We start from the raw sequence: 210,948 nt of genomic DNA, 5'->3' as shown, positions 1-210,948 counted from the left end.
TGACCACATGCTTACCAACCAACTGCGGGGTAGTCACAATCACAGACCTTATTCCGAACTCCCCAACTATCTCCCAGGAGATATTGCCATGTTTGAGAGAAACACTGATTTGTGTGGCTCAACTTTTATGAACTCACAACTTTTGTGTGTGCTCAGCCCAAACAAACAGGAATGTTTACGAATGCTGGCATGGCCTGATGAAGTACGAAGAGATTTAGTGGCTTTTTATCCTAGTATTGTTAGTACTTGGCGCAGAACAAGGAATCCACATATGTTTGTTGAATTTATAAAGAACAGTAGGTATTGCTTCCTCCTCTTGGCTGGTTGAGCTGTTTCCCAATGTGATACAGTGGAAGCCACAAGGGGGTGTTATGGGACCATTTTCAGTTACTGTTTTGTTCACCCTTACCTTGTGCCAAACAAAATCTTCACATTCTAGGCTGAAGTTTTATTCCAAAACATACATTTTGTAGTGAGAGCACGCCCTCACCCAGTGTATTACTTAAACAAACAAAACCACACTATTGGTGTTTACTCAACAAAGTGAATAAGAACATCACAGTGTTTACATGTCATTTAACATAATCACAAATCAGAAGCAACTTGAGGTTCCGATTGGCTGGAGTATGTTTCTAGTTTCATTTTTGCATCTCTCTTTTCCTCTCTTTCCACTTGAGGGTGGTGACTGCGAGAATAAAACCCTCAAAACTCAAGACTACCAAGTTCTGGAGTTAAATATATTCTGTTATAACTTTGAAGGGATATTGAATCATCATTTTTCCAACTTATTGCCACACTTCGTAGCATAGCTTAATTTTTTCCTGATTGGAAAAGGGATACATGCTTATCACATAATGGAGATAATAGAAATATATGAAGAATAAAATAACAATTTATCATAATCTCACAACCCAGAGCTAACCAATGATAATGTTTTGCTCAACATGGTTCCTTTATTTTTTATATCTATATCCATATAGAATTGTTTTTTCAAAATTAGGATAGTATTGTTTGTTATTTTGTAACAGCTCTCCTCCCCCTCCCCCATTTCATATAGCATGAGTATTCCTTATGCTATTAATGTTAATGGCACCTTGGAATTCCAGTATAAGTGACCATACAGTTAAAAGGTGGATGATTAAGTTGTTTCCATCTTTAAAAATGCTTTGCCAATTTGGTAAGTAAAATAACAGCATTCCATTTTAATTTATATTTCTTGGGGTTTGTGTGTGTGTGAACTTGAATAGTTTCTCATGTGTTTATTGGCCATTTGTATTTCTTTTGTGAGTTTTCAGTTTATGTTTTTTGCCCATTTTTCTACAGCCTGTTTATATGTTTTTTAAACTAAACTTTTTAGCTTTTTACTAAAGATATAGGTTGCATATATATTTATTTTATAATTTGTTGTTTCCTTTTTTATTCTGTTAATGGTACAAATGTTTTAAATCCATGTTAAAGCGGGTCTATGAATCTTTTCTTTTATAGGTTTATTATTGAACTTATGCTGAAATAATCTTTTCTTCTCCCTAAGCTCTGATTGCATTTTTTTCACTTTAACTTTTTAAATTTATCTGTAATTTATTGTGGGGTATGAGATGAGAAGTCTCTCTTTTTCTGTCATAAACCTTTTTTCTTATTTCTCTCCATTTATATGTCATATAGCCTGAAACTAAATTTGTAATAATAAAATAGCTTCATATGACACTCAAGTAACTTCCTAGCATTGGTTTTTCAAACTTTAACTGCATCAGAATCACTAAGGAGGTCTTGTCAAAATATAGATGTCTCTGTTCTATGTCTAGAGTTTCTAACTAAGTTTGGGCTGGGACCTGAGCAGCTGTATTTCTAACAAGTTCTCAGGTGATGCTGCTGCTGCTGGCCCAGGAACACCCTTTGAGAACCACTATCCTAAGACTTTCCCCACCCATCTGCACACTAGCCAAAAAGTACTCTAACTCTTCCACGGATAGGCTGTAGCTCTTTCTCATCTGTGTGTTTCAGCATGTTTCTTCCACCTGCAATCCCTTTCATTAGTTTCTTTCTGTAAGATCAAGCTCCTAATTTATCTCTTCTATGAAATCTTTGATTTTCCCCAGCTGAGATCTCTAATCACTCTTTAGAGATTTCACGGTATTTAGTACATTAAGTCCACTTCTGACCAGAGATGTATTTACTGTGAAGATAATGAAGCTTAAGTTTCAAGTTCCTTCCATGGCATGAACATCTTCCAAGATGAGGTAGTTAATTTTGTATTTATAATTTTATATTCTTTTTTTAAAAAAAAATTGGTCCCCTTAATTTGTGTAAACTGTCCTCACAAAATTTGGCTCCACCCTTGTATTGTGTCTCCACCATCTTTCAATTCTGGTTTTGTTATATTCCAATCTGCTCCATCTCCCTGCTTAGCACAGTGTCTTGCATAGTGCCTCAACCATTTTTTAAGTAAAACGTTTATTGCATGTCTACCTTATATCCAGCACTGTACTAGGTACTAGGGATACAGTGTGAGCAAGAGAGATATGGTCCTTGTTCTGCTGGTCGTTACAGTAGGCTAGTTAATATGGGCAATTAAATAGCTCTAGCATGTGACAATTAAACTTATATAAGGTAAGTAAAGAGCGTTACGGAAGCACATGACAGGTGACCTAGCGGGGTCTAAGGAGGATGGGGCAGTAAAGAGTCTAGGTATTAAACATTAAACTTGTTGAATGAATTGATAAACTCTTTCCTGACCACCTAGCCTGCTGACACTAGTGCAGACCTGACTGAGTGATGTATTCCTGACTCAGACGTGAGGCAGCTGCATGCCATAGTCTCGCGTCAGGGACCTCTCATCCCCGAAAGCGACACCGGGACTCCATAATTCTAAGCCACCTATCACAGCAGATGTCCTCCAAGCAGCCAGCCCAGTGCTTTCAAAACCAGCAAGCCCAGATCTAACTAGTCAATCAACCTACTGAGACATTTTGCTTTCTTAAAATAGGAAAGAAACAGTCTTTTAGCTTTAAAAGACTTACTCCATTTCTCCTTCCCTGAATCTTATCTCTGAGAGCCTACCTAGAGTCTATACTGGATGAAATTCTCTTGAGGCTGTAAAACTTTTTCACTCAGTACTCAATTTTCATGTGCTATTTAGTCTTTTTTTTTCCTTTAACTGAATGAACACATGAATGAATGAATACAGTCTGACTAGACGTCCTTATTAGAATACTATTAAGGAAAACTTCTACAGTGTTTGTATGGCGTTTTTCATTTTCTAGAGTACTGACTTTATTTACAGTATCTGGGAATGAAGGTCAAGTGTTGTATCCATTTGACAGATTTAAACTTGGACACACATACCTGTGAAGATCCGAAGACTGAACCATATGAAAGGAGATTGACATTAATAGATGATAAAAAGGAAACATTACTCCAGTACATAAGTCTATTTATTATCCCTAGAACTATAACTCACTGATTGTTTAGATCTGTGGTAGGCATTAACGCTATTCAACAATATCCAATTTCACGTGCTTTCTGCCTGCAGTGTAACCTATAAGAGATTACACTCCCTGTCCCGTTTGAAGTTAGATAGAGCCCTATAATTTGCTTTGCTCATTGAAATGTCAGAAGTGTTAATGTGTTACTTCTAGGTGGAGGCATTTCATTTCCAGTGCTTGCTTCTCTAGTCCTCCCTTCCTCTGTCTGGAGAGCTATCAAGACCCATAGAAGACATGACACAGCAAGAAACACACCTTTGTTGTATTAAGTTGATAAGCTTTGGAATTGTTTTTTATTGAAGAATCACTAATTTTTCAATAATCACTGACTGATATAAGGGCTAAGTTTAAGACTATACATTTTCTTCATCCTAAAGAACAGAATCTGTTAAAATCTATGTTCCATTAGTGTACTTAAATTCAGTTATTCACTCACTTAACAAGCATTTATTAAAAACTACTATTTGCAAGACAACTCTGGTAGCCACTATGGAGGGAACAATACAAAAATACGTTTTTCGTTACTTTTCTGGCAGCCTTCCACTGAAAAATCTATGGAAAACTGTTAGAACTGTAATTTTCTTGGAGTATTTTCATGTAGCAGTTCGCGTGTCTTAGACCAAGTGGTGCCACATTACTCAGTGGTAACCATGGGAGCTGCTTTTGATGATCAGAAATATCCGGAGTTTACCTCTTCTAAGCCCAGCTTTGACTAGCCCAAACTGACTAGCACTGTTTTTCTTGTTGTTGGCCATGAGACTCAAAAACCAGAAAGTCATTGTGGATGAAAAAAAAGGGGTTCTATGGAACGTAACCTCACAGGGTGATCTGATCATAAATTCCTAACTGGGCAGGTCATGGTGGGTAGTCATGCCCTAAGCATATAACTTTTTTAATAAAAGATTTATCTTTTCCCTAAGCAAGCTCTGTTCATTGTTTTTATGCATCTAGATTAACATACTTTTGAAACATGTCTTTCTCAGACCTCTTAGAAGCATAACCATGCTCAAGAGAGCACATAATCGTGTTAATTATTCTGTAATCCAATCCCTGCTTTGCTTTCCCCCACCTCCATGTAATCTTCCTTAAATTCCCTCAATTTCAAATGCATAGAACAAACTGCAAAACTGTTATTCTCCTGAGCATTTGAGATCTTGCTCCCCAGCACATGTCGTAAGTTTGGCTCAAATAAACTCTTACAAAAATTCTCTACCGGTTTGGATGTTTCTTACATTGACATCATAATTACCTGTAATGCTTGCTAATCACAATAAAGTGAGTGGTGGAAGACTCTGGTGTCTTCCCTGGTAGACTGTATGCTTTGTGAAGGTAGGAAAGGAGTCGGCTTTGTTAACTGCTGTTCCCCCAAACGCCTGGCATTAGGTGATTGGACCCAGACAAATCACCTAATGTTTATCATATGAATGAAGAACAAAAGGAAAGGATACATGAAATTCATACCACACTATAAATATTTGCACAATGTTTAGTCCATTTTGTGTTCAAAGAATATTTCATAGCAAAGATTTACTTAGTGGACATTCCTTCTTATTTTTGATTTTCCTCCAAAATATGCTTTGACCTGTGAAATCTATTTTGAAATAGGAAAATTCATGGGGAGTTTTCAGGGGAAGGGTAACATCAAAGCAAATTTAGCTTAGTTACCCTTAGAGCTGCAGGATTTTCAGGTATTTTGCAAACATTAAGAAAAAAAAAAGATTTAAAGAGGAACATCATAAGGAGTGCAGATCTTGATTTTTTTCTGCTCTTCCCAAATGTAAAATCCCTTTGTTTAAGGATTTAAAATGGGTTATGCATCATTGATTTGCTCATAAAAATGATGAGGTTTGGTATCTTCAAAGGGTATTTTATTTGGACAATAATCTAAGTTTATTGTTTCAATTTTTAATCAGTGTGCCTTTTGGGTATTTTTCATGGTTTTCTATAAACTTTTTCAAACATACACAAAAATAAGAGATGAATCTTCATATGCTTATCACTTCATTTTCAATAATTATCAAACTATCCTTCACTTGCTTTATTTTTCCTTTTGCTCTCTCATGGACCTCCCTCCTTTCTTCTTTTCTTGTTTTTCTCTCTTTTCTCAAGTATTTTAAGAAAATCCCTGATCATTTCACTCCTACGTAATTCTCTATAAAATATGGACTTTTCTTTTTATATGAACACAATTTCATTTTCACAACTAACAAAAAGAACATTAACTCCTTAATGCTATCAGAGACATAAATTTCTCTGTCTCACACATCTTGTTTTCCAGTTGGTTTGTTCAAAAACAAGATCAAACAGGCCTGTAATCAAATCTATTTTTCATGTCGTTTTTTTGTCTCAATTAAGCTGAATACCCCCCTTCCTACTTTTTTCATGTCATTGATTTGTGGAAGATGAATTTACATTTTTTACTTTCATATGTTTTAAATTTTGTTACAAACAGAACTCTGAAGATTTGTACTGTAAGGAATCTTGCATCTCTTAGTGTTTTGCTAGTTTACAAAAAGCAGGCAGAGTTTAACCCCCCCCCCCCGCCCCCCAAAAAAACCCCTGGGGATGAGGGTAGAGAAATTACTGTGATTTTTTTTTTTTTTTTTTAAAGATTTGTATTGGGGAAGGGGTACAGGACTTTATTCAGGGAACAGTGTGTACTTTAGGACTTTTTTTTTTTTCCCAAGTCCAGTTGTCCTTTCAGTCTTAGTTGTGGAGGGTGCAGCTCAGCTCCAGGTCCAGTTGCCGTTGCTAGTTGCAGGTGGTGCAGCCCACCATCCCTTGCCGGAGTAGAACTGGCAACCTTGTGGTTGAGAGGACACGCTCCAACCAACTGAGCCATCCGGGAGCTCAGCAGCAGCTCAGCTCAAGGTGCTGTGTTCAATCTTAGTTGCAGGGGGCGCTGCCCACCATCCCTTGTGGGACTCGAGGAATCAAACTGGCAACCTTGTGGCTGAGAGCCCACTGGCCCATGTGGGAATAGAACCGGCAGCCTTCGGAGTTAGGAGCATGGAGCTCCAACCTCCTGAGCCACTGGGCCGGCCCTGAGAAATTACTGTTTTTATTAATTTATTTGGCTCTATAATATTACACAGCTATTGAGGTGTCACTTTCCAAGGAGAAAAAAAACATCATGAGTACAACATAATTAATTCAGTCACATTTTCCAAGCATATCACTAGTAACACTTCTTTGGCTGTTTCACTTTTATCTCTGTAAGGACTTCTGAAAATTAAGGGTTAAACAAAAATCAAGATAAATTGTTGAGACTGAGCCTTCCAGTTCCTTATGTAGCATGTATCTTACCTTCTTCCTTAGAAACTAAATCCTGACTTGACTGGAGAGTGAAGTGTTTCTAAAACAATGTTTCCTAAACCTCCCTTGAAGACAGAAGTGATGTGAAGACACAGCTCTGGCCAATGAGATGTAGGCAGAGGTGGTTGTGAAAGTTCCGTTTTTTGACTCTCATGGCCAACAGCAAGAAAAGCAATGCCACTCAGTTTCGGTTACTCCATGTTTGGAAAAGGTAAACTCTGTCATATTCCTGATCATCAAACGCAGCTCCCACGGCTACCATTGAGGAAGTGACACCACATGGTGTAAGATGTTAGAGGTGCTCCTTTCAAAAATAGTGATAAAACAGTTCACAGAGAAAGAAATAGCAATGGTCTTCAAACATATGAAAAAAATACTCAATGTTAATTCATAGTAATATAAATACAAATTAAAACTACCCTGAGCTATCATTTCTCCTTGTCAGGTTGGCATAAATCCAAAACTTTGGCAACAGACTCTTTGGAGTGGTTGCAAGGAGGAAACGGGCAATTTCTTGAATGCAAATGATACAAGCCCCAGGGGGAATACTATTTTTTACAGATAAATTTACCATTCAGTTGATAAATCTCAGAGGTACTGTGGGTTTGGTTCCAGACCACCACAGTAAAGTGAATATCACAATAAAAAGAGTCACATGAATTTTTTGGCTTTCCAGTGCATACAAAAATTATGTTTACACTATACTGTAGTCTGTTAAGTGGGCAATAACATTATGTCTAAATAAGCAATGTACATACCTTAATTTAAAAACATTTTATTGCTAAAATATGCTAACCATCATCCGAGCCCTCAGCAAGGTGTAATCTGTTTTGCTGGTGGAGGTTCTTCCCTGGGTGTTGATGAAAATACATTATCTGTGGAGCACAATAAAGTGAAGTGCAATGAAGTGAGGTATGCCCATATCTGAAAGCAATGACATTATTCTTTCAAAAAGAGATATCTGCACCCCTATATTCACCGCACTATTATTTATAATAGTCAAGACATGGAAACAACTTTTCATCTGTAGATGAATGGATAAAGAATTTGTGGCATCTATACATGATGGAATATTATTCAGCCATAAAAAAGAAGGAAATCCTGCCATTTGTGACAACATGGATGAACATCTCCCTATGTTTTCATCTAGGAGTTTTATGGTTTCAGGTTGTACATTTAAGTTTTAATCTAGTTTGAGTTAAATTTGTGAATGATGTAAGATAGGGGTCCAGTTCCATTCTTTTGCATGTGTATATTCAGTTTACCCAAAGCCATTTATTGGAGAGACTATCTTTTCTCCAGTGAGTATTCTTTGCTACCTTATCAAATATTCGTTGACTGTCAATGCATTGGTTTATGTCTGGGCTCTCAACTGTGTTCCATTGGTTTATGTGTCTGTTTTTATGCCAGCACCATATTGTTTTGATTACTATAGCTTTGTAATATAGTGTGAATTCAGAAACTGTAATGCCTTCAAGCTTTGTTCTCTTTAAAGATCGCTTTGGCTGTTTGGGGCCTTTTGTGGTTCTGCACACATTTTAGGATTGCTATTTCTATTTCTGTAAAAAATGCCATTGGATTTTTGATTGTGATTGCACTGACTTTATAGATGGCTTTGAGCAGTGTGGACATTTTAACAATATTAGTACTTCTGATCCATGAACATGAGATACCTTTCCCTTTACTTGTGTCTTCTTCATTTCCTTTCATGAATGTCTTATAGTTTTCAGTGTGTAGATCTTTCACCTCCTTGGTTAAATTTATTCCTAAGTATTTTATTACTTTTAATGCTATTGTAAATGAGATTTTTTTCTTTGTTTTTGAGGAAGTTCACTGTTAGTGTATAGTTTAACTAAAGGTTTGCCACTTTTGTTTACCTTTCAAAGAACCAATTCTTAGTTTTGTTAATTTTTTCTAATGTTTACTTATTCTCAATTTTATTTATTTCTACTCTAACTTTTGTTATATCCTTCCTCCTGCTAATTTTGGGCTTAATTTTTTTTGTTTTTCTTGTTCTTTCAGGTGTAATGTTTGAGGATCTTTCTTTTTTCTTAATGTAGGCATTTATGGCTATAAAATTTCCTCTTAGAACTGCTTTGCTTTTGCATCCCACAAGTTTGGGTATATTGTGTTTCCATTTGGTACATTATGATTGTCTCAAGATATTTTGTGATTTCTCCTTTGATCCATTGGTTATTCAGGAGTATGTTGTTTAATTTCCATGTATTTGTGAATTTTCTAGTTTTCCTCATGTTATCTATAATTTTATACCATTGTGGTCAGAAAAGATATTCGATATAATTTCTATCTTGTTAAAATTTTTAAGACTTGTTTTGTAGTCTAACACATGATCTATCCTTGAAAATGTTCAATGTGCATTTGGAAAGAGTGCTGCAGTTGGATGAAATGTTCTTTTGATTTATAGTGTTGCTCAAATCTGCTATTTCCTGGTAGTAGATCTCTGTCTAGATCTATCCGTTGTTAAGAGTGGGTACTAAAGTCCCAAGTATTACTGTATTGCTGTTTATTTCTCATTTTAGTTCAGTTAGAGTTTGCTTTCCCCCACGGTCCAAAAGTAGAGTTCTTATGAAGCCTTTTTGTAAGCTGAAATGGTGTAAAGCAAAGAGTATCCTCCACTTTCTGAAAGTTTGCATTATGCCACTTTGCTGTTATGAAAGACTTACATTAGTACCTGTCACTAACAGAAATAAATCCAAGGAGGATTTTTGCTTTTGCAGAAAAAGCCATTACCACACTAATGTAGGTGTATTTAGGTCTTCCAATGTTGGGTACATAAATATTTATAATTGTTTTATCTTCTTGACGAATTGAGCCCTTTATAATTATATGACCATCTTTGTCTCTTTTGACTATTTTTAGCTTAAAGTCTATTTAGAAAGTCTATCCCTGCTTTCTTTTGGTTACCATTTGCTTGGAGTATCTTTTTCCATCCCTTCCTCTCAGCCTATGTGTGTCCTTAAAGCTAAAGTGAATCTCTTACCAGCAGCATATTATTGGATTTTTAAAAATCCATTCATCCATTCTTTTTCTTTTGATTGGAGTACTTAAACTATTTATGTTTAAAGTAATTATTGATAGGTAAAGACTTACTATTTCCATTTTGTTAATTATTTTCTGACTGTTTTGTAGATCCTTTGTTCCTTGCTCCTTCTCTTGCTGTCTTGCATTGTGATTTGATGAGTTTTTATGGCAGTATGCTTTCATTCCTTTATTGTAATCCTTTTTGTATCTACTACAGGTTTTTCCTTTGTGGTTACCACGAAGCTTAAAACATTATAAAACATCATATAGTTATAACATCCTATTTTATTTTTTATGTTTATTTTTTATTGGGGAAGGGGAACAGGACTTTATTGAGGAACAGTGTGTACTTCCTGGACTTTTTCCAAGTCAAGTTGTTGTCCTTTCAATCTTAGTTGTGGAGGGCGCAGCTCAGCTCCAGGGCCAGTTGCCGTTGTTAGTTGCAGGGGGCACAGCCCACCATCTATTGCGGGAGTCAAACCCGGCAACCTTCTGGTTGAGAGGAAACGCTTCAACCAACTGAGCCATCTGGCCACCCGGGAGCTGGGCAGCAGCCTGTTGACTTCATTATAGTTGCCGAGGGCGCAGCTCGCGGACCCATGTGGGAATCGAACTGGCAGCCCCATTGCCCAGAGCTCACTCGCTAGCCAACTGAGCTACCGGTAACATCCACCCCATAACATCCTATTTTAAGCCGATAACAATTATTTATAGAATGCATGTCATGTGCCTGTGTTTATGCTACTCACTGGGGAATACAAAGTTAATAGAAGAAAGCCCCTACTCCTGAGAACCTGATAGTCTTCCGGGTTAGACAGGTGTTACCTGGGCTGGGAAGTGCAGGGTAGGAAGTGCTTCTTGGAATATTAGGAAGAATCAGCCATGTGCCAAAGGAGGGGAAGATTGTTGGCCAGAGGAAATGTGTATACAAAGGAAATGAGAAACAAACAAACATGGTTTGGTATTTCTGGAAGAAATGGTCAAAATTGAAGTTGGATATGTTTTTAGACAGGAGAAGTGGAAAGGGGCCAGGTCTGGGAGAGTTTTGTTTATCTTACTAAAGAGCTTAGACTATCCTGTAGCAAATAGGAAAAGATTGGTAAGGGGTAGCATAACCATCATATTTTCATTTTAATGGTAACTTCTAGCAACAACAGTATAGATACTTCTTTGATGGTAGAGAGAATTAGAAGCTACTGCATTTTTCTAGGTGACAGATGATAAAGACTTAGAAACAGAGCAATAGTATTAAGGATAGAGAAAAGGGATAATTTCAAGAAGTATTTAGGAGGTATTGTCAGAATTGGTGATAATAGGATGTTTGGAGGTGAGGAAGAGGTAACAGTATGGAATGAATTCCAGTATCTGGCTTGTGTGATTGATTAAAAGTAGATTAATGGGCATAGGGAATGCAGGAGTGGAGCAAGTCTGGTGGTAAAAGAGGATGATTAACTTTGGTCTTGTTGAATTTAGCATACAATGAGAGTTTGGTAGGGAGGTCTAACACTGTAATAGGACTGGGTCTGAGGAAGTGCATATATGATCAGCATTCAAATGTCATGGCTTACATGCCTAACATGGAGGATGCTATGTCAGATTAGTGCATTCACTGGTTCCTGCTTCAGAGTATTTTCTGCCATTAACATTGTCAAGAACCTGATACAAGTGATAGAAATCCAATTTGGATAACCTTAGGCAGTAGAGTACTGGTTCACACCCAGCAGAGAGAGCAAATACAAGTTGTGGGAGCCTCACAGAGAGAGAAGTCAACAATATGTTAGAACCCGGAAGCAGATACACAAGAGTTCACTAACTTAGCCGACCACAACAAGCTGAACTGTGTCAACATTCACCAGTCAGAGGTCACCAGGAACACACTTGGAGTTAAACAGAGTTATGTTTACTTAGTTTTCTGAAGCAAGGGCGAACACACGCCAGAGCAATCGTGGAAGCATCTCAGTAATGGAGAATTAGGATGGGATTCTTATAGGGGTGGGTTTGTGCTGTGTGATTCCAAGGAGGGATTACGGAAGTGGGGTGTCACCTCTGGATAGGATATGGTTGAGAAATGGAGGAATTTCATCTCAGGTTAGGATATGATTGAGAAATGGGAGGATATCTCTGAAATCATTTTTTCAGGAGACTGAAGGAACAAAACCAGACGGGATGTTGTTGGTAGCAAAGCACGATCCACTTAGAAGAAAAGATTGTTAGTCATTTCTGCAGCTTTGGTATGGCCTTGTATAGAAACACTGTCTATGTGACCTTGTCCATGTCTTTGGAAACAGTGTTCATATTGTGTTAGGAATATCACCGTCTGAATATCTGCAGGGCTGAATTTCATTTTCTCAGGTCTAACTGCCTGCAAGAGGGTAATTCCAAGAAGCAAGACAATTTTTACAGCAGTATCCTGGACAGGCTCAAATTAGATACAACAGGCATAGGTATGAGTGGGACTGAAATTTTGAGAAAGTCTATATGAAAATGAAAGTCTGCTGAAGAAAGCAGTTTGGCCTTATCATAGACTAAATGTCTGCAGAATTTCAAACTGCAAATGTTGAATTCCTAACCCCGTATGTAATGTTGTTGGCAGGTGGGGTCTTTGGGCGGTGATTATATCATGAGGGTGGAGCCCCAATTTGGGGGATTAGTGCCCTTATAAAAGAAACTCCAGAGACCTCCCTGGTCCCTTCCATCATGTGAGGACACAGTGAGAAGACAGCTGGGTAGAGGAAAGGGCTGCTGTTGCATATCAGAAGCCTAATAAAAGGATTTAACTTAAAAATATGTATATATATTACTTTGATAGAAGTAAAACATTATTTTAAAAATCGTAATAACTGAGAAAGGAAGGTAGGCAGGTGGGAATGACTGGTACCAAGAAACAATTCTCTTTCCCTCTCTCTTTCCCTCCCTCCTTCCAACCTTCCTTCCCTCCCTCTCTATCCTGTATCTCTCTGTGCTTCATGTGATTCATTTTTCTAGGGATGGCTCCTAGCAGCTCTGTACTCATTCTCACAGCTTTGCTGATTGAGAGCAAAGGATTCTTCCTCCCAACTTCAGCTAGTGTAAGAATGACTTCCACATGTCACTCCATGGCTTTCTTCTTTATCTGGGAAGCCTATTTTGGTGTCTTTAGGACCCTTCCTCCCAATGTGGATCTACTTGGTAATTATGGAAATATTTGTAAATAAAGATTGCATTGGCTTGTATTTGCAAATATATTTCATTTTTCAGAACAACTTGGAAACTCATAATACTTTCCAGTGATAGCAGTTGCTATTACTATTTTGATGAGGTGATAAAAGAGAAAAGTATATTAGTGACTTGTTTTCTTATACATGTTAAGAAAAACACCTACTAATGTGGTACCACATCTTTACGGTCTAGTGGTTCTCCCTTCTTGGCAGGACTTGGTCTTTGCTATTCACCTGAGATCTTGCTAGAAATGCAGAATCTTAGGCCCCAGAATCTGAGAATCATTGTATCAGAATCTGATTTAGTTACTCTGGAGCCTGGCCTTTTATTATGATTATGATTGATTATTATCATTATTATTATTTAACTTCCCAGGTGCCTAGGTTGTTAACTAACAATCTGAGTCTGTCATGATTCTGTTTCTTCTTATTTGATATTTGTGACTAAGTTAACAAACAGAGTCATTGTTTCTCAAAACTTTGTGTGCCTATAAATCACTTGGGGGGTCTTATTTTTTTTAAACTGTTTATATTGAAATAGTTACGGATTTACAGGAAGCTGCAAAGACAGTACAGAGTAGTCCTGTGTACTGTTCACACAATTTCCCCCAATGGTTACATTTTGTATAACTTTAGTACAGTATCAAAACAAGGAAATTTATATTGGTACAATGTGTTGGTATAGTCCTGCGCTATTTTATCACCTGTGGAGAGACCTGTAACCATAACTGCAACCAAAATGCAAAACTATTCCCTTATACACAAAGATCTCCCTTATACTACCTACCCCTTTATAATCACACGTATCCCTTTTCTTCCACTTACATTCTGACCTCTGACAACCACTAATCTGTGTTCTGTCTTTATATTTTTGCCATTTTGAGAATGTTATGTGAATGGAATTATATATCATGTGGCTCTTTGAGATTGGTTTTCCTTACTCTGCATAATGACTGAGATCCATTCAAGTTGTTGTATCCAGAAGTAATTTTTTTTTCTACTTTTTATTTTGAAATAACTATAGATTCATAGGATATTGCAAAAACAGCACAGAGAATCCCTGTGTTATTTTCACCCAGTTTTCCCCAATGGTACCATCTTAGATAACTAGAGCATAACATCAAAACCAGGAAATTGACACGGGTACAATCCACAGACCTTATTCAGATTTCATCCGTCTTAGGTGCACTCATTTGTGTGTGTCGGTGTTTGTGTGTAGTCCTGTGCCATTTAACACATGTAGATTCATGTGACCCACAACACACCACAATCAATATTCAGAACTATTCCATCATCTCAAAGATCCTTGTGTTACCACTTTCCAGTCACACCCATCCCCCTTCCTTCTTCCACCCCATCTCTAACTGCTGGCAACCATTAATCTGTTTTCCATCTCTATAATTTTGTCATTTCAAGAATGTCACACAAATGGATTCATGCATATGTAGCTTTCTGAGATTGGCTTTTTTTCACTCAATATAATGCCCTTGAGATCCATCCAAGTTGGTCCATATATCAATAGATTGTTCCTTTTTATTGCTGAGTGGTATTCTGTGGTATGGAGGGACCACAGATGGCTTAATTATTTATGCACTACAGGACATTGTGCTGCTTTTTTTTTTTTTTTTTTTTTTTTACAGTTTGGGGCTATTACAAAGGAATATACTATAAACAATCATGTGCAAAAATTGTGTTTTTAAAAAAACAAACCCCAGGCTTTAGACCAAGTAAATCAGGATCTCAGGGATGAAGCCTAGGCATCAACATTTTTAAAAAGTTTCCCATATAATTCTGATGTGCATCAAGGATTTCTAAAACCTAATTATATGGGAAACATTTTTTTAGAAATCTGCAAATTCTGCAAAAATCATTTATTAGCAACAGTTATCATTATTATGTACCTCCCAGATGCCTGTCAACAACTCTATAGGATATATTATTATTATTATTATTATTATTATTTTCCCTTTACATATGAGAAGACTAAGGTGTAGGCAAAATGGATGAAGGAAGTAAAAAGGTATATACTTTCTGTTATAAAATAAATAAGTCCTGGGGATGTAAGGTACACATGGTGACAATAGTTAATAATACTGCATTGCATACTTAAAAGTTGCTAAGAGAGTAGATCTTAAAAGTTCTTATCACTAGAAAAATTGGTAACTATATATGGTGATGGATGTTAACTAGACTTATTATGGCGATCATTTCACAATATATACATATATGAATCATTATGTTGTACACCTAAAACTAATATAATATAATGTCAATTATATCTCAAAAAACAAAACCATCTTTTCCTTAGACACACCTGTTAAATATCCTGTATCTTAAATTAATTGTGGTTCCAGAGAAAAATTTTATTAGTTTTCTTCTTTTTTATTATTATTTTATGTTTTAAAGATTTTTATTCAAAATACAGCTAACATACAATATTATATGAGTTTCAGGGTACACCATAGTTATTCAACATTTACATACCTAAAGAAGTGTTCACCATGATAAGTCCAACAACCATCTGACACTGTACTATGCTATCACAATATTATTGACTATATTCCTTATGCTGTATGTTACACCCCCAAGACTTATTTGTTTTTTACCTGGAAATTTGGACCACCTATTATCCTTTATCTTCCCCCATTTTTAATTATTTAATTACAGTTGATATTCAATATTATATTACTTTCAAGGGTATAGCATAATGGTTAGAAATTTATGTAATTTAAGAAGTGATCCCCCTGACTAGTCTATATTATTGACTATACTCTCTATGCTGTACTTTACATCCCCTGACTGTTTTGTAACTACCAATTTGTACTTCTTAATGCCTTCACCTTTTCCACCCTACCCCCACCCCCATCCCATCTATCACCCTAACAAATCTAGTACCCGTCTGACACCATACATAGTTATTACAATATTATTGACTATATTCCTTATACTATACCCTACATCCCCATGACTACTGTACTTCTTAATACCTTCTCCTTTTTTCACCCACACCCTTAACCCCCTCCCATCTGGCAACCATCAAAATGTTCTCCGTATGTATGAGTTTGTTTCTGAGTTGTTGATTTTGTTCTTTAGATTCCACATATAAACAAAATCACATTGCAGTTGTCTTTCTCTGACATACTCCACTCAGCACAATATCCTCCAGATCCATCCATGCCACCACAGAGGGCAAGAACCCATTCCCTTCCATGGCCAAGCAGTATTCCATTGTATATATGGACCACTTCGTCTTTTTCCATTCTTCCATCAGCAGACACCCAGGCTGCCTTCACATTTTGGTCATTGTAAACAGTGCTGCAATGAAGACATGGATGCACATGTCCCCTAGAAGTAGCGTTTGGGTTTCTTTGGATGATTACCTAGAATTGGGATAACTGGGTCCTTCTTTGTCTCTTGTTATAGCCTTTGTTTTAAAGTCTATTGTATCTGGTATAAGTATTGCTACCTCAGCTTTTTTTGTTTTTCATTTCCATTTTCATAAAATACCTTTCCCTATCTCTTTACTTTCCATGTCTCTGTGTGTGTTTCAATCTGAAGTGATTCTCTGGTAGGCAACACATGTAAAAATTTTGTTTTCTTATCCATTTAGCCACCCTATGTTTTTTGATTGGAGCATTTAATCCATTTACTTTGAAAATAATTGTTGATAGATGTATAACTATTGCCATTTTATTATTCATAATTTTGATTTTTTTTCCCCTCACCTTAAAGGAGTCCCTCTAAGATACTTTGTAATACTGATTTGGTTGTGATGAACTCCTTTAGCTTTTTCTTGTCTGGGAAGCTCTTTATCTGTTTTTCTATTTCAAATGATAGCCTTGCTGGGGAGAGTAGGCTTGGTTGTAGATCCTTACTTTTCATCACTTGGAATATTTTCTGCCAATGCCTTTTGGTCTGTAAAGTTTCTGTTGAGAAATCAGCTGACAATCTTATGGGAGCTCCTTTATAAGTTACTAGTTGCCTTTCTCTTGCTGCTTTTAGGATTCTCTCTTTGTCTCTAACCTTTGCTATTTTAATTACAATGTGTCTTAGTGTGGTCCTATTTGAGTTCATCTCATTTGGGATTCTCTGTGCTTCCTGGATTTGTCTATTTCCTTCACCAGGTTAGGAAAGTTTTCAGTCATTATTTCTTCAAATAGGACCTCAATCCCTTGCTTTCTCCCTTTTCATTCTGGTACCATTATTATGTGAATGTTGCTACACTTGATGTTGTCCCAGAGGTCTCTTAAACTATCCTCACTTTTTTTTTTTTTTGATTCTTTTTTGTTTTTGCTGTTCCGATTGGGTGTTTTTTGCTCCTTTGTCTTCCAAATCGCTGATTTGATCCTCTGCTCATCTAGTCTGCTGGTGATTCCTTCTAGTGCATTCTTCATTTCAGTTAATTGTATTCTTCACTTCTGACTGGTTCTTTTTTATGGTTTTATATCCTTTTAAATGCTTCCTATCTCTTTGTTGAAGTTCTCACTAAGTTCCTTGGACATCCTTATAACCATTGTTTTGATATCTGTTTCTGGTGAGTTGCTTACCTCCATTTAATTTAATTCTTTTTCTCCTATTCTTTTATTTGGGACATATTTCTTTGTTTCCTCATTTCAGGTGCCTCCCTGTGTTTGTTTCTATATATTAGGTAGATCTGCTATGTCTCCCCATCTCAGCTGGGTGACCTTATGTAGTAGATGACCTGTGCAGTCCTGGCACAATCTCCTGGTCACTTGCTGCAGGTGCTCCAGGAGTGTCCTTTATGTGGGTTGTGTGTATGCCCTCCCATTATAGTTGAGCCTTGATTGCTATTGGCACATCCATGGGTGGGATTGACCCTCAGGCTGATTGGCTATGGGGTTTGGCCATGTCCACAGCTTATGGGCTGCTGTGTGGGGGGCTTACTCCAGTGAGTGGGATTCACCGCAGCAGGCTCTGGTGCCTGTTGAGACCGCCTTTTGGGTGTGCTGCTTGTGGGACTAATTGGGCGGTGCTCTGCTGTGGTCTGCAGCCAACCTCTAAGTATGTTGGTTCTGGGCCTCTTTGGAGGGGCTCCAGTGCAGGCCCAGGTCAGCCACTGCCTGTAGAAGCTACCTGGTAGAAGCTACAAAGCAATCTGAATTTTTCACTGTCTGTGCTAAACCTGGAGGCAAGTGGGAGAGGCCACTCTTTGAACTGAGGACTGCTGCCACCAGTACCGGGCCTGGGGTAGCTCCACAGAAAGCCTAGGCACCATGAGGAGAGCTGCCGCTGGCCGGCTCCCTTAAAGTTCAGCCACTGATAAAGCCTCATGTGGCACTGAGTTCGGTGAAGCAGGGTCTTAGGGAGTCACTAAAGTGGGAAGCATTGTGGTCATCAGGTTAATATAAACTCTGGTTTGGTGCCAGTACAGAGCCTGGAGCTACTCAGAAAAATCAGCGCACACTGAGGCCAGTTGTTGCCCACCTGGCGCCCGTGGGCTCTGATAGTTTTCCAAGAAAGAGTGCAATGCAGGCAGGGCTGGCTGCTCACTGAAAGTGCATTGCGGGAGTTCAGTCAGGTGGGGTCCCAGTGAGTCGTCAGGGTGGAGCCCCAGAGCTCACCAGACCAATCAGATTCTGATTTGGCCATAAGCATAGGGGGCGGGCTCAACACATTAAAGATGGTGGCCACCTGCTTGGCTGCATGAGAGGAGAAGGACTCCACACAGGGATGATGGCAACTGTCCTCCAGCTCTGGCCTAGAAGCCACATACCTCAGTCTGCTCCCCGTACACCTCTGATGCCCCCTGAGTCACCGTCCCTCCGTTGGAGCCCAAGGTGAGTGCCTGCAGGCATGTGAGTCTGCGCATGCCATTTAAGAGGACGCCTGGGTTTCTTGCAGCCTTCTGTCCCACCCGAATTATTGGTATCCCCACTGTTTTTTATAGCCAGATATTGTGGGGGCTCCTCTTCTTGGCACCAGTATTCCAGGGTGGGGAGCCTGAAGTGGTGCTGGGGTCCTTCACTCCTTGGGGAACCTCAATGGCCCACGTATCCCTCCCTATTTTCAAACGCCACGTGGAGGTTTGGGACCAGCTGGGTTCGAGTCTCTGCCCCTCCTACCAGTCTCGCCGGGGTTTCTTTTTTATATCCTGAGTTGTAAAACTTCTGTTCAGCTAGACTTCAGATGGTTCTCTGGGTTGATCATTCTATAATTTAATTCTAATTTTTATATGTTCATGGAAGGAAGCAGGCAGTGTTTATCTACTCCACCATCTTGGATCTCCTCTGTTTTCTTCTTTTTTTAACTTAAGAAAGTATTATAGAATAAGACTCTAAAGAATCTTATAGGGAAAAAGCATCGCACAACTCAAGGATTATAAAGAAAAAAGGTTTGGGTCTTTAAAACAGTATCTTACTCAGTTAGAAGCCAAGTGAACTTAATTACCATGTGAATAATTCAGAGAGGCAAATTAACTGCAATAGGAAAGATTTTGGTCTAGTGTGGTCTTTTATATCCATCCATGCACTTCAAATTATATGTGAATGAAAAAAAGAGAAAGGAAATAATCTATGTCTGGGCATGGTCCCGTTGATTGACCAAGTTACCTTAGTAAAGTGTGTGGACTAGAAGGAAGTGAGGGAGACAGACTCAAAAATCTTTGAGTAGATTTTTGGAGGGGCTTTTCTAGTACTTGATGATACCAAATGCTAGGGATGATAGGGAGCATGATGTCCATTGAATAACTTGATTATTGGCCCATTGTCAGATGGCCAGAGTGTATGAGTGTGTGTGTGTGTGTGTGTGTGTGTGAGAGAGAGAGAGAGAGAGAGAGAGAGAGAGAGAGAGAGAGAGAGAGAATGAATGAATTACAGCTTTAGCCAGGGCCAGTGAATTTCAAAGTCTGAGTCTGCCTAATCTTCCCTTCCTGACTCTGTCCTGTGGATTTTGGACTTCCTCACATAGCCCTCATAATCAAATAAGTTAATTCCTTGTAATACATCAGAGAGAGCAAGAAAGAGAGAGAGAGAGACAGAGAGACAGAGAGACAGAGAAATGGAAAGGATTAGTGGGAGGAACAATTTGATGGGGAGAATCAGGAATTCTCTTTTGGACATGCTCATTCTGAGATGGTTTAGGTGTCCAAAGGGAGAAGCCAAGTAGGTGCTTAGATGGCTAATAAACATGAGGGCTGGTGACATAAATTTTGGGAGTTATAATAACAAAAATGCTTATTTCAAACCATGGATCTCATGGAGTCAAATGGGATCACCAAGGGAAAGAATATAGAGAGAGAAAATGAGGGGAGCCATGACTGAGCCCTGCAAGGTCCAATACTTAGTGCCCCAACAGAGTGGGGAAAACCAGAAAAGAACATGAAAGAGGAGTGGTCCTTGAGGAAAGAGAGAATCAGGGAAGTGTGATGTCATACCTAGAAACCATGAGAAAACAGTGTTTCAAGAAGGGGGAGGCCAAATGCATCTAATGCTGGTAAACTGTTGAGTACAATAAGGTGGCCATTGGATGTGACAATGACAGTCAGTGTTTATGTGATACAGTTTGGAGCACTTTTATAAAATCTGGAATGTCAGTTTTTTCTCTCACATGAGGTATTGGGAGGTAGTTGTGGTCATTATTATGTTGCTTAATGAAGAATCTAGGCTCAGATTGATTTCTGGGAATTGGTCAAGCTTAAAGAAGCCAGTTATGGCAGACCTGGATTAGAACCAGATTTCTTCATTCTAGCTCAGACCTCTGATTCTAAATCCTGGTTGGCATAGAAATCATCTGTGGAGATTTCTAAAAACACAGACACCTGGGACCCACCCCAAATATATCTCGTTAAGGAACTCTGGAATGCAGGACAAGGAATGAACATTAAAAAGAAATTAAATACAACTCAACAAGTAGTTCCAACGAGAGGACGGGGCTGAGGACCACTCAGGCTGCAGTGCGTTCTGAGCAACCTTGAAATCAGACTTCCTGGGAGTACAGTCTACGCTTGGTTTGGTTAACCTAGTTCACAAAAGTCAGATGGCACTTCTTTGAGCTTCCTCGGGGTGGAAACGCTAATTAACCCCACATGTTAATGCCTTAGTTCAATCTGTTAAAGTGTTTTCTTATAATGAGTCTCCTGCTTCTGAACGGAGAAAGCATTTCCCAAAAGACAGTGTTTTTCCTTTGTGATTGAACTTCCAAATTAAACTTAGTTGTCTCATCAGGTGAATTTCCATGACCAGGTCCCCCAAGTTGGGAATCACTTAGTGTACTGAGAGACGGAACTGCTGCAGACGTGTGGAGAGAGTCATTTGCAAGTTTATGAAATAGGGTTCGTGTTCAAAACATGAATGATTTGACCTATTACAAAAGAGAAAATTGTACTTTATACGAGCAGGCAACTTAAAGCAGGGACTCAAACTTACTACAGTAGTACTGAGGGACTTTCTCTAAAACGTTAGCGGCCGCTGCTCACTCACTGATGGGCATTTCCAGCTGTTCTCTGAGAGGTCCTGCTGTGCCTCTTTTTCCTGGGAGTACAGTCAGTCCAGACTCCCTGCTTAGACACGGCCCCTTAGAAGGACCGTCTTGCATTTGCTTGTCATTGTTATTTTGCAATGTCTTTTCCCTCCTCTCCTTTAGAGCTGACTACACATTAAAATCATCTGTAAACTTAAAAAAAAAAAATGATACCCATGCCCCTACCTCAAGGAATTTAATCTCTTCACCTGCTGCTTTTATTACCATGTGTTTGGAATAAACACATGCAGGTAGCCTCTGCACCTTTAGTCTCTTATCAAACTAATCCATCCTACATATTCCTGACAGGTTAATCTTTCTAAAACCCATCTTGATGACTTTAAAAGATTACAGATTAAAAATGACTTTCTCTTCACACTGTGTGCAAAATTTAACTCAAAATGGATCAAAGACTTAAGTGTAAGAGCTAAACCTATAAAATTCTTAGGAGAAGACGCAGGTGACTTTGGATTAGACAATGGTTTCTTAGATATGACACCAAAAGCACAAGGAATAAAAGAAAAAATAAATTGGGCATCATTAAAATGAAAAACTTTTTGTGCCTTAAAGGATACACTGTTTCTCACAGATAGGAAGAAAATTTTTGCAAAATATAGCTGATAAGAGACTTTTGTGTAGAATATATAAAGAGCTATTACAACTTAATAATATAAAGAGAAATAACTTCATTTATAATAGGCAAAGGAAGAGGCATTTCACCAAAGATAGACAATGGCCAATAAGCACTGTGAAAGATACTAAACGGCATTAGTCCTCAGGAAAGTGCAAATCAAAACCACAATGAAATATCACTCCACACCCAGTAGGATGGCTATAATACAAAGACAAATAATGACAAGTGTTAGTGAGAATGTGGAGAAATTGGAGCCTCATACATTGCTGGTGGGAATGTAAAATAGTGCAATAGCTTTGGAAAATGGTCTGGAAGTTTCTCAAAAAGTTAAACATGGAGACATATGACCCAGCAATTTCCCTCTTAGGTATATATACCCGAGAGAATTGAAGACCTGCATTGACACAAAAACTTACACCCAAATGTTCAGAGCAGCAGTATTCATAACAGCCAAAATGTGGAAACATTCCCAATGTCCATCCACTGATGAATGGATGACCACAATGTGGTGTGTCCACACAATGGAATGTTATTCATCAATAAAAAGAAATGGTGTACTGATACATGCTACGACATGGGTGAACTTTGAAGAAAAAATGTTATGCAAAGTGAAAGAAGCCAGTTCCAAATGACTATATATTTTTTATTCCATTTATATGAAATGTTCAAAAATATACATATCTATGGATATAGAAAGTAGATTGTGGTTGTCCAGGGCTGCCGGGGAAGGATTATTGAGGGGGTGACAGGGAAACGGGTAGTCTTTTTGAGGTAATGAAAATGTTCTAAAATTGATTTGCAGTGATAGATGCCCAACTGTGTGAATATGCTAAAGCCATTGGATTGTACACTTAAAAACATGACCTGAGTGTTTGAGTGCCTTCACCTGGTTTTCACAACTATCTACCATTAGGGCTTCTCCTATATTCAAACTTCAGTTTTATCTCCTTTTGTTCTCCTTCCTGTACAAGCAGTAGGTGACAGTTGAACTGGACATCGCAAGGTTTCTCTAACATACCTTGCACTGCCCTTTCTTCTCATGTGCCCCATGCCCCCGTCTGCATGCCATACTTAATCTTCAAAAGTCCAAATGAAATGCCTCCTCCTTCATCTCTGCTCATCTCAGATTTCGTAATATTTCTGCAACATCTTCTAAGGGCACAGTTACGATAGAATATGGAGGAAACTCTGCCTCTCCCCCACTTTGTTATTCCCCCGGTTGTCTCCACTTAATTGCTTTCACCCTCTTTTCTTAGTTATTGCAAAATATGTGAGAAATATAGTCAATATTACTTTTTTGGGGGATGGGGGGAGGACCTGAAGGTACATTGTAATTGTCATTTTGCTTAAGCTGTTTGTGAGAATATGCATGTGTTGAGTAGTGAGCATCTAGAATCTGACCATCAGTGTCAGGTTGCCCCAACCAGAACACACCTGGGGTGAAAGAAAGCTGGAGGAAAGTGAATCAAGTTTCCAGATGTCAGCTTGTAAAAGCTCCCCTCTTCTCCAGTGAGTGGGAGGTGGCAGGCGCAGGGAGTCCGTTGCTGAGCTGGGAGCCCTCCCACACCATCTGTCGCTGGCCTCCTGCGGTGACGCTGTGCGCCTGGTGGGAGGAGGCAGTGGGCACACGGAGAGGAACAGGACGACCGCCCCTCAGATTGCTTTGCCCAGGGGTCCTCCGCTTCCTCACTCAGCTTGAAGGGTACTTTCCAGGTCGTGGTAATACAGTTCAAGGGGAACCTAATTATTTGTCCTTAATCACATGTGTTAGTGTTGAAATTAAAACTCTAAGAAGGGAAGCAGGATTACAAAACCCTACTCAGGCATCAGAAGAATATTTGAAGTAAGACAAGTGTGCAATTTTAAGGTTCCACATTTTATCTTTCATGAAGATTTCAGAATTCCAGAATTGTTTTGGTTGGATTTATCTCCTTACCCGAAATGTTCTTAAATTAAAATTTTGGAAAATTATATAAGTCTCAGGTTAAGGTAATTTAAACCGAAGTTTGCCCAACATCCAAAAGCATTACACTTTTTTTTTCATTAAAAATTACTTAAGTAATATGTGCTGTAGTAACAAATTTTAGCACTAAGGAAGGAAACAGCCTTCAGTATCTGGTTTGTATGTTAGGGCATTTAACTTATTCTCTCTTGAGTTCTGTAAACAGAGAAGCAGTACATGTACCATGTGTAACGAGCATGTGGTTTGGAGTGGGATGGACAAGTCCAGACTCAAGCAAGGATGTTTTCCTTTAGGTAAATTGCTTAATCTCTCTGAGTCAGTTTCCACATCTGCAATACTCCTGAAAGGATTGTTTATGAGGATTAAATGAGATAATAATGATTAATGACAGCATATAGTGTTTGGCCCTTGGTTAAGTTTTAACAATTGAGAGCAAACTAAAGAACTGCATACAGTTCTCTTCTTTACTCAATTATAAGCCCTTTCAGGACAACAACAATGTAAGCATGTCTTATTCAGATCCCACAATGCCAAACAGGAGTAGAGGCTCAATAAATGTTTGTTGAATGAATGAATGAACACATGATGGTTTATCAGAGTCCTTGATATAAATGAGTAATAAACTTTTCAACAGAGATTTTGTTTTGCATCTTTTTTTGTTTGTTTGTTTCTCTACATGATTTTTCCCTTTTTCTGAAGTAATCTTGCTTGTTTGTTTTATATAAGATTTGAATGAAGCTTTAATATGCTCTGGATGCTTCACTTGCAAGTCTTCCCTCCCCACTTTTGGGAGTAAGGCAGTTACTATTTTCTCTTCCTGCTTAAAGATGGAGACTCAGAGGACACAGGATTTATATAGCACAGACTTTGCAGTGAAATTAGCTTAGAATGTTTAGGCTTCACAGTAATAGAATTCACTCTTCTTAAAAAAATTTCTGCTAAACCCTCTTTCCTTCTGCTTTTTTGTCATGTATAGGAAATCTATTAAACAAAACTCGCCTTTAAAGTTCTTTTTCTTCTCAAAGAAAGCACTTCCCACGTGAGAAATGGTGTTCCAAATAAGAAGCATCAAAATAAATAAACAATCCAGGTGAAAGGAGGAGGCAGATGATGGATGGTGTTATTTAGCTTGCCACACCCCCTTCAAATTTTTTTAATTGTAAAATATTGCACATTTGTTCAGAAATGTACATCAACTCATTTGCACAGCTTAACTCATATTTATAAAGCAAACACCCATGTAAGTGGCACTCAGGTTAAGAAATTAAGCATGGTGAGCCCTTCATTCTAATCCGTGTATCAGTTTCTGATCCCAACACTTATCCTTTCCCCAAAGGTATAACTTATCCTTTTGTTCATTTAGTCATTTTCTTGCTTTTCTTTATAGTTATACCACATATGTGTGCAATATCTTTAAACAATATTGTGTTGTTTTTGCTTGTTTTAGAACTATATAAATCATACTGTGTAGTATATTTTTTGTATCTTTTTTCTTTTAGCTCAGATTATGTTGTAAGTTACCCAATTGTTGCATGTAGTTGAAATTTATTAATTTTGTTTCTGAGTGATATTTCTGCACAAATATACTGTATTTTTAGCCATTCTACTGTAAATGGATTGCTTCCTATGTACATTTTTGTATATGTATTCTGGTTCATACATACACATGTTTCTCTAAGATATATGCCCAGGAACATAACTGGTACGTCGCTGGGTATGTATATCTTCAGCTTTACTAGATACTACCAAGTTTTCTTCCAGAGTGGTCGCACTGATTTACAACCTTACCAGCAATGTATGAGAATTCCAGTTCTCCCCATCTTTATCAACACTTGGTACAATCTTTTAACTTGAGTAATTCTGGTGCCAGTATAATATATATCATTGTGGTTGGAATTTGCATTTCCATGATGACTAATGAGATTTAGTACCTTTTCATTGGCAATTTGGATTTCCTGTTTTGTGAAGCATCTGTTCAAGTCTTACTCATTTTTCTATTGGATTGTATGCCTTTTTCTCAATCGATTTGGCTTGTCTTTTATGGGTAACATAGGTGGATGTTGATAGAGAATGGAGTTCTGTGGTTATAGCCAACATTTCAGAAAAGTGCCAAGTGCAGTTTTGGTTATTGTGTATTCAGTCAGCTCTCCTTTTCAGCAGTTCATGAGTTTGCTGCACTTGAGCCTGGATAAGCAACTTTTGGTAAGATTTGAGTAAGTTCCATCAAGGGAGGGAATGGGAAAGGAACCTCCCCACCTCCACCTTCTATCAGGGGATCATTTCATGGAGGACATCAAAGGTCTGTTGCTTGGGAAAGGCCTTCAGTTAATTATTACCCAGAAGCAGAGAGCCGAACATTGTCTGATAATCCCCTGTACTGGTGAGTCCCCTTTAATCAGTGCTTTGAAGACAGTTATATTCCCATTAGGCCCATTAGTTCATCTGGAAACTAATGTTTACTTGGAAATGAACCAAATGACAAGGGGACTTTCTGAAACAAACCCCTGGAGAAATGCATCTTCCTTTCCCCTAAATAAAGATAAAGTGGAGGATAGAGAGGAAAGTAGGAGAAAGTTAATTGCAGTTTCTAATAAATAAGCTGCTGGAGCATTTCTGCATGTCTTTAAACATTGTTTTAAAAGAGCTGATAGGCTGACTCTGCAATATAATGACTGATCATTTCTACATTTGAACGTTTTTTCAACCTGGAGGATGAGTCTTATTAAGAGTTTTGTTTTTTTATAAAATAATGCTTGAGCCTGGTTAAAATTTTGCAAAGCATTATATCTCAAAAATGGAGTTACAGCTTTTGGTAAGCTCTACAAGGGCAGGGATTTGGTTCTCTTATATTCACCATTGTTTTTCCAGAGCCTAGAGCAGTGCCTGGTACATGGCAGAGACTCAAATGTTTATCGAGTAAATGAATGAATAAATTATTTTTTTGCACTTGTGGGTATTGATAGCATATAGCCTAGTAACAGAAGGAAACAAAGATGATGCTTATTATTGTGTAAACACATGCAAGCACACACACTACTTTAGCTTGACCATGTTTATGACTTTCCAGGGAGAAAGAGGCAAAAGTTCTACCCTTTACAAGATAGTGCATATAAATAACTGGTGATTATGAGAATAGTTTTACAGTCATAAGATACAAGTAATAAACTTAAAGATAAGGTCTTAGCTCTGGAGGGAAAAAACTGCTTTTCCCCTCTTCCGTTTCTTAAGGATCCTCTGACTTAATAATGCCTAATACAAGCTCCATACATAGAAGGTTCTCAAAAATGTACGCCAAGGGTAAATATCGTTTCAACACAGTTTACGTGGAATTATAATTTTTTGCAAATCACATTTTTGCCTCACTTTTTGCCTGTTGGAAATAAACTCTGAGGCAGGGCGTGTGTGGGTGGGGCAGCATGGCGCTCACCTGTGTGTCTACAGGGCACACACACCACCTGGTTTTGCTTAGCACTCAGTCACGTTGGCTGAAAGCACGACTCAGTGCTATAAAGAATTGTTGATGGCACTGGGGATGATTCACGTGAAGAAAGAGAAGTCTTTGGAGAGGGGACAAGGCTGCCATCTTTGATTATTTAAAGGTTTAACCTTTCTCAGGAGAGCTGAATGTGGACACTGGATGCTTCTCATAGAAAGATTTTTATTTGCCACATAGCAGCTGAGGAACAACTTGATCTTAAAACCCAAACCAGAGGAGAAAAAAGTTTTATTCCTTTTCTGGTTTCATTTTTTCCAAGGCCTTTTTGAGGGTACCTCATTTCCCCCTATTATTCTTTCCCTTGTTTTCTCCAAGGTTCACTCTATGCTTCAGCAGGAAAACTCCACCTCTCTATCAGCATATCAGCTTCCTGGGGAATGATGATTGTGGGGACAGAGCCAGGAGTGCAGTGTCCAGGATCTCGGCCTCACGTGGAAAAGTGCTGGCTCAGGTAGTAAACGGCCATCAACTGTGATTGGATGGCCATCAGCTGTGATTGGATGGCCATCAGCTGTGGCTAGTTGGCCGTCAGCTGTAACCAGTGAGCAATTGGCCACTAATATAACTGTCGTGGCTACACTAGCAGCAAATGGGGGCTAGCAAGAAGATGGGGGCTGAGCTAGCAAGAGTGGATTGCAGTTAGCAAGTAAGGTTGGTTGGCAGAGAGAAGTGGACGGCAGGTTGCGGATAGTGTGGCTCCTGCTTCCTGTGTCTCTAACCCAGCCGCCAGTGAGAATATAGCAGTATGAACCCCCTCTCCATGGCTCCGTGGGTGTTCCTTTTTGGCCTCACTGTATCCTGCGTTCTTTTGTGGGGAGCGGGACCAGAGACCCCGCATGACACCCTGCATGACAGTGATTCTTTCTGGTTCATTGCTTAGGATTTCAGGGCTTAGGATTCCATGGTTACAGTCAGTTAAGAGTAGTATACAGTTCTATGTTTGCCTATAAAAACGAGATCTGAGACAAGTGGTAAGACATGAATCAATTTCAGGACTAGCGAAACCTCCACAGCACTGCTGATGGATGTATTGCTAAGGTCTCCTCCCAAATCAAGGGCAAGTTTTAGTCTCCACAGACAGTGCTGTCTCACCCTTGGTAGTGTTGGTGCGTTACTTTGTCACTATTATGTGTGGTATTAAAATATTAGTTTTACCTCGATTTTTGCTTGGATGATAAAAATCTCAATTATTGAGCTATTACACATCAATCTTTTCTACTTTAAAGTCAGAACTCATCCCCAAGTAAGTTAAGAAAAGTGCTGTGACTTAGGGAGACCCAGAGTGGGAATAGGAAGCGTCCAGCCTGAAGTCTGCTTCTGAATCCTTATATAATCTTAGATAAAGTGCTCAACTTGTTGGCATCTCATTTTTCTACCCATAAAATAATGTTAAAAAGAGAAATTTACCATATTCTTCCTGTTGAACGATAGAGATATGCTTTAAAATTCTTGGCATGTAATATTAAATTGTCCCTGAAAATGAATAGTGTAAAAATGACTAACTTTGAGTCATTAAGTCGTATTTTTTTAAAAAGAATCTTTATTCATACTTATAGCTTTTTTTTTCTTTTTTTCTTTTTTCTTTTTTTTTTATAAGCAGGGCTATGTGGAGCGGGCTTTGGGGTACTCATTGGCTGAGGTTTAGAGAGTGAATCACAGTGAGGAAGCAGGAATCACCATGGTGAACTCATCCAACGAGAGAGAGGGCTGGGATTAAAGTGTGGTTAGTTTGAGGAATAACCCCCCAAAATGTCAGCAAGTCCACCCAGCAGCCCATCAATTCAACAATGTCTCTACCTGTGGTGTGGTAGAAAGGTCAGTGTTAGGAAGCTTGGGTTAGCTCTGCCTCAGCTACCAACTGGCAGCAACCCTGAGCATGTCCTTAACCTCTCTGGGCTCTAGTTTCTTCATTTTGTAAGTCCTGTGGGCTCAGGCTACATCCTCACTGTACAGCAGCCCCCAGCCACGTGTGGCTCTGGAGCACTTGAAATGTGGCTAATGCAATTGAGGAAGAACTGAATTTCTAATTTAACATAATTTTAATGAATTTGAATTTAAATTAAAAAACTGAAGCAGTATAAAATATTTTTCTTTTAAACACAACTTCATAACTTTGGTAGGACAGTATTTCATTTTAACCATTGATAAAGTAGCATTCTTATTGAGATTGTTAGAAATAGGAAATACTCACTGTATTTCAAAGACAGTATGAAAAAGTCTAAAATGTCTCATTAATAGTTTTTGTATTGGTTATGAGTTGAAATGATAGTATTTTGGATGTATTGGGTTAAATAAAATATAGTATTAAAATTAATTTCACCTGTCTCTTTTAAATGTGGCCACTAAAAATAATTGAATTACATATGTGGCTTGCGTTGTATTCTACTCAATAGTGATAAGCTAGATGATCTCAATGACGTCTTCCAGCAATGACATCTACTGTTCTAGGTAGCAATTCTGAAAGCTCAGCTGAGTGGCTTCAAGCATGAATTTCATAGTGGCGAGTGTGAGTTATAAAGCCCCATTTATTGGCTATGTGATTTGGGACAAGTTATTTAACCACACTGGGCCTCAGTTTCCTCACTTAAGGAATAGACATAAACATCTACCTCAAAGGATTGTTGTAAGGGTTCAACAAAATAGTATATGTGAGATGCCAAGCGATGTGCCTGTGATCATGTTGAAATAAATTCTCCCCAATCTTCGTATCCCCCTGATTGTAATTTTTAATTCCCATGAGGACCAAAGAGGAAACTAGGACGTGAGGGTTTTAGGACAAGCACCAGTTCTTGTAAAGAGCCAAGGTGAGAAGAGGTTTAGGCAGTCACGGGAAACGTGCGGCTTTGATAACACGGCTCAGCTATACTCAGGTTGGATCCTTGAAAGGATCCAGATGCCCACTTTCTAGCTGTGCACACACACGTCTCTTCCTCCCTTTACTCTCCCTTTGCCTTGACGGTCTTTGTAATTATTACAGTTGACCCTTGAGTTACATGGTTTTGAACTGCACAGGCCCACTTAAACGCAGATTGTTTTCAATAAGCATATAGTCAGCCCTCCATATCCATGGGTTTTGTATCTGCGGATTCCACCAACTGCAGATTGAGTGCAGTATTTTCCATCTGCAGCTGGGAGTCTGTGGAGGTGGGAGGACAGCAGCATGCATTGTTCTGCGCCAATGTACACGAGGGTCTTGAGCATCCATGGATTCGGGTTCCCGTGGGGGTCCTAGAACCAATCCCCCAGTGGATCCAGAGGGATGACTAAGTTCTTGGGGAGTCAAAAGTTACACGCAGATGTTGGACTGCACCCAGGTGGGTTCCTGTAACCCCCGCATTGTTCAAGGGTCAATGGTAGTTGTAGTCCAGGCTTTTGACGCATCCTCCTCTCAGGATGTAGGAATGTTGAAAGCCATAATTCAGACTGTTTGGGAGAGAAGACATGTCCCTTTTCCTGGGTATCACTGTGGGCCATAGAGATCCCTAGAGGGGGATGAGAAAAAACACTGGAGTAGATGCCAGTGTCATCTTACTTTGTATAGTTTCTTCATGTCCTCCCCACCACCCTAACAAAATGATGAAAGATAAGATTTAGTTTTAACTAATCAATATTACTTATTCATAGTGATGAGGAAAATAATCAGTCTGTGGATACTTGGGTCAGAAAAACCTGGATTTGAATTGAGTCATGATACTTCTTACTGTGTATTCTTGGAAAGTTACTTAACCTCTCTGAGTCAGTTTCCTCATCTGATAGTTGCATCTAATTCTGCCTACCTCACAGGTCTGCTGTAAGGATTAAATGAGGCAATGCACAAGTGCCTGGGACATGGTGAGGGCTCAAGAAATGGCAGTTATTATTATTTTGTTCTTGTAAAATTTAAAAGTTATCAGTCAATTATTACTATTTAGTTACTATTTAGCACGCACAAAACTAGTCTCTTTTGGAGCAGTTTTTCACCTCTTGCCTGGTTTCTGTTAGGGTTACTTTATTTCTTTGTTATCTGTGTAATCTGTTTATTTTGATACTTAAAGCAAAGAATTATAAACCAGGAAAGAAAATGTCCTCCCCTATGACTTGTAACTCTAAATATGACCATATCTCAGCGGGTATTAGTTTTGGTGACACTGACACTCTGGGTGGCTGCAGGGGATTGTCTGCATGTGAAAACCATCAGGCAACTGAAGTCACTTGATGTCCTCAGCCCCCTCGGCAAGAACGGAGATGCTCAAAAGGCTCTGATGAACTTGGCACTCAGCTTTCCCTACAGAAAATGGGGAGAAAGCACCAAAGGGATTTTTAAAAAAGCATTTAACCACCTGTTGTTTTTACTCTTTCGCACCAGCCATTCCTCTGCAGGTTCTTGGGAAGAAAAGGCAAATGGAATAATCAGTCTGTGGATACTTGAGTCACTGGCTCCATGGGCTGTGGAGCGTCTCAGGTTAGCGTCACACCTCACTACTGCCCAGGGTCTGTGCTTTGGGAACGAATGTGGAAGCTAAGAAATCTTGCTTTGATCCGGTATTAATTGCTTTCCAGTAGTGCTTCCTGGTGCCCAGGAATGCAGCATGCAGGAATGCCAGGGGCATCTGACCCTGGACCTGCTGCTTCCTGTACGCGGGGGAAGCTGTGGATGGCAGGCAGGGTGGGTAGAGCCACTTCATTACTTGACCAGGTTCCCATGACCCCTCGCATATACCTTTATTCCTGCACCCGTCACACATAATTACTCCTTTATAGCTCTGCCACCAGCAGGAATATGAATGGCTCTGGCAATATTGCAAACTCCCAGGGGCGCCAATCACATGGTATCTGGTGTAAATGGCGCTTCCTGGAGGTGTGCAGTGGCTCTGCCTGGGGATGGGGTAGGGTGGCTGGTTAGTAGATCAGCCTTGTGTATCTTTTGTCCTGGCATTTGATATGTGGTAGGTGCTCAACAAATATTTTTGGAATGAATGACACTGGCCTTACCATTTATTTTAAGTTTGTTTGACCCATTTTCCTAATCTGGATCTTTTCATCTAGCCAATTATCCTACTGTGTTTCCCCAAAAATAAGACCAGGTCTTATATTATTAAGTTTTGCTCCAAAAGATGCATTAGGGCTTATGCTCAGAGGATGTCATCCTGAAAAGCATGAGAGGGCTTATTTTCTGGTTAGGTCTTATTTTCAGGGAAACACGGTGTTATCATGAGGTTCCCCTCCCCACTTTTATTCAGGAGAGTGCTTCGGTTTCAGAGGGTTTATGCTATTGATGTTTCTTGTGCATCCAGCAAAACTTCTAGAGAGCTGAACTCACAGGTGGAAGGAGCTGGGATATTCAGGCTGCTTGATGCCGCTGGGGTCTCTCCTGCTGGGGCAACTGGGCCTAGAGAGCTGGATTGTTCCATGGTCGATTTACTTTAGGTGCTGAGAAACAACTCAGTGACCTTCTGGCCTCATTTCAATGTCACAGATGTGACTCTGGAAAATAAACTGTTTATATCTCCAGAATGTAGTAGTACTGAGTTTGGATCACAGCTGCAGCAAAACCAATCAGAAACAAATGCACGAATGCAAACAAAGTGGGAATTAATACCAACCAATTTCCTAATTCGGAATATGGAGCTGACGAGTGAGAGTGTGGGTGGGTTATCTGTCTTGGATTCTTCTGATTTCTTGAATTCATACTTCAGTGAGGAGAAATTTAACCCAGAATACTAATGGTAAAGCCTATTTGTGCCCTCAGCTCTGAGTTTTTCCGGTTCAGGTGGATAAACTCTTAGTGAGCATTTACTATGTGTCGGGCATGGGCTGGCCTTCGGATTTTCACTTCCTCCAGATCCCTTTGCCTCATACTACAAGCCTCAGGTTCTAGGGGAAAAGAAGCCATATCCTCCTTATGGTTTTGAAGAAATCCAGCTGCCCAGACCTGAGTTCACCTGATCTGCTTCTTGAGTGTTCAAAAGGAACGTAAAGTCATTTAGACAATCCTTTTCTCCGGACAAAGTTTGACTTTCAAAATCTATCGTGCTCCTGCAGGCCCCCAAATCAAATATTTTTGACGTCAGAGACTGGGTAGTGAGTCTTTTGCTCTTGACATTCCTGTTGTAAAAATCATATTCCCCCATGTCTCCGCCTAGATGCCCCAGAGAGCTGTATGTCTCTGTCTGACTAGAGAGAAGATCACATACGTGGAGATGCCAAATCGGAAAATCCATTAATATATTTTAAAAATGTTTCTTGTGCTAACAGAATTCATGCTGAGGCAAGAGGCTCAACAAATCTTCAGCTTCCCAGAGGATGTTTCATGTGAAAAATGAAAAGAGACCCAGCACCAAGTGTTAGGACATAAGAATGTGGTTTTTTCTCAGATTTCCCAGGCAATTTGTGCTGTTGTCTTGACCCCGCTACTTGACCCTTCACCCCACCCATCTCAGTTACCTCACCCAAAACGGAAGCATAGCAGGCCACATACCATGTTTGTGAAATCAAGCTTCTATAATTCTCTTCCTGAGGAGTAAATGGAAATAAATTGTGCTTATTAATAAAGGATTAGAAAGAATTGACAGGCCATGCTATAAACCACTATTTGGAAAAGGGTAACATAGGATCCGATGCTTGGGATCCAGTCCAGGATTATGACTTGTGGGGTTTGTTTTCCAACACCCCCACTTTTTTTTTTTTTTTTTTTTTTTTTTTTTTTACTTTATCAAGGCAGGAAAATATGGCCTTGATATTTCAGCTTGGATGAACCAGAGCAGGTAATCCATGAAGTTGCTGATTGTTTTTGTCCACGTGGCTGCAAAGCCAGGCACCTAATTGTGTGCTCTGGAAATAATCATGGCGTGTCTTGTAATGTGTCCTTGTTGCCAAAATAATGTGTGTCTGACAATTTAACTTTGCCAGTATTGGTAGGGAGTTATTGGCTTCAATCTATTATTAATAATTGGCACAAAGAGCAAATTTGATTTTCTAGCCTATTTGGTTCGACATAGGCATTTAAAGATGGGTGGTGCTCTCTTCATCATCTTTAAAAGTTTGTGACTGGGTCAAGTTTTCTCTAAAGGAAAGCAGGAAATAGGAATGTTTATTTTAATATTTTGGTGAACTTCCTTTCTTTTACCTAAAGGGCTTAGAAATTAACTCTTTTTCAGAGGCAAATGACAGAAACTCAAGTCCATCTAACTTCAGCAAAAAGTGAATTTATTGACTCTTATAACAGGGAAGTGCAGCCAGTAGTGGATTAGCTTCAGGCGCAGCTGGAACTGCGTTGAAATGTTATCATCCAGACAGTTTTCCTCTCTCTACCTTTCTGCCTCTCCTTGAGGCAGGTTTCCTTCCTGTGCTAGGCAAGATGGGTGACAGTAGCCCTAGGCCCATATTCTCTGGCTTAGCAACTCTGAGTGAGAATAGAAGGTTTCTCTTCCATCGACTCAACATTGCCCTCAGAGAAAACTTTCATTTGCTCTGCTCGGCATTCCCTGTGGAGGGGCGGGGGTGGGGAGGCTGGATAGTACATGGGAAATGGACCGTCTGGGCCAAGCACTCATCCTTGTGGTGGCAATGGTAGCTGCTAACCCAAGAAAAAGTTATTTAATGTCTAATTGGCTCTAATTCAGTCACATGCCCTCCCCTGAATCACACACCTGACCAAGGGTTTGTGATGCTTTGATTGCCAGGCCTGAGTCTCCTGTGTCACCTGTGGAGACAGAGATGTAAGACAAAAACTGAGAGTGAAGGAAGGGTGGTGCCACAAGAAAACTGGCCACTGGCCAAAGGGAGGATAGAAGCACGCTAGCTAAAACAAAAAATATTCAGAGACTTCCATAAAAGCTGGCATTTCTTGTTTGAACCTTTCGAGGTTAGATTTGTTTTCTTTTTTATGTGACACTATCCTGAGCCCTCAGGACACCTACGTTTGTCCTGGTTACAAATACCTATATTTATAGCGTGTTTCTGATTTTACAAAGTTCTTTCATCAATCCTTTTAGCAACCCCATGGAGTTTGTAACTATTCTCGTTCCACAGGTGAGGAAACTGAGGTACAGAGAGTTAACTGACTAACCCACACTACACAACAGGTAACCAGAGGAGCTGTGCTCAAAGCGGCTGCCTGACTCTACAGTCCTTGCATGTTCCACTCTATCCTGTAAGAGAGAAAGAAGGCACCACAAAAGCAGGTCCAGCGTGAATCGGGGCAGGGCACAGATTCAGGAGATGGTTCAGAGGAGTTAGCAACAGACTGTGGTGAGTCACTGACCGTAGGTGGAGGTGGAGGTGGAGGGGAAGGAGATGACTCAGCCTTCCAGCTTGGGTGACGATGGGGTGGAAGCTGCTGCCATTAATTAAGACAGAGCTCACGGGCAGAGATAATTCCCAGCCTCTCGGGTAGATTCCCCGCTTCCCACTTCAGTTTTTGAGCCACTCCCGATGAGACCCAAGCAATAACCACCCTCCTCCTTTTTCTTATGCCCTCCGCTATCTGGGGGTGTGGGAGGGGTTCCTTCTTCTGGCCCCAGAATCCAGTGCTCTAGCTTTGGGGTGCTCTAGTGGTCTAGCCTTTCTCTTCTCTCAGAGTTCCTCTGGAACTCGGGCGCTTTTGTTTCCAGTTTGGACCCGGGGCTTGGTGACCCTGGGAGTGAGACATGCTGCTGGGGTGGCCGGAGTTTCAGCTCACAGTAAGCTGCCTCACTTTCCCCTCCTTAGTCCTAGCACTCCACTGCTGCTTTGAGATCCATCTAAAGGCTCGGCCCTGCTGTCCAACTTAACTCGTGCAATCCCCTTCTGTCTGACTTTCTGGCATGTTGATTAGGGCTCTACCTCACATGGACAAATAGCCCTCAGTGACAAGCTACCATCCTGATGCCTGAACGTCAGCCCAGCTGGGATGCCCCAGAGCATTGTTCTGCTTGACTGTCTGTGTGGCCGGGGGCCACTGGGCTCACCTCTCCCAAGACTTTTAGCTTCTGCTTCCCCCACTTGGGTGTCCCTGCCGTAGTCAGCAGGTCTATTCTTGTTCCCCTTGCTGACCAAAATGTTCTCACCTCAGAGTCTTTGCATTGGTTGCTTCCTGGCCTGGCGGGCCGTTCCTAGCCATTCAGGCCCCAGCTTAAGTGCTGTGTTCCTATTCTATGTTGCCTGCTCTCTTCCCATCTCTTTCTATATCATCACCCTGCTTCTCTGTCTTCACCACATCGATATATTTGGAATTCTTTTATTTGGGTCCTTGCATCTTGTTTCCTCACTAGAATAATAGCTCCTGGAAGGCAGGGACTTCCCCTCTATGCTCACTGTTATATTGGAAGGCCTAAACAATGACTGCCACATAGTAGGTGCTTAACTATTTACAGAATGTTACTCAACAAGTCTTGACTGCTGAAACCACACCGTGTCTGGTTTATACCGGGGGAGGAGATGCAAAGGGTTTTGTGCAGGTGAATTGGAGAGCTGTCCACTGGAGCTGACCAACTCCCTCTGCTGGAACTGTCCACCTGGTCAGTTAGACAGACTTCTAGGTTCAGTTCAGAACTGTCCTCTCAAACACCTTCCCTTGCCCTGACCCCCACGCAGTACAAGGCATCCCTTCTTCCTTGTTCCAGGAGCACCTCTTTCCAGTCTTTAATTATCCACCTGTCTCATACGTAGCATTGTATACTTTCTTACCTACCTTTTCTCCAACTTAGACTGTGAGCTTTATGCCAGCAAAATTCTGTGGAGTTTCTCTTTGGATCCCTGGTGTCTAACACAGAGTCACAGTTTAATTCCACAATTATTTGTGTGCGAATATGCAAGTTGGTGGGTGCATTAGGAAACCAGATGTATGAATCTGGTATGCAAGAGATAAGTCAGTGTTAGCGATGCAATGATAAAATTAACTAATCTAATAGCCATTTATCCAAAAACCATGTCCCTGAAGAAACAGGCCTTTGAAACTTTGGCCAGTCACCTGCAAAAGAGCTCACGTCATTGTTACTGTGTCAAGTTACGTTGATCTGAGCCATCCTCCTACTCACACGCTCCTATTCACAAGCCGAGGATACAGGTCCAATGAATTATGTGCCCTGACCCACTCAGGACAACTCCGGAGTCATGGTTCTGATATTCTCAGCTCCTGAACAACTCTGTTCTCATCTCAGCCGATTTATACACACGAGCTCTTGTGAGGCCAGCCTCATGAATCATAAGTCTGTGCTCGGAGGGCGCCTACCTCGTCCTGCCCACATGTGGATTTAGTGACGCACAACATGAGGGCTAGCTCGGGCTCATTCTACTCACTTTCAAGTCAGTGATGGTTTCATTCTGTGTATCCCTTGATCCACTATGTTACTACAGACTGGAGATCGAAAAAACATAATTCGTTTGGTAATTTTATGTAATGCCATCCTGGAGATGAAATTTTAATTATAAAAGAAAACTAGTTGTTTAGTCAGCAACCATTTGTCAGTTGCGTGCTACATGGCAGGCATTGTGCCAGGAGATGAAGACCGGATGAGTAAGATGAAGGCTTTGTCTTGGAGTAGCTCATAGCCTTGAGGCCAGTGCAAGGCGAGAGGGCAGATGATTTCAGTCTGATTTGGTGAGGGATGAGGTAGGGTGAAGTCTTGGGGGATGACTGCAAGCTAGTCAGACAAAGGATGGAGGACAGGGAGGGATGAGCAAGAACAAGACAGGAAAGTATGGACAGGGAGTGGCAGACGGGAGACCAACCAGAGCAGCCTCTGGGCTGTAGAAGGTACTTGAATGTTAACCTATAGGTCAGTGCTTTCCAACATGTAAGGAATACTTGTTCTGTGTGATGGTAAGGACTCTTGCATGGTAAATGGGGTTCATGGTTAACCAAATTTGGGGAAGACTGATTTAAAAGACAGTATCCATACTCTTCAGTTGGTACCTGTTTTACTGAGCATTGTGCATCAGGCAGGGGGTGGAGGGTGGGGAGGGGGGAAGCCACAGAGAGGGAATAATACACAGGGGCTCTGCTCCCAGGGCTTACAGGCCAATGAAGTAGGAATTAAACAAGTGGATGCAAATGATATGTTAAGTATTTACAAGAGAGAAAAGTTCCAGAAAGGAGACAGTTACAGGATAAAGGATAGAGTGGTTAATAAGAACAAGAATTAACATTCTTTTAACCCATGCCATGAGCTGGGCATTGGGCTAAGGGCAGCAAAATCATTATTATGTTTTAGAAAAGCTAATTGGGTCAATATGCTAATGTGCTCTTTGCATTCCCCAGTATTGGACATGGTAATAGGCCATTTCCCAAGTGAGTTTGGCCATGGGACCTCCCCTTCCCCCCCAGGACACACATTCAGTGCTATGGCAGTTTTGGCATGAGGAACCATTGAAAGGTTCTCAGCCAGTGAGAGATATGGTCAGGTTTAATTGTCCAAATGGTAGAAAACATTTACTTTATTATCTGGTAAATTAAAAATGGCCAGAAACTTTAGAAAGCATTAGGAATCTTCTTTCTAAACTTTAGAAAGAGTTTAGAGAATAAAAACTACCTTTACTTTTGAAAATATTGACCTATTAAATCTGAGTTTCCTGGAGAATAGTCTGTATTTTTTAAAAGCTCCTGGATACATAAGAAACTGGTAACTTTGCCTCTGAGGAGAGGTCCTGGTTGGGTGGGTGATATGGACAGGAGGGAGACCCCTCTTTGCAGAGTAGTGAACTGTGGTTACGTATTGCCTGTTACAAAATATTGTGTAAATTTAAAAAATCTCTGTAGGTGATCCAGAGGTAGGTGATCCAGATTGAGAACCAGCGTTAATTAATGAATCAGAAACAAAATATTGTGAAATAAATAATTAAAAATTTCTATTACAGATAAGAGGTGGTAGAATAGATTTGATCATTCAGAGGTTATTCACCTTAAAGAATCCAACTTTCCAGTGATGGGGAGAAAAATTAGGTACCATGAGGGGTGAAGGAGACAGTAAAAGGGGAAGTAGTGGCCAAAGACTGTAAGTTGCTGTCTGGTGGACAGCGTCAGGGTTGGCTGTCGGAACCCTGACTCCTCTCTACTCACTCGCTGACCTACTGTGCGACATGGGGATATTTCTCAGTCCCCCAGATTTGGAATATCAAATGAAACAATCAGTGAAGGTTTTACACATACACACGCAGCACTTAGCACAGTGCCTGGTGCCAAGTGAGTAGATAGGGTAGATTTGGATATTTTTGTGTGGAGGGCAGAAGAGTGAAGTTATAAAAGTGAAGATAGATCAAGATCTTGCAGAGGATGAAGGAGAGGGGAATAAAAGTGCAGGCTGCAGGTGATTCTTGGAAAAGAGGAGAACCCCCTCCTCTGGGAGGGAAAGGAAGGAAAGCGGTAAAGAGGTGAGGTGGCAACAGAGACATGTTAGAAGGGAGGAAGAAGCTGAAGGAGATCAGGTAAGGAATTTTACTCCTCTTCTCTGCAAAGAAAGAGGCAAGGTGGGAATAGCATAAAATGTTTCATATGCCCACAATATCTGATGCACATTAGCCATATTTGTGGTTAAAGTAAACTGGTGCCAGACCTCATCTCGAGATAAAAATATAGGGGGCCTCCCTACCGTGTCACCTCTTTGCTGCTTCTATTTTAATTCATTACCTCTGGCACAAATCTTTCAAGGGACATTTATTCAAGCCATTTAAAAAAGATTTCTAGTAAAAATATAGCTAGCATACAATATTATATGAGTTTCCGGGGTCCACCATAGTTAGTCAACATTTATAGACCTAAAGAAGTGATCACCATGGTAACCCCAGCAACCATCTGACATCGTTACCACGCTATCACAATATTATTGACTATATTCCCTGTGCTGTACATTACATCCCTTACTTAACTTGCTCTATACCTGGAAATTTGGAACACTTGTTCCCTTTCACCTTTTCTCCCCCTTTTAAACTTTTCAATTACAGTTGACATTCAATATTATTTTATATTAATTTCAGGTGTACAGCATGGTGGTTAGACATTTATGTAATTTAAGAAATGATCCCCCTGACTAGTCTAGTACCACCTGGCACTAAGCGTAGCTATTACCATATCATTGCCTATATTCCCTCTGCTTTACTGTACATCCCCATGACTATTTTGTAACTACCAGTCTGTACTTCTTAATCCCATCACCTTTTTCACCCTTACCCCCAATCTCCTCCCATTTGTCAACCCAACCAATCTAGTACTCATCTATACCACGCATAGTTATTACAATATCATTGACTATATCACTTATGCTATAACCTACATCCCCATAACTACTTTGTAACAACCAATTTGTACTTCTTAATCCCTTTCCCTTTTTTTCACCCACACCCTTAGCCCTCTCCCATCTGGCAACCATCAAAATGTCCTCTGTATCTATGAGTTTGTTTCTGTTTTGTTTCTTTATTTTACTCTTCAGATACCACATATAAGTGAAATCACAGTGCATCCTTCTTTCTCTGTCGGAAGTCGTCCACTCAGCACAACACCCTCCAGGTCCATCCATGCTGCCACAGATGGCAAGAACCCATTCCCTTCCATAGCTGAGCAATATTCCGTGTATATATGCACCACCTCCGCTTTATCCATTCTTCCATCGACAGACACCCAGGCCGCCTCTCCATCTTGGCCGTTGTAAACAATGCTGCAGTGAACATATGGATGCACATGTCCTCTTGAAGGAGCATTTTGAGTTTCTTTGGATAAGTACCCTGAAGTGGGGTTACTGGGTCCTTCTTTGTCTCTTGTTATAACCTTTGTTTGAAAGCCTAATTTGTGTGGTATAAGTGTTGATACCCCAACTTTTTTTTTTTTTTCATGAAATAACTTTTTCTGTACCTTTACTTTCCATGTCTGTGTGTCTTTCAATCTGAAGTGAGTCTCTAGTAGGCAGCATATGTAAGGATTTTCTTGTGCATGTAGCAGTTCTATGTCTTTTGACTGGAGCATTTAATCCATTTATATTGAAAGTAATTGTTGATAGATATGTAGTTATTGCCATTTTATTATTAATAATTTTGATTCCCCCTGACCCCAACTTAAAGAAGTTCCTCTAACATTTCTAGTAATACTGGTTTGGTGGTGATTGATTCGTTTAGCTTTTTCTTGTCTGGAAAGCTCTTTATCTGTTTCTCGATTTTAAATGGTAGCCTTGCTGTTGTTGGTCCCTTCCTTTTTATCACGTTGAATATTTTGTGCCAATCCCTTCTGGCCTGCCAAGTTTCTGTTGAGAAATCAGCTGACAGTCTTATGTGAGCTCCCTTATAAGTTACTAGTTGCTGCTTTTAGGATTCTCTCATTGTCATTAACTTTGCTATTTTAATTATAATGTGTCTTAGTGTGGGCCTGTTTGGGTTCATCCTGTTTGGGACTCTGTGCTTCCTGGGCTGTATGTCTATTTTCTTTGCCAGGTTAGGAAAGTTTTCAGTCATTATTTCTTCAGATAGGTTCTCAATCCCTTGCTTTCTCTCTTTTCCTCCTGGTACCACTATGATGTGAATGTTGTTACACTTGATGTTGTCCCAGAGGTCTCTTAAAATATCCTCATTTTTTTGGATTCATTTTTCTTTTTGCTCTTCCAATTGGGTGTTTACTGCTACCTTGCCTTTCAATTTGCTTATTTGATTCTCTGCTTCATCTAGTCTGCTGGTGATTCCTTCTAGTGCATTCTTCACTTCGGTTATTGTATTCACTTCTGACTGGTTCTTTTTTATGAAGTCTATGTCCTTTTTTAATGCTTGCTATCTCTTTGTCGAAGTTCTCACTAAGTTCCTTGAACATCTTTATAACCATTGTTTTGAACTCTATCTCTGGTAGGTTACTTGCCTCCATTTTGTATAGTTCTTTTTCTGGAGTTTTCCCCTGTTGTTTCATTTGGGATGCATTTCTTTGTTTCCTCATTTTGACTGCCTCTCTGTGTTTGTTTCTCTGTATGAGGTGGATCTGATATGTCTCCCAGTCTTGGCCGGGTGGCCTTATGTAGCAGGTGACCTGTGGGGCCCTGGCAGTCTTCCAGGTCACCTGCTCCAGGTGCTCCAGGAGTGCATTCATAGTTGAAATACTTTAGTACTCTGAAATGAGATTTATAGATGAAATTACCGACCTACATACATTTAAAAAATAATATAATGCCCAAACTATATAATATAGGAGAAATAAAAGTGAAGTGAGTTACCGTTAAATGTGTAATTCTCTCTGTGAACTTGCACTGGCTCCATCAGTAATACAATGGAGTACGTATCTATATACTCTGACATCTATATGAATCTATATGAATAATCACCATGGAGTGACAGCTGAAAACATTGGCTGATTTGGCTGTTTTATTATATTGGCAACTCAAATACCATGAACAGTTTTGCTGATGGTGATGTGATTTTCTGACATGAAGAATTTTTGGTCAAGTTTTGAACAGAATACATATTTCTCTCAATTTACACAGTAGAGGCATTTTTCAAAAATTCAGTGGATATTCAAAAATGCAAAGGACACTCAAATACAAGATATTTTGGATTTATACATAAAATGGAGTTAGACCATTATAAACAGGTTTTTCATCTACGTGAATGTCTAGTGGGACATGGAAAGTTCCAGGGCACTCAGGGCAATTCTTTGTTGCATGGGACTTTCCTGCACCCTGCAGGACATCTGCCACATGTGGCTGTCCACTCTGGTCATGGTGACAACCAAGAAACACCCACAGATTTCCAAAATGCCTACCACGGGTTGGCACCATCCCCTTTGAGAACCACTGCAGTTGGATATGTGTCTATAATTGAACTCTGCACTAGAGAAGCTCACTACATGCTTGTTGAATAGAATGATTAAAAATCTTGCAGATCCTCACAACCACCATTTTGAACTTTAGTTCATACTGTGGAGGGCTGTACATATGAATGGAAGATCCAGACAGGGATATCCAGATGTTTTAGTCTTTCAAGCCTACCCCAGTTGCTTGGAGGTGACTGCCCTTAATGCTACATACAGGAAAAACAAACAAACAAAACGTGAAGTCTTAGAACTGTGCCTGGCTCATAAGAAGTGCTTAGTAAATGTTAGTCACTAGTGTTATTACTCATCAGAACAGGAAGAACATCTGCAGTGAGGTGATGCTGGTTTCTCTGACATGAGCCTAGATCATAGGGTCAGTGTCAATTTAATGAGCAAACGTGGCTGGAGATAGTCATTAAGATAAAGGAAAAGGAAGATTCCATCTAAGACTCCATAAGTACATGGCACAGATCACACTCCTTTGCTGTTTTTTTCCCCCTGCAAAGAGAATGTGAGATCTGATATGACTTTACTTTTGACCATTCACGTGATTGTTCAGTTTGGGGTTTATTCTCCTACACACAAATACACAGAGACGTGCAAAGAACATAGGCTGTTGTATACTTTTTAGGTTGTTACAAATGATTTGCGCATCTCTAAACTTGAGAAGAGAAAAATTTCTCATGAACATGGAAAAGTTCAGCTACAAAGGAATTCTTAGCTGTAATAGGAGTGTGTAATTGAGAGAATGTAAAAAAATGAAGATGTAGTTTCTCTAGTACAGTGAAAGAGAGAGGTGGTTCTTTTTTTCCTTGAGTAAAGCATCTATAAAATGCAAAAGAAAATGACTCTGGACTCTGGAGCCAGGAATTCATGACGCCAGCATTTTGCAATAACATCCCCTTTCATCTACAAATCTCACAACAGTTTATGGGCACCAATTAAGTTTCACCATACTCTTACAACTCACACTGTTTTATTCACTCCCTTTTTACTGAGGAAAACCAGGGCAGAGAATGTTTGAAGAGGCACTTGTAGTTACAGAGCTGGGATTTGAACCCTGTACCAAATATTCTGGCCCAGGGAGGAAGGGGGCCTACATACGTAGTAACTTGACAGTTTACTCATGGCTGCTGTTTCATGGAGCAGGAAGTGACCTCCAGCAACTTGGAGGGGAAGAAATAAGCTAGGAGTTCAGAGAGGGTCTTGGGGACCAAAAGTGAGGACGAGAGATCCTGATATAGAGCGAAGGGACGTGGACCTGGTGTCTCTGACCACCACACTCCTGTCTTAGCTTCCATGTCCCTGAATGGGTACATTGAGATTGCAATTCATACCAACCACTCTAGGTTCTTCTCCAGTGGAGTGTGTGTGTGGACAGGACTTACTGTAGGGGCAAGAGGAGAGAGGTCTGGTATTGGTGGACAGAGAGGGCAGCCAGTTACCAAGTGAAGGGGCACCAGGAAGAAACTCAAAGGACAGCAGATTGTGTTACTCCTTCTTACTTGCTCTCTTGGCCCTATTTAAAATGAAACTAAAAAAAAAGCCTAGGCTAGGTCTGAGATCAATCTCAGGTGGCCAAATGGGACAACTACATCTAAGACATTTCCAGGCTTAGAATTGTCCAGGACCCCAGATAAATCTATTTGGGCCTACCAGAACTTTTGAATTGAGACTAAAAGTAATTTAAAATAATTCACTTTCTCTCTTCATATCATCTTAAGGTGAATTTTTAAAGGTTGTGCATGAGTATTTTCACTTAAATGGAGCTAGACTTAGAAGAGGAGAATGGCTGGGAAGCCCCAGTAAAGGCAGGTGCAAATTCTTGGAGCAAGCAGGGATTTCACAGGCTCAACATCACCACACTTCTGAGGTTAAATCAAATACATAAAAACAGCAGCAAATCATTCATGTCTTTATAGTTACATGCTACATTGGAGGAGAATTTATTAGCACATCTAAATCTGAAAATGAAAGGTTATTGTATTGTTATATTTACAAGGCTAGGTTACAAGTAGGAGGCAGAAAGCAAAAATTTCTGGTTGCTATCAGTTTTTATTTCAAATTGCATCAGTTCATTAAAAACAAAAAGTTGAAAAAGGACTATAACAAATACTTTAAAAAGTCCATAACACTAACAGAAAAATAATACAAATCAGAAGTATATAAATTATGTATTTTCATTAAACAGTATTAAAATAGCTGCAAGTAACAGTTAATACATCTATATATAGACATGAACGTTTATAGATTATGCTTACATTCTTGCTTATACCAGTGTTTTAGGAAATGTTGAGATGATATTACCTGCATTAAAAAACACACAGCAAAAGTCGTATAGCTAGCCTTCTATCATCCATATTTCAGTAAGCTACAATATAATGGTAATTGCCGTTTATGATTTTGGGGGCATTTTAAAAGATCCCCAAATGCCTTTTAGGTTATCAAAGAAAGATGAAAGGATATTTGATAGTTTTTAACCTTTGATATAGTTTTAATGGTGAGTTATTTTATGGTCGTTTGGGTCTTGAAAATTTGGGAAATCACATGTAGTATAGAAACAGTCTCTTAATCGGAACAGGCAATTAACCAGAAAAGTACATTTTCTAAGCTTGCACCCTAACAGACAACTTGTGATAAAGGAAACGTGGCCAGCCAGGGAAAAAATTTCCTTTTTTTATAAACCTTGAACTGAGAATGTCCCTCACCAATTATATGGGGTCCCTTGGGCCTCAGAACTTTCCACAAGCGGTTGGGTCTCTATGGCGATGCATCTGGCTGCTGAAGCGGAACACAGGTGATAAGGCGGCAGCAGGCGCTGGGACACCACGGGGAGCAGGTCTGGCTGCAGAAAACCACGCAGGGTCTTTTTGAGCATCTAGGAGTGCCTGTTGGGTCTTGTTCGGAGTCTGCACAGCCACCAGGTGGGCCTGCCTTAGGCTTCCCACCTGTCCAGGAAGGCTGGCACTGCACACCACCAGGTGTTAGCTTCTGGTGGCTGCCCCTGCGGGGAACGGGTGGCTCCCTGTGGGACCCCACTTCCGCTGATGCTTAAGCTTCACCCTTCTCCTACCCTCAGAGGCTATGACTCTGAAAGGAGTCCATTTTGCCCAGCCCCCTGCTCTCATGCAGCCGTTCAACATCCCCGTTCAAATTGCACTCCAGGGCAGCCGGCGGTGCCAGGGGAGGTAAGTCACCCCCCGGAATCTCTCATTCTACAGTGGGCATCTCGCTGAACAAGTGGCTAGAGGAAGTGCGGCCATCACGAGTTTGGGGGTTGAGTTTGGTCTTCATCCGCTGAGAGTACCCCCTTGCCATGCCTCCTGGGGGACCCTGCAGGCTTCCAGCAGCACTGACATGGGGGGCTGCATCCTTTCTTGTTGGCTTCCTCCTCCAGGTTGCAAGCTCTTGGAGGGACAGGAACCTTTTAAACTCACCCCTGGCTCCCATCACTAGCACATAGCCCAGCGCATAGTTAGTGCTCAATAAATATCTCTTGGTTAAGTGAAGGAATGAGGAAATTACCACCAGCATTTGGTCCGATTGTTGAAGCCTGCTTGGGCCTTGGAGTCACAGACCTGGGTTCAAATCCCAGCTCCACCACTTAACTAGCTGGATGACTGTGGGAAGGTCAGTTAATCTCTCTGCCTCATCCCCTAGTCCACGAAATGGGGACAGTAATATCCTCCACGTACCTTAGCATGCTCCCTGTGTACTCTCTATACCTTTCCATTAAAGTATTTTAGCCAGTTATTAGCCATCTTAAGAGGGGAAGTGAAATAACCTACTCCTTAAGGGGGGAAGTGAGATAACTAAGCTATCTTGAGGGCCTCTTTTCTCCCCAGGGGAATGCAAAGCAGAGGGGCTGAGAGCCTTACATGACACTGCTCTCCCTCTGCCTGTCCCCTGGTTAGGGGCAGTGGGGCAGTCAGAAGTGGACACCAAAGTGGAGGGAAGAGCCATGTCTGAGGGTGTTGGAGGCATGGGATAGTCAAAGCTTGCCAGCTTACTCCAGGGAGGGGTACATTTCATAGCCAAGTTCACTTGCTCTATCTGGAAACATGGATGATTTATTAGTGATTTGAAGTCGAGTTGGGAGCTGAGAAAGTGGAAACAGTGAAGATCACACTGCTCATCACATTACCCACTTCCATCATCTACTCTCATGGGTATTTGGGAGAGAGAATGCAGGAGAGTGAGATACAGGGGTCTGGACGGATATGGGAGTTGGAGGAGGAAGGAACAGATATGCTACAGAGGAAAGAGATACAGGCAAACACACCTCTCTCCTAGAAATGAACTAAAGCTTTTGTGAAAAGACAATTAAAGTGAATCACTGTATGGCAGAGGATCAAATGACAACATGCAATGGAACAAGTTTTAATGCCCTGGTCTTAACATAATTAGCTAGATAGGAGAGCAGTCATGCACCCCCCAAAGCAGTACAGTATCCCATTTTCATTTCTGAAATGCACAATTGGATTATTGCTCTTTCCTCTTACCAAACTCGATGAAACACGTTGATTTTACTTCACCTCATTTGCTGTTTCAAAAGAAGTTGTTAAATAATTTTGTAATTAAAAAATAGAAGTGTGAAAATAATTACTCAGATATCCTCTGCAACACAAATAAATTGCAGTGAAATATTAATTTAACATACCAATGCTTAAAATTGCATACATGTGTGAAACGAGAATCCGATGAATTATCAAGCTTTGACGAACTACAGCATCTTTCTAAGGAACACTTTTTGCACAAGTTACAGTGTCGGAGGGAGAGGCTGCTGGCTTCTGCAGGGATCACACCCCATGAGCAGGTTCAAGCTCTTTGAAATTGAGTTTGCCTCAGGCTAAGCCAGAAGACACCTGTAGTCAAGTGTAGAAGTCAGGGCTGTTGGGAAAGTCAGTTCTGTCTGCAGGGGAGACAACAGAAGAGGGTGGATCCTGCCTTTATGAATAAAACATCTCTGGGTAACACACTGGTTAGAAATGAAGCTGTATTGCTGGCAAAAAAGAATACAAATGCTGATTACTCATCTCTGGCTAGAGAGCAAAATTAGATCATTCCTAAGTGCTTTGAGGTCCTTGGATGAAAGTACTTGTAAATACCACAAAGTTAATTACAGGGCTGCTTGTGGTCTCAGAAAACTGAAAACAACCTAATATTCAACAATAAGGAAATGGTTAAGGAAATTATGGCACATCAAACTGATGCAGTATTACGTAGCCAATAAAAGGGTTACAAAGAATTGCTGCTGACATGGGAAAGGGCTTATTATGTTAAGTGAATAACACAAAATTAAAAGAAAACACTATTTCTAGTGAGATCTCATTCTATTTAAAACAATATAGAGGAGGGAAATAATTCAGTAAGTGAACAGTTATGATGTCTAAGTACTAGAATTGTGGGTTATTTTTGTTCTCTAGACTTTTCTGTATTTTCCAAGTTTCATAAAATGAAAATATAAAAAGTGCGTTATGGTCACAAATTCTTTGACATTTTTTGAGGCTTTTTTTATGGCTCAGTTTGTAGTTAGGTGTCATGAATGCTTCATATATGTATTGAGAAGAATGTATATTCTGTAGAGGATGATATCCTGTGTTATCATTGAGATATAGCTTGTTAATTGCTCAAATCTATTTCCTTACTGATTTGTCTTGGTTGAGCTACCAATTACTAATGGAGTACATAAAAATATCTAATAATCTGACAGTGAATTTTGTCCATTTCTCCCTGTAATCCTATCAATGAGGCAATGTTATTGGGTACATATAAATTAGTATCGTTAAATCTTCCAGGTGAATTGAAACTTTAATCAGTGTTATTACCTTCTTAACTTTTAATAAAGCTTTTTAACCTTAAGGTTCATATCAGCTTGCTTTTCATTAGACTTTGCCTGACAAGTTTCAACCTTTCTATAGCTGTGTGTTTTAGATGTATCTTTTATAAAATTATACATGTTTAAATCCAGTTTGACAATATTTGTCTTTTTTTTAATCTTTGTCTTTTAACTGGATCATTTAATCCATTTAGATTTATTGTAATTAGTGATGTACTTGGATTTATTCTATCATGTTGTGTGTGTGTGTGTGTGTGTGTGTGCGCGCGCGTGTGCCTTCTATTTGTTCTGTCTTTTCCATGAGGTTTTTTTTTTCCTCCTCTTTACTGTTTTTCTTTTGGATTGATTCTTCCCCCCCCCTCCCCCCGCATTCTTTCTCCCTCTACTAGCTTGGAAACTATATCACCTATTTGTACTCTTTTAGTGGATACTCCATAAATTTTAGTATGGAAACTTGAACTTATTAAGGAGAAATCAATGTCTTTATCTTCCCCTTGAAAAATATCAGACATTTGGAACACACTAACCCTCTCACCCCCTTTAAGTGATATGCTTTTGTGATGTATTTATCTTTTATCCCCATAATGACGATGATAATAATTTTAATTATTTAAAAAATTTAAAAATAATTTAAATTTCAATATTTAAATTTAATTATCATTATTTTATAAGGATAATATCGTTACTTACCCATTCACCCCTGTAATTGCTCTTCATTTCTGGTTAAATCTTTACTCTTCCATCTGGATTGTTTTCCCTCTGCCTGAGGTAAATACCTGACCTTTTCCTTTAGTGACGATCTATTGATGACAAACTCAGTTTTGTGTGTGACTGAAATGTCCTTATTTCGTACTTATTCTTGAGAGATTTTTGCTAGTAGTGACTTTCTCTCAGCATATTGACAATATTCCTGTCTTCTGGCTTCCATTTTTGTTATAGAGAAATAAGCTCTCAGCCTATCTGTTATGCCTTTGAAGTTAATCTGCCTTTCCCTCTGTCTGCTTTTAAGATTTTCTCTTATCTTGGTGTCTGCAATATCTCTGTGATATGTCTAAACATGGGTTTTTAAATTTTATCATACTGGGCCTTTGGAATCTGTGGACTTCATCAATTCTGGAATCTTATTATCTTTTTAAAATATTGCTTCTGACTTATTTCTCTTTCCTTTTTCTGAAATCTTGAATAGACCTTATTTTTTACCTTTTCTATTTATCTTCCATGTTTCTTAACCTAGCTTTAATATTTGCCATTCAAGAAATCTCTATGTATTATACTCTATTTTTCAGATCCATCTCTGTGTTTACTAATTATCTTTTCAGATGTACCTAATTTGTCCATTGAGTTTTTATTTCAATTATTTTTCATTTCTAGAAATTCTAGAGTTTTTAGAGTCTTTTGTTGTTTCTGATATTTCCAATCCTTCTTTTATTTCCTCAAACACATTATAGATATATTTTCATACACTGTCCAAATATCTGAAGTTTTTTTTCTGTTGTGTATTTTTTCTCACTCAAAGGTCCTTGTTGTGTGTTTTATGACTTTTGAGTGAGAACACATAGTCCTTGAACTTTTATAGGATTCCTTTGAGGCTTAGGTCGGAGGTGAGTTTTTCCAGAGAAGTGTGTATTTGCTTCTGCCAGCTGCTAAAGGGACAACTACTTGAGACAACATTAAACACAATTCTTAGGTTAAGGTTTTGAATTTCCCAGGTAGCGTGAATTCAGGCTAAAACTCTCTTGTGATCACCTTAAAGTTACCAAATCTCAAGGGGAGATTACAATTTTCCTCCTTTACTAGTTTCAGGGTGTGAGGTGGTTATTTCTAGTTCATCTTTACACAGAGTATGAGGTCCTTTGGGGGTCCCAGGTCTAGATGAGTGGTGTTTTAAATCTCATACTTATACCTTGGATAGGTTTTGGGCATTGTCTCCTGTCCCTGTGCCCTCCCCCAAACTGTGAAACTGAAGCTCAAGGTCACCAAGTTCTGTACATGCCCTCAAGGCAAAAGTTTACTTCTGTTCACTTTCTTCTCTGTGTTCCTACTTCCAGAATGTTTTTGTCCTATGAGTATTTCCAACTATTTTTATAAAGCTTTGACCAAAATTTTTAATTGATTGCAGTTAGAGTGGGTATCTAGTTCACCATGCTGGTGAAACAGAAGCCCATTAATAAAAATAATAAAAATATATCTGTGTATTTATTTTTGGTGATTATTTTATATCTCCTTCCCCTCAAACATGAAACAACTTCTTTACAAGGGATCTATGAGGTTGTCATCTTTTCATAAAGCTTTAGAACAAAATGGACAGACATATTAGTAAGAGATAATACACTCTAGTATACTACCAGGTCTGCTTATTCTTAAATTAGATCAGAATCAGGTTATGCCCATTTTGTATATCATTCAATTATAATTGAGTACATGAAATCAACATATCAGAAATGCCAGAGAGACCTCATAATAAGCCTCTTCACGCATGGCATCCATAGATAGCTTACAATAAGCCTCTAGGATACCTTACAGTCCAAGCAACTAAAATCAAGTTTCAGAACAAAAGAGAAAATGCAGGGTGTTGGGTATTGGAAACCCACAAAATATCTGAACTTCACTTTTGGACGAAAACTCTTTTCTTAATCAGTTATGTTTGTTGATAAATTGTCAAATGTACTGGCTCAAATTTCATTAATTTTTTCCCCCCCTGCTCATTCTCTGAGGGTGGGATGAGAGAGGATAAGTAAAGTATCAATGCAGTCTACAAATCCCCAGACCAGGTTCTTGATCCCCAAAGTCGTAGTAACCAGGATTGCTGCCGTCTGAGGTCAGTGCTTCCCAGGGCAGGCTCTTGGAACATCCTGAATACATGCCTCTCACTCTCTTTGGTTTGAAGGTGTTGCCTAGGAGAAAGGGAGTTAGGAAGAGGAAGGGAAAGGATGGGGGAGAAAGTATAAAATATGCTTTGGAAGGAAACAACTAGCAATTCCCTTGACAGGAGTTTTACTTAGTTTCAAAATTTAGTAAGCGTTTTACGAAGGCTGGATGGAGCCTGAGCCTGTACCATGATAACTGCGATTGTTTGGCTGCAGATTTCACTAAGTCTCTGAAACAGAACTACCTGAGGGACTCAATTGCCTTCTGAGCAGGAACAGCAAACCAGTGACACTGATTTGAGATGGAGGCAAATTGGAGAACACACTCCTGCTCTCCGTAGGGGGACCTCTGCTTGGTCTGGCCAGCTGTTCATAGGCAGGAATGTGGATCTGGTGGTGTTTTCAAAAGTCAGAAATTAGCATTTTTATGAGAAATTGCATGATTTTTAAAGTGTTAACAACTATCCATTAAAAAAAAAAAAACTATAGAGAAAGCCAAACATAACACATTTCTGGGCTGGATCTTATTCATGGGTCACGAGTCTGCAACCTTTGTATTGGACTTTACTGTTCTCTGGAACCCTACTGTGAGAGAATTTATTACATCCTTTGCTGGAGCAGAGCAGGGAGAAGGAGGGAAGAAATGTGGGGCCACTCATGAAGCGTGTGAGTGGACAGAGAGGAAGAGAAGTGGGGTGAAGGGAGAGAGGAGAAGGCAGCCGTGAAGCCCTCATTGTTCTGAGTGGATTGGGCCCGGGGCCAGAAAGCCCCATGGTAGATACGCTGCCTTTCCAACAGCTGGATATGAAAGAACAAATCAGATCCTATTTCAGGATGCTGTTTAGTCCAAATGTGAACTTTCTGAGTCATTCTTTCCATATGAAGTTTATCGAAGAACATAAAAAATATTTTCAGGGATAAAATGCAATATCCCTGAAAGATAAGCAAATTCATAATATTTGTTTACACCAAACAAATGAATGCTACTTTTATAAGTAATTCTTTTCTAGCCATCAATTAAACAGGTCTGTAAAGACTTCTACCAGCTAACATTCCTTAGTTTGTTACGTTAAAGAAAAAAAGTATAACACATAATTTTAGCGTGTTTAGACGGACTTTTCACCACGCTCTGCACATGGGATCTCATTGTGTTGTGTCAAACCTGCTCACGACCCTTAGGTGGGCAGCAAATGAGATCATCCCCTCACCACCCCATGGGTTGTTGGTAAATGTTCCCACTTCTTTATGAGCTTTTTGAAATATCTCTTCCCCACTTCTCCCAAAGTACAGCCTTGTCTACCTCAGAGAGGAAGAGAAATATATACCCCAATAATGGAGACCCACTGAATATGCACAAGAAGCTGCCTTCCAGTGCTGGAGAGGACCGAGCCATGCTTCTAGGATTTGCAATGATGGGCTTCTCAGTCCTAATGTTCTTCTTGTTTGGAATAACCATCCTAAAGCCTTTTATGCTCAGGTAAGAAACAGAGAAAGATAGACCCAGAATTTCCAATTCAGATCAGATGCAGGCACAATGGTAGAGGAGGGAGGCTGGTTTGGTTTCTGCAGCCCTCCTGACCGGTGTCTAGGACAGGAAAGAGATTCACTTGTTCCTGTCTCAGTGCTGGGAGGCAGCTGGGTGTGGAGGAAGAGGTGGTAAGAAAATGGAAGGTATTTCTTTGATGCTCCCCGCTTCAATCTCAAAAATACTTCCAACAACTAGTTCACAAATTAGATATTCATGTAGGTAACAAATTCTTGCTTTGACATACAGATATCCCCTGGTAGGGTTAATTTATGCCTTATACATGAGTACAATAAAAGTTTTAGAGTCTGAGTTTTTTTAATTTGATGATGTCTACTTGGAATATACCATGTTTCCCCGAAAAGAAGACCTAGCCAGACAATCAGCTCTACTGCATCTTTTGGAGCAAACATTAATATAAGACCTGGTATTATATTATTATATTATATGTTATATTATATTATACCTGGTCTTATAGTAAAATAAGACCCGGTCTTATATTAATTTTTGCTCCAAAAGACGCATTAGAGCTGATTGTACGGCTAGGTCTTATTTTTGGGAAAACATGGTAGTAGTTGCTCAATAAATATTAGTTTCTTTCGTTTTCTTATAATTAGTTTCCTTATTAGATGCATGTAAAAATTGTTACCATTTACTAAGTATATATGACAAATATACAATGTTTCATCCTTTCTAAACCACAGCAAACCCATAATGGAAGCATTATTTTAATTTTATAAATGAGAAACTGAGGATCAGAAAGGCCAAGTAACTTGCCCAAAGTCACACAGCCAGTAAAGAATACATAAGACTTCTTGCCTCCTAATACTTAAATGAAGGTTGCTGCAATGTGGGGGATGGACATTTTGATTAGGCAGGGGAGGAGTTGTTTAATTTTAGAGGATGGCTCACACAACATGAAGTATTTTGGGGAAGGGCAGTACTGGGAAAGCAAGGAACACTTTCTCTTTGGCTAGCCGATGAACAACACAAGGCCCAGAGGGAATGGGAAAAGGAATGCCTAGGAGTTCAGCGAAGAAAAGAGGTCATAGAAAAAGAAGTGGGTGGCCTACTTTGTTATTTGTCAGCCTAATCTCCTGCCATTCCAGGGTTAACATGGTTAGGGCAACAATGTAGAGGTGACCATCCAGTATAGCACATAGTGCCACTCTTAGAAGGATCCAAGGAGAATTTTCTCTCTGATATCAGCACCAGGAGAATCTCTTCTTGCTCCTGATCAACCAGCTTACTTTTATTCAATGGACACCAGGAATCTCATACCTGGTTGTGTTTTCTTTATTGCTTTGGCTGCTAGGAAGCTTAGAGCTTAATTTGTGGCCCAGTTCTCACAACTAACAGGGATCTATGATCTACAAGTTAGGTGTTTGTACCTCACTCTTGAATTCATTCTAGCTTTCTACTTTCCTTTTCCTGTTGCTACATTTTCTTTCTATCACCTCTGCATTACATATATTTATGTAAATTGAATAAATATGTGTGTGTATGTGTATGTTTGTGTGCAGGTCAGATTGTCTTTTAAAAATGTGATGTATTTGCTAGATGGTTTGAAGATGGCACCAAACTCTTGCTCATATTTAAATTTTAGTTTTCAAAACATTTCTGGAAATTGGTTTTTTTAAAGTGACGTAGTGAATGCTTAAGAGTGGTGAAGTCTCATCTCTCTTTTGCCTTGTGATCTTGTGGCACCAGAGAGTAGTTCTGCTCCATAAAAATGATAATTAAGAGGCTTGGGTAGCTCATATCTATTTCCACTCTGTGAAATACTTATCTCTCAGTCAAAGGATGGTTTCTGTCTATTTGTAGACAGATAGACATACAATGCTATTGAAAGAATGTGCTCAGTTTTTTTCAGGGCTAAATACATCTCTGGTTCCACCTGTAAGGGCCTGGCCCAGCCCTTGTGCATAGGAAAGAATGTCCCGCTCTCTATATTGGAGCTTCCTGACATCTTCAAGGAAGGTTCAAATCATACTCCATTCGGCACTTGGCTAGGATTTAGAGAATTTAAGTTCTAACACAGATAAGCAGAGAACTCTAAATAAGTATGGAAATTAATTTTGTGAAAAAGTAGGCCAGTGCTAAACCTGTGAAAGAACCTTATTTCCCATTTTTGTATTTTTCACTTGTCCAACACATTTTCCTTCTAGCCCCCATCCAGTGATGTTTTTATGTCCTGGGCCTTAAGATTGTGTTAAACTACACTGTGTGTCTCAGCTTTGTTATATTAATAAAGTGCAATGATGACTTACGGTCACAGATCGTAACAGGAGTACAGTATGAAGCTAGCTAAACAATGCTTTTCAAATATTCTGACTTCAGGATTCGATACTCTAACTTCTTGTGTTTAAGTCACCAGGAAACACACAGGGAAACACCACATAACCTAGATGTGGGTGTGAGGGTGCTCGAGCAGCTGGTCCTGTATATTCCATCAGAGCCATTCCTCTCACCCTCATTTCCTTCATCTTGGACTTGGGCTCTAATGATTTCACACATACATGTCCTTTCTCTTCAACACCACAGTCTTCATGGGAAGAAATGTTGTCTACCACTTGTCATTGCACCTGCGACATCCTTTGTATGGTGTCCCTAGGAAAATTCTCACGGACGGCTTTCCAAGTCAAATTGAATTCACTGCACTCACTGAGCCTTTACTATGAGACAGGCATTGAGCTTTAAACTTTTTTTTTTCTCATCAACAAACACAATTAACGTTTATTGAGTGCTTACTATTAAGCTGTGAGGAACATAAGGATGACTAGGGCGCAGGTCCTGACCGCAAGGAACCACCGATGGCAAAGACGTGGTGGGTTCTCTAATGGGACGGCGTGTGATTTGCATTTGCCTCTGTGGAAGCAGAGTGGGTACATGGAATTGTTCCTTGTGACCAGAACTGCTGGGGGCTGTGTCGACTGAGCCCTGTTGTTGGTCTTCTTCCAAAGGCACATGGTCATCAGGGCAAGCCAGTGGACGCATCTTGAAATGATGACGCACGAGAGGTGACAAGGTTTCTGAGTGTGTGTGAATCTTGGTGGTTACAGTATTTATGGTGATACGACTCGAAGTACGGTTCTCCAAATACCTGCATCACCAATTCTGTTAAATAGACAGATTCCTGGGCCTCCAATCAAGTGAACCCAGATCTCTGGGTGTGAAGCGTAGAATCCATATTTTTACAAATTCTTCACTCTAACACATTCACTCATGTGACTCTGAAGTTTGAAAACCATGGATCTAAGGGTTGGTGTAGTGAGAAATATGCCAGGAGGGACGTAACTGATACGGGACTTGGCAACTTGCTGCTGTATATTCCGTCTCCGCGTCCGCCATGCTCTCTCATCATTGTGTTCCTTCTGTAATGGCTCTATATTACCTCAGAATGGATAAACGCCTCCGGTTACCACGTTAGAAATCTAGAACTAAGTTTTCTAGAGGGTAAAGATCATTTATTTTTTTTTCAAATTGAAGCACTCAGAGAGAAGAATCGAACTGCACCACGATGCACACACGCATCACGGATGACTGGATGGGCTGTGCTTTCACCTGTGACGTGGGCTGCCAAGGTCAGAGCAAATACCCGTGTCTTCAGGTGACTGTGAACCTCACCCATTCAGGTCAGAAAGCTCTCCTACATTATAATGAAGAGGCTGTCCAGATAAATTCCAAGGTAATGTAAAGTTCACGTAATTAAAAAGTTCTAATTATAGCAACCCTTTCCCATCGCCTGGCCTAGCAGGGTGCAGAACCCCGGGCCATCTCTAGGGATAAATCTGTTTCTTTTCAGTTAATGTTTTCCTAGTGGTCAAAGCAGAATAAATGAAGCTAAAAGCATTGTTGGAGGAAAAAATGGGGCATACGGAAAGGGGACATATTATTCCAATTTCATAAATTGGTATCTGGAATTTATAGGCTGAGCCAAAGAAAAGAGTCACTTGTGGGCAGTCTTACTTTTGGAGGACCCACTCCCCATATCAAAAATGGTAAAAATCCACCTGAAATCGAGCAATATTTTTTCTCACCAGAGAAATGTAAAAGGATTCTTAGTTTTGATTTTAATAAGTTACTCAACTGGTTCTATGACAAAATGTACACTTACACCTGCCAAAGTTGAATTGTATTAGATTAGTTGACATGTTACACGTTGTCTTTACTTAAGCACTAATTTCAATCTGATGATTTCTGTTTTCTATTTTGGATGTGATTTTTCAGGTTTCAAACATTTTTGTAGGCTCTTGGCACAGCGCTTGGTGGGTTCGTAATAAGCCTGGAGCTTTTTGGGAGAACATCACCAGCTGATAGAACTCCCTTATTCTCCATTGGGTCTGCCTCCCAGGAACCAGAGCCCAGGGGGGGCCCTTTCTGTGGGCCTCGGGCAAAAGCCCCCATGTGCCAATCCTTTAGGGAAAGATCTTACTACAGGAAGTCAAGACAAAGATGACAGAGGGATTAATAGGTGTTGTACGCACATAGAGCTCAACACGTATTTGTTGAATGGACAAATGCATTGAGTTACGGTTCAGGAATAGACTGCATGTGGGGAGAAGTGTGGTCCTTAGGAAGTTGGTCAGCGCCTTTTCTGCAGTGTCTTTATTCTAAGGATACCTTCCCACATCCTCGCTTAGGGCCTGGAAATGGCCATTTCATTGTGGCCCTCCTGCCAACCCTTCCCTGCGTACGATGTAATAGGTCTCATCACCTCCTGAGACCGAAACTCCCCACAAAAAGCTTCAGTTTGAAGCTATTTCAGATTTAAAACTGTTTTAGTTAAGTGCTTGATGTCAGAGAGGGCATCCTCATCTTTCTTCCTCTTCCATATTCCTAGTGCTTTTACACACCTAAGTGCCACCGAGATAGAAATGATTTGCTCAACAGAGCTCTGGACATAAAGGAATTCTTCGATCACAAAAACGGAACCCCCTTTTCATGCTTCTACAGTCCAGACAGCCAGTCTGAAGATGTCATTCTTATAAAAAAGTATGACCAAACGGTCATCTTCCACTGTTTATTTTGGCCTTCCTTAACTCTGCTAGGCGGTGCCCTGATTGTTGGCATGGTGAGATTGACACAGTACCTGTCCTTACTGTGTGCAAGACACAGCACTGCACTCAGAGGTGAGGTAGGCAGCCAAGTACCTTGTATGGAACAGCATTAATTCAAACTGTGAAGGGTGGGGAGAAGCAAAGGAAGGAGCAAAGACATGCTTTTTAGAAATTAATGTGAAGCCACAAATTACTAAATAAACTGATTAAATAGAGCAATATTCACTTGACTAATAATGAACAATTTTGGCGTTTTCTCCTCTTTCTGTTGTGGAATAGTGGGGAGAGCACGGTTCTCAGATGAGGGTTTGAGTCTGTAGGTCTTAATGACAACTTTCCAGATAGGGTCCCTTTGGCAATTCAGCTGCATGTTTGAGCCTCTCTCTTTTCACCTATAAAATGGGGATAATCTCTTTTTTCATGGGATTATTTTAGGGAATATGTGAAATGCCTAGCTTAGTTTCTGGCACCTAGTAGAGGCGCTTTAAAATGTTAGATTAAAAAAAAAAAAAAAGTCTTTTGCTAAGTTTCAATGTTTAGTGAGCCTTATCCCTCCTTCTGGGTATATACCCAAAGGAAAGGAAATCAGTACCTCTAAAGGATACCTGCACTCCCATGTTCACTGCAGCACCGTGGCCAAGATGTGGAAACAACTTGTGTCTATTGACAGATGAATAAAGAAATTGTGGTAACACACACACACACACACACACACACACACACAGGAATATTCTTCAGCTTTAAAACATAAGATCCTATTATTTGCAACAACACAGATGAACCTGGAGGGCAATATACTATGTAAAATAAGCCAGACACAGAAAGGAAAAAGTGCATTTCATACATATGTGAATCTAAAACATCTGAATATATAGAAACAGAGTAGAATGGTGGTTATCAGGGCTAGAGAGGTCGGGGGGATGGGAAGACGTCGGTTAAAGGGTGCAAACTTTCAGATATAAGATAAGTATAGATTAAGTATGTAGCATGGTGACTATAGTTAACACTGTACTGAATACTGGACATCGACTATGAGAGGAGATTGCAGGTGCTTTTATCTCACACACACACACACACACACACACACACACACACAAACTGTGAGATGACACAATTAGCTTGACTGTAGTAACCATCTCACTATGTGTATATGTATCAAATTACATCGTACACTTTAAATGTATACAATTCTTATTAAAAAATGAAATAAATTCAGTCAGCCTTAGTACTTTTCATCGGACAACTTGTATAAAGGCAAGAGTAGGAAGTTGCAGGAGAGGATTCTCCCTCACCTTCTCTTGGCTAACTGAATAAGATCATGTATTTAAGGTCCCAGAATGTGCTGTTTAAAAGGTTGTGGTAAATTCTTTTGTATACCGAAGACTTCTCTGTGATAAAATATTTGTATGCATACAATTTTTAAATCATTCTGCAAATTGAGTTTCTGTAGTTTTCTTAAATTAAGAGCACATCTCTGTTCCACAGTTTCTTAAGTTTGAAACCCATCTAACAATATGCAATTTTGGGGACTTTTCTCCTAACAAATCCCACTAATTTGAAAACCACTAATTTGAAACCTAGAGTGTGTGAAACCTAAAGTGTTTCAATTACTACAGTTTCTCATTTGTATAGTGGCTACTTGGTTCATTTCAGGAAAGAGAGACATTATGCTTAGAGAACAAAGACAATTTAGAACAATATTAATTCAAAATCACTCAAACCACTTGGCAAATAAACAAAATTTAAGCAATTATTTGCTGTTAATTGCTTAGAAGTACTAAGAAGTATCAATGTCCCCCTTTGCAAGGTTTACAACAACTGAAAGCAAAACCAGTTTGCTTCTGACCAACTTCTCTTTTGGGTTCTGGTATTTAACTGACTTGAAAAAAAGTCTGCCTACACATACAAACACATTCATACATGTATGTGTATACATACATTTCTGCTTGAACTACAAGCATATCATTCTTTATGCTTAAAGGAAGTTAATATTTAAACAGGTATTTCTCTAATATTCATCACTTTACTAGGGCAGAAAAATTGGCTTTTAAAGCATAATAGTTTTCAAGTTTTCATTCAATTATTCTTAGTCATTATTGATCAGAACTCAAATTCAGCTAAATTTTAATTATTAGCAACACTGGTTTGCTTTTAAGTATTCAAAAGAAACGGCAAAATATAATTACCACAGTTTTTCCTTTAAAATATATAGTACACTAAAGATTGTTTGGACACAATTTTTTTTAATTTTTTTTTTTTTTTTTTAATAAACAGCGTGATGTTACAGACTGCAGTTAAAGAAAAGCAAACATTGACAGTTTCTGATGAGCACAGACAGTAAGTGCAGTCACAGGCCAAACTTCTTGCTAGGAACAGCAAGACTGGGAAGAGGTCTTAAATTCAGTGACACTGGATTATTCTATATTCTCAGTACAATAACACATGCATCTTGCTGTGTCAGATACTTTTGGGGCCATCATTAAAAGAACATTTAAAAACCCTTTTTCTCCTAACTAATGCAGTATACCACAGGACTTCAATTTACTGAATGACAAAATATAGAGAAATAGATTTGCTATTTGGGGGGCTAAAAAGCGTGGTGGGAGCTCTTTTGAAGCTTCCAAAAGTCAACACTTGATGTGTTTTAGTAGTCTTCTGTTGGTAGTGCCATATTCCCCAAGATATGAAAGTGTTATGTTCCAGAAGGATATATTGTTTTAGATTTTATTCAACCCAATTATGTCCATGGACTGAATCACACTGAAACCACTGATTGCATTTGAAATTTAGGTTCCACAGCCAACAACTTTTCTAGAAATCAGATGAAGGCCAAGCTTTAGGAACATAAATTGAATCTGGTAAGGGGCTTTTTCTTATGAAATCAATAGATAATGACCACATTTGGAAATTCATGCTAGAAATAAGAAGTTCAGTCTTACTAAAGCTATTTTTAGACAATATTAGAGTTGGTTTTCTGCCTCCTTGCTAACCTAGAAGAATTAACAAAAATAAGAATCACATAAAAATGTAAACGGCTCTTAGCATAACCACAAAATTATTGTAGTGACAGATTAAATATGGTTTCAGATAGACTCAGACTTAAATAGCTAACAAAAATGCATTAAAAAAACACCCCTTTCCATACTTACCAACATGAGGAATGGAGTCCACTGTTGGTAGTGAAAAATCAGTTACCCAACTACACTAAATGTACAATTAGACTGATTTTGCTTTTCTCCTCTCTGCTAAAACTCTGATGTGTAGTTGTGTAAAAATTAAGTCAGATAAATTCCTATGGCTCATAACTGTCACTTTATGCTAACTACCATGGTTGTAATATTAACATATCTAAAATATTAACATATCTAAGCAAAAGGAATGGCGCTGCACTGATAAAAAGGAAGTGCAAAACTTACTCAAGTGGAATACTTGAATGAAATAAGCTTATTTAAAAACTAACGTCCCAACTTGGGAAACTCCTAATAAATTCTAAACTCTTCTGAATTTTAGAAACTTGATGTTTACACCTTTTATAAAAGATGCCTTTTGACTAGAGCTAGCAAGCAGTGTGTATACAAATAGAAATGTGTGCAAATATGCACACAGTAATTTCACTAATAATCAGAAAAAAGAACATAACATTTCAAATGTCAAATTCAAGAACCCAGTACCATGAACTTCTTAGCACGATTGCCTTTTCCAAATGGCTGGAGCAGTGACTAAATTGTTAACCAAAATTTTTTCTTAATGTCTCCAATGCCATTAGAAACAAGGCATGTCTACTCTGACTTTATAAATCTAAAATACAGTACTCTGCAAATTTCTGTAATATCAGAGCCTGAAGTGTTGAATTGTGACTCATCTAGTTTTTTCCTTAATAACCTTCTGAGGTAGAGTTACCAATCCGATTTTATCTGGACCATAGTTATCTTGAACTAAACCCTATCATCTTTTCAGAAAGTGAGCATAATTTTTGAGAGAAAAGAAAAAAGGCTTCCCAGGCCATGGCATGTTAAGATACATTTACAGTTTTTAATGCAACATTAAGAAATAAAAATTGTTTGTTTTTATTTTTAAAAAACAGCCCAGCTGTATTATTCTGTCACCAAGAATTATTATCTGAGTATCCTATCAATGCTGAACTTTATAGTTCAGCCTTCTCAATCCCATCCTTGATAAAGAGTTTTTCCCCTCATGGTATGTACGACATCCTGTCACAGATCTCAGCCTTCTCTAGTGCCCCGTCTGAGCAGGATGGATATGAAGAATGTGATTCATTCAAACAGCTCCTCCCTGTTTAGCCCCCTCCCTCCACATTCCCCTCTTCTCAAAAACATCTGAAGTATGAAAGTTGTTTTTAAATAGTAGAAGCACCACATTCCATTAACACCACATATGGTCTTTAAACTGAAATATTTTAGTGACGTCATGGACATCAAAATCAATTTTTAAAGTGAATTCTGAGTATGTGGGTCCAGCCCAGGTCTGCTGTTTATGCAGACATACAAAGAAAAGGAACTTATAAAATTGAGTAAAAGTGAACCTGCTGGCTTTAAAATAATGCTGGAAATTAAATTTCTTCAAAGAGTTGGCAAGCATGGGCTATTGGTCAGAAGATGAATTAAATGGATTTAAAAAATCATTAAGAAACAAATCCAAGTTTACATGCTGTGCAATTTCCATGGTGCCCTTAAAAACAGATAGGCTGCTCATAATTTTTTTATAATGCCAAATCACGCAATTTTTGATGGAAAAAAGAATACAGATGGACTGTGTTTTACCTACGTGAAAATTACCATATCCATTTAAAATAAAATCCAAGAGGGTATATACATTCTAATCAAGTCATTGATTATTTTCCTGATTAATAAGAACTACACTTTACACAAAATACTTTATCAGCAGCTGTTTTCATCAAAAAAAGAAAAAAAACCAATAGTCATAGTTTCACAGTTGAAAAAGTTACACATTAAAATATTTTACAATTCATTGTATATTTACCAGGTTCCCATTTCCTATAGGGCTTGTAATATAAAGCAGAGTAGAAGGGAAAAACCTCAAAATTGATTACTTTGACACTAAGTTTTACACAGGACACTAAGAACCACAAAAAGCTTAGGTTCTATCATAAAATAGAGACCAAGTTCCATTCTTGTTTAAAAAACCCAATTAGAAACATCTTTTTTAAAAAACCAAATACCACAATATGATAAACAGATTTCAAATTAACAGCAATCTAAAAATCTTTAAAATAAACTTCATATAGCTGAGAATGACAAAAAGTTAAAGCATGATGTTTCAAACAGTTGATTATTTCTTGCTAGAATGTGTTTAAAATTAGGTTTTACTTTTCTTAAACCTGCTTTTTTCCTCCAAAATAGTCATTGAAGGAAATACTGCTCGAGTGACCAAATGAAATTGTAGAGCCAAAAGTCAGTGATACCACATTCCGTGACAAGGATGGTTGGCCATAAGAACTGACCAATCGGAATTGATCTCTGGTACTGAAGTACCTGGAAGTGACTATTATCACTGATTTGAAACTTCCCAGTCAGCCATGTAGCTTTTAACTCAGTTTTTGGTTCTTTGCCTTCTGAGAACTACCTGCCCCTTTTTCTTATTTTTAATGCTGTTTACTTAAACTCTGCTTGGATTTGTTTAAAGTTTACTTTGCTTTTTTAGCTAGACCACTTTATCTATGTTCTTTATAAAATTTGTCTACAGTGTTTCAAACAGAATTAATTGAGTTATAATAACTCTTGAAAATAATGTCAATGATGAACTAAGGTACGTGGCTTATGTTTTAATGGTCCCAGGGAAAGGGGACTATCTGGACTGATGTGGAAAATGCAAAAATTGTATAAATTTTGTGCAAGGAAGCTCAAAGCTTTTTTGGCACTTGGGTAAAACACGGTTCTCTGTTAAAACTTCAGTTTCCACCATCAAAGTTTCAGATTTGTACCATTTCACTGAGTTTTCCTGTAATCAATCCCTGATATAGAAAAGACTGGGATGTTAGTATGTATTATAACTGAATAGATCTAAAAGACAGAAAACGTTAATCATGAACTTTTAATCTTATGAAATCTGTATCTGCAAAAGAATCTATTGGTTTGCTGCTTAAAACAGAGTTTAAATGCTTCTTACCTATTCCAAGACAGTTTAGAGAAATAAGTTCCCCTAATCTTCAAATTTATTTTTCTTGTCAATATTATATACATGCTTTAGTGAAGTACCTAAATCTCCAATAATTATGCCCTTTAAGGGTTCTAAAATAGCCAAATATTAAGAGTATTTGTATTAGAGTCCTTGTTCACTATTCAAGACTTGTACTATAGGTAACTGATTTCATAAGTGACTATTTTTTAAGTGATGCAGTTACACTGGAGTATACAATGTGCACTCTTTATAAAGTTGTATTCCCATAATATGCCTAATCTAGAAAACTGTCAGTCAATTATTGCACTTTTTCTGGTGTGGCACCTGGACATTTGCTAAAGCTATTTCCTAGGGTATTAATCACTCATTTCAAATACTGAGTAAAATACCAGATTCTGAAGTGATGACTAGCCATTAATCCCTACATCCTGGGTTAATGTTTTCAAAATGTTTAAGAATGTATCCTGCGCTCCAATGCAATTTAAGAAAGTTGGAGAGTGAGACCTGACCACTTGGACATGGGATGTGATCTTAAAATGGTTTAAGGTCCTACTTCTATTATTTTGATATTGGATAAATAGCCTAAAAAGGCAGAAAGTTCATGGTTTCTATTTCCCCATATTACAAAGTATTATTCATGAGCATACCTCGGTAGAGGGTTTAAGCAATCAGGAAGATACTCTAAATTGTATTAATTTTGGTACTTAATTTCATATGATTGAGGCATTCTGAACTATAAAGGAGGATGGAAGATAGGGGATTCATGTAAAAACAAAAAGAAATAAGGAAAGAGGATGAACTTTAATCTGTTTTCTTTAAGTAGTTATTCACTAGTTTGGTATAAATGGGATAGTGCCTGAGCCTTACCCACAGACCAAGAGAAAAGCTGACCATGCTGATACAAACAAGAAAAAATTTGGGGTGCAAAACAATGCATGACTATGGGACAGATTGTGAAATAAAGAATATATATTAATGATAGTTTCTATAATATAAATAGCCTTTAATAAAAAAAATAATCTTTTTAATAACATTAATACTCATTTCTATTTTCTGGAAAACATGCATGAAAAATGTATTCAATTCAATTGCAAAAGGAGAAAAAAAAGAAATCAACCTAAGGTGAATACTGTACAATTCTGGAGCAAGAACTATTCCTGCTCATTCTTTCTCTACGATGATTATTTTACTTTATGGGTGCCCAGAATTTCCCTGGGAAATAAGAATCAAATTCTTGTAAATACTGTCCAGAAAAAAACCCAAAAATACCACCTTATAACAGGTCTCATTTGTGACTGTTTCCAAAACTTTGCTGATAAGACCCCAAATCGTCAAAAGGTTTGATTTATTAAAAAAGAAAAGTCTCTGGTGAAATCTCAAAAGTCCCTTCCACCCCAAGCATTTTTCTTCATTAAACAAGGAGTCAAAAAACCCACTTCAAACTATAAGTTGAACAGCAATGAAAAAATAAGAAATTTTCATGTTTTCTAATCTTAATATAATTTAACATCAAACTCCAGTTTACTTGGACCTAATGCAATAATAGACTTTGTGTGTCTACATTTCAAAACATAGAACATTTGCAAGACAAAAAAAAGAACATCATTCTTTTTCCTTCTCCATCATTTCTATATATTTTGGGTTTTTTTTTTTGTTTTGTTTTGTTTTTTAAAAAAAGATACAAACAATCTTCAAAGTTTACCTTTTTGGACTTAAGGCATAACATGAAATTGCGCATTATTCTAAAGCTTAATTTTGAAATGAACTAGTTTAGTGCTATCAAACCCTGTTTGTGTTTGCATTATTTAAATTATATAGTATTTTATTTCTGTTCTTGCTGTAAATTCTAATGCTGTTCATGGATTGTGCAATTCCTATGCAATCAGTCTTTGCCTACTGACAGTTATTAACAGTGCAGTACAGAATCCAATATTGAGCTTTCAGTTTCTTAGTTATCATTTCAGTTCAAAGCATGCTGCTTAATTGTGTGGAAGATCCAATCCATTTTTGTTGTCCAGCCACCATGATGTGCATCATTCATTTGTTTCATGAAATATTCCAAAGCCTCTTGCTCAGTTTTATCTAAAGCTAGGGTCTTTCGAATGTATGCAATGTCATCAAAAGATTGTAGTTCTGGCATTCCAGAGCCAAGCATCATTGAGAAAAGATTTATGAAGAGATTGGCATGCTGCCGAATAGCTAGATAAGCTTTGTAACACATCTCCTGAAACCTACAAGTAATAAAAACAGTTTGGTCAGTACCGAGCAAATGGCGTTAACACCTCCAGCTCTCTGCTCAAATGTCACAGCATTAGAGAGGGATTCTTGGATAAACCTATAAAAAACAACATTCTCCTCCCCCAATCCCTTTACCCCACGCTAGAACGTAAATCTCATGAGCCAATCAGGACTTGGTTACTGCTTATCACCAGCACCTAGAATAATGCCTGGCACATTAGGAATTTAATAAGGATTTATTAAATGTATGAAGTGATCCATACTAAAACTTTTAGGGTTCAGGCTAGGTCCAGGACTGAGTTCTAGATAAAATGAAATTTTATGAAAGATTTTAAAAGTACTTTAAGGTTTAAGACAGACGAATGATATACCATAAGGTGGTAACAAAGATTATGAATAAACATGGTAATTACAGTTGACCGAATTTCTCAAATTGTGTGACTAAAAAATGTCTTATCAGCACTATACCTTATTTGTCAATATAGAGAAGGTGGAGTACAATGCTTTAAACAGCAGTAAGTAAAAACTTTTCTTGAGCTTACCTCTCAAATTCTCTTGTCTTTGTGCATTCTTGGGCTCCTTTACTAATCACTATCAAGAAATCTTGTGTCAAAACAAATGGCACACGTTCTCGTTTGTAGCCAAATTTTTTCTTCTTGTGATCCAGAAAGTGTCCAAAATCTATATGAAACAGCTTTTGAAAATAAGAAATTGTTATAGTTTGACAAATGCAGAAATACAATATCCTGACTGAATAAATTTAAGAATGCCAAAACAATTTAAAAAGATAAAGGAATTACTTGTCCATCATCTTTAACCATGATGTTACTATTGTGACGATCCCCAATTCCCAAAATGAAGGTAGCGACACAATATCCAGCACACGAACGTGTAAACAGATCAATGGCTGCATCGTATCTACAAAGAAGAAAGAAACACCTGATGAATAGTGTGGAAATACAGAGTGATGCAAACTGGGAAAAGATGGTCCAAATCTGTATTAAAACAATGAAAATAATCACTGACAGGGGAGTAAGTAATTATGTCCAAGGATCTGAGACATTTTGAGATTCTGAAGTTTTCAAGGATTTCTAAAGAAATTTCTAGATATTTTCTGATCAAAGCAGAATTCTTATTATAGTGAAAAAATACGTCATTAAAAGGAATTTTTTCTAATTATTGTTAACAATAAGTCAGAAGTAAAATTTTGAATGTGCAATGTTAATATTTCTAAAAAAGAGTAAGAAAAACAGCTTTTAGATACCTAAGTTGAATGTACAGGATTTCACTAAATTTAAGCAATTCTGGTCATTTAAACACAATAATCTCAAATATGTCAAAGGTTTGAACATATTTTTTGCCTAAGTAAGTACAGTTGTTTTCTCTGGTCTAATTCAGAAATAGACACAACCATTAAAGAATTTGTCTGACAATAACTTAGATTAAATAGGTAAACAAGAAGAATAAACTCACATTTCTCCTTTGTTCTTGTCTTTGAGCCACTGATGTAGTGTGTGGCTATTGAACTGCAGTGCACCTTTCAGGCCTCCTTTGCACTGAATTTGCATAATAGTATGAGAACTTCTCACTACCTCAATAAGTCCCACGCAGTCACCAATTGACAGACAACCATAAGGTAACATTCTGAAAAAGGATCAAGGCATTTGCAATTAAATGATGGAATTTTAAAATAGCAAATATTTTAATAGGCTAATACAGAAATAGTCAAGTATTTGCAAATTTGTCATGCATGACATTTACTCCCTTAACCTAATTTTAATGTTCTGTTATTATAGTATGACACATATTCCTAGAAAAATCCTTAAAATTATCTGCCATCATTTATTATAACCATCAACTGAAAAGGATTTAATTATGTATCAGAAAAGCATTAAGAAAATTATTGTGGCAATCAAAACTTCATAAACACCTGAAACTAACATAATATTGTATGTTAGCTATATTTTAATAAAAATCTTAAAAAACAAAACAAAAAATAAAATAAAATTTCATAAATATTTACAACTTAGAAATTTAACGATATTTAATTAATATCTAAATAATACTTTAGGGCAGCAGTTCTCAAATTTTTGGTCTCAGGACTCCTTTATACTCTTAAAAATTACTGAGGATACCAAAAGCTTTTATTTATGTGGGTTATATCTATTGATACGAGAAATTAAAATGGAAAAAATAAAAAATTAAAATGTTAATTCATTTAAAAATAACAGTAAACTATTGTACGGTAATATAAATAATGTCTCATGAAACAAAAAACCATATATTAAAACTTAGAAGAGTGATGCTGTTTCCCATTATTTCAAATTTCTTTAATGTCTGGCTTAATAGTACTGAGCTGGATTCTCATATGTGCTTCTGTGTTCAATCTAATGCAATGTTTTAATAGAAGCATATGAAGAAAATCTAGCCTCGTGGAAATATGTAGTTTGAAAAAGGAGTATTATAATAGCCTTTTCAGATAATTATGATATTTCTTTGATATTATTCCAAAATTTGACAAGAGATAGTTTCTCAAATTGCAATATGCAATCTGAAAACATAACAATAAACTTTTCATACTCTGTTACATTAAAATCCATTCATCTATCTAACATGTGTATGGAACTTTTACCCATATATGACTTTATAATATCCCGCATTAGTCATTTGGAAGACATTAGTTCACTGAGTTAAAGAGGTGTTTCTCAAATGTTGATCCTTTTCATTATACCAACTAAAAAGTCACAGTTGTTAATATTACCACTGATATCATCAGAAAAATCTTTAATTTTGGGGAAGGTGTTATGCTTACAGCGATGGACACAAAGTTTTCAAAATTCTAATTTTTGCGGAAAGCTCAAATTTGACAATTAACAACAAATTCTGTCAGTTTTTCTCCTTGAAAAGAGAAGCTCAGATTGTTCATTTTCAAGAAACTGTCTGCCAAATACCCATGCTTTAATAATCATAGCTTATCTATTAGTTATTCTTTAGGTAAAAATATTGTTCTATAAAAAAAAGCAAGTTCAGCTCACAATTCAAATAAGCCACAAATGCTTTCCCTTGATACAGCCACACTTTGGCATGCAGCAGAAGTGCTTTATGGGTATTTCTGTGTGCCATTCATCACACAGAATACTAAAAAGAACATGTCAAGGGTGGAGATGTGAAGATTTAAAGAGACAATGAAAAAAAGCACCTAACACACCAAATGGCACATAAGTAGTAAAGTATGGTTTTTCTTGAACTGTTGTTCTCATAAGCTACTGCCCATTCTTTTACTTCTTAGTTCCTAAAAGAGTAATAGTCTACACTTGTTTTCATTTTCTCACTTAAGTCCTTGCAGCCTAACTTCTACTCCTACCCCTCTACTGGGTCAGCTCTTCCTTAAGCTCACCATGAATCATCGACTCCGAAGGCTTTTTCAGAGTCCTTATACTCTTAAGGCACCGACACTATACATTTTTGTGACTCTCTCACCTTTTTTTGGATTCTGTGAATCACTTACTCTGGTCTTCCTACCCTTTTGAACATTTATCTTATAGAAACTTTTCTTCTACCTGTCCTGGTAAGTACAGGAATTTCTTAAGGTTGAATTGCTGCTCATTTTCTCTTGCTTTACATTGTATTACTGTTGAACATGCTCATAGTTTAAAGAGTCACATAGTCCTGTTAGGTCACAGTAGTCACATAGTCAGTCCCATAGTCCCATAAGGCTTGTTGGGAAAAAAACCAAACAAACAAGCAGAATTACCATAAACCTGAATGTAAGTTTGGCCAGGTATAAATAAAAATGCTATGATTTTACTTAAATTTGCTTTTTATTTAAAATTAAACTTTAGACAGAAACTTGTACTTAAATTTACTTGTTAAAAGAAAAATATTTTAAAAACATTATAAGACTTAAAAGCTTTCCAAAGATCCAACATACTTTCCAATGACCTAGCTTAACTTTAGATGCTTTTTTTAACCATCATTAATTTACAATTAAATATTATAATTACTGGAGTTATATAGTTAAGTCCTTTCCTCTACTCTGTCTAGTTCTACATTCTCTTTTGTACTCTATTCCCCTGGGGGTGGTTTGTAGTAGTGGCAGGTGGATCTCCCACGACACAGGAAATTATACCACAAAAGGAAACTTGACTCGTACAATAATAATTGTTTGGGGAAAGCAGCAGAAATTAAGCAAAGAACCAGGAGTTAAGAATTAAAGTTGATGACTGAATTTTGTGATTTGGCAGGTTACTTGAGATGTCCATTTTTCTTCTTGGAAATAGAAGGATGCTACTATTTGTTATCAGTACATTTTTATATACTAGATACTCTTAATCTATACGAAGCACACACATAAACCCTAATCTACTCTGTTGCTGCAGCTAGAGTTGACTCCGGTGCCAACTTACAGACAAAAATACTGGACGTGACAGTGGCCTTTGCCTGAATGACTCTAGATTTGCAAAGAGATGAGTAAGAGAAGGAAATACCATTAGAATCAAAAAATGACTAGAAGAAGCTGAATGAATGACAGAGAACTTGGAGATAATACTGATAAATACAGAAGGCTGGGCAGAAATCAACAGAATGGCCAAAACTTTAAGATTACTGCTTTTCCATGAAAGTAAGACCGGGTCTTATATTAAGGTTTGCTCCAAAAGATGCATTAGGGCTTATGTTTAGGGGACGTCATCTTGAAAAATCATGCTAGGGCTTATTTTCGGTTAGGTCTTATTTTCGGGGAAACATGGTAGTTGACTTCATACATTTTACTGCAAAACTGATTTAAGATTAGAGGATTTAGAAAGTTTTAAAATTAGAAAATTTATATTATGAAAGAAACTGTCTTCTAAGCTCGTAACTTCTGAAAGAAAACAGGGGCTTTTTGTGTCTCCTTTCTAAATAATGACCTGTTTCTAAATAGTGACACCCTGGAAGCAGCTGCAGCCTTTACCAGCTTAGAGACATAGCTCTTCTTACCTAGATGAACCTCATGAGCTATTTATTCTAAGCAGAGGAAGAGGACAAATGAAAATATCATAGTGTAATCAACTAGTGTTAATTACTATCCCATACATTTCTTTATAGATATAATGCCTCTGTATGATTTATAATTAATATTTATTAATAGTTTACTTTTTCAGGATAATTTTCAACATACATAGTGCCTTATTGGTTACCTACCGAAGATCAAGACCTTGATTTTGCCAGATATTTTCCATAATGCGAATAATTTGAAGTGTTAGCATATCTTGCCGTAAATCTGAAATTCAAATAATATGTACCACCACTTAATGCCAAAAATGCATATTTGGGTATCATATCATCACACTGTTTTCAAGTGGAAAATAAACAGACTATATTTACTCTTCAAAATAATCCATAAGGAAAACAATATTGTGATTCTTTAAACCATTTCTGAAGTATCTGCATAAACCCACCTGTATAATAATGCAGAATAAGCTGTTTCATAAAAATTTTAAATTAAGATATTTAAAGTACTTATTTTTCTGAATCCTTAAATTTGAACGTTTATATTAAAATATTGGGTTAACAGAATTCAGTGCTGAAATGTCATTTCCCAAAGGAAACCCATGAGTGGATCCTCTCACTGCTCCCTTTACAGCCTGTTCTCCAAGTAAACTAGGACCTTCTTTTATATGATCCCTTAGCAGACTACACTTTTCCTTTGTAGCGTGGTTATAATTTTATTTTTGTAATTATTTGTTAACATCTCTCTTTTCCCTGCTAGATTATAAGCTTAAAGAAGGCAAGGATTCTGTTTTGTTTATTCTTACAACCCCAAGGTCTAGCACATCAGATATTTATGGAATATATGGATGCTCACACAGCAAATGATAGTTAGAAAGTGATTTCAGGCCTTCTGATTCTAAACCTAGTACTTCTTTTCAATAATTATACTTTTCAATAATATATTTAAAGGTTTAGACATCTGCTTAATATTGTATACTTTACCACATGCATATTCCTTAAATGGCTTTCAATAGTCTTCATGGTTCATAAATATCCTGTATATAAAAAGATAGCTAAATTCATGCATCATACGTTCATTAATACTTTTCCTTACCATCCCCATTTTTAAAGATGATCTCATTGTTCTGAAACAGTAACTCTGACATGATGTCTGGGTTCTCCCAATTCAACCACAGTGGCCTTTTTGCAGAGGACATAATTCGACACTCTTCAAGCCTTTGAAACAGTTAAAAATTTTACTAGACACCTTAGCTTTATTTGTCTCTTAGCCTCAAATTTATTTTAAAATACATATACAGTATAGCTTTCTGAAGTGTTATAAAAATTTTAAACTTTCTACTCAATCTTATTTATGAATTAATTTCTCAGGGAGTATAAAAAATAAATGTTATGCTTAAAAATTATTTTATATAATAGCATATGAATTTTCAACAAATATAGGGACATATCTTTACCTTTACAGACATTATATTCCATTTCTTATCCTATGATACCAGAAATTCTGGCCATAGAGTGTTTTAAACTCTGTCATTAAAGTAGTAAAAACTCATCCTGAATAAGTGCAGTCTGAATTTAAGAGAATTTTACAACTCTTATTTTACAGGGTAGGAGAATGGGACAGGGAAGCATATATAATTGAACAGTCTCATTATAATGGACACTTTGACTTTTCTCAAGATTTTCTCCAGAAAGAGTACTTATTTAAATATATCAATAAAACTTCCCATGAAGTACCTTACCTGAGATTTCCTAGTTGATGAGCAGGATTTAGAGGAGACAGAAAGCCCTGTAAAGCATCCATGAAATCTGGTCGCCGCATTTGCTCAACTAAAAACTTCATCTGTACCTGATAGATAAGTACAATCACGGTTAGACATTGATTTCATCAGAAGTAATACTAACTGCTAATCTTTTTTATACATTGGAACCTCAGCATTGTGTAGTCTTGGAATCCATACCCTGGACTGGCTGCATTCTAATTATAAGGGTTTCTACAACACAGCATCACAACTCAGGCAGACAGGCAAGAGTGGCAGTACCGCGCACCTTCCTGCGAGAACTCTGCATGATGACAGAGGCTGTGGAACAGGGCGTGGTCAACTACAGCAGATCAGCTGCCAGTTTCTGTAAATCAAATTGCATTCAATATAGCTAGGCCCATTCATTTAGACATACGCCACGTTCACACAGAATATAGCAGAGTTCAGTAGTTACAACAGAGTTCGCATGGCCTGCAAATCTAAAATATTTACTATCTGGCCTCTTAAGGAAAAGTCTGCTGACCCTAGTAGGGGAAAAACTATGGCGACATCATGTTATTAACGTTACTTTAAAGCTTTTCAGAAAACATCATATTCACTCTCTCTCTGTCGGGTAGAAAAGGTCATGTAAGGCTAAAAGAGACGGTTGGCATAAGGACTTTTAAAAACCTTTGCTCCACTGAGTCTCACGCTATACTTAGGTTTTAGTATACAGCTGGACAGAAGCAACCCTTTTTAATCAATTCAAACCAGAGCCCAGACTGCTGAGCTATCATGTAATAACTGCCATTGTATTTCAGGAAACCTCCATCTATCGAAAATTCAAAATGTGAGTGGGGAAAAAAGAAGTTAAGAGCTAGGAATTCATAATAAATTAATTTTCATGTAGGAATTTTAGTAACAGTTTTTCGTTTTTACTTACTAAGTATAAGCAAATAACTAGAAAATCTAGTCATCACTGACTAGGGCAGCTCTTGCTCATGTAAAGGCATTTCTTTTTCTCTCACTGTCAACCCTAGTGTTAGCACACTGCTTCCTACACTTTATCATTGTTATTATAACACATGAAACCACTCAAAGTAACAGCTTTTGTTCCTATGATTGAACTTTTAGTTTTCTGTCACAGTCCCATTTAAACCAGTAGTAATGAGTAATGAATTTTATGTTCTTAATCCATTGTATCATAGCCAATCTATGATATGACAATTCCAGCTTAGAAGAAATGCCTATATTTACAAATTGAACTAATATCAAGTTTCTTTTTTTCTTACTTCAGTTACTATCTAAATATAATAAATTTTACTATTTTAAAGCAATCTAGTCCCCTCCTGCTCACAATTCTGGCATCAGAAACATTCTAATGACCTATACATTCTGAAAACCTATACATATTTAAACTTATGTACCATAACTTCAATAAAATCAACTGAGTCACACACTGAATGACATTTAGATTAAAACAATAAATTTCTTTTAAAGTTTGTTTTTTTTCCCCCTCAAGCAATATTAACGAAGATGTTGGAAAAATTCATTCAGCACTTTTAAATTTATATTTTCCATCCTCTGGGGACTCCCTAATAAATGGGGATTTTTTTTTTTTTTTTCATTTCACTAGAGGTGAGGAATGATCTCACTTTTTACTATAAAATGTGTGTTAAATAAGAGACAAAGAGTAGGAAAAGGTCATGAAAAATCTTCACATTTAATATTCCTCAGTAACATTAAGCTAGACAGCAGATGACTAGAGTATGTGATACATTCACTGAATGACTAAGAGTCCATTTTAAACTTAGAAATGTATAAACTGATTTCTTTCCACTCATTTTCAAGGGCATTACTAAAAGATAATATATGAAACAGAATAAGGAGAAATTATTTTTAAAAGTTAGGGCTGTAAAAAGAGAAAGGAGAGAGAGCTAATAGGCACCTCCCACGTTCTAGGGACTGTGACAGGTGCTTTGCATATCTCACATAATTTAATTCTCACAACCACCCTATGAAGAAAATGTTATTCCCATTTTACAGATGAGGAAAATGAGTCTTAAAGACTAAATAACGTGTCTAACATTACACAGCTGAGAGGCAGTGGAACTGGGATCCAAATTCTGATATGCTCTTAAGACCCACCATTTGCATACGTACTGGCTCTCAAATAACCCTGCCCCATTGCAATGAACAGAGTCTCAACAACAAACCAGAGTCACATACCTTTTGTGTCTCATCCTTCTTCTCTTGCTTGAGAATGTCAGTTAAGTTAATGAGCTTTTCCATAGCTTCAACTTGCCTATTCAGGTGCTTCAAATACATCCCACATGCACGACAGTAGGACTCCAAAAGCAGGCCAAACCTCTGACTAACTGTTTTATTGTGCATCTCAGATCTAAAAGAACAGTGCAAGAGTCAAAAAAAAAAAAAAAAAGAGAGACCATATATATATTTATATTTATATTTAGATATATATAGTCTTAAATGAGTATGCATATAATCTTTTTTGAGAAAATAAGAGGGGTGTAAATGTCTAACTATTACATTGTTTTGTACACCTGAAACTAATTATAAAAAACCCCAAGAAAACCCATTTTCTAAATCTAATAAATGTTATAATCATACTAACAATAAAATGATTTAAAACCTATTATTTAGAAGCAAGACAATCAAAGGTTTCCCGTAGTTCCTGGAAATGTAAATTTAATGAACTGGCTTTTAGGTTTATTTCAACTACTTTTCATTTACTAATCTCAGCACAAGATATTTTAACATAAAAAAAAGGAAAGTAGGCACAAAAGTAACAAAATGAATAGGGTGGGAGTTAAGAGCTCAGTGAGTACTATTTGACTGCTGGCATACCTGTCTGTCCCTTTTCTGTACTATCTCTAAATTTAAGTTATTTTAAACCTAGCTTCTAGATCCCACTTTTAATTTATCTTAACATTAAAAAAATCATGTTAATTACAAATCTTCTTTTAAATTTAGAAGAAAAGTGTATGACCCCTAACTCTGCATATTAGATATATCATATTCTACAAAATACTTTTATTCTTAGCTTGTTTTCTAGTAAGAAACTTGAGCTTCTGTCAGTCTTCTGAATTCCAGGTAAGGTTTTTGTGTTTTTCTTTATTTTGGTATATTTTAATACCCACATGCACTGAAACTAACTGCAACATTAATCTAGCAAACTTAACTTTGCTTAAAGTAGAATCAAAATTTTTAAAAATATTTCAGCTCTCATTCCTGTATAAAATTCATTTTGAATTTTACTGCTTATTTAACATTAAAAAGTTGAGGGGAAGCTCATCGTTGATACAATATGGAAAACTCTTACAGACAAACAAAAACTATAGTATATAAGTAATACATATTTATACATACATTAAGAAAGTAATATGCATCTTAATAATTTAATGGGAAAATAACTGGACTTACTTTAAATGCCAAAAGAAAAAGTGCCCAATCCTTTGATTAGTCAATGCTTTCTTGAGTAAAAATCTCACAAGCAGGTTATCCAAATACTGTTCATATTTTAGTACCTACGTGTTTAAAAACAAACAAAAACAATTTTACATCAATCAGGGTCAATTTTTGCATGGTTGGATTTAAAGAAAAATTTTTAGAGAGAAAGTAGTTATTACTATGCTTTTTTTTAAAAAAAGCATAAAACCAGTTAATACAGTAGCTTTTGAGAATTGCATGGATTTAGAATAAAATAAAAACGTATTTTTCTAGTTTACATTATTTTACCTGGACTAGCTGAATTAGGTACTGAGAAAGTTTGTCGTCTGTTAAATATTTTTCCAAGCATCGAACAGCAAAACCTCGAACCATAGGGTCTGGGTAGTTGCAGTCCAGGAGCTCCATAGCCTGTTCAGGTTTGATTGGAGGCCAGTCTTTTACCAAGCAGTACATCTGTGCAGGACAAAGACCAGGACTCATACTTATAACTCAAAGATAGTTGTAAATGAACCCTCTAAGACACTGTCTTTTTATTTTAAAGTTGAGATAAAAGCTCCCCTTATGATTCAGTGCTTAAAATGTTCAGCATGATTAATTTTTATCAGTGGAAGAGGTGTGAACGGTATTTTTCTCCACTATATTACCATTATTAATTTAAAAGTCTATTTCATCTCATATTTATGCAGACTTTCGAGAGATAACAATTTAAGCAACATATCAATTTTGTGCAACAGTTATTCAGTAATCTGAAACACACATTTACCTGAGCTACTTCATCTCTAGAATTCCATTTAACGGACAGAAGCAATTTGGGTAGAATTTCAGGGATAGTTACACAGTAGTGTCTGTGTGGAAAAGACAAAACAAAATAAAAAATATTCTTGCATGTTATTCAAAAGGCCTACATGTCTACATTTTCAACTGTGCAATCTTTAAGAAGGTCCAAACACCTTTAAAACTTCTTACCATTGCTAGCCTTCCTTAAAATCAAAAGAAATCAGAGTTTAACACTATTTAGTTGCATATATATGTACATATATACTTAGACACAGTTATAATGGCAAGGAAGACAAAAGGAAAATCCAAATGGATGACAAGTACTCAGGAAAAATTATAAATTTATTTTATAATACTCTTTCTAAAGCTCCTTTTATTTACCCACTTATGCAACATGAACCATGAGAAGAGTCACCACTCTGCTGCGGTCACTGGACAGGATTTATGTTTTAATGGACTTGATGCAGAAATGCACTACAATTGCTTTATTTAAGTAAGCCACTGTACCTTTACCAAGTAGTAGGATAATTTCTTCATAAGTAAAAATAAGGCATTACACTATTACTTTGAGGGAGTGTAAAAAAAAAAAAAAAAAAGAAAAAAAAAATGGAGGTATCGCCTAAAACTGGAAAAATCGACCAACTAAATCACAATTAAATTGACCTAAAACTACAGGATATTTTTTTGGAGCTTGAATTTTATTAAAAAATAAAACCAAAAATCAAATCTTAAAATAAGTTATATCAGGGATTTAGAGTTTTAAAAAAGCCTTCAATGTGCAAGGTTAGTACCAATGCAGCATGGTTTTCTAGAAATACTGATCTATACCCACAGATTTAAAAAGCATAATGTTTATAATAAAAAATCATGTAAATTATGCATTATTTAACAGGTATGGTAGAAACATGGCAAGATCAGCCAAACTCAGTACTTTCTTCTGTTACAGAAGAAAGAAACAGAGACTCTTAACACTCACCTGTGGCTCCACAGAAAATCTTTCTCTTGCTCAGTGATTTCAGATAGAGGATCTCGGGTACAAATTGCTCGGAGCTGTTCTTTATCATTTTCCCTTAATTCGTTGTCTCTAGCTAGTCTGTTACTCTGTAAAATAAAACAGTGCCTTTTGTGATTTCCTTTGCCATGTATTTTCACCTAGGATTCATGAATGATCTACAGAAAAAGAAAACTGTCAATAACTTTACATTGCTTATTAACTGATGTGAACTAGTTTACAATTCTCATTGCAAGACTTTATTTTCAGGAACAGGGAAGAATCAATGTAAGACAGTATTTGTGGAACAAATCCAATAACTTATTTGGTTAACATTACCACCAACCACAGAACTGTAACTGACAAAGTTAGTCAGGAGTAAGAGCTGACTGGGTAGTAGTGAATAATAGTCTTCTATTAACTAATCTGGTTATACTTCCGGAATAAGAAATAGTAAAATAATTAAATAAAAATGTAAATTCTTTCATAATCTTTGCCTGAATTCATCCTTATAATTACTCTAAGGCTTTCAAATTTAAAAAGTAAAAATAAATAAGGGAAAAAAGAAGAAACTCCATTAATACACTGTACGTTGAGTATTTGGAAACTAAAAAGAAAACACTTTTGGTATAATTCCAAGATTCCAAGTAATGTATTTATTCTCTTTAAATATAGATACATTAACTACATAATAATTATGAATGCATATTAATATATTATACAAAACATATATATTCCTTAGAATGGGTTACACATATTCCTAATGGCTAAAAATGAAAGCAAACATCCATGCTATTTGGTTTTTACACATTTAAACATTGTTAATTTATCTAACAACATAAAGAAATATTGCTGGCACATATTCATTCAACAAATATTTATTAAAACATGTGCTGTGTGCCTTGTCTTGTACTTACTGTTCAGGACACAGAAGAGTAAAACAACCTGTTCTCACAGGGCCTCCATTATAGTGGGAAATTAAGTGAACATATAAGAGAAATATTGGAGAGTTGATATAAATACTCTGGGTGATGTCACAGGGAATGAGTGGTTACATTAGGCTGGATGTTCGGAAATGAACTCTTAGAAACTAATATTTAATTTGTGACCCAAATGACAAGATCCACACCAAGATCAGGAAAAGACTATTGCAGGTGGAGGGAACAATGAAAGTGCCCCAGAGTGAATGAGTTGGGTGTGAAGGAGGAACAGGAAGAAGGCCAATGGGCTTGAAGCCCAGTACATGAGGTAGAGGAATGACAGGAGGTCAGTTTCAGAGCATTAAAATCTGTGGCCAGGGTAAAAAGTTTGAATTTCATTTTTATTCATTTTTAATTTTTTTTAAATTGGGGAACAGTGTGTTTCTCCAGGGCCCATCAGCTCCAAATCGTTGTCCTTTAACTAGTTGTGGAGAGCACAGCCCAGCTCCAAGTCCAGTTGCCGTTTTCAATCTTTAGTTGCAGGGGGTGCAGCCCACCATCCCATGCCGGAATTGAACCGGCATCGTTGTTGTTGAGAGCTCATGTTCTAACCAACTCAGCCATCTGGCCGCCCCTGCGGAAGCTCAGCGGCAGCTTGTTGTCTTCAATCTAGTTGTGGAGGGCGCAGCTCACTGGCCCATGTGGGAATCGAACTGGCAAACCTGTTGTTCAGAGCTCGCACTCTAACCAACTGAGCCATCTGGCTGCCCCTGAATTTTATTTTTATTGAAAGGTATTTAAAGGATAAATATCGTGAATTGATTTATGTTTAATAAAGATTATTTTGGCTGCTCTGTGGAAGAGGGAGACCAGTTAGGAAGCTACTGTAATAGTCCAGGGAAGAGATAATACTTAACCCTCATTTCACCAGGAAAAGTAGTCATTACTATTCATCACTGGGGTCCAATGAACTCTTAATACTTTAATATTTGCTTATTTTTATTTGTTTATATTTTCAATATAGAATAATTTAGAGAATAATAAAGTGATGGTGAAAACAATTATGTTAGACATCTTAATAAGAATTTAAACCCAGTAAAACCAAGTTTATAATCCAACCTGGGCAACATCCTCTGAATCAACTAACTGCTTGCTTATCAACTGTCATGCATGAGCCTGGAACATATCCATCTTGCAAATACTGATTCCGGATTTTAAGTACATATCTAGTAAGTTCTAGCTTGTCATCACTTCTGGTTTTTCTTGTACTTGCATGTCAAAAAGCAATACTTTTGAAAACTTTGATGGCTCATGATTTTGCTAGAGAGAATGACCATCTTCCTTGCTTCATAATTGCAAAATATTTCTATTTTTATCTTTACAGATATCAATTTCAAAGAATTTTAAAATTTCTACATCACCTTCTTCTTTCCACTCATTTTTGTATACACACCCGCCTGAAGCATCTATCCACTTAGAAAATGTAGCATAAAAGATAGAATACGGCAAAAGATGTGTGCCCAGGTTCTTATAAAAAAAAATACTGTGTGATGAAGTCATTCCTGTTGAATGACTAACTGAATATGAATACTGTATTTCCTTTTTGTCCTTGGAAATATATTGTTCACTCATCATTTGAGTTTAGGAAAATTCATCTAGGTTGTCATTTGATATTTCACTTATATAATCAATTTCACCATTATCATTAAGAGTCTAAAGCTGTGGTTCTCAACTGGGGTGATTTTGTCCCCTTTACCTCCCAGGGATCTTGATATTGCATGGAGACATTTTGGTTGTCACAACTTGGGGTAGTAGTGCTATTGGCTAGAGACCAAGGATGCTGCTAAACTTCCTGTAATGCACAGGATGGCGTCTATTAATAAAGAATCACTTGGCCCAAGATGTCAAAAGTGTTGAGGTTGAGAAATTCTGCTTTACAGTGCTATTGTCTCTTTGCATCATATTCTAATTTGTGAAATATTTCACAGAATATTTTTCAGAATATTTCATATATTCTAATAATTGTGAAATATTTCCTTCAGTCCGTTTTCTTCTCTTTGTCATTATGAGTGGTAAGGGAAAATTCCTGAATTCTCAACAGTATTCAATGAAAACCTAAAAAACAACAAAAAACTACAAAGGTGGTGTTTGCAGACTTCTTTATACCTCTGGAAAGATGATGTAAGACAATAGGCAATGCAATAAGAAGACTGAAGGATGATGTAATAGTGATGGTTTATTTCACTATTTTATCACCTTCCTAAGCTATTTTATCCTTCTATATTTTCATATTATTTTAGTCTTTTTAAGCATAGTAGGAAATAAAATTGATAAATGATGAAATAGGAAAACTAAGACCCCATAATGCGCCTGAGATTTATAAAACTTTTCAACAGACCCAATGTTAATTGAAAGATAGAATCAGTTTTAGTCTCTTATAAAGATAAACAATTTTTCTTTGAAAGAAAACATTTTTCTAGGAAGCAAAAATGTCGTAAAATATCAAACCTTACAGTGTTAGACTTGCTCAAAAAAGAAATTCAAAAGCTAAAATTGGTTCCAACATACCATGATAGTGAACTGAATTCAATAGTTGAAAGAATAAAACAGGAAATAAATGAGTTTTCAAGTGACTTTACTCTTGTAACTAAGTTTATAAGCATAACTAATTGGACAGGGCTATGACACTTCATGGGAATGCTTACCAGTATTTCAACCCCAGTTTAAAAATTAAGGAATTCCTGTTTGGTTACAACAGAATGGTTAGGAATAAGAGGCTCAATACTTATTAAAGAGTGACACTGGATAAGTTATTTAGACTCCTTAAGCCTGTTTCCTTACTGGTGAAATAAGGACTATAATAGTACCTACGTTCATAGAGATTGCTTTTAACATTAAATGAGATAATATGTAAAAAGTGATTGGTATGGCATTTCGTACACAATAAGTACTTGATAAATGTTAGCTAGCAATTATCATCAAGGAATTAAACTTACAGAATAGTGACTACATTTTTCAAGAAAGGGAATCTTTTCAATGTCAAAAAAGTTAACTGTACTTTCAGTATCTGATAGAATTCAGTAATGATTTTAAGTTAATTGTACTTATCAAAATACCTTTTACAAATCTTTGAAAGTACACAGGCAGGAAGGCTAAAGGTTATTATGATTATTACTCAGTTTACAAAAGGGATTAGTAAACCCCTTACTGATTACACAGCTGTAAACTCATAAAAGTTTCTAAGTGAAAGATTGCTGGTTGCCCCTGGGTGCTGTTACCTCATCCAGGAGTATATGAAACATGGTAGGCATATTTCTGGACCTCTTAGCCCCATATTAATTGGCGGGCCTATTGATAACCTACAACTAGGCCAAAGAAAAAGTGATAAATTTGAAAAGTGGGAAAAACAACAACAAAGAACAAAAATATTCTCTTCTCTTAGCACTGACACCTTTGCCCTTGAGAAATAAGAGAGAATTTAATGGTCCTTACCCCCACTTATATTGTGGTTGCAAAGTTGAGGCAGAGATCAGACAATTAGATCAGTATTTAAATTCCATTTCATATATACTCTTTTCTAGGGGATCTAGGCTATGGTGGTGAAGCTATTTTTTCTGCTTCCAAGCTCAGTTAACAACATATTTATACTTTGATTCAACCTCAAAGTTACTATCTCAGAGAGGTCTTTCCTGAACCCAATATATATTAGCTTTTCTCTCCCAACCCTCCATTCCTCATTCTTGGTACACTATGGTTTTTTCCTTTGTGGCACTTACCATGATTTATAATCTTATATTTCTTTTTTCACCAGTTTAATGTCTATTTTCACCATTAGACTGTATACTCAATGGAGGTCTTTTTAGGTTACAACTTTATGACTTAGTACATACCATACAATACATTTTTTCTTTCAAAGAAAAATTGTTTTTTGTAAGAGACTAAAACTGATTCTATCTTTCAGTTAACATTGGGTCTGTTGAAACTAAAGAAGTATTTGTTAAATGAAGGCAGGCTAGAGCTCTGAGTAAAAGAAGAAGAGGCAGAGCTGCAGTAAAAATATTAGGATATAGAGAATTTTATTATATTGCAATACCGTCGTAGAGCCTATAGTAGCTCTGTCAGTGTAACTAAAACACACGAAACCCTTTCCATACAAAGAGTATGTACCCAAATCCACTGATGATGATAGATACTTAAGAAAACTCAGTGATTTGCCTTACCAGTCCTGCATGGGAATAACTAAATCCTGCTTCTCGGGACACAGACCAATTGGCATGCTCTTCAATCACTGACATATCTGGAAACTTGACCACACTGCTGAACCAGTCAAACTCCAACTCTAAGCATGGAGTTTCCTAAGAGATGGAATGAAAGTTATTATGTATATGTTTGTTGTGCTTGACTGTCATAAAAAAAAATTGTAATTTATGATAATTTATTAGCTTACTTTATTTGGATTTGATCCAGTAACACCAATAGGGTTCAGCAAATCTTCTAATCCATGAGGTACTGGCCAAAGATTCAAAGCCATTTTTCCAGATACTAGAGTATCTGTGTAATCAAACAAGTTTATATTTCCCCAGGCCAATGGACAGTGTTCCTTAAAAAAAAAAATTAAATGCAGGAAAATATTCATACTCTGTGGATTAAATTATAGAACGCATTTCAAAACTCTTTTCTTCCCCAGGAAGGAGAGGTCAACAACTGCCCCTTTCATAATGTCTATAACAAGCCATATTAACTTTTTCAAAGTGTAAGAACTTGCTCTCCTTTTTCCCATATGAAATTACATGTATTTTCTTTAATTATTAATAGGAAATATGAACCAAAGCAAGCAAGACAGATATTTGAATGTAATCACTTAACAGATCTTTGTGTGTAGTCACTTTGCATGTTTAAAAAATTGTATCAATATGACCTCAGAACATACCACAAATAAATTCTGGAAGCTCCCAAGGTGTTCTTCTATGATACATTTATTTATTAAAAATTTTATAATGTTTTATTTATTTTAGATAAAGAAAAATAATATCAATTTCTTGACTAAAAACTCAATCAGCAGTACTTTAGTAGTGTCTAGAGGTTAATAGAATTGCTCCTTCTAAAACACTTTACCTCCTTAGCACCTTTTCGGCCTTTGACAGAACAAATGGAAAGGCAAAGTCGAGCCGCACGAGGAAGATCAGGAATGTATATGTCGTAATTCAGCCATTCGTTCCACCTATGTGAAATTTGAAAGAACAGAACAATTTACCAAGAAAAAAGGTATACAAATGACTCCTATAAATCATCAAGAAAAAAATAAAATGAAAAACAGGCCAGAGATTGACTAGAACAGACATTTCACAAGATCATATCCCAATGGCCAATAAACATGAAAAAGCAGTCAACGTTAGTTTGTCATCCAGAAAATGCAAAACAAAATGTCATCGAGATATCACTATACAAGAGATTGGCTAAAACTATAAAGACTGACAAAAACAATGGGTGGTAATGATGGATAGTAGAAAGAAACCTCATATACTGCTAGTGAAGGTGTAATTTATACAACCAATTTGGAAAGCATAATCTACTAAAACTGACCTATGACTTGGCTTCACCTCTAGATATAAAACCAAAGAAATTTGTGCACTTGTACACAGAATGTTAACAGAATTATTTGTAATATCACCCAAACTGCAAACAATCTAAATATCCAATCGCAGAACAGATAAATTGCAGTATATTCATATAATGGAATACTACACAGCATGGAAATCAACACCAGTTTCATTGTGGATGAAATCTTACAAACATAGTATTGAGTGAAAGAAGACAGACACAAAAGAGTATCTACTCTGTTAGTCCATTTATGTAAGATATAAAAACAGCCAAACTAACCAATAGTTTTAGAAATCAGGATAGTAGTTCCCTTTGAGGAGGAGAGAAGGTTAATGGATTGGAAAGGGACATGAGGAGGGACTTCTGGAATGCTAGTCAATGTTCTATTTCTTGATCAGTCTAGTGGGTATGTAGGTATTCACTTTGTGGTAACTCATTGAGCTGTGCAATGATGATTTGGATACATTTATGCTTTTGTGCTATACTTCAGTTAAAAAATTAGCTTATAAAAGCAAATATTAATAGAAAGGGGAATCTCAACGAGGTAAAATGAAATTTCCTATTATGATTATTTTTAATTATGTATATGATATAGTTTTATTCAGAAGAAACCATTAATTTAAATACGTCAGTATAGAAATAACATGAAGGATATGTTAGCAGAAACTATTTGAACTTTAGGACTACTTCACAAGTAATAAAACTTGACATTTATAATAAGGAAAGAGTAAAAAGTGACAATTTTTTTCAAATTTTAATAAATTCTCTCCAATTTACTGGATGGTACATGTGAAATTATGTCTAGTTGGTGGATATATTTGTTGAGTCAAGTAAAATACATAGTTGTCATTTTTTTAAAAAACATTGTAGCAATGGTTAAGAATACTGACTCAGAAGTCACAGTATGCAGAGTAGAATCTTGTTTCAACTATTTTACTACATGTGTGACCCTCACTTTGTCTGTTTTCTCATCTTTTAAATGGGACTAATACTACCTACTCCCATAAAGTTGTTGTGAAGATTAAATGAGTTAACCTAAGTAAATCGATTAGAAGAGTAATTGGTCCATGGTAAAAGCTCAAGTGCTAGATATTAATTTTGGAAACTTTTCAAATGGCTTCTTCAAAATTCTATTTTTTGATTATAAATAAACAAGACTAACAACAAAATGGTATAAAAATTCTAACTTTAATTAGCCAAACTAAGGTATAAAACTTTATCAGTAAAATAAGTTCTATTTATTCTAGTATCTTTACTCAGTATGGATGAGGATTAAAAAAAAAAGATCCACTTATACAGAGAAGACTTACATTTAAAATGGGAGAATTTAGCACAAAGGACTTCTAAAGGAAAAAGAAACAATATACACAGGAAGAAGAACTACTGTGGAATTTGATAAGTACACAGTCAAGGTACCTAGGGTTTCATTACTTCTAAATCTTTAGAATTGCTCATAATTGAGAGGGAGTATTCTACACACTTTTTATGACAGGTATATCCAGTGAACGTAGTTGTTTACAGTACTTTGCTAACCAAATACAGCATGTTTCTTCTAAAGTACACACACACACACACACACACAGAAATTCTTTATTTTTAGGCAATGGTTTTATATACAGAGGGTGCCAAAAAAAATTTATACACATTTTAAGAAAAGAAAAAACTGCATTAACATTGTAATAATACATACCGATAACAAGAGATGGTAAGTCGTGTATATTTTTTTTGGCACCCCCATATATATAGTCCAAACTGATTCTGATTTTGGGAGATAACTGGTAACATTTATGAAGAAATCATAAATATACCTAGCATATGAAAGCACAGATTTGGAACTATCAATCTCAGTAAGAACTTTTAAAATCTACTTTTCTATCTTTCTAATAACTTCATTTTATCTCTAATTTTTTTTTTTCGGTAAAGTTAAAAAATTTATTTAAATATTCATACTATTACCATAGGGATTTTACCTTTTGTATTAGAGAATTGTTGCAGAAAAGATAATCAAATGTAAATCCTTTGTAAATATCTCCTTTTATTTACTAAAGTTTTGACATTTTAATCTTACATAATTAAATTTACCTTTTACTTTTATAAAATTGGTTCACTTTTTGGTACTTAAAACAACTGGGATAAACCTCCAAAACCTATTATTTTGGAGTCTTTGCTTGGGGCTTGTTGAACTGCTTAGTTTGTTGGTTTTATAGTTTTCACTAAGTTTGGAAAAATTTTGGCCATTTTACTCAAGTATTGTTTTGCTGTTCCTTGCACAACCACCCTGTTCAACTTGTGACAGTCATGCAGTCTGAGTGGTAAATAAGCTTTTGTTTTTTTAACAAACATTTTAAAAGATCCTCGAGTTGTTTGTTGCCACAGCATAAGCGCTAACCTGAATGACGTACTTTCTGACCTACAATGGTTCAGGTGAGGTGAGGAACTATTTTCGTTCCTCCTGGTAGAGGTGGCTACCATCTCTTTGAGCTTTACCTAGGCTCTCGAATGGTAGCCACCTCTAGCAACTTAACTATAAGATCGAAACTCTTTCTTGACTCTCCTAGAAGTCAGTCTAAATTCATTATGAAATTTACTTCTGGAGGATTCACTGGTTTGCTCTATTACTTGTCTTTAACATACAGCTTTAATCTTTAATATCAATTTGGGTTGTCTTAAAATATTACTATTACATATTCAGGGGTAGACTTATATTCCCAAATGATTCTATAAAGGCAGAGAAATGGTAGATGGCAAGCTTTTAGATTATACTACCTTTTATTTTGTCATTATATCTAGGCAGTAATAATTTAAAATATTCCCAGTAACTCCCCTTCCCCCTAAGAAACTGATCTATTCCCAAAGACTCTTTATTTGAATGTCATATTTATCTCTTCTTAGAAGTGATGTAAAGAAAACTGCCTCAGAGTCTGGCTCTGGAGTTGTTTGCTAACTCTCACTTCCTAATATAAATGGAGATAAGAAAAGAATAAAATGCTAGGTTTAGGAATCTAATATATGGGAATAATCAGTACAAAACTGTAACCATATTCTGTTCTCTCCTTGATCCAACAGGAAGAGAGAATCAGAAAAACACTACAGATAAAATTTTATAGAGAATCAATAAAGTGATCCTGTGACTGACACTCATTTGACAGGATGTCCTTATGTTCTGTATGTAAATGTCTGGTGATTTATATGACTCGTAGAAAACTAATGATGTAAACTATACTTCTTTTATTGATTATACTGCTAAACACTAATATGACTTGTGGAAATATAAATCCATATACTTCCTTACCTGGGATTAGAACAAGGTACTCTTTGAGTGTTCACATTGTCACATAAGGGTTCTCCTCCATGGTAGATACCTGTTCTAACATAGATCTAAGAAAAAATAAAAAGAATAAGTATGTGTATACAAATATATATACACGTACATACACAATACATACACACATACTAGATAGACCCAATATTAAACAATATCAAAATAGTGTAACTGATATGAGAGAATCCATTCGAAATTTCTATTCAAATAGAGCTTTTCTGTCCTTCACATAAATAGTAAGTTAATACTGATGCAGATTCTTTACCAAAATTTATTGCTGCTTTCAGGGGGACATGAGACTAATATATATCAATATAAGCCCACAATTCCTTTAGGCCAGGTATGGAACTTAGAGTTACTCATATTTTAGAAAGATAAACTAAATATTACTTAATACTCTCAGCAGTTAGAACAACACTCCATAAAGATATTAATATTTCTGCAACAAAACACATGAACATTTATAGTTAAATGGGATAAATAAAGACTAAAAAAAAAACCCTCGCTTCAGGTCAGGTCAGGTCTTGCTGCCAAATGAATTCTGTGAAACTTTTAGTTTTAAGAGTTTAGAATTATAGGTATAAGAACTACTGCAATACTAGAATTTGGGGCATTAGAATTACAGACAAAGGACCATACACTGTGGAATAGCTGAGGTAGACAGGTGGTTTTCTAGCCATCAGAAAACACACTGCAGGTCAAGAGAGTTATGTAGTTCAACAAAAAAGGTTTACGTAAAATAATTTATATAAAATGAGCATCAACACATTACCTTGTCAATGTCTCGAATATTTACATTCACATAGGTTGCACAAAGAATTTTTATTCTGAGTGCACTATTTATAACCCAAAGGGATTTTGTAGATGTTTCTCCATTCATATACGGTGTAGCTGTGGAGATGCGCCTGGAATAAGATGGCATTGTAAAACAGTCCATTGGTAGTTGTGAGTAAAGGCTTTCTTTAGCCATCAGCATCAAATTGGGCAACCTCCCAAGCATTATACAGCTTCTTATATACTGTAAGAGATGAAGGGGGATGTGGAGAAGCCATTTTTTATAAGGTTTTTCATTTTAAAAGCAACATGTAAGAGTATTATGAGAGAATGTACATACTAATCTGCAAAAAATAAAAAATCAAACATTATCGACCACATTTCTTAGCAGTTGCTATATCTTAACATTTAAAATACTAACATTTGGGAGTTAGGTTACAGCACAGGATCAACCAACCACCTCTTGGAATATAAATTGTATAAAAGAAAAAAAAAAGTCAGCTTTTGACACTAGTTCTATGCTTAACTGGAAGGCCCCCACCAACCGAAAAAAGAAAAACTTGGAAACAAGGATCAGAGGATACTGATCATGAAAACACTGCACTTGTTAAAGGAAAAGCAACATCATTTAGTAAGCTCCTATAATGCATTCAATCTATTAAGTTATATTGATGTCCAATCCAAGGGTTGCTGCCCTCTTGCTCTTCTGTCCCAACATTTGAGAAATCTTTGTTTTGTTAAAAAATAAAACAAACAAAAAACCACAAAGAGAGGAGACTGATAAAATTATAGGATATATTTAAAAAAACAACAACACACATTGGTCTGAACCTTGAAATGGTAGTTAGGATGGTAATTTTTAATATAAATGCTACTGCATACATTTTATAATAGCCTATTTTCTTATCCACAAGCCCCACTTAGACTTTAAGCAGCCTGAAGGCAAGAACCATGTCTTGCTGGGTATTGTAAATCAGTACTTAGCATAGGCTTGGTATAAATACGAGGTGTGATCAAAAAATTTGGTGAATGCTTAAATTGCAAAAAATTTATTACAATAAAAGACACATTGCCATTAATCCCACTCAAAATATACCCCCTTGCTTCCAACACACTTATTCCACTGTTCTTGCCACATTCTGAAGCAGTTCTGAAAGTCCTCTTTCATGAGTGTCTTTAATTGCTCTGTCGTGGCTGCCTCGATGTCCTGAATCATTTTGACTTTGGGGAAGAGCCAGAAGTCACACGGTGCCGGATCCGGTGAATAAGGTAGATGAGGACACACTGTAATGTTTTTATTGGACAGAAATTGCTGCACCAGAGGTGATATGTGATGCAGAGCCTTTACGTTGTGATCACAATATACTGTGAAAGCAACAGAAAGGCAGGGACCTTCAATATGGGAAGTGGCATGTCGAACCTTAGTAACAGTGTGTGACAAGTTTCAACTTGTTCAGTGCAGTCAGTCGGGAGTGAGCTACGGTTGATAGAAGGTGTGTTTTAAAGTGTGCCGTAAATCATCCTCCACCATGACAACCCTCCATGTCACACACTACTCCTGGTACAGCAACTTCTGTCAAATGAAAGTATCACGCTGTGTCCTCATTCACCTTATTCACAAGATCTGGCACCGTGTGACTTATGGCTCTTCCCCAAAGTCAAAATTATTCAGGACATCGAGGCAGCCACGACAGAGCAATTAAAGACACTCACAAAAGAGGACTCCCAGAACTGCTTCAGAAAGTGGCAAGAATGATGGCATAAGTGTGTTTGAAGCGAGGGGGCGTATTTTGAGGGAGATTAATGGCAGTGTGTCTTCTACTGTAGTAAGTTTTTTAAATTTAAACATTCACCATATTGTTTGATCACATCTCGTGCAGTTGCTTCTTATAGGTATTTGATGAATAGAGAGTAGCATAGTATTAATAATATATCTTAACAGTAAATCATGAATTAAAAAAAAAATTTAATTACTGGTCATGCCATTGCTTGGGAAGAGATAAAAATCGTGAACTACCACATATTTTGCAGTTAGTGTAACTGCCAACATGTTTTTATGTGCTTTTTTTTTTGACAAGGGGCACATTTACTTTATTTGCTTACACTGCATATTCAAATGAATACAGTAAACCCCCCCCCCTTTTTCAAAAAGGCACATGAAAAGCCTTCTGTGCAAATTCCACATTATTTAAAATTCCTATTGGCTAATAAAAGTATTTCCACTATAAAACTGGAGCAATCTAGAAAAACACATGATGCATTTTTTTTTTGCATGGACAATACCTGAAACATTATTTTATCTTATCTCATGGCACAATTAAATAGTCAACAAATCAAATGTCTGTATATGAATAATGATACAACTATTGTTACAATTGCAAAAATGTTAATCAACTTATCCACGTAAGTAGCCATATCCCCAAATAGTAACAATATACAATTTAAAGGAAGAATAGTATCTGTTCTTCCAAATTAAATTCACCGATCTCAAATTAATTATAGTATAAAAATAAATTTATGAAGGCTATTTACTAATATTAATCATTTTTCAAAAAATATGTCCTAAAAATACAGACAGTAGTCCCTGGTGTGATTCCTTTTTAAGTTTAATCAATATATTTGAAACTTGTTACTCACCTTATACTGACTCAGAGGATATTTTTCTAGGAAGTATTCATCACATCCACATACTTTTAAAATATACTTGCCCTGATATTCTAAAACACAAAGTTTTAGTTGTTCAGATGACAGCAACATACTTCGAGTTTTTTTCCTGATTGCTTCAGCAATTACTTGTTCTGGCACACAGTCATGATTGATTTTCAGAGTATACTTCTGCTTGTCATTATTTGGAGAAACTATTACCCAAATCACCACTATTATTTGCCCTATAACAGGAAAACATTATTAGGTGCAATCACCATATGTATTTCATTTTTCAAGAGACAAATTTCAAAAAGTATGCACTACCATTTCTCTAACCATAATCCAAAATAACTTAATCAGACTATATTAAAAACAGGTAAATCTTCAAATCTAATAGGGCCACCAGACCATGCCCAAATCTCATGTTTTATGGCAAGCACGAAAAACTGTGATTAGTGGGTCACAAATACCAGAGACCAAGCTAATTTCCATTCTAAACTGCATGGCATACTTCATGGATACAACTCCTGTGAAGAGTGACTCATGATGGTACCAAAGGTTCAAGAGTACTAAAAATGGAAGAGGTTTTGGTAACTATGGTCAAGAATCATGGAGACTGAAAGAAAGAATCTGAATAAGAGAAAAGATGGTGGAGGAAGGGAAAGAAGATGGATTTTCTAATTTTTTCCTTTTAAGATCAATTAAGCCAGGGAATGATAAAGAAAGGATGAAAATGGAAAGATTAAAACTATGTCAGAGTGGTCTGGGTGTTCACGGTATAATTCTTCCAACTTTCTTGTATGTTGGAAATTTTTCAAAAAGCATGTTGGAGAAAAATGAGTGTTCCATTTTTAAAATATGCTAGAGTAGAAAAGAATTTCAAGTGAAGCTGTTATGTTATATCGCATTAAACTACTTTGAATAATATGGGTGAAATGGTAATAATCTATTCTATTAACAGAATTTTATATTTAAAAGAGTGTGAGTTAACCTATTCTACAGCTTCAAATTCAACCCTTCCCTTTGTTATCTTAAAATCTACAGATATTTATCTGATATAAGATTTTCATTTCCAAAACAATATAGTTGATATACTTTCATGTTCACTTAATTCTAGAAATTGATGTTAAGTGTCAAAAGTCAACCTATATATCATCACTTATGATCAGATTTAATTACTGCATTTAACATTAAGAAATTTATTTTGTCTTTGTGATAATGATAGATGATGAAAAATAAGAACACTGTGTAAAGTTTTTCCAAAATTTCATAAAATATTTGTATTTATTCTTGTTTTTATTTGTAAGAACGATAATAAGGTGTAATTCCATAATAGTGAATTTCAAACTCCAAGTTCTTTAGTTTTATTCTGAGATAAACAATTAACCAAGGGATCAACAGCATATGCACACAATTCATTCAGTCAATAAATATTTATTGTACAGAGGTTGTGTACTTGGCACTCAACTGTATCTTGTCAGTATAAGCAGTACCTACCTGACCTGAAGATGCTTATCATCTAACTGGGATAAAAAGACTGTATAAAAATATAGGCACAGATAGAAGTTTTCACTACAGCGACCAACTATGGTAGATTGGCAGGTTTCTTACCTTTATCTAATTTATTATATATGTGCTTTGGCAGTTCTGGTGAAGATTCTACATTTGGAGGGTAGACATACATTGCTCTACTATGAGGTGAATTAAGATCCCTAAGATCCACAGCTTCTTTACAAACATTCAGAATATTTCTTCGGAAGTCCTGTACTTCTGGATCTTTAACCATATCAAATTCACACACTGGCATGCCGATAGCAAAGCCTTAAAAAATTACATAAAGAATATAACATTCTATTAAATACAGGGTATGAACAAGTTTCTTATAAATAGGGAACTTGGTAGTTTTGGAAGGTCCCAATAGAATAAAGAAATTTCTCTGGGTTGAAAAAAATTTTGATGTACGCATATAGTAAGGATTGACAAGGACTCCAATATTTTTAATATATAAAACATATTTAGCAATTTGGAGCAAAGGCAGCAAGCATTATCCATGTCAGTTATTTTTTAAAGAATGGTAAAACCAAACTGGGATGTAACAAATCTAGGTTAACGCTACAAATGATGCTTCTTAAAGAAAACTTTATAGAATAATATCAAGGTGTTAAAAATAGTTCAACAGTCAAAAAATACTTTAGATTTATAATGACGTTTATTTCAAAATCTATTTATTTTTAAGATTACAAAGGTAATTAACTGGTTCAGAAAGAAGTATTTTGGTAATGATAAAACAGTTAAGTTTCACAGTTATCTGCATTTAGAACAGGATGATAATGCCATTTAATCAAAAATTATATCATACCAATTTCTCGATTGAGGATCTTTTCTTCACGGTTGCCTACTGGCTCAATTACTTTTAAAAAGGGTTGAAAGAGCCGAAGGTCACAAAGTCGTCTTGTTTCATCAAAAAATTCTTCCCTTTCTGCTTCTTGGGTAACACTTACGAAAATGTAAGAAGATTCATCTTGAAGAAGTTGATGGAGAGGGTATTTTCTTGCTTCTTTAAATAGTTCATGCTTTATAGTTATTAAGGTAGCCTCACGGAGGCATTCTAAAGTCACTATCATCCCATTTGGTAGTAAACATTCCACTAGGATTCTTGGGGGCATCAAGTGGATGCCCCACAGTTCACCTGATGATGGTCTTGGAGGCATTGTTCTGATCCTTTACAAGTTTTACATATAAAACTACTTCAAGGGATTAGATGTGTAGCTGTTCCAAAGCAGAAATCTAAACCAAAGAAGGAAAACATACGTTAAAAAAGAAATAGCTAAAGAATACATTTATAGCATTATTAAATATAAAAATTCATCTTCTGTAGTTTGAATTAAAGCAGGGGAAGTAATAATAATGCATCTTAAATATTGTGATGGAGACTGTTGCTTCAAATTAGGCTGAAATAATTGAATGCAAAGCAGAAATTAGAAAAATCACTTTTATTTAATTATACTTAATAGTTATTTAATTAAAAAAAATTTTATTTGAGTAAATTTTTTAAAAGTCGGGTCTTATCAAGACAGAGCTGAAGCTATGGGAAGAATCAACTAAGTTATAATTGAAACCAACATTTCTGTCACATATTATAGCGTGTCTATCATTCTCTGCTATTTGGGCAGGAAAGGAACTTTTACATCACGGATCAACTGCTCTCATTTTAAAGATGAGAAAAGTAAAGGCTAGAGGAATTAAGTCTTTTTCTTTCTCACCCCTACCTCCACCCTGTGGTATCCTTGAGATATGATAAATTTGCAGTGATCTATATCCACTTCATCAAATATCCCTGTCCTAATACTTCTGATGGAAATGATCTACACACAAATTAGACCTACTGACTCTCTTTGTCAGTACAATGTTTCAACCAAATGTATTAAGCACTTGTAATATTTAAAATATATCAATTATTATTATGATTTGAAGCCCTCATTTTTTAGGTATCAATAATCTTGGGGGTTCTTTTGGAAGATACTGTCAAAACCCACAAAGCACAAGTTTATTTTTTGCTGTTTGTGTTTTATTTCTTTTATTCAGTAAGCTAAACTGTAAAGGTATACAAAAAAGTAAAGTGAGAGACATTAATAAAATAAAAAAGAAATAAAAGTTAAGCTAGAGAAACGAATCAAAAGGCCCAGATAACTTACTATATTCGATTACTCAGGCACTGTGGACAACTTTGTTTAGTCACTAAAAATGTACCAGTGCTGTCCCCGGGACCGTGTTATCGTGTTTCCCCGAAAATAACACCGGGTCTTATATTAAGTTTTGCTCCAAAAGATGCATTAGGGCTTATGTTCAGGGGATGTCATCCTGAAAAATCTGCTAGGGCTTATTTTCCGGTTAGGTCTTATTTCCAGGGAAACACGGTAGGTGCTGGGAATATGATGATGAATAAGACACATGGCCCTTGCCGCACAAGACAACCTCAAGAATGTGAAGATTATGTGTATGTTGCGAGTGGGGTAATTAAATTCACAGGTACAAAATAGAAGAAAAAATGCTCTCATAGAGAAGTGCTAGGTGCTATAAAAGCTCCGAGTTGTCACCTCACTCAATGGAAGTTGGAGTGGGAAGGTTTCCACAGGAGGTAACATATAAACTGATTTTTTTAAAGGATAAGCAGGAATTAAGCAAACACAATAAGATGTGAGGAGCATGAGGCATCTAATGCAGAAACCTGCCATCTCTAACTCCTCTATGTCATACCCATCAACATCTAATCCATCAACAAATTTTGTTAATTCTATCTCCTGAATACGTCTACGCTCCTTCACTATCATAGTACCTTGGATCAGACTCCTACTATTTCTTGTCTGGACCACTGCAAAGGCCTAAACGGTCTCCCTGCATCTAGGTTTGCCTCCTACAGTCCGTCTTTCACCTCACAGCCAGTATGACCTAGCGAGCAATGGCCTACTCTGAGCAGACATTTCTGCTGTACCACGTCTCAGTTGCAAACAAGTGTGTATGGTATGCTGCAGTGTTAACATAGGAAAGGGGGGAGGAGTAGAAAGAGCAGAAATTTCAAACCCCCCCCACCTCTGGAGATATAGAAATCAATTGGAAGATAATAAAGAATATAAAATTACTTTTTAATAGTTGAAAATATTGTTCTTCCAATTTACAAAAGATACCAACTGAAGTTATAGGATTTAAAATATAATTATCCTATTATATTTTTAAAAGAAAATTCATGGGCTAGTAAAAAGACCAGATGGATCAATCTGTGTGCATAATTATAGAAGTGATTTAAGCTAAGCTTTTTAAAACATACAAAAGAATTTGAAGAATGCAAGGGAAAAAGCCAAATGACTACTTTTAAATAATGATCTGCCTGCATAAAAAAGTTCAAATAAAACCAAACCACAAGCCACACCAAAACAGCAGCTGTGTTTATAGTTTTCTTTGTTGAATGGCACTACTAGGTCTGTTACGGAATCATGGGAGCAATTATTATTTTTATATAATAAATAACGATCCCCAGAGTCTCATACGCTCCCTAAGAATTAGCAAAAGAGAAGTCTAATACAGTAGACAGACCATTGATTCTAATCTTTATTCTACTATAGTAAATTTATGGGCAATTAACAACTAACTATGAAATACTCAAGAGGCACTCTTCTCATACGAGACAAAATGTGATCATAGCCATACAAGACTTGGAGATCCTGGAAGGCAGGCACTGGCAGACATTATGGCAGACTGTACAGAAGAGAGAGGATCTAACTTGCTTCTCTGTCTTCTTATGCCAGGCCTTAGTCTGTACAAATTATTACATCAGAGCTCACATGAGCCAAAGTGCAGAGGAAGCGAATGGAGCTAGCATTTACTATTTAGTACATATGATGCACTTTGGAAGGCAATGACTCTTTTGGGGCAGGTATTGCCATTTCACATGAGGAAAACAAAGGTCAGAGATGTGAAGTTATTCACCGCCAGTAAATATTAGATATGAATTTTGAACCCAGGTCTAGGTGATTTCAAAGTGCATGCTGCTATTTAGGGCTTCAGTTATGACCAGGTAATAGTCATTGGTGGTAAATAAGAGAATGGGCTCTAAAGTTACACTGGATTAAAATTCGGGCTGCCTTTATAGTTGTGTGGCCTTGAGAAGTTTAATTCGTCTCACTGAACCTTATTTCCCCCCTCATTTGTTAAATTGGGATAATGGTATATGCTTTATCTGGTTGTTGTATTGGATAATATATGAAAAACATGGAAGCAAAGAGATTTGCAGACAATAAACACTCACTAAATGTGAAACATTATTATTCCTATTAAACCTGTAAAGTATACCCACATTATCTTTTCAAGCTATTATGAATTATCCAGGACTAGCACCAGACAGAGATGGAAAAGGGGGGTTGGGTTCTTTTACTGAGGGAGGCAAATAAACAAGGAGCTTTATAAAGCAGTGCCAACTTCCAAGAGCTGGAACTTGAAGGTAGCACTGGGAGGTAATACAAGGCTCCCAGACAAGGTTGGATTAGTAGTGAATGGCTCCGATGCTGGTATTTTTGTAGCTGCTTCTAGTTCCCTAGACTCCTGCTATTCCTATTTAAATGGCACTGCTATCTAGCTTAGGAGAGAGGAATCGCTTGCATTTCCTTCCCCCACTCCTCTTTTTGGCGAAATATCTGCTTGTGCTAGGCGCTAGGCTAAATATGCCATGAAAACAAATGTAAACAAGACGCTTTCCCTTTGGTTGCTGAGGGACTCACAGGTTATTGGGGAAAGACAAGACACAAGAACAACTTTAACAATGGAAAACTGTTATAAGACAAAATATGAACTTTGGAAAAGTCACAAGAAATCTCCAACTGCCTCACGAGGTTAGGGAAGGCATCAGAGGGGTAAAATTTAAGTAGAATATCATAGATTAGTAGGGAGAAGGGGTGGCTGGATCACGGAGAGCTAGATGAGCACGTTTTAGATTGCCACAAGCGTAGGTGTGCCAAGTCACAGACCATGAAAGAACGCAGCCTGTTCCCAGCAACACACGTTGTTTTTATTTTTATTTCTTGAGTTTGACCTGCATGGGAATAGGCAGGGTGGGTGACAAGGAAAGACAGGTGAGAGGTAGGCAGGGACCACAAGGGTGGCCAGACTCCATGTTAAATTTCAATTTTACGTAGTACACTATAATAAGCAAAAGGGAGTCTCTAAAGAATTTTGAGCAAAACAATGACATGACACATTTTCATGATTTTTTAACTCAGATTTCTTTAAAACTTTGCTTTTCAAATATAGGACATAATCAAATAAACATTAAACCAAGGTATAAAAACTGGTATCTTCTCAATTCCCTGAATTTGGAGAAAAACCCCTTAAGTTAATAAATCAGAGTATATAACATTTTAAGTAAAAGGGCCTTTACACTATAGAAAATTAAAAGTTGATAAAGAAGGTGGAATTATCCAAACTTAAGTGCAAAATATATTTACAAAGGAAAATAACTTATTTGAAAAATAGAAATCATTATAAAATATTTAAAATACAAATCTGCAGTTTGGAGATTTGATATCACAAAAAAATCTATCTGCTAAAAATAAAACACTTTAAGAGTCAAGGAACTACTCTATTGGGCTTTTGAGTTCAGAATGCCAGAATTTTTCACATACTGACAAATCATAATTATTCGGAACTCTTAGGAAATAAATTGGTTTTGCTTATCCTAAATTTGTATGTATCTGCTGATAAACTATTTCAATGGGGCAATCCTGTTTTCTTAAAAGAGTATGTATAATTCACAATTTACACTTCTTAAGGAGTTTACAGTCCTCATTGTAAAACCAATTACTGTGCTATACTAAAACACAATATGGCAAAGCTCTTCAGTGCTATTGAAGAGTCTGAGGGTATCTTTGGCCCTGAAACGAACGACCCCAGATTGGCGATGGTGCTTTTTAAAAATGCTCCCATCCCTTTGTTTTCTAGCAGCCAATGGTCATTCTTAGCTGTGGCCAGCCTGCCTGATGATACCATGTTTCCCCGAAAATAAGACCTAACTGGAAAATAAGCCTTAGCATGATTTTTCAGATTGCTACGTAAGCCCTGCATGTAAGCCCTAATGCGTCTTTTGGAGCAACAATTAATAGAAGACCTGGTTTTATTTTCGGGGAAACACAGTAGCAGCCTCGGCTTCTATTTTTCATGTCTAGTCAGCATCAACACTTGACCACCATTTTGCAAACAAAAGACCAACAGACCAAATGACGACGTGAGAACCCCTCTTGTATGAGATTAGAAGCACAAAATATACAAATACCTTAATGATTAGAGAAAGTCTCTGTTTACTTCCTTGTTCTGATACTAAAATTACTGTTAAAAATTACCGTTTGGGCAGGAGGCACTGAAAGTCTTTCAGTCCTTAGAAGGCCTGAGCCTGCATTTGTTTCTTCGTAAAAGATGGGTATGCATTACAGTCCAGGGAGAGGAGACGGTATCACTCAGCAGGAGGAAAAACACCTCTAAGGACAAAATAAGAGCAGAGACGAACAGTAGAAAATAGTCTCAGACTCTCCATGGTCATTTGACTTTTAGAGTGGAAGGTTTCTTAATTCTTAATTCATTGGACAATTCAGTATGTTGAACATCTGACGTGCACTCTTCAGTGCAAGAAGACAATGCCATTTTGGCAATCTGTTCTTTAACTCCTAAATTGAAAGCCTTTCTTCCCTTAGACTAGTTCTTCCAGATTTCATCATTTCAGACAACAGTTGTCATACTGTGGCCCATGGGGCAAATCCAGCTCACTACCTGCTTTTGAAAATAAAAGTTTGATTGGAACACAGCCATTAAACTGTGTTTACATATTGTCAGTGATGCTTTCGCACTGTAACAGCTGAGCTGAGCAGGTGAGACATAGACACCATGTGGCCTGGAAAGCCTAAAATATTTACTATCTGGCCTGTTACAGAAAACATTTGCTAACCTCTGATAAGGTATCAGAATTCCATGATACAAACTGGAGAATTTTCTAAATGAACATTGGATAAGGAATCCCCAAGCCTGCCTTTGCAACTACAGTCCTACACTTTCAATTTAAGTCCTTGGGGGGGAGGGGAGGTGAGGGGAAGCATCGATTTTAAGCCAGTGAAGTTAAAAATCTTAAAATAAGAAAGTTTCTCAGAAGTCACTTAATTGGATATTTTCACTGTTGGGAGCTCCCTACCTGATACAAAAATTTTTGTGGAGTACTTCCAAAGCTATCCCTACAGCTTGTTATTCCTCAGCTTCTTTGTGCCATCAGTTCTGTCTGCCTTCTCTTGTCTTTCCACATGCTTGACAGGTGTTAGAATTTTCCCTAGGCCTTTTTAGCCCCAATTTCTTTCAACAGAATTATCGAGATAGTTTAGCACCATTTCTTTGACATCATTGGGTGTGTTCTTTCGCTAATATTCATCTTAAATGTGACAACAAAATCTAAAACAATACTCTAGAGTCAGTATCACCAAGGGAGGGTACAGAAAACTATCATTTGACTGTGAATTGTATCTGTATAAAAACAGCCTAAGACTGCAGAGACTTTTGCTGACTTGATTACTTTAAAATATACATACAGTATATTTTAGCTATTTTAAATTCAGGTTTCAGTTTCAGAAGTGTATTATGTTTAAAACAGTTATTTATTTTTAAAATATCAATATTTGCATCAGAAAATCATTAAAAATAACAAAGCAATATTGAAGTGTATACTTGCAAATTTAGGGGATATCTATATTGACTATTGGCAGCTTAATCATCTCAAACAGCCACAATTTGCTAAAATAAGCATCTTGTATTTTCTAGATATCCACGTTCCATAAATAGAAAAGCTGCATAAATGTTTGTTGAATGACGAAAGGTTTTACAAATATTTACCTCGTATCTTACTGATACATGTAACAGACGTCATCAGATTTAACTGATACATTTATAAATATATATATTTAGATACATGTTAACAACATATTTTCCACCCTCATTTTCAGACACGTCAACTCAAAAACATTACATGTAGTTTTGTGGCTAACTCAGTTATATCTCTTTATTTGCTCATTAACTAGAAAATAAGTTTTCCTTTTTTTTTAATTACCAATAAATCTTTAATTTAGTTTGATTTAGAATAAGAAAACAGAAACTTCCCTCTACACTTGCTATTAAAATCTGGATTAATAATTCTACGGTCTGATTATTCTCCTTAAAAGTTACTTTAACTATTTCCAGAGTTAATTACTCCCCCTTTTAATGTTACCCAGCCTCTTAAATGTAGTCCTATGATTACACTTTAACACATTCTTATTAAAATTATCTACATCTATGTTTGACTTCCTGCTAGACTTGAACTTTTCCAGCATAGGGTTTTGTTTTGGGTGACTACAGTCCTAGAGCATTGAAAAATAAGCAGGGAAACAAAATTGTTGAAATTATCTCAGGGAAAATGTAATAGGGGCCTGAACAAAGAGAAGTAGCAATGGTACCTAATAGCAAGAAAGAGATGGCTGAAGATAGCCTTAAAGGATAATCAAAAGCATTGAGAGAATAATTGGATATGAGGGATAAGAAGCATGATTTTAACCAAATTTCACTGCAGTGGATATGCATGGGAAACAAGTGTTTTTCAGTGTAATTGTCCTGGGCCCCAGTTAGGGCCTCTGAAATTCTCTTCTAAGAGTCACTGAGCTGTTGCTGGAGTGAGTCCAAAGGGACAGCTGTAATATACACTAACTCTGGAAGGATGCATATTATCCATTTCTTTCAATCTGCTGTCCACTGACCTTTACAAGCTGACCATGAGAGAACAGTTTTAATTCACCCTTTTAGTGATTCAGAGAGACCTTAACAACTTCAGGGTAGAAAATCAAGTTCTTATGATCAGTATGTAGAAAACTCAAATTCCTTTAGTAGGTGATGCAATTCATTTTCACTATTAAGTTCATAGTGTTATGAAAGGTGTAATGAAAATACACTTTAGAGATTTAATGCATTATTTAAGACAAAGGTTCCCTAACATCAGATCGTTAGAAAGGGTCTGTGCAAATGGATTTTCAAAAATAATAACAAATAATTAAGGAGAAGGTCAGTAATATCTACACCGGTGTAGACTTTTGATTATCAGCAAATGTGAACAAGGATTTATTAAGGTGGGTTAAAAGAATCCAGTGTGAGTAACAGAATCAAATATGGTAAACAAATGTAAGAGCCAGTAAGGAAATGTAGGTTAATAAATACTGATCTTAGATTAAATTAATTATAAATTTAAATTCTGTATTATACATAGATACATAAAAAACCCATAACAGAAAAAAACAAAAAACAGAAAAAGAAACCATACCAAATCTCAAAATATTAGTCACTAATTTTCCCAATTTGAACTTTAAAAGTTCAAATTTTAATGTGTGATAGGATGTTACAATTTCTTAAAATTTAAGCTCAAAAGAAAATATTAATAGATAGAGATGAGGGATAGGATTATGAGGAAAGTTCATGTAAACAATGTAGAAAATATGAGCTATTTCATAATAACATACAATTTAATAGGACAACGATTCCAGAGTGACATAGTTTCCAGGAAATATATCTTTTCTCATCTTTGTGAGGGAGTCAAGGTAGATTATCATAGCTTCAAATAAAACAAACAGCAGGCAGTCAGAAGTAAATTGTAAATCAGGTAACTCTAGGAACCCCATTTACTTTTTCAGATCAACATGGCAGTATTTGGTGAATTATGATTTTCAAAAACAGAACTAAAAGAATGACTAATACTTCCAATGAAACAATACATTAATATTTTGTCCTGTTTTTCTAGGAGTGGAATACTTGTGCTCCAGTGGTTTGATTTCTCTTTATTACCCAGCTCGCCTGTGACTGGTGGCATGCACTGTAATGCCAGGTGGCCATGATTAAGGTGGTGGCTCCTTCTGCCCAAAGGAAAGGACAAAGCCAAACATTCCATAAAGGGAATCAAACCAGTGACTTGAGCTTTAACTTCTTAACACCTGTAGCAAATGAATAACCAAGGGACCTGAAAATGTTTTGGAAACCTCTACGTTTTTTTCAACTGTGTATTATTATTTGGTAGCAAAGGGAACAACATATACGAACCTAGTCTAGTTCTAAGCGTAGAACAGAAATGTTCTGACCAAAATGTCTTCGCTTTGGTTCAGATCACTGCTCCACCATCCTTAGGTCTACTGACTCTTAGGGACAACTCTGAAATGCTTAAGACTTCCTCAGGAGGGGAAGTTTTGGGGAATTTCTTTATTTACACAAGGTAAATAAAAATAGTTACTATCTCACAGGGATGTTGTAAGAATTAAATGAGATAATACATGTAGAGTCCTTCGCATGTGCTTGGGACATGGAAATTCAATAAAGGTTCCCTTTCTCTTATATCTACTGGATCAATGCAGAGCCATGTGTTCAGAAAGGGGCCAGAACTTTATTGTTTCAGGCTTGTTGTAAGTAGATGGTAGATATTATTTTTTAAATTATTTTAAAAATATTTATACATATATATCTTTTGATGCAGACTATTTCATTCATGTAGTTGATATCTGTACAGATCTCTGTCTTCATCTTTATATATGTCTCTGTATTCTTACTTAACCCCACAGTTCCTAAAGGGTGACGCCTGTATCTCTTTAGCTCAGTTTGTTCACTCTCAGCATCTTTAATAATGAGAAAACATAAGAGAAAACAATACAAATCAACAAGAAACATACGGAAAAAGCAGATGGAAATATGCACAAAAATTCTTATTTTAGAATTGTGCTATATGTAATTTGTAAAATCTACTTCTTTAGGTTTATACATGAGATTATATTGGTTTTCATATTTAAAGAAAAAGGGGAAATTGCAATGAGTAATAAAAATAAAACACAAAGCTGTGGTAACAAATGTTTAGCTCTTGGACTGAAGAAACATGACCAGTGAAGAAAAATGAAAAATAAAGAAGAATGAAATAGACCATATATCACTGATTTTCTCTTTATGTTAAAAAATAATGCCTTTTAATCATATCTGGATTGATTGGAAATATGCACTGATGATACTTTTGGGCTAAAAATCAATGACACAGCTCATGTTCTACATTTACTAAGATACTATTTAGAGTTCACTGAAGCAATACTTAAAGGAAATTTGATATAGTGTGGAGGATATTTTTTTTAAGTGAGAAAAATGATACTTTCTTTGTAAAATGGTTACAAAGTAATATCTCTTATACAAACAGAGAAACAACCCTATGGTATTTAAGTTTGGCAGCTGTATCTACATTTAACGGCCAAGAGTATATACTTCAACAAGACAGTGAAAAGAGAAGCCTAATTATGCACCTAACTGCCCCCATGAAAATTTAACCAATGAAATCACTCGAGAGACCAGCCCAGCAAGGAAGACAACCTATTATACTATAAAGGAAATGCAAAATATGAAGGGGTTCTTGAAATGTTAATCCAATTTCCTGCTAAGCTGAAATTTTAGCTCCATGGAACATAAAGAGAAAAGGTCCTGAAAGCTTAACCTTTTACAAGTAAAAGTTTATAACCAAACTTATTACTGATGATAACCAAAAAAATGCGGCACACAGTCCTTTGTAATTTCCCCTTTACAATCATGTCCCATATACTCCAGGAATAAAATCCATTTATTACTCGGAATTAGGCAAATGATGCCAACCACATATTGTTCCTTTCTTGATTGAGGAGTTCACTTTAAAAAAAAAAAAAGTATAAAAGGGATATACTTTTCTGCTTAAAGTCAGTATTAAAACTAACTGTCCCCTCTTTTTGGTTCAAAAGCCTAGGGCTTCATCTAAACAGCCTCACTCTTCTTGCCCTAATGAAGCTAACTACCACCAATCTGGACTTGGCTGATGTGGAAAATAGTTACTTCCTGGATGCTGGTGATCTAAGGAGAAAGAAGAGACAAAAAGACTACATTATTCAGGACTCACCTGGATACATTCATAAAAGAGTTTAAGAATATCTAGATTAAACATTGTCATTAAATTAAGAACATCTACAGAAAGGTAACACTAGGTAGCAACATGTCTTCCAGCTGACCGCAAGATGTTTCCATAAACCCTCAGGAAAGAGAACTCTCCCTGCAGTATATCAGCTGGCTTTCCCGCTCTATTTCTTTCTGGTATAGGGCAATGCCTTCATAAGCCTTTTCCTGGTTTTAAATACCTCAATAGTCTTTCCAGTCTTCCTACTACTATGGATGGGTGTAGATGGAGTTTTGGAAAATACTAGCTTCATACTGTTCCCCTTTGTCTTTTTCTCTCTTCATCAAAAACGAACAGCTACCTTATTTCCTTGTCATGGGAGGAAAATAATTTAGTCATTATTGGGACTTCTAGTCAAGTACTATTCCTTCTGGTACCCCTTTAGTGTCCAGATGCATTAAAACTTGTCTGCACACCACTGATTAATTTTATGGTCTTTTTTGACAACAAAAGGATGAGTCTCACATGCCAACCCTAGAATGCCCTTATAAACAAAGCAAAATTTGCATCAGCTCCAAGTTTCTCAGTAGAAACCGTTGCTTTATTTCTTTGCACAGAACAGGTAGTTTGTGTCCATAGAGAAAAAAAGAAAACAACAACAACAAATTCCAAATTAATAAATATTCAATTCAGTCTAGTCCCATCCAATCAAGATGGAGCTAGCAACTTTGGGGGTGCTAGCAACTTTGGGGGTGCTAGCAGACACAATACACTCACCTAATCACATCCAGGTATATTTCATAGACAGTCTTGTGGCTTTGGAGTATTATTTTCATTTTTGACCAACTCAGCATTCTAAACTTAACAGATTTGTACTGTCTGCCAGAAGGCCAAATTGATTTGGGAGAATCAGAGACCAATCCTAAAACTCCATCACGGTCTCCTATCTCCAACAGATTTCCCTATTTCTTGAGGCCAAGTGTCATAACACGGCAGCTACGGTGTCTGTGCCTGTGATTACACACTGCTCTGCACAAGCCATGAACAAAGCAGGTATTCTCATTCCTGATGGCTATTGCGGCACCAATCTTTTCAAAATTGAATGACAAGGTCTGGATTGTGCCGCAGTGATCAGGGTGGTGATGCTGCCGATGCTGACAGGCCAGATGAAGTAAACGGACTCCACCAATTTGCTTGAGGCAGGAAAGCAGCCTGCTGATAAATGAATGAAATTAAAACAATAGCTTAAAAATATGGAGTACTTCTTGAATGTGTGCTTTAACCTCGCACAGGAGTCATGCTCGTCTTTTGTCGTCATTCCAACTTTAGTAGTATGTTCTGTGCAAACAGGTACTAGCCAATGAATTTTTACCAAAAATACTAGGAGGACCTTGCTTTTAGCTTCCTTCATCCCAAGGCATATTCCTTAACGGCTGCGTTACATAATTAAGTATCAGTGGAATACCGTGTCATGAAAACATATTTTAGTTTACAAAGTATTATACAACCAAGATTAGACTAAACTGAAAAGTCTGGCTTGAGATGTACTGAGTATCCTTGGTTATCACATCAGTACTTAAGTCCTTGACATTTTTGTCTAGTTATTTATCTACCTTGCTATGATCCTTTTGTCCCCAAATCACAATCTCAACCTTTGTCCTTGACCTGGTTTCTTTTCTTAGAGGCCAGTATTGTAATCTCTTCAAGTAGTGTTTCCTCTTATATCATACCTATTGATATATTACTGGCATTCTTACAAATGGATACAAAGCATAGAACGTATAGGGCACTGAAATTTTATTTCACCAAATTTCAATTAAACTGATCATATAATGTCTATTCTTAATCTGCTCATCTCACATGCCAAATTTATTGGCCAAAACAAATATTCCCCAGTTTTACTTAAGCAGATAAACCCATAAAGAGCTACTTGCAAATTTGTTCCCTTTTCTTCAAACTATACTCTAATGAATGTAAGATGTTATATTATTTGTTCAGTGAATATTACCCAAGTATATACATAGGTAACAATACATTTCAAGAAGGATGCTACAACACTGGATGAAAGACATAAAATACAGTAGTAACTTGATTTAGAACCACTTTTTCAACGAGAAAGACCAAAAGATGACATTATATTCTGATGTAATTGTTTGCCATCTGCTCCATTTTCTGGCAATAAGAGAATACTTTAGTATTATACCAGTAATGGTGAAAAACCCCATGGCAAGCAATAACTGACCAACTCTAATAGTGATTTATCATCTTTCAGTATTTGCTCTCTGGTAACAGAGCTGTTTCACTAAAGCAAAATTTGAAGTAATGCATTACAGCCGTTTGGCAAGCAAAGAAACACAGAACTCCCAGAAGTGCAATCAGAGAGAGGGTAGCTTAATTTCAATACAAGTGTCATCTAGCCAAGATGTGGAGAGAAATAGTCCTAAAATTACAGCAACAACATGCAGTCACGTAATCACAGATTTAAAAAAAAAAAAATCAATCTTTTCAAGCCAATGCAATATGGGCAAGGTACTACAGAATCCATTTAACGATGGTAGAGAAACATTACTAGATGATCTTTACTTTGCTCTTTCAAACATTTAGTGTTCACTTATACTTCATATTGTACAATGCACCAAGAATCTGGGAAATTAGAGTTACTATACCCTAAATTGAGAAAAATGAGAATGACAAATTGAAACACGTGTAAGAGTAAAAACAGCAATAGAAGTGATCAGTAAGTACACAATAAGTCATCCGTTGACCACATAAGGCCTACAGTTAAACAATAAATTACCTTATACTAATACAGTAAGTTAAAGTACTTGCTTAAAAATGGATAAACTTCTAAAACATTTTAAACTGGTTATTTAACATAAGTCATTAAACTATTATCCCAACAACTGCTTCATACATTATGATTCATTAGCTAATTTTGGTGAAATTAAAATAAAGGCCCAAGGGTGATAAAAGAAAGTTTGAAAAGGGGAACTTAACTAAAATGCTAGACCTTGCCTGGGAAGTAGTACCTCAAGAAAGGGAATGATTGCAAAGATCAGAGAGAGGAGGGAAGGCCCCCAGGTAGGACACAGCTGCTGTCGGGGCTTGTGTGTGCCCAATAATGGTTGTTACAGTGATGGATACGTGATGGAGAGTCCTGATGTGATGAAAACTCAGCATCATAACATCTAGTATGCACACTCAAAGTTCTAGTTCTTAAATTGCAAGATTAAGGTTAAACTAAAACTGGAACATAAGCTTTTAATTTCATCTAGTCAACACTAATCATCTCTATTATTTGATAGTTGCTTTACGGTCTATGTGGTTATAATTTGATAGTCTCATACCAATTTTGAAGGGCATAAGAAAAGAAAATGCAGAAAAAATTATTTAAAGAATCTCCACTGTCAATATTGGAAGTCAGAAATTTACCCTCTGTCACAAAGCCCTCAAAAGGAAGTATCTTTTTTAAAAAGATGAAAGTATGGGTTGTTTTTAGAGCATAACTAACAAAATCACAATTAGCTTATTAGTTGGAAAAAAATCTACTTTCACATCTCTAGGAATCGGCTAATTAAAACCTGTGCTTGGTCCCTTTGTTAAAATTGTCTTTACAAACCAGTGTTCTTACCCATCAGTAGTCTACTCACAATAGTATCACTAGCACTAAGACACAAATAATAGTGCTGTATTTATGACCGCACTTTAGTTTCCACAAAAGCAAAATTCTGAGAAAAGGATGAGTCATTATCCCCAGGGTAAAAAAGAAAATAATGTTTCTTTGGTCAGAATATGAAACTTATTACTAAAACCAGTAATTGAAACTAAAAATTCCTTTTCTAAATAAAAGGGAACAGAATGTTTTTCTCTATTCGAACACTCCAAAACTAGCTGAAGTGTCCATCTGTCTTTTACTCCTCTCCAGATCTGATGTGTGGTGACAGAAAAACAACCTTTAGTCTAGCCATTTTCAGTCCCGTTCTTTTGTTTTTCTGTCCTGTCAGGATGTCATTTTCCCAGGATAACACACACACACACACACACACACACACACCTTCTCCTTCACTATCTAAGCATCTATCACAAAGTCACTGCAATATACATAGAGAACGTTATAAGAGTGGATATTTATTTCCTTAATGTTAAATGTTAAAAAGTTCTCAGGTGCACATTTTACATCTCACCTTTAAATATCTTCATTATTAAAAGGTAGAAGTTACAAAGGTAAGAACTATTGATGCCATGATTTAATTAAAGCCCCCCCCAACCCCCCACATTTCCCAATAAAAAAGTTAAGATGATCTTTCTATAGTTTTCTGCCCTCCTTTCATTGATTCTTCTGTTGGTATCTCTTATACTGTTTATTACTCAAATGTGGGCATTTTTCATGACATCACCGCTCTCTCAGTCTCCAAGGTTAGAACCTTTGGACTTCTCAACTCCTCTTGCATGATGTCACTTCCACCTATTAAATTGCCCTCAAATTCATCACTTTTTTTTTTTTTTTTTGGCTATCTTCTCTATCACTTTTAGACCCTAAAGAGTTCTCATACGGAACACTAACCTATCTCTAATTCTACAAACATTCATTAAGCAATTGCTATCTATAAGACACTGACAATTAAAGTAAAGGGATTGTTTGTAAGTGAAGGTGAAAAGGACAGAGTTCCAACCTTTATTAACTTACAATCTACAAGGCAGAATCTAGTAATTATAGGAGAAAATGTGTGTGTGTTTAAGAGAGAGACACTTAGGGAATGAAAAAGGATTTCTGACAGGTACAGAATGAGGAGAAGGGCACAGGGTGAAGTGGGCAATATGAACTAAGGCTAAAAGCCCCAAAAGCACACATTATTCAGTTTCTCCCCTCCCAAATTCATTAACCACCGTATCACCAGAACATACCTAACACACTGCTACTCAATAAAAACAATATGCTGATTCTCTAGTATCAACAGATTACGTACAGCTCAAACCCAAAGTCTTTCCAAAAACCAGGCTCCACTCTCACTCTTCTCCCCACTTCCAAATTCTAATCTTACTGGATCAATCTTCTCTGCCTTCGTAAATAGGGTCTACGATGTTTCTTATCCCTCTATTCCCATCAGTTGCCATTTTTAGTCATACTTACCCTTTAAATACAGCCCAAATGCCTTCCCTACAGTCGTTTCAGTCTCATTAAAACTGGACTTATAATTCCAGATGAAATTCAGAACCATTTTGATAAATTAAAAAACAAAGATCAAAGCAAAACTTGTTGGTTTTTGATTGAGACCACTTTGATTTGAATTTAGAAAGTGAGATTTTTACAAGATATTATTCCTATCCAAGTATGTATTTCCACTTATTTAAATCTATTTTTCAGTGTTCCTCAGTATTTTTTTAATTGAACAATAATTAACGTAACATGAACTGCACATATCTTACATGTTGTTTGATGACTTTCTGATAACTTTTTACATCCATGTAACCACCACACAAAACAAGATATAGAAAATTTCTATTACCCCAGAACATTCTCTTATGCTCTTTTCCATTTAATCTCTCTCTACCCCCAGATAATCACATTTTGATGTCTGTAATTACACATGACTTTTGATGGTTCTTGAATTCATACAAATCAAATCAGTGTATGTATACTCCTTTGTATTTGGCTTCTTTTGCTTAACATATTGTTTCTGAGATTTATCCAGGCTGTTAATATATCAGTAATGGTTCTTTTTAATCACCAATAGCAGTCCAAAATATACTTACAACTTGTTTCTTCTCCAATATATGACTGTTTCCACTTTTCACTATGAACATTCTTACATCAGTTTTTGTTTGTTTACGTAGACATATACTGTTATTTCTTTTGGTAAATAGGAATGAGATGCTGGGTTATACAGTGTGCAGACTCGCTTACTCTTAAAACACTGTGGTTGTAAAATTGTCTCTTGGTTGTGTCTGGGAACTTGGATCTTGGATTTTGAGAGGATTCCTACCCCCTTAACTGATAAGAGTAGCTCACTGTGCCTAAACTGTCTATGAAAACAATATGGTTTATGTTGAATACGTGCTTTCTGGAATTTGGAAACTTCTGCAATTTGAGTATGTGCTGGGCAGAGGGATCAGCCTCTAATTAAAATAGTTGTGCACTGAATCTAACAAACATTCCTGGTTGGCTACATTTCACACGTCTCAGTTCCTTGCTGGAGGAATTGTGTATCTTGTGTGACTCCACTAGGAGAGGATCCTTGGTAACTTGCACCTTAGTCTCCCTGGATTTTTCCCATGCACCTTTTGCCTTTGTTGACTGGGCTTTGTTTCCTTTCTCTGTAATAAATCATAGCCATGAGTACTATTACACACTGAGTCCTGTGAGTCCGCCTAGCAAATCATCAAACCTGGGGGTGGTCCTGCTAACCTCCTGACACATAAGGAAAATGTTATGTTTTACTTCATAAGAAACTGTCTACCAGTTCTCCACAGTGGCTGACCATTTTACATTTCCACCAGCAATAAATGAGAGCTCCAGTTGTTCTACATCCTAATAACTATTTACTGTGTTTCCCTGAAAATAAGACCTAGCCGGACCATGAGCTCTAATGTGTCTTTTGGAACAAAAATTAATATAAGACCCAGTCTTATTTTACTGTAAGACCGGGTATACTATAACATAACATAATATAATAAAATATAAATACCGGATCTTATATTAATTTTTGCTCCAAAAGACGCATTAGAGCTGATGGTCTGGATAGGTCTTATTTTCGGGGAAATACAGTAGTGGTATCAGTTTTTTTTTTAATTTTTTAATTTTAGCTACTCTAGTTGGTATATAGTAGTATCTCTAGTGTTTTAATTTGTATTTATTGATGACTAATGATGTTGAAAATCTTTTCATGTGCTCACTGGTCATTTGTATATCTTCTGTGAAAACGACTGAATCTTTTACCCATTTTTATATTAGGTAGTTGATTTTTTTAAATGTTGATTTCAGAGGTTCTATATATAGTGTGGATATAAGTTTTTTGTCACTTAAAAGTACTTAAAATTTTTCCCCCATTCTGTGGCATGTTTATTCATTTTTCTAATGTTATTTTTTGATGAAGAAAAATTTTTAATTTTGATAAAGTCCTATTTATCCAACATCGTTTATGATCAGCGCTTTCTGTGTCCTGGACAAGAAATCTTTGTCTTCTCAGTAGAGTTTTAAAAAATTTCTTCATATAAGTTTATTTCTTATTATGGCTTATTAAGTTTATTTCTATATAAGTGATCTTTTTGTTAATTTTGTGAATAGGTTTTTCCTTCTTCCATTATATAATTGGTTATTATTCATATAAAGGAAAACTTATGATTTATTTATAAATTAATGCTGTAATACTGAGAAGCCATACAAAAAAGATGGATAAATATGACTAAGTAAAAGTCAAAGATTTGGGTTTGGCAAAAGTACCATAAACCAAATTAAAAGACCATTGGCAAACTGGGAAGATATATTTGCAACACAGATGACAAAGGGCTAATTTTTTTTTTTTTTTTACTAATTTACAAATAGCTCAGACAATCCAATAAGATGAAAAAGAAAACATTACCAATACACAGCATGCAGAAAAAAAATTAAATGGATAAACTTAAGATAATAATAACTTAAAAATGCAAATAAAAACAATGATACGTTCCCATTTTTTTTTTTTAACTTATCAGATTGGAAAAAAATTAAGCTTGATGTAATCCATTATTGCAGAGATTGCACTTTCAGATTGTTGGTGGGAATGTAAACTTGCCAGAAGACAATCCGACAATATGATTCAAAATTTAAAATGTACATATTCTTAGACTAGGCAATCCCACCATTAGGAATTTATTATATGGATACATTTGTAAAAATTCACCAAAAAGTAGGTTAATACGCATTGCAGTAATGTTCATGAAAGCAAAAAATTGAAACTAAAATATTCATTAATAGGGGAATGATTACATAAATTATAGTAAAACACTATGCAATACAAACCGCTGTTAGAATGAATGGTGTAGATTTGTACGTGATGCAGATCACCATAGATACAGTAAGGAGGTGGGGCAAGAGCTGTAGAACAGTGTGTTTATGTAAAATTTGAAATCTCCTGATTTCAAAATGTCAGAGTATAGACCTTTGCGTCCTCAATCGCTTCTAAATATGGAGAATAAGAGAAACAAACACCTACTTTGATGAAGCTAAAAACTGCAACCCTAAACCGTAATATATAAAGACAGGTAAAAAAAAGAATAAATGAGGTGAGGAATACTAAATTTAAGTGCTTATGGAAAGAAGCAAGCCAACTCTCACGGAACCTCAGAAAGGTTCCGGACTAGGAGATACCTGGAAACTATTAGAATTCCAGGTCTCTAACTCCACTTAGTATAGTGAATGACTTCCTAATCCTTCAGAAACCGGAAGGCATAGTTTCTGGAAAACTAAACCCAAGAGATTTTGGACTTAGACACAAGTTGTGACTAAAACCAGAGGATTCTGTGAAAATCTAATGAAACCCAATGCCCCTTTCTTCGGTATAGCTTTAGATCATAAGAAGCCTCACACAGGAGATGGTAGATTTTCTCCAGAAAAGAACCCAAAACTGACTAACCTAGAGAAAGATCATGACACTTAGGGATTACCTATAGCACAGCCCACCAACACACAAGGGCTTTGCCTTCAAACTCAGATCTTTCAAGGCGGTTTTAATGCCTTTTAAATATGAATGACAGCCAAGGATCTTTATGCATTTGAAGAAAGTCTCAATACTAAAGACAGGGAAAAAAACTAAACAGGAGTGCTGAGAAACAGAGAATGATGGGAGACAAGAAAATGTCAAACTAATTGAAGTTCTAAGAAAGAGAAAATACTGCATAATTAACCAGAAGAGAAACCAATAAAGAAAGAACAATCAGAGAATAAAAGCTGGAGGGAAAAGAAAGTAACAGTTTGAAGTTCAAATCAAGACAATTTTCCAGAAGGCAGAGTAAAAACAAAGATGAGTAAGAGGAGGGAAAGGTAAAAAATATCTGACTTATAAGCATTCCAGAAAGAATAATGAAAACAGAGAAAACATAAAAACAGTTAGGCAAGAAAATTTCCAAAAGTTGAAGGACCTAAGTCTGCAGGGAACAAGGGCCTGCTGAGTACACAGCAGAGTGAATGAAAAAAGCCTCACACCAAGGTAAAGTTCAGAACACCAGGCGTGAAGAGAAGATAATAATCATCTCCAAGGAGAAACCCGCCCCCCCCAAAAAAAAATAAAAGGTAAGGAACCATAATGGTATTGGATCACAAAATAGCAAAACTGGAAGCTTAGAAGGTATTAGAACAATACTTTGAAATTCTGAGTAAAAATGATTTTCAACCTAGAATTCTACAGTCATCTAAAATACCACATAGTTGTAGGAGTAGAATATGTTAAATTCAGGTATGTAAAATCTCAAAAAATGTACCTTTCAGTTACCCCTTTTTAGGAAGCAACTACAGGATATGCTGCTGAGAATGAGGGAGCAAACGGTGAAGGAAGGTAATGGGGGACAGAATCAAGTCCTCAACACAGGAAGCAGGTGGAGGGAATTTCCAGGATGAGAGCAAAGACACGTCTTCCAACAGCTGTAAAACAGATCTAGGGAGCAGTCAACATTAAATCAGTAAAACTAAAGGCTCTAGTAAAGATATCTAAGGAAAAGAACCAAACGAATGATCTCACAGGTGACAGTTGTTACAAAGATGGACGGAAGCCTGTAGGAAGACAAACTCAAATGCAATGGTAACTAAGCAAATTTTTATAGAAAGTCTAAAAATCTGGTACTCAAGATTTTATATTTAAATTCTTTTTTACTTTATTATGTCTTCACATTTCCATGTAAATTTCAGAACCAGCTTTTCAGTATCTATGAAAAAGACACATTTTTGATTGGGATGGCACTGATTCTATACATCAATTTCATGAGCGCTGCCATCCTAACAATATTCAGTCTTCCAACTCAAGAACACGGTGTATCATTCAGTTAATTTAGGTCTTCTTTAATTTCTGTCAGCAATATAATTTTCAGTGTACAGGTTTATATAATGCTATTGTGGTTTTGTTTTTGTTTTTTAATTTCATTTTTGGATTGCTCATTGCTAGTATATGAAATATAATTAATTCTTGTTTATCTTGTATCTTACATCATAGCTAAATTCACATATTAGTTCTCTTAGTTTTTTTTTTTTCCCCAGATTTCTTAGAACTTTGTACATACCTGTCACCAGTGAATAAAAGTTTTACTTCTTTTCTATTCTGTATATCCCTTCATTTCTTCTACTTGTTTAACTGAACTGGCTTGGACCTCCAGTATAAAGCTAAAAAAAAGTGATGAGAGCAAACATTCTTTCCTTATTCTTGATATTGAGTTGAAATTCGTAAAATCATTTACCGTGAAGTATGATGTTATTTTTTCATAGACATCCTTTATCAAGTTGAAGAAGTTGCTTTCAATTTCTAGTTTGCTAAAACTTTTTATTATGTGTTTGTATTGAATTTTATCAAATGCATTTTCTGTATCTATTGAAATGATCGCACAGGTTTTCAACTGTATCTTATTAGCATGGTGTATTACACTGAATTGATTTTTGGAAGTTAAACCAGCCTTGCATTGCTGAGATAAATCCCACACGGCTGTGATGTAATATCCTTTTTATATATTGCTAGATTCAATATGTTAATATTGTTATGGATTTTAGTGTCTATGTTCATGAGAAATATTGACTGCTCGTTTTCTTTTCTTGTGATATCTGTTTGGCTTTGGTATCTGAGTAATACTGGCCTCATAAAATGAGTTGTGATGTTCTCGACTCCTTTATATTCTGAAAATTTGGGTAAGACTGATATTTTTTCTTCCTCAGTGTTTGCCAGAATTATCAGCTATGACACTGGGGCCTGGATTCTTTGTTATTATTGTTGGAAGGTTTTTAATTATAACTGAATTATTTTTTTTTTTTTACTTTGCTATCTGAATTTCTTTTAAATAGGTCTATTTTGATTTTATATTTCTTCTTTAGTCATTTGTACTTAAGGAATTTGTCCATTTCATCTAAGTTGTCAAATTGGCTGGTATCAAGTTGTTCATAATATTCCTTTATTATCTTTTCTTTAGTATCTACACTATTTGTAATAATATCCATTCTTTATTTCCTAATACTGTTAATTTACATCTCTTTTTTCTTGATCATTTTAGTTAACAGTTTATCAATTTTACTGAACTTTTACAGAATCAGCTTTTCATTTATTTTCTCTATTTTCTTGATTTCTACTCTGATCTTTATTATTTCCTTGTTTACTTTGGGTTTAATTTTCTCTTTCTTTTCTAGCTTAAGGCAGTAGCTTAGATGACTGATTTTAGATCGTTCTTCTTTTCTAGTATAAGCATTTAAAGCTATGCATTTCCTTCATAGCACTGCTTTAGCTACATACTATTTTGATATGTTGTATTTTTATTTTAATTCAGTTAAAATTTATTCTAATTTTTCCTATGAATTTTTTCACCCATGGGTTATTCATTTAATTTCCACATATTTGGGGATTTTTCTTATTTCTTTCTATTGCTTCTTTTGTATTGATTTTTAATTTAATTCCTTCGTGGTTGCAGAACACACTGCATAACTTCAATCCCCTCACATTTATTAATACATTTTATGTTTGGAGGCTAGAATATGGCTTATCCTGATGAATGTTTCAAATGCATTTTCAATGTGTTGTTGGGTGTGGTATTCTGTAGATGTCAATTAGGTTGAGTAGGTGGATTGCTTTATTCAAGTCTTCCATATCCTGTTTTTCTCTCTACTTATTCTATCAATTGTTGAGAGAAAAGTGCTGAAATGTCTAACTCTAAATGTTGAATTGTCTATTTCTCCTTTCAGTTCTGTCAGTTTTTGCTTCAGGTATTTTGTGCCTCTATTGTTAAGTGCATACAGATTTAGAATTTTAATATTTTCCTGCTGTATTCATTCCTTTATAATTTTGAAATGTCCCTTTTTGCCCCTTGTATATCTCTAAATGGGGGTAATAGGATGGATTGTTTAATGGATCCTGGTAGAAGTGACTAGCCACTTGGAAGGGAAAAAAAAAGTTGGATTTTTACTGCTTTAAGATATACAAAGAAAACTTAAAAATGCTCCCAAGTAACATAAAAGACTTGAAGGAATGAAAAAAAAAAATCACATTCTTGGATTGGAAGACTCAAATTCATAAAGATGTCAATTCTCCCTTAAATAATCTATACATTTAACATGATCCCAACAAAATACCAATATGATGTGTGTGTGTGTGTGTGTGTGTGTGTGTGTGTGTAGATTTTATCATGCTGACTCTAATGTTCAAAATAGCAGGAAAAATTAGGAGTGGGGAAAAAGCAGGGAGAGAGAAGGATCTAGCCCTACTAGATATTTAAACATCTTATAAAACTACCAAATACTTGCTATTCTGGAAGAAATGAGAAAAATGGAAGAAAAGAAATTAAAGAAATAAAAGAAAAACATTTTTGAGCTGGAGAGACTTACATGCTCAGATTAAAAGGGACCACTGAGCAGAATAAATGTTAAAAAATATCTATTAGACAATAAAAGATAAAGATAGCCTAAAAGCTTTCACAGGGGAAAAAATAGGTAATATGTAAAGGAACAATTATCTGACTGGCAACACTTCTCACCAATAGCAATAGGAGTGAAAAACTATGCAGTCATTAAAATCTGCTGGACATTAATTTGACCAGGAATTCTATACCCAGCAAACTATCATGTGTAAAGAAAAAATAAAGGTATTTCCATGGGTATTACTCCCATGAGCCAATTCTAAGACACCTGAGTTATGACTCCAGCCAATCCAAGATGGAGGCCAAAAAAGAAAAAGGGGTCATATGCTAGAAATGATAGAACAGACCCACTGACAAAATAACATAAATAAATTTTAAAAAAGCAATCCTAGGGTAAAGTTTTACATCAATTATAAGCCCAAGGTAATATCCCCAAAGTAGAAGATGAGATCTGTGTGGTCCAAGTAAAAAGTGGTTAGGAAAAAGAACATAACAGATTCTAAGCAACAGACAAATGAATTGAGGAGTCATAATGACGTTTATTTTTATGATAGGGAAAAAAAGGCAAACGGAAAGTTTAGAAAAACAACCCAAAAAGTATAAAACCAATCTCAAAATATGAAGCAAACAGCATAATTTTGAGCAATGTGTGGAGTGTATCAAAAAAAGAACTATGTGACATGAATGCTTAGAATACTCTGTGTAGTTCATGGTATTGAACATATAGAGAAAGGAATCTAATCCTAGCATTCCAATTGGTTATGGAGTGAAGCATTTTATATTCATACCAATGTAATCATATTAATGTAAATACTTTAGTTTCAATTATTAAAATCTACCTATAGTCAAAACATAAGACGATTTAAGTATGGCTACAGAATAGAATGTAAAATTACCACTACTTGACAGTATAAAAGTAATTGTATATTTAACGTGTTGTGGAAGGGTAAGAGAAGACTTAAAAGGAAAACTAGGGTACTATTATCATTGTCTAACGCAGTGGGGAATCAGGAATATTACTGAAGTGGATGTGATAGAAAATGATTCGAATATATTAAAAGTAGAATGATTAACAACAAAAGCTAAAGTAAGGGAGAATAAAAGGATAGTGAGATACCGATGAAACATGGTAATAAAATTAAGAAACAGTAGCAGAAAATTTCAAAAGTGAAATTAAAATGCTCAAGATTTAGTTTCATAGTCTTTAAGCCCAATGGCTATCATGGAGGCAATTCTTCAATTTCTCAAATGTTCTTATTATTTACTAATATATATTTCAGCTTAATATTCAAGAGGATTATTACAGCTATTTGCTTTTTATAAAAAAATTTTTTTGAGACACTAAGGAACTCAATTTGGATATCTTTAAAAGATGTAACAGTTTTTCAAGTGCTCAGTATATTTCAAAGTATGGCACCCTAATTTCCATTTTCTTCACTTCAGTTCCAGAAATATTGGCAGAAAAAGTAAAAAGCTGACAGCTGGGTATCAGGCTATTACAAGATGACTCTAATTATCTAAAATGTTTCTTATAAAAGAACAGTTGCTACCAAATATTTCATGGCTAACATTTGGTTTAAGCCATAGCTACGTGTATTCTGTGGCACACTGGATCTGAACTTTGCAGCTGGTGGTGAATTTCCATCAACACCTAAAGACTGAAGTCTACAGCAAGGCTAAAACACATCTAAACTTTGGAAATCAAGCTTTAAAAAAATATGATGGAAACCCACTTGAGTACTTATACACATGTGACTTTGTCTTAACTGTTGCAGAATAAGATGTTACCTATAAGTATCAGTTGAATTTAAATTTTAAAAAAGTTTTTGTGGACACCCCATTAGGTAGTATAACTGGTTTCTGCAAGAGATACAATGCAAATAAATATCACAAAGCAGAGGAGGTTGGATGTGAAACTGAGAGACAAATAGCTTAATATCCAGCAATTGGTTCTTGATTGGAGAAATAGGTATTATTTTATAAAGTGGGAGGATGATGAAAAAGTTTATTAAAATACCTTTCCCTCCAAAATGATACAAGATCAACTAATATGTGAAAAGGAAAATGCGTGAAAAGGAGTGTGTGTGTGTGTGTGTGTGTGTGCGTGTGTGTGTAATTTTACTGTGACAGTATACCTTACCTAAAAAGACCAAAACCAGAAAGGAAGGTAGGTATCTTGGGTGTGAATCTCAAGTCTATACTTATAAACTGGGTATTGTGAGCAAATACTTAACAATAAGAGACCTCAAAAATGTGACTAACCCCTCCTTCCTTACCTTCTTTATTGTATTGTTAATCACACCACAAACATTTATTAAGCAGTTATTATGTGCCAGGATTATGCTTCCAATATAAAACGACATCCCTGACTTCAAGAGGCTGATAGTCTATTGAGGAAGACAGATATGTAAATAAGCAAGCAAAACCTAGGATGTGTTTGCTGTAATAAATAGAAGCTATGAAAATAGAGAGGAGGGAGAGATGGACTCGGCCTAGGACAGTGAGTCCAGGAATACTTCATACAGATTATACAGAAGCCACAGACAGTGTGCCAGGTCAACAAGTTATTGGGAGGAGGAGCCACAGCCAAAGGGGGAGCTCCGAGAGGCAGGAACAGCAGGAGCACAAACACAGGAGTCCAGGAAGACCTAGGTCAGTTTGAGGCAGTTCAGTAAGGTGTTCAGTGAGGCGAAAGTATAGAAAACACGTACAGGAAAGTGGGCTGGTACCAAACTGTGAGGAGAATTATGAGTCTGCACTTCACTCCGAGGTCCGTGTTCTTTAAAGTCTTGTCCTGGGATCACATGCATGAGGATGAAGAGTAGGAAGGGTTGTTAAAAGGCACGTTTCCGGGCTCATGGATCCACTGAATCAAGATTTTTTAGGGTCTATATAATTCACAGTTTGAGAAGTTTTTCCAAGTGATTCTTACACACTCAAAACTTGAGAAGCAGCAATGCAGACCATAAGGAATTATTAAGCTTTAAGCAGATGACTTCTGTATTGTTAAAAGCCATGCCAATCTCTCCTCTGCTCTCTTCCATAGACCTATTTATTGTACACAGCACATTCATGAAATTCTGCTAGTTACATACATGACTGATAATTTTGGCAGCACCATGAAAAGTAAAAAAAGTGTATTGACTGGTTGGGATACTTCAGTGACACAGGAAAGGACTAAACCACGGCAGTGACTGAGAAAAGATGGAGATGGAATCAAGAGACATTTCTAAGAAAGAATACCCAAGATTTGGTGATCAGTTGGATTTGGGAGGTCAGAGAGGATAGAGTCAACAGAAATTTCTAACTTAGGCAAGTCATGATAACAGAAAAGGATCATATAAAATAAAACTGTGAAAACATTCTGAATTCTAGAAATCTAAGTGTAAGATATTATTAATCAGGTTGCTTTCCTTTCTAGAGTGCTTCCCACACTTCCTAATTTAGATGTGGATTGTATTTGTATTTCTTTCAATGTAAAAGTAACTCACGCTTATTATAGAAATTCATCTACTTAAATACTAACTGCAGCGTCTATTAAGGTCTAGGACTGCGCACTGTACCTCCTCAAAATACAGTGGTCCACAGAAGAATGAGGAAAACAAAACAGAGAAACACGTCTCAGACAACCACCATTACCATTTTCTGATGTATTCTTTTGCAGCTTTTTTCCTATGCATACTTTTTAGTTCATTTCTTTGGTTTATGTAGTTGTGTTTATGTAGTATAGTAATTCTGTAATTTGCTCTTTTCACTTCAAAAAGATTTCCTCAAATTATTGTAAACTCTTCATAAACAATAGCGTTCTATGAGCACCTTTTGCTATGGGAAATACAGCACAGTTTACTTGTTGAATACTTAAGCTGTTTTAAAATTTCCATTATTATATATGATGCTGCAAATGGAATTATGGGATTAAAGGGCCTGTTAATTTTAAAGGCACAAAAATTGCCGACTTGCTTTCCAAAAGGGTTGAATCAATTTAGACTGCCAACAGAAATATATGAGCCAGCACACTTCAGGACACCTTCACCAACACCTACACCATTAGAAGAAACTAACTCAAAAATTAAAACCATGTACAACACTCCACCTTCCAGTTTCACTTCTTTGATTATCTATCTGTCAGGGAAAAATATTTCCCCATATCCTTTAATTCCTTTTTAGTAAATGAACTTGTTATCTCAAGTTCTTTGCTCATTCATCTACATGGATCTTGGTGCTTTTGAAAGTATTTGTATGAACACCTTAAAATTCAAAGATAAACACCTGGCTTTCGGTGACTGTGAAGTTGGGGACATCCCGCTGCGCTGAGGACGCTGATTTCATTGACCTCGCGGTCCTTCTGCCCTCTTCCAAAGCCTCTCAATAAAATGGTTTGATCCTGCTCCCCACCCAAATAATAAAATAGATATAAACATCTGTTACATTGTCTTACAAATTTCTAATCCTGGTTTGTATGTCTTTTAATTTGGTCATTTGTGTTGGAAGGAGAGAAAGTGGGAGAAAAAGACAAAGTAAACGCCAACATTTTATTTGAGTCAAATGTAATGAATTTTCCCTCTCCTAAGTCTTCCCAATTCTTTAAAGATTGAAAGGTATATTTGCCCACCCAAATAAATATCTTTCTTAAATGACACTAGCATAAGGGTATTTACTCTATTTTATCCAACTCTTCAATTTACCTGAATTTATTTTGTTACTCAAATTGACTTTGTTTTTCTAACTATTTAATACTCTCAAAAATATTTACTGAATATCTTCCTTTTTCTGTTGATTTCTGATGACACCTTTATTATACCATTTAGAACATCTGCTTCTGGGATCTCGATTCCTTTTTAGTAACTTTACTATCAATGCTTATGCTAGCACCCAACTGTTCAATTTACTATAATATTATAGTATGTTTTGATATCTGATAGGGCTATAGTGTTAGAGCTCTCTGTCACTGTTCTTGGTTTTTCACTTAAAAGTCATCTCACTTTTAGCTGTTTAGTCCCTTGGACAAAATTAAGAATTATCTCATTGATGTCTCAAAGACATTTTAAAAACTCAGAATTATGCAAAACCTGTAAGTTAACTTAAGAAAAACTGATATTTGTAACAGTTGGACTCGCATTCAGGAACATGATATTCTTCTCCCCGTATCTGCCTGCAATCACCCCTCCCCCACCTCCACCCATATCCTGATAGTTTTTAGGTTTCTTCACATAGGCTCACACATTTCTAATTAACATACATAATTTTATATTTTCTATTATTGTTAAAAATTATTTCTTTATTATATTTTCTAAATAATTCTATCATAAAAGAGAACTATTGATTTTAAAGTAGTTGTTTTAAATCTATATTCTTATTAATTCTAATAACTTCTCACTTGATCTTGGAACTGGAAATTGTGCAGCTTCTTTCTCAGTATTTACTCATTTCCTAATTCATGTCTTATTGTATTGGTCAGAACTTCCAGAACAATGTTACATAATAATGTAGTAATAACGGGTTTCCAAGTTTTTAGTAACAATTACTTCTGTAGTATTTCACCATTAGTTATTATTTTAGCTGTTAGTTTGACATATTAAGAAAACTTCTCTTCATTCCTGGTTTTTAAAGACATAAAAAGGAAATTATTAGTTTCTTCTCCATACTCACTGACAGGATCTTTATTTCCCTTATCAGATGTATTTATTTATTTATTTACTTAATTTATATATTTATTTTAAAGCACTAGAAAAGTCATTTATTAGAAGAAAAAGTACACTTCAAAGAGCTGAAATTGGGCCCGAGCAGAAAGCAGTGGCTCAAGGCCATTATTAGAAGAGAAAGTACACTCCAAAGGGTTTGGAGCAGGCTGAGCAAAGGCAAAGCTCAAGAGGGGCCCTAATCAGACTTACTGACCTATACATGACAGAATTTCATATTGAGCCATCTTTGCATTCTTAGAATAATTCCTACTTGGTAAACATAATACAGACTTAATACACTATTGAATTATTTTTTACTCCTATTTTATTTAGAGTTGCTATTTTATTTGAGTTTATTTGCACAAGCTCATTTCTGGAACACAGCACTGCAAACATCTCTTTCAGTGACTAGCCATCTGGTAACAACTTTTCAGGCTCATAAAACATAAGTCACTGTCACATTGTTAGCAGGCAGGTTAGGTATTCTGGTTCTGATATACAATTACAAGCAAATGTCCCATTTCACTGCTTCAATCCTTTCCTTCTCCCCGATATAGGAGCAATCATGTCTCCTTGGCCTGGTGGGCATGTCTTCTGGCCAGCAGGGCATGTCTTCTGGCCAGCAACACAGAAGGGCACATGGCGGCACATGGCAGCTCAGGGCACACTTTTCTCTTCCCAAGGCTTTGGGGGAAGTTCTACTTCAAAAAAGACATTCAAAAAGTGGGTGTTTGTATTAAGGGAGTGAATATTCCATGAGGAAGTGAGAATAACATGTAGATTTGTCACCATATTTACATATTCTGTCTTCCACTTCTCTAGGCAAAAGAGTTAGCAGAAACCCACTCAGAGTTTTCATAAAATAAATTCTGCCTAATACGGTTGATTTTCCTTTAGCAAATCCATCACATATAAAAGAATAGATCGGCGAAAGGAAAAAACAACATAAATAATGCTTAAGTCCAGTGGTCACATTAGGACCACATATTGTGAGATAGTTTTAATTTCTAATATTCTATTTCAATATTGTTTTAATACGACTTAAGAAATAATCAGAATGAAGCAGGTTTTTCAAAAAAGCCTTTGAAATTTGGGCCGAGAAAATACAATCACTGTGTTTTCTAATAAGTAGCTGAGTGATTAAACTTTTTCCCATTTATTTATTTTTTTAATTAAATTTACTGGGGTGACACTGGTTAGTAGAATGATACAGGCTCCAGGTGTACATTCTACAATACGTCACCTATATACGCACTGCATGGTGTGCTCACCACCCAGAGTGAGTTCTCCTTCCATCACCATATGTTTGACCCCCTTTACAGTAAACCTCGTGTTTGGCAATGTGCTTGGCCCTGGATACACAGTCTGCTGATGTACAAAGTCAACATTTTTCCTTGAGAAATCTCTTAAATCACCCGTAATTACAATGTACATTTGTTTGTATACTATCTTGTACAGAAACACGTTTTGTATAAAGATATTATATACGGCAATCTAGAACACATAATGAAATTATATATAAAAATATATGTATTTAAAAGAAGTGGGTTTATGCACGTGCATACATGTCTCAGAGAACGCACATGCACCGAGATGACAGTCTGCTGTGGCCCTATCTGCAGGCCACCTTGGAAATCAACACATTTGCTCAGCAGTTTCTCTTCCAGCTGGAACAAATTGCTGTTTCTTTGGTGGAGCACGAGAGGCTTGGTATTAGAGGCCATGTTGTATGAACATTAAATATGTCTGAATAACAGAATCACACTCAGCACAGTGGGATGTTCAGATCTACACATTGAGACCAATTGAGCCAACAACAATTTCGCATCGTTAGTCTCATGTCTACTCAGAGGCAAAAGCTCAGTAGTGGGATGTTACTACAAATTTAAATGATTACTTTTGTCACGATTTTACTTCCGGCTGAGTACATACTGCTCGTATAGTTGAATTCATGAAAATTAAATGTAATGAGACTCCACTGTACTGATTAGATGTGGAACTTCAGTTTCCTAATCTGTGAAATGGACAGACTACATGTGTACAGAAGTGCTGCTGTGAGGAGTTAGAGAGAGAACATACGCAAAGTCCATAACGTTCCCCTTTCCCGATTCATGATATTAAAGTTAGGGTTTGAGGTAACTCAAAATATATATACTAATGTGTATATTTAGAGACAAAGGAAACTTTTCCCACGGGTTGCCAACTATAATTCTTTGTGATGCCATTTTAAAATTAAGTAAATTCTTAACTTCAATACCTAATTTAGTCATAACTACCTTATTCGCAATAAACTCTTGGTCACTTCCAGTGTTATGGTTTTTTGTTTTTGTTTTTGGTTTCATTGTGTAATCACCCCCAAGAGAGACTAAATTCTATACAGTTTTACATGCATAAAAATGTTTGAAAGTATGCTTGATAACTCTTTAAAGTAATAATGAAAAATTTTGAACAATTATGTCAAAAATTACAGCTCCTTTTTAAAGCAATCTCTATATAAATTGATAACAATATATGTAGTTTTAAAAAGTGTATGGCTTTTATTATTATTACTATTAATCTGGTAAATGAGAGATACAGACTTGAAAAGAATAAGTTACCTTGTGTGTCCAAAAGGGCAGTCTAGTCAAAACTGCTAATTATTGAGAGGTAAGAAAATACAATCTCATATATATTTACCAAAACTTAAATATGAACTAATAGTCTCATTTATATAAGGTGCCAATGATAGTACTGAAACCAGGCGATGCCACAGAAACTTGTATCAGTGATGCCAGCCTCTACCATAGTGATTAAAGAGAAATACTTAGAGACCAAACTGATGAAAATATTCAAAACACATAGTTGCTTTCCTTATTTTCAAATAAATGACTTGTAAGATTTGTATAACGTCCAATCAGTGTAAACTAGGTACAAGGATATACAAAAGAGTAAATACTGTATTCAATAAAAACTTCATAGTAAGTATTATGGGCAAGTGAGATATAAGGAGCTTTAAAACATGACATTTCTATAAAAGCCATGTAACATGTGACACTATGACACAACTACTGTCTTTAGTGCATGGAGGAAGACAGGGAAAGGAAATACCAAATAGCCCAAAACCGGTACCGCTTCAATGGCAGGGTGCTATTAAGATATCTGCCGGGGATTCTGAGATTCCAGGAATGGACAGAAAAAATTAATCCATTGGAAGATCAGAGTAAAAATGAAAAATCATATCTCCTGTCCATTAATTTCTCATTCCTATCAAGCTAAATCTCCATGTGTTAACTTCTTTTAGAACTAGGTATAAAATAGAATTCAGATTCCTAGAGCTAGAATAAAACTTAGAAAGTTGTAACAGAACAAAAAGCAAGTAGTAATATCAAGAAGCTTGTTAGAAGTCAACCTTATTGTTCATTCTCCAGAGACTAGATCCATTAGTAAATCTGCAGAATGGACAGAATTTAATTCATTAATGTTAAAGCCCCCAAATAAACTGATGAATATGACATGGTTCTTGCTCTCAAGGAGCCTAGAGATATTTAAGTGCTTAGTGAGTGCTGTTCCACAGGCTTCACGAAGCATTAGTCATTTAATCCTTGTTATAGTATCAAGACATAGGTACTGTGTAGTATCCCTCTACTACAAAAGAGGAAATATGTCTTAACCCGGAGAATATTTAACCCAGGCAGGCTAAACAACTTGCCCTAAGTTACAAAACTAGTCATCTCGATAGATAGTCTGGTTCCAAAGCACACACTCTTAATCATCATGGAACATATTTAGGAGAAGGAAAGGAAAATCAGAGAAGGCTAAGTACACTGATGGTGTTTTCTAAAACTGTTCTGACTTTAAATATTCTGTCCTGCTGTCAAACTCCTTGCCCCATTTTGGTTGGGAAAACAGTATTTGCAGGAAAATGTATTAATTTATATGTCTGATATTTATACTTAACAAGAAAAGACCAGTAATAGCTGTAAACATCGTCACACGACTGTACAAAGAGGGGCTTTTATTGTACAGAAATAGTAAAAATTATTCAAAGTGATTTTGAGGGAATCTGCAGTCCCATAATATCACTAAGAAAGCTGAAAATTAGTCATTTATAGTGAAAAGAAAATAAAGTCTTCACACTATAAAATTACCAAATTCTAAACTGCTTTTACTTTTACTGCCATTGTAATTATCAAGACAAGTACAGTAACTGCTTTGAAAAAGTAATATTCAACTTTTACAACTGGTGTATAGATAGAGAAAAAGAATACAAACATCTCTTTCATAAATACTTTAAGATGCTGCCTATCAGAGTCTCAACACAAATAATAGCCATTAGGATTTAGGGAAATCTTCATACGGAAAATCACTTCAAAATGATGTTACTACTAATATTTATAAGTGTAAAAATGACAGTTTGAAAATATAATTTTTCCTTTCTCTGCTGTCATGTATGGTCTGATTTCAGACTGGACATTATAGTAGGGCCTAATTTCAATCATTACCCCCACAATTTTCTCATTAATGCTGCTTTACATTTGATGATGTGCTCCATAAATCTATATTCACAGAACAGTAACTTACTTAGCAAAAAAGACTCTAAGATTTTTGCATTTGCCAAGATGTTAACCTCCTAAAGAAAAGAAACACAATTCACTCACTTTTAGGCTAAAGGCAGTCAATTGTTTCAAAATGCATAGTACTTTCAGGTCTAGAACTGCAATAAGTCCATCAGAAAAGTACTTGGAAAAGCACGATCTCTTAAGGAAGAATAAGCCACAGAAATCTGCTTAGCTTGTTGAAAAATGAGTACATACTCAAAATAACTCTAAATAATATCCCATGACCCTAACAGTTTGCTGGTTAAAAAGTACTCAAAAGTTGAAGGTGAACAATTTGAATATTGACAGAACAACAAATCAATAGTATAAACCTATTGCTTTCTGATTAAGGACAGTGGTTTTTATCATCTTTCCACATATTTGTATACATAACAGAGGATACACAGAGAAAAAAAGAAGCTTACTATACCTCTGGAATTGTGTTTCTAAGATTACAACACATTTTCTGAAAACCATCTAGTGGGATGGGTTGGTTTTCCAAGGGAAATTATGGTACATATTTTCCTATGTCTTTAACAAGTAAGGATGGTGGCCAGTGGCTATGAAGAGTGCTGTGACTGCTCTGCTGGCCTTCATAACCCTGGCAACTGGTGTGCAATGGATGATCTGATCTCAAAGCCTGGCAGTCACTGAACTGCTCTGTGCTAGTAGTAAGCAAAAGGGCCACGCCTGCAGTCAGTCTGAATCTTCAAAATCACTGATGGTTTCAGAAAGAAAGAAAAAATTATTCCAGTCCATTTTTTTCTGATGGCAGCTTGTCTCTACCACAGAAGTGCACACAGGGCCTTCAAACATGTGCAAATTTATAAACAGGAAGACAAAAGGATGTTAGCTTCTGAAAATACAACAAACTGAGATAGACTAATCTCCCTCTAAGGAGTGGCTTACTTGCCCTTCCCTGAAATCAGAAATAGGCTTTACAGTACTAGGAATCTCAGAATTCTGGAGTTGTAAAGAAACTAAGAAATTTTGCAGGTGAAGAAACAAGTGCTGAAAAGTTAAAATCTAAGGCCAAACAGCTAGTTCATAGTTCAATATAGAACCCAGATTTTCAGATTCCTGATCTAGTGCTCTTTTCACCATAGCACACAGTTTTCCTTATCCTATCAGTCTTTGTTAAAAATGTCTCCAAATATCAATAGAAATATGCAACTAGTAAACTTATAGAAAAGTATTTCTTATATATTTCAAAACTATACTGAATAAATGAACAAAACTGGCACAAAGCAATTTACCTACCTTTCAAATAGAGTATATGATAGCTACTAAGCGATAGATAGGTAAGTATTTTGAGTCCCGAATGTGACTGTACTTCAAAAATATCAATGCTTACTGGTCACCGATATTTGGGCACTATACTAGGTGCTGAAGATACAAGAATGAACACAACATGGTCTTCTCCTGTTAAAAAAATTATGCCTAAAATTATCTTCATAATATTGCCTTAAATTTCTATGCTACTTTATAAGATGCATCTCTCCACTGAGTCTCACTAACTCCTGGTGAGTCAGGCAAGAGAGTTACGACCAGAGCAGAATGAGTCTATCCTAATGCAGCATTTTGCACATCACAACACTGACTTCTTTGGCTTCCACTACACAAATGTTTAAACTCGTAAGTGTACCAGATAACCATAGTCTGTAAGAATTCTTACTTTTTTTTTTTTTTTAATCCCATGTTTATTTCAAGGCTGGCCCTGATACAAAGACTCCTTTGTAACAACTGCAATTATATGCTAAAAGTTACTAAAATTTAACCTCTTCTAAATGAGAGCAATTTAGATAAATTATCAAGCTAACTACTAAAATGATACAGAAGAAACGAATATTTAGTTGTTAGGTCAAATATGAAATCGTGTTATTCTTCTATTAGATATAAATTTAAAATAATGATTAGTATGTATACGTTTTTCCTTAAATAATTTTATGTAATTTGGGATCATTTAAACTATCTCATTAATTATATTAGTTACTTAACAAGCAACATATTAATATTTTTACTGTAATCAATGCAGAAAAAGAGGTAAAGCTGTGATATATTCCGCCTCCTCTCCCCCCATACACAAATACAAAGTAGCATTTTGGGATTGGAATTTAGTCTCTCAGCCATACAGACCAGGGCTCTATAATCAATACTGAAAACAGCTTCACTTTAAGAAACATTAAACTTGAAGAAAAACCTCTAAGCGATCTCTTTATTACAAACTTACAAATTCTTTATTGAAACATTTTAACTTTAAACTCCCCAATCTGTATCCTTGTGGAGAGGAAGAAAGAAAACCTAAAAAGTCCTTAATCAGGATCAATTGATTCATATAATAAAGGATTAAATGTAAGGCATATATTCCTATAAAACATTATCGGCATAGCTAAGGTTGAATAACCTTTTGAATAATGGAAATCTCAAGCTCTGAAGTTGAATCCTCAGACTTCACTATATTGTCTCAAATTTCTTTTTCATGCCCTAATAATTCAGTTTCTCCTAGCCACAGTTTTTCATTTTTACTATAGTATTTTTTCCAAAAAGACTGTTAATAAAATTCACTTTAAACATAAACTTAAGGAAAAACTTAGGCAAGTCAATTTGATTTATACAAAAATAAAACTAGTATCAAGAAACTTCAGCAGAGAGAAGTATGATTACATTGTGTGGAAGGTTACTCTATCACCAAGTAAATAAAAGCTAAGATAACTATATAAAATTAAGAAACATGGCTCCCAAATAGAGAAAAATATCAATAACTTCAGTCTGCTAATTGATATTTGAAACTGCTAGTCTGACATTGAGAACAATCTTATCTTCTGCAATTGGTCCTGATCAGAGGTCTATTTCCTGTATCTCCTGGAAATTACTAAATAATGGTTCCTGAATTTTAAGCTTTGGTGAACAGTTTTCACCAAAATGTTCGGGTGTTCTTTTGTAAATCATCCTTAGTTTTAATTTGTCCCCTTCTTTTCGACTGGTGAAGTCTGATTTTACTTATCTTTGAAGATGGTGTAAGGTCATCAGTTTGGACTCTCCCCTTGCCCATATTACGTATTATGGATGTATTGATAGCATGGCACTTGCTACCCTGTCATGGTTCAGACTTCTAGGCATAATTATTTCCCAGGCAAGTTGTCTTTGGTGTTTGACAATGGGATGGGATTCTAATAAAATGAAACTAAAGACCACAGTAGTTTTGGTCCCTAGTCACATCTGTAACACTAGCCGTCAGTCTTTCTGTTATCTCAGGTAAGTCCACTCATGAGCTCTAACACCTCCTAAGAGGAAAGGAAATGAACATTTATTATGCACCTGATCCAGGACAAAAACTCTCTTGGGTCTGTATTATCTCATTTAATTCAGCAACCACAACACTATCAAGTAGCAATTACTCCCATTATACAGATTAGGACATCTGCCCAAAGTACTCCTGTAAGTGTAAGAGTCAGGCTTTGCATCAAGAAGCTTCAGATTCCAAAGCTAGTATTTTTAGTACTCACATGATTTTAAGCCTAGATCATTAGTACCACACCAGTACCATATAGAGAACCAGTATAACTCCTGTGTTACAGAGGAGAAAACTGAGGCCCAAAGAGAATGAATCTTGCTCAAGTACACAACACTTGTGCTGAAACTGGGATTTGAATTCAAGTCTTCTGATTTCCAGTGCAGTTTTGTGTGTAATAATGACCTTTATTCTTGCGTGTGCATGTGTGTATGTGTGCGTGTTGTTCTTGATATAATTTATATATAACTTATAACATCTCAACTGTCTCCAAATGAAATTCATATGTGTGGCAAGTTCAAGGATGTACATTTTTAGTGACAAAATAATTAAATGTATTTGGCAAGAATAAAAACATAATTGGTATTTATAAATTATTACATGCTCTAAAAAAGTCTGTTGCCAATATATGTATTTACTCAGTAAAAGCCTATTATATACTGGCTACTGTGCTTGTCAATAAGAATAAACTGTATATCAGATAGAAGGAGTCCCTATCCTTATGGAATTTACATCCTGGTGGAGGATGCAGACAAATAGAGGCAATTATAATAGAGTGAGTCAATGCTATGGCAGTGGGAGTACAAGATGCTATGGGAACAGGAAGCAGGGACACCTAACCCAGACTAGACTTTTCAAAGGCGGTGATATGAAAGATGAGTAGGAGGTCAGCTACTTAAGGATGGGGTATGGAGTGTGCAAATGTTTCAGGAAGAGCAAACAACATTTGGACATGAGAACAATGAAAGGGGAGCTGTAGTAGGAGGGAGGGGAAACGAACCTAGAGAGAGAAGGGCCAAATCAAATCATACAGGTCCTTGAAAGCAAGGGCTTTACAATTTTGTCTGTTAGGATTACCTGGGGAACTTTAAAACAAACAAACAAAACACAGATGTCCGTGCTCCATCTTAGACCAATTAAATTAGAATCTCTGGGAATGAGACCCTGGCACTGTTATTTTTAAAAAGCTAACTAGATGATTCTAATATGTAGCAGGATTGAAAACCACTGTTTAAGCTATATAAGGAATTAAAAATATATTGCAAATAAAAGGTGATCTTTAGTAACTAAGCTTCTCTGGGCCCTAGTTTTTTAAAATCTATTAAAAAGCAGGCTGGAGCAGGATAGAAATAGCACGGTAAGTGAAAGAACTCAGAAAACATTGGTTTTTGTCAATGAGTCTGTAACCTGACACCTATCTGACCTTAGATTAAAATGTCATTTCTCAGAGATAGTAATACTGCTTTGTCTACAGGATTGTTGTAATACTCAGGATAAATAATACTTAAGAAAACAGCTTGATAGCTGTGCTAATAAAATAAAAACCACAATATTACAAGACTTAGGCTGCTAAAGTTGCACACATTTTAAGATCATAAATATTTCACCAGCCATGAAGTCTTTTATGATGTTTCATCTAAAGAAGCACCCCTACCTTGGAATTCAAGCTATTAAAATAATAAAATGGAACTGATTCTTTAATGCTACTCTAGTTGCTAAAGAGAGCAAATGGGATTAAGTTAGCTCTTTTCAGATAAACAGATCAACAGAGCAAATGCCCTTTAAATGGTAATAGCAATTGTTTAAAAATCTTGACTCAGGAAAAGGCACTAATAAGGAAAGTGATACACAAAAAGTAAACTTTTAGGAAAAAGTTATGATCTACCTTATGTAAGTATTTTATTTATAAATTTAGGGTTTTGTTTTGTTTTAAGAGAATACTTATTTGGGATAGAGAGGATCTTATCCTGACAGGAAGGAAGCTCTGCCTCCAGGACTGTTCCATACACAGAGCCAGGCAAAGCCACTGCTCTTTTACAGTCTCCCTTTTATATAGATCTAGCCCCATGCAGTAATTTTTCAGTTTAAGTACAGTATTTGTGTTTGGTGACATTTCTTTAATGCTATATCCATTTTATTTATAATTTTAAAAAATTTAGATATATATAAAAACACTTCTGCATTATATGGGGTTCATTTTTAATTCTTCAACTAAAACTGATATAGGAATGCCTTTTAAACTTTATTATACTCAATGATAAAATATTATTAATATTCATTTATGTTCTTGCTGTTTCCCTCATGATGATATTACTATTATGATATGCTCTCATTTCTTTCGATCACTTATTCTAATGATTTTAATAGGAAAGCACTCTATTTTACAATGATGGAAAACACAAGAAACTTTTGAAAGTTATCGATGAAATTTTATTTAACCTTATCTCAAAACATGAGATGAGAAAACTTAAAAAACATCAACACACACACACACACACACACACCCCCCACTGGGCCCTCTTCAGATAATTTTGGTTGATGACATTGCAGAACAGTTAATCTGATATTTAAAATTTTCCAAAACACGTGATGTTTAGATAGAGATCTGTGCTGTCAAACAGAAATCAATGCTTCAGTTAAAAAAATCTTAAAACTTGAATACACATTAACAAATTCTTATGCTGCCTTTGCTTCAAGAGTCCATTAATAGTGTTCTCATTTGTCCAAATTAAGTTAGCAACATAGTATCTTAAGTATTTTCCAAGTCTTTTCTTAACATGCAATCCAACACATAAATTTTGTCCAGTGCAATGTAAGCAAATAAACAGAGAATCTAGTTTCTAAGCAGGAAAACAGACGACCAGTGTTGCCCTCAGTGGTGGACGCAGACTGGAGTTACCAAGTGGAGTTACCAGGAGTTTATCTACCCAACTTTTCTAGGGGTTCTCCCAGGCTTTACAAACTACGATTGAAATATCATCTCGCAAGCCCTGTCCCGCATGTGCACAAAGGCGCAGCACTAAAATGAGGAAGCTTCACCAAAAAACGAAATCGCAACTCATTAAACGATACGCAGGCTGTTTTCTAAAAGACCCTCTAGTTGCGCTGCCCTTACCCTCCGTGTAACTATGTAAACAGCTCCCCAATTATTGACGTCTGAGAAAGTAGCTTTCGATTCCCAAGTCGGGTAACTAGCTACCATCACCACTATTCTTTAACGTGCTAAAATAACCCCCTCAAGCCGCGGTCGAAACACACTGGCGGACCGTCTGGTGTTTACATGGCCCGGACCCGGGCGCTAGCCTGTCTTTCCGACCACGCAGGAGCTACGGAACAGACACCACAGAATAGACTTAGCAAAGACACAAATCACGAGACAATGTGTCAGGGCTATGAATGAAATACGCTCGACTGTCTCGGTTAAAAGCAAAGCAAAACAAAACAAAAACACCAACCTCCAAAGGAAGGATGGGAGGGGAACTGCGGGATGGGGGGAGCGGTTTTCCTTCCCTGCCCCAGCCGGGCGATTTAAACCCAATATGAGGCAAACGCAGGGTCTCCGCGCGGGCGAGGCCGGAGTCCTCGGGCGTGACAGCCCCTGAGGACCAGCTCGCGGCTCCGCGCCCGGATCCCTCCCGCCGCGGTGCTAGAGGCAGCCCGGCCACCCGCGGGCCGGGTGGGCGTGCAAGGGCGCCGGGGACCGAGCTACCGCGGCCGGGGCGGCGGCCCTGGGCGCACTTCCTCAGTCCCCAGCCGCCCCATCCCCAAAAATGGGAGAGGAAGGAAACGAGGAGCGAGACAGCGGCCAGAGGGAGAAAACAGAGGGAGCGGCGAGCCCTCGTATCTGCATCTGGCTGAGGCCAGTGGCAGGCCGGGGAGAGGGAGCGGCGATCGCAGGCAAACTCCGCTGCGGGCCGACGCCGGGAGAGACAACCCGCGGTAGCCCCCGCCCAACACGGCGGGCGCGCCCGAGAGTCCACGGCACCCACCCGGTCCCCATCCCGACCGCGCCCGCTCCCAGCCGGTCCGCGCTCTACTTACGCTCGGAGCTCCTCCAGGCTCCGCGGCTCTAGCCGCATCGGGTCCCAGCCCCGCGGGCGGCGGCGGCGGCGGCGGCGGCGGCGCCGAGGGAGAGGAGAGCGGGCGGCACGGCCCCCGCCTCCCGGCCCCTCTCCCCCGCCGCTCCGGAGCTGCCCGGCCGGGCCCGAGCCCTGCCTCGCCGGCGGCCCCAGCCCCAGCGGCCGCGACAGCAGCAGCAGCCCGAGACCTCAGCGGCCGCAGCGGCGGCACCGGAACTGCCGCTTTCTCCTTCTCGTTCTCTCTGCTCGCTGGCCCCCACCACACGCCCCCGCCCCCGTCTCCTTTCTCTGTCACCCCTGTTTTTTTTTTCCTTTTGTTTCCAGAATAAACTTTATTGGTCTCCTTTTCCGCTCACATCGTGTAAACAAACAACGAACTCTTCCCCACCCCCTCCACTCCCCCCCTCCTCTGGCAGAGGAGGGTAAGGGCTGAGGAGGGGCCGGGCCTACCATGCCCCGGAAGCAGATGTGTAAAGGCGGAAGTGAAATTGCGGAGACCAGGAGGGGCATGTGGGCAAATCCGGTAACAGTGTGCCAGTGCGGCTGCGTCCTGCTTTTTCGCCCAAAGTTCTGGTTGTATTGGGTCTATTTTTTTGGAGTGCGTGTGTTTAATGCTACCTCTTTTGCAGTGGTGAGGATGTGTCATCCATCCTACGACGACACATGTGTCATGTCTGTTTCTACCAGCATCAGGCACGCTAGGGTAGAGATACAGAAATGAGGGGGGAAACAATTGAACTCATTCACTTTAGAGGAAATGAGATTTCCTCTAGTTTGGGGCATAGAGAAGGGGGCGCGGTGGCTAACCGCCGCTGTCAGTGGCTAACCAGAAGTGGTTAGGGATACTGCTAGAAAGAAGGCCTTTTACAAAACGGTGCTGCGCGTCCTTGTGCTAACCTAAGGTTAAGTTGTAGACCATCCCGAAAGAGGAATGCACTGCCGCAGCCCTCCGCAATCCTTAGACTCACTCCGGGGACACCTTTTGCAATGCCCCCGTTGTGGGTTTTTTTGTTGTTTTTTGTTTTGGGTTTTTTTTTTTTTTTTGTTTGTTTTTGTTTCGTTTTTTCAGATTTGAATCAGCTCGTAGGGTTTCATTGTGACTATTCAGAAGAAGTGCTTTTTTCCACGAAGTGCCCACGGACACGTCAGAAAAGCCATCTTGGTTATAAATTAGATTCAAGGTTGTGCTTTGGTGCTACGTATCATAGTAGCCTCTTCTTTTTGCCTGAGAGTACTGTAATGAGATCTGTTGCGGTTTGAGATCACAACTGATTAGGGTCCGGTTTTCTGCGTGTTTCTCCCCCTAGTGGTCTTTCATTGTATTGAAAAGCTATGGGAGCCCTAATTAGAAGTCTGCGATACAAGTCCTTAGAAGTTGGCTCTCCCTTGAATTTTTAAGCAGAGGACTTGGAAGTGACGCACCCTAGAAATGTGACAGTCCAACAGGTCAGCCAGGGCAAAAACCTGACACCACACGTCCATACCCAATCGTAAATGAGATCCATTTCTATGTATGGTCACAGTTTCATTTGATTGTATTTCCTCTGTTCTCTCTCTTAAGCTCTGCTTTTCATCTCATATTCCAGGGGGTCTCTGTTTCTAAATAGTTTTCTCAAACCAGTGTTTTTCAGCAGTTTCAGAACACTATGTTACTCCAGAGCAGGGCATTTTAAAAAAATCAGCAACATTGAATTAGTATTCAAAGTAAACCCCAAGGCAGCGTTTTCCAAATTGTGTTTCTAGGCAGTTTCCTGAGAGATTACCACGTGGTCATCGGTGGGGAAAAATTATGCTAGGTATATTTTTCCTTCTACAATTTATATTTTAATAAGAAAATGCTTATTAATTATCTGATTTTTATGGGATAATCTTCCTTTAAGAAATCACGTGTCAGAAAATGCCAACCTGGTACTTGAATGTATGTATTCACTGGTTCAGGAGTAGCGATTACTGCCCAATTCACAGTTGGTGCATTGGGTTTATTTGTTGACCATTGATCTAGCATGTGTATTATCTTGCTTCTGAAGGTGTTTGCACCATTATTCAGTGTTTTAGAGTATGTTAGACATCTGTGTGACAAAACCCATTGCTCAAGTTCCTGTGACTGAAAGAATATTTTAAAGGAAAAGTTGAAATAGCGATTCTAGATTATAAATCAAATGAAAACATGGAATATTTCAGAATTAAAGAACTGCATCCTAATTTTTTTAAAGTTGGGAGGTGAAATGTCCAAGATGAAATGTGTTCCTTTCTAACGCATTGGAAATATAACAGTTACTTGCCTTTTGGACTTACTTCCATTGAATATAGAGATAACTAACTGATACTCAAATGTGTATTGTGCACCAAAACATTCTCTAAAAGCACTTAAGTCACTACTAAGCTTTGAAGTCATTTGGAAACAAGAGTCAACTTGGTTATGTAGCAATATACGCTGGATGTATAAAACTGCCAAGTCAAACAGTGAAACCACTGAGTTAATTAAATAAGCTACAGTATGACACTTTTCAACTCAGTTATGATCAGAAAACATACTTTTAAGATTTAAGTTCTTTTCCATTTGTTAAGGCTTATTTTGCCCCAGAATATCTTGGTGAATGTCCTATGCGCACTTATAAAAGAACATTTAATGTGTGTTGTTGGATGGCACGTTTTATAAATGTCAATTATATCAGGTTGGTTGCTAATGTTCTTAGTTAGGTCTTCTATGTTCCTACTGGCTTTCTCTACTAATTCTGTAAGTTCTGGGAGAGGAGCATTGATATCTCTATAATTGTGAATTCATCTATTTCACTTCTGTGTATTTTTACTTAGTATGTTTTGAAGCTCTATTAGGTGCACACACATTTAGAATTACGTGTTTTTGATGAATTGACTTTTTATCATGTACTATTTTTCTTTGTCCTTTGTAATAGCCTTGTTTTGAAATCTATTCTGTCTGAAATTAATATAGTCACTCAGCTTTCTTTTGATTAGTTTTTGTGTGATATAGCATTTCCTATCTTTTTATTCATCTTTCTATGTTTTAATATTTAAAATGGGTTACTTGTAGACAACAGTTAGGTCTTCTTTAAAAAAAAAAATCCAGTCTGACAATGTCTTATTTGCTGTGTTTAGATTATTTACATTTAATATAATTATTGATATAGTTCGATTTAGGCCTATTATTTTATTACTTGTTTTCTGTTTGTTCCCTATTTTTTGTTTTTTTCTGTTCTTACTTTACTGCCTTCTTTTGGGTGGCTTGAATGTTTTTTAACATTACATTTTAATTTATATATTATCTTTTTGGATATATCTCTTTTTTTGCAATTGCTCTATGACTTACAATATACATACCTAAACTTTCACAGCATACTGAGTATTAATATTACATCACTTCACGTAAAATGTAGAAAGACACCTTGCAACCATCATAGGTTCCCTCCCCATGCTCCCTGACCTTTATGTCTTAGTTAGTATATATATTATATTTAACAGTCTGTTCTGTTTGAGTGAAACCTATTGTTTTACATCAAAGAAATAAAATATTGCAATAAAGTTAAAGTATCATTTGACTCCCTATCCAAGCCCCATTCCAATTCCCTCTTCCCCGGAATGAACCACTATTTTTAATTTGGTGTTTTTCCTTCTTAGTTTCACCTGCGTTTTTTATACTTTTACCTACCTATATCTAAAATTATTTCTTTAAATAATGTCATGTGGCACATTTTGTTTTGCAGCCTTTTTAACTCAACATTATCTTTTTGAGATCTTTCTATGTTGATATATGTTGATCTAGTTTATTTTAAAGGCCTGGTACACTCTTCTCTCCACCTCTAACTCCTATATTCACTTGGCTTGCTTGCGCACTTCTTTCAAGTCTTTATTCAAATGTCAGTATGGATTTCCCTGAACATCCTTTTAAAAATTACACTGTCTCTCCTAGGGGCCCTGTTATCCCTTCCCAGATTTGTTTTTCTCCGTATCTCTTACTACCATCTAACATTAAGTACTTCTTGGTTTGTTTGTTATATGTCTTCTACAAGAATGTAAGCTACATGAAGGCAAAGATTTTTGTCTGTTTTATTAACTGCTGTGTCTCTAGTTTTGGCATTTAGCAGCCACTCATATATTTGTTTAATAAACAAATGAATTTAGTAATATGCCAATCAAGAGACAATTCAGTTATTTTCAATTTTTCCATATTACAGGCAGTGCTGCATTGGATATCTTTCTATGTCTCCTGCATGAATATTAATTTCTAGGTAGTAAGATGTGTACATATTCAATCTTACTAGACTGCTAAATTGTTTTCCACAGTTGCTGTACCCTAACCATCCTACCAGTTGCGAATTTCCCCTTATCTTTCCTAACTATTGATGTTAGATTTTTTAGCTTTTGCTAGCCTATTGAGTTAAAACTGACATTCCATTATCAATTTATTTCCTTTGAACTATTAAATTATTACTAGTAAGTTTCCTTTTGTTCTTGTTTTATTTTACTTCTAAAATTTTTTTATTTTTATTAAATTTATTGGATTGACATTGCTTGGTAAAATTATATGTTTCAAATGTACATTTCTAGAATATATATCTATATATTGCATTGTGTGTTCACCACCCAGAATCAATTCTCCTTCCATCACCATAATATTTGACCCCTTTCACCCTCTTCTACCACCCTCCTTCCCCTCCAGTAACCACTAAACTGTTTTCTGTGTCTATGAGTTTTTCCTTGTTTGTTTGTCTTCTTCGTTTGTTGCTTTCAGTTTTATATCCCACATATGAGTGAAATCATATGGTGCTCAACTTTTTCTGTCTGACTTATTTTACTTTGCACGATAATCTCAAGATCCATCTATGTGTTGCAAATGGCAGTATTTCATCTTTTCTTATGGCTGAGTAATATTCCATCGTATATATGTACCACATCTCTTCACTTTTTCCCCCTGACCCCTCTCCCATCTGGCAACCATCAGTTTGTTCTCTGTATCTATGAGTTTGTTTCTGTTTTGTTTGTTAATTCATTTTATTTTTTAGATTCCACATATAAGTGAAATCATAGTATTTGTCTTTCTCTGTCTTACTTATTTCACTTAGCATAATACCCTCTAGGTTCATCTGTATTGTTGCAAATGGTAAGATTTCTTTTTTTCTGGCTGAATAATATTCCATTTTATACATGTACCACATCTTCTTTATCCATTAATCTTTTGATTGAAGCATTTAATCCATTTACATTTAAAGTACTTGCTGATAGATATGTAGTTATTGCCATTTTATTATTCATATTATTTATCTTTTTTTTTCCTGTCTTTAAGTCCCCCTATAATACTGGTTTGGTGGCGATGAACTCTTTTAGCTTTTTCTTGTCTGGGAAGCTCTTTTTCTGTCCTTCTATTTTAAATGATAGCCATGCTGGATAGAGTAATCTTGGTTGTAGGTCCTTTCTTTTCATCACTTTGAATATTTTGTATCAGTTCTTTCTGACCTGCAAAGTTTCTGTTGAGAAATTAGCTGACAGTTTTATGAGAGCTCCCTTGTATGTAACTAACTGCTTTTCTCTTGCTGCTTTTAAGATATTTTTCTTTGTCTTTCACCTTTGGCATTTTAATTATGATGTGTCTTGGTGTGGGCCTGTTTGGGTTCATCTTATTTGGGACTCTCTGCTCTTCCTGGGCTTGTATGTATGTTTCTTTGGCCAGGTTAGGAAAATTTGCTGTCATTATTTCTTCAAACAGTTTTTCAATTCCTTGTTCTCTTCTCCTTCTGGTACACCTATGCAAATGTTGATATGCTTGATGTTGTGCCAGAGGCCCATTAAACTCTCCTCATTTTTTTAAATTCTTTTTTCTTTTTTCTTTTCTGTTTGGGTGTTTTCTACTATTTATCTTCTAAAGTGTTGATTCAATCCACTGCTTCATCTATTGATTCCTTCTAATGTATTCTTCATTTCAGTTACTGTATTCATTATTTCTGACTTTGTTTTTTATGTTTTCTACTTCCATTTTTATGTTTTCTATCTCTTTGTTGAAGTTCTCCCTGAAATCACCGAGCATCCTTATAAGGAGTGTTCTGAATTCTGCATCTGGTAGGTTGCTTGTCTCCATTTGTTTAGTTGTTTTTCTGGAGTTTGTTCTGTTCTTTTATTTGGGACGTGTTTCTTTGTTTCCCCTTTTTAGCAGCCTTCCTGTGTTTGTTTCTATGTAGGGCTGCTATGCCTCCCGGTCTTAGTAGAATGAGTGGCCTTATGTAATAGGTGTCCTGTGGAACCCAGTGTTGCAGTCTTCAGTCACCAGAACTGGGTGTTTCAGGTGTGTTCCTTTTGTGGGTTGTGTGTGCCCTCCTGTTGCAGTTGAGTTTTGGTTGCTGTTTGCACATCAATGAAAGGGAGTGAGCCTTAGCTGATTGGATGTGAGGACTGGCTGTGACAACAGTGGTGTAGGGGCTGACCCTACAGAGCAAGATTTGCTTTAGCACGGCTAGTCCTCCCTTTGGACGTGTTGTCCTTGGAGTTGGCCAGATGATGCTATGGCTCTGTGAGAAGTTGGCAACTGGGCATGCCAGCCCCAGTGCCTCCCGGGAGGGGACCTGCTAGAGGCCAAGTTCAGCTGCAGTCTGTGCCCTGCCTGGGGCCACCTGGCATGAGAAACAAAGTAATCTGCAGATGGCCACTGCTGGTGCTGGGCTTGGAGGTGCCTTGAGAGACCAAGTTGTGAACTGAGGCTGGCTGTCGCTGATGCCTGGCTTAGGGCTGCCCAGCTGGAGGTATGGGACATGCTGAAGCCAGATGATGCTTGTTTGGGTTTTCTGAGCCTTTGAGAGATTTTAGGAAAGTCCACAGCATAAACCAAGACTGGCTGCTTGTACAAAAAAGCCACTGGAAGTGGGTTGGATGTAGACAAATGTTGGGTGAAGCAGGGTCTCAGGGAATCCCTGGGGTGGGGTGAAAGAACGGTGTTAGCCAGGTTGATGGAGACTCAGATATGGCGGCCACCTGCATTTGCACACCAGGATAGGGGAGGATTCACCAAAGAAACAATGGCTTCTGCCAACTCTTCAGGCCAAGAGAAAGCTGCCCCTCTAGTCCTTGCCCTGTAGCCAGACAATTCAGTTCCTCACTATATGTCCCTGGTGTCTTTTAAGATGTCGCCCCAGCACTGGAGCTCAGAGAGAGCTAGTCTTCAGTGAGTAAGTCTGTGCGTGGTCCCTTCAAGAAAAGCAGCTGGGACTACAGCCACCCTTGTCTCACTCAGCCACATGCTCCACTGGTTTTCATAGCCAGAAGCTATGGAAACTTCTCTCTCTGGCACTGGAACCCTGGACTGGGGAGCCTAATGTGGAGCTGGGACCTCTCACTCCTTCGAGGGAGTGAGAGGCTCCACAGCCAAAATATCCCTTTCAATTTTTAGTATTCACATGTGGGTGTGGGACCAGTCCATTCTGCATGTCTGCCCCTCCTACTAGTTTTGAGATGGCTTCTTCTATATGTCCTTAGTGGTAGGACTTCGGTTCAGCTAGACTTCAGGTGATTCTCAATGATGGTTGTTCGGTAGTTTAGTTGTAATTTTGATGTGGTCGTGAGAGGAAGTAAGCACAGCGTTTACCTACTCTGCCATCTTGACCAGAAATCCTCTTTTTTATGTTTTCTATTTCTATTTTTATGTTTCCTATCACTTTGTTGAAGTTCTCACTGAGATCATTGAGCATCCTTATAACCAGGGTTTTGAACTCTGTGTCTGATAGATTGCTTGTCTCCATTTTGTTTAGTTCTTTTTCTGCAGCTTTGTTCTGTTCTTTTATTTGGAACATTTTTTTTTTTTTTTTTGTCTCCTCATTTTGGCTGCCTCCCTGTGTTTGTTTCTATGTATTAGGTAGGGCTGCTATATCTTCCAATCTTGGCAGAGTGGCCTTATGTAGCAGGTTTCCTGTGGGGCCAAGTGTCACAATCTCCCTGTTCACCTCAGGTACTCCAGGTATGTCCCTCGTGTGAATTGTGTGTCCTCTCCTATTGTAGTTGAATCTAGATGGCTGTTGTCATGTTAGTGGGGTAGGATTGACTCTCAGTTTGACTGGCTATGAGGACTTACTATGACTACATCAGACAAGCTGTGTGCAAGGGCTAACCCCATGGAGGAGGATTTGCTTCAGTGGGGCTTTAGTGCCTACCGAGTCTACCCTTTGAGTGTGTCATTTGTGAAATTAGTTGGGTGGTGTTCTGGTGTGGTCTGAAACTGGCCACCAGGTGTGTGAGTTCTGAGGCCTCGTAAGAGGGGCTCAGATGCTAGCCAAGGTTAGCTGCTGCCTAAGTCCAGCCCTGGGCCACCTGGTAGGAACTACAAAGTGATTTGCACTTGGTAGTTGCTGGTGCTGGGCTTGGAGATGCCTGGGAGTGGTTATGCAGTGAACTGAGGCTGGCTGCCACTAGTACAGGGCTCAGGGCCACTTAGCTAGAAGTATAGGGCATGCTCGGGGCAGCTTCTGCTTGTTTGGCGTTTGTGGATCTTTGAGAGGTTTTAGGAAATTCCACAGTATGAGCTCATGCCAGCTGCTTGTGTGGATTAGCCTCTGAAAGAGGTTCTGGTGGGTGTGTGAATTGGGTGGGGTGGGGACTCAGGGAATCACCAGGGTGGGGCAAGAGCAGTATTAGCCAGGTTAATAGAGACTCAGATTTGGCGCCTGCCTGCACCTGCAGGCTGTGTGTGGGGAGGGCTCAAGAAAGGAACAATGGTGCCTGCCAGCACCATTAATCCCAGAGAGCGCAGCCCCTGAAGACTTCACCTTGGAGCTAGACATTTCTGTATGTCCCTGGTGCATTTTGAGCTGCTGTCCTTTCTCTGGAGCTTAGAGTGAGTGTTTGTGAGCCGGTGGGTCTATGCTCAGGCCCTTTAAGAGGATGCCTGTGTCTCTAGCAGCCCTCTGTCGCACCTGGACTGAGACCCTGCTGATTTTCACATCTTCCAAAATTTTGTTGATATCATTTGCCAGCTGTTGTGGGGACTCCTCTTCCTGGCACTGGTGCTCTGAGCATCATTTATCACATTTTAATTTTTCTATATTCCTATTCTTACTTTTGTTCCAATTAGATATCAATTCTCTCATATGCATAATACAAGTTCTCTCCCCCCAATATATCTGATCAGATATATCAGATAATCTATTCATTCTACTTTTTTTTTTTTCCTGGGAGGCCATATCCCGGAGCCCTTCATCCTCTTGCTCCTGTCTGGACTGGTGGCTTTCTAGGCTCCTGCTGCCTATCATCTGGGACTTCCCTTTGCTAGTTCTTATTTTAGAGTCCTTGTTTCCTAGATCCTGTGCTTTTCTCTTTCTTGATAACTTCCCCATTTCAGAGGAGTACTCTTCTAGTAGCTTCCTAAGAAAGGGGAAAGGGGAAGTAAATTCTCTGAGATTTTAAATATCTGAAAATTTTTTTGTTTTATTGCAGTAGTTTTCAGTAGTTGCATATTGGAATTACATGAAAGAGCCTCAAAAGCAGAAGCCTTAAAAGAGCCTTAAAAGCAGAAGCAAAATCAATACACCTCAGGCCTTGCTTCAGACTAACTAAATGAAAATTCTGATACTAGGATTTAATAGTCACCCAGGAGATTCTAATGTGATACCAAGGTTGAGAACCAGATTGTCTCAAACTTGAAATGAAGGTTTGTCTGAATTTGGTAGGCATAATTCTAAGATGGCCCTCAAGATTACCTATTCCTGATGTATACAACTTGCATAATACCCTACTCGTGTGGGTGGTACTAGTACCTATAATGGGATATTATTCCCATTAACAAATTACAAATCAATTGATTTGAGTGAGAAAGAGAGATTATCCTGGTTGAACCTTACTTAATTAGGTGAGTCCTTCAAGAGAAAATAAAGTGTTTGAAAGATGTTCTCCTCCTGGCCTTGAAGATGAAGCAAGCTATATTGTGAGAGGAAGGGGCCATATGGCAAGGGCCTGAGGGCAAGCCATTAGGAAATGAGAGCAGTCCCAACCTGATGGTTAACAAGAAAACAAGGACTTCTGTCACACAACCTCAAGGAACTGACATCTGCCAATAATTCAAATGAGATTGGAAGAGGACTTTGAGTTCCAGGTGAGAGCACAGCTTCAACTGACAGCTTGATTGCAGCCTTTTAAGACCCTGAGCAAGGAACCCAGCTACTTTGTGCCCAGTCTTCTAACCCCGAGAAACTCTGAGATAATAAGTGGGTGACTGATTATGGTAATTTGCTATGTGGCAATAGAAAACTGATAATACAGCTGGGTATAACATTCTGGGGGTAAATCATTTTCCCTATGAATTTTAGAGGCATTGCTCCTAGCACCCTATATTGCATACCATTAGATACCATTATCCCCATTTTCTTGAGTGTTTATGAGTAAATTTTACAGACTACATACCTTTACCTTTAAATATTAAAGTGTGAATTTCATAAGAACAAAGACATTCACTTAAATAACAGCAATACAATTATGAAAAGCTGGAAGTTTAACATTGTTACAATATTTTTATCTAAAAACTTTATTAACATTAAACCTTAATAATGTCCTTTGTAATATTTAAAAAATGATCCAGGACCTAATGCAGGGTCAGGCATTGCATTTAGTTTCCAAGTTTTTAATGTATCTTTAATATTGAACCGTTTCTCAGAGTTTCTTATCTTTTTTGACATTGACATTTTTGAAAAGAACCGGCCAGTTATTTTGTAGATTGTCCCTCACTTTTGGATTGTCTGATCTCATGCATAGATTCAGGTTATATATTTTTGATGGAAACACTATATAAATGTTAGTGTGTTCTTTTCAGTACATCCCATCAAGAGGCACATGATGTCAGTTTGCTCCATTATCAGTACCATTAACTCTGATCGTTTGGTTAAAATGGTATCTGTCAAATTTCTCCATTGTAAGTTACTAATTTTATTAATTATAAAAATAATACGTGGGGGAATTCTTGACTATGTAATGTTCTTATATTACTGTCACCTACTAGTTTCAGAATTCTTTGATAATTCTTGCCTGACTCAACTGTCATCACTCTTAAATGATCTCAATTAATTGTTTCATTTGCTTTTTTTTTTTTTTTTTAAGATTTTTTCGGGGAAAGGGAACAGGACTTTATTGGGGAACAGTGTGTATTTCTAGGACTTTTTCCAAGTCAAGTTGTTGTCCTTTCAATCTTGGTTGTGGAGGGCGCTGCTCAGCTCCAGGTCCAGTTGCCATTGTTAGTTGCAGGGGGCACAGCCCACCATCCCTTGCTGGAGTAGAACCGGTAACCTTGTGGTTGAGAGCCCACTGGCCCATGTGGGAATCGAACTGGCAGCCTTCGGCATTAGGAGCACAGAGCTCCAATCACCTGAGCCACCGGCCCGGCCCCTCATTTGCTTTTAAATGATCATTTTTGATCTCTGGAAGCTTCTAGACTCTATTCTAAGTGTACCATAATTTCATGGTTTTGTTACTAATTTAATGATACTGATGTAATTTTTCCTTATTTATATTCCTGGATATTCAGTAGATTCTTTTAATCTGGAAAATCTCCTTTGTAAAAATTTATTTTCATTATTTTATTCCTTCCATTTTCTCTGTTTTGGAATTCTTATTAGTCAGATATTATACTTCCTGTATCATTCTTTTTTTTGTTTTTGTTAATATTATCACACTATAGTATGTTTCTTTAATCTTCTTTTTGCTATACCATCTGAACCTTATCAATCCAATCCTCTATTGAATTTTTAATTTTTATGATTGTGTTTTAATTTTTATAGAGTTATTTCCTGTTCTCTGATTGTTACTTAAAAAAAAATAACACTGTTCTTTTATCATATATATGTTATGTCTTCCCTTTTCCCACCAAGGGGCAAAACAAAATGACTGGATGCTTTCTTTTGTTCATTTTCTTAGATCTGTTTTGGGGTTCCTTCTTATTTATCCACCCACAGCCCTGTTTTGTTTGTTTATTTCAGTATTATATGCTAGAGACTCTCCTCAAATGTTTGGTGACTCAGACTAGCCATTTATATTTTAGAATGAGGTGCTTAAAAAAAAACTAAGTGGTAATAGCCACTTAGCTATTGGAGGCAACCTCCATGGATGAATGGCTAAACAAGAGGTGGTACATATATATAATGGAATATTACTCAGCTATAAAAAAGAATGAGATCTTGCCATCTGTAACAATAAGAATAGACCTAGAGGGTGTTTTGCTGAGTGGAGTAACTCAGACAATCATAGACCAATGTCGTATGATTTCACTTGTATGTGGAATCTAGAGAATAGGATAAATGAACAAACAAAACAGAAACAAGCTCATAGATACAGAGAGCATTTTTATGGTTGCTGGGTACAGGGTGGTGGAGAGATGGGTTCACCCATTCAGAGATGGGGGAGGGGATTAAGAAGTACAAGTTGGAAGCTACAAAATACTCATTGGAATGTAGAGTACAGTGTGGGGAATACAGTGAGTAGTATAATAACTATGTATGGTGTCAGGTGGGTACTGGATTTATCAGGGTGATCACTTTGCAAGTTATATAAATGTCTAATCATTGTGTTGTTCACCTGAGACTAATATAATGTTGTATATCAACTGTAATTGAAAAATAAATATTAAAAATAAACTCTCCAAAAAAAGAATATTGGCCATAATGTATTGAAACACATTAAACATCATTTGATAATCTATATGATCCTCCCCTGCTACCACCCCCCCAAAAAAAAAAAAAAAAAAAAGCTGAGTTGTTGGCTTCACTGTAGGGTGATTTACCTATTAGGATCCCTAGACATTAGTATTAGATATTAGTAAATAGTAAATTATTTTAAAAAACGGCCATTCAGTTTGTAAAAAAAGGATCCTCTAGTCTGCTTGTGATGTGTGTCTCTGATCACCAGAATTCCTAGAATGAAGGAAGGACCTTGGCTTCTCACTACTCGGGATGCAGGTTTTTACAATATACTTCTCTCCTACGTTCTGCTGTGCCTTTGTGTCGAAGCATAGAGCCTTTCTTCAGAGAGGAGAGTGGTTTGACTGTGCTAAATTGAGAAGACCTGTTGTTCTAGTCATTTTGTATACAGACTTTTGACCAATTTCTCTGTTTTTATCCCTGCTTCTTATCCCCACAGATAGAGCACCTAATTCATTCATAGTTTGAACCTCTTAGGGGTTCACTGAGGTGAATCTACATGTTTCTCTTTGGTAGGCATTTAATTTATAGCATCCTCTTCTTTTCTGCTATCATCTCTCTGTTTTCCATCTTCCAAAATTTTGTTGATATCATTTTGTGTTCTCTGTTATCCTTCTTTTCCTTGTGAGTTTATCTTTTTCAAAAATCTATTTAATGTTATTTTTAGGTGGGACTTTGGAGGAAAGGAATTAAATTTCTCTGGTCAATTTGCCATCTGTTTCAGTTTATTTTAATGTATTTATTCTTGATGGACTTATAATCAGTTTTCCATGTTATACTAACTTACCTATCCATTCACACATGGGAATTTACTTAGACTTGCATTAAATCTGTAGGTTAATTTGAGAGGAACTGGTATCTTTACAATACTGAGTCTTCCATTCCTGAAATTCTCCATCTATTCAAGTGCTCTTTGATATATTTCAGTAAATTGCTCCCAGATTCTTCACATATAGTTTGTTTGTTTTCTGTAATCTTATAGATAGATATTTCATATTTTTGATTGGTCTAGGGAATAGACCCCTATTTCAACTATCTCATTACATTTATAATTGATCATAGAAAATATTTGTATATTTATCTTGTATCATCACTTCAATGAACTTCTGCATGTTCTGAAAAAGTATAGTTGATTTTTTTATATACATGTGTATAAACAATTTAAAAATGTGTATCATGTTTTATAACAAAACATCAGATGAGAGCTGTTTTTGCTAAGCTTGATAAATTTAACATTTTTTATTTTCTTTCAGCAATTAATCTGAGACTTTTTTCTATTTACTTTTTATGCAAATAAGCATTATATTTTAAAAGTTCCTCTTGATGGAGATCTATTCATACACATTCATTTGAGAAGTATTCCATGTTCAAATAAATTTAAAAATGCTATCTTAAAATACCCAACACCTAGCACAGTCCCAGGCACTTAGCAGTAGTTCATCAAGAACTTATTGAATGAATGAATGTATTCAGTCTTTGCAACAATCTTCTTTCCTTCAGGTTTGTCCTCTAAACTCAGACATGCAAAACATTTTCTAAAAAACGCTCTGAGATGAATATTTCATTACATCCCTAGAAACCCATGTTAGTGTTTAACTAATCTCAATGTCAGGAAACTTCCTTACCCTCAGGCTATTTTGCTGCAGTTTAAGTCATTTCCTTTTATTCTTTCTTTAGTGCTGTTAGAGAGCAGGTTACCATTCCTTGTGTATAAATCTGAGGGGAACGTTACATGTGACTGAAATTTAGTTTAATGGGTGCTTTAGAAATTATTTTCTCCTTTCTCCATCCTGATTCTATACAATGAGGATAATTCTGCCACCCACAAAAAAAGGTGGATTTATTTAGAGCAGAATATTTGAAAAATATGTCCAGTGATTTCCTAGAAAGGTGATACTTACTTAAATATAAAGATGTTTATCTCACTTTCGTCAGAACTCTTTGTACCAAAGGTTTCCAAACTTGACTAATCTTTAAAAACACCTGGGCAACTTAACAGATATGAAAAATCGCATCCCCCTGCCCCCCAACTGTACTGAATTTGAATATCAGATGGGTGGGTCTTGGAAACTTATAATTAAAAAATAATAATTTTCTTCTCTGGAAGCGTTTAGAATCTCCTCTTATTTCTAGTGTCATGTTTTGGTTTGGGTCACTTTTCATACATTGTGCTAGGCAGTAGGAGAGCACTTTTATGAAGTTGGAGATTTATATCCTTTGATTCTGGGGAAGTTTTTCCTTGATTTCCCCCCTTCTATTTTTTTTGTTTGCTTTTCCTGAAATTCCAGTTAGTTGGGAATTTGAGCTTCTGGATTAAAGATTTTTCTTAACATTCTTCTCGTAGTAACCATCTCTGGCTTACCGTCAATATGTCTCAACTTTACCTTTTAATGCTTTTATTGAATTTTTATTTTGATAGTTTTGATCATATTTATAATTTCCTAGAGCTATTTTTCTTCCTCTGTGGTGGCTTAAAGTATGTCTACAAATTCTTTGATGCTCTTATCAAAAAGTGTAGTCTAAATAACCCTCTCTTTGAGTATGGACTGGATGTAGTGACTAACTTCTAATGAATTAAAAAAAGTGCAGGTGGTGGTGTGTAAATTTCAGATGCCAGGTCATAAAAGACACTGTGGCTTCCTTATTGCTCTTTCTCTGGATTACTTGCTCTGGGGGAAGCCAGTTGCCATGTTGTAAGAACACACAATGTGTGTTATGAACAGTTCCATGTAGTGAGAAATTGAGGGCTCCTGCCAAGAGCCGTGGAATGAGACATCCTAAGGAGGATCCTCCAGTCCTTATCAAGTCTTCAGAAAACTGCAGTCCCAGCTAACAGCTTGACGGCAATATCATGAGAGACCTTGAGTCAGAACCATCCAGCTAAGTTACTCCCGGCTTCTTGACCCACAGAAACTATGTGAGATATTAAATATTTGCTGTAAGTTGCTAAGTTTTGAGGTAATTTGTCATGAAACAATAGATAACTAATGTATCTCACTTCTGAAATTCCTCCTTATAGCATCCTGTTCTTGTTCCATAGATGCCCTATCTTCTGCAATTTCACAGGACATTAATAATTTTTATTTGTGTATTTTCCTGACTGCATTGTCCTAATTCCTTTGAGTTCTATTTTATTTGATTCAGTATAGTTGACAAAAAGCCAAAAACATGGAAGGGGATACAGATTCTGGGAGTGAGGCTGGGGAAGAGGAGGCAAACAAATGGCAGCTGTCCGCTACAGGACTCAAGGAAAGTTAAGTGGGAGAAAAAGATGAAATATAAGAGAAAGAGATCTAGAGATGTTTTGTTTTGCTCAGGATTTCTTCAACTATCATCAGCACTCAAATTCCTTAATCCACACTATTTTTGGCAAATATTTTTTTATATAGTGAAAATTAGAAGCACTCAGTATTGACTCTGTATTATTTTACTTCAATTCTCCTGTTGCTAAAGCTGTACGATAAGTAAACCAAGAAGTTATAAGGCTACATTAAGAAAACCTACATATTGTTTGCATAACAAGTGCGTTGAATGTTGATTAGTCTGACCAGTAGTTTTTCTGCAAGTCAAATGTCAATGGAATCATTGTAGACCTCATCACCTACTGTCTAGACTTTGCATAAGTTTCTCAAATTTTAAGAACCTATTTTGTAAAACAGAAATAATAATACTATCTACCATAGCGTTGTTATAAAGATTTAATGAAATAAGGTGCTTAGAATAGTGCCTGGCACAGACAGTGTCCCCCCTCTCTTTTCTCTTCGTCTCCCTTTGCTTTCCCTTTTTCTCTCCTTTCTTCTTCTTTTCTTTTTCAGCTTCTGCTCCTTCTCCTCATATTTCTCCTTAGTATTAATATTATATAACAATGTATTATCATGAACCTTAAATCTATCTTAGAGGGACTTCTGCTTTATTGTCCACTTTCACAAATCTTACCATATGCTACCACACCAAATTATAAGATACTGGCACCTACATTTATAATTCATGATCAGACCTCTAACGTAGAAGCTTGATTTCCTGTAACACACCTAAATCACTCAACAAAATTTTACAGAAGGCCTACTCTGTGAGAGAAACTGTGCTAGGTAGTAGTTCTATAAAAACATGACACACTACTCAGTCTAGTGGAAGAGACAGTCAAATATAATACAAAGCTTCCTACTGTTATAGTCATTCTTAGGATGCTGGGAACACAGAGAGGGAGCTTTGATATGCTTATGATGGTCACTGACAGCTTGGCAAAGAGAAAGCACTTGAAAGGGTGTGTGTGTGTGTGTGTTGGGCATAATTCCACATACAGAGAACAAGATATGCGAAGCTACAGAGGTAGGAGAATGCATGTTATGCTTGGAATCTAGTAACTGAATGTAAAATCTGAGGGCCTACTATGTATCCAAGTTATATAATAAATATGGAGTCTTCAAAGACCAAAACATGTTCTTGCCTGTACAAGAGCAACAACAAATTAAGCCTTCATGTGGTATCTGAGAATTACAAAATCAGCATAGAGGAAGTACTCCCATAGCACTTTGTAATAGTCTAAATATTTGTTTAATAATTTGTTATTGTTTGTTGAATGAAGGAAGAAATAAATGATAAATGTTAAAGAATGTGCGGGAGTCAGCCAGGTAGAAGTTTTATTTCTCTTTCTCAGATATTATTCTTTCTCTACTCACTCCAGTGCTTCAATATTTATGTGATACTCAAATATTTTATTCTATTTGTCCCTTCTAATTATTTGCCGCCTTCTAGTGTAAGAAAGTTGATGTTGTAATGTTGGCTGTTTTCCAGTTTTACTGAAAAATAATTGATGTATATCATTGTAAAAGTTTAAAGTGTACAAGATGATGGTTTAATTTACATATATTGTGAAATGATTACCACAATAAGTTTAATTAATATCCATCATCATATAGATACAGAAAGAAAAAAAGAAAAAACATTTTTTTCCTTCTAATGAGAACTCTCAGGATTTACTCTTATAGCAACTTTCATATATACCACACAGCAGTGTTAACTATAGCCATCATGTTGTACATTACATCCCAGTACTTATTTATCATATAACTGGAAGTTTATATTTTTTACCACTTTTCTCTATTTCCTCTTCCCGCCACTTTCCACTTTAGGTAACCACAAGTCTGATCTCTTTTTCTAAGAGTTAATTTTGTTTTGTTTTTAGCTTCCACATATAAGTGAGATCATACAGTATTTGTCTTTATCTAACTTATTTTATTTAGCTTAATGCCTTTAAGGTCTATCCATGTTATCACAAATGATGGGATTTCCTCATTTTATGGTTGAATAATAATAATAATAATAATAATAGTAGTAGTAGTAAATGTACATATATATATCACACACACAGAACGTGACAAAAATGTATACACATTTTAAGAAAGGAAAAAAACTATTAAAATTGTAATAATATATACTGATAACAAAAGATGAATACAAGTCATATGTACACATTTTTTGGCACCCCTGATTATATATATATATATATAAAATCTTTATCCATTTATTCATCTATGGACACTTAGATTGCTTCATGTCTTGGCTATTGCAAATAATGCTGCTATGAATACGGAGGTGCAGATATTTTCTAAGACGTGGGAGGATCATACTACCGGATCATATGGTTCTATTTTTAATGTTTTCAGGATGCTCCATACTACCAACAGTGCCCTACCAACAGTGCGCAAAGTTTCCTTTTTCTCCACATCCACACTAACAACTGTTATCTCTTAATCATTTGACGATAGCAATTCTAACAGGTGTGAGGTGATAGCTCATTGTGGTTTTGATTTGCATTTCCCCAATGACTAGTGATGTTGAGCATCTTGTCATGTACTTGTTGGCCTTACATACATCTTCTTTGTAATGTTCTTTTTAATTCATGATACTCTTGGTTTTTGAGGAGTACTGCCTTTCATAATTCATTTAAAAATTTAAGCCATAATTAAAATTTTAATAAAAAGTGGGAAAGTATCATAAGGATGGTGCTATTTAATGGTGTGTAATGATGGTTTTCCAGATTAGATTGTGTTTCTTAAAGCTAAGTCAGTGAAAGAACCTGATATAAAATCCAAGGGATGATGAGTACAGAAAAGAAAACTAATAAAATTTAAACAATGAGGAACATTCTAAGGTGGCACAATGAAAGGTACAATTTGGAACACCCTCTGTCCTGTGTTGCTGGCTCCTGGGTTTCTGTACTCCATCTGCTTCGAGTTCATTAATGTGTTCCTGATGATGATTTCTGTTGTTTAAAAATGAGTTAGATCATTATTATTTCTTGATAATTAAAAAAAAAAACCTTAAGTGAATTAAAGTCAGAAAATACCATTTAATGTATTCACTGGCTGTAATTGTCATATACCTATCACAATGTCATTCTCTTTCTCCCTCCACCGCTCCCTTTTCTTTTTTGCATTCTGTATAAAGGAAAATACTGTTTTGGTTTTTATTTCACATTTAGAAAACTTGTGGCCCTGAAGGAAATGCTGGCTGGGCAGGTCTGCCATGACATCATCACTAAGTAGACTTCCAAGGCAAATGTAAGCCGAAGTTGTTTTTGAAGCCAGCACTTGCTGTGATGGAAGAGACTCCGGAAGGAGGACTTCCTGCCCTTCCAGGCTTTGGGCCTCTCAGAGTTTCCTCTGAGAGGTACCACATTAGGATTGAATGCTTTATGAGAATATTTCATATTGCTTCTTTCCCCACTTCTCAGCCAGGTGTACCATTAACACCATGAATTCCCACATAGAAAAAAAACTCTAAGCTGGTGCCAGAGAACCTGAATTCTAATTCTGGACCCTGTTGTAAGTGGTACGTGACATTAGACAAGATACATAAGCCACTCTGAGCCTCACTTTCCTCTTTTATAAATTCAAGCACTAAGTTTAGATTTTTTTAAGATGCAGTGATTTGTCTTGCTGTTTAGTTTGCCGAGCTTTATTTTCCAGATTGGCGGGGCATGCAAACCTTGATTAGAAAACAATTTCTAAAGAGGGAGGGAAATCAATAGTAGTGGAAGAGTTGCTGGAGAAATAAGGAAGGTTAACTAGTTGCACTCTTCTTTGAGGTTCAGCTACTAAAAGGTAGCAGAATAGTTTCAGACATGTTCCTCAGGCTCTCACAGTTTAAAATAAACTGGTTCTATTAAGTCTGCACATGCGTTTCTGTGACTGAAAGGATACAATATCCTGTACTGAGACAGATGTAAGTTCACAATATACAGTTTATCAGGAAGGACTCTAAAGTTCGGGTGAGATAAAATGCAGTGGAAGTAAGTCAAGTAAGTACTGCAGGCATATTTAAATATTTAGAAAACCTCAGGAGAAGTGGAACATCCTGACTCCTCACTGATAAGTTGCAGAATATAACCATCTCCTTGCATGACTTGTGGAAATTGGAGCTCTTTTTATGAAGTAATTACTGATTTTCTAGAGTGATTTATGAAAATTGGTCTTAGGGTCTCATAAATAGAATATTAGACTTAATGAAAACAATCTTCGGAAAAAAGGAAGACTTTCACCTTTAAGAGTGAGCCAATTTTATTTTAGTTGGAGTAGCAGCAATGAACCAGTTACACTTATAAAGAAAAGAAGAAGAGTTCTGTGTCAGATTGAGAGCCTATCACTGTTAAGAACCTTTCTCAGACACTTGTATGATGGGAAAGAAGATTCAAGCACTTCAATCTTTCTATTTTCTTCTTTCAGGTCCCTGTAATCTATCCAAAACCTTATATTTAGCACCAGTGGTTCCCCACTATTTCAAGGGCCTCTTTTAGAAAACATTAAAAAAAATGATAAGATTCCCATCTCATAGTAATTATGTTTTTGTATCTAGTAATTAGAAGATGACAATATATAAAAAGCTGACATGAATTTAGACCATTATTAATGGAATTTGATTAATTATGCTTTGCAGTTCTATACACTTAAAACATAGTACATATGTTATCTAGAGATACTCTTCAGACTATACATAATGTTAAGTGAGCAAAAAGATTGGATAATCTCTTGTATTATCTCCACAGGGTCCAAGGACCAAAGGGACAAACCTGTCTGCTGCTTTGGAACAATGAAACTCAACCAGGTCGGGGAGGGAAGGACGGGAGATGCAAGTTGATCAGGTTTCTCTTCTGTAGTTACTGTTATACAAACAAAGAGTATGTTGAAAATATATGTGTTTTTCCCCCTCAAGCATTCCCCTGCCTTGAGATTTGTGCATTGCCCTGCCACCTCCCTTACCATCCTTTATACTTCCCTAGGAACATTGGTTCCTGCACTTAGCGGTTTCATGCCTAGGGAACATTTAATAAGACAAAATCAAAGAAAAACACATACATTCTGGGAGAAATGGGGAAATTGTGTGATTAGAAACATTAAAACCATAATGCAATATTATTTTCATATTCTAAAAGAAGATACATCAAGATTAGCAGACTGGTGAAAATATCTTTTATGGACTGGTAATTTGGAATCACTACTTTGGATGAAAGTAAAATCTGTCTTTCAAGTAACTTACAATTTTGTTGAATATTTTTATTTTCCTTCCTAGAACTTATGTTCTATTAAGAAAGCCTCAGATAACAACTCTGTTTCTTCCATGTTGAAGGAAGATACAATGTTTATTGCTTTGCTTATATCCTGTTATTTTTCTCTGGTTACATTTCTTCGTTTTGTCATAAAAAACTATTTGAGATGGATTATAGCATATATTAGAATATTAAATAAATAGAAGAGGAAATTGAAATAAGAGAAAAATTAAAATGAGGAAATAATGTTAGAACACAAGAACACATGCTGAGTCTTATATAAATTTTAGAGGTGAGTCTCATTTTGAATCGACAATTCCTAACAACAAAAACATAGAGGGAAGCAGATTGATAAAGCCATCTATTACTGTATAACAGATTAACTCAAAATTATCTCTGAGGGTCAGGAACCCAGGAGTGGTATAGCTGGGTGGTTCTGGCCCAGGGTCCTTCATGAGCTGACATTCAGATGTTAGGTGGAGCTGCAGGATTCACTTCCTAGATAACTCATCACATGGCTGTTGGCTGAGGCTGATGGCCTTGGTTTCTCACTGGCTGTAGGCAGAAGGCATTAATTCCTCACCATACCTTTCCACAGGGTTTCCTGGATGTTCTTATACATGGCAGCTGGATTTCCCAGAGTGAGTGATTTATGAGAAAAGGCAACACAGGAAACCGCATTGCCTTTTATGATCTAGTCTTGGAAATGACATACCATCATTTCTATTTTGTTGGTCATGCAGACCAACCCTATTACACTGTGGGATGTAACTTTACAAGAATGTGAATAAAAGGAGATGGAAATCATTGGGGGCCATCTTGTTGGATGGCTCCACAATGATCAAACTAAAAGATTCAGTGCTATTAATTTAAAAAACAAAGCAGTTTCATGAGAAAAAGAAAGACTCCCCCCAGACTGAGATACGAAAGAAATTTATTTCATGGAATTGCATAAAGGTGACATATGAAATTGTGGAAGATGCTTTCAACAATATACCTAAAAGAGCTCTAGTATGAGTTATATACGGATGTTTTTTGTGTTACCCTTTGTTGTGAATTGAAAGGTTATGTTCTCCCAAGATTTGTATGTTGAAGTCCTACCCCCTACCCCTGCAATGTGATGATATTAGGAAGTGGTGTTTTTATAAGAAAAGACCAAAGAGCTTCCTCTCTCTCTTTCTCTCTCTCTGCCATGTGAAGATACAGAAAGAAGATGGCCACCTGCCAACCAGGAAGAGGGACCTTACCAGACATTGAATCTGCTGGCACCTTAATCTTGGATTTCCCAGCCTCCAGAATTGTAAGAAATAAATTTCTGTTTAAGCCACACAGTCTATTCTGTTACAGCAACCTGAACTAACTGAGATACCCCTTAATGTAAACTGTTGACATAAAAAAAAGATATCACTAAGTGAAAGCAGTGATATGAGAAATTACACAGTCAAAATTCAAAGTGTTCAGATGTACTAGCATGATAGACAATAATCTTTAGGGAAATTGGATTGATGCTTCTCAAATTGGGGTAATTTTGTCCCTGGGATATACATATCAATGTGCTGGGGATACTTAAAAACAAAGAACGAACATATCCCATCTTTCTGAAGCAATAAATTTACATGAAGATATAGGAGGAAAGTTGTGAATATTTTTTATTAAAACATTTTGTTACATAAATCCACAAGAAAAATCAGTAATTATTTTGTTTCATGTTTTTACGGTTTTTTTCCCAATTTTATGTTTCACATTTGTTCAATTTTTGTATGTTTTAGTATCTTTATATAGCAGGAATTACTGGGAAATTTGGACTTTTGTATCATTGAGGAAATCTGGTTTGCTTGCCCTCCCCCCTCCCAGTTGGGTGCATTATGCTCTGAGCCCACTTCCTGCCTGTCATCCAGCTCTTGGCCCTGCCTCCACAGCAGTGCCTAGGACCGGACTGTGTGATTTCCCAGCCTGTGGGGGCTCACACATTTTAGTATTTTGGAAAATGAGGTGGCATCTTCATAACCCCCTGCGTGTATTTTATTTGTTTATGTATTTATGATTTTGATTATAGAAAATAATTTTCTCACAAATCAGCTCAACTTCCTAACATTTCCAAAATCAAATCTTTTGTGTATAAATATGAAACTTCAGTTAGTTTTACTTCCCATGGAAGTGAGTCTCTTTGTAATACAAATATACCTGAAACTCTGCTTTAAAAATTACTGTAATGCTTCTCTTTATCTTCCAAAAATGTAATATTATACATTTAAAATTGTATTTTAAATCAGGGCCACACATTGGTGGTGGCAAATGAGAATTTTAATGGATAAGCTTAAAAACTACAAATATGTAAACTACTCATACTTAAATAAAGAAGACACCAGTAACTGAAACGGTCAAAGGTGAACAAATGGCTTTGTCTCTGAAGACTCCCTCATTGACAGGAAAATAAAAAAAGCATTGCTTCAATCATCATAGTGAGAGCAGTAAGCAGTTGATCAAAAATACAGAATGTACTCCAATGCTAGGTTATGTGTGATAGCAAATTAACATTGACATTTTAGCGTCTTAACACTATAATGGCTACTCTTAACATACAAAGAGTACAACTGGTCTCACTTGACCAGTCGATTGTGGGTCCAGTGACTCTCCAGGGCAGCTCTGTTCCAAGCAAGGACTCAGGGATCTAGTCTGCTTTTATATTGTGACTGTCATTTCAAAACATGGCATGCAGATTGGAAGATCACATACTGGCTCTTAAATGCTTTGAGTTAGAAATGACATACATTATTTTCTTTTCCAGCCAAAGCTAGTCCTGTGGGCTAATCTAACTGCAAGTATATAAGGAAACGTGGAGGAGCACATGTGCATTTGGTGAGCAGTGTGTACTTCTGCCATGGATGCTTTTCCATGCATGAGTCATTATTATGGAGGTGCAAAATAGCTTGAACTTTAGTATGACTTATGAGGATAAACTCAGAGTAACTACATAAAACCAGCCATCTTTCAGTGGCTTTTAAGTACCAAACACACAAATTATGAAGAAAAATAAAAAATTTTAAAAAGATGAAATAATTAAGACTGCTTTTAAAATCAGTTTTAGAATTCTGTGGACAATGAAGCTACTAAATACAAGAAAATTTGGTGAAGATTTGGTACTGTAGGTTTGGCCATTGCTTCAAAAATTGGTATCTAAGCTGAAACACTTGACCTTTTTGAACTATACATTGAAGGACACTTTTCATATGGTCAAAATATGTACCCAAACAAATATAACATATTATGTTGAAGACAAATATTGATCTAGCTTTTCATTGATTTTTGTTTACTATTGTTTACATTGAGAATATTTGTGGTCATGTTTATTTGCGAAGTGCAAACAAAAATATTTTCAACGAGATGTGTGTTTTTAGTGAATAGAATAGCAACTGAAAAAATTAATAAATGGGATGAAATCTATCATATAGAAAGCTACGGGGGTGCTTATCTCCTCAATTTGTTCACTCATATTGCATTCTTTACTGAGAACATTTTATCTGAAAAATTTTACCTCTTTAATTAGTATGTTTAACAGGGTGGTAAAAATGATAAACTGTGAATGTTTTCACTGAAAACAATAGCACTGCTTCAATGAAAAATGAATTTTGAAGGTATGTGAAGAAAAATCTCAAGGATCATAAATCATTTGATTTTTAAATTGACATGTGATAAAAAGTATAACATTATTGGTAAAATCTCCCCTTTTTATTGAAAATGTCTTTTGACAAGTAATCTCCAAATTGTGAAATATACTGACCCTGGATTAGGGCAACTATCAGTCTTTCTTATTTCACTAGTGATTTGTTCTCACAGAATGTCTGACACCAGCCTCAAATATCTGGTTGCACTCTATTTTTTCTTTTTTGTAGCTACATTCTGACTGTTTCCTCTTGACGATTTCTCTTCATAGCTTGTAATGTAGTAAAAACAAACATACAAACAAACCTCTTGGCCACTCTATACACCTGTTTATGGGATTCTGGGGTCTCCAAAATATTGTTAGTTCAGTAGAATACAGGAAATTGACAAGAAATTTAAAACATGTTGGTAGGAGCTCATCTAAATCCAATTTTGCAAAATTGATGTGTCCACTCCTATAGCATTTTGTCCATTTATCACCAGACATGATTTTACTCATTTTTCCCTGGCAATAACTAATTTAAAACATTTTTGTATATTCAAACCAATATAAAGTAGGATGCAAGAGTTCTAATGTTTTTATTCTGGAGCTCCCTATTGGGTTGGCCAAGACTGTCAGATCTGCATTGTTATTTGAAGGCTTTTCCTGCCCACTTGATTTCCTGCCCAATCGGTTCATTTTCTTTGACTTTCATAGACATCACCCTCCAGTGACCCTCTTGTACTCCTACTATTACGTTAGTGTCTGCTTAAGGAGCTGAAGTGATGGCAGTAAGGCACCCGCAATGAAGACTGGGGGACTGGGTCATTCACCATTTGGTTGGCAATGACAGCCCCATCCCAGGTGGAAGGTGAGGCAAAGGCAGCTTCTATCACAAGATGGCAGCTCAGTTGCTAATGCTTTGCCCAGAGGAGGAAAACACCTTCGTTGGTACAATAATTCAAGCTTTTGAAAAGTTCTATGGTGGTGGTGGGCAGACAATGCATGCAAGGACGTGAAATTGGATGGCTGATATCAAGTTGCATTGAGGTCCTAAGGTACAGAGGGATAATGAAATCTTGTAGGTATTTAACAAACACTTGACAAACAGGTGTAAAGGTCACAGGGCCTCTTTGAGAACTATAAAGGGCCTTTATTTCCTGCATTATGAGAATAGAAATGGCTGAAAACCATACTCAGGATTTAATAGTTTGAGTCACTAAGCTTCAAAGGCAATTGACTGCTCAACTAAGGCAGGACTGCTCTGCCAAGGTCAGGGCTGTGATTGGGAAACTTGGGTCCCTGACACATGGGATGAGGACATTTGTGTGGATAACCCCAAAGATTTTGAGTCCCTAGACTCCTCTGACCCTCCGAGCCTGCAGAGATGGTCCTCTCTGTTAAGAGCTGGCACTTCCATCTCCTATTCCCCATGGAGGAAAACACCACAGAGGCCTCTCCTTTGCAAGACAACAGAGGGGACCTCAAGATCTGCTTCCTCTCCTGACTAAGCCAAAGTATATAACTCATCAAGGAACTGCTGGACTTCACATGGGAAGAAAGATACCATACCCCAATGGAGCTGCAAAATTCATCAGCATGTACTGACAGGAGCCAGGGAAGGTTCTTGATCAAAGGGGCTAAAATTTAAGACTTGATAAGGAAGAGGTCACTCTCTTGGGATATGAGATTTAACATCCTGACAAGGACCTCAGATGATGGTGCAAACTCATTGCTATGGTGACATTTAGAAGCTTGAGGAAGGCAATGGCCATGATAAACGAAGTTGAAATGTTTAAATTACCATGGCGGATGGTGGATGAAAGGATTAAAAGGCTTAAAGATTGGGCATGCCAGAATTATTGTATTTTATCCATGTCTTTATTAGGCATTTATTATTTATCTTCTTAATGAGCATATAAGTACCCAGCACTCAGGGATATTGTTTGTCTTGTCCTGTGCTCTATCCCCAGCACTAAGAACAGTGTCTGAAACATAGCTGACTTCAATTAATATTTGTCAAATGAATAAATATATATGAATAAGGTGACAGATTCCCCTAAAGTAACAGCAACCTTCTTGGAAGCGAGTCAGCAGGCCTTTTTCTATTCATAGCTTTCCAGCTGAAACTTCAACCATGGATATATTTTTATTACCTGTGGCGGTTGTTTTCCAAGCCCCTGTTTCATTAAACAAAGGGAGAGTGGCATTGCCTTGTTCAAAAAGAAAAATTAATTTGACAGTCAAGGCCATGGAGAGGTTATAATAAATCACAAGCATTTCCATCAACTTCAAGTACACTCTCCTTTTAAGTGCAACATGCTGACTGACGTTCAAGAATACTAACCCAGGAATGGCATATTCTTCAATAGCTTGGAAAATACTAATAGAAGATGGTGCCATTTGATAGGTATTTTTAAAGCTAACATTTAAACTTGAAAATAGTTTATATTTTTGTCATATATTTATAAGCTCATAAAATTTTGTATATGGATATAACCTCAGATATCATCTAATCCAGAGTGCTTGTATTGTAAATAAGAAAGATGATGCCCAAAGCTATTAAGCGATTTATCCACAGTCATTTAGGAAATGATTGTTACAATCATGACAACTATCTAGGTTTCCTGATTTCTAGTCCAGTTCTTCCCTTTGACACTTAAATGACTTTCACTGTAGTTGTCACCAGTTGACCCAGGGAGTAACTAGTACTTCACAACAACACCCCCTGCTCTGAGCCCCTACCTCTCTGACCAGAGATGATGAATCTAAGAGTGGACATTTGACCCATTCTTGTCCAAGTAAATTCTGTCTCAAGGGTTTTAAAATTTGGAACAGAAAGATAGAGCCTGAGATGCAGTCTTCTTTGATGGTGGAAATTGTAAGCTGTCAGGCTTAAGAACTATTGGTATCCAAGTCTCCCTACTTGTGAGAAACAAGGCTGCAGTGAAATAGAGTGAAGTCTATTTGCCCTAGGAGAGAAAGAGATCCTAAAGAGAAAAAGAGATTCTGGGTAACATCTGAGTCTTTACTTCTAAGAGCCCAGCTGCCTTTGCCATAGATGGGGTATTAGGCAATCTCTAGGATCCTTCCATGCCTTCTGCCCAAATCAGTTTTAGTTGTTTTTCTGTTATTGCCACCAAGAATACACATATTGAATAACTACAGGGTTTATAGCAATATTCTAAGTTTCCAAGGAGAGGCAAATCAATACTGAGACGCTACCATGTGTCAGGTACTAGATATATATTATTTTTTATCCTAACAATCCTATAAAGCTGTTCTTATGCTCTCCATGTTTCAGACTAGGGAACTGAGATTCAGAAGGAATCCATGCTAGGTTAGAAGGCTAGTAAGTATCTATAGATCTGTAGAGAGAACTGGAATGCAGATGATCAAATCCTGAAGCCTGTACTCCTTTCAACAAGTCATATTGTCTTAAATTCTGTGTGATTTGTTTTGTTACTCAGAGTGACGTATAGAGATCAGCAGTGCTGGCATTACCTCGGAGCTTGTTAGAAACACAGAATCACGGTCCTGACTATTGAGACCGTATCTGCATTTTAACAAGATCCCCAGGTGATTTGTACATATGTTAGAGTTTGAGAAGCTCTGTAGAAACCAAGACTGTGGTGTCAGAGAGACTTAAACTGAATACTTTTAAACTATATCTTAACATTTCAGAATCGTTTTCCTCACCTGTAAAATGGATAAATTAACACCTACCTCACTGGAGTTGTGAGGATTAGATGAGACAGGGTATGAAAGCCACTACTGGCACAGTAGGCTCTTATTACAAGTTAGTGTACTTCCTTTCCAATATTGAAGAAATATATCATTCTTCCCATTATTACATAGCACTGATACATACACAAAATGGTGCAGATAAGACTATATGGATACATAATGAATGGATATTTCTCCCAAACAGAATAGTGACTGCAAGGGTGAAGGGTCAGGAAGTAGGATTTGGCTTTCTTTGTCATAACGGGTGTGCAACATTGAGTTTACATTAGTGATGTCACTGGCAAAGAAATAGTCAGAAGCTAACTGGCCTGAATAAGGGAGACGTGTTATTAAAGCAAAAAAAAATAAATAAATAACTCCAGTATTTTTTTTTAGAATTGACAGAGGTTGTGAGAGGGAAAAGGATATTAAGTCAGAAAAATATGGAGTTTTTAAGAAAGTAGCTAATTATTTCCACTGCTTGCAGATCTTAAGACCTAAATTGGATACTCTGATAATCGCAGGTTACAGAAAAGGAATATGGTTGCTATCATCCTAAAAGTATTCATTTTCTCTCTTTTACATCGCCCACAAGAAGGAATGTAACCATTTTAGTAATAGTACAGGAAGATAATAAAGTTATTTTAAATGCTTGAGGATAATGAGACTATGGTAATTTTTCTATATGCCAGCAATAATTATTTGAAGGAAAATAGATTGCATTCACTAAAGCAAAAAAGCATATTTTATGTATTTTAATAATAGTAATAGTATTTGTACCTTGATGATGAAAATCACAAAATTGTATTGGAGGACAAAGAAGTCTTGAATCATTGTAGAGTGTCTGGAAAAGAGAATATTGTAAATTTTTAACTTCTCCCCAAATTAATTTATGGGTTTGATTGCAATTCAGATTAAAATCCCAATGGGAGTTTTTCTTGGGGAATTTGACAGTGTGATTCTAATCAGGAAGTATAAACAGCAAAGAACAGGCAAGAACTTAGAGTAATGAGATACACATTTTTATTTTTACCAAAATAATCTGTATACAGAGGGTACCAAAAAATGTATACGCATTTTAAGAAAACTGTTAAAATTGTAATAATATGTACCAAAAACAAAAGATGAATACAAGTCACGTGTGACTTCTGCAATTACAAGAGGTGCTCAAAGTGGTTACCATCAGCGTCCAGACACTTCTGATTACAGCGAACAACTTGCTTGAGCAACACTGACCAAAGTGTCCACTTGTATACATTTTTTTGGCACCCCTGGTATATAGTTTACAGAATTTAGAATGGGGGGAGTCTTATATTAGTTACCTTTGCATAACAAATTACCCCAAATTTAATAGCTTAACACAGCATTCATTATCTCACATGATGTGATTGATAATGTTATGTCAGCTTGACCACATCACAAGATGCTCACATATCTGGTTAAACATTATCCCAGGTTTCTGTGAGGGTGTTTCTGGAGAGACTAGCAGATGGATATTGGTAGAATAAAGTAGATTCCACTTGCCAATGTGGATGGGCCTCATCCAATCCTTCAAGGATTGGAGACTAGAACAAAAATGTGGAGGAAGGGATGATTCTCTCTCTACCTGACTGGGTGAGCTGGCGTATCCATTTTCTCTTGCCCTTGATTCCTGGTTTTACAGAGTTCTTTCTCCTAGAGGAAAATGTTAATCTGCAGATTCAAGACTTTAAAAAAGCTTCCTCTTTATTCCCTGGCCACTTTACACTGTGTAATTTAATTGTTGAAGAAATCGGGTCATTTGTTCTCTAGTCTGGATTTTTGTTGAGTGCATCTCCATAGTGTAGTTTAACATGTTTCTCTACCCTCCATATTTCTTGCAAGCTGGCAGTTGAATCTACAGGTTTGATTAGAAGTTGACGGTTGGGTGGTCTAGGACAACTTTTTACCTTCAGACTCTAGAGCTCACTCTTGTCGTGTCCTCAGTAGTGTTCACTAGGTGCTGGCTTCCTTTCTGAGATCTCCTTCCCCTCTTCTATTCTGGTTCTTCTGTTTGCTGTTTTACTACTCTGCACCATTTTGATTCTATTTCTGGCATTTTCTCCTCAGTTTGGAAGTGGAGTTTGGGTTGGTTAGCCTGAGAGTTTATGGGCCCCTAACTAAGTTAGTCCCTTCAGAACTCATCACATACCCACCCATCCATCTGCTCTTGGAATGTGCAAAGCTCCTCTGAGTTTCAGCTACTATTCCCAAATTTGCCCACTGAGCCTTCCAGGTAGTCCCTGTCTGCTACTTGGGTATTTTCAGTCTGTTGCCCTGTTGTTTTTCTCTGCTTTCTCTTGCTGATGTCACACAGCTCTCGTAGCTCTTGGTGGTTTGTCCCGATCATCACTTAATATTTTGGGGTATGGAGACACTTCATTGGACTAGCTATCTATAAACTTTTGGTTTTGCTACTTACTGTGTCCACTTTTTTAATCAGGGAAATTCAGGGGGGTTAAAAATCATGCCACTGCTGTTCCCATCTTTCTATGATTCCTCTACATTTTACTTTTTAAGTTAAAAATGTTCAAATGTTATTAAGATGCTTGAGAGGTTATTTTGCTTGATTTATTTGTTGCATTGCATTGCTTTGATTGCAAAAGAAGGATTGTGTTGAAGAGCAGAGTTGGCATGAGAGACAGAATTTTGGACGCTTACTCTGATGATTTAAAGAAGTCAATTTGGAAGACGTCAGGTGCTGTGGCCTGGGTATAAGAGTAAAGGATGTAGAGTCTCAAAGGATGACACATATTTACATTCCAGGCAGGATCTGACCTGACAAATTGTATCAGTCCATGGAGAGGGATGAGGGCTTCTCCTTTTTCTGATTTTGGGTACAGAATGAAGATGTCTGACTTACATTCCCCAAATGCTCAGGCCATGACACCAAAAGTGTGTTAGAATCATCTTCTTGGTAAATAAACTAATACAAAATGTAGTTTTTCTCAGTATGGGATCTAGCATAATGAAAAATAATGGTCTTTGTTTTAATATGAGAGTTTCCTCCTGATAAATTCAGATAGTTTCCCATATACTAGTGACATTAAAGAAACAACATTTCTATGAAGTACAGTCGTCAAGTATTATAATCCCTATTCTAAATGGGAGGAAAGAGAAACACTTCATTAATCCATTTATTCAATCAACCATGGTGGTACAAATATACTAGTTAGCTATGCCATATAAGGTCATAAAACTTAAGAGTATAAAATATTCTGTTAAAAAATAATTGAAACTAGTCTCAATGTTGAGATCTTGTTCTTCCTAAGGACGGAAAACTTAATTTAGCCAGTTCTGCATGCACTGCTGTTACCCACAAATCTCTCCTGTCCCAAATCACTTCTGGTTAAATGTAATCACTTTATCATGATATGACTCTCCCTTGTTCTTTCGAGGGTAGCCTCTTTGCAGGGGGTAGGGTAGGGTAGATGGCAAGAGAGATATTTGGTTCTCAGATGCAAACACCCTTGGGTTTGGCCTCAGAAGTTGATGTCCCCTTTTCCATCGCTTTTGGATCACTGACCTATGCACTCAGCTGTCCTTCCTTATTCTGACCTCTAGGCCCTTCAGCCCTCTGCAGTCCTCTCTCTCAGCCTCTTTGAATGGTCTGTAATGCCATAAATACTGAATCAAGAACACGTTTGGGCATATTCCTGTGGTTCTTCATGCCCAAATACGTCATGCTAACATGCTGCTCTCTGTTGGCTTATTAAAGAGAAACCCTAGGACCTTGGTTGCTTTTCAGATTCCCACCTCCCCAGGAATAGAGAACTCAGATCTCCTGTGTCTTCGGGTCTTAAAACACATCTGGGGGTTCTGTTATTTCTATCTCCATAGCTTCTTTCAAGCTAATCCCAGGGACTGGGTGTGAGGGGAAGTACAAGCTTTTTGGGGGAGATATGCACCAATACCTCTTGGGTGAGAAAATGGTTCCCCTATGCTTGTGGCAGATTACATTACTGTTTACAATTGGCCATCCCTACCACCCTCTTGTAAGATTATAATCCATGCCCACTGCCATGTAATTTGCCTGTAGAAGCAGTAGACTTCTCCATTGACTTGGGGTTTAACCATATGAAAGGCTTTGGCCAATGGGATTTGAGTGGACGTGTCATAACACATTGGAGAAGCAAATTTAAGAGGCTCACACATTTCTCCCAGCTCTCTGGCTCTTCCCATTTGTCATGAGAATTGGCAAGTCCCACTTAGGGGCTGCTTCTTCAGCCTGGGACCTGGAATAAGAAGACCCATGGAACTGCTCCACAGCATGTAATACAAGCAAGAAATAAACCTTTGTGGCCATAAGCCATTGAGATTTTGGTGTTGTTTATTTTTACAGCAAAACTAATACATTTTTTTTGTGTGGTTGAATTTCTTTTTTCTTTCAGCTCTGCAGGAGCTGAAACTCATGAAATACAGCTATTTTAAACCAAAACCTATGACTTATGAGACTGTTGTCACTGTCATGAGCTTCAAATGTCTATTAAGCAATCTTCTGAGAAATGCCTTCTTATTTCTCCCTGAAGCAGGGAAGGAAATGTGCTAGCAGTCCGGGAAGAGTATAAGATTAGGGGTAGAGGACATGGAAACGTATGTGTGTGTGTAGAGCTATAGGGTGGAATACCTCAGTTAATGTTTCAGATTTTTACTCTGACATACAAAACTGCATAAAACAATGAAATACAAAATTTGAAAATTCCAAGACATGAATCTTTCCTGCACTCAAGGAGTTTATAGGACAGATGAGTCATCTATTTAAGTAAATATAATATGAGGCAATACATAATAGGTGTGTCTGCAAGGTGTGCAGAGAAAGTGCTATGGAAGCTCATCAAAGAAGAGCCCTAAAAGGATAGGTAGAATTTGGAAATGCAGGGATGGGTGGGGAAGCATTTTGCACTCAAGCTGTAGATTAGTCTAAATCACATAGGCAGGAAAGTGAGTGGTTTGAGTGGGGCCCAGTAAGTAAACATGAGTGATTCTGTTTTGTTTACTGTTTAGGAGACTGATGGGAAGTTGGGTTGGAAAGGTAAGCCAAGGCTCAGTTGTGGTCCTAGCTAAAGAGTGTGGACTGTGAAGTGGCTAAAGACCATACAGAAAAAGGGCTGAAGAGTGGATTTCAGCAGCATTTATTATTTAAAAAACAATGTGGCCATTTATAATTTTGACACATAAAGTATGTATACATAAACAGGAGAATTAATTCAGCTAAATTGTTTCCTATTTAAGCATGTTGCTAAACAATCATTGTATTTATGAAATCATTTCTGGAAAACAGGTCATCTGATTTGTTGGTGGTGGCATTGGATGGTGTGTTTCAGCCAAAGAAACAGCTTTAATTTCCTGCAGTAATTTGCCTACTACTAGGGCACATCTTGCTATACATAGATCTCCTTGGCATTTTAACTGATCAAAAAATAAGCACACAGTGATGTAAATGTACTTAATGACACTGAACTGTACACTTAAAATGATGAAAATGGTAAAGTTATGTACATTTTACTATAATAAAAAAAAACCCCAGCGAATCTTTCTATGGGAGAATTTACAAATTAATAGAATTTTAGAGCTGGAATTTCCTCAGCTTACCTCTCAATGTCTACATTTTCAGGGTGGTGTTGACTCTGAGAGGATGTGGCATTCTAGCATTAGCCAATCTCTTCCTGGTCTTTCCTGTCTTGCAGGTGAGGCTCCAGGAGTCAGGAGAAAGTCTTCTCTGTCTTGCCCAAGTTAGTGTAAAAGATAGTGTGTGTGTGTGTGTGTGTGTGTGTGTGTGTGTGTGTGTACACGCGTCCGCGCGTTCTCTAGTGTGATTGCAGACCACTGAGCAGGCAGCCACGCTCTTCTTTCTCCATCCTGGGGAGAAGTACAGTTTAAAGATTCTGTTGCGTAGTTTAATGGCTCCTGGACATTTTGGCATCTCCATTTATCTGGCAACCAGCAGACTGAGGGCGCGGCTGGAATGAAAAAGCTTTGGATTTCAATGACTGCAGATAAAAGTTGCAAAAGCTCTGCCCAGGTTTCTGCTCTGGATCAACTTTCCAAGGCATATGATGAACAGCTCTGAGGACCTGTCCGCTGGGATTGGCGATGGTGCATCCTCCTTCGCACTCGTGCCTTTCTTTGTTCCTACTCCGGCCCAGGGCTCCTGAGCTCACAGTGCCCGCACCTGCCCGGGGCGCACCCGCGCGCGCGGATGCTGGAGCCGCTGTGGCCGCCGCCGCGCTGCAGCGCCTGCTCCGCCAGGCACATGCGCAGTGGCGACGCCGGGCCGGCGCCTTCAGTCTCCTCCTCCGCCGCCTCCCGGTTCCGCAGTCACTTCCTGCAGCTGTTTCCCTGTGGGTCCGGTTGGACTGACTTTTGAGTCAGTCTTCAGCTGCTAAGAGGGCTCGGCTGGGGCCAGCTGCGAAAGTTGCGCCGAGGGAGGCGGGGTTGAGCCCGGCCAAGCCCGGCGCGCAGGGCTGACGGCGGCGGGCGTCCCGGGCGGACTCGGCACCCCGACTCCCCGCGCGTCCCAGGGGTTCCGGTAAGTGCGAGCTATCCGGAGCCTCGGGGCGTTGAGGACGATCTAGGATCCGCGGGGACTAGCGGTTCCTTTCGGCTGCGGTCTTTCCACCTGCCTTCCACGTGACAGACTTGCGCTGCTTTTATTTATCTGTTTGTTTTTAAGCCTTTCACGTGCTCCGTTTGGATCATCTAGGCGGGCAGCTGCCTTGGCCCTCTCGCTGCCCTCTCCCCCCTCCTGGGAGACAGGGGATTCCATCTTTCGTGATGGCATCCTTACGAGGTTGAGGTGCGCGAGTGTGCGCGCTCCTGTGTATGCATAGGCACATTTTAGGAATGTAAGGTATATGTGGGCGATGCTGAAGTAGCTGTAGCTTTGATTCAAATATGTAACCGGTGCCCTAGCATTAGGCACCGTCACAGCTGAAACTGGAAAACATACGCCAGTTCACCAAGGCCTCTTCGCCCCCAGATTCCTGCGTTCTTTTGAGTCTTCCTTATATGAGATACCTTGCCTCAGCTGATTATTTTTCTAGTTTTCTCTCTCTCATTCCTTCTGGCTGCTCTGAATAATGCTCACCGTCTTTTCCTCATTTCCAGAATTGCCAATTACAGACTTCCCTAGTTTGCTGAGGTGCCAGTAACCTGTTCCTTTATATTGTTCTCTTTGTAGATTTCTCCAAATGAGAAAGTGATTGTCTTTAATACGGTAATGTGAAGAGTAGGCCCCAGTCCAATTATGAAACTATGCTGTAATCATTCCTTTTCTTTAAACAGGATACACCGTGAGGCTTTGATTTTCTTTATTGTCCCCTCAACTCCTTCCAAACCGGGACATTTACCACCATAAATCCTTCCTTTATGCCACTTCAAGCATCAAATTGAATGGTTTTTATGATCTGAGGAATATTTTATTTACATCAGCCATCAAGTTAGTTTCTTTTCACCTAATGCAGTAGTTGAATGGACCTGAGTCACATATGCTTTGGTTTCTCTATATTCGACCATTCATGCTTTCACTGAAAGCTTGGTTTTATTTCTTTTAGATTTATATTTGCTTGCAAGTATAGTAATTGATGTAATTGTCATGTATTCTCTTTGGGAATTGACATTATCATTTTGATTGCTGAATATTACAAGAAATAATTTTGGAATATCTAGCTATTTAAAAATCTAAAGATAAAATGCGATAATGAGTAAGTTTGTACATGGTGAGAATTTTTTCTTTAATTCAGGGGATTTTATCACCTATGGAAGGGGGCCTCTTGTACCTCTGTGCTCTGAGAAGAGCTTTTGATGGAAATCTGTAGGCAACAATGGGGGAGACACATGCTGAAATTTCCTCAAGTGGGAGTGAGCTTCCATAAAACAAGTCCAGACATGTTTAATTGTTATTGGTAGCATTTGATTTTCTGTTGATATTGCTGATTTCCTTTATCCAGATGTTTTGACACTCTCCTCCACCATTTCTCTTCTGAACTGGCAGCTCATTTATGTCAATTTGGTACCAGTGTGTTGTGTCGGTACAGGCAGACTGTGCAGTCTTTTAATATTATAAATTACTATAATTAGGTAGTTAAACTTTTTGAAAAAGTGGTCTTTGTCTCCTTAGTTTTTCCTTTTAAAAAATGTCCATATATCTGTCTTTACTTTCTGAATGTCTTTGCTTGATTTAATTGAGAGGAATAATATAATTATAGAGAACCTGTTTTTTTAAATGTTCTAAATCTGTATTGCTTTTCTTTATGATCCCAGAGGTACATGAAGCATATTTCTGCTGAAGAATAAAATAATATTGTTTTTCTAAATGTTATGATTAAGGTGAAGTATTGTTACATACTATGACTAATAATTTATGTACTTTGCTCTTAAGTACATTATTTCCCCATTGCACTGATATCCTCTGCTGCCCCAAGATGCTGAATTTAGTATAAAAGTTGTTACTTGATTGACATTTCAACATGTGTATATTTATTAAACATGCTAAAAGAGACTTCTGACTTTTCACAATTTATTTGGTTAATTTTAGTAAATCTGTTGTCATAAAATGTACACATTTCTATTGCAGATGACAAATTTCAACAGCCCAAAATATCCATAATCTGTTGACCAAGAAAATAAGTTTTAATAGCATTGAGAAAATGGAAGGAATAGTGGATTTTGAAATAAATATTTTAATTTGGGTTAATTAGAATCATGGGAACTCAAAATGTGTACTGTAGTTCATTTTGAGATACTCAGGGTTAGAAGATGCCATTGGGTGGCAGGCACGAGAAATCATGGATAAAATTAAAGAGGGATTGGAATATATTGGATCTTTTCTGAGGGAAACAGAATAGAGACTACTAGTTATTTTATAAGGAAGGGAAAGGAAATAGCTGAAAGACTGAGGAGCTGGAATTATATTGGGGCTGTGGTAGTGTGATCCAGTCCCTCATTAGACATTTGCCTGATACATTCTTTTGTACAGGTAATTTTCCTCCAGAGGGAGAGAAAATATTCTGATTTTATAGGGGACTCCTGAATATGTAGTCTAAGGCTATATGAGGTGAGGTCCTGAACTCAAGGGCCTCCAGGGAGCAGGCAAGTATCAGTGATGCAGGCAGCAGGCTAAGTGGGGACTGAGGTGGCCTGGAGAAGGCAGGCGTGGCTACGGGGACCCTGCCTTTCAGCACTAACCAGCTAATTGTTGCCCACGTGGGACCATGTGCCACATGTTACCAGGTCATTCTCTTATCAAGAGAAGCCATGAATCTCTTGATTTTTAAATGTTGAAGACTACCTCGATTTAAAAAATGAAAGCAAAACAAAACACTGAATATTCCAAATAGAGCAAGTCTGTGGCTGCATGGCCTACAGCCTATTTGCAGCCTCTGCGGTGAGGAGCTGTTGGCTCAACTATTTAAATGTTATTAGTTGATCACAAGGTACACTTTTGTTTATTTTTGTCACATGGTAACTCCGAGTGATTCCTCGAGTTCCTTGATATTTTAGCTACTTCTAGAAGTGCTTTAAGGATTCTGAGAAGTGACTCTCTTTATTTCATTCTTTTTGATATCATTTGGATGGAAAGACTAGTTTGGATGGAAAGGAGACATTTGATAAGGTCTTTAGCTGGTGGCATTTTTGTCTATGCATGATTATCAAGAGTGTTTAATTGTAAGTATGCCTGAGGGAAGGGGTCTGGACTGGGTGACCTTTGATGTCCATTTCAGCCATGTGACTTTTAGATTTAATTAGTTATGGATGCAGTGCTATTAATGTTCATGGGCCAGAGGGACCACAGTTGGAGCTGTGCCAAGAAAAATAGAACCAAATCTATAAAACTGTTCTCCGTGGAAGAGCATTGTGTCGATGTGCGTTAACAGACAGGGGAAGTCTGCTAGATGAGGCAAAAAGACAAAAGTCCCGAAGATGGTTTGGAGAAGTAGAGAAAGGGGTCAGGTGGTGTGATCATTTACATGTGGTATTGCCGAGGTCACATTTTAAAGTGAGTATGTTTTTTGCTCTTGATTCAGATTTAAAGACCTGACTTCTGCTCGCCCACTGGATTATGCCCAGGGCTTTCATACCCAATGATCCTCTTGCAACACGCCGGGCTTCCTCTGCCTAAGCGGCCCTCATCGTCTCCTCCTATGTCAGTGGCCGCCAGGTCTACAGGAACCTTGCAGCATCTGCCGCAGAAGCCTTTTGGGCAGGAGGCTTCCTTACCTCTGGCAGGAGAAGAAGAGTTATCTAAGGGAGGGGAACAAGACTCTGCCCTGGAGGAGCTATGTAAGCCCCTGTACTGTAAGCTCTGCAATGTCACCTTGAACTCAGCGCAGCAAGCCCAGGCTCATTATCAGGTAACGGAAGAAAAGAAGAGTAGGCATTTAGTGGGAGAACATTTCCGAGTTGTCTCTCCAGACATGACTGATTGTGCCTGGAGTAATCAAGGTGGCTTAGTGAACAACTAAGTATTCGTTTGTTTGATTAAAAGCGTAATGTTCCTACTTTTAAAGAAAGCATCACTTTTTATAGAATGGGGTCTTAACCTTCTGTACTAAGCTGTGTGACATTTGATAGCTTACCTGTCATTGTAGGCAAATGTATGTCATCTGTGTTGGTGTACAAACCTGTGATCCCAAGGAGAACAGGTATTTGAAGCATGATATACCAAACTCAGTTCAATGTCACAATTGCCTAGGAGAATTAGCCTTATAAATTCTCTTCCAGCCAATACAGCTTGCATCAGTTCAAGGTAATCGCTGTCTATGATTCTTATGCTTTTCCTTTTTGACCTCTGACTCCTTTTATATATCCTATCACTGCTAAGGACAACACAGGTATCTTTCTGCAGTGAGAATAAAATGAGGTTGGAGTATTGAGTCTTACCCTTCATTCATAAGAAGCATACTGTGATTTCTATAAGCCCGTTAGTGTGAACTGATAATTATTTCTAAGATTTAAAGCTTTCGCCTCCATTTAGAGTAGCTAGCGGAAAGGACAAATTTAAAGGGTATTCTTACCTAGGAACAAACAGAAAATTAATTTTTGGCTAGAAAAAAAGAGTACAGTATTTCTTTTTATTCTAGCTTGTTTGTTTAAAATAATATAATTCATTTTTTGGAGAAAAGAGACCTGAGAAGCAATCGAGGCCAAACACCACTGAGTGAAAGTTTTTCTTCTGGGTCATCATTGATTTGACTGTTCATTTTCTCCGTGAATGTCTATGGTAATAAGTCAGTATGGTAGAAAGATGACTTGCACAGATATTTCTTCTATTATACCATTCTTTCTCCAACTTCAAGTTTTTATTTACTCTGGGTATAAGTCTTTTCTGTTTTGTTTTGATCCTAAAGGCTGATATTGTGTCACTTTGTGACTGTACATCAGAAGTATTTTGATGGTGTATTGTTTTCTCTGGGATTTAGGGGAACATACTGCTTCCCTGGAGTTCCTTTTGTTTGGGTTTGTTTTGCCCTCAGGTACAGAGTTGAGTTAATTATAGCTCTCTGATCTTGGCACATGTCACCATTGGTTCATAAAGGCATCTTCTGGTTTTGTTATTACATTTTTTCGCCGTTTCCCCAACCCCCACTCTCATTCCCTCTGTGTACCACTTCCTACCACAATGGTTGGATACCGGGTTTTCTTTTGCCTGTTTTACCATTTGAGTGGAGTGTTAGGATGATCCATCTCAAACCCAGAACTTAGTGCTAGCTTTCCTCTTCCTTTATTCTTATGGAATGTTCAGTTGTATAGCCAAAACTCACTTAGAAAAATCAAACGGGTTTTAAAGTTTTGATTTTTAGTTATATATAAGCCCCTAATAGATCATTAACTTGGAAGCAACTCCACTTGTGTGCCCTTTAAAGAAGAGTTGTCTGCTTTTATGAGGGAAGACTCTTTTTATGATGGAAGGGCATTGTGTAATTTTAATATATGTGCATGGATTATACCTGGACCTCCTGCCTTTTTTTCCCCCTCTAATATAGATTTGTGTCTCTAGACAGTGATGGATGCTTCTGGTTACGTGTAGAAAGAATTCAGTTTGAGCAGGGTCATTGGAGTATAAGGCTTAAAGCATATTAAGAAACAGAATCAACATTTTTTAGGTTTTTTATTCTACATTTGTGTGTGTGCTCTTAACTTTTGAGTTGACAAGATTATTAATTATACTTAATTTCAACTCCATCAGTCATACAGAGTGAATACATAAATTAGAAAATATAAGAAAAGGGAAATAAAATTTTTATAAACTCCATAATCAGAATTATTAAGTAGAAAAATTGGAGGAGAACGGACAGTTTGTCGTAGGGGACAATTTAAGCAGCTAAGAATGAGGGTAAAGATAGAGTAAAGAAGTAGCCAGTGGGTATTAAGAAAGTAGAATCTAATAGAAAGTAAAAAGTTTGGGTGTAATAATTGCTTGTTTCTAAGAGCTTAGAAGCAAAGATTTGAATGAAACCAATACTATTAGTAATTCTTAAAGAGGGAGAAGTATTTTTACAGAGAGACCACGCAAGCGGTTAATGTATACAAGTATAGGGCAATTCCATTATGAAAGCAGAGAAGAAAGCTAATCTTAGAAGTGAAATCTGGATTTTTACAAGATAGAAATGGTCAAGATGAGAGAGTGTGGCGCAAAGGCTCAGAAAAATAGACAATCAGAGCATGGATATAACGTAGAGGTGGAAGAACCAACATGGAAAGAAAGCATAGAAATGTTAGCCTGAAATGTGTGTCAAAGACTACACAAAGAGTACATAAAGAGGCAGTGATTCTTAAAGAAGTCCCTGTAACATTCCTTGTAATACTGGTTTGGAGGTGATGAACTCCTTCAGCTTTGTCTTGTCTGGGAAGCTCTTTATCTATCCTTCGATTCTAAATGATAGCTTTACTGGGTAGAATAATCTTAGTTGTAGGTTCTGGGTTTTCACCACTTTGAATATTATGTGCCAATCCCTCTGGCCTGTAAAGTTTGTGTTGAGAAATTAGCTGCCAGTCCATGGGAGCTCCCTTGTAGGTAACTAACTGCTTTTCTCTTGCTGCTTTGTCTTTAACCTTTGGCATTTTAATTATGATGTGTCTTGGTGTGGGTCTGTTTGGTTTCATCTTATTTGGGACTTTCTGCTCTTCTTGGACTTGTACGTGTGTTTCTTTTGCCGGGTTAGGAAAGTTTTCAGTCATTATTTCTTCAAATAGGTTTTGACATCCTTGCTCTCTCTCTTCTCCTTCTGGTACTCCATGATGTGAATGTTGTTATGCTTGATGTTGTCCCTGAGGTCCCTTCAACTATCCTCATTTTTTTGGATTCTTTTTTCTTTTTTGGTCTTCTGATTAGGTGTTTTCCACCACCTTCTCTTCCAAATTGCTGATTCAGTCCTCTGCTTCATCTAATGTGCTGTTGATTCCCTCTAATATAGTCTTCATTTCAGTTATTGTATTCTTCATTTTTGACTGGTTCTTTTCAGAAGAAGAAAAAAAATACAAAGAAGAACATATTACAAAGAAAAACATTCTCACTGACAAAGGCAAAAACCTAGGAAGAGCCTGCGTAATTACCATAGTAAATTAAAACATACACACAAACACCTACAAAAGAAATAAAAAAATAATGCCAAAAGCATAAACGTGGAGGATGTGAGTAAAAATGTTAGTGATTATAGAATGTGTTCAAACTTAAATGACCATCAACTTAAAATAGACGGCTATAAACATAGCTTGGCATGTATGAAGCACATGGTAACCACTAACTAAAAATCAACAAAAGACATACAAGAAATAAAGAGAAAGGAATCCAAACACAATACTACAGAAAGCCGTCAACATAAAAGAGAAGAGTGAGGATAATAAGAAAGGAACAGAGAAGAACTAGAGAAACAATCAGAAAACAATAAAATGGCAATAACTACATACTTATCAATAATTACTTTACTGTAAATGGATTAAATGCTCCGATCAAAAGATGAATGGATAAAGATGTGGTACATATATACAATGGAATATTACTGAGCCATAAAAAGAGTAAGGTTTTACCATTTGCAACAACACAGATGGACCTAGAGGATATTGTGCTAAGTCAAATTAGTTGGACAGAGAAAGAGAAATACCATAAGATTTCACTTATATGTGGAATCTCAAGAACAAAGTAAATGAACAAGCAAGAAAGAAGCAAACTCATAGATACAGAGAACAAACTGATGGTTGCCAGGTGGGGAGAGGTTGGGGGGCTGAGTGAAAAAGGTGAAGGGATTAAGAAGTACACATTTGCAGTTACAGAATGGTCCTGGGTATGTAAAGTACAGCTTAGGAAATACAGTCAATTTCGTAAAAACGATACATGTTGTCAGGTGGGTGTAAGACTTATCTGGGGGATCGCTGTGTAAGTTATATAAATGTCTAACCACTATGCTGTACACCTGAAACTAATATAATATTGAATGCCAATGGTAATTGAAAAAAACATTTAAAAAAAATCAACTGAAAAAAAAAGGGCATTGATTTAAAAAGGCTGCTAAAGACAAGGGTCAGACCAGTGAGTAAGGTTTACCCAGAGCCAGGAATAGGCAGAATGGCAATGATTGCAGACTAATAAAACAAAGTGGTAGATGAGATGATGAAAGTAAAGTTTTATTTGAACTCTAAAAACCTGCTTTGTAATTTTAGTATAGAGTAATACCAAGATTGCAATTCACTATTTCAGCTATGTGTGAGATAAAATGGGTCAGTGGTAGCCTGCTTAGAAGCTAGAAACACATTCATGTGAAGTGATAAATCTCTGTGATGACATTACTGAAAATGATCGAGTTCGTTGATGCCATTGTTGAAATCGCAGTTTCAAGTTGCCCGGGGAATTGTAAACAACCCTCAGTCTGGTTTGAGCAGTGTTCCACTAGAGTCTGACTGTATCTGGTTCCAGTAATCCAGGACACACAATGAAAACTGCTCAATCAATACTTTCCTTTAAGCTCACTACCATCTTTCCACGACATCCTAACGTTCTCAAGTGGGGGCTGCCTTAGCAATACCCATGTGTGTCTGGGGTCACCACAGATTTAGTTTTAGTCCCAAGACTTTTTAAACCGGTCAGTCTGCTTCAAAATACCCTTAGCTGTTCTTTTGTTTTTAATGAGGTTACCTATTTTTGCAGTCTCAAAATTATGGCTTTAGTTGTATCTTAATTTAAAATAAAGCCTTTGGAGGAAAAACGTCTTCATTTTATTAAAATCTGCAGGGTTCAGGTTACTTAGGGCAACCCTGGCATGGAGTAACACCACGCTGTTTCAGCAGCATAAATGCCCAGAAGACGAACCACTTTAGGATGGAAGGTCATTAACAGAAATTAAAAAAGCAAAAAGCATCGATAAATTTTGCTTAGGCATCCACAATTTAAAATAAAGTCAAACAATTTATCTGCTAATTTGCATATTCATTTGAAAGAGAACTAGTTGCTCAAAGTACATTTCTAAAATTTGTTGTAAACATGGATTTCTACTTGTAGTATTTAGTAGCCAAATAACCTACCGTATTAGATTATTAGGTTGGTGCAAAAGTAATTGCGGTTTTTGCAGTTATTTTTAATCTTTTAAACCGCAGTTACTTTTGCACCAACCTAATAGAAAGAGAGAACACATGTAAAACAAGTAGTTCTAGCATTATGATACTAAATGTAGGTATCTTAATTCATAATTCAGAGAGTGCAATTAGATGTTATCCCCAAATGTAAGTACTGATTTTGGCATGTACATTTGAACATTGATCATTCAGGTTTGGATGGCATGATCAGCACCTCTAATCTCAGCTAGTTTTTATGTTTTCAAAATTCTCCCATCTGACAGATTTCCAAATGAACTTGCCATGGACTGTGATGGCCAAAATACACTTCATTAGGGAACAGAAGCTCTCCCTGATCCTGCCATTAGCTGGATCGCACCAGCTTTCTGCCTCCCCATCTGAGCCCTCCCCTACCTTGTTTCTTATTTCAGAAGAGTAGATATCCCTTCTCTGGACAAGGCTGATTCCTCACCCTATACTCTGGATTTCATCATCTGTCGTCACTTCTGCTCCTTGATCAAATTAAAAGCATGCTTAAGTTTTTTTCCATATAAATAAAAACAGCAACAGCAACCTTCCCTTTACTTTTCATTCCTCTTGTTAGCAACCTTTCTTTTCTTTCTTGCCCTTAGAGTTCTGCCAGGTATAATTGTCCTCCTCAGGTCTTTGTTTCCCATTCATTCTCTCCAGCACTCTGGTTTCCATTCTAATATTCTACTGAAATGGTCTTTTTCTTAGAAAAAGATTTTTGTTAAAATATAGCTAACATACAATATTATATTAGTTTCAGGGGTACACCACAGTCATCCAACATTTATAGACCTATCTACCTACAGAAGAGATCACCATGATAAGTCCAACAACCATCTGACACTGTATCACGCTGTCACAATATTACTGACCGTATTCCCTGTGCTGTACATCACATCACCATGACTTACTTGTCTTATACCTAGAAATCTAAACCTCCTCTTCCCCTTCACCAATCGCCCCCCCTTTTAAAATTTTGCAATTGTAGTTGACATTCAGTATTGTTTTATAATAGTTTGAGGTGTACAGCATAGTGGTTAGGCATTTATGTACTTTACGTAGTAATCCCCCTGACTAGACTAGTCTAGACCTGGCACTATACATAGTTATTACCATATTGACTGTAATCCCTATGCTTTGCTTTACATCCCTGTGACTGTTCTGTAACTACCCATCTGCATTTCTCAGTCCCTTCATCTCTTTCACCCACCTCCCTTCTGGCAACCATCAGTTTGTTGTCTGCATCTGTGAGTCTGTTTCTGTTTTGTTTGTTTATTTTTGTTCTTTAGATTTCAATATAAGTGAGATCATACGGTATTTTTCCTTCTCAGTCTTACTTATTTCACTCAGCATAATACCCTCTAGGTCCATGCACGTTGTCGCAAATAGTAAGATTTTATTCTTTTTTGTGGCTGAGTAATATTCCATTGTGTATATGTACCATATCTTCTTCATCCAGTTGTCTATTGATGGGTGCTTGGGTTGCTTCCATATCTTGGCTATTGTAAATAGTGCTGCAATGAATGTAGGGGTGCATACATTTTTTTGAATTAGTGTTGGATTTTTTTCAGCTAAATACCCAGAAATGGAATTGTTGGGTCATAAGGTAGTTCTATTTTCAATTTTTTGAGGAACCTCCAAACCGTTTTCCATAATGTCTGTGCCAATTTGCACTCCCACCAACAGTGCACGAGGGTTCCATTTTCTCCCACAGCCTCACCAACACCTACTGTTTGTTGATTTATTGATGATGGCCATTCTGACAGGTATGAGGTGCTATCTCCTTCTGGTTTTAATTCGTGTTTCTCTGATCATTAGTGACGTTGAGCATCTTTTGTCTATTGGCCATGTGTATGCCCTGTTTGGAGAAATGTCCGGTCAGGTCCTCTGACCATTTTTTAAATGGATTGTTTTTTTGTTTGTTTGTTTGTTTTGGTGTTGGGTTTCGTGAGTTCTTTATAAATTTTGGATATTAACCCCTTATCAGATGTATTATTGGTGAAATATCTTCTCCCATTCAGTAGTTATCTTTCCATTTTGTTATGGTTTCCTTTGCTGTACAAAATGTTTTTAGTTTGCTGTAGTCCCATTTGTTGATTTTTTTTCTTTTGTTTCCCTTACCAAAGACAACATACCAGAAAAAATATTACTAAGGCAATGTCAGAGAGTTTGTTGCCTGTTTTCTTCTAGGTGTTCTATGGTTTTGGGTCTTACATTTAAGTCTTTAATCCATTTTGAATTTATTCTTGTATATGGTATAAAAAGATAGTCCAGTTTCATTTTTTTTGCATGTATCTGTCGTTTTCCCAACATCATTTATTGAATATACTCTCTTTACCCCATAGTATATTCTTGTCTCCTTCGTCATAGATTAAATGACCATATAGGCGTGGGTTTATTTCTGGGCTCTCTGTTCTGTTTCATTGATCTATGTGTCTGTTTTTATGCCAGTACCATGCTATTGATTACTATAGCCTTGTGGTATAGTTTGATACAGGTAGCGCAATACCTCCTGCTTTGTTCTTCTTCCTCAAGATTGCAGTGGCTATTTGGGATCTTTCATGGTTCCATATAAATTTTAGGATTATTTGTTCTGGTTCTGTTTAATATGCCATTGGTATTTTGAAAGGGATTGCAGTGAATCTACAGATTGCTTTGGGTAGTATGAAAATTTTAATGATGTTAATTCTTTCTATCCATAAACATGATAAATCCTTCCATTTATTTCTGTCTTCTTAAATTTCATTCTTCAATGTCTTATACATTTCCAAATACAAGTCTTTTACCTCTTTGCTTAAATTTATTCCTAGGTATTTTGTTTTTTTAATGCAATTATGAATGGGATTGTTTATTTAATTTCTTTTTATGATAGTTTGTTATTGGTGTATACTAATGCAACCGATTTCTGAATAGTAATTTTATATCCTGCTACTTCACTGAATTCATTTATCAGTTCTAGTATTTTTTGGTGGAATCTTTAGTGTTCTCCCTGTATATCATGTCATCTGCAAATAATGACAGTTTTACTTCTTCCTTTCCAATTTGAATGCCTTTTATTTTTTTTCTCGTCTGATTGCTGTGGCTAAGACTTCCAGTACTATGTGAATAAATGTGGTGAGAGTGGACATTCTTGTTTTGTTCTTGAACTTAAGCTTTTCTTTGTTGAGTATAATGTTAGTTGTGGATTTGTCATATATGGTTGAAGTATGTTCCCTGTGTTCCCACTTTGTTCAGTTTTTATCATAAATGGATACTGGATTTTTGTTATACCCTTTTTCTGCATCTATTGATATGCTTGTATGGTTTTTATCCTTCATTTTGTTTAGGTGGTGTATCACGTTAATTGATTTGTGGATATTGAATGAACTTTGCATCCCAGGAATAAATCCTCCTTGATCATGATGTATGATCTTTTAAATATATTGCTGTATTTGGTTTGCTAATATTTTGTTGAGGATTTTTGCATCAGTCTTCATCAGGTATATTGGCCTATAGTTTTATTTTTATGTAATGTCTTTGTCTGGCTTTGGAATCAAGGTAATGGTGGCCTTGTAAAATGAGGTTGGGAGCTTGACATCCTCTTGAATTTTTGGAATAGTTTGAGAAGGATAGGTGCTACTTTGTCTTTGAATGTTTGGTAAAATTCACCTGTAAAGCCATCTGGTCCAGGACTTTTGTTTTTTGATTACTGATTCGATTTTGTAGGTAGTAATTAGTCTGTTTAGATTTTTGGTCTCTTCTTGATTCAGTCTTAGAAGATTGTATGTTTCTAGGAATTTATCCATTTATTCCAGATTGTCGTGAAATGGTCTTTTCCAAGGGCACCTGTCATCTTACAACCAAGTCTATCTCTTTTTTACTTGACCTCTTTGTAGCATTTGCCACTAGTAATTTGCCTTTGTGAGACACTTAAAAGATATTTTACTCAAAATAATGCTGATAGAACAAATGCAAAGCTGTAATCGCATGTTCTCCCTTCCTCACCCATTCCCTACCTTTTCTTTGTTCTCCATTCTCCTTTCTACCTCCTGTGCTGAGTTGGCTATAGCTTTACTTTGGCATTGTCAAGGTTGATCACATTTTGTTTATTCTATAATTAAATTAAATTTTCCATGCTTTATTTGCAGGTTGATTCCAGTTGTTGAAAATGGACATTTGGCTTTTGCATAAATATCAGTAGGGAAATACTGTTCACTATAGAGCTGTTTTCTTATCTCTGTTTCCAATGTCATGATTCTGTTAAACAACAGCTTTCCTAGGCAAAAACTTTTCTGAAAGAAAGGGTTTATTGAGACCCACGCTCGCCAGAAAAAGGACCACGTCCTGCAGCATGCAGGCTAAACCACCAGCAGCAGAGCTAGGTGGAGGAGACAACATGTCCCCCATCCTGAGATTAATGGAACTCTTTTTATACAGTGAGTTTGGGGAAGAAAGATATAATTTGTTTTGAAAGAATTTACATTGGTAATAGGTAAATGGGGTGGGATAAGGTAAAGTGGGGCTAGTTCTGGGATAGGTGCATAGTCCATAACGAAGAAGTGATTGTTCTTTTTGGATTGGGGGTGGGCATCAGTTTGGAAAGTTCTCGTCTAAGCAAGAAGTGGAGGCATCTGGTATAGTTGGTGGTGCCTGACTTTTTCTCTTTAGATAATTGTGGAAATAGCCACCTGGAAGTTAATTCAAAGTTTCAACGTACATTCAGAAATGTAAGTCACCTTTTGTGGGTTTTGGCCCACAGCTGTTAGCTGGTTAACCCATCTGTCTCTTCCTTTCATCCTCTGGCCTGCTGTAATTTAATATAGGACATCTCAGAATTTTTTTCTTGTCAATTCAATGCTACTCAAAAGAGAAGTTAAAATGGGTAACCCTTTCATGAATGGCAGCAATTGCTCAAAATCAGGCCCATTTTAGTTTGCTTCATATGTGGAGTATAACTTTGAAATAGACTTTTGTGTTTCCTTGAGTTTCTGACACTTTTGTTTAAAATAGAAGAATCTTACACCTTTTTAAAAAAAACCATCTAGTAACTTCTAAATCTTTCTTTTTATTGCTTACAATCCATTTCACTTATCATCATGAAGCCCACTGACTCCTTTTTCTAATTTGGACTAGTTGTTTCACATTTGGATCATGACTTAATTGTGTAGCCTTTTGTATTTCCTAGAGTTTTTCATTGCCTTTCTTTTTCTTACATTATGTGTCACTATCATATCCTGACTTTTCCCTTCAAACTCTCAATCACACTTATTGTGTGGAATCCCCCTTTTATCATCAGTTCTTCCACTTGCTCCATTTTCAACTGGTCGCTGTCTGGGTTTGCTGCACGCTGTCAGTTTTGGACTTTTCTTCGTTGTTCTCTCGCTTGGGCTAGTATACTCTAGTATACATGTTTTCTTTTTTTTCTAAAAATAATCTTATTTGCATGCATCTTCACATTACTTGAAGGAAGAATAAATATAAATGTATGTCACAACACATCTCCTTTAGTGAGGGGGTAATGGGAAATAAATTTTTCTGAGCCTCTGTATGTCTAAAAATGTTTGCATTGTGCCGTCATATTTGACAGTTTTATGGGTGACTGACTTTAATTTTGTTTTTTTGTGTTTTGTTTTTTTCCCCCTGAAAGCTTTTGGTTTCTCCTTTTTATCCTTGATATCTGAAATTTCACAATGATGGATGTGTCTAGGTCTGGGTCTTTTTTCATTTGTCCTTTCAATTTACATACTCCTGTTTCTCTTGAGCTCAGGGGAATTTTATTTGACACTATTTCTTTGATAATATTGTTCTCATGTTTTTTCTCTCTCTTTTCTGGTAGTTCTATTAGCCCTGTGTTGGACCAGCTGGATGGATTCTTTATATTATTTACCTCTTCTCTCTTTTATCATTCCTTTATTTTAATTTCTGAGAGCTATTCTTGAATTTTAAATTGATTTTTTAAAAAAATTTTGACAATGATATCTTTAGTTTTTAAGGATCTCTTGATTTCTTATTGTTACTTTTTCTAGCATCTGTTTTTTTAGGATGTTAGCTAAGAACATGAAATCATGGACTTTGGGGTCAGACTGTTTAAACTGTAGTCTTACTACAAACTAGATATATGATAGTGGAAATATTTCCTAACTTCTCTGTGCCTCCAGAAGAAGACGATAAGAATGATTTAGCATGTATAAAACATTTAGAACATTCTGATACCTGAGCGAGTCCTTAATACTGCTGAGTTGTCCTGTCAGGCAGTGGAGCATAGTGATATGGGCTCTGGAACCAGATTGTCCCTAGCTCTGCCATTTACTTTTGAGTGTGAATTTTATTGACTTTTTAGCGTGAATCACTTTTAACTTACAAACTAGTTCTAAAAATAGTACAAAAAATTCCTGCAGGCACCTCACCCAGGTACCCACATGTTAATATTTTATATAACTGCATTGCAATGATCAGAATTAGGAAATTAACACTGGTAACAATATTATCTAATATACAGACTATTTATGTTTCGCCAGTTGTCTGCCAACTTTTTCTGGTTCCAGGATCTAATTCAGGATGAAATTTTGCATGTACTTGTTATCTCTCCTTTAATGTGGACAGTTTTAGGTTTTCTTTGCTTTTATGATCTGGTAATTTTTGAAGAGCTGTTTTGTAGAATGTCCCCATTTAGGTTTGTTTGATATTTTCTTATGATTAAATTCAGGTTATTTTTTATTTTAGTTTAGTTTTTGGCAAGAATACCGCAGAAGTTCACCACTCAGAGTCAGTTCTCTTTCCTTCACCATGTATTTGATCCCCTTTGCACACAATGTGCTATATAGATGTAATACATCTCTGTAACTTTACTAACAATTGTCACCCCAATAAACTTTAATTTAAAGAAAACCCAACAGCACAGAAGTCATATTGTGTCCTTCCCCAGTGCATCATATCGGGAAGGACATGATGTGAATACTTTGCATCATTGGTGCTGTTGACTTTGATCACAGGTTAAGGTCACGCCTGCCAGGGTTCTTCTTTGTAAAGTTGCCGTTTTTCTTCTTGTGCTTAGTAAGTATCATCTAGGGGGGTACTTAGAGACTATGTGGATGTTTTGTTTCTCATCATGTTTTTAGTCAGTGATTTTAGCATTCATTGATGATTCTTTCCTGCAGTGATTATTTACTGTGGTATTTGCCAAATGGTGATTTTTTTTTTAATCATTCTTTCTACATTTATTAGTTGAAATTTTACTTTAAGGAAGATCTTTCTCTTTTTTTTTCTTTCCATCCATTCATTTACTTATATTCCTATGGATTCTTATTTTATTTTAGGGATATAATCTCTTACTATCATTATTTATTTTGATGTTTAAATTTACCCAGATTTGACGAGTATAAATCCCTTCAAGCTAGTGCTTGTGCCCTTTTGACATGTGCACACAGGTTTTTTTTGGATACTTCCTTACTTTCTGCCAATATAAAACATTCTAGGATTTTCTTGCCCTTTCCTCATGCCAACCATTTCTTCAAGGAGCCAGACTTCTTTTATTGGGGAGTGGTATTTAGAAACCAAAGAGCCAGGTGTGCTCTTAGGTACTGGGTTGTCATTGTTTCCAGATGCTCTCAGTGTCAGAGCTAGTAATATACTCGTATGTATATGTACATATTACACATACACATTTACATATACATGTACATGTACATATACTGAAAACTGAATTCAGGCTGTTCTTCCAATTTTGAGTTGCCAAGATAGTGTTCATTCTAGCTAGCTTCTCTTTTCTTCATGTTTAGCTCCATTCTTTGATAGTGAGAAACCTAGGCTTTATCTAGAAAACACACACACTCTCACTCTGTCTTTCCACATAAAGTAGTTTAGGGATTTATAATCTATATCTCTGTGAAAAACAAACCTACTAACTAGAGGATAATATTTGTGTATTGTTCCTTTTGTCTTTAGCATTGCAGTATATAGTCAAAATATTTACTGTTTTACAAAGTTACTTAGGTTACAGGGGTGCTGCCTGCCAGGTTTCTCTTTTGTAAAGTTACCTGTGTGTGTGTCTCTCTGTGTGTGTGTGTGTGTGTGTGTGTGTGTGTGTGTAATAAATATGGGGTCGATGCTTTGAAACTATGTGAATAGTTTTTTCTCATTTCTCTCTTCATTGTGGTTATGTTATTTTTTCATACAGTTAGGTTTGTTTGTTTCTTTTTGTATTTCATTTTGGGTCCACCCCAGTCCTTGTTGGCTTTGCTTCTTTTTTCTAAAGTCTGTGAAATGTTAATACAGTCCTAAAAGTCAGACCTATACAGAACTATATATTCAAAGCAGTGTCACGCCCCACTGTCCTTTGTCATCCATTTTTATTCCCCTATTATTTATGTATATTTACATGAGTTTACTCCCCTGTTTGATTATTTAATATTTTACTATATGGTTTGTCAGTTTTTAATGGCATCCCAGCTATTTTCTATTGCAAAATCAATGAGCTTTTTCTACTTTCCTCTTTCCTTTTTTTCTCATTTTTTGTTGCATTATTTCCATGGGTTATAGCATATAATATTTGAATGTTAATCTTTCATCCTCATCTCCACCTTTTACTTGTTCATTGATCTATAATTTTATATACAGAGGGTGCCAAATAAAGTATACACATTTTAAGAAATGAAAAAAACTATTAAAATTGTAATAGTATATACCGATAACAAAAGATGAATACAAGTCACGTTTAACTTCTGCAGTTACAAGAGGTGCTCAAAGAGGTTACCATCAGCGTCTAGACACTTCTGATTATGGCGAACTACTGCTTGAGCAACATTGACCAAAGTGTCCACTTGTATACATTTTTTTGGCACCCTTCATGTATATATATACACACACATATATAAAATTATAGATCACCAAAATATGTGTGTGTGTATATATATATGTATATATATCATCAGTCCTTTTGCTGAAGTTTTCCCGGTCATTTCTTGGTTAAATCAAGCTCCAATAGATCCCTCAAGAAACACTTATGAGTACTGAATTCTTAAGTGTTTAAAATGTTTTTTATAGTCTTGACACTGGATTCAGGGATAGTTAACTAGGCATAAAATCCTTGCTTCACACTTTCATTAAGTTTTTAAAGAATGCCTCTCCATTATTGCTTTGTTTTGTATATTATAGATGCCATTCTGATTCTTTTGCCTTTGTAAGTTATTTGATCTTTTTGTCTGGAGACCTTAAATACTTGCCTTTGAGGTCTTAAAGCTTTAAAAAGATATACCCTAGATTTGATTGTTCTGGGTTGATTTTCTCAGGTATCTGGGATGCCTTTTCAATATTTAGATTCAGGTCTTCATTTACTTTTGGCCAATTTTAAACAATTTTGGACAATAATAGTTTCAAATATTAGTTCTGTGTCATTGTTTCCAGTTTTACATGTTATTCCTTCTTTACTTGTCTTCCATTTCCATTGCTTCCTCTCTGACCCTTTAAAATTTTTCCTTATATCACTTTTATTTTCTTGATTGCTTTTCTTTCTTCTATGTGTCTTATTACATTTTCATTTGAGTCTGTTATCCTTTGGCACTTGTACTTACTCCTCATTTTTGACAAGATTCTTTTTTTGCCCTGAGTTTGTTTAATTGCTCTTCTTTTCATTTCTCACTGTGGTTTGCCCATTTTTGGGGGTACATTTTGAATTCCTGATTCAAGGTGTTTTTTACGTTCCCAAATTCTTGTTTGAATATATTTAATTCAATTTGGAGGGTTTTCTTCTATTTCATGTTGGGTTTTATTGGTTTTGTTTTTTGTTGTTGTTGGGGAGAGGTGCGTTCATTTGCTGAGATGTGTTGATTTTTTTGGTAGTAACTTCATATAGACTTGATTAGTTTTCATCTGTTCATTTTGTGGATTTTGGGTAGCTTATGAGATTCTTAATTCATTGGAAAGTTTTTCTTCTTCCATCAATGCAGTAAAGTCCAGTTCTTTAATTTTTATTTTTTTTAATGGTCCGGGGAGGGTTTTGTATGTCTTCTGTTCTTTTTTGTTTTTTCTTGGTCTTGCGCGACACTAGCTTTTCCTGTTTTGCTTCTTGTTCCCCTTCGATCTCCTAGTTGCCAAAGGATGCCTCTCCTTTTTTGCCCTTTTCTCCTCCAGAAGCCACTTTGAAGACAACCACTTCAGACTGTGTGTACATTCGAGCCCCTTTCCAGCAGTCAGTGATTGGATAATGCTTTAGTTTAGGAAACCTAGGAGGCTTCCTTCTTCTGGTGGTGATTATCTAGTAGTTTTAGGTCTTCTGCTAGCCTCCTCTTCTCTCTTTCCGACAGTTTTGTGAGACCACCCTTGTTTACTGTGAAGGATTATGGCAGGAGCATGAGTGATTGCTCAGTGGGGTTTGATATTTTGTGTTTTTCACCTACACTTATTTTGAAGTCTGGACATTCTGTGGTGTCTAGTTCTGTGGAAGGCATGATATGTGTGTAGTTTTATTTGTTTTTCTTATTGTTCTATATTGTTTGTAAGGGATATATGGGGAGATACAAATATTGGCAGCTGCTACCCAACTCTCTGGAAGCTCTCGGGCAAGTTTTTAACCCTCCAAGCTTAGTTTCCTCATAGTAAAATGGAAATAATAATTATACCTACTTGATAGAGATTTCATGAAGCTTAAGTGGGATACTATTTATGAATTGTTTAGAACACTGTCAGTCACATAGTGCTCAAGCATTGTTAGTTGTCATTATTACCATTATGTGATGGATGCAATATCTGCTTGAATACTCCTGTAGATACTGCTTTGAAAATAAAATCCCTGCTATTATCTAACGTGGACCCGTCCCATAGTACTGTGTACCCCATCTTCTGCCTTTCCGTGGACTGTGCTCCTGTAGCCATGCTGTAGCTTCTGCATCCTCTGTTCTTTTTTTTACTGACTTTTTCCTGTTGTCATGCAAAGTCGGCTAAGTAAAACCCATCTTAAAACAAATCTTTCACTGGCCCATTTCCCCCTCTAACTCTATACCCTTTTTCTCTTCTCCTTGTCATAGAACTTTTCTAAAAAGTTGCCTATACTAATTGTCTCCATTGTCACATCTCTCATTCTCTCCTTAAGCCACTCCATGTACCTGTCATCCCCCCTACTCCACTGAAATGGTTCTTACCAGTTACTCTTAACCTCTATCTTTTACAATCCAACCGTTACTTCTGTGTCCTTACCCCACAGTAGGACTTGACCTGGTAAACACCTCCCTTTTTTGTTATTGTTGTTTTAAATTATTATGAAATCCTTCAAACCTAAGAGTACTGAAAATAATATAATGAGCATGTGTATTTGCCATCTAGTTTTAAGAGTGAAAATTATCAATTCAGTTGAAGTCGCCGGTCTCCCTTCCCAATTGTATCCCTTCCTATGCTCCCAGGTGTAGGCACTATAGTGAATTGGTATTTATTTTTCCAATATTTGTTTTGTACTTTTGCTACATATATGTTTTCTTATATAATATGTAGTGGTGTCTCATGTTTTAAACCTCCATATTCAAACGATTATTCTTAAATATCTTCTGCAACTCGTGCTTTTTATTCAACATTTTGTTATGAGAATCATTCTGTTGCCTTGCGTGATCCTAGGCTGTTTGTTTTCACTACTGTAAATAGTGTTCCATTGTATGACTGGCTACAATTTATCCATTATCTTCTAAATGGATACTTAAGTTGTTTCCACTTTTCAGCTGTTACAGTCCTTTTAGGAATGTTCTTATAGGTATCTCCTTAGATGTGTTTCTGGTAAAGCCTAGAAGTAGGGTTTCTGGGTTATAATGTATCTAACTGGACCCTTCTTTTACAACAACTTGTTCTAGGCTTCTGTGATACTATACTTGTCTGGTTTTCCTATTCCTTCATAGGCCAGGCATTCTCTATCTAATTTTCTGGATCCTCCTTCTCTACTACAGTCTACATTTTAGTGTCCTAGGTTTTGTCTTTGGCTTTTTTCTCTATCTTCCCAACTGCCAGCTTTGATTTACTTTAATTTATCCCCATTCTGATCTTCAGCGAATACAATCCAGTCGTCCCACTGCTGTGCTTCAAGTCCTTCAGAGGCCATCTGCTGCCTCTAAAGTTCAAGTTCTGGTGATGGACAAAACCATGAAGGATTAGCCCCCATGCGTCTCACCTCCTTCCTCTTCTCCAAAGGATCCTGAAGACCATCTCTCCCGCAGGCTGGGCCTTTGCGCAGACTGTTTGCTCTATCCCCAGTTTTCTTTCCCCTGGCTCCTTAACTGCCTGGTACACTTTTGCTCATTTTAAAAGATGACTCAAAAATGTCCCCTTTTCAGGGCAGCCTTCCAGGACACAGTCAGGCAGAAGTAAGAAATTTCTGCTTGGTGTTCTAGCAGTTTATCTGTCTCCATTATAGCACTCGATTCATTTATCCAACACATATTTATTGATGGCCTGCAATATGCTAGAAACTGTTCTAAACGTTGGGGATTGGAACAGTAAACAAGACCAGCAAGGTTCTTATTTTCAAAGAGTCTATATTCCAGAGGGTAGGAAAGGGAAAGAAACAGGTAACCAAATAATATTTTCAATAGTGGTAAGTGGTAACGAGATAGAAAGTAAAGGCGCACAATGTAGTTATGGTGGAGAGCGTGTGTGGGACGAGTAGGTGGGGATGGGCATGACACTTCAGATTGCATGGGTGCTGTTTGAGTTGAGACCTGAAAGTTAAGAAGGAACCCTCTTGCAGCCACCTGAAAGAATATTCTAGCCAGAAGCAACAGCAAGTACAAAGTGAGCTGGAGTGAGTTTGGCATGTTTAAGGAACGGAAAGGCCAGTGAGGCAGGAGCCTAATGAGCCGGGGAGAGGGATGCTACATGAAGTAAAATCCGAGAAGTGGACAGGGCCAGGTCAAGTAGGGCCTTCTAGGAAAGATTTGTCGATTTTAAGTCTGTGGGAAAGCATTGGAAGATTTTATGTGAGAGAATGACACGATCTGATTTATGTCTAGAATTCTCACTCTGGCTGATATGAGGAGAATTATAGGACACGAGTGAGAGCAGAGACCAGTTAGGAGTTGTTGCTCTAAGTGGAAAATGTTGGTGGCTTAGATTACTGTGATGTTTGTAATGTCCATGGAAAGAAGTAGAGTAACTTAGGTTGCGTTTTGGAGGTAGGCTTACAGGACATGCTGATGGATTAGATGTGTCGGTTTTAAGGAGGGATGGAGTCAAGAAAAGGACTCCTTGGCTTTTCTTGAGTAACTGGGTGTCATTTACTGACGTGTGGATGACTAGTGGTGGTGGCTATGATGAGAAACTTCTGTGGGGGAGGAATCAAGAGTTACGTTTTAGATATTTCCAGTTGGATATGTCTCTTAAGACTGCAAAGTGTATGTGGCAGGAAGGCAGTTGGATAGATCGCTCCGAAGGTCAGGGGTGGGCTTAGACTGTTGTAACAAATTACCAGAGACTGGGTGCCTTACACAATGAACAATTGTTTCTACAAGTTCTGGAGGCTGGAAGTCTGATATCCGGGTGCATCGTTCAGTTCTGCTGAGGACCCTCTTCCAGACTGCAGACAGCTGCTTCCTCTTATATTGTCACATGGTGGAAAAGGAGTGAGGGGTACGGACGTCTGGCCTCTTCATAAAAGGGCCCTAATTAGGCTTCACCCTCAAGACCTCATCACCTCCTAAAGGCCTCACCTCCGAAGACCATCATATTGGGATTAGATTGCAGCGTACGATTTTTGGTGGGACACAAATGTTCAGTCTACCCCTGACAGGGACGGATGTAGATAATTTGGGGAGTCATCAACTTATCGATTATATTTTAAAGCTATGAGCCTGGCTAAAATAACTCAGAGTCTGAGTGTAGATGGAGAGAGGAGAGAGCTGAGGGTAGCGCTTTGGACACCACAACCTTTAGAGAATGAGAGGTAGAGGTGTGAGAGGGAGACATGGAAGACAGTAGAAGGAAGGGAGTATCAATTGTGTCATGCTGCTCAGAGTCAGACTGTGATGAAGGCACAGACGTGACTGTGACCGACTGTGACCCTGGATTTGACTCCCTGGAGGTCACTGTGACCTTGGTGAGAGTGCCTGTAGGGCATTCCAGTGGTCAGAAGGCGGGACTTACCTCATTACTTTAATTAACTGCTTATGTGTCTCTGTCCTGGAAAGCCTGTGCCAGTCCTATTTATTTTTAGGGCTTCCCATCTACATAGTAGATGGTGAATAAATGTTTACCTATGGGTTTGAATTTTACAGTGCAGTTTAAGGAATAATATACTGTTTTACCCTCATTTAGAATGCTTTTAGACCATGGAGCCTTCCCACCAATTTGTAGTTCAAGGAGGATAGTCTTGTGAATAATGACTTAAAAGAAAACACAAGAAGAGAGGCAAATCCATTTTAACAGAGGTTCACAGTGCGTCCTGAGGCCCTCATGCTGTGTGAAACGGCCTTGCTTCAGACTCCGCAGGCCCGCCTCAGGCTCTGGCTCCACCGCTTGGCCTCCCTCAAGGTGCTGGCAGCCAGTACCAAGCCCTCCCCCCCCTCTCTGGGTCACACTTCCTCAGCTGTCATATGTGGATAATGTTAACAAATCCCTCTTATAGGATTTGCGTGAGCAGCAAATGAGCTAATGCACAGAGTAAGAAGATACTCTGTAAGTGCTATTTTTTGTGTGTGTAAAAATAATTGGATTATCCATTGTAGATTAGATCAGAGTGTCTATGAGATTCATATTTAGGCAGTGGCATATGAATGGCAACAAGTTGGGGGAGGACACAGATCACTGGAAAAATGTGATACTTTTCCAGAAATATGTAGGAAATCAATTCTTTTGGCTTTGTTCCCTTGTCTTTCTCGGATAAATATAATCCTTCTGTTAGAACTGAAGAGTACAGTCTCTTTAAAATCAAGTAATCAGATCTAGCTGGTGGTCTATTTACCCCAGTATTGCATCTACCTGAAAGAATAAAATGTAGTGCTTTTTTTTTTTTCTTTTCTCTATTTTTTTTTTTAAATTAGTATATTAGCTCGACAAATTTTCTCCATGGTGATTACCTATTTCATCTTACTTCTAGGGTAAAAATCATGGTAAGAAACTCCGAAATTACTATGCAGCCAACAGCTGTCCTCCTCCAGCCAGAATGAGCAACGCGGTGGAATCTGTGGCTACTCCGGCTGCCCCAGTCCCTGCGCAGGTGAGACACGCGTCACGGGGGCAGCAGTCCTGTGCACACATGGTCACAGATGACCTTTGTGAGAGTGCCCATCAAGGCCCAGGTGGGCAGAAAGTCTTGAAAGGTCCCACTTGGCACTTTTAACTCTGAACTGTAGTGCTGGGTTCAATGCATGCCCACATCCATGAGCATGGAGATGGCTCATTGGCTTTGGTTGTGATGCATGATGAAACAAATACTGTTTCATGAGTCTTTTCTCTATGCATTTCTCAAAATTCTGTGTTAAATGACCCTGAAGATCTAGGTTAAGGTAGAATAAAAACCAACTAACCCTGAGTAGAGAGAGATTTTAAAACATTTATCTTTGCAGTTTATACCTTCCAGCAAGATCAGTCTCTTGAGATTGCCAACCCCCCCCCCCCACCACCACCACTCCAACCAACTGCTTTTTTTAACCTCTGTGCAGAGAGCCCATGTAAACTCCTTCTGGTTGAGAGCAGAGTTCCTTTCACTCTTTGGAAGATTCAGCACGTCTTTCATGCAAGATATTCCTATACTTTATGACTCTGAAATATGGGTTCTACTCCTTAATCTGTCTCTGAACTACTATTTGTCCATGGAACAGTACAGTAGTCGTAATAACTGCTGGCGTGCTTACCATGCCAAGCACTGTGCTAAGCACTTTCCATACATTATTTCATTCAGGGCTGGGACGAGGGTGCACTCGCCTTGAGTACAAAATTTAACGGAGAGACAAAAAACTCAGTCGTCAAAATAAATATTTTAAAAAATCGAAATTAATGTAAAAAATAAAATCAATGGTTAATAAAAGGTCAAAAACTCGAAGACAGGATAAGTGTTCCTGATTTTCTTTTCGCCTTAGCTTACAATGTGGGTTGGCATGGCACTGTTACAGGTCCTGTCTTTATTTAAAATTTTGAAATTATGTTCCTCATTGATTTTTTTTGCATTAGGTTTGATTTGTAAAAATATTCCATTGAAGTGTTATTTATCTTGATTGCTGAGTTGTTTTGGTACTCTCTCCAATTTTGTGCCCGTGGCAAGTGCCTGCCTTGCCTCCTTCTCGTCCTGGACCCTGACTTCATGTCATGCTTGCAATAACTTACAGGTACTACTTTCACCTCTTAGGACTCAAAGTGTAACCCATGGGGCCAGCAACACAGGTCTCACCTAGAAGTTTATTAGAAGCTCAGGTGAGCTAAGTAACTTGTCCACGGAGTTACAAGTTTTGTAAAGTGGTGGTGCAAGAATCATTTTTGGACTTCAGACCTCTACTGCTAACCACTAAGAGATTATTTTACTTTTCTGAATGTCGGTGTTCCAGTACTTACAGATAGCAATACCAGCTATTCCTCCATCCTCATGAATTCTTGGGGGTAAATGAGATACGTTAAAAACAGAATCAGAGGAAAGGAAAATTCCCAGAGAGACCTTCAGGTGGTGTCGTTATCACATTCCTGATTCCTGAAGGCTGCTCTAGAACAGAATGGCGTCTTCCTCTTGGGGACCAGCTCCCCCTCCCTAGCAAACAGCCTTCACTTGCTTTCATTGCATAGCCCTTGGTGATTTTTGAAGACAGCTATCCTGTCCTCAGAAAAATCTTTCTTTCTGGGTGAAACAGTGTTATTTCCTTCAGCTGGTCCTGATCAGTTATGCTTTCCAGATTCTTGTATAGGTATTGTCCTCCAGACAAAATCTAGTATGTCATTTTACTATCTTCTAGGCACTGTGTTAGATTTCCCGTAACTCATTATTTCCTAACCTGAATACAATTGTCTGGATCTTCTGATTATTTTCCCCTAATTATATCATATCTGTAGCTAATTTGTAGACTCTTTGAGGGCAAGGGCTCATTTTTTAGTAGATGTCTGTATATAGCTTCTGCATTAAATAGCGAACCCTATAAACAGTAGGCATTCAGTAAATACTTGTTGATGGAGTCTGAGCAGACTTTACTTTTTCTGGTAATGTGATTTTTTTAGGCCTTAACTATACTACCCTAAATCTTCCATGCTGGGTTTTTAAACTTTTTTTTAAAAAAAAATTCATCAGTGGAAATAGCAATGAGCCATTCATCAGTGGCACATTGGTGATTATCATGCAAAACCATGATTAGGTGTCTTATAACCTTTTTTTTTTTTTTTCTGGAATGAATTATTTCCTTTCCTTATAAAACTGAGTGTTTGTGGTCATGCCATAACTTTTGGTTCCTTTTCAACTCTTAAAAGGAACTTTGAGGAGAAGGAGGGAGTAAGATCCAGAGCTTTTTTAACCTTGTTTCTTGTGTCTTTGACGTCAGGTGGGCCCCTTTAAGCCGGGAGGCCGAGTGATCCTGGCCACAGAGAACGATTACTGTAAGCTCTGTGATGCCTCCTTTAGTTCTCCGGCCGTGGCTCAGGCTCACTATCAAGGGAAGAATCACGCCAAGAGACTGCGGCTGGCGGAAGCTCAGAGTAACTCATTCTCGTAGGTATTGCCGTTTTCTCTGAGGCCACAGTGTTGTGTGAGACTGTCTGTCTTCAGAGAGAAAGAGTTGAAAGGGATCCCTGTTTAGAAGTCTCACTCTTGAAAAATTTCTTTTCTCCAGGGAATCCTCAGAGTCCGGTCAACGGCGGACCCGGAAAGAAGGGAATGAATATAAGATGATGCCTAATAGGAGAAATATGTATACAGTGCAGAATAATTCAGGTATCCTGTGGCTTTCCACATACCTTGGCTACATTCCACAAGTGGTTTCCTTTATTTTTCTTTCTTTTAATGGTAATAGATAGCCCTGAGAATTTGGAGTTAGCTATTGTTTTGTTTGGTCTTTTCAAACTGGTGCTTATTTCAGGTCTGATTTATTTATTTATTATTCATTTATTTATTTACTATTTAGGATATTGTTTATTTTGATTTTAAACTATAGTTTATGTTTTAAGGTCTCTTATCATGGTCCCTTTATATTTCTTCTGGTGTTTGCCATCTGAGAAATGTAAAATGCATTATGAAAATAGGTTATTTGGTTTAAAGTTGCACCATGTTAAATCTCCATTAATTGGGGAAAATAAAAAATATTATAGCAATGGTGTTTAACCAGGGTAGTGAATTAGAATTACCTGGGGAGTTTTTTACAAAATGCGCATGCCTGCACTATGACTTAGAGATTTTCAATTAGTAAATTTGGAGTAGGACTCAGACATATGTGTGCTTTGAAAATGCTTCCTCAGTGATTCTGATGTAGGCTACCTTTAGTTCACAAGTACTAGTTTATAGGAATGTTTTCTGCATATTTTGATTATTTGCAGTAGGGAAAATAGGACTGAGAAGTCCCTCATCCTCTCCCTACCCCAGCCTCCAATGAATACACATACCAGCACAGCTCATCTATGTGAGCAGTAAAAATTAACGTTAATTGGAAAGGTAAGAGAAACATAGAAAAAAAGGAATATAGAAAACACAATGTAATATGTGCTTTTTAAAAAATAAAAGTCTAAACATATATTAGTAATTACGATGAATGTAAGTTTACTAAAGTTCCAGTTAAAGGAAAAGGAATATAAGATTAGATTACAAAAAACTTAGCTGAAATGAAGGAAGCTGAGATATCTGTATCAATGTTAGATAAAATAAACTTTAGGACAGAAGGCAGTTTAGATTGTTTTCTGACCAGAGTACAATTAAATGAGTGGTCAATAACAAAAATATAAAAACACAAAATTTTCTTTTATTTTGAAATTTAAAAACACTTCTAAATAACTCACAGGTCAAAGAAGAAATCATATTGGATATTAAAAATTCTTAGAACCAAACTGGAATAAAAATATATCAAATTTGTAGGATGCAATGAAAGTAATATTTTGAGAAAAGCCTTAAATTAAAAAGCTTAGTACAACTTAAGAAGTCAGTTATGTAAAAAGAAGGAAAGAAAATTATCAATAATTTTACCAACATTTTTGTATATGTCATTTCAATCTTTATGTATTACTTCCTTAAACTAGAAATGTGATTAAACTTTGTGATATTCTTGTTTCACTTAATAGCATATTATAAACATATTTTCATGTAATTAAAGAGTTTTCATTATTTTTAGTGACTGCATGGTTTTCCATTGCATTCATTTCCATAATTATTCAAATTGTACTTTTGGATCTCTCCTTTCCCCACATCTACCCCCCACCCCAAAGCTTTTATAAATACTGATGAAATAAATGTCTTTGTTTATAAATCTCTATGCAAAAATTCTTAATATTTTCTTAGGATAATTCTTAGAAATAGAATTTTTAGATTAAAGAGTTAGCATAATTATAAAACTTTTCATATAACGCTTGGAAATTAAATTATTTGTTAAATTGTGTTCACTTTTCAGAGCAATTGTCATTTAGAATTTGGGTTTAGCTCTACAGTAACCTTTCTGACAATAGTTGGAGGAATCAGTTTAGCTTTTAGATTGAATGTGTATAAAATTGTAATTTAAAAAACCCATTAACTTCACTTTCATTTAAAATTAATAATATGTGAATTTCATAATTTTGATTTAGAAATGCAAATTACACTGAAAATTGATCAGACCATCGTCATTCACTTAGTGAATATTTTGAAGTGAATACATTACCTTTGTCTCTTGCTTTAGCAGGTCCGTATTTCAATCGCCGCTCTCGGCAGAGAATTCCGCGTGATCTAGCCATGTGCGTTACTCCAAGTGGCCAGTTTTACTGCTCAATGTGTAATGTTGGGGCTGGCGAAGAGATGGAATTCCGGCAGCATTTAGAGAGCAAGCAACATAAAAGCAAGGTGTCTGAACAGCGGTACAGGAATGAAATGGAGAATCTGGGCTATGTATAGTGATTGCTGTGTTCAGATAGAGCAGCTCGGCCTGCCTGTTGTTTGCCTTCTGTCAACACGCCCTGCTTTGTGGTCCTTTTGATCTGAGTACATTCCTCTGCTTAATGTTAATACGTGTAACCTGCAGTGGTACCATGAGGTGTCAAAACTGGGGAAGGAAAACAACGTGCTTCTTAGGTCATGATGTTTTTTCAGATCAGTTGTGCTGAGTTACTTAGAGTATGTGACCTATCTACCCCATGAGAAATCATTTTTTATCTTGACCAAGTTCTGGTCAATTAGTAGCCTGATCACTTAGAGCTTTAACTATTTAAACATTTCATCTTCTTTTGCAATTTTAGATTTGTGTACTGTTAAGTAAAGAATTTTATTGAGTTCTTACTTCAGAGCATAGTAAAAACATGTTAAGCAGAGATTTCAGTTTCCCAAGGCTTCTTTGGAACCACCACCTCAACTCAATGCCTTGTCTGTAGGATTTACTATTATAAACTGCATTAGGGTCTTTCCCAGGACATTTTCTCCTTTATCATGTCCTCCCATTACTGAAATGCAAGTGTTCTTGGATTCAAACACTTCCATTATGCTTGTAGACTTCCAAACAGTGAAGCTTCATTTCCAGTTACGGATTTCACACATTTAAATGTCCCCTTCGTCCCTGATCCCCTCTTGGTTGAATTAGTTTGTCTGATAAGCTCATTTCATTCTTCAGCTATGTCATGGGATTTCCAAACCCCACATTTGAATATCCAGTGAATTTAAGAGAGTTGTGATATTTTTTTAAAAGTATTTTTCAGCTGGTTTTAGAAAATGTAAAGATGTGTTTGATTTTTCAATTTAGAGTTACTTCATTGATAATAACTTGTACTTATATGATGGTCTAATCATAAGTTTAGATCTCTTGATATTTGGTTTGGCAGATTTTTTAGATGATAAACTGATTCTTACATTTTACTTACATTCTTCTCTGTCTTGCTAGTTTGTTGGCTGTCCTAAAAATACTACTACCTTACTGTTTCAAAAATAGAGAGGAATGAAAAAAGTTAATCAAATTTCAGTACATCATTTCCAGTAGAACAATACATTGATTTCATTCTTTGTAATTCAGCTTCCTTGAAGATAATAGAAGTACATTGTAGGTTACTTGGTATCTGATAATTACAACAGTATTATTATTTTTGTATTTTGTTTTTAAAATAAAGCTCTAGTATATGTCTAGATTAACTAATGGAGTATTCTATGAACTTTCATTAACCGTATTTTATCTACTTACTATATTTACATGGATAAGACTGGTGCTCATCCATACTTCTTTTGAAAGGCCATATAGAAGTTTATATAGAACAGTATCTTTGCACTAGAAGTGTCTTTGGATGCTTATATTATTAATTAAAAACAAAACAAAACTATTTTTTCTTGAGAATCCTATAGACAAAGAGATGGGGAGAAGGAAAATCATAATCATGATTCCTGTCCTTTAATACATCTAAACAATTTTTGAACAATCTAGACCCATATTTAAAATTCAGTTTTTTGATTAACCTCTGGTACAGTATCAAGTTATTCTTCTGTTGAAGTGGTGGTTTCTGAAAAGTAGAATTGTTTAGTAAATTTTTTTTCCCCAAGAGACAAAATCATGAAATAATGTTCTGTTGAGATTCTATCCAGACCTGTGACTTAGTGTAATAACCCTTTGTGCATTAATCTATAAAGTATAGTTGATTAGTTTTGAGCAATTTAGAGCTTATTTGATTGGTCAGTAGGTTATTCATTTTGCTGCCAGGACAATTTTTTGGTAGATTTTAAATATTACAGTGCTGGCCACTTGATTCTGTGATTATGTCAAAATTTCATTTTTCCTCTCCGTATGTGTATTTATATAGATATACATATACATATACATATACATACATACATATATAAAACCATATATATATATACACACACATATATACATACATATATATGTGTGTGTGTGTGTGTGTATATATATATATATATATATATATATATATATATATATGTGGTTTTATATGATACCACAGAGAAGATTTTATTGAACTTATTTCAGATCACAGTAAAAGATTGTGGATAAGAATTTACATTTTGTAAAAGTGACATTTGTCCTTTGCAAATAAAGTTGAAGGAAGAGTTTCCCTCATTTTCCCCACTTAACAATTTCATTATGTATACATGAAAAGCAGTGGATTTAAGGCCTTGATGTTTTGTTCTGGCCTTGAGTATTCAGGTTTCCAGTCTCCCAGTGCCCTTAATGGATATTATGAATGCATAAACGTATTTTCTTTTTTAAAAAAAGTTAGATTTATAGTGTTATTTCTTACTTGCTATATTTCTTTGCACTAAAAAAGAGCTATGTGTTTGTTTTATATGACACTTTAGATACCATATTGCCTACAGTAACTCAGATTGTTCCTTAATTTCCAAACTCTAGGAAGTTGATAAATAACTTCCATGAGTATTTATAGAGATTACATACACATAACCCCCACTCTCCTCCCCCCATAAATCTCTATGACAGTGGGTTGCGTTTGAGGCTTGTTACCTTGCAATATTCTGTGTTCCATAGGTGAAGCAAAGGGTGACAGAGGTTGTCAGAAAGGAAATGCCCAAATAAATACATCTCTGCATGGTACAGTTTCTCAAACTCATGCATTCCTATAGACAGTGTTTTTTTCCCTGTCAAAGAAGGTTGTTGTTACTACTGCAGTCAGTAATATGTGATTTCCATTGATTTCATTGTGTGAAGTCCAGTCCTGCTCTGTAATGTGCTTTAGAATTTGCACCCCGTGCTCCCCAGGAGTCATATTAATATCTTTTATATGCTGTATACAAGGATGGACAGAGACCTAAACAACGGAAAACCTTTAGTCAATTAAATTAAGTAGATGTCAGTGATCATCTGCCAGAACTCATAGCATCCAGGTCTCTTTACTCTGAATATCTTTGTGTAAGTTGTCATTCAAAAGCAATGTTAGAAGATGACGATTAGAAACTCTTCTAAGATACTGAGAGCGAGAACTTGTAAAGGAAAAATTCTATGTTCCAATTAAAAGATTGGATTGCATATGCCTTTGAAGTGTTTTTTTTTCCCCAAAAAAAACTAAGCTACAAAACTGAGTGTGCCATGTAATCCTTTTGACTCCACATTGAGCAGAAAATACTTTGGTCTCATATTGGTATATCATGTATTGCAATTTGTAAATATGTGCATGTTGTTTATTACATTTGTCTGCCTATCTCTTATTGCACTGAATTCTGTAAGTAAATATTTTTTATACCATCCATTTTGAAAAAGTTCCTCCTCCAACTTCCTCACTATTTTCCCTTTCTAATGAGTTGGTACACTTAGAAAACCAGTTAGGATTTTTGAAACCCTGAGATTGAATGAAGAATTGTGGCTATCTGAGATCATCCTTATATCCCTCTGACCCAAGCAGCTAAAAGGAAGCACAGGTTCTTCCACCTTATTTACAAAGCCGTTCTACAGCACTGGTGTAGTTGCTATAGCTACGTGGCTATACTTTGTCAAGGATAAAAAGATATATGTATATACACACACACATACATATATATGTGTATACTTATGTATTCTTCAAATATATATATTTAAATTTTTAAATATATATATTTAAATCTTTAAATATATATATTTATATCTTGAAATATCTTTATAAAATCTTTAACTATATATACATATATATGTGTATGTGCATATATATGTATATATTGTGCATATATATGTGTGTGTATATATATATATACACACACATATATATACACACACACACATATATATATATATATATTTAATTCTTCCGCTGTAGATAGATATTAAGGATTAACTGTGGGATTTATGGTTCTTTCACTCCTGAATTGACGAACTGAGCAACTACACTTTGAGGACTGTCCAGTGACCTGTGTCAAATGTGTTTGCTTGTGTCAGGGGAGACGTGTAACCGTTTAGCATAGTATTCACTTCATAGAGGCCTAGGAATGGTGGGTTTGAAACCTACTCTATTTTGTTTCCTCAATGTCAGAACTTAGGCTGGAAGTACTCGGTAAAGGACTTGGGGAGGCATATGCAAGGACAATAGAGCTGCTTTACAAATAGAGAAATATTTTGTCAGTATAGACAAAAGTGTAATATAGGCTGTGGAAGAGCTGTTTAAAAAATATTCTACCTTACCAAATTTTTTTTTTTTTTTTTACCAGCCAAATCACTGGTCAGCAGTTTCACACATAATGAGTATTTAGTTGTTGCTTTTGGGTTTTGGTTGTTTTTTTTGTTGTTGGTGGTGGATTCCTACCATTGTGAGTTATTACTCTCAGTCTAACTGAGTGGACAAATAGCTGTGTAAATAGCTTCTCATAAGACATTTCTACTGATAGCTGTTTGACATTTTCTTCCATCATAAATGGGAGGATCATAAACTCCCTCTCTGGGTAGCTACCAAAAAAAATAAAATACTGGCATATGGTCCCCTGTGACCCTGTCTCCATTAAACGCCCAGAATATGAGTGCCTTTAGCAAGATTTTAGCGTTTCACAGAAAGAAGAGATCATAGAATTTATTGCCATTAATCAAAATTCATTAAACAGGATCTTGGAATAACAAAGGTCTGTGTGAATTGTGTGTTCTACATCTTTTTTTTTCTTAATGCAATCTCAATTTGTTATTGAATATAACTGTTATCATTATTAATCAGGAACCATACACCCTGAAAATGAATCCAGTTGTCCCAGACTGGCAATACTTGCCACTTTTCACCTTTATCTATATTACATTTATTATTAGTGAATGGTGGTATGATGGTTGGGAAGAGCGTGACACTGATGTTTGGAAGAACTTCATTCCAGTGGTCTTTTTCAAACTTGTCTCTCTGTAGAGAGGAGAATATTAGGTGTTTGCAAATGAAGTATGTAAAGAGATTGTCTTGTACAGTAATTATAAATCGCATTACTTTGTCTCTACATTAAAAAAAAGGATCTTCACAAATCAGGTTTGAGGCCTTTTAAACCAAACTTTTCCCTACTTCGGATAATTTCTAAAATTCTAAATCCTGAGAACTTTGAGTCTTAAAACACTGCTAAATTGATCTTATTGTAGAAATATTAACATTTTACTTAACATTTTATTTTGAAAAATTTCAAACACATAATCAGAGTTAGAAAAGGTTTACAATATACCCACCACTGGATTCTACAATCAATATTTTACTATGCTTGTATTACCACATATCTGTCCATTCCTCTTGTCATCCCTCAATGTGCAGAGTTTTTTAAAATACACGTTTCATGTAAATTTCAGAGAATACATTTCCCTTAAACACCTCAGCATAGGTGTCATTTACTAGAGTTTAATATTTGTTTAAATATTAATATCTTTTAAAAAGCAGTGTCTCAATCCTAAGTTTAGATCATAAGTTTCTTAAACTCATGAAGTTGTTAACCTGAGCCAATTAACATATATTTTTTCTCCTGTGGATTTTAGCCTTCCAGTTTGTTTTTGTATATGCTTGGACAGAGGGAAGACAACTTCTTTTCAAACTGAACTTTTCTGGTGTTGTTGGTCATTTTGAATGCTTAGTTGTCATACATTTTAAAGTTTCACAATAAGAATTTTTCCTCTGTCCCTGTTGTTATGATGTATTTTTGCTGAACTATGCAGCTCTTTAAAAACTGTAAATTATTAATTGGGGCTTATTAAATCAGCTTATACCTCATTTCAACCTACTGCTGCTTTTCTCAATGTTATCGTATTTTCTTTCACTACTTTCACCTGTTCTGCCAGAAAGTCTGGAGGAGTACAGTCAAACCCATAAATGATGAGCTGTTTTAAACAACTCTAGAAGGGCAGATTAAATAGTTCAGAAAGTTAAAACCATTAATTTATCTAAAGCCTTGAATTCCCTGAGAATGGTACTTGCCCGTGCTTCCACTAGCCATAATTAGCAGGATTGACAATGATTGTACTGTACAATGAATTGTTGAGATTGTGAGCCTTAGTAACCATCGTTAGCTTTAGTACAGTTTAGAATTTATTTTTTGACATAAGCATTTATTATGCCAGTTGTTTATGGACAAATAATTTAATTGACTTGCTCCAGGGCACGTTGGTGCAATGAATTGAAACTTCAATGTGCTTGATTCATATTCTTTTGCTAGTTTGGTAAGATTCATGGCTTCTAAAATAACTGACTACTTCCTGACCCTTAAAATGGATGTGTATTTTTACTCATTAGACTTTCATTTTCAGGCATTTCATGATTTTTTTGAACTTAAAGAGCTTTTCATGGTCAGTTCCTCATTATGCCAATGCAATTGCTAAAAAGAAAAAACAAACAAATTTCACTGTTCAATACTAATTAATGTAGGTTTGATCAGATTGGTTTTTGCATTTCAATGAGATTCATGATTTGTTCATCACTTTCTATGTAAGTGCTTAAGTGACCCCCTCACTAGTGAAAATAAGTGTTCTATATCACTGATTATGTGTATATTCGCTACATAATATATTTTTTTAAGGAAAAGTAACCCCAGGTGTCAGGATGAACGATATTATCCTAGGGCAAAGCACATACAAAGTTTATTTCTACTCTGCAAATCTGGCATTCATGGGAACAAAGCTTTTTCAGAGTGGCTGGTCATTGTGTTTTGCCTTCTTTTGGTACTTGAGCACCTTTCTGTAGTTTGTAAATCTGTGTGTCATTTTGTAAGAATTTCATGTTGATTCTGTGTTAATTGGTGTTTACCTTGTGGTATCCTTGGTTGCCCATAATAATTTAGTATGGTGTCTGCTTTGAAATGCCTTACTAGAGTATGTCAGACTGCTCTAAAGCATTCCATGTATCTGCTAGGACAATAAATTGCCTCTCTTGGATGTATGCTCTAGATCCAGAAGCAAAGCTGAATTTGCTTTCACTGTGAAGGTTGCATTTTAATGCAGTTATTGTTTTAAATTACAGAATAAAAGTCTAGAAAAACCAAGGGAGACTTTAGAACCCTTCATTTAATGGCATGGCAAACTTAAGACAGCTTTGCTATTTCGCTAGAACAATGTCTCTGGTTAAAAGATATAGCTAAAAAATGCCAGCACAAACTGTATTAAATTGGGGTTATTTCCTAAAACTTTCTCTAACTATCCAACAGAGGTTTAACATCTGTGTATGCTCTTGGGGCTAAGTGCCAGTCATTGCTTTGGAAATCTGATTCTGTTCTGGGGCTACAGAAATGACAAAATTGTCATGGGATAAAACCAATCAACTGTGAATTGTGAAATTGAAATTGCACTTTTGGTTTTATTTTCTTCTGCATATTGAATATAGAAATCCAAAAGTTATTTAAAACTTACACTGCTTATGTTGATGGCTCATTTTGGCTGTGTATCTTCAATTATATACTGATTTCTGATAAAGGCTTGGTATTATAACAGGCATTTTGTGTTCAATTTAATAAAACAGTTTCTGAGTCTTGTCTGCAAATTGTTTGGTTATGTATGAGTTAGAGATCAAGGGAAAAAGTTACATTGTCAGCAAGGAGGTGTTATTTTCTCAGTGACTCAATGGCTCTGGGTTCACCATTCATCAATCTGCACATAATCTGCCACGGGCTTCTTGAAGTCATGTGGAATGTTGTCAGCTCTTAGGCTTGCAGTACAATTGACCTAGCTGCCCACACTCCCCTGCCCCCTCCCTACATGCCTGGAGTTAGCCTGGGACTGGAGTTCTCAATTTTATTGATGTACTGAAAAATTTCTCTTTTCAAATTCTGAGGAAAGTAGAGCTTAGCAGGACCACTACTACTGCTTCTAGAAATAAACACATTACTAGGCATACGAGGTTTGACAATTAAGTTTGCAAACTTGTTGCAATGATGTTGCTAAACTTTTTGATGTAAGAGCGATTATTCATTATGAATTTGTACCAACTGGACAGTTAACCAGGTTGACTATTTGGAAGTGCTGAAAAGGCTGCATGAAAAAATCAGATGGCCTGAATTTTTCACCAACAATTCGTGGCTCTTACATCACAACAATGCACCAGCTCACACGGCACTGTCTGTGAGGGAGTTTTTAGCCAGTAAACAAATAACTGTATTGGAACACCCTCCCTACTCACCTGATCTGGCCCAGTGACTTCTTTCTTTACCGGAAGATAAAGGAAATATTGAAAGGAAGACATTTTGATGACATTCAGGACACCAAGGGTAATATGACAGCTCTGAAGGCCATTCCAGAAAAAGAGTTCCAAAATTGCTTTGAAGGGTGGACTAGGTGCTGGCATCAGTGCATAGCTTCCTCAGGGGAGTACTTCGAAGGTGACTAGTGATATTCAACAATGAGGTATGTAGTAGTTTTTCTAGGCTGAGTTTGCACACTTAATTGTCCAACCTGGTATACCCATTAATCTTTTGGTTATTTCACATGTAAAATACTCTTATATACAATATATTATCGGGGTATGGCCATTTAAGCACTGGTTTACTATATATCATGTGCTTTAAGTTTAAATGCTCATTTTAAAAAGTAGATTATAAACCTAGAAAGTACTGTTATGGTTTGTGTAATTGGGATGCAAGACACATACACCTTCTGTCGTGGGAAAAATTCTAGTGTCTGCCCAGAAAATAATGTTTCTGAATGAAGTGAATAGATCACACTGACTGTGTTGTAAAATACTCAAGGCATCAGCACATTTTATTAAATCATCTCCAAGAGACTTTTAACTTAAAAGAAAGCCATGATAATGGGAAACAACAACAACAAAAAGTCTTCAACCAGTAGGGCTTTTTAGCTCTTTTTTTCAGGCATTTCTGAGGCTTAGTCATTCATTGAAAAATCTATTCAAGCTCAAGTGCATGGTGTTAGGCCTTAAAATTGCCTATCCATCAAAGAATAGCAATGAACTTCCCCAATGTATTATAATCGATAGAAGATCGTAAAGAGATCAGAAATAGATCTTTTTGTGATGGTTTTTAAATTTTTAAGATTTTTGTCATTTGAATTGAGAGCCCACCCAGTTTTATGCCAATTTGTAGGGGTAGGGTATTCATAAACTTGGAAATTGGGAACTTACAAAGAGATGAAGACAGGAAACTATTGTGAAATGTAAATTTTATTTAATAGGGATGTAGTTATGATCCCTTACAAAAAAAACCCACAAAAAAATCACTTAAAAATACACTCCATGGTGTATTTTTGTGCATGTTTATGAGAAAAGATACATGCGACTATATATCTTTCATATAAATTAAAAACTCCCCCAGCCCATATATATATTATACATACATACATACATACACACACATATACACATATATATACATATATACATATATATGTGTGTGTGTATATATATATATATATATATATATATATAGAGAGAGAGAGAGAGAGAGAGAGAGAGAGGTGTGTATTCGGGAGTATATATCAACATGTTTAAGAAGATCAAATACTTGTAATGAAGTAGGTCCAAAGGAGCAGATGTAAATTTGCCACTGGAAGAAATATGCTCCACCATAGGCAGTCTGTAACTTCTGCTTGGCATTTTGGATGTCTTTAGGTATGTAATTAGAGCTTCAAATGTGTTTTGGCTGGCGGCTGACCCTCCAGAAAGGAAAAAGATGTCTTTAATATTAGCTTTAATTTTTCATCTTTGCTGATGCCAGAGGCTCTTCTCTGTCCCTGTTTTCTAGAAATAGCTTACTAGGTTATGGACTTTGACCAAAGGTATTTAGTGCCACCTTGTGGACTCTCTAAGTCTTACAGTTAGCAGTTTGTGATTGGTATACTACCTTTGAAGCACGGTCTTTGACTAAAAAACCACCTAGTGGAGGAGTTTTTATCCTCCAAGCAAAGACAGACAGCATGTCTTTAGGAGGTATCACAGACTGTGTGCTTTTACTGCTGACTTATGCAGAGTGGGAAAAGTGGTAGATTGGGAATCAGGATACATAAATGTGTATATGTATGTGTATATATATGTGTGTGTGCATGATTTTTTTGTGATTTTTAAAAATGACTATTTTGCTTTAAAAAATCCATTATTCATACATTTTTGGGTATGTGAACAACAAACATAGAAACCAAATTAAAATAATGGTCAATGAAAGCCCCAAACTGGAAGGAAAGGACTAGAAAAATCATCAAAGAAGATTGTTGAACATTTAAAAAGTATTTACAGGGCAAATGTTATCATACATGTGGAAATCATGCTGACAACATAAAAACTAAACTACAAAATACTAAAGTTTTCACAAACTATTTTGGGTAAGAACATAATGATTTCTGCTTCAATAAGCTGACAGTACAGAAGGAGACATTTTTACGTCTTTTTATTAAATATTTCAAACAGAAAAAGTACATACTGGGATAACTGGTCCCAATGCTGTCACGTCCGTGCTCTTTGGCATGTCACTTAACCTCTCTGAAATTCATTAACTTAGAATTGGGGTATTAAGTGTGAATTCCAATTATGTATTTCCCTGTCAGTAGTATGGATAATTTAGAGAATTGATCTCTTTAAAAAATTAGTTGGGTTTTCTGAATAAATATGTTTTGAACATTGTTCTTTAGATTTATCTATGATGATACAAGTAGCCATAATTTATTCATTTTAAATGCTGTCCAGTGTCCCACTGTGTGAATATAGCACAATTAACATCCTTTTTTGATGGACATTTGGGTGGTTTTTTCAATATTTTGTTATTGCAAACAATACTACAGTGAATTTTTAAAACATACAAAGGTCTGACAAATCGTGAACTCAGCCTAGAAAAACTGCTGCACACCTCATTGCTGAATATCACTAC

The 210,948-nt window shown here is 36.9% G+C and overlaps 3 protein-coding genes across 11 annotated transcripts; 2 read left to right on the top strand and 1 right to left on the bottom strand.

The window, feature by feature from the left end:
- The first annotated feature begins 45,554 nt into the window (after positions 1-45,554).
- On the top strand, positions 45,555-59,673 carry KCNMB3 (potassium calcium-activated channel subfamily M regulatory beta subunit 3). The gene is made up of 4 exons (XM_019752185.2): positions 45,555-46,528; positions 53,332-53,523; positions 57,061-57,259; positions 58,415-59,673. The coding sequence occupies exons 1-4, from the start codon at positions 46,425-46,427 to the stop codon at positions 58,742-58,744; spliced, it is 825 nt and encodes a 274-aa protein (XP_019607744.2). The 5' UTR covers positions 45,555-46,424; the 3' UTR covers positions 58,745-59,673.
- Positions 59,674-62,638: 2,965 nt separating this feature from the next.
- PIK3CA (phosphatidylinositol-4,5-bisphosphate 3-kinase catalytic subunit alpha) lies at positions 62,639-136,350 on the bottom strand. Of its 2 annotated transcripts, none has more exons than XM_019751997.2 (21): positions 135,912-136,350; positions 94,621-95,048; positions 93,873-94,082; positions 92,253-92,503; positions 89,614-89,859; positions 88,812-88,897; positions 85,034-85,139; positions 84,366-84,518; positions 84,139-84,273; positions 78,984-79,108; positions 77,994-78,075; positions 77,519-77,683; positions 77,204-77,307; positions 75,989-76,160; positions 73,760-73,866; positions 73,114-73,235; positions 72,210-72,288; positions 68,502-68,672; positions 67,829-67,946; positions 67,571-67,722; positions 62,639-67,021 (listed from the first exon to the last, which is right to left on the bottom strand). In XM_019751997.2, the coding sequence occupies exons 2-21, from the start codon at positions 94,970-94,972 to the stop codon at positions 66,751-66,753; spliced, it is 3,207 nt and encodes a 1,068-aa protein (XP_019607556.1). In that variant the 5' UTR covers positions 94,973-95,048; positions 135,912-136,350; the 3' UTR covers positions 62,639-66,750. The 2 variants fall into 2 exon arrangements, with proteins under 2 accessions (XP_019607556.1, XP_019607565.1); XM_019752006.2 differs by lacking the exon at positions 135,912-136,350 and adding an exon at positions 100,148-100,264.
- A 728-nt stretch (positions 136,351-137,078) lies between these two features.
- On the top strand, positions 137,079-207,620 carry ZMAT3 (zinc finger matrin-type 3). Of its 8 annotated transcripts, none has more exons than XM_019752081.2 (9): positions 137,079-137,745; positions 156,671-156,766; positions 158,372-158,471; positions 159,960-160,030; positions 174,584-174,910; positions 195,178-195,297; positions 197,597-197,763; positions 197,885-197,985; positions 199,910-207,620. In XM_019752081.2, exons 5-9 carry the CDS (start codon positions 174,641-174,643, stop codon positions 200,119-200,121), a joined length of 870 nt encoding a protein of 289 aa, XP_019607640.1. In that variant the 5' UTR covers positions 137,079-137,745; positions 156,671-156,766; positions 158,372-158,471; positions 159,960-160,030; positions 174,584-174,640; the 3' UTR covers positions 200,122-207,620. The 8 variants fall into 8 exon arrangements, with proteins under 8 accessions (XP_019607640.1, XP_074184367.1, XP_019607652.1 ...); XM_074328266.1 differs by having other exon boundaries at positions 156,671-156,802; XM_019752093.2 differs by lacking the exon at positions 137,079-137,745 and adding an exon at positions 145,149-146,033.
- Positions 207,621-210,948: the final 3,328 nt, after the last annotated feature.

Source organism: Rhinolophus sinicus, linkage group LG01 (assembly GCF_036562045.2).
Source record: "Rhinolophus sinicus isolate RSC01 linkage group LG01, ASM3656204v1, whole genome shotgun sequence".
In the NCBI taxonomy this organism is placed as follows: domain Eukaryota; kingdom Metazoa; phylum Chordata; class Mammalia; order Chiroptera; family Rhinolophidae; genus Rhinolophus; species Rhinolophus sinicus.
This window is presented reverse-complemented; position numbering and strand designations above follow the sequence as displayed.

Excerpts from the sequence above, each read along its gene's own strand:
- ZMAT3 (XM_019752081.2), top strand. The coding sequence starts at position 174,641 with ATGATCCTCTTGCAACACGCCGGGCTTCCTCTGCCTAAGCGGCCCTCA. Across the intron at positions 195,298-197,596 it reads CTGCCCCAGTCCCTGCGCAG|GTGGGCCCCTTTAAGCCGGG; the intron begins GTGAGACACGCG and ends CTTTGACGTCAG. Across the intron at positions 197,986-199,909 it reads TACAGTGCAGAATAATTCAG|CAGGTCCGTATTTCAATCGC; the intron begins GTATCCTGTGGC and ends CTCTTGCTTTAG.
- PIK3CA (XM_019751997.2), bottom strand. The coding sequence starts at position 94,972 with ATGCCTCCAAGACCATCATCAGGTGAACTGTGGGGCATCCACTTGATG. Across the intron at positions 73,867-75,988 it reads AGAAGGATGAGACACAAAAG|GTACAGATGAAGTTTTTAGT; the intron begins GTATGTGACTCT and ends CTTATCTATCAG. Across the intron at positions 68,673-72,209 it reads AATCAAGGTCTTGATCTTCG|AATGTTACCTTATGGTTGTC; the intron begins GTAGGTAACCAA and ends ATCCTTTTTCAG.
- KCNMB3 (XM_019752185.2), top strand. The coding sequence starts at position 46,425 with ATGACTCTGAAAGGAGTCCATTTTGCCCAGCCCCCTGCTCTCATGCAG. Across the intron at positions 46,529-53,331 it reads AGCCGGCGGTGCCAGGGGAG|TACAGCCTTGTCTACCTCAG; the intron begins GTAAGTCACCCC and ends CTTCTCCCAAAG. Across the intron at positions 53,524-57,060 it reads CTAAAGCCTTTTATGCTCAG|CACTCAGAGAGAAGAATCGA; the intron begins GTAAGAAACAGA and ends TTCAAATTGAAG.